This window comes from Leptopilina boulardi, unplaced genomic scaffold (genome assembly GCF_019393585.1).
Source record: "Leptopilina boulardi isolate dan_hultmark-lab unplaced genomic scaffold, ZJU_Lbou_2.1 LbouV2_165, whole genome shotgun sequence".
Taxonomy (NCBI): domain Eukaryota; kingdom Metazoa; phylum Arthropoda; class Insecta; order Hymenoptera; family Figitidae; genus Leptopilina; species Leptopilina boulardi.
The window spans coordinates 7,038-253,461 of NW_026137713.1; the positions used below are offsets into that span (position 1 = coordinate 7,038).

A 246,424-nucleotide genomic window follows, 5' to 3' on the forward strand; every position below is an offset into this window, starting at 1 on the left:
TGCAAGAAAATGCAATAAAATAGTCTGCCTAAGAAAAATTGAATTATTTTGAAAATTTTTTTTTGACGAAAATCGCTTTAATGGTCATAAAAATGGTGTTCCTCTACTCGGATCGGGCTGTCAATTTTTTTCTACACTTTTAGGTGTATTTTGTGCAAGAAAATGCAATAAAATAGTCTGCCTAAGAAAAATTGAATTATTTTGAAAATTTTTTTTTGACGAAAATCGCTTTAATGGTCATAAAAATGGTGTTCCTCTACTCGGATCGGGCTGTCAATTTTTTTCTACACTTTTAGGTGTATTTTGTGCAAGAAAATGCAATAAAATAGTCTGCCTAAGAAAAATTGAATTATTTTGAAAATTTTTTTTTGACGAAAATCGCTTTAATGGTCATAAAAATGGTGTTCCTCTACTCGGATCGGGCTGTCAATTTTTTTCTACACTTTTAGGTGTATTTTGTGCAAGAAAATGCAATAAAATAGTCTGCCTAAGAAAAATTGAATTATTTTGAAAATTTTTTTTTTACGAAAATCGCTTTAATGGTCATAAAAATGGTGTTCCTCTACTCGGATCGGGCTGTCAATTTTTTTCTACACTTTTAGGTGTATTTTGTGCAAGAAAATGCAATAAAATAGTCTGCCTAAGAAAAATTGAATTATTTTGAAAATTTTTTTTTGACGAAAATCGCTTTAATGGTCATAAAAATGGTGTTCCTCTACTCGGATCGGGCTGTCAATTTTTTTCTACACTTTTAGGTGTATTTTGTGCAAGAAAATGCAATAAAATAGTCTGCCTAAGAAAAATTGAATTATTTTGAAAATTTTTTTTTGACGAAAATCGCTTTAATGGTCATAAAAATGGTGTTCCTCTACTCGGATCGGGCTGTCAATTTTTTTCTACACTTTTAGGTGTATTTTGTGCAAGAAAATGCAATAAAATAGTCTGCCTAAGAAAAATTGAATTATTTTGAAAATTTTTTTTTGACGAAAATCGCTGTAATGGTCATAAAAATGGTGTTCCTCTACTCGGATCGGGCTGTCAATTTTTTTCTACACTTTTAGGTGTATTTTGTGCAAGAAAATGCAATAAAATAGTCTGCCTAAGAAAAATTGAATTATTTTGAAAATTTTTTTTTTACGAAAATCGCTTTAATGGTCATAAAAATGGTGTTCCTCTACTCGGATCGGGCTGTCAATTTTTTTCTACACTTTTAGGTGTATTTTGTGCAAGAAAATGCAATAAAATAGTCTGCCTAAGAAAAATTGAATTATTTTGAAAATTTTTTTTTTACGAAAATCGCTTTAATGGTCATAAAAATGGTGTTCCTCTACTCGGATCGGGCTGTCAATTTTTTTCTACACTTTTAGGTGTATTTTGTGCAAGAAAATGCAATAAAATAGTCTGCCTAAGAAAAATTGAATTATTTTGAAAATTTTTTTTTGACGAAAATCGCTGTAATGGTCATAAAAATGGTGTTCCTCTACTCGGATCGGGCTGTCAATTTTTTTCTACACTTTTAGGTGTATTTTGTGCAAGAAAATGCAATAAAATAGTCTGCCTAAAAAAAAATGAATTATTTTGAAAATTTTTTTTTGACGAAAATCGCTTTAATGGTCATAAAAATGGTGTTCCTCTACTCGGATCGGGCTGTCAATTTTTTTCTACACTTTTAGGTGTATTTTGTGCAAGAAAATGCAATAAAATAGTCTGCCTAAGAAAAATTGAATTATTTTGAAAATTTTTTTTTGACGAAAATCGCTTTAATGGTCATAAAAATGGTGTTCCTCTACTCGGATCGGGCTGTCAATTTTTTTCTACACTTTTAGGTGTATTTTGTGCAAGAAAATGCAATAAAATAGTCTGCCTAAGAAAAATTGAATTATTTTGAAAATTTTTTTTTGACGAAAATCGCTTTAATGGTCATAAAAATGGTGTTCCTCTACTCGGATCGGGCTGTCAATTTTTTTCTACACTTTTAGGTGTATTTTGTGCAAGAAAATGCAATAAAATAGTCTGCCTAAGAAAAATTGAATTATTTTGAAAATTTTTTTTTGACGAAAATCGCTTTAATGGTCATAAAAATGGTGTTCCTCTACTCGGATCGGGCTGTCAATTTTTTTCTACACTTTTAGGTGTATTTTGTGCAAGAAAATGCAATAAAATAGTCTGCCTAAGAAAAATTGAATTATTTTGAAAATTTTTTTTTGACGAAAATCGCTTTAATGGTCATAAAAATGGTGTTCCTCTACTCGGATCGGGCTGTCAATTTTTTTCTACACTTTTAGGTGTATTTTGTGCAAGAAAATGCAATAAAATAGTCTGCCTAAGAAAAATTGAATTATTTTGAAAATTTTTTTTTGACGAAAATCGCTTTAATGGTCATAAAAATGGTGTTCCTCTACTCGGATCGGGCTGTCAATTTTTTTCTACACTTTTAGGTGTATTTTGTGCAAGAAAATGCAATAAAATAGTCTGCCTAAGAAAAATTGAATTATTTTGAAAATTTTTTTTTGACGAAAATCGCTTTAATGGTCATAAAAATGGTGTTCCTCTACTCGGATCGGGCTGTCAATTTTTTTCTACACTTTTAGGTGTATTTTGTGCAAGAAAATGCAATAAAATAGTCTGCCTAAGAAAAATTGAATTATTTTGAAAATTTTTTTTTGACGAAAATCGCTTTAATGGTCATAAAAATGGTGTTCCTCTACTCGGATCGGGCTGTCAATTTTTTTCTACACTTTTAGGTGTATTTTGTGCAAGAAAATGCAATAAAATAGTCTGCCTAAGAAAAATTGAATTATTTTGAAAATTTTTTTTTGACGAAAATCGCTTTAATGGTCATAAAAATGGTGTTCCTCTACTCGGATCGGGCTGTCAATTTTTTTCTACACTTTTAGGTGTATTTTGTGCAAGAAAATGCAATAAAATAGTCTGCCTAAGAAAAATTGAATTATTTTGAAAATTTTTTTTTGACGAAAATCGCTTTAATGGTCATAAAAATGGTGTTCCTCTACTCGGATCGGGCTGTCAATTTTTTTCTACACTTTTAGGTGTATTTTGTGCAAGAAAATGCAATAAAATAGTCTGCCTAAGAAAAATTGAATTATTTTGAAAATTTTTTTTTGACGAAAATCGCTTTAATGGTCATAAAAATGGTGTTCCTCTACTCGGATCGGGCTGTCAATTTTTTTCTACACTTTTAGGTGTATTTTGTGCAAGAAAATGCAATAAAATAGTCTGCCTAAGAAAAATTGAATTATTTTGAAAATTTTTTTTTGACGAAAATCGCTTTAATGGTCATAAAAATGGTGTTCCTCTACTCGGATCGGGCTGTCAATTTTTTTCTACACTTTTAGGTGTATTTTGTGCAAGAAAATGCAATAAAATAGTCTGCCTAAGAAAAATTGAATTATTTTGAAAATTTTTTTTTTACGAAAATCGCTTTAATGGTCATAAAAATGGTGTTCCTCTACTCGGATCGGGCTGTCAATTTTTTTCTACACTTTTAGGTGTATTTTGTGCAAGAAAATGCAATAAAATAGTCTGCCTAAGAAAAATTGAATTATTTTGAAAATTTTTTTTTGACGAAAATCGCTGTAATGGTCATAAAAATGGTGTTCCTCTACTCGGATCGGGCTGTCAATTTTTTTCTACACTTTTAGGTGTATTTTGTGCAAGAAAATGCAATAAAATAGTCTGCCTAAAAAAAAATGAATTATTTTGAAAATTTTTTTTTGACGAAAATCGCTTTAATGGTCATAAAAATGGTGTTCCTCTACTCGGATCGGGCTGTCAATTTTTTTCTACACTTTTAGGTGTATTTTGTGCAAGAAAATGCAATAAAATAGTCTGCCTAAGAAAAATTGAATTATTTTGAAAATTTTTTTTTGACGAAAATCGCTGTAATGGTCATAAAAATGGTGTTCCTCTACTCGGATCGGGCTGTCAATTTTTTTCTACACTTTTAGGTGTATTTTGTGCAAGAAAATGCAATAAAATAGTCTGCCTAAGAAAAATTGAATTATTTTGAAAATTTTTTTTTGACGAAAATCGCTTTAATGGTCATAAAAATGGTGTTCCTCTACTCGGATCGGGCTGTCAATTTTTTTCTACACTTTTAGGTGTATTTTGTGCAAGAAAATGCAATAAAATAGTCTGCCTAAGAAAAATTGAATTATTTTGAAAATTTTTTTTTTACGAAAATCGCTTTAATGGTCATAAAAATGGTGTTCCTCTACTCGGATCGGGCTGTCAATTTTTTTCTACACTTTTAGGTGTATTTTGTGCAAGAAAATGCAATAAAATAGTCTGCCTAAGAAAAATTGAATTATTTTGAAAATTTTTTTTTGACGAAAATCGCTGTAATGGTCATAAAAATGGTGTTCCTCTACTCGGATCGGGCTGTCAATTTTTTTCTACACTTTTAGGTGTATTTTGTGCAAGAAAATGCAATAAAATAGTCTGCCTAAGAAAAATTGAATTATTTTGAAAATTTTTTTTTGACGAAAATCGCTTTAATGGTCATAAAAATGGTGTTCCTCTACTCGGATCGGGCTGTCAATTTTTTTCTACACTTTTAGGTGTATTTTGTGCAAGAAAATGCAATAAAATAGTCTGCCTAAGAAAAATTGAATTATTTTGAAAATTTTTTTTTGACGAAAATCGCTTTAATGGTCATAAAAATGGTGTTCCTCTACTCGGATCGGGCTGTCAATTTTTTTCTACACTTTTAGGTGTATTTTGTGCAAGAAAATGCAATAAAATAGTCTGCCTAAGAAAAATTGAATTATTTTGAAAATTTTTTTTTGACGAAAATCGCTGTAATGGTCATAAAAATCGTGTTCCTCTACTCGGATCGGGCTGTCAATTTTTTTCTACACTTTTAGGTGTATTTTGTGCAAGAAAATGCAATAAAATAGTCTGCCTAAGAAAAATTGAATTATTTTGAAAATTTTTTTTTTACGAAAATCGCTTTAATGGTCATAAAAATGGTGTTCCTCTACTCGGATCGGGCTGTCAATTTTTTTCTACACTTTTAGGTGTATTTTGTGCAAGAAAATGCAATAAAATAGTCTGCCTAAGAAAAATTGAATTATTTTGAAAATTTTTTTTTGACGAAAATCGCTGTAATGGTCATAAAAATGGTGTTCCTCTACTCGGATCGGGCTGTCAATTTTTTTCTACACTTTTAGGTGTATTTTGTGCAAGAAAATGCAATAAAATAGTCTGCCTAAAAAAAAATGAATTATTTTGAAAATTTTTTTTTGACGAAAATCGCTTTAATGGTCATAAAAATGGTGTTCCTCTACTCGGATCGGGCTGTCAATTTTTTTCTACACTTTTAGGTGTATTTTGTGCAAGAAAATGCAATAAAATAGTCTGCCTAAGAAAAATTGAATTATTTTGAAAATTTTTTTTTGACGAAAATCGCTTTAATGGTCATAAAAATGGTGTTCCTCTACTCGGATCGGGCTGTCAATTTTTTTCTACACTTTTAGGTGTATTTTGTGCAAGAAAATGCAATAAAATAGTCTGCCTAAGAAAAATTGAATTATTTTGAAAATTTTTTTTTGACGAAAATCGCTTTAATGGTCATAAAAATGGTGTTCCTCTACTCGGATCGGGCTGTCAATTTTTTTCTACACTTTTAGGTGTATTTTGTGCAAGAAAATGCAATAAAATAGTCTGCCTAAGAAAAATTGAATTATTTTGAAAATTTTTTTTTGACGAAAATCGCTTTAATGGTCATAAAAATGGTGTTCCTCTACTCGGATCGGGCTGTCAATTTTTTTCTACACTTTTAGGTGTATTTTGTGCAAGAAAATGCAATAAAATAGTCTGCCTAAGAAAAATTGAATTATTTTGAAAATTTTTTTTTGACGAAAATCGCTTTAATGGTCATAAAAATGGTGTTCCTCTACTCGGATCGGGCTGTCAATTTTTTTCTACACTTTTAGGTGTATTTTGTGCAAGAAAATGCAATAAAATAGTCTGCCTAAGAAAAATTGAATTATTTTGAAAATTTTTTTTTTACGAAAATCGCTTTAATGGTCATAAAAATGGTGTTCCTCTACTCGGATCGGGCTGTCAATTTTTTTCTACACTTTTAGGTGTATTTTGTGCAAGAAAATGCAATAAAATAGTCTGCCTAAGAAAAATTGAATTATTTTGAAAATTTTTTTTTTACGAAAATCGCTTTAATGGTCATAAAAATGGTGTTCCTCTACTCGGATCGGGCTGTCAATTTTTTTCTACACTTTTAGGTGTATTTTGTGCAAGAAAATGCAATAAAATAGTCTGCCTAAGAAAAATTGAATTATTTTGAAAATTTTTTTTTGACGAAAATCGCTGTAATGGTCATAAAAATGGTGTTCCTCTACTCGGATCGGGCTGTCAATTTTTTTCTACACTTTTAGGTGTATTTTGTGCAAGAAAATGCAATAAAATAGTCTGCCTAAGAAAAATTGAATTATTTTGAAAATTTTTTTTTACGAAAATCGCTTTAATGGTCATAAAAATGGTGTTCCTCTACTCGGATCGGGCTGTCAATTTTTTTCTACACTTTTAGGTGTATTTTGTGCAAGAAAATGCAATAAAATAGTCTGCCTAAGAAAAATTGAATTATTTTGAAAATTTTTTTTTGACGAAAATCGCTGTAATGGTCATAAAAATGGTGTTCCTCTACTCGGATCGGGCTGTCAATTTTTTTCTACACTTTTAGGTGTATTTTGTGCAAGAAAATGCAATAAAATAGTCTGCCTAAGAAAAATTGAATTATTTTGAAAATTTTTTTTTGACGAAAATCGCTGTAATGGTCATAAAAATGGTGTTCCTCTACTCGGATCAAGCTGTCAATTTTTTTCTACACTTTTAGGTGTATTTTGTGCAAGAAAATGCAATAAAATAGTATGCCTAAAAAAAATGAATTATTTTGAAAATTTTTTTTTGACGAAAATCGCTTTAATGGTCATAAAAATGGTGTTCCTCTACTCGGATCGGGCTGTCAATTTTTTTCTACACTTTTAGGTGTATTTTGTGCAAGAAAATGCAATAAAATAGTCTGCCTAAGAAAAATTGAATTATTTTGAAAATTTTTTTTGACGAAAATCGCTTTAATGGCCATAAAAATGGTGTTCCTCTACTCGGATCGGGCTGTCAATTTTTTTCTACACTTTCAGCTGTATTTTGTGCAAGAAAATGCAATAAAATAGTCTGCCTAAGAAAAATTGAATTATTTTGAAAATTTTTTTTTGACGAAAATCGCTGTAATGGTCATAAAAATGGTGTTCCTCTACTCGGATCGGGCTGTCAATTTTTTTCTACACTTTTAGGTGTATTTTGTGCAAGAAAATGCAATAAAATAGTCTGCCTAAGAAAAATTGAATTATTTTGAAAATTTTTTTTTGACGAAAATCGCTTTAATGGTCATAAAAATGGTGTTCCTCTACTCGGATCGGGCTGTCAATTTTTTTCTACACTTTTAGGTGTATTTTGTGCAAGAAAATGCAATAAAATAGTCTGCCTAAGAAAAATTGAATTATTTTGAAATTTTATTTTTGACGAAAATCGCTGTAATGGTCATAAAAATCGTGTTCCTCTACTCGGATCGGGCTGTCAATTTTTTTCTACACTTTTAGGTGTATTTTGTGCAAGAAAATGCAATAAAATAGTCTGCCTAAGAAAAATTGAATTATTTTGAAAATTTTTTTTTTACGAAAATCGCTTTAATGGTCATAAAAATGGTGTTCCTCTACTCGGATCGGGCTGTCAATTTTTTTCTACACTTTTAGGTGTATTTTGTGCAAGAAAATGCAATAAAATAGTCTGCCTAAGAAAAATTGAATTATTTTGAAAATTTTTTTTTGACGAAAATCGCTTTAATGGTCATAAAAATGGTGTTCCTCTACTCGGATCGGGCTGTCAATTTTTTTCTACACTTTTAGGTGTATTTTGTGCAAGAAAATGCAATAAAATAGTCTGCCTAAGAAAAATTGAATTATTTTGAAAATTTTTTTTTGACGAAAATCGCTGTAATGGTCATAAAAATGGTGTTCCTCTACTCGGATCGGGCTGTCAATTTTTTTCTACACTTTTAGGTGTATTTTGTGCAAGAAAATGCAATAAAATAGTCTGCCTAAAAAAAATTGAATTATTTTGAAAATTTTTTTTTTACGAAAATCGCTTTAATGGTCATAAAAATGGTGTTCCTCTACTCGGATCGGGCTGTCAATTTTTTTCTACACTTTTAGGTGTATTTTGTGCAAGAAAATGCAATAAAATAGTCTGCCTAAGAAAAATTGAATTATTTTGAAAATTTTTTTTTGACGAAAATCGCTGTAATGGTCATAAAAATGGTGTTCCTCTACTCGGATCGGGCTGTCAATTTTTTTCTACACTTTTAGGTGTATTTTGTGCAAGAAAATGCAATAAAATAGTCTGCCTAAGAAAAATTGAATTATTTTGAAAATTTTTTTTTGACGAAAATCGCTTTAATGGTCATAAAAATGGTGTTCCTCTACTCGGATCGGGCTGTCAATTTTTTTCTACACTTTTAGGTGTATTTTGTGCAAGAAAATGCAATAAAATAGTCTGCCTAAGAAAAATTGAATTATTTTGAAAATTTTTTTTTGACGAAAATCGCTTTAATGGTCATAAAAATGGTGTTCCTCTACTCGGATCGGGCTGTCAATTTTTTTCTACACTTTTAGGTGTATTTTGTGCAAGAAAATGCAATAAAATAGTCTGCCTAAGAAAAATTGAATTATTTTGAAAATTTTTTTTTGACGAAAATCGCTTTAATGGTCATAAAAATGGTGTTCCTCTACTCGGATCGGGCTGTCAATTTTTTTCTACACTTTTAGGTGTATTTTGTGCAAGAAAATGCAATAAAATAGTCTGCCTAAGAAAAATTGAATTATTTTGAAAATTTTTTTTTGACGAAAATCGCTTTAATGGTCATAAAAATGGTGTTCCTCTACTCGGATCGGGCTGTCAATTTTTTTCTACACTTTTAGGTGTATTTTGTGCAAGAAAATGCAATAAAATAGTCTGCCTAAGAAAAATTGAATTATTTTGAAAATTTTTTTTTGACGAAAATCGCTTTAATGGTCATAAAAATGGTGTTCCTCTACTCGGATCGGGCTGTCAATTTTTTTCTACACTTTTAGGTGTATTTTGTGCAAGAAAATGCAATAAAATAGTCTGCCTAAGAAAAATTGAATTATTTTGAAAATTTTTTTTTGACGAAAATCGCTTTAATGGTCATAAAAATGGTGTTCCTCTACTTGGATCGGGCTGTCAATTTTTTTCTACACTTTTAGGTGTATTTTGTGCAAGAAAATGCAATAAAATAGTCTGCCTAAGAAAAATTGAATTATTTTGAAAATTTTTTTTTGACGAAAATCGCTTTAATGGTCATAAAAATGGTGTTCCTCTACTCGGATCGGGCTGTCAATTTTTTTCTACACTTTTAGGTGTATTTTGTGCAAGAAAATGCAATAAAATAGTCTGCCTAAGAAAAATTGAATTATTTTGAAAATTTTTTTTTGACGAAAATCGCTTTAATGGTCATAAAAATGGTGTTCCTCTACTCGGATCGGGCTGTCAATTTTTTTCTACACTTTTAGGTGTATTTTGTGCAAGAAAATGCAATAAAATAGTCTGCCTAAGAAAAATTGAATTATTTTGAAAATTTTTTTTTTACGAAAATCGCTTTAATGGTCATAAAAATGGTGTTCCTCTACTCGGATCGGGCTGTCAATTTTTTTCTACACTTTTAGGTGTATTTTGTGCAAGAAAATGCAATAAAATAGTCTGCCTAAGAAAAATTGAATTATTTTGAAAATTTTTTTTTGACGAAAATCGCTTTAATGGTCATAAAAATGGTGTTCCTCTACTCGGATCGGGCTGTCAATTTTTTTCTACACTTTTAGGTGTATTTTGTGCAAGAAAATGCAATAAAATAGTCTGCCTAAGAAAAATTGAATTATTTTGAAAATTTTTTTTTGACGAAAATCGCTTTAATGGTCATAAAAATGGTGTTCCTCTACTCGGATCGGGCTGTCAATTTTTTTCTACACTTTTAGGTGTATTTTGTGCAAGAAAATGCAATAAAATAGTCTGCCTAAGAAAAATTGAATTATTTTGAAAATTTTTTTTTGACGAAAATCGCTTTAATGGTCATAAAAATGGTGTTCCTCTACTCGGATCGGGCTGTCAATTTTTTTCTACACTTTTAGGTGTATTTTGTGCAAGAAAATGCAATAAAATAGTCTGCCTAAGAAAAATTGAATTATTTTGAAAAATTTTTTTTGACGAAAATCGCTTTAATGGTCATAAAAATGGTGTTCCTCTACTCGGATCGGGCTGTCAATTTTTTTCTACACTGTAAGGTGTATTTTGTGCAAGAAAATGCAATAAAATAGTCTGCCTAAGAAAAATTGAATCATTTTGAAAATTTTTTTTTGACGAAAATCGCTTTAATGGTCATAAAAATGGTGTTCCTCTACTCGGATCGGGCTGTCAATTTTTTTCTACACTTTTAGGTGTATTTTGTGCAAGAAAATGCAATAAAATAGTCTGCCTAAGAAAAATGGAATTATTTTGAAAATTTTTTTTTGACGAAAATCGCTTTAATGGTCATAAAAATGGTGTTCCTCTACTCGGATCGGGCTGTCAATTTTTTTCTACACTTTTAGGTGTATTTTGTGCAAGAAAATGCAATAAAATAGTCTGCCTAAGAAAAATTGAATTATTTTGAAAATTTTTTTTTGACGAAAATCGCTTTAATGGTCATAAAAATGGTGTTCCTCTACTCGGATCGGGCTGTCAATTTTTTTCTACACTTTTAGGTGTATTTTGTGCAAGAAAATGCAATAAAATAGTCTGCCTAAGAAAAATTGAATTATTTTGAAAAATTTTTTTTGACGAAAATCGCTTTAATGGTCATAAAAATGGTGTTCCTCTACTCGGATCGGGCTGTCAATTTTTTTCTACACTGTAAGGTGTATTTTGTGCAAGAAAATGCAATAAAATAGTCTGCCTAAGAAAAATTGAATCATTTTGAAAATTTTTTTTTGACGAAAATCGCTTTAATGGTCATAAAAATGGTGTTCCTCTACTCGGATCGGGCTGTCAATTTTTTTCTACAATGTTAGGTGTATTTTGTGCAAGAAAATGCAATAAAATAGTCTGCCTAAGAAAAATTGAATTATTTTGAAAATTTTTTTTTGACGAAAATCGCTTTAATGGTCATAAAAATGGTGTTCCTCTACTCGGATCGGGCTGTCAATTTTTTTCTACACTTTTAGGTGTATTTTGTGCAAGAAAATGCAATAAAATAGTCTGCCTAAGAAAAATTGAATTATTTTGAAAATTTTTTTTTGACGAAAATCGCTTTAATGGTCATAAAAATGGTGTTCCTCTACTTGGATCGGGCTGTCAATTTTTTTCTACACTTTTAGGTGTATTTTGTGCAAGAAAATGCAATAAAATAGTCTGCCTAAGAAAAATTGAATTATTTTGAAAATTTTTTTTTGACGAAAATCCCTTTAATGGTCATAAAAATGGTGTTCCTCTACTCGGATCGGGCTGTCAATTTTCTTCTACACTTTTAGGTGTATTTTGTGCAAGAAAATGCAATAAAATAGTCTGCCTAAGAAAAATTGAATTATTTTGAAAATTTTTTTTTGACGAAAATCGCTTTAATGGTCATAAAAATGGTGTTCCTCTACTCGGATCGGGCTGTCAATTTTTTTCTACACTTTTAGGTGTATTTTGTGCAAGAAAATGCAATAAAATAGTCTGCCTAAGAAAAATTGAATTATTTTGAAAATTTTTTTTTTACGAAAATCGCTTTAATGGTCATAAAAATGGTGTTCCTCTACTCGGATCGGGCTGTCAATTTTTTTCTACACTTTTAGGTGTAGTTTGTGCAAGAAAATTCAATAAAATAGTCTGCCTAAGAAAAATTGAATTATTTTGAAACTTTTTTTTTGACGAAAATCGCTTTAATGGTCATAAAAATGGTGTTCCTCTACTCGGATCGGGCTGTCAATTTTTTTCTACACTTTTAGGTGTATTTTGTGCAAGAAAATGCAATAAAATAGTCTGCCTAAGAAAAATGGAATTATTTTGAAAATTTTTTTTTGACGAAAATCGCTTTAATGGTCATAAAAATGGTGTTCCTCTACTCGGATCGGGCTGTCAATTTTTTTCTACACTTTTAGGTGTATTTTGTGCAAGAAAATGCAATAAAATAGTCTGCCTAAGAAAAATTGAATTATTTTGAAAATTTTTTTTTTACGAAAATCGCTTTAATGGTCATAAAAATGGTGTTCCTCTACTCGGATCGAGCTGTCAATTTTTTTCTACACTTTTAGGTGTAGTTTGTGCAAGAAAATGCAATAAAATAGTCTGCCTAAGAAAAATTGAATTATTTTGAAAATTTTTTTTTGACGAAAATCGCTTTAATGGTCATAAAAATGGTGTTCCTCTACTCGGATCGGGCTGTCAATTTTTTTCTACACTTTTAGGTGTATTTTGTGCAAGAAAATGCAATAAAATAGTCTGCCTAAGAAAAATTGAATTATTTTGAAAATTTTTTTTTGACGAAAATCGCTTTAATGGTCATAAAAATGGTGTTCCTCTACTTGGATCGGGCTGTCAATTTTTTTCTACACTTTTAGGTGTATTTTGTGCAAGAAAATGCAATAAAATAGTCTGCCTAAGAAAAATTGAATTATTTTGAAAATTTTTTTTTGACGAAAATCCCTTTAATGGTCATAAAAATGGTGTTCCTCTACTCGGATCGGGCTGTCAATTTTCTTCTACACTTTTAGGTGTATTTTGTGCAAGAAAATGCAATAAAATAGTCTGCCTAAGAAAAATTGAATTATTTTGAAAATTTTTTTTTGACGAAAATCCCTTTAATGGTCATAAAAATGGTGTTCCTCTACTCGGATCGGGCTGTCAATTTTTTTCTACACTTTTAGGTGTATTTTGTGCAAGAAAATGCAATAAAATAGTCTGCCTAAGAAAAATTGAATTATTTTGAAAATTTTTTTTTTACGAAAATCGCTTTAATGGTCATAAAAATGGTGTTCCTCTACTCGGATCGGGCTGTCAATTTTTTTCTACACTTTTAGGTGTAGTTTGTGCAAGAAAATTCAATAAAATAGTCTGCCTAAGAAAAATTGAATTATTTTGAAAATTTTTTTTTGACGAAAATCGCTTTAATGGTCATAAAAATGGTGTTCCTCTACTCGGATCGGGCTGTCAATTTTTTTCTACACTTTTAGGTGTATTTTGTGCAAGAAAATGCAATAAAATAGTCTGCCTAAGAAAAATGGAATTATTTTGAAAATTTTTTTTTGACGAAAATCGCTTTAATGGTCATAAAAATGGTGTTCCTCTACTCGGATCGGGCTGTCAATTTTTTTCTACACTTTTAGGTGTATTTTGTGCAAGAAAATGCAATAAAATAGTCTGCCTAAGAAAAATTGAATCATTTTGAAAATTTTTTTTTGACGAAAATCGCTTTAATGGTCATAAAAATGGTGTTCCTCTACTCGGATCGGGCTGTCAATTTTTTTCTACACTTTTAGGTGTATTTTGTGCAAGAAAATGCAATAAAATAGTCTGCCTAAGAAAAATTGAATTATTTTGAAAAATTTTTTTTGACGAAAATCGCTTTAATGGTCATAAAAATGGTGTTCCTCTACTCGGATCGGGCTGTCAATTTTTTTCTACACTGTAAGGTGTATTTTGTGCAAGAAAATGCAATAAAATAGTCTGCCTAAGAAAAATTGAATCATTTTGAAAATTTTTTTTTGACGAAAATCGCTTTAATGGTCATAAAAATGGTGTTCCTCTACTCGGATCGGGCTGTCAATTTTTTTCTACACTTTTAGGTGTATTTTGTGCAAGAAAATGCAATAAAATAGTCTGCCTAAGAAAAATGGAATTATTTTGAAAATTTTTTTTTGACGAAAATCGCTTTAATGGTCATAAAAATGGTGTTCCTCTACTCGGATCGGGCTGTCAATTTTTTTCTACACTTTTAGGTGTATTTTGTGCAAGAAAATGCAATAAAATAGTCTGCCTAAGAAAAATTGAATTATTTTGAAAATTTTTTTTTGACGAAAATCGCTTTAATGGTCATAAAAATGGTGTTCCTCTACTCGGATCGGGCTGTCAATTTTTTTCTACACTTTTAGGTGTATTTTGTGCAAGAAAATGCAATAAAATAGTCTGCCTAAGAAAAATTGAATTATTTTGAAAAATTTTTTTTGACGAAAATCGCTTTAATGGTCATAAAAATGGTGTTCCTCTACTCGGATCGGGCTGTCAATTTTTTTCTACACTGTAAGGTGTATTTTGTGCAAGAAAATGCAATAAAATAGTCTGCCTAAGAAAAATTGAATCATTTTGAAAATTTTTTTTTGACGAAAATCGCTTTAATGGTCATAAAAATGGTGTTCCTCTACTCGGATCGGGCTGTCAATTTTTTTCTACAATGTAAGGTGTATTTTGTGCAAGAAAATGCAATAAAATAGTCTGCCTAAGAAAAATTGAATTATTTTGAAAATTTTTTTTTGACGAAAATCGCTTTAATGGTCATAAAAATGGTGTTCCTCTACTCGGATCGGGCTGTCAATTTTTTTCTACACTTTTAGGTGTATTTTGTGCAAGAAAATGCAATAAAATAGTCTGCCTAAGAAAAATTGAATTATTTTGAAAATTTTTTTTTGACGAAAATCGCTTTAATGGTCATAAAAATGGTGTTCCTCTACTTGGATCGGGCTGTCAATTTTTTTCTACACTTTTAGGTGTATTTTGTGCAAGAAAATGCAATAAAATAGTCTGCCTAAGAAAAATTGAATTATTTTGAAAATTTTTTTTTGACGAAAATCCCTTTAATGGTCATAAAAATGGTGTTCCTCTACTCGGATCGGGCTGTCAATTTTCTTCTACACTTTTAGGTGTATTTTGTGCAAGAAAATGCAATAAAATAGTCTGCCTAAGAAAAATTGAATTATTTTGAAAATTTTTTTTTGACGAAAATCCCTTTAATGGTCATAAAAATGGTGTTCCTCTACTCGGATCGGGCTGTCAATTTTTTTCTACACTTTTAGGTGTATTTTGTGCAAGAAAATGCAATAAAATAGTCTGCCTAAGAAAAATTGAATTATTTTGAAAATTTTTTTTTTACGAAAATCGCTTTAATGGTCATAAAAATGGTGTTCCTCTACTCGGATCGGGCTGTCAATTTTTTTCTACACTTTTAGGTGTATTTTGTGCAAGAAAATGCAATAAAATAGTCTGCCTAAGAAAAATTGAATTATTTTGAAAATTTTTTTTTGACGAAAATCCCTTTAATGGTCATAAAAATGGTGTTCCTCTACTCGGATCGGGCTGTCAATTTTTTTCTACACTTTTAGGTGTATTTTGTGCAAGAAAATGCAATAAAATAGTCTGCCTAAGAAAAATTGAATTATTTTGAAAATTTTTTTTTGACGAAAATCCCTTTAATGGTCATAAAAATGGTGTTCCTCTACTCGGATCGGGCTGTCAATTTTTTTCTACACTTTTAGGTGTATTTTGTGCAAGAAAATGCAATAAAATAGTCTGCCTAAGAAAAATTGAATTATTTTGAAAATTTTTTTTTGACGAAAATCCCTTTAATGGTCATAAAAATGGTGTTCCTCTACTCGGATCGGGCTGTCAATTTTTTTCTACACTATTAGGTGTATTTTGTGCAAGAAAATGCAATAAAATAGTCTGCCTAAGAAAAATTGAATTATTTTGAAAATTTTTTTTTGACGAAAATCGCTGTAATGGTCATAAAAATGGTGTTCCTCTACTCGGATCGGGCTGTCAATTTTTTTCTACACTTTTAGGTGTATTTTGTGCAAGAAAATGCAATAAAATAGTCTGCCTAAGAAAAATTGAATTATTTTGAAAATTTTTTTTTGACGAAAATCCCTTTAATGGTCATAAAAATGGTGTTCCTCTACTCGGATCGGGCTGTCAATTTTTTTCTACACTATTAGGTGTATTTTGTGCAAGAAAATGCAATAAAATAGTCTGCCTAAGAAAAATTGAATTATTTTGAAAATTTTTTTTTGACGAAAATCGCTTTAATGGTCATAAAAATGGTGTTCCTCTACTCGGATCGGGCTGTCAATTTTTTTCTACACTTTTAGGTGTATTTTGTGCAAGAAAATGCAATAAAATAGTCTGCCTAAGAAAAATTGAATTATTTTGAAAATTTTTTTTTGACGAAAATCCCTTTAATGGTCATAAAAATGGTGTTCCTCTACTCGGATCGGGCTGTCAATTTTTTTCTACACTTTTAGGTGTATTTTGTGCAAGAAAATGCAATAAAATAGTCTGCCTAAGAAAAATTGAATTATTTTGAAAATTTTTTTTTGACGAAAATCCCTTTAATGGTCATAAAAATGGTGTTCCTCTACTCGGATCGGGCTGTCAATTTTTTTCTACACTATTAGGTGTATTTTGTGCAAGAAAATGCAATAAAATAGTCTGCCTAAGAAAAATTGAATTATTTTGAAAATTTTTTTTTGACGAAAATCGCTGTAATGGTCATAAAAATGGTGTTCCTCTACTCGGATCGGGCTGTCAATTTTTTTCTACACTTTTAGGTGTATTTTGTGCAAGAAAATGCAATAAAATAGTCTGCCTAAGAAAAATTGAATTATTTTGAAAATTTTTTTTTGACGAAAATCGCTTTAATGGTCATAAAAATGGTGTTCCTCTACTCGGATCGGGCTGTCAATTTTTTTCTACACTTTTAGGTGTATTTTGTGCAAGAAAATGCAATAAAATAGTCTGCCTAAGAAAAATTGAATTATTTTGAAAATTTTTTTTTTACGAAAATCGCTTTAATGGTCATAAAAATGGTGTTCCTCTACTCGGATCGAGCTGTCAATTTTTTTCTACACTTTTAGGTGTATTTTGTGCAAGAAAATGCAATAAAATAGTCTGCCTAAGAAAAATTGAATTATTTTGAAAATTTTTTTTTGACGAAAATCCCTTTAATGGTCATAAAAATGGTGTTCCTCTACTCGGATCGGGCTGTCAATTTTTTTCTACACTTTTAGGTGTATTTTGTGCAAGAAAATGCAATAAAATAGTCTGCCTAAGAAAAATTGAATTATTTTGCAAATTTTTTTTTGACGAAAATCGCTGTAATGGTCATAAAAATGGTGTTCCTCTACTCGGATCGGGCTGTCAATTTTTTTCTACACTTTTAGGTGTATTTTGTGCAAGAAAATGCAATAAAATAGTCTGCCTAAGAAAAATTGAATTATTTTGAAAATTTTTTTTTGACGAAAATCGCTTTAATGGTCATAAAAATGGTGTTCCTCTACTCGGATCGGGCTGTCAATTTTTTTCTACACTTTTAGGTGTATTTTTTGTAAAGAATTGCAATGAAATTGTATAAGAAAGTTGACCCATGGATTGTTGTTTTTTATAGGTCATTGCAACAAAAAATAAATGTCCCTTTTTCTTAGGGCAATCAGTGAATTGTAAATTAATTGAACTATAACTAAAAGCACTAATTAATTAAGTGCACGCGGTTTGAGAGTCGTGAGAATAGTTCAAGATGAAAGTGCGCGGATTCACCGTAATTGCAATTTGCTAATAAAGATTTTAAGTATATAAAATCGATATGTGTCGTTTATATATACATATTTAAATCTCTGCACAAATGCACATTGAAGGTCAGTGACCTAGTCCTTGACAAGAATACGATTTGCGGTCAAGATATATCTGATTTTCCTGATTAGAATTGCGTCGACACGCAACTTTGCTAATAGACGATTGTATATACATATATATATTTATATATATAAGTAAAAGGCATTTGCAATTGCCGCGCGCGCGAGAAATCAGAAAACCATAACTTCCCTTGCTCTTACCAAGGAAGTTGTATTCAGATGTCGAGAAAAAAAACTAAGTAACTATCATCCACGATTTTAGATAATGGGATAGGAGAAAAATTTCATGAAATCTAAGACGCTGTAACTATGAAATTCTCTGAATGTTTCTTCAAATCCTCATTATAATAATAGTTCAACGATAATTTTTGCCTTTAACTGTTTGTTTTGTATTTTACAATTGTTATTTTTCTCATATAGCAGCAGGAAATAATAATAATAATAATAATAATAATAATAATAATAATAATAATAATAATAGTTGACACCTATTTTAACAGAAGACTCGAGTTCGATTCTCTGCAACTTTGGATTTTTTTCTTATTTTAAATAATTATAAATATAATTATTATAAGATATAATCTATAAATGTTGGAAATAATACTAAAAATACTAAAAACAAATTATAATTGTATTCTTATTTTAAGAGTAAAATAAATTGATGTAGGAAATAAAATATTTGAAAAAAAAATATTTATTCTAAATTTGAGAATATAATTTTTTTTAATGCAACTACATAATATATATCTCAAGAATGTAACTATATAGACAATAGATTATTCGTGAGTATCTAATGTAAGAAAATAGTTGTTTATTTATAAAGGCAGTAAAAAAGACACATATTGTCATGTAAGAGACTAATGACTGATTTTAATGCAGATCAATATCTAAAATGGAAAAGATTATCTTGAGCGGGACATAAAGACGAAAAATGTAACCAATAACGAGTTGTTAGTTGTATACATGCAATGTTCATTGGAAGTTATACTATTCATTGAATATACTGATAAAATATACGTTCGTTCTTCCTATATTCGTTTCGATGTAACGAGACAAATGTATTTTACTCTTAATTGATACTTATCTCGTCTGCTCAAAATTATCTATAATATGAGCTCAAGTGTTATCCTTGCAAAAAAAAAAAAAAAAAAACGATATTCTAAGATTAAGAATATAATATCTTGACTACTATTTAAAAATATATCTCATGAAATTTATTCTTACTGTTAGAATATAATATTCGAAAAATAAAAGGATAATGCGTTCTCAAAATACAAATAATATTCTCAAAACAAGAATGTTTTTAAAATAGAATAAACACTCTTAAAATGAGAATAATATTTTTTATTGGCTCAAAAAATTTTTTTATTTAAACGAAATAAAATAGATTTGCAGCAAATAAATGAGTTAGTAGGCTCGGAGACAAATATATAATTTCTCTGAGCCTATTCCATCAAAAAATTAAAAAAAAGAGATTAAAAAAATCAAAAAGAATGTCAAACATAAAATTTTGTTTTTTTTTTTTAATGTTAGGTATTATTTATTTTATCGAGGAACAAAAATTCAAACTTTCACTCTGCACTTCACGAAATCAATCGTTCGATCTAGATCCGAGTTTTATCGACCTAAATATGATTTGTCATATAAGTAGTAGCACACCACCTTGACTGTCACTCAATACATAATGGATATTTTTTTTTTTAAACGAATGTGTGAGAATTATTTCATAATAATTCTACTATTTTTTTTATGCATATACAATAAAACATTCTAAGTCGAATTAATACTATTTTTTTCATATTCCCTGTATGTATTTTTTTAAAATAAAAAAAAGAGAGAGAAAATGTTAATCAGTAACTTTCTTATTAAGATTTTTGTCTTTCCTTATAATATTTATTTTTATATTTTACATATATATAACGTAAATATATTTATTGAGCGTCTTCGGAAACGCATTCTGATGTGAAATGAATGTCAAAGTAAATTTATTCTCGTTTGCCGTTGAAATTTTTTGCAATTTCAGTATTTTGGACGAAAAGAAGAAGAAGAAAAAAAATAGAAGATAATATATCCCACGCTCATAACGGTCACGTTTAGAAATTATGCATTCGCGCGTATATTTACATTTTTAATAGGTATATAGTTACCGATCAATTTGTACTTTTAATTTTTCGAATTGATTATAATTAAAATGTAAAATTTTGCTCAAAATCGAAAGTGTTTTTTTTTTCATAACGATAAATAAAATATGTAAATTGCTAAAAATTTGTTTGTAAAAAAAAAAAACAATAGTTTTTTATAAAAAATTTTCTGAAAAACAATTTATTTATAAATAAATAAATAAATAGAAACAGATAAATAAAAATAATTAAATAAATAAAAGCAAATAAAAAATATCTTAAAACGTATTCATTTAAAAAAAATAGCTTTAAAAAATTTCTTATCTAGAACTACATATTTTTTTTTTTTTGAAAAGAATTTTTTTCCTGGACAATAAAAGAAATGTAACTAAAATAACGACCTTTAGAGAAGATAGACTTTTTTTGGGGAAACCCCAATTTTTTGAAAGAAGATTGAACTTTCATCAAAAATAGATTTAAAAATACTCTTCATAAGAAATTATAATAGAGAAATTTTGAGTATAAAGAAAAGGTCATTTTACATACATTTTAGTGTCACACTGATTACCTAGTAACATTAATATAATTATATCAGAGTATGATGCAAGAATATGCATTTGTTTCCTAATAAACCTGTTAACCCTGACTTCTGTCCTGAACAAAGAATATATATATATAATATTTTAGGATCAATTTCTAAAATCAATTGTCCTCTTAAAATATTATTTTGTTAAAATATTCTCAAATTAAGAATAAATTCTATAGACAATTATCAATTGTCAATTCATTATATTATATTCTCAAGATAAAAATATATTTTATATAAAAGAAAATTATAATTTTAATTATTATTAATTTTTCAAATTATATTTTGTAATCTATTTTATTTTACATTTATATTTTATCTCATTTTTATTTTTCCAATTTGTTTATGATTATCTGACTGTTTATAAAAAATTTGTTTCTGTTTTATTTTTCACTAATAGTGTCTCCTAATGACAGCAAAATTTCTTACTTTAATTAAAGGAAGAAAAAAAAATTATATTGCTAATAATTATTACATTTGTTTCAATTTCAAGTCTAATGATCCATTAGTTACATGCAAAAACATGATTGATCTTTTAATTACTTTTTTAAATAAATAAAATAAATGATCCGTTAAGAAAAAATGCAAAATAAATGATAGTCAATTAAAAAAAAATTTTTTAGGTCACTGATTCGATAATAATAATAACAATTATTAATATTATTACTATTATTATTATTATTATTATTTTATTGTAATATGCGTAAAATAATTGTCAATTAATTTTCAAATGTGAAATGAAAACAATTGAAATATAATTTTCTATTCAATAAAATAAAAAAAAAAATTAACGAAGCATTAAATCGTAAATTTAATTCTTTTTTTTGTGCAAGACGCAAAGATGAGAGATTTATCTCGAAATGATGTCGATTATTGGGACATTTATCCTGCACCATAAATATAAGTTATATGACCAGTTTATATATATATATATATATATATATACTTCATATAATCGGGGATCAAACGTTATTCCCACATCTCTTATCATATAACTCTATACTAGATTCCAATTTACTTTATTTTTACTTTAAGATTGTATCCGTTTTTTCGCACTCAAGAATCAAGAAACTCACCTTTCCAGAATACTGAGTTTATTAACCTTCACGTCTCTGTTTTTTTTCCCTCACGTATCTGCAACAAATATAGAACAATTTTTAGAATACAATATTTAAAAAAAAAAAAATTGGGGACAACAGAAGAAACAGAATTTCGTTAGAATTTTGAAAAGCAGGATTAAAAAAATATTGTAAATAAGTTATTTAAAAAAATATTGACATTTTTAATCTCAAAATTAGATTACATTTCAGGGCCAAAATAAGTACACTACCTTAAAATTTGTTATATAGGTCAAGAAACAACTGGGTTTGAGGTTAAAACTACCAAACATAACCTTAAAATTAGGTTAAAGTTCAGGACCAAGATACGAACATAACCTCAAATTAGTATGATTTTTATTTAATTAAAAAAAAAAAATATTTAATAGTCCTTTTTCTTATTGCCCTTCGAAATTGTAGTGAGACTTTTATTTATTTTTTTTTTTTGTCCCCTCAACCAAACTCAAGTTACTGTTAATCTGTTAGCGCTTCTGAAAGACACGTTACTGCGGTTATCAGACAAATATTATTCTCAACTCGTACCGTTTTACCCACATTTTAAATATAATACGATACTAACGTATTTAGCCTAAATTTCAATGCTGACAGTGGATTTTCAATCTGACCATGGAACGGTCGTCGTTTTGTTAGTAATGTTTTACACGGTCGTGTAAAGTAATAATAATTCACAAGTTTGCCTCGTCCCAGAGGAATGCCAATTTCTCCTTTTTCTATATATATATATATATATATATATATATATATATGTATAAGCAAGACAATAATGATTTTTTTTCGTATTCAAATGAAAAAAAAAAACTGACCAAAATTTTGTTAAAACTTCTCAAAAGAAAAAATTGACGCTCTAATTTCGCTCTTTCTTTTAAGTTCCAAAATTTAAATTTAGAAAAAAATTTCTTTTGAAAACAATTTATATGTTACAATTTTTTACTAATTCAAATTTTGTTCTTTTTATTTATTTTGTTATTTATTATTACCTATTTATTTATTATTTTAAATAAAAAATAAAAAGTTTTATTGCTTGAAATAAAATTTGAAAATTATTGATAATCAAAATTGCCACTGCTCCACATTCATATATATTGATTTTAGTCAAAGTAATAAGAGAACTGACCTACAATTATGATTATTATCATCTAAAAATACATTTTCATTGAAAAATTTACAAAAAAAAAAAAAAAAAAAAATATTTTTTCTTAAAGTTCAATATTTGCTTTCTATTGCATCGTGAATAATTTTCAAAAGAAGTACCTTCAAGTGCGTTAGAGAAAAAAAAAATTTTTACAAGTACTTTACGTAGAACAAGTTTTTTTTTGTCATTATTTTTCAAGCATTAGTTTCGTCACGATTGGTTATTAGTTTGTGATAGAGCAATTACCACTAATTTGCAATTAGGACAATGTTCTAAAAAAAATGTGAAATTCAATAAATTTTACATTTGACTTTTTTTTCCATTTGATCTGATTTAGTGATTCTTGTTACAGCAACAAAATATTATGACAAAACACTATAGCGTATTAAAAAAAAAACAGTCTTTCAATCTTCTATTGATATTTCCATTTTAGGAGATAACTATAATTTGTCCTCCATTATTATCATACTCTGTGACGCTCGAGGAACGACAAATAATAAAAAAATACTGTTTTTTTTTAAAATAAAATAAAAAATTAACAATTAGCATTAGCAATAAGCAAAAAATTTTTTTTTATAATAATTTTACGATACACAGCGAATAAAAATGAAAAATTCATCAAATTTGGAGAAAATTGGAAACTGCGTTTTTAGGATCACTAAATTCGAATACTTAATTAAAATTGCAAAATTCAAAATGGCGGATCCAATATGGCGGAAGATTTTTTTGCTCTAAAATGATCGAAATCGCTTCAAAATTTATAATTCAGGGGTTTTCGTGGTCGTTGAATTTGAATTCATTGTCAAAAATGCAAAATTCAAAATGGCGGATTCAAAATGGTGGATTTTATAAAAATAAGTTTTTTTTTTTTAAAGGAAAATCAAATTTCTTGTAGATTTTTCAAATTGTAAAATATTTATTGATATAAATATTGAAAAATTCAATTAAAATTCCATCAATAGATTGAATTAAGTAATTTTAGATAATTTTGGGTTTCATTAAATATTTAGATCCGGTATATATAAGGAAAATGTGTGAATCGCCTGCGGAACATAGATTTTATAATTATTGCGGCATGTTAACGTATATCCACGTGGATGACGGTGATGTCGCTTTCACTCTAGTTCGTGTGTCTTATAAATGTATAACTCATAAGAGGTGAGAATATACTCTTATTTTATGTATATATCCACCAATCATAAAGTCGTTCTCTCAATAACGGTTTTAGAGTACAAAAAATTTCTATGATTTTATGTTGATTTTCTATTTCTTATTATTATTTCTACTTCCGTAATATATTATAATATTTATAATCGAGAATTAAAAATAGAAAAAAGTCGGAACTGTTTTTTTTTTTCAAATTCCAAACACGGAAAATAAATTTTATAATATGTATATAATCGATTACTTGACTATTATAAAAAAGAGAATAATAATTATCTGATATAAAAAGAATAATTATTTGCATTTTATTATTTGATATTTATTACAAATATATTTGAAACCAATATTATCAATTTATTGAAAATAGTTTTGTTTGATTTAAAATAGAATAATTCGCTTCATTTATAAAAATAGTCAAGTAAATTGATTATATTTAAATGAAATAAATCATTTTTTTTAGTACGTAATTATATAGTTTCATCAACAACAAAAACTATTGTATATTATTATAATTTTATTGATAAGAATTTCACATTGTAATATTATAAATGTGGAACGCACACGCATATTTATATATAGTACGTAGAAGGTAAACTGTTTGCAATTATTACAAATATCTTTCATGAATATTCAACAGCTACAAATTGCTTCTAATTTTACTTTTGCGAGATCGTTTGTCACTTTCAATTTTAAGATATTTGTGGTGATTACATATAAGGTTAATTAAGGATAATTTGAAATATGCATCATTTATTCTAATACGGAATGGGAAAGTTTATTCACTTTTTTTTTTTTTTAATGAAAAATTTGTTAAAATTTACTTTCAATTTTCTAAAGATATTGTTATGTGTAACAAACATAACCTTAAAATTCAACGCTGGGTTTAAAATTAAAACTTCAGGCCCAAAATATGAATATAACCTCGAAATTAAATTAAAGTTTCGGCTCAAGATACGAACATAACCTCAAAATTCAAAATTCTAAGTCAAGAGAACGCTAAATTTGAAGTTAAAACTACTCAAAGACCAAAATACGCACATAACCTTAAAATTCAGTCCTAGGCCAAAAGACCGTTGGGTTTGAGGTTAAGGAAAATCAAACATAACCTCAAAATTCTTATAAACAATATGCTGTATTTAATTGACTGATGATTGATTAAAATGATTATTGAACCCTGATTTCAATTGAAAAAATTAAAAATAATAATAATCCTGTACAAACTGTTTTGATGAGTGGTATGCATATAACTCGATAATCCGGTTTCATATATATGTATATAAGAAAAGGTCGATTGATAGAACCAGTTCCATCACTGTCATTCATAACGCAATAGACTTTACAACTTGAATCGATATCACTTTGGAATTCGAGCTATTAGGAAATTTAATCTCTTTTTTGGCAGAACTAACGTAATCATATTGAAGGTCGAAAAAAAGTGAATGGAACCGTGTTTATGTATTCCCTATATACATATAATCAAACGAATATAAAAAACTGTCAAAAATATAGTCTTTTGAACGTGAATCGAAAGTGATTTGATTTTTTTTTTTTCTATTATATGACTCAATAATATGTAGATTATCATATTTTCATCGTTTGAAAAATTAACATATCAATTAATTTCGTTTAAAACTATCTTTTATTTTTTTCTACTGTTACACCGTCCGACACAATTTTTGACCCACAAAAAAATTTAACATTTTCGGAAACTAGGACCCAAAAAGAAAGACCCGCATCTGGCCGTTTTGCTAGATCAAGTCGTTTGTAGTTTTTAGGGGTGAAAACAACCCCTAAATGAAAAAGGACATGATATCTTTTAAAAATTATTAATATTTTATAAAACTTGGTATCTGGGGGTTTTCGGGGTCACTGATTATTAATCTGATGTCAGATTTTCAAAATTCAAAATGGCGGATCCAATATGGCGATCAAATTTTTAAAAAGTTATTTATTTTTTATTTTATATCCGCCATTTTGAATTTTGACAATTTAACATCAGATTCGTCATCAACGACCCAAAAAACCCATAGATACCAAGGTTATAAAAAAAAATTTAATAACTTTTTAAAATTTTGACCACCATATTGAATCCGCCATTTTGAATTTTGAAAATCTGACATCAGATTAATAATCAGCGACCCCGAAAACCGCCAGATACCAAGTTTTATAAAATATTAATAATTTTTAAAAGATATCTTGTCACTTTTTATTTAGAGGCTGTTTTCACCCCTAAAAACCACAAATGACTTGATCTAGAAAAACGGTCAGACACGGGTATTTTTTTTGGGTCCTAGTTTCCAAAAATGTTGGATTTTTTTGTGGGTCAAAAAAAAAAGTTGAATTTTGTCGGACGGTGTTATAGATATTTAGCAAAAATAGAAAATTTCAAAAATACAAGTATCTGAAACTAAACCAAGAAAAAAAATTTCTTTGACAAATTTTTCTTTGATTCAAAAAAAAAAAAATTATCTTCGTTTCAAAAAAATTTTTTATTTAATTCAAAATAATTGTTTCTTTGACCCTATAAATATCAATGTTAGAATTTCTTTAATTTAATGCACAAATTTCTTTAATTCAAAGAAAATTTTATTTTCAATTAAAGAAAACAAATCAAAGAAATTTATTTATTAATTTATTTTTTATTTTATTTTTATTTTACTTTTTTAATCAATTACTTATTTTTATGCTCTCGATTTTATAAAATGTATAATATGCAATCACTTTAGATGAAAAATAAATCCTCTTTATAGGTACTTTCTGCTTGTAAAATAACCGGGTTACGTCAAATAAATCAATTTTTACACTTTTAATATAAATATATATATGTATATAAAAACTTATATATATATATGAATTATGAATAATGTCCGTCTCAGAATACACAAATATACACATGCAAAGTCATCAATGATCAACTAAACAATAGTTCATTACAAGCCATTGGGGTCATGAGTTTAATGACACACAAGGAATCATTGTTTTGTGTTTAGAAAATATTTCATTTTTTTTTCATATATAAATAATGGTTTTTAAATACACAAATTTTTAGAAACAAGAAGAAATATCGTTAAACAGTTTATATTAAAAAAAAAGATTTTTAATATTCAAATTAATTTTTTACTATTATATTTATTTTTCTTATATATTTTCAAATTGTTTTTATGTTAATAATAATGATAATAATAATAATAATAATAGTAATAATAACAATTTTTTATTTTTAAAAAAGGATTAAAATTTAAGTACTAAAAATTTTGTTTAAAAAGAAAATTTTAAAGTGATAAAATAATTTTCATCATAAGTAAAAGTACCTTAGACTAAAAGAATCTTTCGATTGTAAGTAATAATAATTGATCTATAATTATCATACAGACTGTATAGTAAATTATATTCATATTGATGCAAAAATGACGAGTTTTCTATAAGTTCAGTAGAAGGATAAACAGGTTTGTAACTGCACTTTTTTTCCCCTGTCACATCATCATTTATATATTAAAAGTAAAATGTCTAACATCTTTTACAAGATTTATCTCATTGAATCGTCATCAACTGAAATTAGTGTAGTAAAATTTTTTTTCTAACCAAATTTTTGCAAATCCGTTTTTCATAATTGAAAACATATTTACAATTAAAAAAAAATACAATAATTGTAAAACAAAAAATTTACAATAAGTGTAATAAAAAAAATTGTAGTAACAATAACAATGATGAAGTAATATTTATAAACAATAACATAAATAGAAAAAAAAATGTAATAAGGTTCATCATTATCATCGTTAAACCATATTGATCATTCAAGAAATCATTAGTCAAAAATACAAAGTGTACATATATGAATCTTTGAGAATATTTTTTCAAATCATTGCAAAATCATGAAGACTATTAAAGAACAATGAACATAATTGAAACCCATTAAACTACTATAACAATTATTAAAAGCTATTAAACTACCATGAGACTTATCATAAGATCATAAGATTGTATATTAAAATTAGAAATTCCAACGAATGATTCAATTATACGAATGATTGCAATATCCCTGTATATATATGAGTGGAAATTTTTTTTTTTTTTTATTCTGGCAAAACTGAAATGTCAAACAAAAAAGAAGAAGACAAAACCGAGAAAATCTAACTGTAATGAAATTTTATTGTATTTTTATTAAACAGAAAATGAAATTGAAATCTCATGTGTTCTTTATTGAAAGAGAAAATTAACATCCAAGTGTTAAGAGTTTATAGAATTTCTAAGGAGTCATTAATTCTTAGAATTCTTTTTATTTTAATAGTCATGAAAAATTTTCAATTTAAAATTTTGACAAATTCGCTAATTAAAAAAACCCCTTTTTATTTTGGATCTACCATTTTGAATTTCGAAAAACGGACATTGGATTCGTAATCAGCGACTTCATAAACTCCCGAGTAACAAGTTTCAAGTGAATTCGATCAATTTTCAAAAAGTCTTCCGCCATTTCGGATCCGCCATTTTGAATTTTTGAAAACTGACGTCAAAAGTTCGTAATCAACGTACTTCTTTCTATCAGAATTAATAAAAAAAAAAAATGGGGAAACCGATTTTTTGAAACTGGAGCCCCTTTTTAAGTGGCTAAGGCAAAAAAATATTTATTAAAAATTAAACTGGCAGCAAGATTAATATTGTTTAAACAAACGTTAATTAACAAATTCATTACACCGTTGTTTTTAGACAAATGATTTTTGTTTTTTTTTTAGTCTCAAAAAACTGATATTTAGTTTGTATTTAAATTAACGTTAAAATTTAACAACTTTTAAAAGTTACTATTATTGTTATTAACAATTTTATAAACAATCTAATTGTTAGTGTTCTTTTCTTTTAATAAAACTAATGAAAATTTTTTTTCCCAATTCACTCATGATTGATTCCTTTTTTTTACCAGATTTACTTAATTTTAAAATCTATATTGTTTAAACAAATCTTAATTAACAAATGTACTGTACAGATGTTTTTAGTCAATTAATTTTTGTTTTTTTACATAGTTCTTTAAATGTAAAATATTTTTCAAAACACTTTTAAAATTTAACAATTATTAATAATTGCTTTTGTTATTAAGATTGTTTAAACAATCGTTAATGTAATCTATTGTTAATTTTAGTCGTTTTATTTTTGTTTTTCTTGCGCATATTTCCTTTAATATAAATGTACGTACGTTTCGAATAAAATTTTTTTTAAAAATTCTAATTTTTATTATTTATTATTATTTCCACGCGTGTGTGTGTGTGTGCATGTATGACGAGGATACGCGGTCTTCCTGACTCTTCGTCTAATTACTAGCCATTCCAGAGTGGCCTATCGTAAAGGCGCTCACGTATGAAAGTACATACGACTACTATATAACGCCACAAGAAGTAAAAGAAGTCAGCGATAGCAATATTCGTGTGGCTTCGCGAGGTAAAGAGGGGTCAAATATGGGAGGAGTTCTCTTCGAGTTTCTATATACACTATATACACGTCGAGAGGAGTAGAGACTGCAAAGAGTAAACCGCGCGGTGGTGGCCTGCTCACCTGAGGTGTTCAGGTGGCAGTCGCCCAGCTGAGTCGCTCAGCGAAGGGCTTGTAACAAGCATTTTATATAGTTTAGTTGCTGCTTTTTAAAAACTACACACTTCAATATTAATTTTCACCCATGTTACAACACAGTTCCACGTGACAAACACCATAAAAAGAAAAAAAAAATAATAATAACCATCGTTTCTTTAAAAAAAATTAATTTTTCTGACAAAAAAAAAAAAATTTTTTTCAACAAGGATTACAATTATTTACATAAAAAAAAGAGAAATTTTTTCACAAAATTTTTTTTTGTGTCCTTAAAGGAGAATATTTTTTCAATCAGGACAATTTTTCTCTTTTTGTTATTTTTCCTAGCAAAAGAGGAAGGCATAGAAAAAGAATATATTTTCTATTTTGAAAGAAAATTTTTTCTCTAGAAAAAAAAAAAAAAAAAAAAAAATTTCTCTCACCTAAGAAAAAAGGAAACATAATTTTTTCTTATGAAAAATTACCATTCACCACGTGAGGATATTTATTTCAAGTTGAGAAACAAAAGTGAAGGTTAATTTGCCGGTTAAATAAAATCTGTATTGGGTTTTGGAAAATGTGATTTCCGATCACGTTGCAATGGCATAGGCAAGAGACACGTGCGTTTTCTTGTATATTTACAAACGATGCTTTAAGTGCAATTTGTGATAATTTGCGGGGAGAAAGAGAAAGAGAAATCGATTAAAGAAAAAAAAAATTTATCGTTAAAAAAAAATTTCAAAAAAAAGTGCTTTTTTTGTTCCGGTGGATTAATATTATTGGCTCAATGAACGGCACATGATATATATATATATGTACACTCTGTGGGAAGAGAAGAAACGAGAGCGAAAGGATAAGTGCGTGTGATGATCGGAGACTTTTTGTGACTCGTGTTTCTTCTTTCTTTTTTTTTTTTTTGTTTTTGTTTTGTGGTCCATTTAATAATCATGATGGGTGAAGCGATACGCGTTTCCGGTAGGGCACCGGATGTGGGTGATTTTCTTAGGGAAGCTATGTTATCACAAAGATTTGCTGATGTTACTCTTTGCTGTCCTGGTGGTCCAAGATTTCTTGCTCATCGTCTCGTTCTTTCTGCCGCTAGTCCATATTTACAGGTAAATTAAATTTTTTTGAATCTATTTCCTATTTTTTAATTTCGATTGTTTTTTTCAAATTGTTTTCTAAATTTGAATTCGCTAACTAATTTAAATTAGTGAAAATTTGCACTAATTTTTAATTATTTTTCACGAATAGTAAAAATATATTATCAAACCAAATTTTACTAAAAAAAAATTAGTGAAAATTACTAATTAAAATTTACAGGATTTTTTGATACTAAAATTTAATAATTAACAATACAAATCAAAACGGAATTTTTCGATTAGTATTTTAGTTTTAACAAATCAATATAAATAAAAAAAAAAGTATATTTTTTTGAAAAAGAAAAAAATAACTAACAACAGAAAAGACGATCGACAATTTGCATAATATGTTTGGTCTTTGATTTTTTTTTATTGATAAGAATGAATTATTTTTTGTTTGATTATCTTGTGCACATTGAATTAGATTTGACAAACGCAAATATCTTTTGTGACTGATGAATGCTGATCACAATTTTGCGAATGAGAAATTTCTAACAGTAAAATTCAACAAGTGAATAAAATAGAACTTCTCAGAATAAAATGGCCACCCACAAAAAAATTTATTATATTTATTCAAATGACTTTTCGTATTTTGATTCTATGAATTTTTTCAAGTATCATCTTCTATCGTTTTGCACACACACACACACACATCAAACTGCTTTATATTTAGTTTCACCAATTGATTATTCAATTAAAAAAAAAAAAAACGTTTGAATATGTACAGTTACAAGACGCGAATAAAGTGATTAATTTGCGAAAAAGTACACAAAGAATAATTTCAACTATTTTTATAGTTCATTTTAGAATTTTTATCATTTTTATAATTACATAATTTAATTACGTATTTTTTTTTTTGTTAATATAGAATTTAATCACTATTTTGATAATTAATTTAAAAAAGAAGAATTTTCTCTTATTTATTTTTTGCAAAACATTTTTTTTTTCCGTCAATTTCAGACTGTAAAAGTTGGCAAATAAAGTTGGAAAAATTTAACTAAACGTATAACATTCCCAAATGAAAGGCTAATTACGGATTAATTCTTTAAAAGGAAATGAGCGCCTTAATTAAATGGCAAACTTGTGACATTTTCTGTTGTGAAAGAAATTCCTCTTATTTTCAATGAGATCTTTAAAAAAAAAGAGAGAGAGAGAAAGAAAAAAAACGACAATTTTCCTTTACACAGAAACTAAAGTATAAACATTGTAATAAACATTATTGTCATGAAATTATGCATATTTTTTTTTCAATATCTCTATATATTGCTGAAAATAATTCTAGGGCACGTGGCACATATAATATATTTCAACAAATCTGCATAATCGTTATCTCTTGACATAATAAGCAATTTATCGAAATATCTACGACTCTATTCTTTACACTCCTACTTGTTTTTTTTTTCCTCGCTCTTTCATAAACCAGTAAATTATTATTTCATTTGGAATTCGGTGAATAAGCTGTCAATATTTCACGAGAGTGCTGACAATGTTCATCGTATTGAGAAAATAAAAAATATTGTATTTTTGTCGTTCGAAGATAGAAATATATAGAGGGAAAAAAATTGCCAATAACATTTAAAAATCACATATTTAATTTTTTTTTTTTTTGAACAATCGTTCGTCACGCCCAGAAGTTACTGGTCCCACAACCTGCCTATTAAGACAGTAAACACAATCTTAAAAATAATACACTGAATTTTACGAGTACTCACTTTCACATTCGAAAATAAGAAGTCAAGTGAGCAAAAAGAAAAAAAAAAAGAGAGAGAGAAAAAAACACGTCTCCTATAGTGTAACGGAAAAATGCGTCAAAAAAAGGATTCCTGAATAGTAAATCTACGCCCACCAGGCGCCACGCGTTTTGTTAGTATGTGAGAAATTCTCAACGTATGCTGATTTTTTTTTTACATATTTAATTTATTTTAGCAAAATAGAAAAATTTAAAACTAATTTTAAATTCACTAATTCACTAATTTAAAAAAAAGTAAATAAACTATTCTATTAAGTTGTGCCTAACATCGATTGTAACCTCCAATTATAAAAACTATCGTCGATAGAAACTACCAAGTGCGCGAAAAACTACCAACTGTAAAAGAACTACAAACTTTAAAAAACTACCAACTGTAAAACTAGATATTAAAATTACCAACTATAGAGAACAATTATAGAAACTAGAATCAATTATACAATTGCCATTAAGAAAAACTACAAACTTTTTGAATTACATTCTCTTAAAACTACCAACTATGAAAGCTACAATTTCTTATAACTACCGTTTCTCAAAACTGCTATGAAAACTCGTTTCTTATAACTACCAGCAATGGGAACTACCGTTTATTAAAACTACTAATTTCCGCCAATTTTAATTGCTATTGTTTGAAACTACCGTTCGTTATAATTACTATTAATTTTAACTACCGTCAGTTGTAACTACTGTCACTTATGACTTTAATTATTGAGAACTATAGAAGTACCGTCAGTTGTAAATACTTATTTTTTGAAACTACTGCTAGTTTTTAATACCGTCAGTTATAATTACTACTGTTTGAAACTACCGTTAGTTGTAATTGCAATCACTGATGACTCGAATTGTTTAAAACTACCTTAACTACTATCATTTCAAAAATTGAGAATTTAATGTACCGTCAGTTGTAATTACCATTGTTTTGAAAGTACCGCTAATTGTAAATACCGTCAGTTGTAATTAATACTATTTGGGACTACCGTTAGCTTTAGCTTTTATCAATTATAAAAACTAATACTAGTCGCAAGAAACATTACACATAACTGACAGTAGTTACAACCGACGGTAGTCATAGCTGATGGTATTTACAACTGACGGTAGTAATAAATTATAGTTGTTGGGACTGACGGTAGTTACAACTGACGGTAGTCATAGCTGATGATATTTAAAACTGACGGTAGTATTAAATTATAGTTGATGGGACTGACGGTAGTTACAACTGATGGTTGCTGCAACTGACGGTAGTAAGAACTGATAGTAGTTGAAACTGACGGTAGAAACAACTGATAGTTCTTGCAACTGACGGTAGAAACAACTGACGGTAGTTACAACTGATAGTTGTAATTGGCGGTAGTTACATCCGACGGTAGTAATTAATTATAGTTGTTGTTGGGACTGACGGTAGTTACAACTGATGGTTGTTGCAACTGACGGTAGTTACAACTGATAGTTGTTGCAACTGACAGTAGAAAGAACTGATAGTTGTTGCACCTGACTGTATTTACAACTGACGATAGTTACAACTGATGGTTGCTGCAACTGACGGTATTGAGAACTGATAGTAGTTGAAACTGACGGTAGAAACAACTTATAGTTCTTGCAACTGACGATAGAAACAACTGATAGTTCTTGCAACTGACGATAGAAACAACTGATAGTTCTTGCAACTGACGGTAGAAACAACTGACAGTTGTTGCAACTCACGGTAGTTAAAACTGTCGGTAGTTTCAAAACAGTAGTAATTAAAATTGACGATACTTATAATTCTTAAGTAAATTTGGAGAATTTTGAGTATTGGCGATTATAATTATAACGTTAGATGAAACTACCGTTCTCTATAATTACCATAAATTGTAACTACTGTCAGTAATAAATGGTAATTAAAAATGAAATTATTGAATACTAGTTTCAATCAGTTGTAATTTCAATTAACGGTAATTATAAACGACGGTACTTATTTAATTATTACTGATTATTGTATTTAACGATAGTTATAAATAGTTGACTTTGAATTCAAAAGTATTTTTTAAAAATGCAAATTTAACGATTAATCTATTTATATTAAAAATAATATAAACCAGAATTTGTGACTGAATTTCTTGCGGAATTGAAGATGATAATTTTTTTTTTTTTTTTTTAAATAACAAAATGTCATATATAATGATTTACGATCGTATCAAAAGATATCCCTATTGATAAAATATGCATATATATCTAACGAAGCGTGTTAGATATCTGCATATCGATTATGTCATTTTTCATGTTGAATGATACAATGTTGCAGTAAGTAGATTTATAATAATAAAAGAGAAAATGGCGCCGAGACATAAGAAAGTCTGATTGCCGGGAGGTGAATTTGCTTTAACGAGTTGGCATATATATGTATATATATAAAGTATTATAACATAAATGTCGTAACAAAACGAACTTTACAACAATGTTCATATACATACACTCGGCATACTTCAAGGTGTCATCGTTCATTTTTTTTTTTTTTTTTTTTTTTTTATTATATAAATCGTTTATTTGACGTTAATTAATAATTTAAAATCGTCTGACCTTTTTCTTGTTTCTCACAGTCTTTTCTATATATAATATTGAAGATCAGAAATTCCTCGTGTTTTTGTTTAATTATAAAATCACATTATTTATTAATTATTATAAAATAAGAATATAAAAATTTAAAAAGAAAAAAAAAACTTTGGAATTTTTTTCATCATTTTTCTAATTAAACGTCAGTTATTGAAGTTAGATTATATATTTTTATTCTTATTTACTTAGAAGTTATTTAAAAACACCTGTAGATAGTGATGATAATTTTTTTTTTTATAGAAAACTTCGTCGTGTTAAAATAGAAAATTGAAGAGGAACTATTAATTATTTCAATCTTTTAGAACGATCTAAAATTTATAATATATGAAAAATGTTATTCTCTCATACCTATATTTAAATAGGTGAGAAAAATTAGATTACAAGGTTAATAGAAATTCAATTATATTTAAAAAAAAAAAAAAAAAAAAAATGAAAATTAATCTAAAACAGAATTTTAATTAAAAAGAAAAAAACGTAAAAAATTGATTTATTTGAAAAATCTATAATAGTTATTGTTTATCTTTATTGTTTGTAGAGCATCATCAGTTCTCTAATTCTTAATTACGTTGAAAATAATTTAAATTTTGCTTCAGTAATTAGTAAAAAAAAAATCGAATTATAAAAAGTAACTAATTTTCAGTGGGAAATATTATTATTTGAATAAGTTACTGACTTTTTGCTGTAAAATTAGTTATTTTTAACTATCTAATTCAAATTTAAAGAATGCTTTTAATAAAACGGTATTCAACAATAATAGAATTGTTATTTTTTTTCACTTTTTTAAAATGAAAGTCAATTTGATTCGATTGACACAAAAGGCAGGTATAACATTTGGCGAAGGTATTCATCAGACCGGTAAAAGAAACATTTGAAAACATCCGTCAGGCGAAGGCTAAATTGAAACTTAATTGAAATCGAGAACATGATAATAATTACAATATAAATCACAGCAGACAAACTGTTAATAAAGCTATCTCTACCCGATTTTTCTTTTTCTTCCGTTGGTTTTATTTATTTTTTTTTTTACACAATAATCCTAGGAAATATTGTAATTATAAAGACAAATTTTTTCTTAAATCAATTTTGCGCGCAGGGAAAATGTCAGTATTGCACGAAGCAATTCCAACATTGGCACTATATAACTACAAAAGTCAGGATACCATTTATCAAGACATTATTATATACCAAGTTTATTGAGCACAGCGAGCAATTATTCTTTTAATATATATATATAAATTTGGAAAAAAAAAATTTTCTTATTACCACTCACAATAATTGACCTATGAAAAATTAACATCTCTATTATCGATATTATAATTGATTTATTATAGACTCAATGTGTAAAAAAAAATTAATTAACCAAATTTTATTACCTTGAATTGAAAAATGCCCTTTCGTATACTAAAAGTATATAAAGCTTTCAAGCCTGGGCAGAACTTTTATTTTTTCAAATAAATATTTGGCATATAATTTATCATTAATAACTTTCTGATTGGTTAGTTTTTAAATTTTTTTTGTCAAATTTTTATTCGAACAAATGAAAATTGTGTTAAAATAAACATTCAGATTCTGTAAAATGTAAATTTAAACAAATCAAAATTCTAACAAATTAATTTTAGAGCTTAATGCATATGCGTCGCAAAAATAAAATTAGAAATAAAAATGAAAATTTTTTTGTATTTTAAAGAAAAGTGCGGCTTTAAAAATTAATATTAATAAATAATGTATACTTCGAAATAGCATATATATCATTCTATATTTTATAATAATGAAATGATTAAGATTTTGCAATTAACTCGAAAGCAATAATTTCTTTTAAGTTGACTGCATAAATCTCATCCCTGAATAAATATATATTATATAGAGATGTGTAAATTTTCTTAGAACAGTTCTCATGCTGGGTACATAGCTCTCGATATAAATATACGATACAACTGATATCAGTTCAATGCAGAATTAAAATCATTAAAATGCTTGTAGTTATTTTATATATGGTGGTTGACTCGCCACGGTTCATATATTTATATACATAAAATCCTACATTGCTTATTGTATACGCTTTGTTACGAATCTTAGAAAAGCAAAAAAAAATTATCATACATATTCTCCTAATACAAAATATATATATATATATATATATATATATATACATAATTATGAATTGACGCTATACTTAACATATTATTAAACACATATGTGTAAATATGCATATATATATGTATAGAGATACAATGTTACAAAATGTGTATAACACCTACCTCAAACAATCGCACCTATGTACATACATATGCATATTTTGAATGTTTCTAACTAGTTCACAAAGCCAATGTTAAAAGCCAAAGAAAATTCATGACTTCAATTTTATATTCAAAGCATGTTTTAACTCTCAAATAGTGATATTAGAATGTTATAATTTTACTTTGACGGCACCGCTATAAGTGTTGCGACATAATTATATTCAAAGAAAACGCGAGACAAAAGATGGGGGAAATAAAAATTCTTGCAAACAAAGAATTTTGTTAGCTAAAATTTTCCTTTAGATGAATTTTTTTAAATGTCAAAAATATTTAATGTAGGTTCAAAGGAAGTCGAAAATAAGTTAAATGTTGGCTTAATGTAGGTTCAAATTTGGTCGGAAACAGGTTTAAAGTAGGTCAAAAATAGAAAACATATAGGTTCAAAGTAAATCGAAAATAGGTTCAAAATTGGTCGGAAATAGATTTAAACTAGGCCAGAAATAGTTTTGCATGCAGGTTCAAAATTGGTCGAAAAAAGCTTAAATTTAGGTTAATAGTAGGTAAAAAATAAGTTAATGTAGGTTTCAAAAAGCGTCAAAATAGGTTAAATGTAGGTTCAAAGTATGATAAAAATAGGCTAAAAGTAGGTTGAAAGGAGAATAATATAGGTACAAAGTAGGTTAAATGAATGCTTAATGTAGGTTCAAAATAGGTCAAATGGAGGATCAAAATAGGTCGAAATAGGCTAAATGTAGATCCAATGTAAAAAATTAATTTACTTTAATAGAAAAAAAAATTGTTTAAATTATGTTAAATGACGCAAGTTTATTTTCTTTGCTAAATTAAAGAATAATATTCAATTACTATTGCAAATTGTAATAACAATAATAAAAATAGTAAAAGTAAATTACAAAAACCTAATAAATTTGCAAGTTAGTTCCGTTTTGGTGCAACAGTTCCTGATTGTGCTTATATATTTCTTTATTAGAACAACGTTTTTTTTTTCATGACGTAATGAAAGTCAAGCAAATTCCATGCAAAAAAAAAAAAAAAAGAAAAGAAAAATGTTCTGACGAAACTTTTAGTGAACTATTTCGAAGTTCACGTCTAACTTGCACAGTTAATGAACTCTATTTACGGTTATAGAATTTTATTCCAATAAAAGAAGAAACGAGAAGATGTGAAATGTGCGAGATTTTAAGATTCTGTGTGCTTTTTCGTAATAACGGATACACAAGTAAATGAAATCAAAAATAATTACTTTCAGAGTTTATAAAATATTTGACATTTTATCGTTTTTCTACGCGAGTTAAAAGAAAAAAAAAATTAAAGAAGCGGGTAATTATTCTTGATTAATTAAATCGTTACATCGATTTCATAAAAATTGTGTGTGTTCATATTGTTATTATAAATAAATCACGTCATTTACACACGTAAATTTATGTAACTAATGAAATAATAGTAGTACGATGTTTTAATAAGAGATCCCCTAACCATTGATCTCACACACCATCGATCATTCTGTTGCAATAGAAGCAATCTCAACCAATTAATTGGTAGGTAAACATAACCATCGCGGTCAATTAAAAAAAATCTCAATTTGCATATATGAGTGAATTCAAGTGAATTGATCAAGGTGAAAAACACGATTTTTTTTGTTTTCTTTTTTTTCAAACAAAAGCTGGACTTAAAAATTAATATTTTTTACTTTCTAGATCCATTTTTTTAGTAGAAAATAGGTTAAATGTAGGTCCAATTTAGGTCGAAAATATGTTGAATGTATGCTAAATGTAGGTCGAAAGTAGGTTCATTGTAGGTTCAATTTAGGTCGAAAATAGATTATAATAGGTTCAAAGTAGGTCGAAAATAGGTTAACTGTAGGTCCAATTTAGGTTGCAAATAGATTAATATAGGCTCAAAATAGGTTAAAAATAGGTTAAATGTAGGTCGAAAATAGATTATAATAGGTTCAAAGCAGGTCGAAAATAGGTAAACTGTAGGTCCAATTTAGGTTGAAAGCAGATTAATATAGGTTCAAAGTAGGCTAAAAATAGGTTAAATGTAGGTCGAAAATAGGTAAACTGTAGGTCCAATTTAGGTTGAAAATAGATTAATATAGGCTCAAAGTAGGTTAAAAATAGGCTAAATGTAGGTCGAAAATAGATTATAATAGGTTCAAAGCAGGTCGAAAATAGGTAAACTGTAGGTACAATTTAGGTTGAAAATAGATTAATATAGGTTCAAAGTATGTTAAAAATAGGCTAAATGTAGGTTGCAAATAGATTAATGGAGGTTCAAAGCAGGTCGAAAATAGGTAAACTGTAGGTCCAATTTAGGTTGGAAATAGATTAATATAGTTTTAAAATAGGTCGAAAATAGGTTAATTGTAGGCTGAAAATAGGTTTAAAATAGATTAAATGTAGGTAGAAAATTTTTTTGTTTCATTATTTAATTGAAAAAATTATCTAAATATGATAGCGCGTTTAGAAGCAAACATTTCTTCACCTTGATAACTTCACGTGAAATTCCCCATATTTCAAAAGGTTCAAATTCAATATAGAATCTATTTGAACCTATTGATGATATTTTAATAACTATAAATATGTATTTAAAATTTCCCTTTCTTTTTTTTTTAATTATTATTTAATAACACTTTCATTATATAATTTATACTAAACTCAAAGGATTTTATTTATAGATCATATATTAATTAATTAATCTAGAAAATTGTTTTCTCTTTATAATATAATTAGAATTTTAATTGATTATTATGAATATAATAAATTTAAAAATGACGAAACAAATAATAATTACAGAATTTTTTTTTTTTTTTTTAATTAAAATTATTCTACAAATAACAAAAAAAATATATATTTAAATTTATTATTATGTAATAAATATACATATTTTTAGGAATAATAAATTTCATAATTTGTTTTTTTAACCAATGTTTCTTAATTAAAAATTAAATAGAAAATTTCCAAAGATTATCAGACAGAAAATATTTCGATAAATTCTGAAGTTTGACAAGAAAAATATGTATAAACTTTATAAAATTGCGAGCAAACGCATTTTTTTTTTTTTTTTTTTTTTTTTTTTGATAAATGACGAAAAATAGTTTTCTCAGGAACGAAGGTTTCTTAATTAAGAAACTGAATCATCAATTAATTCAACATCGATTGTAATTAAAGGAAAGAATTCAGAAAAATTCACTTCTCACGAGCAATCGTAAAATTGACTATAGAGAACTTTATATATATATATATATATATATATATGTTGCAAAAGGAATGTCTAATCGTTGTAAGACGCTTTAGGAAAATGCCCAGGCATCGATGTAGTTTCACATAGTTTAATTAATAGAAAAAAACGACACATTTATACGATGTTGATTCTCCCCCTATGTATCGAATAATCTCTCGGTATATATACTTCCTACTGTTGTCGCAACACTTTAGTTTATCGGGAACCGACACACAAACGAAGTTTTAATGTTCTGCTATCACCCGATTGTAAGCGCAAAAACATGCTCCCAATAGAGATATATACATACAGTGTTTATATATGGCGTCAATGAACACACATCCGTTTCTCATAGAAATAAAACATGCTCATGTCTTTTGCTTTTGATTTTAACATTGGCGCCGTGAACAAGATTGTTTATAATACCTTTGTTTATTATAAAGGTTCATAGTAGGTCGAAAATAGATTCAAATTTGGTCGATAAAAGGTTAAATGTAGATTAAAAATATAGACTAATAGCAGGTTCAAAGTAGGTAGAAAATAGTTTAATTTACGCTTAAAGAAGGTCAAAAAAAGCCTGTATAGAGGCTCAAAGTAGGTCGAAAAACAGTCAAGGTTCAAAGAAGGTGGAAAATAGGTCAATTTAGGTTTAAAGAAGGTCGAAAATAGCCTAAATAGAGGCTCAAAATAGGTCGAAAATTGGTCAAATGTAGGTTCAAAGTAGGTGGAAAATAGCCAAATAGGTCAATTTGGGTTCAAAGGTCAAAAATAGCATAAATAGAGGCTCAAAATAGGTCGAAAATCGGTCAAATTTAGGTTCAAAGTAGGTGGAAAATAGGTCAATTTAAGTTCAAAGGTCAAAAATAGCTGAAATAGGGGCTCAAAGTAGGTCGAAAATAGGCTAATAATAGATTCAAAGTAGGTCGAATGAAGGTTAATTGTAGGCTGAAAATAGATCAAAAATAGCTAAATATATTTTAAAAGTAGGTGGAAAATAGGGTGATTGTATTCTAAATTTTACAAAATCCTGAATATTACAGAAACAAAAAAAATCACTTTTAGTGGAGTGTCAGTCCATTACATATAAAACTAATTAAATTGAAAGGGCACGATGAAATTACCATCATGAAAAATAATTAAGAAATAAACCTTATTCCTAATTTAAAATAACGATAAAGTAATAATGAGATTTTTCTCCCACTTTAGGTATATATATAAAATGTCAATATGCGAAATTTTTAACCGTGAGAAAGAGAAAGAGATTATAAAATATATTTTCACCACATAGGGAATTTCGTTAAATAGTTCTTGAATTGTGTCAATGAATTCTTTCCTTTGCGTGACTACCTAGCAGTGTAATTCGAGTGTGAAAGGCCAATAATACAATATATATATAAGTATGCGTTCATCATTCGCGATAATTTTTCCCTTTTCGTTTTACGGTATAGACTACCTTCGTTTCAGTAGAGTTGATGGATAACGCTCAAAGCCGCACCTGAGAATTTCCTAGCAACGACCACGCCAATTTATGCAATTGTACTCTTTTAGAATTTATATTTATATAATTTTTCACCGATTATAATTTCTATTTTTATTCGTTTTCAATTACACACGATATACGACATCATAATATAATGATGATGATCGATATCAGCGTAGATCATCGATTTTATCCAATAAATGGGTCACGACAGGTGTAAAAGTAATAATGCTACCGCATTACTCATTTTCTACTATGAAGGTGTCATCATTATCCTGATGTATGATACATTATTTCTATATGATATATTGTTCTTTGACGTTTAGTCTATAAATAAATCAAAAACAATTCTATACTATAATTCAAAGGCATTTTAATAACTTTTTGACAGATGTAAAAAATTTTTGGCAAGCATGAATATTTCCCATCTTAAATATCTGTCGGAATTTTAATCCAGTCGAATTAAAAATTTTTTTCCTAAAATGACAGTCATTTTGGAATGATATATGATCAAAAAAAGTACTCGGTCAGATTTACCCAGAGTATTCTATACGTGATCGAAAAATAAGTATCTGATATTTTATATATATCAGAATCTAAGGGAAATTATATAAAAGAATAAAATTCTTTTTTGTCGAATTAAAAAACATTTGAAAATATATAACTATAACAATTTTTATAAGAAAATATAACAGATTTTATCGTTATTCATTGAATTTTTATTAGAGAATAAAAAAATTTTAAGGCAAACGTAATATATAAACATAAGGCGGAACAATAAGTTGTACAAATTTTATGGGCACTATTCTTCAAAGTCGATAAATGTCACTGACCTGAAGAAATGGACTATAAATACAATATAGTAGGGAATATTATTATAGCAATCATTAGTCTTCTGTTAAAGGAAGTTTTGAACTCTCAAATTGAAGTCTAGAATTTATATTTATAAATGAAGTCGATTAGAGAAAGAGAGAATTTTGTTCTATAGAAAACGAGCAATATAAGCAAATTTTTAATATAACAAGAATATTTTCGTTTATACTATTTTTTATATTCCCAGTGGAAAATAGAAACGTTAAAAAGTTTCTGTAGAATTGGATACACAATTGCATTATTTATGTGTTATTCACTAGAAAAAAAACAAGGTTCTATTTTTTTTCAATTGGCTCATAAATCGATAATTTTTTTTTTTTTGAAACTAAACACGATTGAATGGATTGTGTCCTATTTTAAGTATTATATCTGTACTGAAATTTATGTCCTTGCCGCGATGTGACGTTAACCCCAATCTTCAATTTTACTTCGGTTTATTTATTGTCCAACTTTGAAATCGCAATTTATTTATATTTATCGCTTGTGTTGAAAAGTTTTATATTTTATCAATAGAGTTAATTATCCATTTTGTGTCAAAATTTATGTCAAAATTGATCAATTAGAAATAGTAAATTACTGATAACTTAAAAATATGAGAGGGGTTTCGTGACCTGCTAAGGTAACGGTGGTAACCATAGTAACGGTTGCTATGGTAACTGTTGCTATGGTACCGGTTTCTATATGGTACGGGTTACTATATGGTACCAGTTACTATATGGTAACAGTTACTATATGGTATCGGTTACAATGGTACCGGTTACTATGGTACCATTTACAATGGTACCAGTTTCTGTATGGTACCGGTTACTATATGGTACCAGTTACTATATGGTATCAGTAACTATATGGTACCGGTTACCATGGTACTGGTTACTATATGGTACCGACCACTATGGTACCGGTTACAATGGTAGCAATTACTATATGGTACCGGTAACTATGATACCGTTTACTATGGTACCGTTTACAATGGTACCAGTTTCTGTATGGTACCGGTTACCATGGTACCGGTTACTATACGGTACCAGTTACTATATGGTATCAGTAACTATATGGTACCGGTTACCATGGTACTGGTTACTATATGGTACCGACCACTATGGTACCGGTTACAATGGTACCAATTACTATATGGTACAGGTAACTATAATACCGGTTACTATATGGTACCGGTTGCTATGGTACCGGCCACTATGGTACCGGTTACAATGGTACCGGATACTATGGTATTGGCCACTATGGTACCGGTTACAATGATACCAGTTTCTATATGGTACCAGTTACTCTATTACTAGATACTATGGTACCGGTTACCATGGTATTGGTTACTATGGTACCGTTTACTATGGTACCGGTTACCATGGTACCGATTACTATGTTACCGGTTACCATGGTACCGATTACTATGTTACCGGTTACTATATGGTACAGGTAACTATGATACCAGTTACTATATGGTACCGGTTGCTATGGTACCGGCCACTATGGTACCGGTTACAATGGTACCGATTTCTATATGGTACCAATTACTATATGGTACCGACTACTATGGTACCGGTTACTATGGTACCGGTTAACATGTTATTGGTTACTATGGTACCGTTTACTATGGTACCGGTTACCATGGTACCGATTACTATGATACCGGTTACTATATGGTACCGGTTGCTATGGTACCTGTTGCAGATTGACACCAAAGCGAAACTAAGGCTTTTTGGGCCTAGGCCACGAAACCCTTAAACACAACAGTGTGACAAATAAAATAATAAAAATCTGTTACTTACAAAAATGTCCAATACTTCCACTCGAACTGCGCTCAAAACGAATTGCAACTGAAATACAAAAAAATATTACCATTAATTTTTTAGAATTTTGTAGTATATTTATATAAAATTACAAATATTAATTTCTTTTTGGCTTTTTTTTCACTTGCAAATTGTTCATATATTTTTGATTAAAATTTTTTAGAATTGAATTTATTTTTTACTGACAAACCGCGAATCATTTAAGCCATACTTAGTATCTATTAGTTAAGTCAGAAAGTGTTTTTTCTTTCTTTCTTTCTTTCTTTTTTTCTTGTCACTATATGTTCTGATCGGTTTACTATAAGATCAACGGGAAGGAGAAAAAAAAAGGCAATGATTAGTTTTCTATTCGTCCTCCAGTGTCTCCCATAAATCCTGACAAGAGATATCGAAGTTGTCGTTGAGGAAAGAAATAAGCTTACAGCACACGCTCGCGGATTCCTTATGTTCTTGATGTATATAAGAACCAGAAGTATAGTTGGAATTGTAAAACCGGTCGCGGGATACTTATACATACACACAAGTACCTTTTACAGTCTAGTTGACCAAGTTCTTAAACCGACATTAATCCTCATGATTTATCCACAATTTTTATCTTTTAAATTTATATATTATTGATTGTATAAGATGAATTGCTTTTTAGAAACATTTTACTATCTCAAATTTTGTGTATATTCCAATTTTAATTAGTTATTTATCTCAATTCTCTCAAGAACAATATTTACGTAATATTTATAGTTTATCAATTCATCATATATTTTTTTCTAGTTTCAAATAATGAAAAAAAAAAAAAAAAAGTTTTGATCAACTAAATACGGGCATGCAAATTACTTGACTTCCGCGAGAGGAGAGTTTGAGAGGGAAGATAAGACGATATATATTATTCCTTCTGACGTTGAAGTTATCAGAGGATCACACGTATATACCGCATATAAGGAGATCATGTATTACGGTAGGTCGGGCCAAAGGAATCAGGAAAATGTCTATATGCTCTTTCACAAGATGTATAATATAATATATATATATATATATGTGGCTGCAATAAATAAATAATCCAGAAAATAATTATATAATATCGTGTGTGTTTCGGGCAAAATTGAATTGAACGAGATGAAATCTTTTCATTTTATTATATACTCTCTCAATTTTAGTTTATTATGTTTAAATCATTGATTCCATTTAATTTCTTTTGAATTTCATTTCTTTCAATAAGAAAATAAAATAAGATTTAAATGCTTTTAATTTAATTTTTCAGTATTATTTTGCAATTGTATATCTAAATTGATAAAATCGGTATGGTGGCAATTTTATTTATTTTGTCTCACCCCAAAGAAATTTAAAAAAAAAATTTTATTTCAAAATATTAAATTCTTTGATATTAACACGCCTATAAGAGAAGATTGTCTCATATAAAGAAACTTAGTATTTTACAATTAATTATAAAATAAGAATAAATTTTTTTTTCCAATATTGCGTTTTATATATGCATTTCAAGATCTATTGGATTAGACATATATCATTAATAGACAGTGATATGATTTTCCTTGAATCTTATAATAAAGCAATTATTGTTCTGCCTTTATTTAACATTGATGAAATCAACTTTTGCAAAATGAGAATTTATGCTCTTTCCAAAAAAAAGAGTTAATATTCTCTTTATTTTATAAAGCATTCTACAATTGTAGATACGATATGGCATTTAAATGAATTTGTTAGCACGAATTCGTTTGAATTAGTGGATTATAAATATCAGTAGACTCTCACAGTTTCAGTGTGATTTAATCGTGATAAAGAGAAGTTGATTTCGTCATATTTTTTTTTTTTTTTATGAAGAAGAATGATGATCCCATCACAATAAAATAAAACTTAATATTTCTTTCTGTACTGCTTCGTTCATCTTTTTCAAAATCTTACAGATCTAACATTTTTTATATTAATTTTGGTATGATGTTCTTTTGGGTATAATTTACCTTTGCGATTAGGCTTAACAGTAGATTTTATTTTATTTTTAACTTTAACCTAATTTTATTTTATTTATAATATATCTGAAAGTAATAAAACCAGTGACTAATCATTATTATTATTATACTCAATTCATTAATTCTCACGAGAATAAAATCTCGTGAGAGAAGTCTTGACGTTTTTTTTTTATAAATCGTACTACTATCAATGAATTCATTGGATATAAAAAAAAAAAATGCAAAAAAAATTGTTCATAATCGTTTGGCTTGTCACACACATACAGTCAATAATATATATTGACACTCGACCTGTCCTGTTATATACGATTGCAATATGCAAATGTCACATAACACAGGCGTTTTATAAATTAGGTATTAAATTGTAAAAGGCATTGAAAAGTTAAACGTCGATGCTTTTAACATCAAGAATCGTAAAACATTTGCTGTCGAATCAAGATATGTAGTTATCGACTGTTCACCTCTGTAATTAGTCATGATATTTTTAAAGAACACGTGGGTGGCTCAATCGTATGGCAGACGATATGATTATCGGAGACCTTTTCAGGTTATAAAAGAATAATATATATATAATGCAAGTTTTGCATGTAACTGTACGTCAATACTCTCTCTTAAAATGATTAAGTGTCACGATACAGATTTTTATTATCACGATTTCATTTCTTTTTTTTTTTAATAATGTATAGCCCAAATGTGTTACTGATAATTAATGCAGGCTATTATTCATTATTTTTTTTCTTTTCGCGAGAATTTATTATACCCTTTCATTATATATTGATATACATTGGTATATAATACCAAATATTATCCTTTCATTATTGTTATACATTAGTAATTATTGATGCGCTATATTATTTGAGGTTTAAATATTCAAAATACGATTATTATCGTAATTATAGTAATTTGCCTTCAATGCTGTTAATGTTGAAATTTTCGTTTCTTTACAGTTTTCTGCTTTCGGAATTTATTTCAATTTCGCTTTTTTAATTTTAATAAATTGAAAAGAAAACTTAATGTTGATTTGTTAATAATTAATTATTAAATAAATATATTTGAATAAAAGTTTTTTGATTTAATAATAAAAGAAAAGATTATATATTCTCAAGTTCGCGATAGCCGTATTCGTTAAAACACCAGTCATGCATTTAGGGTTCGATTCCCCTTGGGTTCAAAAGAATTTTTTTCTTTACTTTTCCATCTAAATGTATTTACATTACATTGAATTTAAATATCAACTAATTGAAAATTCTAGTCACCAACAAATTCTGATTAAATTTATCAGAAAATGAAGTCTCAGTATAATTTCTCATAAACATCGAATAATTACTATTATAAATCTCAATTATATGACAGTAATTGCAAAATATTAATTTTTCGAAAATAACTATTAAATTCCCTGATTTGTTATTCAAGAAAAGAAAAAAAAAATTAAGAGCCGTTGCATAGTTTCCATATGTATTGGATTGCAAACGTCACTCTTGTCCTGGATTTATGTGCTTTGATAAAATCTACTTGCTCTACATCGTATGAATATGTTTTTCCTATGAAACTTCTTCCCAACAAAATTCCTCTCTCAGATATGTACAATGTATATTTCAAAAAATTTTATTTACTTTCTTATACCACATATAATAAAAATAAAAAAGGGAAAAAAATTTCGCTTTTCTTTGTTACACTGTAATTTGTTTTCACATATATATATATTGTTACGTCTCAAATATAAGAAATAACTTCAGAAATTATATTTTATTTTTATTTATTTCCGCTTCGGTGATTCAGGGTAATCCTGTTTCATTTACAGAGCAGAAGGCTCTGAACTAAGGGTACAGGTAAGAAAGAGAATAGAAATTTTTATAATTAAGTTACAATTTTATTTAGACAAATTTTTAGGGTTAAAATAGTTCGTTCTTATGCGAGAGAGAGGGAATCTCAAACCAACCAATCCAGGAAATGAGTTCAGCATTCAACTGAAATAAGGAATGTAAGGGTTACCACAAATATACGACAAGTTTAGAAAGTTAGGAGTAAAAATATAAGACACTTACCTTAAAATTCAGTAGTAGATAAGTTTCAATAAAGAAAAGGACCACTGCTGTGTCCTTTGTTGACACAGGAAAAAGAGCTGGTACCAGCGTGAGTTATGACGTCCGGAAGGTTGACGGGCCCAGGTATAACCGCAGGTCCGGAGTTCTATTAGGCGTGACGAATGTCCGAATAATGAGTCTCTTCCAAATAAATAGATAATTGCCCAATGCAATAAGTAGTGATGATCCTCGTTTTATGTAGAGGGTATTGATGCTTGATTTTAACTTTGATATAAGAGAATTATGCACTTGTACTATAAGACGTCGACTGGCACCAAGAATGAGATTGATACGTATGAAGATAATTTGAGAACTAGTTGATGTTATACGTATGAAGAGGATCCCAGAACTGGTTGATGTTATACGTATAAAGAGGATCCCAGAACTAGTTGATGTTATACGTATGAAGAGGATCCCAGAACTAGTTGATGTTATACGTATGAAGAGGATCCCAGAACTGATCTCTCCATGAAAATGTAGCCCTTTTATACTGAGTTTTCGTAAGAGAATAGATAAAATTTTATTGTCCTACTATATATTTTCACCCTAATTTTGGAAGTCAAAGTTCAGTCCTTCTCTCTCAGTTGAACGTAAAAAGGGGGGTGTGAACCAGCTTCTTCAGGATACGAAAGTATGACTATGATTATTTGCAGCTGTACTCTTCTAATGTGGTGATACCACAGGGGTTCGTCACATAGGATAATTGGAAAGAGCGCATTTATTACATCGTTTGATTTTAGCACAGGGAAAATTAGAAAGGGATCATTTTGTTTTGTGGGGGTGTGAGCTCTTCTGGTATCATAAAAGATTTCTCGCTTCTATTTGTATGTATACAGAAATAGAAATACAGTAGATTGTCGTAGAAGGATACTAAACGCAGGGGTCTTTTATATATAAAAGAAAGATGTTTAGTTACACGAAAAAAAAGGGGCGGAAAGAGAAAAGCACACGTGTGCTTGTCGCAGAGACATATAACTCGGTATTGATTAAAAGGATGAATGTAAAAGTTACGGTGACGTGACACCTCCCCCCTTTAAAATTCGGAAATTAGAAATGAAGTTGAATAATTTACGAATTCAGTTTTTGAGAAGAGTTAAGTTATTTGAGGGAAATGTCACTTACAATTTTGATTATATTATGTAAAGTTTTTAGACATCAATGTTTAAAAGGCCTAAGAGAAAATACGTCATACACATGATATAGTTTCACACCTTATTCACACCAAGTTAAGATACAAGTTTATATATATTGAAAAATACATACGAATATTATTGTTAATGATTTCAAAGATTTTCACACATATCCCATACTATCATTTTTGATTTAATAATCATACGTGATTTAAAACTGATTTAATTATAGAGATTAGAATCTTATGTATAGAAGCATATACAAATTTGAAATACTTTCGTAAAAGCTCACAGAATTAGTAGAAGTAGTATATAAAAAGGAATTTTAATTATATTTATAAAGACACTCATACCATGTATTATACAAGATTTTAAGGATGCATTATTATTATTTGCTCTTTACACATTGGTTAATTTAGAATAAGATATAAGTTTTCAATAAATAGTGCATACAGATAGATTACATTCTGATGATGACAGAGTTCAACTATTTTTTTTTTATACATAATTTATACTTTTGAAATGTTATATTATTCTGTTAAAGATTTTCATCCACATATATTTACGAAAAGGAGGAAGGCAGAAAAAAAAAATTTCTAACATTTTCCTTTCTGAACGCAGGTATAATTTTTGAAACAGATTTATATAAGCTTATACATCCCTCCCTCCTTTAAGAGAAAAACGAGAAGCATTCGAAGTTTTGACATGAATAGAATTTACAACATTGATTTAAAGAATTTTTGCTTTAATATTAATTAATTGGATAATTTTCGTTCTTTTTTTTTATTGTAACAATTTCTTGCTATATGATATTTTTCGCTATATTGCTCACAAGATAAGCTGCATTTGCTTAATTAAAATTTTCTTTTTTTACTCTAAGTGTCGATATATTATAATCATATTGTTTACACACTCATTGTGACATTAGTTGCAATCCTTCCTTTTATCTTTATCAATAGAATTTTTTTTCAATTTTTGATTTCGATATAATCATTCCATGTTCTAAATGACATATTGCTATTTTTTAATTCCTCGACTTCGGTAATCAATATATTGGTTTAAAACTAAATTCGATTGATAAATTCTCCATAACACGAATTGGAAAATTTATTTATTTTTACCATGCCCGTTCATATTACCTAAAGGAATATAAGATTCTATCAGGTAACGTTGTTCTCATTTTCAAGACTACATGTTTCTTTTCTTTTTTTCTTTTTTTAAAATAAATAATTTTTTAAATCGATGACATTTTTCAATTAGGCTTATAGTTTACGAGATATTTACGATTTTATCTGGCATCTTTTATATAAATTTTCGAATATTTTGAATTTGGAAAAAAAAATTCAATCTCGATTTACATGTTTTAGATTCCAAAATTTCGTGTCACATTGTGGTAATCAAATTTCGGTATTTATACGAACTACAAGAAAATGAAGTTTAAGAATTTAAAAAAAATTGATTTTTTTTTTTTTTTTTTTTTTTTTAATTTTTGAATATTTGAATTTAGGAAAAAAAACAAAATATTAATATGAAACTTTCTTATATGAAATATTTAAAAGAAAAAAAAAGTAAATTTTATAATGTAAAAATAGATCCTGGAAGAAAAATAGCAAATATTAATATAATGAATGTCCATAATATATTTTAATCACCTGAAACAGAAATATCTATATATTATTATCAATTATTTAATGTCTCTTTTTTATTATATCTAAAAATTAAAATGTATGCTTAAGAAAATACTCCAGTTGTTTAATATAAAATTCGAGTAATCTGTATTTATTACAGATAATTATATATTTTTTATAATATTTATTTATTTTGTTACTGACAATGCCTTTTTTATTTGTATTTTAATGCTTAAGAATATGCAAAACTGGATTATTTACTTTAATAAAAAAGTTAATTGTATAAATGGAGAATTATAATTATAAGAGCAAACAATAATGTTGCAAAAGCAAATTGTTTTGTTTATGTGTATTTAGTGAATATATTGAAGGATGTGTATTAAGATTTGAATTAATTCACTATTCTTGCTATATTTTATAGAAATGTTTAAATTAATTTTGGTTAGCATGATGAATATGAGACAAGCGAAGTCTGTTAATGTGTACAATTTTTGGTGATTTATTTATTTTAATTTTTATGTTTCCTTTACTCAATATTTCTAACACTTCATGTGGTCCTGTATATTGATTACCTAATTTTTTCGGTTTAGGACCTTGTAATAAAAATACACTATCTCCGATTTTAAAATTTTGAGGGTTAGCTTTACGATCATAGTAAGTTTTTGATTTTTCTTTAGATTCAATTAAATTTTTCTGCGCGAGAGATTGAATATCATGTAATTTTGTAACTAATTTTACTAAATAGTCATCATAAGTCTCGAGTTTTTCTTCTTCCAAAAGTGGTAAACTTGAAGGTAATCTTGGTAATCTACCGAAAACTAACTCATAGGGTGTACATTTAGTACCTTCATGGACGCTTGTATTATAAGAAAACATAGCTAATTCTAATAAATCATCCCATTGAGTATTTTTATTGATGAATTGTTTAAGATATTCTGCTAATACATGATGCGATCTTTCTAATGAACCATTTGATTGAGGGTGAAAAGAAGTAGTTTTAAATTGTCGAATACGAAATCGTTTTGCTAATCGCTTCATAAGATTGCTCAAAAAATTTGTACCTTGATCTGTTAAAACGCCTTTTGGAGAGCCAAAAGTACAAATGAATTTCTTTACAAAAGCATCAGCTATTGTACTGGCTTGTTGATTTGGTAAGGGGACAGCAATAGAATATTTTGTTAAGCAGTCTTGTATAGTTAAAATGCATTCATTTCCCGATTCTGTTGCTGGCAAAGGTCCTACTATATCCATAGAAATTTTTTCGAACGCGGTTCCTGGTGTATCAGTAATAACCATTGGGTTTTTAGTTTTTACTCGAACTAACTTTTTCAACTGACATTGTAAACATGCTTGAATATATTTCTGGATATCTAATTTCATATTTTCCCAAAAATATTTTTGCCGAATTCTATTATAGGTTTTCGTAACTCCCTTGTGACCGCCTATAGCAGAGGAATGTGCTTCTTCAATCAAAATTTGTCTTTGTTCATTTGTTGCATATTGAACATAACCTTTACAAATTATAACTTTAGTACAAGAATCTTGAAAAGTTTCTTTAAGAATTAATTCGATATCTTGCCAATTTACGTGATTAATGACTGTTGTTTTTGCAATACTAACTGATTTTAATTTTAATTTTTCTGTTAAATTTTTGAATGATTCAATTGTTAATTTGATATTATTTGTTATTTGAGTAAGACTTTCACTTGATTCTGTAGTAATTGGTAAAGCAATGTGTAAAAAATTTCCTTTTTTAATTTCTTTAGCTTCATTAATTAACAAATTTTTGAATTGAGGAAGTTCATTTTGTTTATTTAGACTTCGAGAACCATTATCTAAAGGGACACCTGTTGTAGATAAAAAGTACGCATAATTATCTTTCCGCATTCTTAATTGGTCTTTACATTCCACTACATTAGTACATAAGGGTCCATCAATTGATTTTTCTAATTCACCCACGTTTTGTTCGTTTAGAAAAGGGTCGAGGGGGAACTTAGGAGGGGGCTCGGCAGGGGGGCGTTGACATTCATGCTCATTATTGATTTTTCTTTGAGTTTGTTTTGAATTTGAAATTTCATTAGGAAAATATATTTCCTCTAAATCATCGGAATCACTTTCATATTCTTCTTCTATATATTCTTTACTTTTCGATTTCGCACTATCTTCAATAATTTCTTCATGAGGAAAATCTTCAACACTATCATCACTTGAACTTACATATTCTTCCGCACTAAAAGGTTGATAAAATTGATTTTGTTTAATATATTCTGGATCTGAATTTTCTTCTGAATCTTCACTTTCGCACTGATTATCTTCACTAATTTTACGCGTTTTTTGTTTAGAAATTGATCCTTTAGGCCTACCTCTTTTTCTTTTGATGAAATTTTCATCCTCATCAGTCATTAAATCTTCATTATAATTTATCTTTTGCAAATTTTCGCGATTTCTAAGATTTCGAACGGATTTTGGAATAATTTCTTGATTTCGCGGACTTTGAATAGATTTTGCATTTTTCACATTTTTCGAATTTCGCACATTGATTTCACTTCGCCTTAATTTAATTTCATCGATTTTATTACTAGAATTAGATTTGTTTGATTTAGAATTTTTCATTTCTTCACTTGAATTTTTCACTTTTTCACTTGATTTTTGACACGAACGTTGCACTTTTCCTTTTAAATTCTTGGAACTAGTAGCTTCTTCTCTTAATTTTTTCGATTTCCTTCTAGTCATCACTGCAATACATTTATCACTTTCAAGATTTATCGGATACTCTTCATTATTAATTTTTCCACAAAGTTTTTTAACTTTTTTATTTTTCGTACACTCAGATATCAAATTTATTATTTTTTTAACAAGATTTAATTCATTATTCGTAGATATACTTTCAACATTTATTTTGTCAATAAATTCTTCATTACAATAAACACCATCATCTTCGATTTCATCTGAATTTTCGTTTTCTTCATTGTCGTCTTCTTCTTCGTCATATTCTTCTTTTTCTTCTTCTTCGTATTCTGGGATGCAGCGATCAAATTTTTTTACATAAGTTACTGGATTTCGGGATAATGCATCCGCATTAACATTCATTTTTCCTGCCTTGTATAACATCTCAAAATCGTATTCAGCTAATTTTAATTTCCATCTTGTTACGCGAGAACAAGGATCACTTGATTTTTGAAACCATAATAATGGTTTATGATCGGTAACAATTTTAAATCTCCTACCATAGAGAAAATGTCTAAAATGTAAAACACAATATACAATCGCGAGGGCCTCTTTATTATAAGTGTCGTATTTTACTTCATGTTCGTTTAAAGATCTTGACGCATAAGCAATGGGTTTATCTTTACCAATTTCGCCTTGTGATAATATGCCGCCAATAGCATAACCGGATGCATCAGTTGTAAGTATAAAAGGTTTTTCAAAATCTGGTCTTTGTAGGAGTGGTTCTTCGCAAAGTTCATTTTTTAAAATTTCGAAAGCTACTTGTTGTTTATCTGTCCATTGAAAAGTTACGTCCTTTTTTAAAAGTTGCGTCAAAGGACCTGATTTTTTTGAAAAATTATTAATGAATCTTCGATAATAACCGGCAAGACCTAAGAATTGTTTTATATTTTTTACGTTTTTGGGAACTGGAAAATTTTTAACAGCAATTATCTTTTTCGGATCAGGTCGGACTCCATTTTTATCGATTATGTGTCCAAGATAAACTACTTCGGGTCTGAGAAATTCGCATTTATCTGGTTGCAATTTTAAATTCGCGTTACACAGTCGAGACATAAAATTATCAAATTTTTCTTGATGTTCTTCAAGAGTATTTGCAAAAATTACTACATCATCAAGGTATACAAATAAATCTGTACCAATAAGACCGGATAGACAACAATTCATTAATCTTTGAAAACAACTTGGCGCGTTCTTTAAACCGAAAGGCATACGGTCAAATTCATAATGACCATATGGGGTTGAAAAGGCTGTTTTGTGAGAATCTTTTGGGCTCATTTTAATTTGATGAAAACCGGAAGCTAAGTCAAACACAGAGAAGTATTGCGCATTTCCAAGGGTCTCGAGCACTTCGTTTATATTCGGTAGGGGAAAAAAGTCGGTTATTGTTTTTTCATTTAATTTGCGAAAGTCTAATACCATTCGCCATTTTTTATTTCCATGACTGTCATTTTTCTTAGGCACGATCCATACTGGTGTATTATATGGGGATTGAGAAGGTTTGATTATTTTATTTTTTAAAAGTTCACTTGTTTGTCTTAAAAGTTCTTCTTTATGCACTGGGGGAAATCTGTATTGTCGCGTAAATACTGGTTCGTCGTCTTTAGTAGGGATGTTATGTTGGAGAACATTGGTAGCTGTTAAATATTCACCTGGTAAATGAAATCTTTCAGAATATTCCACGATTAATGCTTCTACATGTTTTAATTCATCTGGTTTTAAATGATCTAAACGAAGTGAATCTAATATTTTTTCAATTCTTTCTTTACCCGTAATATTATAAAATCCAAATTGCTTATCGCACAAGGTTTCTGAATATACAAAATTGTCAAATAATTTTTCCGCGGTGTTATTTTCAATATTTATTTTATTATTTTTAATTTGATTTGAATCAGAGGAGTTATTAAAAACTTCGTCATATTCTTGTAACATTACTTTCGGAATTTGTATTTTTACTGAATTTGATAGTGTATTTGCTGCTTTTACGTATGCTTTACCATTATTATTTGTGACTATAGCGTTTCCTATGTAAACTCCAGGTTCAGTATTTAAAAGTGGAACATATCCTTCTTTTAAATTAGAATTTTCAACAAATAAAAATATGTCAGATATTGATCGAGGTGGGAGAGTAATAAAATTTCTTGATGCGAAATAGAACATTTTTCCTTTAACTTCTAAACATTTTTCAGCATAATTAATTTTGACATTATTATCTGTAAAATATTCTGATCCTAAAACTCCATCTTCTTCTATGGGAACTTCATTAGGTATTATGTTAAAAGTTGTGGGATAACCGAAAATATTTAATTTTGTTTGTCCTAATGTGTGTACTGGGTGTTCATTTATACCTGTTAATTGAATTTTCTTTAATTTATTTAAAGTCATTGTAGAATCAAGCATTTTTTCTTTTAAAAGATTTAATCCTGCTCCTGTATCAATCATTAAATGAAGTGGTTTAGAAACTGTATTAACATAAATAGATGGTATCATATTTCCTTTAGTACAATTGATTTGAATGGTTTCTAAATGTTCAGATATTTGCTTTTTAGGCACGCTTTTTCTTTTAGCACCTGTCCCATCGTACCTGATATGGGAAGGTATTATTCGTTTCCCTGGTTCATTAAAGTGGATGATCGATACTGTTGACCTTGATTATAATTATTATATTCTCTTTTTCTGCAATTTTTAATAACATGCCCACGATTTTTGCAATATTTACAAGTAACATTAAAAAATCTGTTTTGTTGATTAGTACGAAAATCATTTTTATTTGGAAATTGTGAGTTTGTTTTATTGTGTAAATTTTGGGGAAAACCCGAGAATCGTAATTGTAAAGGGGAATGCTTTTGTTCACTAAACGAGGGGGACATCCCTCTTCTTAGATAATAGACAGGTGGTCTCTGCTTCATGCGGAATACGGAGCGCTGGTACCTATGCTGTGATGAGTATTGATTTTTTTCTGACCTACGACAAGTGCGTGAAGTATGTCCTTCTACATTACAATTTTGACATACTACTATATCTGCACTAGCAAATGTAATTTTTGCATTATTTGGCCTACAAGAATTTTCTTTTCTAAGCTCTACAACCGCATTTAATTTTCGTTCTGCCTCTAATGCTTTGTTTGTTGTTTCTTTTAAAGTTATGCAATCTGGAATTCGAATTTCTAATTCTGGACGTAGTCCTCGACGAAAACAGGTCATTATATCTACTTCTAAAGTTTCTAACATCGTTTTGGATAATTTACCGTCTTTACTCGATAATCTGTATGAGTCAAAAATCTGATCCGATAATTCTTTTACTCGATTCGCATACGATATGACACTTTCATTTTCCTTCATAAAAATATTTCCTAACTCTCCTTGCAATTGATAGATACTTTTATTTGGTAAATATATCTTCTTTAAATGAGCTTCTAACTCCAAAATTGTTTTAAAAATATTTCCCGATATTGATTTTCTAACTTCTCCTATTAACTTTCCACGAATTAATTTTACTAAATTTTCCTCCACTTGGGATGAATCTGGCAACATTAATTTTGCTTCATGGCAACCTTCTATAAATGAAACTACTGGAATATTTTTTCCATCGAACACAGGCACTAATTCTAACGCGTCGCGAAGAGATACTTGTTGATTATTAGGTAACGACATAACTAAGCTTTTTATTTCACTTTTGTATCACTTTCATTTAGAATTTTGATTTGTGTTTATGAGTGTAAATAAAAAAAAAAATTAATAAAGGAATTTCTAGATTTGTTGGTTCAAGGATATTTTTCTCTCTCATTTATATATTTGAAATTATTTAAGGAAAAATGATTTTTTTTTTTAATTTCTCTGTTTTTTATCACAACAAATGATGCACCAAAAATTATACTGTTAATGCATCGATTTTTATATTATTAGTTTAAATTCTCTTTTTTGTTCACAACGGACAATACACCAAAAATTATATTTTTAGTGCATAGATTTTAAATTTATATTCTCTTTCCTGTTCACAACGGCCGATGCACCAAAAATAATATTTCCTCTGTTACGTCTCAAATATAAGAAATAACTTCAGAAATTATATTTTATTTTTATTTATTTCCGCTTCGGTGATTCAGGGTAATCCTGTTTCATTTACAGAGCAGAAGGCTCTGAACTAAGGGTACAGGTAAGAAAGAGAATAGAAATTTTTATAATTAAGTTACAATTTTATTTAGACAAATTTTTAGGGTTAAAATAGTTCGTTCTTATGCGAGAGAGAGGGAATCTCAAACCAACCAATCCAGGAAATGAGTTCAGCATTCAACTGAAATAAGGAATGTAAGGGTTACCACAAATATACGACAAGTTTAGAAAGTTAGGAGTAAAAATATAAGACACTTACCTTAAAATTCAGTAGTAGATAAGTTTCAATAAAGAAAAGGACCACTGCTGTGTCCTTTGTTGACACAGGAAAAAGAGCTGGTACCAGCGTGAGTTATGACGTCCGGAAGGTTGACGGGCCCAGGTATAACCGCAGGTCCGGAGTTCTATTAGGCGTGACGAATGTCCGAATAATGAGTCTCTTCCAAATAAATAGATAATTGCCCAATGCAATAAGTAGTGATGATCCTCGTTTTATGTAGAGGGTATTGATGCTTGATTTTAACTTTGATATAAGAGAATTATGCACTTGTACTATAAGACGTCGACTGGCACCAAGAATGAGATTGATACGTATGAAGATAATTTGAGAACTAGTTGATGTTATACGTATGAAGAGGATCCCAGAACTGGTTGATGTTATACGTATAAAGAGGATCCCAGAACTAGTTGATGTTATACGTATGAAGAGGATCCCAGAACTAGTTGATGTTATACGTATGAAGAGGATCCCAGAACTGATCTCTCCATGAAAATGTAGCCCTTTTATACTGAGTTTTCGTAAGAGAATAGATAAAATTTTATTGTCCTACTATATATTTTCACCCTAATTTTGGAAGTCAAAGTTCAGTCCTTCTCTCTCAGTTGAACGTAAAAAGGGGGGTGTGAACCAGCTTCTTCAGGATACGAAAGTATGACTATGATTATTTGCAGCTGTACTCTTCTAATGTGGTGATACCACAGGGGTTCGTCACATAGGATAATTGGAAAGAGCGCATTTATTACATCGTTTGATTTTAGCACAGGGAAAATTAGAAAGGGATCATTTTGTTTTGTGGGGGTGTGAGCTCTTCTGGTATCATAAAAGATTTCTCGCTTCTATTTGTATGTATACAGAAATAGAAATACAGTAGATTGTCGTAGAAGGATACTAAACGCAGGGGTCTTTTATATATAAAAGAAAGATGTTTAGTTACACGAAAAAAAAGGGGCGGAAAGAGAAAAGCACACGTGTGCTTGTCGCAGAGACATATAACTCGGTATTGATTAAAAGGATGAATGTAAAAGTTACGGTGACGTGACAATATATATATACGTAATTTGTTATTGTCAGGTATGTTTTCGCTTCTTGAACGTAATTTCTTATTATATAAACAACAAGGGACAAAAAACGTCAATACTATAATTATAGTGTTTTGGGGAAAAAGAACATTAACATTTATATTGTGAATCCAATTTATGAAACATAAAAATTTGAAACTAGAAATTTGTAAATATATGTGTATATATGAAATGTCCTGATAAATATGTGCATGACATGTTACATATATATTTCATTTCTTTTTTTCTTTTTATTTTTGAAAAAGGCAATTATTTTGTTTTTACCAATAAATATATATAAAAATTTTTCATTATATAATAAAAAAGAAAGTTTTACATTGTTAACACCTTAAATTTCTGCCAATACTTTCAAAAAATTCCTCTTTAAACGAGATATTTACGTTATGCAATGAATTGTATAAAATTCGTCCGGTAAAAGTATAAACATTTTAATTATCCTGAGTTAATTTTTTTTTTTATTGGAAATTTTCCAAGCATTTTTAATTTTATGTTTTTTATTTACATATATGTATAAATTGTCTATTATTTCTACTTCTATTATTTTATTTTTATTATTATTATTATATTATTTTTTTACTTTTATTTAGAAAAATCGTTTGTTTGTTTATTTATTTAAAACCAGTTTATCATTTTTATTTATTTCTCTGCTAGTTATTTATCCATTTCTTTTTCTTCATTAATTAATTTTATCGAAAAAGAATTTTTTCCTCAATCTTCTATCTTGAATTTTTGAAGAAAAAAAAAAGTGTTATTTACATAATTATCTGACTGATTATTTGTATAATTACTTGTTAAGTTACTCGCGCAATTAATTCTCGTAATAATTTGTTGTAAAAATTTGCATAATTTATTTTTTTTTTTTAATTATTTACTTGTATCATTTATAATATAGAGACATAAAAATTCTCACCCTAATGACCCATAAGAGGCAATTTCGTAGATATTTTATAAATTTAAATTTACGCACAAAAAAAAGCTGCCGAGCCTTTCGTCTCGACAAAAATTGACATTAAATTGAGGATAATATGAAAATTTACAGTCTGTTTCGAACACCTTTGATTCGGTGACTAGAATTCTATATATCTATATACATTCCAAGATAAGACAATATTTATGCACATTTTGATATTTATTAGGTGAAAAACATTAGCAAAAAAAAAAGAATCACCGTTAACTTGTTTCTCGTTCTCTCTCTCTCTTTCTTTTAGGATGAGTCACTTTTGACGCATATATTGCTACTAATTTCAGGGGACTTATTTAGAAGTAGTCTAACGGTGATTTTAGAAAACACGACAGATAGTGTTTATTACACATCTTCAACGCTACTAAATATTGCGTCGACGAGAAAAAAATCACAGTTCATTAATTACAAATGTCGTAATTAAAACGCGATAGATGGATTAATTATGTAAAATGTCTCGACTAAAGGCATCTTTCACTTTAAACACCAACTTCCGACATTTTTATTAATTGTCTGATAAAAAAAACTATTTAACAAATAAAATTAAAGTAGATGCATGCATTTTCTTCAAAATTTCAAAATGGCCTAATGAAAATTCTCACATTGCCTTAATTTAATCAAAATATTTATTTCTCCTAAATTTTAATTAATCTATTAACCATTTAATCTAATCTTCATTTGATGTGATTCCTATTTGGCCTAATATTCACCTATCCCAATTCATAATTCTCTTAATCTTCATTTAACCAACTTTTAATTTGGCCTAATTTTTATCAGCCCTAGTGACATGCTTCAATATTTCATAACCTACTTCCCATTTGGCCTAATTCTCTATTAAATTAATTCTCAATTAGCAAAATTTTTCTCTAATTCTTATCTACTCTAATTTTTATTTAATCTAATCCTCATTTGGCCTAATATTTTTTTTTCGCTAATTTTCTTTTGGCCTTATCTTTTTGTAACCTAATTTTTATTTAGCCTAATCGTCACTTGACCTAATTCTCATGTGGCCTAAATTCTATTTGACATAATTCATATTTGGCCTAATATTTATCTGTTCCAATTCACAATGATCGTTATATGCAATTCTAATTTGGCCTAATTATTATGTGGCCTAATCTTTAATAACGTGATATTTATTTCGCCTAAACTTACTATATGTCCTAATTCTTGAATGCCTTAATAAACATTAGGTTAAATAAACATTTGGCCATACGAGAATTAGGTCAAATAAGAATTATGTCAAATAAATATTAAGCCATATTAGAATTATGTCAAGTGATAATTAGGCCAAATGAGAATTAGTAAAAATTAGGCTGTATAAGAATTAGGTCACAAATATTAGGCCAAATTAGTATTAGGCCAAATGACGGATTAGATTAAATAAAGATTAGGGCAAATAAGAATTAGGTAAAATATAAATTAGGGTAAGTGAAAATTAGTACAAAAAAATAGGCCACGTAAGAATTAGATCAAATTATGATTAATTAAACCAAATAAGAATTAGGTTAAATAGGTCAGGTGTAAATTAATCGATTTGTAATTGGAGACTATAATTATTAATATGAAATTATTTAATGTTTCAGGAGGTTCTATTGGCGCACAGCAAGGGTATGGAATATTGTGAGCCAATTACAGTGATCCTTGCGGAAGTAGAGGGACCGGAACTAGCAGCAATATTAGGTTTTGTGTACACTGGAAATGCGACTGTACCACGACTAAGACTGAACGCTTTTTTACGAGCCGCTGAAGCTTTGCACATTCGTCTTCCTCCACTACCGATATTTATGAAAAATGACTGTAAACCCGAAGACATAAAAGATGTGAAAATTAGTACAAAATATCTCGAATGTGAACAATATCCATCAAATGAAAAATGGTATCATCATCATCATCATTATCGTTCACGAAAAACAATTTCTGATTACGATCAAAATTTCAGTAAAAAGGAAAAAACAATTTATTTCGATGAATTTACAAAAACAATTTCACATCACGATCCAAAAATTTATCGCCGAACAGATGAACCAATAAAATATCGTAACAATTATTTTTTTGAAAGTCATATACCAACGGAATCAACTCCCTATTGGCAGATGAGTCATGAGAATATTTTAACAGCATCAACAACAACAACAACAACAACAACGGGTGCAGAAAATGATCAGCAAAGAAATGTCCCAGAAGACATGAGATCAGATTCAATAAAAAATCAAATTCTCTACTCACCAGAGTCTAGGTATTGTGAAAGTTTTATTGGCAAGGAGGAAGGAGGAAGAGGAGGAGGACATGAAGAAGTACCTGTTGTTGATGTTTTAAATGTGTCCTACTTGTCGAAAAGACCCAGTGAACCAATTTCAACGACAGATAATGTCGATGCACTGAAAATGCGAATATTCAGTGAATCGTGTAGACAGTCGTCTAATTGCAAATCAAGAGACGATATTCATCGTTTAAATAGCCTTGGTATTAATAACGTCACGATGGATACAAGTTATCATATTGGCGAAAAAAATGAACAAGACAAGTTCTTAGAACATAGAGTGCCACCATTATATTATACGACAATTGGAACTTCGAGTAATAGCGAGAGACTTGATTATTCACAAACTGGTGAAGATTTAACGTGCAGTGAGAGTTGTTGTCAATGGAAACCACCCAAGAGACATGTAGCTAATCAAGTGACAGCATCGCCATGGAGACAATTAACGAGGCCTCATCATTCACCTAAAATTCAGCCTAATATTTTGCCATCACACTTAGAATCACCCGTAAGTATTTTTATTACTCTTTAAAATAACATTTATTTTTTTACTGATAAATAGTAAGTTACTTTATTACTTTTTCTAATTCCTCTAATTCCAATTCCTCTAATTCTAATTCTTCTAAATCTAATTCCTCTAATTCTAATTATTTTAATTCTAATTCTTCAAAATCTAATTCCTCTAATTCCAATTATTTTAATTCTAATTCTTCTAAATCATATTCCTCTAATTACAATTCTCCTAATTCTCTAACAACTCCCTTTATTGTAGTTATTACCAATTAGGATACATAATAATTAGAACAGATTAGAATTAGGATAGATAAAAATTAAGCCAAAAAGAATTAGGTCCATTAAAGTTTAAACCACATTAGAAGTAGAGTAGATAAAAATTAGGCCAAAAAGAATTAGGTTAAATAAATATTAAGCCAAATTAAAATTATGCCAGATTAGAATTAGGACAGATAAAAATTAGGTCAAAAAGAATTAGGTGCATTGTAATTAGGTGCCACATTAGAATTGAAGCAGATAAAAATTAGGCTTAAAAGAATTAAGTTAAATAAATATTAAGCCAAATGAGAAATAGACCAAAAAGACTTATGTTAAATAAAAGTGAAGCCAAATAAGAATTAGGTCATATAAAGATTAGACCCCATATGAATTAGGGTAAATAATTATTATAAAAATAGGATAAATAAAAACAGCTAAACATTTGACTAAATGAAAATTAGGAGAAATTATTTAGCAAAATAAAGAAACAAAAAATTTTAAGAGGAGAATAAAACTAATTTTCCCTTTTTGTACGTGTATGTTACTTATTGTATAAGGTTTCGTTTCATGTCCTTAAGCACTTGGGCGGAATTGAGGCTAACGATGTTTCAGTACTTGTCTCACAAACGATTTAATCGAGACAAGATGATTATTGAAATTTATTCAACGCCTCTCGCAATGGTGTGTGTTGCCATTTACACATTGAGAGAGGAGAAGCAATTCGATCGCATACGGGAATATTTGAACAAAAAAAAAAAAAAAACAAAAACAACAACTTACATGAGAAAAAAAAAGAAATTGAAACAAGAAACTATTTTTATTTAAAATAGAAAATCATTCTAATCTTAAAACACGCGATTAAATAAAATGTAAGTATATACTTTTGTAATACCCATCAGAAGAATATGTTAAATAATTCAATAAATTTCGTCGCAGTATGTGTTTATGTTACCATTAAAACGTGTGAAAAAGAGGATCTTTTAAAAACCTAAAAGGATTCAAGTGTTTTTTTTTTCTTTTTGAATACGAAAATATTCTTGGAACTATCTATCTCTCTCGTCATATAATTTGGAGATGAGCAATCAATTCCAATTACCAATTCGATTCATGTTGCCGGTTGAATATTACGGGTGTAATTTTTACCCATCAATTTTTCATCTAACTGCCACGTTTTTGTGTTTCATTATTTTAATTTTCAATTTTTCTTTTCAATAATTCACGTTTAGCCAAATTTTTATATTTCTTCGAATTATTATTTAACATACGAATTCTATTTAACCAAATTTCTATATTACAAAAAGAATATTAGAAAGAATTCTTTTCTATTCTATTATTTACTTTAAAATTTATTATTTTTTTATTTTACAGAACTTTCATGTGTCCGAATAAATATCTGACAGAAAAATTTGGGCGGATATTCGATAGTTAGCCAATCATAATTTCGTTGATAACTTCTGATTGGTTAATTTTTAAATGAATGCCCAAATTTTACTGACAGATAATTATTCGGACAAATGAAAGTATTATAATATAAAAATACGGCGTTCTTAAGATTTCTGCAAAATGTAAATTCGAATAAATGAAAATTTGAATTAAAATTTTAAAAAATAAATTTTTTTTTTAAATAGTCCTTTTCTGAGAACAGTTACAAGAAAAAAAATCACAGATTTTAGTGGGTTAAGGAGACAACTGCAATGTCCCACTCTTGTTTAGGATGCAAAACACGAGTAACAGTAACTTTCTCGTAAAACTCTCTTCAAGTCACATATATTGTATACTTAAAAACGTAAAGAGGAGGGAAGAAAGAAGTAAGAAGAAGAAAAAAAATATCTTCTTAGTACAAGAAACGGTTTTGGTGTATTATAAGAGAGAAGAAACGAAGCGAGGGGAAAAACGTTCTTTTTTTTTTAAAAAAAAAAAAAGAAGAAGTATATATGAACACAAGTCGTTTGAGAAAATCCTCATTTGAAACACGTACGAGCTGTCAACCGTTCGAGAGGCAAAAGTTGCGGCTTGCGATACTTTATGCTCTCCAATGAGATTTCCGTGTTCGTTCATCGTAGCCGCAACCAAGAAGCGAGATCTCGTGTTCCTTCATATATATATACTTAAAAGTAGACAAACATCATTGTCGCGAGACCAGCCGCCGCGAAGTTTGTCAAGCGACAAAATCTTTGTAAACTGACATTTCTCGTTGAAAAGGAAAAAAAAAATATATTCGTCCCTCTATTTCAAGAGTTATTAAATTGTTTACTTTATAAACTGCAACCGGTCCATTTACTTAGGCGCGCAAAGGTGTCACGAGTGAATTTCTTTATAGCTAATAAATGTATTTTCCTCACTATAAGGAAAAAGAAATTAAACAGCAAAAAAATTTTTAAAATCCCCTACAAAATATACATTGGAAAAAAAATTTTAGATGAAACTTCTTCTAAATTCTTAGTTTTTTTTTTTTAGTTTCTGCTCCTATTTTTGAATCTAAATTCAAACTCCTTCTACTCACAGGAAGCAAAATTTTAATTCTTAGCCTTCTGTCAATTATTTTTCCACTGCTAATGTCTGAGAATAAGATGCGTAAACATTGGGTCATTTGTGAAGACACACGTGCGGTGTAATAAACACTTGAAAATATCTTCACGTATGTGTACAACTTAATGATGTGATCCGCACATTGAATTCTTGAATTAGAATTAGGTATATTTTACAACTTTGCTTTCTCCATATATATATATGACTACACGCATAAAATGAAAATGTCATTTCTTTCATATATATATATTTATACAATTACAGTTATATTCATATCATAATTTTTACATTGCGATACGATTAAAACTTTCATTAGCACTTCACTAAAAAAAAAAACTTGGAAAAATTATCTCTTTTTATCAATTTGAAAGTGTCTTCTTAATTTTTATAGTACTTTAATTTCTAAATTCTTTCAAAAACAAATAACACGAAATTTAAATCTATTGTCGAATTAAAGAAATATGGTAACCATTTACATAGCAACGGTTTCTAAAGAAACAATTTCCATAGCAACGGATGCTGTAGTAGCTATTTCTATAGTTACGGTTGCTATGGTAACCAAGTCCATAGCAACGGTTGCTATAGTAGCTATTTCCATAGTTACGGTTGCTATGGTAACCAAGTCTATAGCTACGGTTGCTATAGTAGCTATTTCCATAGTTACGGTTGCTATGGTAACCAAGTCTATAGCAACGGTTGCTATAGTAGCTATTTCCATAGTTACGGTTGCTATGGTAACCAAGTCCATAGCAACGGTTGCTATAGTAGCTATTTCCATAGTTACAGTTACTAAGGAATTTATTTCCGTAGTAAAGGTTGCTATATTTGCTACAGTAAAAATCCATTAAAAAAAAAAAATTTCGAAAAAATTGTGAGTAACGCCTAAAACGCGAATCTAAAAATAATTAATCTATTTTTTCAACAATGACTACTTTTTTTCTACAATTAAGTGATGCAAAAAAAAAGAAAGAATATTGAAGTTAACAAGAGAGGGAGCCCTTCATTATTTTCCACTATATGCCCTTAAAAAGCGATTTCTTCCGAGTGACCTTGAAATTTATGAGTTGCTGTTTGTTTATTTTTTTTTTTTTTCTAAACGAGTGTAATTGCCGATCGTAGCTAACGATAACCCGTTTCTAATCGGCTCTTGACTCGCTCTCCAACTACTATGACCAATGTCATTCTATTTAATGAATCTATCAATTACTGGTTTACTTGTTATTTGTGCTCTTTTCATTTTCTTTTCATTTTTGGTTTCGGTGTTCTCTATCAAAGGAGAATAATTTTTCTGACTAACTGTCACTTAAAGTCAACATTCGAAATGTCATTCATCAGGGGATATACAAGTTCATCGCTCGCCACAAGACATCGAATCATTTGTTACGTACTCACCGAATCGTAAATCGTTCCCAGACTCTCGCAATATATATATACACACACACACACATTCACTCGGTCATTTATTCCACAAAGCTACTGTTTCACGCACCAGTTTAAATTTATTCAATCGCTTTAATTGAAGGCAATACACTATACAATCCATATTCTGCTTTTGGCAAAATTAAGTTGTTCCTGACCTAATCGTTACTTGTGAGCGGCTATTTGTCGACAATTAATTTTTCTTCGTTGTTGCGGTAAACTTTTTTTTTCCCTTCAATTAAATATACATATATACGTTGAACTACGCGCTATTCGTAAATATAAACCCAAGGAGAGAAGTGAAAGAAAATTACAAGGAAATGAATATCAAGAAAATGTAATGGTAATTGTTGGTAAATACTGTACATATATATGCATAAAATATAAACTGATCAACATCCGTCAAGTTCAATGGCGCAGAAAGCGAGTTATATGTACTCCAGGGTGGAAATTAAAAGTGAAACTAAATCGTCCGTGACGATAAGTACAAGACCTGAACACCGTGGATATATAATATTATGCTTCAACTCTGATGATAATCGCAGTGCATTTCGTCAATTACTGAATCGATATTGGCGAATAGGTCTCATAATTATACCGAGAGATGTGTTTTTTTTTTCATTAATTTACACTCTATTCATCATTCTCGATACTTGAAAGGAGAAAAAGAAAAAAAATAATAATATATGCTTTTAAAGCGGACTAAATTTTTACAAATTTTTAACTATCCAGATAGAACGTAAACCAGCGGCAAGATTACCATGCAAGTTTGACAATAAGTTTGCGGTACAATCTTGTCCCACGATTGTCACAAACTTTAGGCAAAGCTTCCTTCGCAATCTTATTGCGAATTAGAAGAATTATAGGTTTTTAATTTTCAAAAAATTTAATAATTTCACCTAATTCTTATTTGATCTAATCTACATTTGACATAATTATTATCATAATTTTTATTTACCCTTTACTTTAATTTGTTCTTAATGAAATTAATTGCCTAATATTGAGCTGACATAATTTTAATTTTGCCTAATTTTCAGGAAATCAAATTTTTATTTAGCCTAATATTTAACTGACCTAATTCTCATTTTGCCTAACATTTATTTAACCTAATTCTTATTTGACCTAATCTTTAGCAGACCTAATTATCAAAGCCAAATCTAAAACTGTCGTTAAGGGGTAACTGATAGGACCTTAAAAATTCAAAATTCATTACAAAATCAAATTTTTTAAATCGACAGCAACTTTAACATTGAAATGGTATACAAAGAGAAAAAAATTGTTTAAATTCGCATTAAAGTTCGACACAGGTGAATTATATGCCATAAAACAGGTGTAACAGGTTAGAGGGCAGAGGAAAAAAAAAAAAAAAGTTGAATGTTGAAGAGAGGAAGCTTTGGTCGAGGGTGGTGAGTTAACTGTTAGCGTGCGCGCTCGCGACCCTGAGGAGCAGTAGTTCAGGTTCGGATGATTCGCGATAAACCAAGGCTATACAGGAGGCCGTGCCGCGTGCACGTTCATAAAACCCGTACTCTCTTTTTATACCGCAACAAAACGAAGTACCGCATTATTGCTGTTTCTTTAATATTATACCAACCGCTATATATCTACCTATATTACAAAAAGATATCGCCGCCAACGCCGCCGCCGCCGCCGCCGCTGTTCCAAGACTCTGAATATAGCCGCAAGTCAAGAGAAGGGGGGTAGAAGAGAAGGGGGGGGGGACTTGAGGCTATATTCAGAGTCTTGAAACGATCTTAACCTTTAAATTTAGGGTAGGGGAGCGGAAGAGAGGAGGGGGAATGGGGGTTGGCGCGCGAAGCGCGCAGGGGGCATAGCCCCCTAGTATATATATATATATATATAATAATATACTCAAGACAATCTGAACTTGGAAGATTTTGCCCAATATGACAAGCGAATAAACGAGCTCTCTAGCACAGACACACAAAGACGTCAAGATATCTTTTCATTAGAAAGTGAAAAAAATAGCTCCGTTGTTTCGTGCGGCGCTCAATCATTTGATACTATCCCTATAGCATGAGGAGCAATTGTGTAATAAATTCAACGAATGCAAAAGCTCTCATATTCCGCTGATGGATTTGACAGTCGAGAAAGGTTAAATTAATGATATTAGCACTTTTACTTCAAGGATTGGTCTACCCTTTCAATGTATATATATATATATATATATATATATATATATATATATAAACCTACTGATAATTTCTACTCTGCTGGAGATTTCTTAGATTCTCACACTTTTTTCCCAATTTGACGAATCATTAAAGAGAAATTAGACAACTGTTGTCTTTAATCTCTATAACAGAGATCACATTGTCTGTAAAATTTTGCAACCATTTAATTTTACTGCAAATTAAATTACACTAAAAACAAAATTTATTTGATTCAAATAATCGATTACTTGGCTATTAACAAATAAATTGTATTCGAATCAAATAACTTTTATTTGGTCCATAAATAAATTGTATTCGAATCAAATAATTTTTATTTGGTCCAAATAAATTGTAGAATTCAAATCAACAGTTTTCAGTATTTAAAACAAAAATAACTTTTGATTCAAATAATAATTATTTGATAATAAGTAACCGATTATTTGAATCAAATTTTTTTCTTAGTGTATTATAAAATCAAGATTATATGAAATCTTTTTAATAAAATGTGACAAAGTGAAGAATTAGAAAAAAAAATTGTATTTAAAATTACTTCTCCTCGGAAATACTTTCAATTTCTAAAAGGTAATTTTACATATTTATTGGACCTATTTCAAAAGGAAAGTTTTCCGTCATAAAAAAAAGATGGGGAGTTAGAAGATTGCCTAATAGGTCATCGCGACTACATCAGGAACTTTTGCAAATGTTTTACGACGACTATTACAATTTCTAAGAGCTGTGAGAAATATAAGGAGCAATCCAAACGAGATGTTTCTATGGTAAAACGACTAAGCTTTAAATTAAGATGCGACCACTTTCGAGTATATAAAGTCAATTACAGATGCTCAAAAATGTAGCATTCCACCCTTATATAATTTTTCCAATTATTCAAAAAGATTTACTTGGAACATTCACTATTTACTAAAACAACTACAACTTTCGCTCCTTTAAACTAACATTCACAAGAAAAAGAATAAATTAGCTAAAGATGCTAATGAATGTTAGCTGAAAAAATTTCCTACAGGAACTAAAATTTTTTGCTAGAGCTGCTAAAAATTAGAAAAATTAGCTACAAATGCTAACAAATGTTAGCTAAAAATCTAGACTGACTATTTGCTTCAGCAATTAGTAAAAAATAACTATTTATTAAGTAACTAATTTTAAGTTAAAAAATAACTGGAAAAAATAGATTTTTTCCTTAATTCAAATTTAGAGAGTATATTATATAAAATCATAAAAAAATAATCATCAATTTAAAAAATTATATCACGCGAAATATAAAAATTTCTCTAATTATATCTTATTTGCATTATACACAGATACAAATAAATTTGACAAAATTTTTCCATGTCTTTTTTTACGAGCCAACTTTTACGATTCCATTTCGAAATTTTCTCTATTTTACAAATATGATTTAAATCAGTAGAAAAAAAAATTCAAAAATCAAACTTCTATTAACATATTTTCTAAAATATTACAGAAACAAATAAACTTGAGTCGATTCAACCGAAAGTTTAGTTAACTATAATAACAACACATTTATTTGGTTGATTTAATCAAAATGTGGTTGTTTCAAACAAATTTTATTTCTGCATAAATGTTTTTATTAAATTATTTTCGAAATATTTTTTTTCAAATTGAAAAAACTCTAATAAAAGCCAAAAAGAAAGAAAAATAGCTTAAAGAAAAGAAAGAAAGAAAATATAAAATTTCAAAGCAAAAAAAGTATGATATTACCTTGTTTGTTACAGGAACAAAATGGGAAGTTGCAACAGCAGCAGCAGCATCTTTTACCGGAACCACAAACGACAGAATCACGTTCCTGCAGTCCAATTGACTCCCCAAAACCATTTGTCGCAGTCAACAATCATTATACTGAACAAGTGTCAACATCACCTGAAAAAAAATTCACAAGTGAAGAAGAATCACACTTGACAAATCAGGATAGAAGACAAGAATTTTATTTATCTCCCATTTCAGGACCAGTTGCTCAACCTGTCATACTTCCTACAATTATTTCAAGAACTTCACAACCTTTTTATCCAACAAATACAACACCTCCATTATCATCAAATAGATCATTTTTAAACAATGAAACAACAACAACAACTAATACGAGTATTATAAAAACAACTCAAAATTCAAATAATCATGTGATTCGTCCAAATCCAAAGAAGGCTTATTTTGCCAAACAAAATTGCTCACAATTAAATAATTGTCAAAAACCAGAGATATCTCATCCAGTCAGTAGGCTTTGTGATTCAATAATTCAAACAAATGATAAAATAGTAGAAAATAATAAATCATCTAATGATGGAAAAATTGATGCCGAGGGTCAATGCAGTGAAAAATTGACAATTGCAACTGAATCGATTGGTAGTGATAGTAATAATAATAATAATGAAGTAACGAACGATAATATTCATCGTGGAAGAAACAATAATAGCGAAGATCATCGATGCGATCAATGTGGCAAAACTTTCGTGACGAGAGCATCATTAAAGGTGATTATATCTGTCTATCTATGTCTCTCTCTATCTTTCTTTTCTCTTACGTAACTTTTTAAATCTCGATTTCCACTGAAAAATATTCTAAGAATAAAAAAAATGACTATGTAAAAATTTCACACCGCAATCATAAAATTGTGGCGATTTTAATTTTTTTTTTTTTTTTTTTAAAGAAATATAGATAATAATTGTTTCTAAGTTTGAGAAATGATGCGAGTTATAAACGCGTTTGACCACGAGATAAACGTCTGACGGATTTCAGCTATGAAAAAAAAAGATAGACAAGTCTCCTGTGGGTTCTAAACGTTTCACCGTCACCACAATCGGAAACAATGTGACAGTAAAGTAGTAGTAGCAGCGTTTCGCAGAGTTTAGAGAAAGGTGACTTTCCGAGTATTCAGGGAGCTTGTTTATTACCAATGTGGCTATGGTTCCGTTCATTTCTATTCTTTTTTTTGTTATTTTATTTTGTAACTTGTAACCCGCGACCTAAGATTCAACGTTCCACAAAATTAAACATAAATTTTAGTTCACTTTTTTTTGTCTCAAATACTATAAAATAGAATCAAAAGAATGTTGCGAAAATATTTTGTAAAATTAATCACAAATTTTTCAACATGTACAATTTTTCCTTTTAGAAAATTTTGACTACCATTGAACTAAATTTGAACCAACATTAAAAATACTTTAAGCCTACTTTGAACCTACATTAAACCTACTTTAAAACGACATTGAACCTGCTTTGAGCCTATATTAAGCCTATTTTAAACCGACATTGAATCTGATTTAAGTCTACATTAAGCCTACTTTGAACCTACATTAAACCGACTTTGAGCCTATATTAAGCATACTTTGAACCAACATTAAACCTAGTTTCTGTCTACTTTGAACCTACATTAAACCTACTTTGAGCATATATTAAGCATATACTTTGGACCGACATTAAACCTAGTTTCTGTCCACTTTGAACCTACATTAAACCTACTTTGAGCCTATATTAAGCATATACTTTGTACCGACATTAAACCTAGTTTGAGCTTATATTAAGCACACTTTGGACCAACATTGAACCTAGTTTGAGCCTAGTTTCTGGCTACTTTGAACGTACATTAAACCTACTTTGAGCCTATATTAAACATACACTTTGAACCTACATTTAACCTACTTTGAGCCTAATTTGAACCTATATTTAACCTACTTTGAGCCTATATTAAGCATACTTTGAACCGAAATTAAGCCTAGTTTCTGCCTACTTTGAACGTACATTAAACCTACTTTAAGCCCATATTAAACATATACTTTGAACCTATATTTAACCTACTTTGAGCCTATATTAAGCATACTTTGAACCGAAATTAAGCCTAGTTTCTACCTACTTTGAACGTACATTAAACCTACTTTGAGCTTATATTAAGCATATACTTTAAACCTACATTTAACCTACTTTGAGCCTACTTTGAACCTATATTCAACCTGCTTTGAGCCTATATTAATCATACTTTGAACCGTAATTGAACCTACTTTTTGACTACTTTGAACCAACATTGAAAATACTTTGAACCTACATTAAGACTACTTTGAACCGACATTAAACATACTTTGATCTTACAATAAACCTTCTTAGAAATACAGAAAAAAAATTTTTTTAAAATTTTTAAGATAGAACTAGGGCACTATAACCGTTAGAAATTTTTTTTTTTTTTACTACACAAGAATTTAATAATCAGCTCGTTATTGAAAAACAAGCGGATTATAAGAAAATTATTTTCTTCCAATTTGCTAATCAAATAATAACCGGGAACTAATTAATAGCATATCAGATAAACATATTTTTTCAAAATATTTCTGTTCTTACTGGAGCACAAGAAAATATTAATATAACACGAAAAAAAAAAATTTATTACAACATATAATTTACTAATCAAATTGAGTCAACCACTTAATGTGCATGTGCGGTCTACAAATTAACTAACAAATTTTTTTTTATACTTTTTCTTTTGTTTTTGCGCTTTTTTTTCTGAAATACTGAATATACAAGTTATCAACATTTATAACATATTTAATTTTTCAAAGAAAATTAACTTCATATACTTTTTATATATATTATATATTATGAAGAGATTAAAATCTTCGAAATAAATTGAAATTATCTTATATATGGATTTCAAAGTTACAATAAATATAATAAGTAGTTTCCCTTGAATGTTGCGCGCTGATTACCCTTCATGAAGAGCCAGAAATCTTGAAAGAATATCTTTATGCGGCTTTAGAAATGAAAACGATAGCTTAATAACTGGTTGCCTCTTACAATGTTACGGATTATTATTGAAAAATTCGAATGACCGGTTGTTAGCCTAGACTTTGAAATACAAGATAAGTATAGAATATAGAAACATATACACAAAACTATATATATATAAATATATATATATAGATAGATTGTCTGTTTCTTTGTTTTTGAACACATTGAACATGATAAGAAATATATAAATGAGAAAATATCAGCAATCGTATAACAAAACGATTAGATTTAATAATAATTAATAATAGAATCAATAAAATATTGCAATAATCAATATTATTATAGCTATAAAATATATTTTACTTTTTAATAATCAACAAATTATTAAATAAAATCAAATGGAATTTAGTATTATCAAAATTTTTTTAATGCAACTAAACCTCGGACCAGTAGAAAAGAAATTCTGTTTTATAATTGCAAAAATATATTTGGCTATTATAAAAAATTATATTTACTTCTTTTGAAAATAATTTTTCCAAGATATTTTCATTATTTAATGCAAATAAAAATCATTTTGGAATAAAAATTATTTGGTTCAATTAAATATTTATTTAATAATAGTGTCAAGCAACTGATTAATTAAATAAAATAAATTTTTTTTGCAGTGAATGTTTGATGTATTTTAAAACAGAATTTTCGTTCTACTGTGAGATTTCGGATAAGAAAGTTCCGTATAAGTTCTAATAGAAAGTGATGTATATAGAAAAGAATATAAAATTTTGCAATATCTAAAACGAAAAATTTTTTTTCTAACTGAAATATTAAGAAATTGAACAAATAACAAATGAGATGCAAAAAAAAGTGCAGAAAATCTATACAGAAAAAAATAAGGGAAATTCTATCAGAAAAAAAATTCGCAGAAATAAAAATTTGGCTACACAAAATTCAATCTAATGAAATTCTATGAAACAAAAAATTAATTTTAGGATGCGTTGTAATGATCTATCCATATATAGTTGTTATAATAATATAAGAAAAGATAAATTTCAATGATTATAATGATTGAGTTAAAACTAACTCAAAGTATATTTGAAAGAACCTAATAAAACTCATTTCTCTTTTACATTTATCCAAGTATTCAGTAACAATTATAATAATTATCCATAAGGAACTGACGCCTATATGGAAAGAATAAAAAATGAAATAAACATCCGATATAAACGAAGAGGTTCCGCTGCATAAAAATATATGCCGCGCATGAAAAACTAGTTTTTCAAACACTTATCACAACTTCCTTATTATAAGTTATATAATTCTTTCTCTCCCCTGAAATTAAAGCGAGGAACTCTCACCTTTTCCACAGGTCCACAGTAGGACGCACTCAGGTGAAAAGCCGTTTCGTTGTGCCGATTGTGGTAAGCAGTTTTCTCAGTTACGGAATTATAAATATCATCGAAGCGTACACGAAGGTACAAGAGAATTTGCAGCCACATGTCCAGAATGCGGGAAATATTTCAACGATCGTGGATATTTGAGCTCCCACATGAAGATTCATCGTAATCGAAAGGAATATGCGTGCGGTGAATGTGGTAAAAGTTTTAATCAACGTGTCGCATATAATATGCATGTGCGAATTCATACTGGCGTTAAGCCACATCAATGTGAACAATGTGGTAAGGCATTCTCGCGAAAAATGTTATTAAAACAACATTTAAGAACACATTCAGGTGAACGACCATATGAATGTCAAGTTTGTCATAAAGCATTTGCCGATAGATCAAATATGACATTGCACACGAGATTACATTCGGGCCTTAAACCATATCAATGTACATTGTGCACTAAGGCATTTACAAAGAAACATCATCTTAAAACACATCTTAATTATCACACTGGCACCAAACCCTATTCATGTCCAAATTGTGGTTTAAGATTTTCACAAAGTAGCAATATGAGAACACATTATAAAAAGTGTACAATCAATAATCCAAATGGAGTGAAAATAAATCAAAATGAAATAATTGTCACGACAAATGGTATTGTTGATGATTCTAAGATATTAACGTCATCTGTTAAATCGCCTACCGCTTTAACACCACCAAATTCTGATCAGGAATCAAATGTTGTTACTCCAATATCGAGAACGCCAGTGTGAGAAATGCTAATCAATTTTTTTTAGTTTGAAAAATTTCACCAATTACTCTTGATTGAAACTATCATTACTTCCAACTATCATCGATTTTATTTTTTCTAATCTATTCGATAAATTAATATTAATATTAATTAATTTAATAGTAAATATTATATTTATATGTAAATTTAAATTAAAGATTGAAATATTTTTTATGTCAAAAAAACTCACCTCCACAAAGAATCGAACCCTGGTTTTATGTTACAAGTTAGAAGCTCTAACCACTCGGCTACTGCAAACATTTGTAAAAACAATATTCAATTAATGTTAATTTCAATCATTGGTAGTTATAAATCACATAAACTATAAGTAATATTAATTTGAAAAACTTTCAGTTATAAATTTAATTAAAAAAAATGTAAATTAAAAAAATTTGAATTTATCTCGATTGAGAAAAGGTAATAATTATATAAAACATTAATATTATAAATTCATTTTCATCAAGTACACAAAAAAAAATATTAATTTTTCTCGTTAAAAAAAATGTTAAACAATTCTCAAACTTCCATTAATTTTTTAATTACGTGCTTTCACTAAGTGTGTGTATATATATAAAACTATTTTCATATTGGCTAGTTCTGCATTAAGACTGGTTTTGTATAAAATGTATGATAATGGGATACAGTGGTAACGTGATACATACTCAAAACATGCAAAAGTAATTTAAAATAGATAAGAAATGCAATATAAAATCTGTATTTATTTATTAGGAAAGAGCTGCCGTTTACTATTCAGAGGAGCAATTATTTAAGTTCCCTCTGCTGTTTTGTATAATTAGAGTACTTTTATTTTCATATATATGTACGTATAATATGTAAAACAAAATGTGCCTTAATTACGCGTTCTCTATTCTTTTAATTGTAAAGTGGAGAATTTTTTATTTTATATTTAATTTTAAATAGAAATACTATTATTCTCAATAAATGTTTCATAAATCTAATATATATATATATACATATAATATATAATATAATGTATTTTCCATCTTGTTCTTTTGAGATGAGAAATTAGTTAATAATATAATTCATAATATATTAAAAATTGTGCTTTTTCATTAAAATGTGCTTTTTTTATTGTTTTCCTTTCAGGAGTTGTATCAATAAAAAAAACTTAACTTTTTCAAAGAAAGTAAAAATATAGAAAAATAAGTTGGCACTGAAAAATAATCGAATTATTACTGATTTGAACAATCAAATCTGTATTATCAATAATCGGTAAAACAGATTTGACTGTTTCAATCAGTAAAGAATTCTACTAATTTTCAGTTAAATATGACTAAATTTCAGGGGAAAATTTACTAAAGTGATTCAAAAAATCAACTCTTATCATAAATCAATAAAACATAATTAACTGTTTCAATCAATAATAATTCAACTGATTTTCAGTAAAAATGTTAATGAACTAATTCAATTGCTAAATTCTAGCTAATTTCATCAGTGGAATTTCACTGATTCAATTTAAGAGAATAAATTATAATTATTTTATTCTTGTAATTAATAAATTTCTTTATTAATATTATTAAACTATTTTTTAAAAAAAATTGTTTATGGTATGAAAAATCGATTAAAAGCAAATTCAATAGAAAGTTGATGATAAAAAAAGGTGAGTAAAGAGTTGAATAGAATTTGGATCAGAAAGACAAGATAAAGGATAATAGAGCGAGATAAAGAATAAATGATAAGAGTATAATCAGGTCAAGGAACAGGGGAGAAAATAGCGAAGAGATAAGATTCAAGATTATATCTTTTTCTTTTATATATATAAAAAAAACGGTATAGATTTTCTATAGATGCAAATATACATTATAAGCTTTTATATACCTTCCATTATGAGGCTTTTAACTTGATTTATGACATTCTATCCTGTTTTCGATACAGTTAAATGAAGGTTTAACATCAGAGGATGAAATATCTGAAGCACTTTACATTTGATTGAAATATTCATTCGTAAATGAGGTAAAAGTAAAGGTTTTGCAATAGGTAAACATACATATAGGTATATTTATATATTATAAAATAATTTTTCAATTTACTGTATCGTAAATTTTTTGTTTTAAATAAAAAGTTCATAAAGAAACTTTCTTGATTTTGTTCAAATAAATATTTATTTGATTTAAGTATAAATATTTATTTGGTTCATGTAAATATTTATTTGATTCAAGTAAATATTTATTTGATAATAGTCAAGAAATCGATTATTTGAATCAAATAAATTTTTTTTCAGTAAATCGTAGAAGGTACTTTTTGGAAATTAATTTATTTTTAGTTATTCGTCAACCCAAAACTGAGTGTTAATAATTATTTAAAATGTTGCTGATATTTTTCGAACTTGAGACAAGTAGCTTCCGCGAATCTTGAGGAGATAAATATGCAGTAAATCCTCTTTATATATTATTTCCTGTATATAAATATATATATATATATATATATATATATATATATATGAGTAAAAAAAAGAAATCATCTATTTTAATAGCTTATTAATGCTTCGATGATTCCTTGGAGCTGTGCACATGAACTCATGTTCAGCAGCTGCTGGAGGGCGCGGTATATGATAAACTACATCAGCAATGTTCTTAACTGTTGCAGCCGTTACATCGCTATAAGGTTGTCAGGGTGTTCAAGTAAGTACAAAAAGAAATATATACTCTATACAAGGTGGTCAATTCAAAATAAATCAATTTACTTTTTTTTATATATATATATATAAAAATTGTTCAAATTTTACGAGACATAAAATTGAATACACAGTTAACTTGAAAGTATCAAATTGATACTAAAAGTGTCAAATTGATCCAAATTATTATATCAATTTGATACATTCAATATAATTAACTGTGGAATTAAATAAACTTCTGCAAATCTGATAACAGATTTTAACCATATTATAATGGAAGATTAAAAAAAAAACATGAAACTCTGATTTGCATACATCCATACTAATAATTATAACTGAAACTTTTTTATCTGGAAAATTAATGGAAAGTACCGTTGTTAATGTAACATATTATTCGAATTTAACGAATCCTATCCAATTAATTATAAATTATTATACTGATATACATATATTGTAACCCTAATCCCATCCACTAAACATTCCTTCTTCCGTCTAAAACTTAAGAACACTAAAAAACAATTTCTTTCCCATACGTACTTAATATATATCTCGTTAAAAATGAAATATTGCAGAAAATGAGTTCACCTATTTATCGTCATACGCAATTTTCCATCATTTATTTTTATCACGCTTGTTCTGATTAGTCTGAAAATGATGCGAGTAAATAATTTTTAGAAAGGCTAAAAAAAAAAACACAAAAATGATATTTTAACGAGTTTGCACTTGTGCGCATTAGCAAACTCGTGCAATAAGACACCCTATGTGTAAAATCAAATCAGTAATAAATGGTGGTACGTGATATAGTTAGTGACCCGTGACATAGGGAACGCAGAAAGATAGAGAAAAAGAGAGACAGAGAGAGAGAGAGAGAGAGAGAGAGAGAGAGAGAGAGAGAGAGTCTTCTATTTTAAAGTCTCAAGAGGATGAGTTCGCGGACGGTATCAGATTACGGATATGATCCTTGGAGATGAGAACAGCATGTGCTCTTCCGGAAAAACAATTACTGTAAACTGCAAAAGACGTTGTAGATTAGACTCATATCGTTGTATTAAACGAGCTTCGCGTATTTTTCTTTCTAAATATTATGTAGACAGTGCTTTATTAAAGCTGTTGCGAAAAGAACATGATGATGATGGTGAGAAAGAGGAAAATTAAACGAAAGAACATCAGTGAGAAGAAGACAACGTATAGAAAATAAGATAATGAGAAAAAAATTTTTTTTTAAACTCTTAGAGACGCAGGCGAATAGCACCTTCAATAAAGGGTTTTATGGCTGTTATATTAATTGAACCTAAATAGCACCTATATTAGACCTACTTTAAACCTACCTTAAGCCTACATTATACCTACTTTGACTTTTAATTGGACCTACATTAATGGATATTGGACCTACATTAAGCCTATTTCAACTCTGGATTTATCCTAACCTGGACCTTCATTAAATCTACATTAGACCTACTTTAACGCTATATTAGATCTACATTGAACCTATTTCAACCCTATATTGGACCTGTTTTTGACCGACATTGAACCTATCTTGAGCCTTCAGTAAACCTACTTTGATACTATATTGAACCTACTTTGAACCTGCTTTAAACCTGCTTTGAACCTTCATTAAGTCTACATTACTTTGACCCTAGATTCAACCTTTCTATATTAAACCTATATTATAACTACGTTGACTCTATATTGGATCTATATTACATCTACTTTCAACCAACTTCGATCTTACATTAAAGCTACTTTAACCTTATATTGGATCTACATTGGAACTTCATCGAGCCTTTTTTAGATCTACTTTGAACCTATATTGAACCTACACATATAGTACAATAAAATAAAAATTAAAAAATACAATAAAAAACTAAAAAGAATAAAGAATAAAAGAGAAGAAAGAGGAAGATGATGAAGGTATGTTCCGGACCAATCTACCATCTCAGTGACCAGAGAGCGCGCGGCATCAGCGTCTTTGTATAAAAAGAAGAAAAAATGCAAACCATATTCTTAAGAATAATTACACTCGCGTTGATAAAGTTACTGAAGACATAGATAATAACTAGCTGAGATGAACATCACAAAAATTCTTGTGATAAGTCAGTATGTAGAAGAACATTTGCGATTTACGTTTTGTAAATATGACGTTAATCCTTGTTTCAAAAAATTTTAAGAACTTGGGATATATATACACACACACATATATATATATATATATATATATATATACTTTCTGTGCGTGCTTCTCTTTGACTTTATACTTATAAATCATACTGAAGAACTGTGCATTTTACGTGCAAAATGAAATTTTAATTAACACACGAAGACACGATTTACCGTTAAACCTAATTTACAGTATATATGCAATATTTTTATCGGGCAATTGTTAACGATCTTTAAAAGAAAGATTAAAATGTCGATCAAAAACAAAAAAAACTGAAGAAATTACAACATAAAACATTTAATAAATAAAAAATATGTCAAGCATAAAAGACATTGAGAATGTGGTTAATAAAGTATTTAAAAAATTGGAAAGAATTCGACTAAAAGATCTATAACATCACTGTAAAAAAAGTATCAATTTAAAACCAATTTGGTTACTAAATATGACGCTTTGAAGAAACGTATCAAAGAAGCAAAATATTTTAGGTTATGTCTATTTTAGTTCTACCTTGATTAAAAGTTTCTTTTATATAAATTATGTAAAATCAAAATCAGTTTTTATTTTTTATCTAATGAAGACTCAATGGTTTTACAATAAGAAGTCATGAACAAAATAATCATAAACATAACCTATAATTTGTTGCTTATTTCCCTTTTCTTCAGTAATTTATTGTTGTTTTGATATTTAAAATCATTTTTAATTTAATACTTTCATTTTACAAATGATAACAAAAAAATTCGATTTCAAACAATAAATGCGTAATCACAAGCACTTGTGTCGCTTAATAATCTTATCAATATAGTGGTGTGATAGTTTACTACCCTGATATATAATGTTAAAAGCCTCGTAGTTGTATTATTAGAATTACGATTGAACATGAATTAAAACAGTTTAACCAAATCCACAACATATCCGCAGGTGTGATTAAACGAGATTTATAGCATAGTTTATGTCCGGATGCTCATATACAATTAAGGTGATAAGTTCGTGCAACAATTTCAATACGTAATTAACACAAATTTTTATATCGATTAAGTTACTGGAGCGAATTCCAGTTTAACCGGTGTTCTTCTCAATGCAAAAAGTATATGTATACAATATATAAGTGCATTCTCAAACATAAGACGTAACACTATCTCATGACAGAATTTGCACCTTGTTTAAATGCATTAGGTTATGTTACACAGTTTGCCTAACGAGCGCCGCACGGAAGAAACGTTTTTCATTTCAACGCTTCCTTTCCTATCTTTTTTTTTTACTTCGCCGCTTGCTTTTTGTATTTAAAAAATAAAAGTGAAAATAGTTTAAGACAAATGATCCAGAGTCTCAATCAGAAACTTTATGATATCAAAAGGAACAAAACATAATTTTAAAAAACAATTATTTCTTAAATATTGTGGAAATATTTCACGTTCCTATACAGTTAGAGTATATAGTTATATTATTTTCTATATAGGCACTGTATAATTGAAGTACACCGAAACTAGCTAGAAATGTAACGACCAACAAGTTTCTAGATACTTAAACTATATGGAAACTATTAAGTTTCTAGAGATTTAAACTATATGAAAACTATCTAGTCTCTTGATACTTAAACTATATGGAAACTATCTAGTTTCTAGAGAGTTAAACTATATTGAAACTTTCTAGTCTTTTGATACTTAAACTATATGGAAACTATCTAGTTTCTAGAGAGTTAAACTATATTGAACCTATCTAGTCTCTTGATACTTAAACTATATGGAAACTATCTAGTTTCTAGAGAGTTAATCTATATTAAAACTATCTAGTTTCAGGATACATAAACTATTTGGAAGCCATCTAGTGCATCTATAAATTATTTAGAATAGATTTAGAATAGGTTTCCTAGACAGAATCTATCTAATTTCTCAATGAAAAAGAGTTAATGACATTTATATAGTGAAACTATACAGGTAAACAGTAATTTTTCCACACGGGGCGTTTTTAAAAAAAAATAGGTCAAGTGTAAAAAATGTATTTAATTTTCAAAAATTTCTAAGTGATTCGTGAATTTTGTTCGAGAGATAAGCAAATACATATTTTTTTTGTAAAAGAACGTGAGATATTCTAATGAAAGGAGCTAATATACCCGTCTAATGTAAACTTTGCACTTGAATATAATTTCATTGATAGCAAATAAATTATATAATAGAAAAATTTGCCTTTTTCTTAAAAGGAAATTTTTTAAATTTCCAAAAGTTAGAAAGGATAATATTTTAATGGTCAAATATAAGAGGAAAAGTTTGCTAAACGAAAAGAAAAGTATATGCGGTTGAGACATTCATAAATATAGGATATCAATTTTCAATTGAAAAGCTCTAATTAACATATGGCCATTTTATGGTCGATTTATTAATTTCCATGATTGACAGATTCATATTTTAGAATTTGTATAAGAATTCACAAATATGGATGTGCCAATCATAGAAATAGATGTGTCAACCATGTCAATTACAGAGAAATGGATTGTTTTACCATCGAAAATGGTATTTATCAATATAAAAATAAACAATCATTTCTCTTTTCCAAGTGCTATATATAACGGATTAATTTTTTTTTACTTTCTCAATGATCATATTCCTTTAAAGAAATATATTTATATTGTGCATATATCTATAAAGTATAAACGTTCCCACGTATTACTTTTATTATCTACATAAAAGATGCGTCAATGGGAAAATAATCTCTTTTAAAAACTCGACATAAAAATGTAAGGTAGGTCGTGTCTCGGACAAGACTATCGACATTTCCTTGTGAATTCAACATTCTTGACTTGTGCGCTGATACGGTGAATAGTGAAGATTGGTTCTTGTTCGTGTTATGTTGGAAATGTACAACTTTAACACTTTGTACACGCATTTAATACACACACACATACATATGTATATAAGGGGTTGGATACGGAGAAATCTATATTTGTCTTAGTGAAGTGGCTCGTGGCACACTACAACAAGTCATTCGATTTATCATTCTCTGTATCGATGCGGTCGCAACGAGAAATCGGCATGGAATTTCGAAGAATTACTCCATAAAACCGAGGAAAAACTTGCTTTCAGACTCTATATAAAATCTCCAAGTGCATTGTTCTTAACACCAATAATTACTTCTCACTCTATCAATTATTTTTAATCATCAATAAAATTTTTTGAAAATAACTTTCTGCAAATTTTCCTTAATTCGTAAATTGCAGATAAATTAATTAATATAAGTTTTAATTATTATTAATTTTTATGAATAACATTTAAAATTAGTGACAGTTTTAATAAATTAGTAGTTTCAATTTATGGCAGTTTTAATTAATACTACTTGTAATTATTAGTTGTATGCAGTTTTAATTAACAAAAGTTTTAAATAATGGCAAACGGTAATAATTATGGTACACCCACTTGGAAAGATTACCCGGAAAGTGCCCCCTGGAATTCTATCAGAATTCCGCCGGAACTTCCAACGTAATTCCGTCGGAATTCCATCGGAGTTCCAAAGAATTTCCAATGGGATTCCGACGGAATTCCAACGGAATTAGGACTCTAAAAATTAAAAAAAAATTAATCGGAATTCCATCGGAAATTCTTTGGAACTCCGATGGAATTCCGACGGAATTACGTTGGAAGTTCCGGCGGAATTCTGATAGAACCTCCAGGGGGCACTTTCCGGGGAATCTTTCCAAGTAGGCACCCTATCATCACCGAAAAAACCTGAGCTCAAAATGAGTACGTACGTACATTTTGAAGCGCAACAAAAATGTGCCTCGTAGATGGCGCCACGTTCTATGTCGCTCATTTTGAACTACAACAAAAAATAAGTCCCGGTTTTTTCTATGATAGACGCATAAGTAATCATAAATTACTAATCTATTTATTAAAAAAAAAACGAAATTTATCTTGTTTTTTCGTATATTATACACAATAATGCATTTATGTATCGAAAAAAATCGTGTTTCTTTTCAATCATTTAATGACAACTTCCATAATAGAAAGTTTTGGAATGATTTAACACGAAGGTATATGACATGTTGTCATTTAGCGTTGTTTGGTTTAGAATCTTTAGTTGATGTCATTTCAAGTTTGGATAAAAAAAACTCGTGTAACGGTTAACGAAACGTCTCCTTAACAGGCAACAAGTTTCTATGTTCAGTTGAAACATACTTTTTCCACTGATTTGTCGTCAAAGGTCCTAAGGTCCGTTTCTACAAATCGATTCTTCTGCAAAATTTCTCTCAAGGCTTATATATATATATAGTTATTTTTTCTTTTCATAATTCTTGCGTATATTTTCATTCATTATGACTTAATTTACATAGAAATCTCTCCCCGAGAATGACTTTAGACAATAATTCCTCATCTCTTTTTCTTCTACATTGTAAAAAATGTTCATCTGAAACTGGGAAAAGTTTTACTACAATATTGAAATATTTAATTGAAACAAAACTTTTGCTATTCTAGTGAAATCTTTCGCTGTTCCAGGTAAATCTTTTTTCTGTATAGTTCAGCATATCAAGCTTTTTATATAACTAATTCTCAGAAGCTTTACGATGTTATATATATAGTAATGAAAATCGGGAAACATATATGCATATTTTTGCTGTGTTTCTTATTATTTTAATTTGCAAAAGAGAAAACTATTTGTTATTGCAGGAAATCATGTCTAATGATGGAGCGACTGATTCTTTGGTTCCGCATTTAATAATATATTGTATGAGTTCATGTTGATCCCGCATGGTATATATATATAGTCAAGACATTCGTCCTATTTGATTTGGTTAAATTTCTTCTTTCAGAACTAAACATTTTCAGAGTTACACATCGCAATTTAGTAATCACGAACTATGTTTTCAATAGAATTTCTCGGCAAAGTGTGCGCGCCCGGCTTTCACTATATATGGCGCTCGATTTTTCAGTTATATCCATCATACATTCATCCATAACAAGAGATACGAATGCAAAACATAGTAGAAAAAATTGATTTATTACACGTTTTGAAAAGAAAGAAAATATAGACTTTAAAATTTTAAACAATAACATTATGATTTATGGAAATCATGAAATAAACCCCAAGTTAAAAACATCGAAACCTTTTGTCGTAACGTTATTTTATCTTTATGTAAATAAATTTTGGCGCAAAAACGACTATATATATATATATGTAAATACACTCCAATCTTTTTTCGATAGAAAACTTTCATTTACAAGTGTGCGTAAACTCAGCTGGCCGGAAGATGGAATCCTTGAGATTAGCTTCTTATATCGAACGCATCTCATAACTTTGTGCTCATTACGTGGTAACTACACTAAACCCGGTACGCTTTTACTTACCACTTGACATTCTTAAGACATATCTCGGTTGGAGAGAGAAGAAAGAACAGGTTCACGGGAGACGAGGGAGCCGCGCAACTCGCCTCTGTTGTGTGTGTGTGTGTGTGTGTACCATTAATAGGTGCTGCAGGTTATCCGACCCCAGATGCTTATCGCGAGACACGCGCAGTGTCGTGTCAAAAAATTGCACAAGTACACTTTATGATTCGTAGTAATCTGTCGGTCAAATGATCATTTTCAGTGTCTGTTACATGCCAATACATTGCTTGTCACTCACTATACATCTCAATTGATTATTACTTTCTTCAAGGCATTTCTTCTTCTATATATATTCTATATCCAACCGCATAATGCACTTAATTTTTTCTCTCTCTATTAAGTGATTAAGTGACATTTTTTTTCTATCAAATGAATGTATTTCAAAATTCAAATGTTCCATAGTCAAAAAAATTATTAAATTTGGTAAATTGTTTCATTCTAAGTCACCAACAAATCCATCCAAAAGAAAAGTATTATCCAAAGAAGCAGGGATGTAAATCATTGCATATTGTGCGCGGGGCACTATTATTATTGTAAAAAATTTCCGGGATCATCCATTTATGTCTTGAATAAAAAAAAAACTTTCAGTGAAAAATGATATACGCAATTTTTTTTTTGGAAATCGTTCTTCATGTTGGACTTTTAAAATCAGTGTCGCGATCTCATTTTATATGTTGTTCCCTTAAAAGGTCCTTGAGAAAAAAAAAATATCAAACCCATAAAATTTCAACCTCTCTTTTGACATTTTTATTTTACCCATTCATTGTCCTTTGATTCATAACGGTTGACGACATAAACTTTCAATGCGTAAAATGTACCATATTTACCATATTATACTTTTAAATGATATAAATATATTTTTTAGCCAAGATGAAAAATTAAATAAAATTATGCAAACAAGTGAAATTAAATGTGTCAAACAAACTGCCACAATTTATGTATATCATATATGTGAAGAGCGATTTATTTTAAATGTATACAATTTTTTTTTTTTTAAGATCTTTAAGATATAGTTTGCCTTTCACCAATTTGTTGATTGGTAAAAATTTTTTGTTAATACAAAAAATCAAATGGAAAAATACAGTGTTTCGTAACTGCATTATATTAATTGAATCTAGATTGAACATATATTGGAACTACTACAAATTTATATTTAAGCTACATTGAACCTACTTTGAACCCACATTGAACCTGTATTAAACCTACATTGAGCATATTTTGATCCTAGATGAAACCTATTTTGAAACTATTGGACATAGTTTGAACCTATATTGAACCTACTTTGAACTTATATTAGACCTTCTTTGAACCTTCATTGAATCTACAGTAAACCTACTTTGAACCCACATTGAACCTGTACTGTAACTATATTGAACCTATTTTGATCCTAGATAGAATCTATTTTCAAAATTTATTGGATCTAGTTTTAACCTTTATTGAACCTACTTTGAACTTATATTAAACCTAACTTGAGCCTACAATAAATAATTCTACTCTGAATTATAAAAATGTATTTTGTAAGAATGATAAAATATAATAAGGAGTGAATCATTTTTAAAATAACAAACTATTGTTGAGCTTTTCTTATATTTAACGGTACACTATTCAGATGAAAAGAAAAAATATCTTTCAACTTTCTCAGATACACCATGTTTATTTTAAGAAAAGAAATAATAAAGTAACACTTTATTTGTCAGAATTTATATTTGATACAATTCTTCAGACGCCGAATTTTTATTTGACCGAAATTTCAAAAGTCCGAACAAACATAACATGAAAAACATTTTTAAATGTAGTTTTTAAAATTCGAGCAATCAAAAAAAAAATTGTGATTGGTCATATTTTAAAAGCTACGCAGAAATATTTTTAGGTTATGTTTTTTCGGTCATTCGCAATTTCGATCAAATAAAAATTCGCTGTTTTAAAAAAATCTATCACAAATAGCAATTCTTGCAAATAAAAATTCGGGAAAAAAAAATTCCGCTACATAGAAAATCGGTCTCATAAAATTTGCGATATCTACTGAAAATTAAAACTAATCAATTTCAGGAAATATTCATGAGAGTATCTCATTATTAATGAATCTAGTTACTGAATCAAGTATATATATAGAAAAAAAAAGAATCAAAGATAAAGAAATAAATATAAGATGATATACTGCACAAACTAATTATTATTACCGATCAATGGGAAACACATGTATTTCATAATTTTTCACGTATAATAATATGTAAATTCACTGGGGGGATGTTTTAATAAATCATATAACCTGTTTTTTTTATATATATAAAAGAAAACATGATTCAGAAAGTGCAACTTGTTCAATGCTCTCTTCAAGTGAAACGGAACGCAATAAATATGTAAAATGCATACAATCATCGCGTGTACACACAGTAAAGTATATATATATATATATCTTCCTATATTACAAAAAGATATCGCCGCCGCCGCCTCCGCCGCCGCCGCTGTTTCAAGAATTCTTGACCTAGGAGGGGGGAGTCCCCCCTCCTAAATTTTGAGGTTATGTTCGTTTCAAGGCTCTGAATTTTGCCGCAAGTTCGCCTCCCTCCTCTCATTTCCCCTCCTCCGTCAAAAATGACCTAAATTTTGAGGTTATGTTCGTTTCAAGACTCTGAATATAGCCGCAAGTCCCCTCCCCCGCCAGAAATGACCTAATTTTGAGGTTATGTTCGTTTCAAGGCTGTGAATATAGCCGCAAGTCCCCCTCCCTCCTCTCATTTCACCTCCTCCATCAAAAATGACCTAAATTTTGAGGTTATGTTCGTTTCAAGGGTCTGAATATAGCCGAAAGTCCTTCCCCCTTCCCTCATCTCTCTCTGTATTTCCCGCCAAAAATAGGGGGGTTGGCGCGCGAAGCGCGCAGGGGGGCGTAGCCCCTCTAGTATATATATATATATATATATATATATATATATATATATATATAATACTCGAAAAAAGGAGTTCTTCGTTTCGCATCATTTCACACTACTCTTATGTATATATCTACAACTATTTTCCAGGAAAGTTTCGTTGCCCCGCGGTGTCATTTACATAATCAAAGATCCATAATGTATAAATGTATACAAATCATCTTCAGAATTTTTTTTTTTTCAAGTTTTTTTAATTTAAGAAAAATTTTCTTCAAAATACAAAACAAAATCCGTTGCCTAATTAAAAATTTTCCTACATCACTATTACTATAGTAGAGGTTTTAATTATAATTTAATTAGCGCTGCAAATGGACTGTCAAGGTGAGAAAATTTCTGAGGAAGATAAGGTATGTCCAGAGACGAGGTGGTTGGTAATAAATTACAAGAGTGAAATTCACGATGCACCTAGATTTTCTGTATGGCCATGAATATGTGTGTGTGTTAGTGATATCGTTGCAATTAAGAATCACTGGAATTACGTGCGCACTCTAGAGGGAAAATTATAATAAGAAGCTACATCAACTTTCCGAAAGGATAAGATAGTTTTGCTGGCACTTCTTCTTGCGGGTTTATTACACCAGATGTATATTTGATCATATGGGGAGGTTATAATGTTTGACCCCATTTACCAAAGACTGAAATTTGCATCTTACACGAACTATTAATTTGTACGTGCTCAGGATAAAGTATCAAGTTTGAAAAGGAACACCCGTACACGATATTCTTTTTTTCCATAACAAAATTCCTTATAAATATACTTGAATTTTTGATTAGACATTCCAAGTAACGGGGGTTAGTTTTTAATCTACATTACTTTAAAGTATTTTGATAATAAAATAAAAAATTTATCGTAAATTCAAGAAATAAAGAAGAAATTTTTTCTAATCTTATCAATTTTTTATTCCTAACACTCAATTCCAATTTTTAAGGGTCGTGAGAAAAGATAAGAAAAATTAAATAAAATCTTTCAACTGAAACAACCAAACTTCAAAATGGAAGTCAAAATTTTTTTATGAAGTGTGCAAAAAATCAGAAAAAGATTTCAATATTAATAATAAAAAAAAAATTCAAAAAGAGTGGATAAAAATAAAATTAATTTTAACAAACTTTCTTTGCAAGAGAGAAAACTTTTTTTGTTTTATTATTTTTTATATGGAGCTGTACGCGGCATTTATTGCATCTCTTTTGACATATACTGTATATCGCGTTCGAAGGTGTGTTTGTATGTATATAAAAAAATATTGCGTTTCCGTGAAACTTTCAGTAATTTTTCGCGCGCGTAGTTTGAAAAACCGGCCGTAAAACTCGTTATATGGACCTGCCATAAAACGATTAACGTGCATTTACTATGCACACGAAGCCGCGATTTATTTTGCATAATGAGCGCGGTGCTATACTGCCGCATAATCAACGCGCGCATCGACACAGTCATAATTCGATTGAACACTAGTAAAAAAAAAAAAAAAAATTCATACCCACAGTTGCCACCTTCGCGCAATTAGAAAAGCAACATTACCAAGGCGCGAAAATCACAAGTCCCGTTATTGTCTCTTTCTTATTAAATAAAAAATCAAAAAAAGAAAATTGTCATTTCCGTTGATGGATCATCTCTGAGAATCCGATTATGCCTTTTCATGATTGCAATCAGGACCGGATATATGTCAAAGAAACTAATCGTTCTTTATTTATTTACACTTTATATGGCCCGGAAACGGTACAATTTATATATGTATAGATTTACTAGCAGAAAATTAAAAAAAAACTTTCTTTCTCAACTTTTTTTCCCTTAACCGGTTAAACTATTTCATTAGTCTTCTACTAATTATAGAGCATATAAAATATTTGCAATTGAATTTTATATTTTTATATTGTTAATCACATCTTGATTAAATATACATATATATATATTGTACCGTTATTGTAATATTAGCATCATTTATATTATTATTATCATTGTAGCTTATTAATTTAAATAATACGCTATATTATTTTAGCTCATTAATAAAATTTTATATTTCTTTTTTTCAATATGATGATTCCAAGTCTACTATACATATGTGAAAGTGCGGGTTCCTTGATAAAAAGCAATTTATAGATAATTTACAGACTTGCACACGTGTGGCACTCTTGTATATATCTTTAAACAAATTGTCGAACTTGTAATTTTCTTTTGATGAGAATATAGTGGACATAAATCAACAATCTTGAAACTATACTTCAAAAATGGAAAATTATTATATTAGAAACTTGAATTGCGTTAAATAACATTTTCGTATATATATATATATGTTATTTATTTGCGATGCAATCATGATGGATAATCCTTCGCGCGCCGCGCCAGTCAATATTGGATATTTATATATTAAAATAAAAAATAAAAAGAAATATAAGAAAGAGGCAATAACTAAGTAGTCAATCAACAAATGACATTCTATATTTAATTATATTTCCATATATATACTGCAATTATAACCGAAATTATTAAAATATTTTTTAAAATTATTACCAAGTTCCAAAATTGCATCAATAAAAAATTTATTTGATTCAAATAATCGCTCACTTGACTATTATCAAATAAATATTTACTTGAACCAAATAATTGAATTAAATAAACTGTATTTGAACAAATAATTTCTGTATTTGAAACAAATACCATTTAAGTGATTCAAATAATAATTATTTGATACAAATAAATATTTATTTGATAATAGTCAAGTAACGGATTATTTGAATCAAATAAATTTTTTTCAGCGTATCTTTTGTGAAATATTTTGTCAATTGGATATTACATGAAAAACATATATATATATTGGAAAAGCACTAACTTGATAGTCATTAATCAAGAATGACGTTCGACAAAATCGGATATAATTGCTCTAGAGAGACTTCGACTATCGATTAAACTAGGCTAACTTGTTCTCTTTTTTTTTACCTAACTATTTTCTTAACTATCACTTATAGAATTCTTGCAAGTTGACACCCATGTCATCGCTAATAACTTTTAATTTATTCAAGTAATTATTAAAAAGAAATTGCTACACTAAAGAAATCTAATTTGTTATATATTTGTCATATAAAAATCAGTTTATCCCTAGCATTTAATTTCCTACAAATAATTTACTTCAAGAAATATTTACATTTTATTTTTAATACTGAAAAATATATTGTTTGTCATTAAAAAATATTTATCATAAAAATAATCATAAAAATAATAATAATAATAATTTAATAATACTAAATAAGTAAATAAATTACAAATAAATATTCCAATTATAGCTGCCATTGATTTAAATTACCATCGATTTTAATTAAGATAGAATAGATTAATAACTCTCGTAACTATCATTGACTGTAACCACCGTTCATTATAATTACCATTGATTGTAAACTTCAATCATATTTTTTAATTATTAACTATATATTTTGTAATTGCAGAAAACAGTTTAAATAAAAATTATCACCAACACTCGAGGCAGGTTTCGAACGCGGGACCCCACGCAAACATGAAATTACGCCTTACGCCTCGCAGCCAATGTCAAATCTAAATTTTAATTCTCCACTTCCGTATTGTGATAACTATTATAGATTCCTCCTACTATTGAAAGAAGTTAAAATTTTTCTGACAAAGTGTCAAAACAATTTAACATGCAAAATATAAATAAATATCAAAAAAAAAAAAATAATAATATATTCCATCCAATGTGAAAATTTTTATTAATTAAAGGGAAATTAGAAAAAATTCTTTCTAATTTCATATATCAAGATGACCATTTTTGTTAATTCTGTTTTTAGACTAATCATATAAAAAATATCATCACCCTGCAATTGTATAGTTAAGACGAGAGTTAAAAAAAATAATTAAAATCCAGTGCAAAAGTCGTGTACGCGCTATAAGCGCGTCCTATATGCACGATTTCCTTAATTAAAAGTGTGATTAACATCCCAAGTGTCTTCATACTTTTTGGTTACACAGCAATGAAGAAGTGTGAATATATACCCTTTCCCAGGATCTCGAGCGGCAGTAAGTTCAATAAAACAAGCGCCTTAATTGTCGTCAACAATTAACTTTAGAAAATGGTACCGGGTGAAGCTGACCGTCACGAGAGAGTAAGAGAGACAGGAAAAAAAAAGAGACACAAACTCTCTTAAGAAATGTCAGATCCTCCTATTTGTCAACGTCGTTCTATTGTCAACTACATTCATTTCTGACAATGTAACTTTCATGCTTCTATGCGAGAAGAGATACACACATGCTTTGGAATTTACACATACAAACATACATATGTCAACCGTTAAATTGCTCCTGGAAGTTTAAGATCTAGGCTATATTTATACGAAAGAAATTATAAATAATTATTCAGTTATATTATTATTATTATTATTATTATTATTATTTACGCACACGATAGTCTTGGATATAGTGTTTCACTAAAATTGCGAGAATTATTATATAAAAACCTTTTTTTTATTTCACCAATTATTACTACCAACGAATAATTGTTACAGTTTACGATCATTTTTATGAAAAATGCTGTAAATATTTTCTTTTTTTTCACTATGTGAATATAATTATTTGTGCAATGTATTTAGAAAAATGTGAAAGAAAATTTACATATTTCTTGTAATTAGTAGCAAAATTACTATTTCCATTATAAAATAATGTTTAAAAATATAATTCACACATTTTATGATTTGATATATCAAATAAATATATTTTTATTAAAGAAAAAGATGTCAATTTGAAAATTAACATTATCATCAACAATTAAAACTATCATTTGGCGAAAATAAAATACCAACAATTGAAACTATTTTGAAACTATTAAACAAATTTGTGGTTATCATTCATTAAAAACTACAAACAATTTGGAGGTATTGTTTGAATTTGTAATAGATGGATAGATAGTTAATAAGTCTAACTGATAGTGTTAAAGAAAAACAGTAAACTGACTATACGGGGAACTGAAACTAATTTTGACGAGACAAAATCATAAATTAATATTAATCAACTTTCGTACAAATATATATATATTTATATATATACTACAGCGTCCTTTCACTATGCCTTGACATTTCGAGTGCACCTTCATTCGGTCCCGCGAAAGGCAGACTCGTAAAAGGAAGGAACCTCCTATGTTCTTCACACTTACTATTGCCTACGCATATCAATTCGTTTTAACAAAATTTTACTTTTCAATTCAATAAAAAGAAAAAAATAATTCCTACGCAACATGCAACCATAATCATAAAAAAATTCCGTTTTCTAAGATTCTAGCTAAAGTAACTCAAAAAGAAAAAGTGAAATACAAAAAAATTACAGAATTTACCTAGAAATTGTAAATAACAATAAGAATAAAAAAAAGACTGAGAACACCAAAAAGTAAAAAAAAAAAAAAAAAAAAAAAACAAATTGGTATGAGCGAAATTGCGGAAGGTAAGCAGCCAACAAAATTAAAAAGTAATCGAGCAATTTTCTCACGAGTGAAATTTTACGTAAAGTCACTTTTCGTTAAGTAATCCATTCCATAAAAATAATCGTACCTTCAACTTTGTTAAATATATGATTTATTATTTATAAACTTGGCATTTCTAATTTTATTTCCCAATTTGCCAACATACAACCCCCATTTGTAAAAAAAAAAGTTGAATCCTACACATACTCTACATTAGTAACTAACCTTTATGTTTTGGACTATAAAAAAAATATCTTTTTCTACATAAACTTTTGAACAGTTTTACTCTTGTATATAAATATATTCTAATAATGAGCAGTAAATCTTTTTTCATCACTGAAAGTCGATTAACTGTAATTTCGTTGAATCTATGATATTTCTTTAGAGGAAACTGAAGAAGAATAATTCTCCTCATAAACAAAAAAAAAATAATTAATTTCCTGAATTTTTATATAGATATAGATATAGATATAGAGCACTTTTTGATTAGTCCAGCGGATGCTGAGCTGCACTCAAATAAATTTATGAAAACTTTTCGAAAAATTAAATTTGGGAGATACTTGATCGGGAATACCGACAAAGTCTTAACCCGGGAGTCTCGAACAAAAAATGTATGGCGCACTTTTTAATTAGTCCAGCGGATGCTGAGCTGCACTCAAATAAATTTATGAAAACTTTTCGAAAAATTAAATTTGGGAGATAATTGATCAGGAATACCGCCAAAGTCTTAACCCGGGAGTCTCGAACAAAAAATGTATGGCGCACTTTTTGATTGGTGCAGCGGATGCGGAGCTACACTCAGATAATTTTTTTAAAAAATTTCGAAAAATTAAATTTGCGAGATAATTGATCGGGAATACCGCCAAAGTCTTAACCCGGGAGTCTCTAACAAAAAATGTATGGCGCACTTTTTGATTGGTCCAGCGGATGCTGAGCTACACTCAGATAAATTTTTTAAAAAATTTCGAAAAATTAAATTTGCGAGATAATTGATCGGGAATACCGCCAAAGTCTTAACCCGGGAGTCTCGAACAAAAAATGTATGGCGCACTTTTTGATTGGTCAAGCGGATGCTGAGCTACACTCAGATAAATTTTTTAAAAAATTTCGAAAAATTAAATTTGGGAGATAATTGATCGGGAATACCGCCAAAGTCTTAACCCGGGAGTCTCGAACAAAAAATGTATGGCGCACTTTTTGATTGGTCCAGCGGATGCTGAGCTACACTCAGATAAATTTTTTAAAAAATTTCGAAAAATTAAATTTGCGAGATAATTGATCGGGAATACCGCCAAAGTCTTAACCCGGGAGTCTCGAACAAAAAATGTATGGCGCACTTTTTGATTGGTCCAGCGGATGCTGAGCTACACTCAAATAAATTTATGAAAAATTTTCGAAAAATTAAATTTGGGAGATAATTGATCGGGAATACAGCCAAAGTCTTAACCCGGGAGTGTCGAACAAAAAATGTATGGCGCACTTTTTGATTGGTCCAGCGGATGCTGAGCTACACTCAGATAAATTTTTTAAAAAATTTCGAAAAATTAAATTTGCGAGATAATTGATCGGGAATACCGCCAAAGTCTTAACCCGGGAGTCTCGAACAAAAAATGTATGGCGCACTTTTTGATTGGTGCAGCGGATGCGGAGCTACACTCAGATAATTTTTTTAAAAAATTTCGAAAAATTAAATTTGCGAGATAATTGATCGGGAATACCGCCAAAGTCTTAACCCGGGAGTCTCGAACAAAAAATGTATGGCGCACTTTTTGATTGGTCCAGCGGATGCTGAGCTACACTCAGATAAATTTTTTAAAAAATTTCGAAAAATTAAATTTGCGAGATAATTGATCGGGAATACCGCCAAAGTCTTAACCCGGGAGTCTCGAACAAAAAATGTATGGCGCACTTTTTGATTGGTCCAGCGGATGCTGAGCTACACTCAGATAAATTTTTTAAAAAATTTCGAAAAATTAAATTTGCGAGATAATTGATCGGGAATACCGCCAAAGTCTTAACCCGGGAGTCTCGAACAAAAAATGTATGGCGCACTTTTTGATTGGTCCAGCGGATGCTGAGCTACACTCAGATAATTTTTTTAAAAAATTTCGAAAAATTAAATTTGCGAGATAATTGATCGGGAATACCGCCAAAGTCTTAACCCGGGAGTCTCGAACAAAAAATGTATGGCGCACTTTTTGATTGGTCCAGCGGATGCTGAGCTACACTCAGATAAATTTTTTAAAAAATTTCGAAAAATTAAATTTGCGAGATAATTGATCGGAAATACCGCCAAAGTCTTAACCCGGGAGTCTCTAACAAAAAATGTATGGCGCACTTTTTGATTAGTCCAGCGGATGCTGAGCTACACTCAAATAAATTTATGAAAAATTTTCGAAAAATTAAATTTGGGAGATAATTGATCGGGAATACCGCCAAAGTCTTAACCCGGGAGTCTCGAACAAAAAATGTATGGCACACTTTTTGATTGGTCCAGCGGATGCTGAGCTACACTCAGATAAATTTTTTAAAAAATTTCGAAAAATTAAATTTGCGAGATAATTGATCGGGAATACCGCCAAAGTCTTAACCCGGGAGTCTCGAACAAAAAATGTATGGCGCACTTTTTGATTGGTCCAGCGGATGCTGAGCTACACTCAGATAAATTTTTTAAAAAATTTCGAAAAATTAAATTTGCGAGATAATTGATCGGGAATACCGCCAAAGTCTTAACCCGGGAGTCTCGAACAAAAAATGTATGGCGCACTTTTTGATTAGTCCAGCGGATGCTGAGCTACACTCAAATAAATTTATGAAAAATTTTCGAAAAATTAAATTTGCGAGATAATTGATCGGGAATATCGCCAAAGTCTTAACCCGGGAGTCTCGAACAAAAAATGTATGGCGCACTTTTTGATTGGTCCAGCGGATGCTGAGCTACACTCAGATAAATTTTTTAAAAAATTTCGAAAAATTAAATTTGCGAGATAATTGATCGGGAATACCGCCAAAGTCTTAACCCGGGAGTCTCGAACAAAAAATGTATGGCGCACTTTTTGATTGGTCAAGCGGATGCTGAGCTACACTCAGATAAATTTTTTAAAAAATTTCGAAAAATTAAATTTGGGAGATAATTGATCGGGAATACCGCCAAAGTCTTAACCCGGGAGTCTCGAACAAAAAATGTATGGCGCACTTTTTGATTGGTCCAGCGGATGCTGAGCTACACTCAGATAAATTTTTTAAAAAATTTCGAAAAATTAAATTTGCGAGATAATTGATCGGGAATACCGCCAAAGTCTTAACCCGGGAGTCTCGAACAAAAAATGTATGGCGCACTTTTTGATTGGTCCAGCGGATGCTGAGCTACACTCAGATAACTTTTTTAAAAAATTTCGAAAAATTAAATTTGCGAGATAATTGATCGGGAATACCGCCAAAGTCTTAACCCGGGAGTCTCGAACAAAAAATGTATGGCGCACTTTTTGATTGGTCCAGCGGATGCTGAGCTACACTCAGATAAATTTTTTAAAAAATTTCGAAAAATTAAATTTGCGAGATAATTGATCGGGAATACCGCCAAAGTCTTAACCCGGGAGTCTCGAACAAAAAATGTATGGCGCACTTTTTGATTGGTCCAGCGGATGCTGAGCTACACTCAGATAAATTTTTTAAAAAATTTCGAAAAATTAAATTTGCGAGATAATTGATCGGGAATACCGCCAAAGTCTTAACCCGGGAGTCTCGAACAAAAAATGTATGGCGCACTTTTTGATTGGTCCAGCGGATGCTGAGCTACACTCAGATAATTTTTTTAAAAAATTTCGAAAAATTAAATTTGCGAGATAATTGATCGGGAATACCGCCAAAGTCTTAACCCGGGAGTCTCGAACAAAAAATGTATGGCGCACTTTTTGATTGGTCCAGCGGATGCTGAGCTACACTCAGATAAATTTTTTAAAAAATTTCGAAAAATTAAATTTGCGAGATAATTGATCGGAAATACCGCCAAAGTCTTAACCCGGGAGTCTCTAACAAAAAATGTATGGCGCACTTTTTGATTAGTCCAGCGGATGCTGAGCTACACTCAAATAAATTTATGAAAAATTTTCGAAAAATTAAATTTGGGAGATAATTGATCGGGAATACCGCCAAAGTCTTAACCCGGGAGTCTCGAACAAAAAATGTATGGCACACTTTTTGATTGGTCCAGCGGATGCTGAGCTACACTCAGATAAATTTTTTAAAAAATTTCGAAAAATTAAATTTGCGAGATAATTGATCGGGAATACCGCCAAAGTCTTAACCCGGGAGTCTCGAACAAAAAATGTATGGCGCACTTTTTGATTGGTCCAGCGGATGCTGAGCTACACTCAGATAAATTTTTTAAAAAATTTCGAAAAATTAAATTTGCGAGATAATTGATCGGGAATACCGCCAAAGTCTTAACCCGGGAGTCTCGAACAAAAAATGTATGGCGCACTTTTTGATTAGTCCAGCGGATGCTGAGCTACACTCAAATAAATTTATGAAAAATTTTCGAAAAATTAAATTTGCGAGATAATTGATCGGGAATATCGCCAAAGTCTTAACCCGGGAGTCTCGAACAAAAAATGTATGGCGCACTTTTTGATTGGTCCAGCGGATGCTGAGCTACACTCAGATAAATTTTTTAAAAAATTTCGAAAAATTAAATTTGTGAGATAATTGATCGGGAATACCGCTAAAGTCTTAACCCGGGAGTCTCGAACAAAAAATGTATGGCGCACTTTTTGATTGGTCCAGCGGATGCTGAGCTACACTCAGATAAATTTTTTAAAAAATTTCGAAAAATTAAATTTGCGAGATAATTGATCGGGAATACCGCCAAAGTCTTAACTTGGGAGTCTCGAACAAAAAATGTATGGCGCACTTTTTGATTGGTCCAGCCGATGCTGAGCTACACTCAGATAAATTTTTTAAAAAATTTCGAAAAATTAAATTTGCGAGATAATTGATCGGGAATACCGCCAAAGTCTTAACCCGGGAGTCTCGAACAAAAAATGTATGGCGCACTTTTTGATTGGTCCAGCGGATGCTGAGCTACACTCAGATAAATTTTTTAAAAAATTTCGAAAAATTAAATTTGCGAGATAATTGATCGGGAATACCGCCAAAGTCTTAACCCGGAAGTCTCGAACAAAAAATGTATGGCGCACTTTTTGATTGGTCCAGCGGATGCTGAGCTACACTCAGATAAATTTTTTAAAAAATTTCGAAAAATTAAATTTGCGAGATAATTGATCGGGAATACCGCCAAAGTCTTAACCCGGGAGTCTTGAACAAAAAATGTATGGCGCACTTTTTGATTAGTCCAGCGGATGCTGAGCTACACTCAAATAAATTTATGAAAAATTTTCGAAAAATTAAATTTGCGAGATAATTGATCGGGAATATCGCCAAAGTCTTAACCCGGGAGTCTCGAACAAAAAATGTATGGCGCACTTTTTGATTGGTCCAGCGGATTCTGAGCTACACTCAGATAAATTTTTTAAAAAATTTCGAAAAATTAAATTTGCGAGATAATTGATCGGGAATACCGCCAAAGTCTTAACCCGGGAGTCTCGAACAAAAAATGTATGGCGCACTTTTTGATTGGTCCAGCGGATGCTGAGCTACACTCAGATAAATTTTTTAAAAAATTTCGAAAAATTAAATTTGCGAGATAATTGATCGGGAATACCGCCAAAGTCTTAACCCGGGAGTCTCGAACAAAAAATGTATGGCGCACTTTTTGATTGGTCCAGCCGATGCTGAGCTACACTCAGATAAATTTTTTAAAAAATTTCGAAAAATTAAATTTGCGAGATAATTGATCGGGAATACCGCCAAAGTCTTAACCCGGGAGTCTCGAACAAAAAATGTATGGCGCACTTTTTGATTGGTCGAGCGGATGCTGAGCTACACTCAGATAAATTTTTTAAAAAATTTCGAAAAATTAAATTTGCGAGATAATTGATCGGGAATACCGCCAAAGTCTTAACCCGGGAGTCTCGAACAAAAAATGTATGGCGCACTTTTTGATTGGTCCAGCGGATGCTGAGCTATACTCAAAAAGATTTTGGAAAAATTTTTGAAAAATTAAATTTGCGAGATAACTGCTCAGGAATACAACCAAAAAAATAGTCAAAAAGTTCCAAACAAAAAATGTATGGCGCACTTTTTGATTGGTCCAGCGGATGCTGAGCTAAACTAGAAAACAAATTCGGAAAAATTTTCGAAAAATTAAATTTGCGAGATAATCGCTCCGGAATACCACCAATAAAATAGGGAAAAAGTTTCGAACAAAAAATGTATTGCGGACTTTTTGATTGGTCCAGCGGATGCTGTGCTAAACTAGAAAACAAATTCGGAAAAATTTTCGAAAAATTAAATTCGCGAGATAATCGTTCGGGAATACCGCGAAATTCTTTAGCAAAAAGTAGCGAACAAAAAATGTATGGCGCACTTTTTGATTGGTCCAGCGGATGCTGAGCTAAACTAAAAAACAAATTCGGAAAAATTTTCGAAAAATAAAATCTGCGAGATAATCGCTCCGGAATACCGCCAATAAAATAGGGAAAAAGTTTCGAACAAAAAATGTATGGCGCACTTTTTGATTGGACCAACGAATGCTGAGCTAGGTCAAAATAAATTTTCTTAAAAGGGGATGGGTAGGTAGATTTCAAAATTTGATAAAATCATCCTTACGTAATTAATGAGTTTTAATTTCCAACAAAATTTTTTTTAGAATAAAAAAATGTTCTTTAAATCAAACAAATTTTTTTTTAACTTTAAGAGGTAATTTTATTAACCGTATATAAAAAAACATTGTTCTGGTTGTAAATATCTTAATTTATTCAAATTATCGTAAAAATTGTTGTTGAAATTTAATGTAATTTTTATTAGTTCAAAGAAAAGTTTTGCAGATTATTCATAAAATTGAAGGAAAAAAATAATATAATATTGCTGACATAACTGTTGTTTGCAGATGCTGCAAAGAAAAGCAAACAGTTAAGTCAATTTTCATAAATAATGCACGAGTATAGAATGATATCAGCCGTTGACTGCTTAGTTTTGAATTTACATCTTCTTATTCTGTATTGACGCGCGGTTCATTCAGAAGGTGCGGTAAGGGCATTCAACATAACTATTTAACATAAGAAGCAAGTCCTCTCTCCTCTCAATCCCCCCCCCCCCTAAGTACGAAAAAATCCTGTTGTCACGATTCACTTTGGAATGTAACTCAAGGTGTAAATTTAAAATCACACCATCTTCTCTTTTTTTCCGCACTGTTATACAAACGCGCGCTTCTCTCTTTTTTTCTTTTTCTTGTTTTTTTAACTTTAATAATAAAAAAAGCCCTTATCATTTCACGAGAGTGGAAAAGAATTATTTACTTGAACAACGATAAAATTTTACACCTGCTCTTTTTTAACTACTTTTTTTTATTACGTTCTTAATTTTTGGAAGTCAACGAATTACAAACACCGCAAAGATGTAATCCGTTGGAAATTTAAGAAAACGAGTTCAAAACGATGGTATAATTAATTGTAATATATAATTTCTTTTTTTTTAACCAAAGTAATAGCAACTATATTTACGTATTTATCAAGAATTAAATATTCCCTTTTTTTAAATGTTCATTATTAAATTTAATTGCACAGGTAGTTACCACTATTTGTTAAGATAATATCAACCGGGGAAACTTTCAAGTTATTTTTTTTATATATATATTGTCACACAGTACTTGAATTAATGTTATTTTACGAGTATCTAAACATTTATGACCGGATCTCGAAAAAACATTGCATGCGTAAATAGATTAGTAGATTTAGTATCGTGTTCATAGACGTATAACGATATACACTTGGAATCGTAACATCTTTGAGATTCAAAATTCAATTTATTGCAGTACAATATAAATATCGTATATATAGGGAAACTTTTATATTACGTGCAATACCAATTAAATGGATATAAAAGAGTTCGTGTTGCCCACATAAGAAATTATTTAATTATTTATAACATATGTAAACTCTTCTATTCGTTATTTATAATAGTAATATAAGTATAAATATACTTTATGCATATATATCCATCGAGAAAATATATTTTTCCTAAATATTCCTTTCCAATTAAAAATTTTTTCCTAAATATCCTTTTCAGAAAAACTAGTTCATAACAAATACAGATGGTTATAAAATTGTTTTTTCTATCGCCATAATGGATCCGCCATTTTGAATTTTGAATAACTAACCTCAGATTGGTAATCAGCGTCCCTAAAAACAAAATAAACCTTAGCTTTTCTTTTCTTAAATGTCGAGTTTTTCCTGTGTGTAAACCCACGGATTCTTGGTAACTTAATTTTCACTTGGGAAAGAGTTAAGTGCATGCAACTTTTCTCTAAGATTTGAAGAACGAATTATCATCTTTTCTTAAGTTCCCCTACCTACAAGAACTAATTTGCTGATCTATTAGCAAATTAGGGACATTACCAAAACCTTGAAAGATTATTATTTTCAAAATAAACGAAGACAAGAAATAGCAGCAAGGATATGAGAAAAAAAAAGTTATAACATAGATGAAAAGGTTATCTCTCTTAGAGTAACAAATGACTGTGTGGTAAAGTAACTGCAAAGGATGAGAAGGATTCAAGAGATCTTCAAGGGCGCCTTGAAGTCCTTCTCTCGTTGTGCGGGCAAGAAACTCTTTTTTACAGGATGGGACCTCTATCTTGTGAAATCAAGTCTCTCTCTCTCTTTCTCTCTTTTAGCGACATTGAAGTTGGACTTTTGCGCGTGAAATTCTCATGCCCCTTTTGGCCGTTTTCGTCGGACATTCCCTTTGTAACTTTTGTACTTTCACCGCGCGCGAGCAAAAGAGCGACGAATCTCGACCCTATTTGTCACCCAAGTCAACGTTCCTTTTCGCCTTTAATTTATCGACCCATTGATTCTTGGCAATAAAAAGGCGATAAAGTACTAAAGCAGATAGAATCAAACAATGGTCTGTAAAAATTCTTCGTGTCAATGCCAGATTCTCTTATCTCAATTGCCCATCGTTGCGAGTGCAATTGGTTTTTAGGATTTACGCGAAATTCTGAAATCGGGGTGTCCCCGACAACACTTTCTCGAAAAATTTTCAAAAGGTGTGTTATTATTTAAAAATTTTCTATCACATCAAAGGGAAAAAAAATTTTACTACTTTTAAACGAAATAAACTTTTTTTTGTTTTTATTATTAAAAAAAAAAAAAAAATTATTTCAATATATTTTTTGTTTTCAACAAACTATTAGTGAGACGATTATAGGAATTTGTTTCCCAGAAATGAGTGCATTATTTCCTTTCATGTTTTAATGAGACAAACATATATGTAAGCATTGTTGCAAAAAGTATAACGTTTTAACTAACAGAGACAAAAAGTTCGACATGATACTTTTTTACTTTTAACAAAAAATAAAAATATAATTTTTAGAGCTGGTTTTATGAAAATTATTGTCATTTCCATTTAGAAAATATATATGCACTTATTTCCAAGAAAATAATTTCCTGAAGAGCTTTTAAAAACAGAAAGTGTTTTTGTAATTGATTTTTAATTAAAATTGCGAGCTAAAAGAATAAATATTTTTACGATTGAATTTATAATTTTCTGCAAAAAAAAAATATTTCTTTTATGTTTATTTTACTAAAATTAAACTACAGAAAATCGAAGAATTATTGAATTATTAATCACTTTCTAATTGTTCTTATTTTTAAATTAATCAAATATAGTTAAACTGCTAATAATTTTAAACAAAATAAAAAATATATTTTTTTATATTTAGTAGAAATATTATTTGAATCAGTAGCTGATTTTTCTCCTATCAAATTAATTATTTTTAACTAACTCAAATTTCAATAGACAGAATAAAGATTTATTTATTTGTTGAAATTTAAATGGTTCCTTTGTTAAATTAAACCATAAACTGCGTGTAACTGAAACTCACGAACATCTGATTTTTTGCGGCGGTAATTAGTTTTAATCAAAACACATCTTTCTCTCTACTGTTTAATTGCACATGCAAATGTATGAAAATGTCTTTATAATCTCTTTGAAATATCTGCGCACAAATCTACAATTGTTCACTGAACCGTGAAACGAAAAGATATTTAGTGAAGATATTACTCACAAAGGTGTGAGCGATTATTGCCTAAGAAACATTTTCTTCTAATTAAAAAAATCCTTTACAGAAAATACAAATTCAACAAATTAATATTATTAAAATGTGACGATAGCCACAGTCGTTAAGGCGCCTTAAATAGTGAGCGAAATTTAGAGTTAGAGGTTCAATTCCCCCTGGTTCAAGAAATTTTAGCAATGCTTTTTAATTCTTTAAATTTATTTTAAACATAATAAACTCATTATACAATTCTAAGTTATCGTAATTAATTTAAATTACCTAATAATTTTTTGTTTAAAATTTTTTTTTAATTTACTTTAAGATTTATCAACATTAACAATTCCTCAACAGTTTTACAAAACATTCTTTTCTTTATACATATTATACACGAATGAAACAAAAGAGTTGTTTATCAAGAAATTGTAAGATCAATACACTTTAAGAAAAAAATATTGATCTTTCTATTCCGAGTTGTTGACAAGAGATTGATAGACTGTCGTTACAATCGCAGCCATTTATGGAAAAGAAGAAGACTCGCTTCAACAATTTGCAAGAACCTTTAGAGCTAATTAATTCACGTCATTAAACTCGAAGGACAGGGTCGAATTTAGGTTACGCAATGCTTGAGGCAGCATCACGATTCTAAGACAGAGAGAAAGAGAAAATAAGGAAAAAAATCATCTTTTTTCCACAAATTTCTCTGATTGAAAATTATAAATTATTCCACTACAAACACATCAGTCGTTAATCCTCATCAAAATTTATGATTTATTAGATATTAATTAACATCAAAACTTTCCACATAATTTTTCTGCATAGAATCCTCTTATATATATAGCTCCTCTACAAAATGACTTTTTTACAAATTAACATATTGCAAGGGGCGAAAAAAATATGCAATGTTGGAAAATACTGGAAGGTGAATATAAAATTACTTTGTGAAACTTTATTTAATTTGAATGATTAAATCCTTCACTTTGAAGATCGTAAATACTTGTTAAGAAATCGGTATCGGATAATTGGACATGATAATTTTTGCCACAGAAAATAAAAGTCGTTGAAAAAGTAATGGAAGATGTGAAAATCACGAGAGAGAAAAAAAAGCAACAACCTCTCTTCACATAACACCTAATTAAATATTTCAATAACTCTCTCGTTGAATTAAATTTTTCAACCTCACCATAGAAAAGTTTCAAAATATATGTTCATCAATCACTTTTACAAATTCACCTGTTCGTTGCTCTACTTTTAAAAATATATTTTTCAACAATTAGAAAGGTTTAACAATTTCAATAATTTTTTTTTTTTTTTTTTGTATCTATATATAATCATTTTGCACGACAAACTTATTATTTTTAGTTAAAAATCACGTCCGTCTATTATATATACACGTACAAACATTATTTATTACTTTATTTTCTGTTTTAAAAAGGTCCAACAGGTGGTCAAGAATTTTTTTTCTTTAACAAATATATTCTATAATTATTTTAATTAATTATTTTTGTTATTATTGACACAATGGAGAAGTTGAAAAAAAAAATAATTTTATATAATTTTTTTAATTCTTTACTAATAAATAATAATTTTCCAAATAGTTAGGTATAACTCTGTTTAAAATAAAATAAAACATATAAAATTTTGATTAGTTTCCAGAATTTTTATATTTATGATTATTATGAAACTCAAAAGAAAATAAAAAAATTATAGCAATTAAAAAGTAATTTTTCTCTATTATTGTATTACATATGACAGGTCATTTAGTCCATAATCACATGGATACTGTAGGAAATAATATAAGGGATGGAAAATTAAATGACTCTACTTTTACATTCAACAAAGCCATTCGTTATACTTTCAGATTTCTAGCTCGTTATTCATCACTTTTTACCAGCACCATAACGAATCATCCACTTCTATGCACTTTACTGCTTAACAAGCGGCGCATAAAGAGAGAGAGAGAGAGAGAGAGAGAGAGAGAGAGAGAGAGAGAGAGAGAGAGAGAGAGAGAGAGAGAGAGAGAGAGAGACTTGGATCCGCGATAATAAACCTTCAACCATTAGGCACGCGCTTCGCAAAGGCTAGATCACCACCTGAGATCATTTCTGTACCCTCATTCGATCAGATGTACCTTGATCACGCGATATCATGAAATTGATCATTTCGATCTTTCCTACTTAATCTCTATTAAAAAAGAATAATAAAATAATAATAATAAAAAAAAAAATTAAATGGATAAAAATAATTCCCGTATGAATGGTGTATATGTATAATATTTGTCAGTATATAGAGTCTAAAGATATTTCATGTCACTATAAATTCAATAATACATCAACATAGATTTCATTTAAATTGCACTATTAACGTTATATAGTCAGAACTTGTAAAATCGTATATATTATTATGAAGACATTATAAAATATATGGGATCAAGTTCACTTGAGATGGTGAAATATATAGAATTACAAAAGGATTGCCTCAGCTCTTACATATTAAGTCAAAAATATTATTATATTATAATTATTAATATTATATATTTTAATATTATTCTATTATTATTAAAATTATAAAAATTTAAATTATTTTTTAATTATTTAACTCTCAATTTTTAAGGACTTCGTAGGTCAGGGCCGAAACTCTTATAGCGAGAATTTGTGTCCGTCTGTCCGTCCGTCAATAACCATAGTTTGTCTACTATAGCAACCGCTATCATGGAAACGGTTACCATAGCAACGATCACCATAGTAACTGTTTCCACAGCAACTGTTACCATTGAAACCTTCACCATAGTTACCATTACCATTACGGTTACTATAGCAACTGTTATTATAGCAACCGTTACCATAGTAACAATTCTTGTAACAGCGCTTATCATGACTAGAAAAATGTTTCTTTGATATAGGGTCAAAGAAATGTTTTCTTTAATTTGAATAAAATTTCTTTAATTTAAGGAAAATTTTGTTATTCTAAATAAAACTTTGTTTGAAATTGAAAAAATTTTATTTAAATTTAACATTTTTTTAAATACAATAATTTTTTTTTTTAAATTATAGAAAACTTTTCTTTGACCCTATGTCAAAGAAATACTTCTTTGATTCAAAGAAACATTTTTCAGGGTGTAGCAACCGTTACTATGGTAACTGAATTTAAGAATGTTTTTTCTTCGATGCAGCAATCACGTTAAAGTAACACCATAATTTTTCTTAATATAATAATAACGCATTTCAATTTTAGAGTAACGTGACGAGCATCATTAGATACGTTATAATTTAAATAGAACCTAATAATATATTTTAAAATTGAATAACACGACTATTTCGTAAACAAAAAATCGAAACAGGTCAAATCTTACGTCGATTATACATGCGAGATATTTGTTGGCAAGTTATATATCACGACAATCAATTTTTGGAATTTCAGTACTTAAAGTATCGAACTATATAGTATATATGTGTGAACCTTAAGGGGACGATTCAAAAGATACATTCACCGTGAAGCATTCATATAGCTTTGGTATTATCGACGTAACATAGTCACGAGCGACCAACATTCGCTACTGTCTCTATTTTAGTGCACAATCTTTAAGAAGCGACATGAAACATTTACAGCATCGGATAATGCTTATCAGGATCCCGGTTCTACTATCCGATAAATTTTAAGACGTGTATCTTTATTTTTCTCTATATTCTCTAAATCTACAGTATTCACAAAGAATCTTATAATTGTGATGCTCCACGAGAAAAGGGACCTTATGGTAAACAAATTTTAGGTTATGTTAGTGATAAACGAAAAATATTTAGACAGCGATCTGAGAGACCGGTACAGCAGTTTGAAGGTTAACTTTGATTCGGATTATGACAGATCGAAATTTCAAAAAGAATGTAATACATCCCTGAGAATATTGTGAATTGTAAAGCAACATCTTGTAAGAGGTTAACATAAATGTTGTGTATACGAATGAGAGTATCGATTCTTGAGATGATACGTTCTAAACAACCTACACATGTAATTCCAAAGAGCGAATTCCAAAACGACCTACGGCCTACGCTCTAGTACATTGCACACGCGTCTGATTGCACGTCCCATATAAAATAGCTATGTATACGTAAGGAGAGGGACATTAATGGTAGTAGCCAAGACTATAAGCCGCGAGAGGGTACACACAAGTTGAACTCGGAAACGAGCTTCGCTTATAATCGGCCGGCAACTTTGAAGATACGGTCCGACCAGTTTTTATACTTCCGTGACATAATACAGCCAAGATATTTTATTTTAAGCGTATTGAAGAATTCCACTTATTTTGAAAGTAAAAGAAAGTCACCTGTAGCGGTATATCACCAACACCTGTCGGCTAATTAACAAGAGGAAAAAAAAAAACCTGATACACCTTTATATGACTCTACTTGAGAAAGGTTGTTCATGCTCAGATTCTCAACAAAATGATATCATTTTATATACATTGAATGATATCATTTTATATGATCGAAATTCCATTTACCTATTTTACATTACACGCTGAAGGATAGTTGATGGTGTTATTTCAATCATACAGTTAAAATGTATTGCTTCGAGCTCTATAAAGTATAATTTTAATTTTTACCACAATTTTAATGACTATTACTTAAGTCAGAAGGATCAAAAAACAGTTTTACTTGGATTTTTTATATAAAGATGAGTAAAGTTATTTATTCAGAAATATTTGCATGAAATTAAGTAAAATTTGAAGAATATTTAGTAATTATTTTATAGAAAAATAATATTTATAATATGACTATTTTACTAAAAATTATCATTTTCTGGTGGACGTGATAACTCGAGATCAACTAAAATAAAAAACAAAATGATTTCATTTTAACTTCTGTGTGAACAAAAAATTTTGAACAAATTGAATTCTGCATTTTTCCGTAAACTTTAATGCCAAAAGTTAAGAAAAAAAAATTATGACTTTTGACTTTAAAGTTTTTGTAAAAATACAGGATTTAATTTGTACAAAAATCTTTGTTCATACAGAATAGTTAAAATCATTTAATAATGAAATTTTTTTGGTATTTTGATTTGACAACAGAAAAAAGTTATTTTTAGTAAAATAATCATAACTACACGGAGAGAAAAATCTGCCTTTTATAGTATGAAATAGATTGCTGCTATTTTTCTTTAAACTTTTCATACTAATAGAGCAAAGATTTGAGAATTTTTAGGATAGTATTTGTCCGTACTAAAAAAGCATAGTATATATGCTTCTATAGTACGAAACATGTAGTTTAATAGCAACAACGCCATGCGAAGATCGCACATAACATCATCCTACTATGTTTGCATAAGTTCTATGCTTTTTCGGGGATAGACTCTTGCAACTGGCGATTAGGCCACGCCCACTTTTACTGAATTGGAAGTAACTGTGTGAATACTCACACAAATGCCTAATCGCCAGTTGCAAGAGTCTATCCCCGAAAAAGCATAGAACTTATGCAAACATAGTAGGATGATGTTATGTGCGATCTTCGCATGGCGCCGTTGGATTAAAAGTATAATAAGTATGTAATAAGAGGCTATATGACAAACTTTATTAGCATAGACAAGTTTCATGCTAAAAAGACATACGATTGTACTATAATTACTCAAATTTCATGTCTATATAGCATAGAAAATTTCTGTGCATTAAATGTAAACCTTTCTATACTATAAAAGGCAGATTTTTCTCTCCGTGTACTATAATAATTATTATTTTTCTATCAAGTTATTACTAAAAATATTCTTCAAGTGTTACTTAATGTAATAAAAAAAATTTCTAAATAACAATTCAAATCGCGAGGACATGTTTCGTTTTCAAAAAATTCAATATTTTTTTGTACTCTGCGAGTGTAGATGAAAAAAATTTCATCCTATAAAAAAGTGTTGCTATAAATTTTTTGTAAATTACACCAACAGAAGAAGATAATCTTCTATTCGCGAGGGTATATACAGAATTCCTAGTAAAAACCAGATTTTAAATTTCAGGTACTTTGCAGGGGTAATTTTGGTAAAATTACAATAAAATTTACAAATTTGCTCACCAATCAGTGTAAATTCCAAATCGCGGAGCATTACTGTCTTATTTGTACTTCTACATAGATTGAGAACACAATAATTCCTGCATCCATTGGTGCACTAGCTGAAAAATAAAAAAAAAAAAATTATAAATTATTTAAAAATTATTTACAATTTTCAAACATATGCTACTTTTCTTAATTCAAAAAAAAAAAAATTTACTTCAAGCGAGTAAAATTGGATCAAGAAAATATTGAACTAAGTCAGTGAAAATTCAATAACTCACTGGAATCAATGAAATTTTCACTGATATTAGTTTTAAGAAAATAGATTTTTTTCTCCTATAAATACTTTTTAAAGAGTAAATCTTTTTAAAATTATTTTTACTTTAAACTAATGTGATAAGAGAGCATACGAGAGAAACCAAGGAATCGAGTAAAATATTTCCAAGTACAATGAAAGCGAGAAAATAGCCTCAAGATATTTCAGCACCTATAAAACTATATTCTTCTGAGTCGTTAATGCTTGTTAATGCAAGTTAGTTGGAACGTGGACGCTGTGCATTACCTAGGCGAACTATAATCATAATAATCGGCTTTATTACCCAGCATTAACATACGCTCGGGCTCTCAAATAGGAAGATGTACGTGATATATATAAAATCCACATAATAAAACGTATCCTACGACAAGTAAACGACTTGAGAAATAAGGATATTACTCTACGCGTATGACTCGTCATTTTGTGAATATTGCACATTCAATTATGTATTCAACTTGGAGAGTTCAAAATGAACATTTTTCAAAATTACTTTTTTTGAAACTGAAAGTATTCATTTTTCTTTGAATTTAATGAACAAATTAATTTTTCAAAATTAAAAATTTCCAAAGAAAATCCAAACTTAAAAAAAGTTAAATTTACCTTCAGAAATTAAATGACTTTTTCCTAAAGTAATTAATTTAAAAATAATAAAAGTTTAAACACAAAAAAGAAAAAGATTTCAACTACGAGTTAACGAAACGTATAATATCGTATAATGAAAATAAACAATGAAAGTTTTAAATCCGGAACATAGCGAAAGAACGTAATCGAATCGCAGTTTACAATCTATATCGACCTGAACTCTAGTTTTGCATCTTCCATTCACCTGCTCAGGACGCTGACCGTATTGGCAAACAGAACACTTTATTATACGCTACGGTCGTGCGGTTATGCAATCACGATGAAAGAAGCATCGTACACTTGCATCCGCAGTATACATGTATATATATGTACATCATAAATGTGAAGCCGCGCGATTGCTGAGCAAATTATTACAAGAAAGTGAAGTCTACTTTGATATATCCATAATATATAAAAGAAATTAAGTATTTCACTCTCACACATATTAGAAATTATGAGCAATTGAGTTATTTTTATAATATTATCAATAAAAAATGTCAAAATAAAAAAAAATTTATAATATTCCATTTAAAATAGCGAAATTACGGAGAACATTTTTTAATTTTTCTAATATGTACTTAGAAAATTTTGTAATACATACACTATTTAAGTTAATGAAGATTCTAACTTAATTATATAAACCGTAAAAAATTACGATTTATTAAAATTTTAATTGATAATATTCTATATACTGCATCATAAAATATATGAATCACTTCAAGTTTTATATTGAGAAGAAGACTAAAATTTATAATGAAAATTATAAAACATATAATAAATATTTCTTATATTGCGCAGCTCTATAAACCCTGAATCCTTTTTTTTTTAAATATATCTAGATAAGGTAAACTCCCTCCGTATGTATATAGTTTCTTCATCTTTCGAGGACTTACGTCAGTTTAAAGGTCTTGACTTTTCGCGTTTCAGCAATTTTTCAGGATAATAATTTATTAGGATTACTCATATTATTAAATTTATATAATCATGTTTTACACACGTTTGCATAAAATGGGAATTACATGTAAATTGTGTGAACGACACCAAATATTGTGTACACAATCGTTTACAATAATTGCAAATAATTACAACGTTTAAAATTATATTGTGTGTTGTTGAAAGTTTTCATTATTGAAAAATTGAGAAAAATTCTATTGTTCACAACTATCAGTTAATTGAAATACAAACTTGTAAACAATCATATATATAATTTAAAATCACAATACAATTTATTCAGTGTGGCTGCAAAATTTCTTGATACTTTTCTTTTATTTACTAAATTTTCTATGGTAATTAAAATTTTTTTCAACATTATATAGAGCACTACAAGATAATTTCAGATAATTCGGAATATTTCAGATGATCCTAAATACTTCCAGACAATTTAAATACATACTTTTAAATAATTCAAGATATTTCAATTTGGCTCAACCAAAATTCTTTTAAATAGAAATTCTGCCAAATATATTAATTCAAAGAAACAAAAAAAAAATTAGATTAAAAGAAATTCAATTATAAATCATTTCTAAAAATCATTGCAAAATTTAGCTCTTGAATTGATACATAGAAAGCACGTAAAGGTTCAACTATAAACAACCCTATTGTTGACAGTTTTAAGACAGTGGGAAACAAACTTCGAATCATTAAATCACAATATTCCTTTGAATTCTGACAAAAGCGATAAATTTTGTCAGTTAGTTTGAATCGCAACTGAATTTTCATTAAGAAAATAAATTCCTCATTTAGAGGTTGATTCGTATATATACCGTAATAAAAGTTTATATACTATATAGAATTAATATTGCCTTTCTCTTGATGCATAAAGCTGATAAAAAGAATAGAGAGAAAAAATTTAAACCAGGATATTAATTTACGTTCTTGAAATTTTATAATTTAACGTTCCTACAAATTCTTTATTATAAAACGTTTAACGATATAAAATGCTAAATAGTTTCAATCATCGCCCTCTTAACCTTATATACTTCAGACTACATTTACATTTTTTTTTTTAAACACTTCGATAATACTATGTGCAAACATTTTGCATTTCTATACTGAGTTGACTTGAAAAATAATACAATATTATATATTAAGCTGCATCTGACATCAAAATTAATATCATATATAAATTATGATAATAGATTAAATAAATGAATTATATAGTTGAAAATTTGATTAGAGAAGAAATTTTATTGAGAAAAGTGATTTTATCCTCAAGAAGAGATATAAAAAAATTAAAGTTGTGCCGAAAAGCTTCAAGTTTATAAATTGCAATTAATTGGAGGTGAAGTTACTCTCTTGTAAGTGAAAATACTATGTATAAACCATGATAATTTATCGTCATAGTTCGCGACCTGTATTACGAGTTTGCTCGGGCATAACGGCTATATATATATATATATATATATGCGTGCGTGTTTTTAATCGATGGTACATTTAATCTGCTTCTAGTAATTACTGGCGTAAAATTCGATTCAATTGCTATCACCTTTTAAGTGAGGAGTCTTTCAAATTTTCCCTTGAGGCTAGATAGAAATCCATTTTTATTCCAGAGTCATTGCAGCTCTAGTTTTGCCATTAATCTCATATCACGTGCCGGAAGGCTTTAACAACTTTTTTTTCAGTATATATATGCTTTCTGAATTTGAATAAGTGAAATTTTACTACTACTGGATGCAGTCAATGTTTATAAAATTCAAAAATTAAGAGAGGTGAATTTAAACCAATTTTCGTTTTTTTATAAAATTCAGATTCGAGTATGAATGACAATATTTATTAAAACAAAATTTTATTCAACAGAATATCTATTAAGATATAAAATTTTCAATTTCCCTAACGGAGTCTATTCTTTATACATAAATTTTTATTTAACCACACAATTTTTTCTAACGAATTTTTACTAAACATTATTTTTACGTGTCCTAATAAATTAAAAGAAAAAAAAAAATCAAATGTTATGTCCGAAATATAAATATTGTATGATTAGCAAAACTAATATATCACTTTTCTCAGAGAGGTAAAATCGAGAGAGAGAGAATGAATATTATAATAAAGTGGTATTCGTACAATAATATAGTGATTTTGTATTCAGTTTTACTTTATTTGAATGAAGGAACGATTTCTCTTGGTGTGGTCGCACCCTAGGAGGAAGTTCGTTATAAAAGCACCGCTGAGAAGCTAACGACGACGATGACGATGATGATAATAATCGCGTTGGTCTCTCTCGCGTGCTCAGATCTTTGCTTAGATCTGTAGTCAGATCGAGCATATTCTCACGCACTGGATGCTTCAAGATATTTTACAAGATTTCATCGTGCACCACCACACCGGTACCCTATAAGGATTCCGAAGTCAAGACCACCACCACCACCACCCGTTAAAAACCATATGTGCAAAATGAACACGCCTTACGGTTAATGTGCTATTTAACAGACAGTTGAAGTAGAAGATTTTTTTTTTCATTCAATGCATATTGCCAGAGAAAACGCAACAACCAACTTTAACTTGCATATACACGAGTAATGAAATTATAGACGTCATTAAAAAGTAACACGAGTACAAGACACACCACCTAAGTTTCCTTAGTCTTTACTGCAGGCAGTTCTCTTTCAAAAAAAAAAAAGTAATAAAAAATTCCATATACCCTAATTTTATCGACAAGAAAATCGAGAAGATGAATTCAACAATAAAACTATTAATTGTAATGTGTTTTAAAGAAATTATAATTTTTTTAAATTAATTATACATAACATAGTGACACAAAAACTATTATACAGGAAAATTAAAAAAAAAAACAAAACAAAAATCTGTTTTGATCTATTATATTTAACAAAAGAAAAAATTAAAATATCAAGTTTTCTTTTCCAAAATTAAATTTCAATTAATTTAAAATTCAAGTACAATAAAGTTATTTAATTAAAAATAACTATTTGTTATTTTGTAATTGAATAAAGAAAGGAATGAAAGATTTAAAAAAAAATATGTGCAACATCAATTTACATCAGTGGTGTCACTATGTTATTTAAAAAAAAGAATTATAAAAAGAGACTTGCCAATCACGCATTCTATACCTTGTTGAAGTCGATGGCAGTATCGTCTTTTCAGGATCAGTCTTGGCGCATAGATAAGACCTTCTTCTACGAACACGAGGAATTGTTTCTAAGGCCAATTTCTATCTCTGCATCCTTTTTCCTCTCCGTCAATTCTGTCAAGGCACATTTAAAAGTAAATAAAATGCAAAATATATCGGACAGAATATTACAAAAGTAATAAATAGTATATCAAGAGAACAAAAATGATATTTTTAAACAAATTTAAAAAGTAGATAAAATATTTATTACTTTTATTATATAATAATTATATTATATTATTACTATTATCAATAGAATTACTAAATTAAAATACTAATTATTTCACTATTTAGTATTATAGTTTTATTTTAAAATTATTATCATTATTAAACTAAACTTAAAAATGAAAAATTAATTAAATTGACAATATTTTTTAATAAATATTCTATCATAAATTTGAATATATAACAATAAAAAAAAACTTACTATATTCTTTTTCTTTTGTTGGAAATGTAGCGCACAAACAGCATCGACAACTTTGAAAAAATGTTTACTCTGCAAATGGGCACAATTTGATTGTCCGCCAAAGGAATCAGCCGAAGAAATACCGATAAAGGAATCTGTAAATTCAAATTTTCTGTAATTCTAACCTTTAACTGTGTAAAAAATTTCTTTTTATTTAGTTTTCAATTTACAATTTCTAACTTTGTTTTTTAATTAGAAGAAATATCGAAATTTTATGTATAAAAGATTGTAATAAATAACTATAAAAATCTTACCTTTTTCTTTATTAAGACTCTTACACACCGAAAACTTATGAGCATCTATATTTTAGATTGATACGATTTTTGCCGGAGAATTTAAAATTAGATTTTAAATATTTCTGAAAAATGAATGAAATATAAATTAATTTTAAGTCAATAAATTTAATAACATGAAAATGAAATACTCACTCGAAATATGAATAACGGTTACTGTAAAAAAAAAGACAGCTGCGATTTAAACGATCGCAATGCTGAATAATAAAATTAAAAAAAAAAATACCGGAAAAATTTGCAATAGCAAATAAAAAAATTTGTCATTTAAATTTAATTTAAAATTTAAAGTTTTCTCTAAATTCACAAATAGTTAACATTTTGTGTAATTCAAATATTAATTTATACTAAAAGTATAAAATAATAAATTAAAAAATAATTACAATGTCAACTAATTTGAGTAGAGATAGGGGCATATAATTTAATTTGTTGAATCATTAATAAAATTTTCATATATGATAAATATAGTATAATAAATAATATATAATACTTAATACATAATATTTATAAATATAGATTAAAAATATAATAAATTAAATAATCCTGAAAAAATAAATGATTAATACAAGGGGTCATTAATAAACTACGTCACGCTATTTTATTAAAATTTTGAAATTTGAATTCCTCCTCCCCCGGGGGAGGGTGGATAATAATGTATATAATTTAGCGCTATTTTTTCTATAGGTCGTCACAAACTGTTTGACCCCCCCCCTCCCCCCTTGAAGTGTGACGTAGTTTCTGAACGATCCTCAATTAAAACGAAAAATTTTTGCTCACCACGATGATTCAACTGAAAATAATGATAAATTAAAAAAGACATTCACAAAACACTCAGAAAACATACACAAGACATTTAAACATTTACAAGACATTAACATATAAAAGACAACATAGTGACAGAAAAAATAAAAAATAGAAATAAAGCAAATTTTCACTGGTACTCCAGTTACTTGCTTTTTTACTTACATTTTTCACCCGATTTCCCTACCTATTGCTATATTTAAAACGAACACAAATGCCTATTTTTCCCGAATTTTCTACCTATATTTATATTCTAAACGAAACTATACCGCCCAGGTGCAATTACCTACACTAGGGTTAACGTCCCGGGACGCAACCGTCACCTGAGCGATCTTTTCTGAAAAGAAAACAATTAATTAGTTAATTATTAAAAAATTATCAAAAACTTTTAATTTTTACTTCCACATGCATTAACTTTTAAGAATTAAATAAAAAATTTACTTTGCAAAATTAAAAAATTGTTTAACAAGATTAATTAATTAAATTATTTAAAGTTAATAAAATTTTGTGAATTTAATTTAAATTACTTTCTTTAATAGAAAATTACTTTGACTTAATAAACAAAATTACAAAACATTAAAAATATTAAACATACAGTAAATAAATAACATACATATATAAACAATTAATAGAAACATTGACAATAATATTAATTTAGGTAGTATTAAGGTAGTAATCCACAAAACATGTAATATTTTTGGATGTGGGGAGTGTTAGAAATTTTGAGGGGCTAAATTTCCGAAAATATCACACGCTTTTTTTTAGATTACCCCTAAACAATACTACAAAATAATAAATTTTGTCAATGGTGTCACCATGTTGTCAGATTCCTTCCCTGTTTATTTTTAAATTTAAATATTTTATTTGGATCAATTTGATATTTAAAAAAGGCAAGAAAATTAAAAAATTTATAAATTAATATCTAAAAAAAATCATTTTCAATTTAATTTATAAATTAATATCTAAAAAAAATTCATTTTCAATTTATGAATTTATTTTAATTAAATTTATTAAAAAAATAACTATTTTAAACAGGGAAGGGGTTAATTAAAAATCGACTCACCGATCGGCGAAACATCCCTCGTCGGGACAATAACGTCATTGCCACTCTCGAGCGCTTCAGGGCCAGCTCCCGAGGATCCCTCTTTCTTGGACGCACTTCTGCGTGAGGCCGGGAGCTCAAAAAAAAATATTATAAAAAAATATGAAAAAAAGAAAAAAATATTTTATAAAAAAAATATGTTGCAGGGGCCACTTTTCTTCTTCCACATCCTTCCCAGTCTCTTCAGATATTTGGAAATTTGGAATGGAGCTGAAAAAATAAATAAAAAAAACATTTATTAAAAAAATTAAATTATACAATTATTTTCTCTTACTATGAAATGCTGAGTTATTATTTTTTAATCAATTAGTTCCAAATTAATGTTAAATTAATTTATTAATTGAAAAAAAAACTCACCTATATGAGGGGATTTCTGCGTAGTGTTAGAGAAACGATGACAGCATATCCTTTTTATAAAAGGATTTCCTTCTTATGGACCTGAAAAAAATTTAATAATTCATGATGTTATATTTGTAAAATAAAATATTGAAAATGCTCAATATTATCAATTATTTTTGAATACATTAATATTTCTAAATATTGCAATAATTTTTTAACTTTTTTTTTTATTCCATTTATTGATATTCCAGAAAAATATTGTAAAAAAAACTCACCTATAAGGGAAAATTTCTGCGTTGTGTAAAAAATACGATGTCAGCATATCCTCTCTTTCAATGGACAAATCTTTCCGCTACTGGACCAACTGCCTGAAAAAAAATAATTCATTATAGATATTACATGTGTAAAATCAAATATTAAAAATCCTGAATATTAACAAATATTTTATTATTCTAATAATTATTAATATACTTTTAAATATTTTAATATCTATAAATGTTAATATTTTGATATTGTTCTAATCATCATTTACAAATATTGAAATAGATTTTTATTATATATTTTAACTATATTGATATTTTTGCAAAATATTTAAAACTATTCTAAACTATTTTTTACTGGTATACTGAAACTTATTTATAAATTTTCAAGTATATTTTTAATGCTAATTAATATTTCTAAATATTTAAACAAAATATATCTTAAAATATACATAAATTAAAGGAAAAAATTTATCAACTTACATTGAACTGCGACTCAGCAATGCAAGATCTCCTCCAGGAGCAGCTCCGCAACAAACACCCATCCTTCATGATTGGACACCTGTAAATTGAGAAAAAAAAAATTATTTTACAGATAAACTTAAAATAAGATTTTTAAGATAAAATTAATTTATTTCTTAACTTGATTTTATAAAAAATTAAATATTTTCTTAATGTCAGTCTTTTTGTAAATTTTAATTAACAATATTTCTTTTATTAATTAAGAATAAATGTAATATAACTTTTATAAAAAATTGTTCAAATTGCAAATTTTGTAAAAGATAAATAATTAATAAGTAAAATAATAATTTTCTTATCAAAAGCAGAAAAAACTTATACTAATAAATATTTACACAAAAAAAGAGAGAAAAGATACTCACTTACTCGATGATTCAGAAGATGTTGTTTTTCATCTCATCTATAGATAAGAATTTTATCCAATTCTTCTCTTTGTTTGAATTCTGTAACGACAAATAATAAACAAAAATTATTTAAATAAAAATACAGAAATTTTTTTTTTTTAATAAATATTAAATTATTTTAACGAATTTGAAATGAAGTTTCAATTATTAGTATAAATGGAAAATTAAAACAATAAAATAATTTATTATTATATTTATAAATATAAAATTATTATGAATTTTTAAAACTTGCATAATGCATAAAACTTATATTAAAATATAAAATAGAATTTTTAGAGAAAAAAATGTTTATTTAAAAATTATATAAAATCTTTTTTTTATAAACAAATATTTACCTCAGTTGAGAAGAACTGATGCCAAAGGGGCCGAAAGGATTAACATTAGTTCAAAATTCACTTAAACATATTTTTCTCCTTTTTTTAAATGTCATTCCATCTTTTAGCCCTGTAAACAAATTTAAAAAAAGTAAAATAAATATACGATACGAATTTTAATATCATTGAAATTTTGCTTTTCAATTTTGTCTGAAAAATACGACGAAAAAATATTTGAACAGATGTAGAATATGAAATTAGTTCTGTTGTAATTTTTAGGTTAAATTTCAAAGTCATGAAATTAGACAAAATATTAAAAACTTTAATATTTAGCAACAAAAAAAAATAATTAAAATCTTAAATATCAAACTTTACAAAATATTTATTTGTTTTTCACAAAATACTTTGCAACTATCAACCGCGTTTTCTACCAACAATTAGAAATTTTTTCTTTATTACTTTATTTCAATTGTAGTAACCTTCTTTTTTTGTATCAGATTTAAAAAAAACTTAAAAGTATAGTACAAGAATGCACTACTATTTTGTAATGCCAAAAATTTTAGGTTATATTTTTTGTCAAAAAAGTTTTACCTAAATTTAATATTTTTCTTCATAACTGCCATAAACCTTTTATGCATTATCAATTATTCACATAAAACTGCATTTAATTTTCAAAAAATAAGTATAATTATCGTTTTTGATTAAAAAATACTATAAAATAAAATTTTGTTGAATAAAAAATGGTTCTTCTACTGTGAAGGCGCCAATTACAATGAGCAATAATGCTAACCCAAGATAGGAAAAAACTGATCTTTTTTACTGCTACCAATATAACAAAAATTATCTTTTCATAAAAGATTAATTATTTTTTTATTCATTTTCATATTTATTATTAATAAAATAAATATTTTATATTATTACGATTTGAAATATGCATTACCTGAATTTTTTTCTTTAACATGTCGATGCTAAACTTTTTAGGTTAGATTCCCGTGTCAAAAAATTTTTATAGAAATATCCTAATTTTCTTTTTTCCTGCCATGAAACTTTTATTACTTTCCGAATATTTATATAAAGCAATAACTAATTATCAAAAAATATTCATAATAATCGTTTTGATTAAAAAAATACTACAAGATTTAATTTGCACCAACGAAATATGGTTCTTCTCTCTCTGACGACGCCATTTGCAATGAGCTGCAATGCCAACATTGCCAACCCAAGATAACAAAAAACTAAACTAAACTTTCTCACTTCTACCAACATGAAAATAATTCCCTTTTAATAAAAACCTAATTATTTTTTATTTCTTTGCTTCTTTTCGTAATTTTTATATTTATTATTAATAAAACAAAAATTTTATATTATTATAATTTGACTTATACATTACCTATATTTTTTTTTATTTAACATGTCGATGCTAAACTTTTTTGGTTAGATTCCCGTGTCAAAAAATTTTTATAGAAATTTCCTAATTTTCTTTTTTCCTGCCACGAAACTTTTATTATTTTCCGAATGTATATATAAAACAATACCTAATTATCAAAAAATATTCATAATAATCGTTTTGATTAAGAAAATACTACAAGATTTAATTAGCACCAACGAAATATGGTTCTTCTCTCTCTGACGACGCCATTTGCAATGAGCTACAAGGCCAACATTGCCAACCCAAGATAACAAAAAAATCAACTTTTTCCAACAATGATACCAACCCTCGCAACAATCGATACTTGTCAATTTTCCTCAAGCTTATTTTAATAATATCCCATTATATAAATTATTGAATATTTCATTATCAAATAATCAAAAATGATATTAAATATGGAGCAAAGTATAAATAATAATTTTTTTTTGACAGAATTAACATAAATTGACCAAGCTAACCTTGAATTGAACAAAATTTTTCGACATTGATGACTTTACACATCAATAAAATTAATATTTAGCAAAAATATACAAAATAAACAATCGTCAAATGTTTTTATAAACATTTTATAAAATATTTCAGTAAATAATAATAAAAATCTCACCATATTTTGTTGAAAATCCAGGTGCTCAAAAGGGACGCCATCAATTCTAGAAAACATTTTTCCAAGGTCTATTCACTATCAGGCCTGTTCACTATGCACTATTCCTCAATACTCTGATTGGCCAGCTAAGAAAGCATCACTTCCGGTAAATGAACCGCCAGACGGCGGGAATGTTTGAATTTCAAAAATTTCGTTTTTGCACAAACATATCTGTTAAATTAAAAAAAATGAGATAAAACAAATTAAAAATAAATGTATCAATTTTTTTTAATTAAAAATAAAAATCTCTTTTTAATATTCAAATTCAAAAATTTACAAATAAATTAAATAAAAAATTATCAAAAGAAAAAAATAAATTTATATTAACCTGAAATTAAAATTAATACGATAACAATAAATAATTCATAAAATATTGGAAAAAAAATTAATGTAAAACAAATAAAAAAATATTTTCTATAAATTAAAAAAATTACTTCAAAATTTTTAAACAAATAAATTAATATTATTTAAATTAATTTAAATATAATTATTTTTTTCTGTATAATTTAATTATAAACTGATAAAAATTTTGCTATTTTCGACATGTTTTCCATATATATGTAAACAGATATTGCAATAAAAAGCGATAAGTCAAAAAAAAAAATTTCGAAAAAAACACTGTCTATTAAAAATTTTATTTACAGCGTGAACTACTTGCTATAAATTACTTTTTCTATACATCGCAAACACCAAGTTACCATTCTGGTTCACTGTTGTGCCGCCAAATTTTTATAGGGTCATTACCACCTGGTAATAAAAACCGCAAACCGTAAATTAAATCTCCTCGCTATAAATCACAATTTTTTTTACTATGTCGCTATGAATTTAGTAGGACTTTTATAACCAATTTTTAGATTCTTGATAAAATGCATCTTTCATCAGTTTTTTTTTTTTTATTTTTATATATTATAAATGATTTAAGGAATTTTTATTGCAATTTATAAATATATAAACATTCTTCAGTGCGGCATTTTTATTTCATTGGAGATGAAATATTTTTTCAATAATGTAACATGCTATATTTTTATCGTGTTTTTACAGTTAAAAAAATATATTCAATTAATTAATATTCCTTTAAATTAAAAAAAAAATCTGTTTCTTTATCCCAAAAAAAGTGATAATAATAATAATATTCTGTTCTGTACTAATATATTTAAATTATAAAATTTATCAATTTTATTTAAAATTCTTCAATTAATTAATTGAAAATTCTATAAAATAAAAATTCGGAAAAATGAAATTGAAAATTCTGGCGTTAAAAATTCTAATCACTTATCAAAATTCTGTTTGTTAGTGACAATTAAAAAAGGTTAACAAATAAAAAATTGTGATATGAATAATTTTTGGCGACCCACCCTAAGGTGATGCATAATAAAAAAAAGCCTCTTAAAAAAAACGTAGGTCGAATGGATTTTTTAATAATTTGTGTTCTACAACCTACGCGCACAAGAAATTAGGATCAATTTTGCATTCACGATTGACAAACTTTATATTTTAAAATCTAGGACAAAGAATTAATCATCAAGAAATCATTTCTGAATGATATTTATGTTCTTAGGCGCGCATGAATAGAAGACGAGAAACAAAATGCTTTTGTATTTTGCGCAATAATGGATGAACTAATCTCAGGTCAACTGTCTTCAAAACATTAATTGCCAACAATGTTAGACAACTAAATATTCAAATCACATCCTTTCTGCTGTGCAATGACTAATTTCATACGGTGTATAGTATTAAGATTTTTTTTTTTTTCATAAATGTAACATTAATTAAAACCACCATTAATTAGTAATACTCTAGAGACAGTTCTATGTTAGTCAATTAATTAAAAATAATTATTATTAAAAATAATTAATTTTGCTATTAATATAATTTTTATCTAAATATATAATAATAATTGAGGAGCCGGATCGTAGAACCGATTCTTCGCTCGAACTCACGCAGAAGTATTGTCCGCCCCTCCACTATACCATCAAATTTTAAAACTCATAAATAAAATATTTAAAAAATATTAGGTTATGCAGAAGAAAAAAATACATATTTTATCTATTTGAAACTTTTTTCTAAAATGTAATTTATTAGTACTAAAAAATGAAAACTGAAAAATTTTTTTTTCGAAAATAAATTACTTTTTAATAAATATATCGTCCTTTTTCGGTCAAATATTGACGAAATTTTGTGAAATTTTTTAAGCATACACAATATACACAACAGAAGCCTACAAGCTATAAAAAATAAGAAAAATCACATTATTTATTTATTAAAAAATTTTAAAAGACGTCATTTACAAATAGAGGAATTTCACTTTTCAACACAAAAAAGTATGCGATGAATTTTCAAATTATGAAAACTTCTCGCGAGAAACTTTTTCCTTTACTAATCAGGAAGTTTTTCCCACAATTTCAAACTGATTCGAATATAAATAAAGAAAATACGAGGAAAATAGCGAAACCGTACTTTCGTTCGCAACGAGAATGTAAAAAGGCAGACATGTTTGTCGTCGCAACGTCGCGCGCGCGCACACACACACACACACATATATGTAAACAACTTGAGGAAGCCTTAGTTGCTGCTGTGTGTGTGTGTGCGCGCGTGTCATTGCGACGACAAACATGGCTGCCTTTTTACATTCTCGTTGCGAACGAAAGTACGGTTTCGCTATTTTCCTCGTATTTTCTTTATTTATATTCGAATCAGTTTGAAATTGTGGGAAAAACTTCCTGATTAGTAAAGGAAAAAGTTTCTCGCGAGAAGTTTTCATAATTTGAAAATTCATCGCATACTTTTTTGTGTTGAAAAGTGAAATTCCTCTATTTGTAAATGACGTCTTTTAAAATTTTTTAATAAATAAATAATGTGATTTTTCTTATTTTTTATAGCTTGTAGGCTTCTGTTGTGTATATTGTGTATGCTTAAAAAATTTCACAAAATTTCGTCAATATTTGACCGAAAAAGGACGATATATTTATTAAAAAGTAATTTATTTTCGAAAAAAAAATTTTTCAGTTTTCATTTTTTAGTACTAATAAATTACATTTTAGAAAAAAGTTTCAAATAGATAAAATATGTATTTTTTTCTTCTGCATAACCTAATATTTTTTAAATATTTTATTTATGAGTTTTAAAATTTGATGGTATAGTGGAGGGGCGGACAATACTTCTGCGTGAGTTCGAGCGAAGAATCGGTTCTACGATCCGGCTCCTCAATTATTATATTATTAGATAAAAAATTAATTGGCTCAAGTAAATATTTATTTGATAATAATCAAGTAACTATTTGAAACAAATAAATTTTTTTTCTATTCTATTTAATAATAACTATAAAAATTTATTTCAACTCTCCTTTATATGAAAATATATTTAAGGCATCGTGTAATTTATAATTTATTAATTATATACAAAATATATAAACTCGAAAGTGCAAATCATATGCAGATATTAACAATATTGCGAAATTGCAAATCACATTGTATTGTATTGTATTGACTATTCTTAATTACTTTCCTCGATTATTATTCATTTACAAATATATAATACATATATTATATAGATGACTCTCACTATTTATATTTTATAGAAGGACTTTAGAGAGTAAATGATACAATATTTTTTACCTTCAGGCATTTTTGGACGAATTAAAAATTTCTCACGAGACCTTGAGAATTATTTTGTTGCAAAAAAAAATAATGAGGTTTCATTTATTATTATTTTTTTGGTATATATGCAAAATTAATTGATTTTTTAACACTGGTTTAAAAATGCAGTATTTTAATTTATTTTATTATTATTATTGACTATTATTGTTACTATTATTATTGTTAGAATAATTATTTTTATTTTGTTATTTATATAAAAGATTTTTTTTTTACAATTTTAACGAATTTTTAGTTACATAAAATCTATAAGTCTTTCCTGGTTACTATTATATTGTGAGTTATTATACCCATTATTAGAGACACAATTAATTTAAAAAAAAAAAAAAAAAAAAATTTCTTATACCAACGTTTCTTTTTTAGGAAAAATCAATGCAGTTTGTATAATACAATTGAAGAAAACTAGATATATTTCTAACGGTATATAACGAAAAAGTACGATCTTATCGACGGATCGTTTTAAAATCGATATAATATAAAAAAAAAGGTGATTGCAAAAAAAATTCTGATCAATTAGATTGACTTGGTTGTATTTTATAATATATATCTTGTGTTGTAAATCTTTTATTACACCGTATAGTATTTTAAAGCGGAAATTCAAGTTATATATAGGAGAATCGACCTCGATTGCTTATAAGCTTCACCCTCTACGTATATGATTAAATATATTTATATATTAAATTTTGCATCAGTCCTTGAGATCATAAACCTCCAGACAACGATCGTAAACATATATATATATATAGATCAATAGGATCAATGTTAAAAAGAATGACGGACCAATTTGTCTATAAGATCATTAAATTTCATTTTTGAGACACGTGAATACACAGAAAATTAAAAGCCATTAAAATAAGCTGTAAACTCGAAAAATTAATTTTTTAGAATTGTCACTGACAAACAACAGAATTTTGATAAAAATTTTTAAATGCCATAATTTCCGCGAATTGTCCGAATTTTTATTTTATAGAATTTTTAAAACGTCGAATTTTCATTTGACCGAATAAACGTAACGTATATAGAAAAAGATTTTGGCGCGATTTTTAAAATTCATCCAATCATAATATAAAAATTGTATAGAATTGGTCGAATTTTAAAAACTGCGCTAAAATCTTATATGTGTTTTCGGACATTTGCAATTTAGGATATTTAGGATAGTGAGAAGTGATATAACGTAACATATATACACATATGATGAAGATGAGAAAAAAAGAAAAAAAAATGCACTCAGCGACTGTGTCTTATTCATGATTTTTTTTTAATCGCGTGAACTTTCCTCTTGAGGTATCAACTGAGTCTTGCATAATTAATTCGGGACCAGGTTTTTAGCTTGTCCCAGTTTTTATGGTGCTCTCTACAACATAGGTGAAGTAAAACTCGTATGTTGACGGTATCTTCGAATACGTAAGATCGATCCAGAATTGCCTATTCGAGACGTTTAATGGACGTATCGCGAGAGAGGTTCTGTGGCAATCTGCCGACGACTTTACTTCATATACACATAAGTGAGTTACATTCTGGATGATCCAGTTCAAGAATATAACATGTATACGCACTCAAAGCTTTTAAGAAAGAAAAAAAAAAGAAAAAAAAAAAAAAAACTCACTTTCATCAGGACAGTAGTCCTCTCTCAACAGGCGATCAACGCACACCGTGAACTATAAAAAATCAATTAATGTCGTAAGACGCACAATTGAGAAAAAAGAAATCTCGATCTTTTCTCTATATATTATACTTTGTCGCGCCTAGGAGATTGTTGATAAAAAAAAATTGCGATTTCAACTTCCTATTTTAAGATACATACTAAGTTTTCCTGTACATAACATATATGTCCTGGAAGCTATTGAAAAAAAAAAAAATTTAATTGAATCACAAGGATTTCTAATTAAATAAAAGAATTTAATTTTGATAAAAAAAAATTCTCTTTAAATATAAAAAAGGATTAAACTGTGTTTCCTTCCATAATTTGTCTGATTTTTCTTTATTAAGAAAAATTTAAAAACAAATTATCATTTATAAAAATTGTATTAAATGCAAAATCCGTTAAATAAAAAATTCGGTTAAATAAAAATTTCTTTAAATTAAAAACTTGGATTAATTAATTAATATAAATTAGTTTTTAATAAATCATTAATAGAGTTGTTAAATATAAAAAATTAAAAAATTCATCTCCTTAGATCATTTATATACATACAAACATAAAGTACATCTGTGAAATTGACGTGCAATAAGCAGGTAACTAGCATGACTAAAAGATACTAGAATTTCGTGTATTTCCATAAAAACGAAACTTAATTTCATAGTACGTTGCAATTTTTCTTCTCGAGGACACTCACTGTATTCATTTCTGTGGTACAGACAGAATATACCAATGAATATACCAAGTTTGTATATAATAAAATTTGAGCGTTATGTGAAATAGACTAGCGCGAGTTTATATTGCACTCTGTCTGACTTTAAAGAGTTGCCTTCAGGAAATTCCTATTCTTTAGCAAGTCTTACGCTTTCAAAGAAGTTAATCCGATCAAGATAATAACTATACGGGTATAAAGACCCCCAAGAATGGACTATCATTTTCTTTCATGGCGCAACTATACTTTACTCTATTATCGTTGTAATAAGCTCGACGGTGTTAATCGTCTTGTTGATCCGATTGAAAATAATTGTCATAAAATTTTAAACCACAATATTAACGAGAAAAAGAGATGATGCCATTTTCAATAATGATTCCCTATATAAGAAATTTAATTTTTTTCTTTCTCCATTATGGGTCATTCCGTGTGAGATTTTCATTCAAACTTTTTTTTTTGTAATTTTTATGAAAAATAATATTTTTTTATTTGATAAAATTTATGCAAGTTATGAATTTTTAAAATTTAATGTCGTTAAAAGCAGAATATTTTTAAATACTGTTTTTCTCTCTCATACTAATACATAATTAATAATGAAAATAATAAATAAATTTTTCTTATTTATCAAAAACTGAATTAAAAAAAAATTTCAAAAATTTTTTATCCTTTAGTAGAACAGAAAAAAAACGCATTTCAGAACTACTTTGCTTCTGATTGAAAAAAAATAATAACTTCTGTAATTTTTATCAAATAAAGAAATACAAAAATATTTTCTTGTTTTCATCAAGATTTCAAAAAAAAAATCCCAGTCAAAAAATTTCTTTTTTGTTTTAAAATGAAAATATCACATGGAATGCCCCATAAACGACTAATTCTCTAATTTATAAAAAAGCAAGATAATCGAACTATATGAAAGATTATAAATTACTTTAATTACAACAATCAAGAAAAGAAATGGCTAATTAACTTTCACTGGGGAAATAAGTCTAATTTGTTGCGTTGAAATTTTTTTTTTTCTCTTTATTATCTAAAGGCAAAATTATTTATTTCATCTAGACCAAAAAATTTTTTTTCAATTGATTTTTATATTATATGTAGAAAATTTATTGTCTTTATAGAAACTTAATTGGAAATATATATATTTTTTTTTAATGTAATTGTATCGATGAATCGAGAAATTGAAAATTTTAAAAAGAAAATTAAAAATAATTAAATTGATAAAATAATAAAATAAAATAAAATAAATTTCAATTTGGAAATAAAATTCGAAATTTGGTTAAAATTAATATTTGTACTTTTAAGTATTTTTATTGTTAATAAATATTTTTAAATTAATAATTAATTTTATTAATTTATAAGAATATAATAATTAAAAAAAATAAATGATAAGTAAAAAAAGTAATAAAAATAATTAATTAAAATTATTTTAAATATAATGTGATACTAATTTGTTTAATTATAATTTTTTCGAGAAATTCGAAAAGTAGAAGTTAACTTTCTTTTTCTTTTAATTTTATTACAACTTTTGCTTTTTTTTCTATGCGCGCAGACAATCGAGCAAAATTGCAACGTGCTTAAATAAATTACCAACTCTTTTTATGGGAAATTGGCATAAATTCTATAGAATTTTTATAAGTTAAGCCAGTTAAATTCTCATTGTTTTTATTATACGCAAAAATGATCTTTGAAGATGAATTATTTAACCTTCTCGTTTGGCTGAGTACCTTTAACCAGTTCAATTTTTATACTCATTTACATTATAACGACGTGTGTGATTGGCTTGACCAAAGATGGATAAGTCATTTTCTTCAAAGTATAATAGTCTTAGAAAATGCTTGCAATTTTAATAAAAACGCATTTTTTTATAAACATTAAGGGTTTTTTTTTTGTCGTTATAAACATTTTTTTTCATAAACGAAGGTATTAGCACATTAACTAATTTTTTTTTGCCACTTTTCAGATGGAAAAAAAATCGTTTAAGACCATTTTATGTTTATGCGACAAATATTACGCAAAAATTTACATTTTAAAAAAAGTTATATTTTTTATAATATAAGTTTATTTAAAACGTTGTAAAAAGTATTCTTTGTTTTTAAATATCTAAATATTTAAAAAGGAAAAAACATTTTTGAATATAAAAATATTTTAATATAAAAAAAATTTTAAATAAAGTTTTATTATTTTTTTAGAAAAATTTTAATTTATTATTATTAAATTCTTTTATATATAGGTATGTATAATGAAAATTTTCAAATACTTGCGTAACTGAAACTTTCATTTTTTTGTAATTTGTATTTGATTTATATCTGATTAAATGAAACTGATCTAGATATCTATGTATTTTTCTTTTTTTCAATTGAGAAATTAAAAATTATTTTTTTAAACTCCAAATTTAAATATATTTAAAGAAATAAAATTGCTTCCTTAAATCAAATATATTATTTTGTTTATTTAAATTTGTATTAGACCAAATTTTAATTTAAACAAATTTTCCATTTAAGAAAATTTTCATATAACTAGATTTTCCTTTGGATAAAATTTAATTTAATCAAATTTGTATTTCATCTTCCAATTATTACTTAAGTAATCATACAACCAAATGAAGAATTTTAATTAACATTCATTAATATTAAAATTATTATTAATTTTTCTATTTATTATTATTATTATTATTATTATTTTGCCGAAAAATATTTTGTTAAAAAAAATGATAAAAAATGATTACAAAATATTTTTTAAAAAAATTAATTAATGACAGATAATTGAGATAATAATCTGAAAAAATGTATCAGTCTGGGATAAAAAAGTGAGGTTTATAGTGAGCACTCAGACTTATAGTACATTTATATATAAGTGTATTTATTTATATATGAACGAAAGGATTGCATAATCATGTTTACGTGTAACATGCAAAAGACCATGGCCCCTCCAAAATTGAAAGTGATCTTCCCCCTCGTTAAAGAAGAAGAAGAAGATGAAGAAAAAGATGAAGAAAACAAATTGAGATTCGCGGTCAATAGGACAGTTTATGTAAATGATTTTTTTTTATTTTTTTCTTTTACTACGTCAGATCTCGCTTTGCCTCTATATATATATACTAATTTACTTGGGCTCTTTTTCATTATTTATCAAATATCAAATATGCATTCGCCTGTATAAAACGTAACGGATGTCCTGTTTCGTATTTTACTGTCCCGCCCATAAATATGCTGTAGCAAAAAAAAAAAAAAAAGAAAAAAAAATTATACGTCTCGCCGATTTATTGATTAACTGCCAATTATAGTTATTAATCAATATCCGCAATTAATAAATATTCAAATTGTCAAAAATTTCTAAAATTATAAATATGATTTAATTATAATTTAATTTAAAACAATTCAATTTAAAAAATTTTTAATTTAAAAAAATTCAAAGAATAATTAATAAAAATTATTATAATAATAAAATAAATAAATCAAAAAAAAATAATACACAATTTAAATCTATTTTCAGGAGTTTGTATAGTTGAAAAATCAATACAGACAACTTATATGATACTACGTATGATATTACCTAGGACATATTCCGTTTCTTCAATTTCATTGCAAAACTAGTCTCCCATTACATTTTACATGTGTTAAGTAATATAGATAGAATTGTATTTAGAATTAATGGCATCACTTTCAAGATATTAACTGAAAAGTAAACGCGATTTAAATGTTTTGAAAAATCAATAACGTGTGAAGAAAATTATTTTTTTTTTTTAAATTCTTTTAAAAAAATTAAAAAATGTTTTTTCTAAAACAAAACAAATATTATTTATTTAATTAATTATTCTAAAATTTTTGTAATTCCTTATTTTAGCATATTTTGATATTCACCATTGTTTTTTTTTATCGAACACTTTTTTTTCCTTTGTTTTATGACGCGAAAGCAAAATTTGATTTTTTCAATTAATTTTTTTGAAAAAGTATTTCAAAATAAAAATTTCCAAAGAGAATGTAAAGATCAAATTACTCAATTTAAATAATTCATAATTGAAAAAGAAATTTGTTTTTAATTTTTCATAAATTATATAAAGATTAATTAACTGATATACCAGATGATCGAAAATCCTCAAAAAATGATAAAAAAAATCAAAAAGGACCAAGACGGTGTATGTGTAACTTTAATTTTTCAAATAATAATAATAATAAAAATAATAATAATAATAATAATAATAATAGAATATTGACAATTAATTTGCTATTTAATAAACATATTTTTATGAAATTTTTGAATTCTAATATCTCAGTCTTTATGAGACAGGTTAAAGAATGTTTACGATCAGATGAAGGCACTCGATTTCAATTATTAATTGCTAAATTAAGAAATACTAACAGAAACAGTTACTGGAATCAGGAAATGAACAAAACTCAATATCGAGTGTCCAATCTTCCGGTTGGAATTGATCCTAATGAAACTACATTTGGAAAATCTTATCAATTTGGTAAGAAAAAAATTTTGTTTCGATTAAAACAATTGAAAACAAATTATTAATGTATTACTATATATGTAATGTAATTTAATATAATTATTTAAATACTATAATTATAAATATAATATATAATTTATATTATAGATATAATTTAGTTTGAAAAAAATTGTTTGAATTGAACAAAAATAATAAAAGAAAATTATTGACTAAAAAAATGCTTTAACAACTACAATTGTAATTAATTTAATTAATTAGTTTGATTCACAGTTTTTTTTTAACTGTAAATGAATAAAATTATTTTTTAAAAAAATAAATTTTTAAATGAACAATTTATTTGACTTAATTATAAAAAAAAGGAAATAAATTCAACGAAAAGCAAAATAAAGTTATAAAATGTAAATTCCTCCATGATTATTGAACTTTAATTATCATTTTAATTAGATGGCGGTTTTGCGGAAATTATGAAATCAATGATTACTGATATTAATGAGGATCCTAAAAAAGGATTAAAAATGGACAAAATGTATGTTTAAAAAGTCAAGGAGATTATTATCAGTCAGAACAAATAACCCGTTGTTAAGTATTGTTTATGGGAAAAAAAACCCGTTTTTTTTTATTAAATGGAAAAAATTTTAAAAATCGTATACAATAAAAATATTTTTTCTGTAAATATTTTTTAATAAAAAACTATTTAAAAAATTAATATTTAATATTAAAATTTGTAATTAATAATGATAATATAATAATAATAATAATAATGAATAATAAAATATTAATAATTTGGACAATAAAAAGCTAGTTTCGTTAAAAGGAATTATTTTCGTTCTTTTTTTTTAAGAAAACAAAATTTAATTAATTATAGAAATTATCTGCAATTAAAGAGATATTGAGCACGAGAGAATACAGTTACACATTTCTAACACAAAATAATTAAATCAAATAATCATTCGATACATTTATAGTAATACATTAAATTAGATTCATTTAGTTTTAATGAACAAATAAACATTTAATTTCCCTATTAAAGTTAAACGCATACTTAAATTTTATGTAGGTATATATATATATATATATATATATATAATATATTTTCCAATAAAATAAAAATTTTCAATTTCCACTTTTTGGGGCAAAAAAATTGGGTAATTGGTACAATGACCGACACACAATTAAATTAACGATGCAATGTTATTAAATAAAAATATATAATTTAAAAAATAAATTCTGATCTATTAAATTATATATATTTATTAAACAAAATAAAATTTTTTAGAATATTGTAATTATTATAGTAATAATAATAATAATTGATAAAATATTTTTAAATGCGATAAAGATTAATTTTTGAATATGATGAATATGTAAAAATAAATTAATTTTATCCTTAGCGAAAGACATGAGTGTTCATTTGATAAATTACAACGATTTGGAAAAAAAAGTGATGGTAATTGGGAAGGATTACGAGCAAAAAAATTATTGCAATGGATTAATCCGGATCCAGTAACGAAAGTCATTTGCCTTCAAGCAGATTTTTATAAAAGTTTACAGCCTCGAATTGGCAAAGTCAAGTAATTATAAATAAATAATTAATCAACCGATCATTTTTTTTTTTTTTTTTTTTTTTTTTTTTTGAGAATATTGTTCAAAAATTTGAAAATAAATCAATTTTTAATAAATAGAAATCATGATAGAAATCTAAAAACCGAACATTTACCAATTAACTTCACTTTTGGAAAACAAACAAATCCAAATCGTTTAGAGGTTTCCGAAACTTTAAAGCAATCATTATCGATAAATCAAAAATTGAAAAACCTATCAAAATGTTTTCGAAATATAAACAAAATTAGAATTATTTTGAAAAGACGAAACGAAATTTCCTTCACAAAAATTGAAGAAGAATTACAAAAATTTGATAAAGTATTTCTAAAAAACAATTTAATCCAATTTTATTCAAAATTGACAATAAATAAAAACATAAACAAATTTTTTTCAGGACGGTGCAAAAATAGTGAATATTAAAATACTATTTGATGTGTTAAAAAAATTTCGAATATTTCCAGAGAAGGAATTATTTTGTGAATTATTAAAAATTTTAAAATATCTCCATGAAGATAACGTTAATTACCCTGAAGCTATTAATTTATTTAATTGGAATTGTAACTTTCCGGAAATTCCCAAATTAGAAGGTAACAATTTAAAAACAATTATCATTTTAAAATATAAATTATATAATATATATAAATAGAAATAATAATTAAAAAAAATAAAAATAGTCTTCTCAGGATTTAATCTTATTATTATGCCGTTAATTATTATTTTATTCACAGAAGAAGATTTAAATAATTATTTAACAACTTATAATAAAACAATTGGAAATTTTCCTGAAAAAAATTTACGTAAGAATTTTTTAATAAAAAATCTTTCACAATAATTAATAACTTTTTAAATATTTATATTATTTTTAATAAATAATATTAATTTAATTAATAATGAATTTATTTACTTAATAATTAATTAATTAAAATTAATTCATTAAAAAACAATAGTTATTAAATAACTGAATTATTAACTAATTAATATTATTCATTAACAAACTAGTTAATTATAATAAACAAATTTTAATTTCACAATTATTTATCGTGATCTAAAAATGTAAGATTAAATTGTTTTTTTTTTAGAAAGTACAGTAAAATGGAACCAAAATAATAGTTTAAAATATAATCAATTAATCACAACGGCAGAAATAATACCAACTATATTTACAAATTTTGGTCTAACTCACGAGGATTTAGTAAAAGTATAATTATAGCATAATTTCAAATTGGTTATAAAAATAAATGTATCTTTAATTTTTTTCTAGCCACAATCAAAGGAGACAATTCAATCGATAATAAAAAAATTAAAAGATTTTCCAGAAGAAAAGTTTGATTCAATTTTGAAAGAGGGTCTTAAAATAGACAAAACTGGAGGCGTTTGTATATTGACTTTTAAAAGTCTTCTTGAAAAACTTTTAACAAAAATGAATGAAACAACAACTAACAGAGAAATAAAATGAAAAATTTGTTCCTGGATAAAAGAATATGATTTTCGATATTTAGAAATTAAAATCTGATTGTAATTCATATACGATTCATTTCTAAATTATTAATATAATAAATGAAGAGTCTTGAATAAGAACGAATTTCTACATGAAGAGAGCACTTTTATTAACAGTTTAATAATAATATGAAGATAAACGTTTAGTTTCTCCCAACACTTTTTCGAAAATTAAAAAAAAACGTCTGAAGTTAAGGCGAAGATAAATGTATCAGTTATCGTCACTTTCCTTTAGTGTTAATTTTATTAAAATTAAGAGAAAGTTTTTTAAACAAATTGAATTCGGCTTTTTTTTAATTATAGTTCAAATATTATGTTACAATGATTAAACAATTTTTTTTAACTTCTCTAGGTGACGGATCACAAATACATTTATCTTATAGAGTATTTAAAAAAAAATCAACAACAATTAAGCGTCTCATAATTATAAAGCATTTCTCATAAACCACTCGAAATCATCATGAATATAAAATTGACCAATAAATCGATTGACATAAATCGATATTCATAATTCGTAATAAAATAAAATAAAATTCGATGCAATCAGTACTATTCGATTCGTGAGAATGAAAATTAAAAATATAGTCAACAATTATATTAAAACAATATTGAATTAATTTTCATAAAAATTCCCTCAAACTCGAATCACTGGGTGCAAAACTTTGTATACATTAATAATATTCTCTCGAAATATTTTCTTAAAATACATATTCTGTTAAATAGACGTGTAAATAATAAATTGTCAAAAAAAAATTGACAAGGCAGTGAGTGGGATTATTAATTATTATAAAATTCAGTCAAGCCTCTATTAAAAGAAAAAAAAACCAAACTATTCACAACATTCTCTTTTTTTGAAAAAGAGAATTATACAAAACGAAAAGAGTACACTCACAAAATTAAATATAATACTAAAAATCACACATTTCGTTTTTATTTTTTTTAGTAGAAAAAATATTTCATTTATTTTACAAGAGATAACCCTTATTCAAAGCACTTAATTCTGAACTATATCAGCAAAAAAATTATACAGATAATTTAGATTATATATTATATTATATATATATAAAAATTATATTATTATACAATTTTCGTGCTTTGAAAGTAGGTGGTCCCTTAAAACGAAAACTTTAATATTTTTATTTAATTCGAAATCATTTTAATTTAAATAGAAAACAATTTCAATTTGAAACAATTTCAAATTAAATAAAGAATTTCATCTTAAAATGAATAAGAAATTTTTTTTAATTTCTTCTATTCAAGAAGAAGAGAAGAATAAACGATACTTCAAATTTACTTTTATCATTTTTTTTTCTTATTTCTAGATTCATTCATGCACACTTTCGTAAAGTTAAACAATTAACTTTGAAGAAGAATTTAGACAAATATATATAATATATAAAATATTATCGAAAATCACATCAATTTCTTCGATATTTTTTTATTATTATTGTTATTATATTTATTAATTAATAATTAATAATAATGATTATAGTCATGAAAATTGAGTTTAAAACTCGAAACTTTATTAATCGAAGATGAATTTATCGATTTCTCACATTCAGAAATTAAGAAAAATACAGAATTACTTAATAGAAAAAATCGATAAATCCATCTTCGATATTGTATTATTATTATTATTATTATTATTATTATTAGTATTAATCATTATTAGGGATAATAATGATTAATTGTTATTAATGAATGTTAAAATTGAGTTGACAACTTGGAACTTTTATTTATCGAAAATGAATTTTTCAATTTCTCCCATTCAGTTTAAAAAATAAAATAAAATTTAGTAATCTTTTACTACATTAACTGACTTGAAGAATTCAATAAATCCATCTTTGATATTTGAATATTATTATGAGTATTAATTATTATTAATAATAATTAATTAGAATTAATGAACATAATGATCGGTTGAAGATAATATTTCTCATCAAACAACGCGAAGAATATTAAATTTTTATTAATTAAAGTTAAATTGTTAAGAAAAAAAAAACCCGTCACAAAATTGATGATCCTGCCAGGATACGTGTTTGAGTTTTTTTTTCTTTTTTAAGGAAATTATGCAAATTTTATATAACCCTATCAGATTACATACCGAAAGTAAAGTAAAGTAAAATTTTAAGTAAGGAGAATGAGGCTTAAATCTGAAATTAGATTTAGACACAGAATGTTATAATTAATAATTACTTTCATACAATAGTGAAAAAACTTCTAATCAAAAATATTAATTTGCTCTTTATTTTCAATACTTATTCCTTTTAAATTTCGATTTTAAAAAGAGCCAAAAATATTTTTCTTAAATTTATATATATATATATTTTTTTTTTGTTTGTCTAATTCCTTCTTCAATTGTAAGCACGAAAATGCATTAAACGCGATTTTATATAATTTAAAAAAAATCACTCAGCGTCACTTAAGCAAATATTGCATCTAAAATATCTTAATATTTTGTTTTTACTTATACATATATATTTTATATATTAAAACAAACTTTCGAGCAATGGAAAAACTACACTATCAATTTCTTTGGATCATCATTATGAAAATTGTATTAATCTTTTGATATTAATAAACTTTAAATTGATAATTACTTAAGAGCAATTCATTTTTCATTATTATTTTAATCAAGTACAAATTAACATCAGCCATTAATCAAAAATAAAATTTACATCATTACAAGAAAAATTCTTATAATTAAATTAATTTTAATTATCTTTTTTTAAATTTTCAATTATCCAAGTTTGAGAAGGAAAACTACATTACAAAAAAAAAAAAACATTTTAATTAACAAATTTTTTTTATTCACAAGTGAAAAATGAATTGCTACTACTTTTTTTCCATTTAAGAAGTTAATATAATAATAATTTGTTCAATGCGATGAATTGACATTCATTCTGTTATAATTTAATAAATTTCACAAAAGTCAGATCAATATAAAAGAAATCTAGTGCAAATTGATCTGGTTTTTTTCAGTGGCACTAAAATTTCCATTTTTTTTTTTTTTTCAAAAATTCTCGATAGTATATTAAATAAAATTCTCAAACGAGAATTGTATGTTTAATTTTGCTAAGTATTTTTTTCTATTTAGAAAAACGAAATCCTATTTTTTTAAAATTACTCATGTGTTATGTTGTCTTTTTTCTTTTGGTTATAAAGCCAACCATGGATGATAGCGAATTGATTCTTTACTCCTGTCACCATAGTCATAAGTTACTTCGACTCCCTGTGCAATATCATCCTTAGCAATGAGAACTAAATGTGGAATTGACTTCACTTCAACTATTCGAGTTATTAAATTACCATTACGAGAATGATTTACTAATCGTCCCAATTTATCAGATTCTGCTGTTGCGTCGACACTAAAAAAATAGAATTATTTTTTAAGTATTCAACAAATTTTTTTTTTTAATTGTTAAACACCAATTAGCGTAAAAATGAGAAGAATGAGAACATCACCCAGGAAAAGAATAGAGAAATGGCAGAGGTCTCTAAGTCTTGTTTAAAAAAAACACACATAAAAGGCGATAAATTGGAGGAGAAAGGAAAAGATTCCTTATTTAAAAAAAAAACAACATAATGGAGCGATAAATTGGAGGAGAAAGCAAAGGAAAAGGTTTCTTCTGAAAAAAAACAAAATATTGAATGATAAACTTGAGGAGCAATTGGAAAAGGCAAATTGTAATAGCAGATGAACGAAAATTAACAGAGGAAAAATAACGCAGCAAATAAAAAGGCTAAAGAAAGAAAAAGCAGCAGGAGAATACAAAAACCACTACGCAAAATCTTGAATGCATAAGCAAGATAAAACAGAAAAAAAATTATGATTTTCTAAACCCATTGCGGAATTGCTAAAAATTTCAATTTTTAAATAATTAAAATAGATCCATTATTATAAAATTATAAAACTTTTTCTGAATAAAATTAATAATTTTGTAATTTTTTTTAGATTGTGACAAAAAAAATATTTTAAAATTGCGTAGAAAATAGAATAGAATTGCAAAGAAAATAAATATTAAATCTTATTATAAACAAAGAAATGATACAACAGGAGTAAGTAGTGAGAAAGTTTTTTGGAATGAAGTTTTTTTTATAAACTTTCTAAAGTTTTATAAATTTTTCTGCAATTATTTTCCAAATATTGTCAAATTTATATGATTTTTAATTTTCATGATTTAATTTTATAATTTTTAAAATATTATTTACTTTGCATTTAGAAACAAATTTTTAATACTCTTTAAATTAAATATTAATATATTATAAAGAAAAAATCAGTAAATAAAATATAGAAATATAATATTTATATTAATTATATAATTAATATGTTATTTGTATGTTAAGATATTTGCTATTGTAATAATGTAAATATCATTGAAATAATCAAAATTTCGTTTAGTAAATAAATAAAATTTAAAACTGAAAATAAACTCACCAATACTGTTGATTACGATGTTGAAAATAATACATGTAACATCCGGTATTTTGATCTTGAGCATATTGATTTTCACGCTTTTTTGCTGCAACTTGATCGATTAAATCACCAATGTATTCTACGACAAATTCTCCTTTAGTGAATTCTCGAGTCGTAACAATTCCACGACCCTTACCAGCGAATGTCCTAACCTGAAAAATTAAAATAGAAAAAAACTTTATAGAATTTCGATAAATATTATCAAGTTGAAACTATTTAAATCATAATTTGAGTTATTTACAAAAAATACAACAAAATTGTAAAAATCTAAATCACAATATCATGTATATTAATTTTTTTTATGTAACTCCTAAAAAAAAACTGAATTTCAAATAATAATAATCGCAATTTCGGTCATTTGATAAGATATGTCTTATCTTTTAACAATTAATCTCGTATTTCGAAAACATAACGGCTTTTCAAAGTTTGCCGCCATGTCATTAAATTGAAAAAAAAAAAATTATTTTGAATCTCACAAGAAAAAATTGAAGAAACAAAAATATTTACATAAACATATTCAAAATATCTAATACAGAAAAATTTGCATTTTTTTCTACTCACCTCTAAGCCATCTTCACAACCGGAAATTATTTTACTCTCAAGGTCTCGTTGTTTCTCCTCCAGAACAGTTGTTTTACATTTTCGAACACTTCGTCGAACTGTATAATATTCAGTGAGCTTGTGATTTGTATCAGCAGAAACTTTTTTTATTATTGTTGTAGTTGTAGTGGTATTAGTTGTATTTTGTTTTCGACGTTTTCTAGTAACTGGTTTTTGTTTTTTTTCTTCTGAAAATTGCACTGGACTTAAAGCACAACCAGTTGTTGTCTTCTTTTTCTTCTCGGGTATCACTTGTTTCGAACGTGTCGTTGTCTCTTCTTGTTCACTGGATAATTTAATACGATGCGGTGTTGGTGGACCATGAATTTTTTCACCATCCTCAGCCTCTAAAGGCTTTGGTCCATTTTTTGGATAAAGCATAATTATAATAGTAACACAATAATTGAAGGAATAATTATTACATGTGAGGAAAATTAGAAATCACTGGCTCAACTACAACGATGAAACCGCGTTCGTTATGTTCATTGTTGCCAACATTTGATTATAAAATAAAGCGACGCCGCCCTTGGGAAACACTGAAAATATTAAAATTACCAAAAATGTTACTAGACTTTCCAAAATTTAAAGGCTAGTTTTCATGAAAACGATTCATGACAGTTGAAAAAAATATTTAAATTCAAAATTTTAATAAAAGCAAATTTTATTTATTATTTATTTTATATTGAAATAAAATAATTAATATATTAAAAAAATAATATTAAATATAAATAAAAATAAACAATTATATAAATTTAAATAGTTAATTACCTATTTAAAATCAAAATTAAATTAATAATAATAATTAACAACCTTAATAAATTATAGCAATACTCAGTGATTTTTTATGTTTATTTATGTTACCTTATTATATATGCATAAAAAATTAACGACAAATTTTTATTAATTTACTATTGTGTTCATGTGCTTTATGATGATACATATATATATATATATATATATTATGCAATCATTAAAAAAAATAAACAATATTTCTTTAATTAATTTGACTTTGGGAGTATTTTATACATTAAATATCGATAAATATATAACAATTTCTATAAAAAATGTTGTACTGAACTTTTCATAAAATGTATGAAATAATTAAAAGACATTTAAATGAAATGAAATTTAGCGTTCCTAACCTAAAAGTGAAAATCAAAAATGTTTACCTTGTCCACCTTAAAAGTTCTGGAATATTCTTAAAGATCTTTCATGGAGAAACTCGTAATGGATTAACTAGTTTAACAAGGAATCATTATTTATTATTCTTGCACTTATATTCAACTATAATTAACTAAAACATTTCTTGACAAATACAACTACAACCTTTCAATTCAAGAACGACACGCAAAATGGCCGACGCTTGTCGCTATTGCCGCCTTGCCGGTGCAATGATGCCAACTGACGCCTGCGCACTAATTGACCAATAGCATTGCTTGTTACATATCTAACATTACTTGTCCAAATTATTTTTCAAATAATATTTTTAAAACTAAAACAATTAAATAATAAACAACAATATTTAAAATAATTCTAACATAATAAGTTTAATCTGAAACTTAAGTTTGTTAGGATTTTCTTATAAAAATTCTTAATAATTTATAATCTTTCCAATAAATTGGAATTAATACAATAGATGGCGGTGCAGTAAGAAGCGGGAATTTCAAAATCTTCCTTTATTCACGTTTTAATTACTACAAACTTTGTTATAAATTTTTCTCAATATTTTTTATATTAAAAGATCTTATTTATATTTTTTATGATTATATATTTCAATATAAATATTTTTATATTTGGTTTCGATTTATTTTAAAAGCACACGATGTATTTCGTGACAAAAGCAGACGATAAATAAAAATGGCTGACATGTCAAAGTAATAGTGTTGAGTTTAATAAAAATAAACAAAGAATGATACAAATTTAAAGTTTCAAAATTACGTGTATAAATAATAAAAATCATGTTTCATTTGGAGTAATTAAAAAATAGTGTTTGAATAATTGTAAGTAAAAAAACTTATAACCTATAAAATATACAAACATATAGTGTAAGATGATGTCATCATCTGTCAAAAGCTTCTTTACTGTTTTAAAACATTAATTACAGTTACTTTTGAGATAGAGGGAATTGTGACAATCTGTCATATTATTTCATTTATCTTTTATTATTATAAAAATTATCGTAAGTGTTTATTTTTATTATCAAGTCCTTATAAATTGAATACTAATATGTACATTTATAGTTTTATTCAAGGCCTTATTCCCAAGTTTCCAGTACCTCTAACTTATTGTACTTTTCCTTCCACTTAATTTTCTCTCCCTACCCTATATTCTATATACTCTCTATAAACTTTTGTCTCTCATTCTTTACTCCCTCTCTCTCACTCTCCATTTTCTCTTTTTTTTTGTTTCTCAAACTAACTCTCGCTGTGTGTCTCGAAAGTAAAGAACCACAAAACATCGCGCATGTTGCCTCTCCCGACTTCTTTCTTGCTTATTTCCTATGGGAGAATAAAAGTCAATTTATTTTCTCTCTCCCCGCAAGTGTAGTGAATAAAAACGTGTTTGTGTCTACGAATTAGAAAAAAAAACAAAATAATTCCCAGCTAATTAATCTGTATTTAATCTTCCTCGAAGAAGACGACGAAGAAATGTCGGTTTTATAGATTCCTACATACAATTAGGTGAGTCTTAAAAAGAATTTCGTTTATTTATAGAGAATTCAAATTTAGACTCTTGGCATTCTACAAGACAAGTGTATTGTGAGAAAAAGGATATCAGTACTGTGATTCAATTTTTGTAAATTATTCTTATTATATGTCAAAAGTGAACCTGATTTTTTAATCATGTTCGATCGGATCTTACTCGTTCGCGAGTGACCGGGCATTGAACGAAAGACTAGGGGTCAACATTAACATTTTTTTTACGTTCTAAGAAAAATTTCCCTTTGACCTAGAATTAGACACATTTTTATTATGGTGCGAGAGAAAGAAATATATATATTTATCGAAAAAAAAAATGGAGAATTTTGTTTATTTTGACATTTTATGTTTTATTATGTTTACAGAAAAATAATAAATCTTTCAGAATTTTTGTTAAAAAAATACATCTAATTGTGAGATTTAAAAAATGTGTGTTTTTGCGAAATGATAAAAACGATTTATAAATAATTATGAAAACAAAGTAGATCATTATTAATTCGAGAGCATGAGACTATTTTCTAGTCAATTTTATTTTAAGCCGTGAGAATGTTATTTCTCAGTGATTTTTCTTTTTTGCTTTTAATATTATAATCTTAATTTCTTTTTTTTTATAGGGGAGTATGGTTTTTGAGAACCACTTTTACTATTCATTGAATGACGCAGACTTCCATTAACTTGAGTCTGAAGAACTTCCTTGGAATAATTTAAATTAACGAGCTAAGAAATAATGGATTTTAACAGTTTTAACACATTTTGTTTTATTTGAATCAAAATTATCAACAAATTTTATTTCTTTACATTATTAGTCTGATTTTATTCTTTTATTATTATACATTTGAGAATTTTTGCAAAAATTAATTCGTCATCGAAATAAAATGCTGAATTTACGAAATTAACTTTTATTGTTTAATCAACAGAAAATTTTCTGCGTTCTAAATATTTAAACTGGGAATTAACCTTTGGAAATCCCAGAATTCTTAAAGGCATCGAAACCTGATTTCTCTCTTTCTTTCTCTTTTAGAAAGAAATATAATTTTTAAGTAGTACAAAATAAGATTCCATTTGTTAATTACATAATTTTTTCTGTGTGAATTTCACTTGAATTGTTTACACGCTTTTTTCTCTTTCATATCGTTACTTAATATTATGAAATTTGCAACATTAAACAAATATAGAAAGGTTTTTGTTATTTTACTTCAGCCTATTAGCCCCGGAAATAAAAAATAAAAAGTTAATTAAAACTAAATTTTTTATTTTCTAATTATTAATTTAATTGATTGAAACATCATTTTTTAAATCTCACAAAATTCTAATATAAATGAATAATTTAACAAATCGTTCATTATTTCTTGATTATAAAATAATAACAAGAAAAAAATTGTATTTTTTAGGGAAACAATATGTCGAGGAAAGAAGGTAACAAAATGTTAGTTCATCAATTGTCATCAGTTTTACCAGACGATCGTCCAATTACTGCCATTAGTATTGTTGAAGACATAGATAAATGTCCGCCTAATTATACAGTTGTAAGTATAACAATAATTAATTTTAAATGCGATTTCATTTAATTTTTTTTTATTTATCAGAATAAATAACAGGAAATTGTTTACTTTAAAAAAAAAGGTTTCAAGGACACATGATTTAGATGCCGACGCTGATTTGTGGCGTGAAAGTGGATTGTTCATTAAGAAAAAAAGTAGATATATATGTTTCTCAAAGACTGAAGGACTGCCACATTGTGTGGTTGAAGAAATTGCAATAATCGATGAAAGGGAACCACCTCCAAAGGGCTATAGCATGATTTCACATACAGTTGATACCAGTAATTATTTTTTCTTATTTATTTATTTTTAATATTTAATTTTATTATTTTTATTTCTATTTGAAAAAATAGTTTGAAAGTTGAGAGAAATTTGATAAATATATTTAAGCTTGAAAATATTGAATTTTTTTGATGAAATAATTTATTTTACAGTGCAACGTGCATGGAGGAAAAGGCAACTTTGTTATAAAATTAAAAATAAAGATTTATGCTCAAAAGCTATAACGGACATAATTATTTGTAGTAGAGTTGGAAAAAGTTCAAGAAGAGCACCATTTGAATTCACCTATGCTGGGTTGAGTATTAATTTATTTCTTATTGATAAAAATATTCTATTTTTATTATATTTTATTCACGTTTATGGCCATGTTAAAAATAATCTAAATTTATTTTTCCTTTAAAAAAATATTTATTTGCTTTTATTTCTTTGGAAAACTTTATCTCTCTCCCTGATAACAATGATATATTTCTATTGTAAATCAATAAATCATACCTAAAGATTTCGTAATTACTGTTAGATTAAAAATACTGGAGAAGAGAATTTAGATTATATTTTATCATTTTCTCTATCAGTCACTATTTACTGATTTCATTTTCTAAATCTAATTATTATCAAAATGAATAATTATTTTTTTTTTTTTATAGTGAATTTAAATAAAATTAAAAAATCATTAAATCAATGGAATTTTATTTTTAAATTAAATATTTTAATTTAAATTCAAAAGTTGGAAATTTTTCTTCTAGAAAATATTAACGAAATATAGTCGAATTATGCACAGATAAATTTACTAAATTAATTATTAATTACAGTCTGGTGAATGGTGTGAGTCTTTGTTTCAAAACTGTCGATTTGAATACCATTGATCCAAATTCCAGACCTTATGCAAATATCGAGTGAGTTTCAAATATTAATTTTTTTTTTTTTTATTGATTATAAAACAATTAATGATTTCAGGCTAAAAATGTTAATTAATTGACTTTTCGTTGTTTTAGATCGTTGACTAATCCATCGCCAAATCCATCAAATGGAACTCCACACAGAGTGGCACCGGAGAGACCACCAAAACCAAAGTTTGCACCAAAAGCACCAACTAGCATTTATCCTCAAATTAGTCCAGCATGTCCGTCAAGTCCTGGAAATCCCTCCGACGACTCTATGGATCGTGATTATGAGATTCTTAGTCCAAATGCAAAGATAAAACCAACAAGACCAGCGCCACAACCACCAAAATCACCTCTTGTTGGTTCCACTTCAAATTATGGTACATTACCGGGATCATCTGATCTTGATGGAGTTCCTTTTGCTCTCAATCCTCTTCTCTCCACCAATAAAAATCAACTAAAAGTGAGTGTTTTATAAAAAAAACATTTTTCTTATTTCTATGTTATAGAATTCTAGTTTATTTTTTTATTTTTTAAAAGGTATAAACCATCTTAATGTATTTCAATAAATAACATAATAATTATATTCTATATAGAAAATAATAAAAGAAGATGTGAAATAAAATAAAAATATCGTGAATTAACGGAAATTATTTTTCTTAACAGAAAAAACTTCCTGTGATTAAAATTCGAACTCGAGAAGAAATGGATAAAGCGGTAAGAAATAGATTTCTATTTTTAAAAAAATCTTTTTCTAGTCGTTATTTAAATAGAATTTTGAAAAAAGAAATTACTAAAATATTTATCAAGGGTAATTTTTTACAGTATCACTACGATTTTCGAGCAGAGAGAGAAACTTGAAGGAATCGAGAACGTGCCAAAACGAATTGCGTAAGCCTATCGTTTCTAAGCTGTATTCATACTTTATGTATATTAAATAATATAGCTCTAGCAATGCATAATGGAGTGCCTGATTAATTAATTAATTAATTAATTATTATTATTATTGGAATGTTTCACATTCATTAATCCTCAAAAGAGCTGAAATTTTCTTTTTCAACTTTTGTGCGATGGAATGTGAACAAATTACGAATTGCACGATACATGCGTTATATATATATATAATATTCGAATCTATGTATCTTCTTCCGTGCCCTATTTAGATTTTTATACCAGTGATTACGAGCATTGTATTTTTATAGACTTGCGTTGTATTTTTATAGTTCGTAGGGAATTAATAGTATGTATCATATACGTTCTATAGTTGTTTACAAATCATGAAAGATATTTAGCGAAAAAAAAAGAAAAAGATCACAATTATCATCATGTTCACGCCATACGCAAAACGTTCCTTAAAAAAATTTCTCTTATTTATTTTCAATTCATCCACATTGTCAAAGGATTGAATTTTTTTTTAATAATTCTTCGGTGCACTCTTAATTTTTAAGTTGAAGAACTCGTCGGCGAACTAAAAATAATATTTAAAGTATTTAAAAAATTTTATTTTTTGAACTTAAAAAAAAAAACTGAAAAGTAATAATAAGCGATTTGTTTAAGAAATTATATCTAAATTATTACCGACAAGAAATGGATTTATTTCCTAAAGTAAATTCTTTGTTTGGTAAAAAAAATTGTCCAAACTTGTTCTTTTTATTATTTTGATAAATTAAAAATTTATAACGAACAAAAAAAAATCATATTTTATTAAATGATAAATTATTAAAAATATTATAAATTAATCTTATTATGAATAAGAGATTTTTCTTTTAATCGAAATTAACAGGGCTCAAATGTATTAGTTATTGTGATAAAAAAACGTCCGTAGTATTATAATTTTTAGACTAAAGGAATCATAAAAAAAATATGTTTATTAGAATTAATATTAGGTAATCGATTGTAATTTATAACGAACAAAATTATCATTCATTGTAACATTTATAGATATAAAAAATTATAAATGATTGAAAATATCATTTGTCAAATTTCATTAATTGAAATTAAGAAAAAATTGAACGAGTCAACGACTTAAACTTTTACGATTTGAAATTATAATTTGGATTATTATAATTTAAATCGATCAAAAATACTGTTAATTATTACTGACATTAATATGTAATTACCAAAAATTTGAGATTACTCATTACTTTCATACATCGAAATTATCTTTCCTTTGATTTAGTTTTAATTATTAAAATTTAATTCTTAGTTTCTTCATATTTGTGAAAATCTTTATCGATTTCTCATATTATACAATTTTATTTGCCTGATCATTGTCTTTTTTTTGAAAAATTTATTCTAAATTTCGAACTCCAATGAATGAATTGACTTTAATCACTCTAATCCTAATTCATTTTATAATTATGGATTTTAATTAATGTGTATAATTTTATATTCACTATTAGTTATTGAATTAACTATATAATTCCTTTAATTAGTTTTTAAGTTCATGTTTCTGATTTCATTAAATTCCTTTATTTCCTATTCATTCGTAAAGAAAATAATTTTAATTTATTTTCAAAATTATTTTAATTTCTTAATTTATAATTTTGTTCCTTTTTTCACAACTCCAATGAATGGATTTTTTGTCTCATAGGAATTATTCTTTTTCTTAATATTCTTCTAAATTAGTTAAATTGACTTTCGTCTCTTTAATTCTAATTTATTGCATAAATGTTGAAAAAAAAATTTATTTTTTTCTTCAATGCAATCAGGTTTTGATCGATTTAATTTATGATTAAATTGTATAATTTTAATTAAATCTGAACAAAAAAAATAAATAAGCGAAACTTATAAAATAAGTGTCAATAAGAGAAACTATAACTGACTATATGTAATTTTCATGAATGTAAATTAACATTAATTTTACAATTTATTTATTTCAATTAACATTAATCGATATTAGAATATAAAATCTGTTCGACGTCGAGTTCTTCCCTTTTGTAATTTTATCGAACTGTTAAATAGAAGAAAAAAAAATGTTATCAAGTGTGTAGGTGCTGCCAATATATATATAAAAAAATAGATACGCGAATTGTATTTAATCAAATGTATTCAGATCGATCTGAATTCATGCACTAATTATAAATATAAACGATAAATTTACTATAGTAAATAAGGAAGCACTGTCAAAGCATTATTTTAATTTATTAATTTCTCTTTTTTTTATTCGAATATAATCAAGCGTTGTGGGATTGTTTCGAATTTAAAAAACAAAAATTTTAATTTTCGATAGAAAATATAAATTTTATAAAGCGAGGCCTTTCAATTAGTATTACTTATTATACTGGAATTTAAGTGTTAAACAATTAAGATGTTAAAGAATTTCTTACTATTGATACTTATTTATTGAAAATTAACATTTTTCTATTATTATTTTTTTTTTTTTTGCACAATTTTAGAAACATTTTTTATTCTTATTTACATCACAAATGTGTATACTTATGCGCCATGAAAAAAAAGAAAGAAAAAGACTCAAGGAATGTAGAGTAAGAATGTTTTTTTTTATTTGTGAAAGAATTTTCTGATGGAAAAAGTGAAAATGTTCCTTCTGTCAGTCTTCGGGAAAAATCACATATACGTTAGAATAAAAACTATCGGGAACAATGTATTTACAACACATTCTTATTCTCGAAATATATTTATAAAATCTCAATTTTCATGTCTTTTGAATTACAAAGTTTTCTTTTAATTACAAATTTTTTAATTTCCATTGATACAAATTTTTAATTAATTAAAAACTTTTAAAAATTTTTTCTCTATTTTCAAATGCTTTAAGTTTTGTACATTTAATTCAAAAAAATTGTATTTTTATATAAAAATTAATTTTCTTTTGCTATAAATTAATGTTTTGAATTATATTCCTTTGAGAAATAGAATTGATTAAATTATTAAGAATTTAAATGAAATATTAATGAACAATTAGTTAAAATGTGACAAGATTTTTTTTATTGATCTTTCTCATCAATGTAAATAATATTTTCTGAAGTATTAATAACATCGAGTCTCTTACTTTATGTCACAGCAGGGACAAAGCTAAGGAAGATAACAATTTTCAAATTTACAATTATTAATTATAAAAGTAAAAAGGATTTACAATATATATATATATTTTTTTTGAATCTGTACAAGAATTTTTATTAAAATAATAAGAAAATTGTAGACTTTTTTTCACCACAAAGATAATTATATCTTTTTTCTATTTTAAAAATATTATGCAATTTACATACACGTATATAGAGAATAAATAAATAATAATATATTTATAGAAAAAAGAATCAAGACTTTTAAAAACAATGATTTTTATTTGTTTCTAAAAATCCTTGTACTCTTTTAGAAATTGAGTTCATCTAAATTGAGTTTTAAACACTTATTGTAATTAGTGTTAAGAATCTTTCGATGGTGATTTTCCTTGATTTGGAGATTCATCTGGTGGAATATTTTTGGCGCAATGTCAAACAAACGGTCCAGTCCAATGCCTAACGTGTGTGTGACTTGGTCCATGTTTTTCAAGAACAGCATTTGATTTTATCATATTTTTGTATTTAATATCTTTTGGCTTAAGCATACTTTTATGATTGCTAAGAAGCCGTGATGGTGTTAAAATTGATTTTGTACTGAGTCCCGTTGCTTCTAAGAAATGATCATAGCCATTATTTGAATTATCAATTGGAATCACGATATTATTGTTATCCTTATTTCTTATTATTGTATTCTCAGTTTGTCCGGCAATTACGCCAACACTCGTTAAAGTCTCCGAACCATCGCCTTCGGGTCGATCAGGATCATCCGATAGATCACAATCATCCAAATTGAATTCTTCAAAATTCTGTCTAATGTCAAAGTCCTCATCGAATTGTGAGACAAGAACATGCCTGAAAAAAAAGAAAAACACTATTTTTTTAACATTTTATTTTCTAAAAATTTAGTTTTTATTTTTTCTAATTCGTGAATCGGATATAAGTAAGCAAAAAATTATTTTATTATTACAATTATTACCTAACTATTAATATTTAATATTAAATATATTAATTAATTTTAAAATTCTTTAATAAGAATAATTTTCAAACAAAATTTAATTTAATTTGATAATTAAATAATTTATCATCAAAAAATTTGTTAAAAAATAATGAAAATTATCTTAATATATATTTAATCAAATTGATTCTATTCTCATCAGGATGGCTGTATATTGGAAATATTTAATTTTTACCTTTCTCGAGGTTTAATTCGATCACTGAGTCTCTCATCATTATCGCCACCAATTTTAAATTCCTCAAAATGTCTTACAATATTTGTAACCCTGGGAATTTTTCTCTGCTCATCTTTATTATTCGGTCCATGTTTAGATTTAAATGATGATCGAACATTATTAAAACGATTTTTCCAAAGACTTGATTCACTACTTGTTGATTTATTTGATTCTTCATCAAATTTAAGACTCTTTACCGATGTTGTTTTTATTGGCGATGTAAATGGAAATAAATTTTTCCCCTGTTCCGTATCAGTATCGACATTTTTCTTTCTTGTTTCATCAATTAAAAATGATGGACTGGGAATTTTTTTCAACACAAGTGTATTATTCATAAATTGTGGCTTTGGTGGTAATGCAGGAGGTGTCTTTGGCAATGGTGAGATCATTTCCGGTAACGATTCAATATCCTCATAATCAAGATTTTTTGCTAATGTTAAACCCTTGGATGACATTTGAAGACAAGTCTTTTCCTCAATTCTTTCCATTTTTAATGTTGGACTCAAATTTGGTGAACCTTTCACTTTTTGTGGTAGAACGAAGGAAAGTGGTTTCTTTTGATTTTCTTCGTGTTCTATTTTCGGTTCAATAATAACAATTGGACGGGGTTTTTCATTTTCATCAATATTTGCCTCGGGTTCAATTGTATTGACAATTATTTCCGATGATGATTCCTCATGTCTCATGCCAAATTCATCTTCGGATGTTGTCGCTTCAAATGCACCTGATTCGGTGTCATTGTCTGATGGTTCAATTTCATTTGATATATCACCGTCAATTGGCGCTTCTTCGGAATTTCGCCTTTCCATTTCTGAGCCAACTGATTCAATGTCCGAGAGTCTTGCCGGTTGAAAACGAACAATTTTACCACGATGTTTAAATCGTCTTGGAATTGAAAGAACTTTCTCATCCTCTTCCATGTCCCTAAGGAGAATTTGATTAACGCACTCGAGAACCGAATTATGATTGCCATTTGGACGATATGTCGTGTGTCTAAAGACATCGTCACTTATTCTGTCCTCATCAGGATCGCTGTACCAATTTCCACTTGTGTCCTCTTGATTCTGTTCTTCTGGCTCGATTTTTGATATTCTGTAAAAGAATTTTTCAAAGTCGATTAAAAATTAATTTAATTTAACAGAAAAATTCACTTATTTAAAAATTTAATAATATTAAATAATTTTAAAAATTATTTTTCTATTTTGAAAATATTGAAAGAATGAAAACAAAATTTAAAAGAAATTTAAGTGAAGTTTTCTATTTAAATTAAAACAAAAATTATACTTGAAATATATAAATATTTATATTTAAGATTAAAAAAAAATGTTGAATTCGAAATTTTTTATCTTGGAAAAATTTGAATTTTCTAAAAATTCTTTGATACGAGTATTTTAAATACATTTCTCGTTATTATAAAAGATTATAAATAGAAAACATTTTTTTTTATTTTCTCTGAGAATTGAAATCTCCTAAAAATTCTTCAAAATTAAATTAATATAATTATCAAATCTAAAATTGTTTTAATTAGAGCAAACGTAAACTAAAAAGAACTTTTTTAAGCTTTATTTAAAAATTAAAAAAATTAATTATGCCTTTTAAAATACCTACATATTAACATTATTATTACTACAATCTTCATTTGTTCTCGTTGCTCCTTGTAAATTTCTAACATTATTTTCTGTACACGAGTTAACATAAATAGGCTCATGTCTCTCTTCTTCGTCAGAAACAAAATTCAAATCCATTCCATCGTCAGTGCTTTCGGTTCTAATAATTTTTGGTAACTCGTGAATACGTGACGAGCTAATCATTTTTAAAGGTTTTGCTCTTAGTACACCAAATCTTCTTTTTGAAAAACGATTAACCTCATCATTCATCATTGTCTCATCATCATCGTCATCATTTAAAATTGTCATAATTTCATTTTCACTATCTGTTGTCACTGTTGTCGGTGTACATCGACTCGATTTATTTAATGTTGAACCTGGTGAAACATCAGTACTTTCACCTTCACAAAAACCTTCGGTACTTAATAATGAAGGACTACCCTCAGTGGTTGTTGTTATAATTGATGCATCTGTATTTTCACTGCTCGTCAAACTTGTTTTTGAAATATCACTTCCGGCAAAACTATGAGTTTTTGTTATTCCACGTGAATGATCATTGTGAATTTCTTGTGAATTAGATCCATTTAATTTCGTGATTATTTCACATTTTAAATTCTCAATATCTTTACTCAAACTACTGTCACGCTTACTATTATATTCGTCGACCTGGGAAACAATATATATCCGTTATTACAGCAATTTGAAAATTTTTTAATTTTATAGTTTATTTAACATTTTATTTACCGAAAATATTTTCTCTTATAATTAACTTTATAGGAATATATTTACTTTTATTTTTTTATAGAAAAAATATACATATAGAATATAAAAAAATATATTCATTATAATTAATTAATTTATTTCAAAGATTTCTTTTAATGATAAATAAATAATTTAATAAAATTTAAAAAAAAAATAGAATTAAGTTGAGTGAAAAATTCTTAAATTTGAATGATGGAAAATGGATTTTTTTGTAATAAGAGATTTCGGTCTTTAATTATATATATTTGAAAGATTTCATCTCTTTATAATTGAAAGACTCGTCAAGCTATATTTATAAAATAAAAAAACTTTCTTTCACGATCAATATAATTGTATTTTGAATTTAAAGACTCATAATTCATCTTCAAATTTATTTCTTTTATTGAGTTTCACCAACTTTCCAAATTAGGACCCTAAAAATTTGTTTTTTTTTTTTAAACTTGACTTCTAACTGTATTTGAAATAGAAATCGTAGTTTTTAATTAAAATAATTATATATTTATAGAGAAATAAATAAATTAAAAAATTTTGTTATACCTGAAAATTAGACGAATTTTTCTCAGGTGGAATTGATTCTTCGACACTTATTGATTGGCCTAAACTGCTATCACGTTTTCCTTTGATATAATTTTTTGTATAACGTCGAAGTTTTGCAATTTCCAATTGTTGATTTCTAATGACATTATCTTTCTCGCAAAGCAATTGTCTAATTGATTTTTGTTCTTGTTTTAAACGTGATTCAAGAACAAGTAAAGCACGAAGAATTCTTGATAATTGTTGATCACGAAGATTTCTCTCCGATGCTTGATTACTATTTCGATTGTCCAATTCTCTAACCAAATCTCTACATTTCTTGGTCGCTGCTTTTAAAGCTTCTTGAGTGCGGACTAGATCTTGCTTTAAAACCCGCACTTCAGTTTCCATCTGCAATTAAAATAAAAAATACTAATTGTTATTTACTGTTGGGAACAACTTGTAAACAATTTCCAATATGTAAAAATAAGATTATTTTTAATTTTCACAGAATTTATTATTAATTTCATAGATTAATTTTGTTTATATTTATTATATATTTTTATTTTAATCATTATTATAATTTCAAATAATATAAATTTATCAATTAATGTAACTATTCTCATTGTTTTGTTTATGTAAACAATGTTTATTGCAGAAGACTACCTCCGGTGAAATTAGTTTCAGTATTTAAAATTGGTGGCGCTTTACCGGAAACATCATGACGCCATTTTCTGATTTTGGCAGTGAAGAGTGAAGACTGCACTATTTGTTTTGTTCAATTTGTTTCTATTAATTTTAATGATTTTACTCGAAAACTGGACGATAGTTATTCTTCGTTAATTCAGGTAATTAATTGAAGTATTAAAAAAGTAATTTCTAATTTACTGAAAGAGTTATTAAAATTCATTCGCCCTGTTTGACAACATAACCTAAATATAATAATCCACACATCGGTTGTAATATTGTAAAATTCCCAATAAGATTATTTCAAAAGAAAGTTTTATTAATTAAATATTGGCTATACAATAATTATTTTCTAATAGATAAAAAATAATTTTTTATATTATTATTAATGTTATAAATTAAAGCTCACTTCCGGTATATTAGTTTCGAAATTTGAAATTGGTGGCGCTTTATACCGGAAATACCAGCTTTTTTCCTCATTCTTTTTTGTCAGTAGAGTGGTTTTTATTTCGTTTGATTTTTACTAATTTAATAGTGATTTTACAGGAAAAATTGACTAAAGCTGTTCATAATGTAATTTGGGTATGTACTTTATTGATTATTTATAAAGAATTTATTTTAATGTTACTTAAAGAGTTTTAAAATTCATATTTTCCGGAATTTTTATGCGAACATAACTATCAAAATACCGTTACGTAAAATTTCGAAACAGATATATATTTTGTAAAAAAAAATCAATTAATTAATATTCGTCAATAATTTTTTATTATAAAGCAATAAGTAAATTGTAATAATCTATTTACGAATTTATTTTTTTTAAATTAATGTTTTCCGTTACATCCATTACAGTAGTTTCGACATTTACCGTTGGCGGCGCTTCCTTTCATTACTGTCATGGCGTCTTTTCGGTTCATTGTTGGTTTTTTCGTTCTTTTTTTTTCAATAATTACTATTAATCTAATCAAAAAAGTTCATTGAAGTTGTATATTTGCGTAATTTTGATGATATTTTACCGGTTAAATGTAACAAATTATCTGTCTTGTTAAAAAAAATATAAGTTTTAATTGTTTCACTCTCGCGTATACAGTGGCAACATAACCTATACAATCACGTAAATATTTAAACATGATAAAATTTTGCAAATAATTCGAAATTTCTTATTCAAATTGATCAATTTTTTATAAAAAAAATTAAATTTTTCTACTTTATTAGGAATAATATTTAATTTGTATATATAGTTGTTTCTATAATTATTAGGTTATCAGCATACTTGGAGTATAATCTCATTTTGCTTATGATTTTTACTGCATTTTTTATTTTAAATAAGTATTGTTGATTTTATCGAAAAAACTGCGATAAAAACACTTGGTTCTTTTATTATTTTATTTTTTTACTGTCAAACTTTTTAAAAAAATTTGGTTTTTGAAAACTCTTAATTATTTTGCCTCGTATTATTAACTAATATAACATAATAATTAAAATAATAAATAATTCATAATAATGTTTAATTAATTTCATTAGTTAATAAATTAAATTACTCAAAAATTTGATTTTTGAAGTACATTTAAAACTTTAGTATATAAATAATAAAATTATTTAAAAATGTTTACTAATATTTTAATAATATTTCTAAATCTACAAAAAATTGTTGATTATTAAAAAGATAATTATTATTTATACAAAAATTTTAATTCGGAAATTTATATTAAATTTTATATTGTAATTTATAATTTAAATATTTTTAAAAGTAAAAAAAAAAGTGTTTTGACAGTTAGAAAAATTAAAGTTATTTCTTTTTTGAAGATTTTAATTCGGATATATAATATTTCAGGTTGAACGTTGGGAATTTAAATACCGGTTTCTCGTCCATCAAATCAAATGACCTAACGTAATAACGAGGGCACTTTTGCTATTAGAAAATAAGAAATACAATAGGTTCAGAGGGCAAAAAGTCTATGACACAGTAGCAGCTGGCCAGGTGTATGGGGTATGATTATCGGAAAGAATCTGAGCCATCGCTATGAAAGCATAAACCATGAAGGAAGAAAGTCATCCATATAATAAAACGAAACGAGCTCTTCGAGATTATAAAAAAGGCACCCGTTGACAGAATAATGATAATGATGACAAAGGAGATTTTATACGTGTGTGTGTATGTGTGTCTCATCCCAGGAGCTCTATAATAAAGACCTACTTTTATAATAAGGTATGACATTTATTATATCAAAATAGAATTTATTACATATTTCGTTTAAATTTTTTTAAAACAGCACTTATAATATGTACAAAAAAAAATTTCCCGTTTTTCTTTGAAAAACTTCGAATGACGATTTTCAGTTCCCATTTTTCTTTACTTTTTGAAAATGCAATTACCATTTTTTCTTTTAATTTTGAATATTTAAAAAATAGTAAAAAATTTTATTTTTAATAGAAATAGAATTTTTTCTCTATTTTCCTTTAAAGTATTTTTTTTTTGTTATTTTTCATTCAAATAAAAATAAAATTTATTTCTATTTTTCTTTAAAAGAAAAAGAAAATTTAAATTACTATCTTTTCACAAAATGATAATTTTAATTATTTTTTTTGTTAAATAGTAATAGAAAATTAAATTTCTTTAATTAAAATGTGATTTACAGTTTCTCAATGAAATTAAATTGAAAATAAAATTTTTGAAGTGAAATTTTAAAGAAATTATGTTTTATATTGATGTTTTTTTTTAAACAGAATAAGTTTATTCTTCTAATTATGAGAGATTTGAATTTATGACACGAAAATTGAACATAGCAAAGAACTCCTATTTTTTTTCTATCATCGTAAAATTACTCTCTAAACAATTCATGACATTTTAATTTATTCCAAAGGCCTATTTAAATTTTATAGTTTAATTTCTCGGCTTTAATAAAAAAATATATATATATATTCAATAAATTTTTAAATAAAGTGATTCTCATTAAAACAATTTGAATTATTAAATTAAAAATTGGTTTTTTTTTATTTTTCTCAAAATGGGAATATTAATTAATATTAATAAACTTTCACAAATTTTGTTTTCAAAGAAATTTTTTCATGAGTTTCTGAACTGTTGTATTTTATTTTTATTTTTAAAGAAATAAATAAATTTTTTATAATTATAAAATAAATAAATTTTTAAATATAATTTACAATACGCGTTTGTTTTTGGTTTTCGAAGGATTGAAGGTTCAGTTTTGTTTGCTTTTTGTTTTTCGCGATGAAAGGGGATAAAATCTGCGATGTGGGAATTAAAAATAAAAATTTTTTTTTTTTGGAAAGAAAAAAGAAAAAAATATTTAAACCTGCTGTGCAGCCAATATAATTCTCAGCAGGTGCACTGGGTAGACACTTTTCTAAATGTTAAAAGACGAATGCCCTGCAGTTAAGCACACGTAGGTGTCTTGAACTACTGGGTAGGCACCTGACATACAGACAGGGGAATCAGAGAGAGTAAATTTACGGCAAAACTCCATTCGCAGGAAGCCGCAAATTTTCGCAGCAAGCTGCAATTATTCGATGCCTATGGAAGCTCTGTGGGACGTGCGCTCATCTCACTATATATATTTCCAATGGGGGGGGGGGGGGAGATTGCAAATATTTCCATAATTAAAAAAACTTCCCAAAAAATTAAATTTTTAAATTATTAAAAAAATGTATTTTTGTTTTTTTTTACTTGAACCAAATAATTATTATTTAAGTCAATTAAATGGTACTTGTTTCAAATAGAGAAATTATTTTTTCAAATACAGTTTATTTAATTCAAATAAATATTATTTGGTTGAAGTAAATATTTATTTGATAATTAATTATTTTAATTAAATAATTTTTTTTCCAATGCCTTTAATATTGAAAATTAAATAAATAAATGAAAAAAAAATAAGAAGAAAAATAGACAATGATTAAAAATATTAATCTATATTGTACTAAAAACGAAAAAAAAAATAAATTAAACTGTGTCGAGTGTAGGGAACAATAAACGTATTATAAATTTTATTTGCGGGCAATAAAGTAATTATTATTTTTATATATAGATAAAAATAGTATTAATAAAATTCATCGATGTAGAATGTGCAGCAATTGCAGTAAATTGTAAGGTCAGCCGGTTGCTGTTGGGACTCGCGTCCTTGGGACAATAAAATTGCATTAAGTGAAAATCACATTCCTATGGGAAGCGCCAGTTAATAAAAGTGAGATTCGCATGGAGGGGGGGGGGGGGGGGGCAAAACGAATATAACATTGGAAATTGGAGATTCAGCGATATGTGAGAATAGTGCACGATCACTTTATACAGATAACATAAAGTAGCTCTCCTGTTAATGTAGATATATACTTTTCTTGATAAAACGCGAATAAATCGCATCAATCCATATTTTTTTCCCTGATTATTCATTATTAATTATCCGTTAATTTATTTATTATACCATTCGAAGAAATTGTAATTTTTTTTTTTTTTTTTTTGCTTTCGAATTATTTTTCTTTCATTTCACGTGCGTTGAATTTTGCAATCCGCAAATTTTCCATCCTCTAACTTTATGGTTTCACTTTCACTCAAGTTTCTTGTTTTTCAAGATTGCGTATATTTTTGCTCTCGTTGACAAAAAAAAAATGTATTTTATTTTTATTATTTATTTTGATTTGGATTCAAGTAAATTTTATTTATTTGCCCCCTTTTTATAAATATAAAATATTTTTAAAAATACTTTACTGCAAAAAAATTTTAATGACAAAAGTGGAAAATAAAAATGAAGCAAATCGTAATTGCAATTTTTAGAAAAGACGTAACAAAAATTAAATTGAAGAATAAGGGGTGGGGGGGAGAATTATTCTTTTACTAAAGCGATTCGAATGAAGAGAATTTAATTTTTTTTTTTTTAATATCCAGATATGCAACTAATTTTATAAGTAAAAGGCTGAAATTCAATCCTTCGAAAGCTGACGTAAAGCAGTTCCACCCACGTATTTACTGGTTCAGATAAAGTGGCACAACTGCACGAAAAGTGTGTTGCGACTTTCTCCATTCTTGACCAATGATTTTTTAGGTCTGACCACACACACACGCACATAGATATAGAAGTTTTATTTTCAAAATCAGAAAAAAAAATGAATCCCTTAATCATTTTAATTGTAAATTTTATTTTAAATTATTCACAACCTATGTCTTTGAAAAAAAAAAAAATTATTCACGAATAAATTTTGCAATTGCGTAATACAAATATTTATCGTAATTGAATATTTTGTCAAATAAATAATTTTAATAATTATTTTAATTTAGAAAAATTTTAAAGAAGATATAAGTTGATTTTTTTAAAAAATATTTGTTAATCATTCAAATTAATGATAATTTTCGACTAATTGTATTAATTCTTCAATATTTGTTAGGTTCTTATAGATTTTTTTCCTTTTAATGTTGTGAAGAAGTTTTTTTTTTTTTTTTATTTTCCAAAATTATTTAAATACACGACTTTATTTTGAGCTCGATTTATATCGATCATCATAATTGTATTATTATGTTGATTACAATATTGAAGTTGGATCATTTGGTTGTCGACCTTGTCACTTTGACGTTTAATAGGAGTCACTGTTCTCCAGTGACGTCACTCAGACGAGCACGTGGCGTTATGTATTGCATTCTGTCGTTCGGTGTGTATATATATATATATATACACTTTCTCCCAACGGGGCAAACGGTATAATTATTGCGCAAACGCTCAATGCATTTAATTCTCATGCAATGCAGTGAGGACGTTGCCAGATCTTTTTTTTTTTTTTAATATCTATTGTTCGCGAAAGTTTAACATTTACACTATTTTCTTGCACACCTTTTATATATATTTACTCTTCGAGTGTCGCGTCAGAAACATATTTTTTTCTTTCGACAATCAAAGCATTTTGATTTTTTTAAAACCCAATTTTTTTCCCCCAATACTTTTGGTTAAATTAATTATAATATAATATACATTTTTTTCTAAATAATATGAATAATAATTTTAATGAAATAATATATTAATTTAATATTTTGAATTCTATGAAAAATTTTTTCCTCTTCCACTTTGAATAATTGACTTTTGGAAATAACAATTTAAAATAAATGAGATAGCTCAACAATTATTTGAAGATTATATTGGCAATAGTATATATGGAATATTATTTTTGTTTCTGTTTTAACCAGAAAACTAAGCAGAGGTTTTGCGCAATTATCTCCTATGTATATAATTCGCAACTCCGGTTTAGCTTGTTATTTTCCCCTTTTTTTTTCCTCATTATGAAAAAAAAATAAAATATTTTTTTGAAAAAAATGAGAATATTATTTTGCAATAATCTTAATTGTTAGAAGAAAAATTGTCAATATTATAGAGAAAATAATTAAATTTCCTTTTTTTTTATTTATAATTTTATTTTAAAATCATGTTATTGCAAATATAAGACGACAATTTCTTTTGCAAAAATTTCGAACGAATGTAATTTCCTTTTTTATATTTTATATTTTTAAAAATAATGACTAAAAAATAATAAAATAAATTGTTAGTCTTTTATCGGAAAGGCTCAGAGGAATTATATTAGTTCTTTTTTTTTTAATTTACTTCTTTACAAGAACAATCGTCATAATATTTTTTATGATTTTTCCCTGAAAATTTCATTTCCTTTTTTATCATTGACTTATTTTATACTTTTTAAATTTTTTATGAAAATAATTTCTATATTTTTTATTGAATTTTTGCAAATGTTTTTATTTATTTTTTAGTATTAATTATTACTGCTATAATTATTATTAGTATTATTATTATTATTCTCATTTGTCTGAAAGTAAAGAATTGTGGGAGAGAAAATTTTAATGGCATTACGACCTAGACCTCGATTCAATAAAATATATTGTTTTTTTTTTTGCATTTTAAAATGCGTGATTATTTTTAATTCAATCAATAATGTGTGTATATATATGTTGCATCATATGTGATGAAGGCTCGCGTGTGATATTGTCAATGTTGGGTCACTTTTATATACATGAAGTAATAAATTATTATTCTAATAAATGAATGGTTCATTAAGCGATAATCACCTTCGTGTACAGTGAGGAGAACAGTTTTCCTCAACAATAAAAATAGTACATCAGTTTAATCATCCCTATAGCAATTCTTTCTTTTTTTTATTGTCTATACCTCACAACAAACAATTAAAAAATAATTTACTATTAATAAAAATTTCTTTTTTCAATTCTTATTTTTTGATTTATTTAAAATATTTTTCTGAATTATCAGTTTATATTGTATTTTTAGTCAAATGCCGATTATTTATTAAACATATTTATTTTTTTTTTGTTTTTTAATTTAATTTTAAACAATTTAGATTTGAAAAAATGGAAATATTTTGATAATATAAAATGAGTTTTTTTTTTATGTAGAATTCATGAAGTAATTTATTTTTCGATATTTGTTGTTTTTTACTATTATTTGGCGATAAATTTTTTTCTGCAATATAAAAGGAAAATACTTCCGCACCATAAGAAACCGAAAGGAAAACGTGCCAAATGTTCCCGTTACTTTAAACTGATTGTGAGAACATTCCATTCAACTATATTATTCTAGTATATATATATATATATATATATATATATATATAAAATGTTTGACGTTTGGCAACATGTCTTGCGCGCATATAATATACGAAAGTCACTCTCGAGTAATAAAAAAAAAAAATAAACATATAAACAAAATATATAGTCCTAAGATAAAACAAGCACGTATAAACATATATATAAAAGAGAGAAAAAAAATTGCAAAACACACAAGACATATTTTTTGAATTTTTTTTTTTCTTACAAATATAATATAGAATCAAAATTAATTTGATTGTAAAAATTTATAAATAAAAGATTTTTTAACAATTTTATATTGCAGAAAAAAATTATTTAAAAATTATTAATTTGTGATTTTCATTTTTTTAAATATTTAAATTTGACAAAGTAGTTAATTTTCGAAAAAATAATGAACTCTTTTTAAGTGAAAAAAAAAGAAATTAAATTATTATACAGAAAATTGTATTATATGAATCATTTTTATTGGATCAGATGTTTGAAAAATGAATCTTTTTTCAATATTATAAATTGTTGACATTCTTGTTACGTGAGGTGACATATAAAATTAGAAGGAATTGCATGTCGAATTTCCATAAAACCTGAATCACAAGTTATACTTGAAGGGTTCTCTCGTTTCACAATTTATATACTATATATTAACTTAGTTTTCTTTTTTTTTTTTTAAATAAAGTTACTTACACTTATTAGTGCTTGTCACTTTAGATTTAGATAAAAACTTTTAATATTCCACGCATACATTATCAGATAATCGGTTTTTCATTATTTCTTTTTAATAATAGACGCATTCTCGTTTAAAAGAAAGTCAAAAGATTCGGAAATTGGATAAGTTATCATTATAATCATTTTCTCTTATACTTTTTTTTTCTATTTCCGTTTTTGAAAAATTAAAAAAGTGACTCAGTATAGATAATTTCTTCACTTAAATTTTCTTTTACAATTTATTATCTCTCTAAATCGGAATAAGAAAAATTTTTAACTAATACTTTGAATTAGTGACTGACTTTTTGCTATCAAATTAGTTATTTTTAACTAATCTTGTAATTAATTATTGAATGTATAATTTATTATATTTATATTATTATAATATATATTGCATAAATTATTATATGTAAATCTGAATTCATAGTGCAGCAGAAAATAATTAATTTTTAATGCCTTTGTTTTCAATGTATTCATCAGTTTTTCTTCATTAATTGTTTCTTTAATTTTACTAACTCAATAATTGCTTATTCCTTCCTTTTACGTTCTTTCTTCTTTTTCTTCCAATTCTTTTTTTTCTGGCCATTCTCGTTATTTCTCATTTATTTTTCATTTTATTTCTGTTTCTTATTTGTTCCCTCAATTCAATTCTGCTTTCGTTTTCTTTGTGTGTTTTCTTCTACTCCCTTTTACTGTACCTATAGGTATACTTTTTGCCTATTCTCTTTCTTTTCTTCTTGCAACCTTTTGTTTTTATATTTTTCCTTTTCTTTAATACAATAATTTTATTCTATTTTTTTTTAAATATACTCAATTTCCCTGAAACATTTACTAAAATATTCCCTCCTCTTTATCAAAATATAATTTTCTTTTACTTGACTTTCTCTTTTTTTCTTTCTCGTTTTCAAAAAAAAAAGAAAAAAAAAAGTAAAGAAAAAACCGGACAATAAGATATTTAACAAAGAACAATACCATTTCATGAATATCGGAAATAATCTTTGCATTTCCTTGTGTCGCTGCTTTTCCAAATTATTCGTATCAGATCCTCCCAATTGCAAATCCGGTTTTTGCGGTACAGTAAACACCAAAAAAGGGCACTCGCACTAAACTTGAAACTCGATAAAAAAAAAAAAAATTTTTCCAATAAATTCACACTCTTTTTGATTACATCACTTGTGTATTTCAATTTTGATAAAAATTATCAAAAAAAAAAAAAGAAAAAACCACATAACAAGACCTCAAAATTTGTTAGGGGGATGGATTTTTTAAAGGAATCAATTTAACGGATTTGTTATATTCTTTTGAACTCGATTGGAAAATAAAAAAAGGAGCACAGGATGCTTGGAGCACGATCGTTACGGTGTTCAAAAGCAGACTGGTCAGTCTGGACGGTTAGCCGGTACCATGAGAATCATTGGAAGGGGACAGAGAGTGGCTTGAAAGAGAGAGAGAAAGAGAGAGACTTGGCTCTCAGGCGGAGGTAAAGTCGAGCCAAAGAGAAGGGAAAAGAAAGAAAGGCTAAACTAAAGGCTAAAGCAGCTTTATATGTATGTGTGTGAAGAGAGGTTTTGTGAAAGGGAGGAACGAGGAGAAACCATGTTTGTTAGTATGTAGTGAAAGAAAGAAGAAGATGAGAGATGTTTTTTAATGGGAATTTGTGTTGGTGGATGGGAAACAGGTAGAATCCATGAATTTGTGTTACGTTCGTGTGGTGATGTGTAATGTAACGTAATGTGGGCAAAGTACGTCCACTCAGGTAGTCTGACCGTGAATCCGATATATCGTTCTTTATCTTCCTCCCACGTTGATTCTTCGGCGGAGGTTGCAAAGAAACATCAAATAATGAAAAAGAAGAAGAATCAGTTGACAACCGTGTCAATTTCGGAAGCACAGTTTGCCTATAGATTTAATTAGTTTCACTTGCTCGAAATTCACATCCCTATATATATATTGGATTCACTTTCGTTATCTTTTTTTATTATTTGCAATAAGGATTTCCTTTCTTACTTATTGACTCCAATTTCTTTCTGTTTGTTTTCCTTTTTCGAATTGGATTTGGTCTTCTAGATCTCTGTCTGGTATCTTTCGTTTGTTGTATAGGGAAAAAAATTAATAATTTAACAAATGATTTCCAATTATTTTCATGAATAATTTACTGAGAATGCTTTGAATAAATGATTCCATGTTACTTACATAATTACAGGAGTCAATATAACCTGCTATAAAAAGATTATGCTTAAATCTGTATATGTTCAAAAAATCATATTGAATTTGTGATTTCTAATATCGTTTTTAATGCGTTTCTTCACATTACTCCAAATCTTAGTTTTAAAAATAACATTTTACCTTGTCAGAGATAGTTGTAAATCTATCATTAAATATCTAATTTAGAGATTAATTTTTTTTCCTTTACTGAATGAAAAAGATTCTCAATAAAAAATTTGAGATTTTTACTTTTCTAAGAAATGATTCTTAATTTGTATTGTAACTAATACAAAAAGGAAGCATTTGGTTATAGTCAGGTTTTGACCAAAACAAGATAGTCATCATTAAAATTAAAAGAAGATGAAAGCTAAAATTTTTTTTTTTTTGAACTATTTAGTCAGAATTTTTAGAACACTCTAAATAGAATTGAATCAAACGATGGTGAATTGGAATTATATATTTAAATTTTCTTCATTTTTCACACTAATTTTTATTCTTTTGCAAATTTTTCTTTTTTGAAAGAAAAGAAAAAAAATACTTTCGATTTCATTCTTTTTCTTATTTTGGTAAATAATGTTGGTTTCCGTTTTTATTTTCTTCATTTTTCAGTCTCAGTATATCCCATTGCCGATGCATAATTATGTTTAAAAGACGATTGAATTTTTTTTTTTTTTTTTTTTCGATGCTATCGTGTTGTGGTCTCTCAGAAGCTTTTGTGCCTTGAAAATATCCTTTGTTGGACTATAAAAGTAAAGTGAAAAGGTGGTAAAAAAGTATGGACAGAATATTAAAGGGAAGTGCATCCTAAGTAAGCAGAGTTGAAAATAATATATATGAAATTCCTTCACCTCGTCGTAAAATAAATATGCAAACAAGTGCACCGGTATTTGTCAAAGTCACGAGGAGAAGATAAAGCATCTGACTCAATTTTAAGAAATACAATATGTGTTGTATGTATATTTTTCTTATTCTCATCTCTTGACATTTGGAAAATAATTTTCTCTGCAAAATTTTCCAATGTAATTGAGTTTCTTTTTCATATGAAAATTTTAAAGATTAAATAGACTCAGAATCTTTTTTTTTTTAGGGAAATTTTATTCATTTTTGTTGCGGTAAATTTAATAATTATCAAAAAATTAGTACAAGGACATTCTAAATTATTTCTATTTTATTTAGACAGAATTTCATAAAAATAGATCACAAGGACTTTGGGTGAAATGTAATGGAAATGATCCAAAAAAAGAATATTTTTTTCACACTTTTAGGTTTTCCTTGAATTTAAAAATATCTTTTGAATATTCTTTTTATGTCGATATATTTTCTTTCACTTTTGTGCGCAAATTTTCTGTTATATATACCACTTAAGTTTATCAATATTTTGACTTAACTATATCTTATAAAATAAATTAATTAATTTTTCTTTTTGCAGATTCTATCCTCGATGGATTGTGGTGCCACATATTTCAAAGATAAGGGCAAAAGTAAAAAAGGTTATCTTAAAGGACACCGAATTCTTCATTATTCAGACTTTTTATAACTCGGTCTATTTTTACGGTTATTTTTCACATTTTATGAATGGAAATTTGATTTGAAAGTAGGGATCTCCGAGGGCTATTTAATTTGAAAGAATCTCATTGAAGCTGAAAATTCGTTATTAAGGTAAATATTTTATTTTATTGGAAAAATTTTATTACAAAAAATTAAGTTGCAGCATTATCTTTTTGGTGAATTATTTTTTTTTTAATTCTTTTTTAGTGGTTTCTTTTTCTATATGTGCCCTTTTATTATTATCATTATTTATTTGTACATAGACTTTCTATACGGAACTGTCTATATCAATGGAATGCTATCTCCATGACTTGATCTTGTTCTTGATCTTATTTGAAAACCACTCATGTGGTCGAGAATGGCGATTGTCCTAGAGAACGAGATTCTTTTATATACATATATATATATATATATCGTTGACGCCGTTGTGCAATCTCCTGAACGACTTTAATTACGCGATTCACGCTCTTTCTTAGTTTTTTCACACTTTTCCTTTATTCCACACATGGTGTGTATATAGATACTGGTTAGGGAAAATCGGTAAATAAAAGAAAAATCGGGGGATTTTTTTTTTTAATTAGTGGCAAATGTCCAAAAATATTTTCGCGCGATTATTAAAATTCGACAAATCAATCAATTTTGAACAAATGAAAATTCGGCGTTTTAAGAATGTTATTAAATAAAAATTCAGTGAATTTTGCTAAATTAAAATTCGGTAACCTGAAAATTTTGTTAAGTAAAATTATTTATTGTTGAAAAAATTAATTTAATAAAATATGTAAATTAAATACAATAAGATGAATCTTACCGACTGGATGTATTCAAGCCAAAGCTTTGAATCAATTTTCTTTCTGCAGGACATACTCGATATCAAAAATATCTCTTACTATTAATTAATTATTCGTCACTAATCATTATCAGTTTGCATGGTAATTTTTTTTCGCTTTCGGGTTGAAGTGGAGCATTTTGTATAAACCATTAATGTGAATAATGATCGATGGAACCTCCTCTTATATACATATTGTTAGAGAACTTTTTTTTTTATTTAGATTCTGCTTTTTCTTTGTGGTTTTCTGCTCTTGTATTGTTGTGATAGTGTATAATGTTGTTTCTATATACACATTTCTCTCCTTTCGATGCCCTCCTACTTCTTCTTCATCTTCTTCTTCCTATTCTTCTTCTTCTCTTTCCTGCCTTTTTACCCTTTCGCTATATCTTTTTCTCCTTTTGTTGGGTTCCTTTATTTTAACCTTGACTTTTGCCAGTCCATTCTTCTGGAGCCGTTCCCTTTTCCTTCGTCCAGACTCGTCCGATTTCAATTCGACTCCGCCTGCCTTTAATTTATTCTCTGCACAATATATATATATTCATGTATCTAAATTAATATCTGTCCAGTATACGTTAAATTACCGCAACTCCAATTACTAATCTTCAGATTAGATAAATTTCGCGATTCACTCGGATATATTATTCTATTTCTATATGTATATTTCTTTTCGACTCTTTCCCTTTTATCAATTTATTTTCCTTTGCTTTTTTAGAATCTCTACATACTTTTTAAATATTATTTTCTTTCGAGAGTTAAATCAGTATTTTTATTTTAATTTTTGATTGTAAATGATTTAATAATTTTTTCTTGCTGAAAAAAATTACAAATTTCTTTTATCGACATTTATCGACAATATTTTCTCTTTAAAAAATTACAGATTCCTTTTACCGACATTTATCGACAATGATAATAAATTTTATTATTTGAGAAAGTACAGATTCCTTTTACCGATATTTATCGACATTGACAATAATTTCTCTTTCTCAGAAATAAATAAATAACAATGGGGTTTGATACGGGAGTTTAAGTTGATACTAAAAATAAAATACTCTGTTTATAAAAAAATACATAATTCATTGAAAATTTAATTAATAAAGTATGAAAAAGGGAAAAAGTCGAGGAGAATAATATTAATGTTGTTGAATATATTTATAGAAATATTCCGAGAAAATAGGGATCATAAGTGAAGTATAATAATAAATTGAAGGCACGTGGAATTATCATTTTAAAAAGACCGGGAAAACAGGGAATCTTCTTCTGTTTTTTTTTTTTTTTTTTTTGTCATGTATTCTGTTATCCAATTATAATTTCTCAGTAGATGAGCACGCTTTCTGTACTGCATAGGGATGACCGGAAGAATTAAACGCGTGTGTGCAATTGCACGCGTGATACACGCGTTCTCTTTATTCCTTCGCTGATTTAATTGGGTGGAAATAATTAGAGATTCCAGCGAAAGTGCGCGCGAGGAAGACGTTCCTTTTTTTTTTTTTTTAATTCTTTCCATCGAACCTCACACGTTTAAATAGACAACAAATTCTCACTTTACACAAACAAAACACATTTTTCAAATTTTTTATCCGTTATACAATTTATTCTTTCGTTCCAATTTTTTTTTTTCTTTTTTCAATGAAATTTTATGTTGTTTTTTTTTTTATTCACAAGTCACTTAAGGGATCTATTATCATATTTTATTGTTATATACAGGGGTTTACTGGCTTTCTTTTTTATTTATCGATAAAATGATAAGAAAAGTAATAACAAAATTAAAAATAATGCGACGTATTAATTAATTTTTCTTTAATTAATAAATGGCATAATTTTTTTATATGGATGAGAGTTAAAAAAAAAATGAGAATTACATACTGTTTTTATAATCTAAACAATATTATTGTTATATTATTTCCTTATTTTCTGGAACGTCATAGAGGTGGAAAGTTGTTTATATTATATAAATATTTATATTAGCAATATCGTTAAATTATATTCTTTGTTTTTCTACACACTTTTTAATTTTAATTTACATTCTTTATTTATCCAAATTTTCGTACTACAATTATTTTTTTTTCTAATTTCCAAATAAAATTTGTATTGGGATTTTTATGCCGAATATGTTTATTTGATTACATGTTAAATAAAAATTTGGTAAAATGAAAATATAGTTTAAAAAAAAATTAAAATTTATTTTAAAAAAAAATTAAATTCTTTTTAATTTACAGTTTATCTATAAATTTATATCATAAATAATTTTCCATCTCCGTGTATGTATATAAAGATAAAACAAAAACATTAACATAATGTATATCAAAAATTTTGTGATATCCCGTTTTGTTCTAAATTCTCGAGTTTTTCAAATATTTATTAAACAAGGTGCAAAGGTGGAAAATGCACCACGCGACTGAAAATTTTATTACTGTAATTTTTTTTTTTCAAAGATAACGCGCAACGTATAAAGGAATGCGGAGAATTATATTCGTTCAAAATGAAACTTTTGTTTGATAAAGTGTCGCGAGTACATTTTTTTTTATCTCAATTACAATATATGATTTCGAAGTGATAAATAATGTGTGAGTAAAGAAGATATAGTCGTCGAAGACGTCATATATATATTTAAATTGTGAAAAATACAGCTTTACACCCGCATCTGCATATTATCAAGAAAATATATTGAAATGCGGGCTTTATAAGTTGCAACTTGATATTTAACTTTTAAAATAAATATATATAATATATATAGTTGAATACATGTAATTTTATTTCCTGTGCGGTTTTCGTAGTGCTATAACGGTAGCTTTTATATACGAACGTGTAATTTTGTGAAACCACAAATGGACAAGAAATTAGGATTCTTCACTCTGTATATTCTCATTTTTTTTTTTTTTTTTTTTTTTTTTCTTTCATTTATTTAGGTAATTTGCATTCTTTCTCAATTATTGAGAACACAAAGTACACTGACTTTCTTTAGAAATTGAACGTTTCAATGAGGATAAATTTTACAATAACATTTAGAACACGGAAAATATTTATTGTTTAGAAGAATTATTTACTTAAATTACCATTTTTTTTAAGTGCCACTAAAAAAAAAACTGTAGTAAACTAAAATTGTTTTGAACTCTCATCTATATAAAAAGTAATTTTTTTTTTATCAATGATTTTTAATTTACTAAAATATTTGGGGGTATTAATTTTTTACAATTTTTTTTTTTCGATAACACAACACAAATATAGATTTTTTTTTCTCACTTTTGGCACTCCTGATTAAGAACGAAATCGGCGAGGTTGTCGCGGGGAAATCCGGCGGCAAACTGAAGTTTCGACAGAAGAAAACTTTGTGGTTTGTGTGTAGATTTCATATCTAACCAACCCATGCGAACGAGTTAGGTATATATATATATATAACTTCCGGTTTCGTGCGAAACGTCGCATCCTACTGATTATGTCACTTTTTATCATTATCAATAACACCTTTTAATTTACTCCACCATTTTGTAATCTATTGAATACAATTAGATTCTTTATGCTTTCACAGATGCAGACATAATTTTTTTTTTTTTTTTTTATAATGAAAAATCAATTATTTCTAGTTGAAATTTACTATAATTTTTTTTCAATTTAAAAATTATATTTTTTATGAAAAAATTTATATTAATTTTTTAATCGTTAATGAATTTTTATATTAATAAATTGTTATTTTAATTAATAAATATCAAAATAAAAAAAAATTGCCAAATTTCCAGGTGGCAATAAACAAAACAAAAAAAAAAATTGAAATTTAAACATAATTAAAGAAAATGAATCGCAACAACATAATTAATGAGGGTTAAAATAAAAGAGAATGAAATAAAATGAAAGCAACAGTTTAAATGAGATCATAAATGTGTTTAACTTTAGAAAGGTGTATATATATATATATATATATATATATATAAGAAAGAAAAATTGGCTCGAGAATAGAATCGCGAGGAGAATATTCTTCTAGTTTTATGGATTTTCAGTCGTTAGACCTTTAAGAGCGTGTTTCAATTTGCGCAACCGTTGGCCACCAGGGCATGTCAGCAGATGCGATACCAAGTACTTTGCGTAAATAGCGAGGGAGTATCTGCATATGTACAGCTCTCGACATTATTGTTATAGAAAATAATAATTTTTTTTTTTTTTTTTTTTATTCAATTTTAGCAGAATTCTCATTTGTTGAATTTTTAAATGATAGTATTTCTAATTCACCGAATCTTTTTTTTATTTTTTCCTAATTTTATATTCGTTTGCACAAATTATTATATTATATTATCAAAAAGATCGAATTTTTATTTGACTGAAATTAAAAATGACAGAACAAAATTAACCATACAAAAATATTTTGGCTTGAATTTAAAATAATTGCGTCAAAATCTTGTTGTATGAACATTTGCAATTTCGGTCAAATAAAAAATTGGTTTATTAAAATATTTTATTAAATTTAAAATTTACGAATTTGTTTAAGTTAAATATGTGTCCTGACGCGGTGAAAGGGACCTTACGGTTCCAAAGCAAATTTTACAGGAGAGGCGCTCGAAGTGTAGCACGAAAATAGACATTTGAGTAGTGGGGACGTACAACTGCAAATCAGCACCACTGCTCACCACTACAACGCTACACTCATATGTCTGTGAGCATGCTACCTTCGTGCATCTTCGGCTCTACCATATCTTGTACCTCCCTACTCTTTCTAAGCTCTGATGTAAACATTGCCCTGGGCCCGGCAAATGGATTCAGTTTATATTAAAGTTAATTGATTAATTTTTATTGACAAAATAATACGTAAATAACTTGAAATATCTTGTTCGGATTTGTCGGATTAATTAGATGAGGGCGAGCTGATTAAGAAGCATCTCCATTTTTAAAAGTAATTTTGTGGTTATAAAAGTTGGATTTTTGACAGAAGTGGGGACAGACATTGAATCTATGTGGCGCCAATTCTAGCTAGTGGCCGCTGCTGAACTAACTTACCCCAAATTACTCCACTTTAAATCTTTAATAAAATAATATTCCTCTATTATTCCTCCAAATGCCAACTCGAAATACTTTATCCTTTAAAGATGAGAAGAAATTTACGAAACCCCTTTTTGACAATGTTTAAACATTTTTTTAATAATTATTTATTAATTCTCTGAAAATCGTTGTTATCAAATAAAATTAATTTTTATTATTTATTTTATCAACAGAGAAATTTTCAATTTTTACTTTTCTTACAACAGTAAAAATAACATTACTTTTGCTGTATAAATAAGTTATATGTCTTGAATTTAAAATATAAATTATTGTTATTATTATACATTATTAAAATAATGAAAATCTAATAAATTGTTTATTGCAATTTTACTGGCTTTAATATGAGATAAATCCATTTTCCGGGCCCAGCGCAATGTATACATCAGAGCTTAGAACTAGTGGGGAGAGACAAGAAATGGTAGAGCCGAAGATGCACGAAGGAAACACGCTCACCGATATACGAGGGTAGCGTCGTAGTGGTGAGCAGTGGTAGTGGTTTTGCAGTAGCCACGAGGCGCCCGAGAATACGCGGAAAAGTACTTATGTTTAAAGCTATATAACACAATAAGTATTTGAAGGAGACAAATTTTAATTGTTGGAAATGAAAAAGCCACTCAAAAACTATCGATTGGTATAAAAAAATAAAAATCGATTTATTTAATCATAAGGTCCCTTTCACCGCGTCAGGACACATATATACAAATTCGGCTAAATAAAATTATTTTTGTTTATAAAAATTTGTTAAGTCCGTCATATAATATTTTTATTTTATAACAAGAAAAATATTTATTTATATAAATATATATTGTGGAAGAAAGAAAATATAATCGCGCAACGTGTGAAAACTCGAGGTTATATAAAAAAAAAAATAATTATAAAATCGAGATCACTTTTGCCACATATGTATTGCAATTAGAAATTGGGATTTATAATATTGTATAATTAATAATTATATAGTTGTTATTTAACTGTCTCAGAAAAATATAATACTAAAATGTACTTGACTGTACATTCACTAGTTGCAGGCAACCGTGAAACAAAAGGGGAACTTTATGCGGGTTTTCTGGCTCCATTATTGCGGGACAACTGTACATAGAGTAATATTTATATATATATATATAGAGAGAGAGAACCTCGACTTTTCACTGTTGTATATAATGAGCTCTAATATTATCGCTATTTTTTTTTTTTTTCTTTATTTTTCGTAAAAAAAAATTTGCCACTAGATGCATTTTTTTCTGTTTCTAAATTCCTCGCACTTTCACTAATTTAGAAAGCCTTTTTCTCCAATTTTATCAAATTATTGATCTTTATAGTTAAACAAAAATTCGTTGTTAAAATAAAAAATTTAGAATATTTGAGTTAATAAAAGAAACTATAAATAATTGAAAGAAATATATTGTATATATATAAGTGATTAAATTGAGAAACAAAATCCATATAGAAATTGTGTAAGAAAGTATTATCCATTTAGGGTAATAGATAATCGTCATTTTTCTCACGTAAGAAGAGACATAATTGAATTTTCAACATGTTCCGTCATCCAGTCACGACAAAGCATTCCTCTGGACTATTCAACGTTAGCCAGTAGCAGAAAACCTTTGTCTCTAGAAGACAAAAGCATTGTAATACGAGTTCCGTTTGCTTCTTTTTTTTTTTTTTTTTAATACAAAATATACCAGGTGCCGATAGTTTCGCTTCTTTTCGCTTAAAAATAGAAATTCTTATCAAAGTCCCCGCATCTCAAAAAAATTAAATATTTCTTCTGTGATTAAATTTTTTTTGTACCTTTAAGATCGTGTAGTTACATGAAAACCCACCTGAAAACAAAAAATTTTAATTGTTAATATATTTTTTATTATATTAATTAATTATTATATTAATATTTACCATTAACATTGCAAGCACGTTCTTTGGACTGTTATTTAGACCGTTAGTAGAGGAAAAATAGTTTAAGAAGAGGAGCATTTTAAAATGTCCGGTTTTGCATGCAACGAAGCGAAGAAATAATTTCTATGTACGGGAATTGTGACAAATTTAAATTGTGTCATAGACATTTTATTTTTTGTTTCGTGAAATAGAAATATGAAAAAAAAAATATTTAAAAAATCTTTAATTGCATATGTAGATAAGAATTTATTTATTAGTTGATATTACAATATTCTATACAGGAAGAGTGTGCCACAATTATATATAAATATATTAAAGAAATACTTGAACGGAAATTTATTTATATCATCAAAAAAGATTTAGAAAATGCGAACGATAAAATATTTGCACGCAGGAACTGTGTGTAAATATATCCTGTGACCCAGTTTTCAATTAACATTTGTCTATATATCTAATATGGAGCGAAAGTTTTGTTGGCCAAAGAGAATATTTTTATTTGAAATTGAAAAAATATTTCTTTAAAAAATAAAGCTCATCCGTTTGGTTATTTTTCGAAATTTCCAAATTTTGTCACTAATTTTTTTTTAAAATGAAATTAATGCTGATGAATTGTTTCAAAATTTGACCTAATTTTTATTTCATCTGTAACCTAATATCAATTTGAAATTATTTCGATTTTTCTGTAATCTAATTCTTATTTAGCCTATTCTTACCTAATTTTCATTTGTTCCAATATCTATAAATCTTTATCTATATCTATTTTTATTTATCGCATGTGTCTCGTAAAATGTAATGCAAAACTACTCCCTTATTGCAAAACATTTTTAACTGAAGTGATAATATATTTATTACCTCATGGAAAGTAATTGAATTATATAATATGATTTGAAAGAGAAAAGGAGAGAGAAAGGGTGGTGAAAAAAGGAGAAAGAAAGAGAGACTTTATAATAAATAAGAGAATATATATTAAAGGTTTTATATAACTGTGGCATTGTGACTAGCAAGCAGGAAGAGCATCGTAACTTTAAAGAGCAATGTAGGCACAATAATCTGTGTTGTTGGATAGCAAGTATATACTGGTATGAACAAGTTTCAGAAAGTTCCAAGTCAAACTGAAAGACGAGTTGGGTTTAGAAGAAGAATGGATGGGGGAAGAGAGAGAGAGAGAGAGAGAGAGAGAGAGAGAGAGAGAGAGAGAGAGAGAGAGAGAGAGAGAGAGAGAGAGAGAGAGAGAGAGAGAGAGAGAGAGAGAGAGAGAGAGAGAGAGAGAGAGAGAGAGAGAGAGAGAGAGAGAGAGAGAGAGAGAGAGAGAGAGAGAGAGAGAGAGAGAGAGAGAGAGAGAGAGAGAGAGAGAGAGAGAGAGAGAGAGAGAGAGAGAGAGAGAGAGAGAGAGAGAGAGAGAGAGAGAGAGAGAGAGAGAGAGAGAGAGAGAGAGAGAGAGAGAGAGAGAGAGAGAGAGAGAGAGAGAGAGAGAGAGAGAGAGAGAGAGAGAGAGAGAGAGAGAGAGAGAGAGAGAGAGAGAGAGAGAGAGAGAGAGAGAGAGAGAGAGAGAGAGAGAGAGAGAGAGAGAGAGAGAGAGAGAGAGAGAGAGAGAGAGAGAGAGAGAGAGAGAGAGAGAGAGAGAGAGAGAGAGAGAGAGAGAGAGAGAGAGAGAGAGAGAGAGAGAGAGAGAGAGAGAGAGAGAGAGAGAGAGAGAGAGAGAGAGAGAGAGAGAGAGAGAGAGAGAGAGAGAGAGAGAGAGAGAGAGAGAGAGAGAGAGAGAGAGAGAGAGAGAGAGAGAGAGAGAGAGAGAGAGAGAGAGAGAGAGAGAGAGAGAGAGAGAGAGAGAGAGAGAGAGAGAGAGAGAGAGAGAGAGAGAGAGAGAGATATAGAAAAGGTAAAAAGAGAAGAATAAAATCAAAAAAATGAAAGAAAAAAAAGATTGGCGCGGGTAGGTTGGTCTCAAGACCTTAAAGGGGCCCCAAGGCACTTGCTCAATAGGGGCACGAGCGTTAAGCTTCATCCTCATGAGACAAGGGGCACTTACATGGATTATCTACTGTTTATTACTCAGCGCTTCACATTAGTATTCCTTTCTATCACACATCCTTTATCTTACATTTTTCATACTTTGTTCTTGGCTGCTATAAATCTCTCTTTATATTTTTTCTTCCCTTCTTTTTTTTTCTTATTCTTTCTCTTATTCTTTTTCGCCAACGTCCGAGAAATCCATATTAATTATTATTATTATTGCTTCCTCCTCCATAGAGGAATTGCTATTGATATGTGTTTGTCATTTTTTAACTAGTTTTTATTTTTTTCTAATATATTTTCTTATTTTTAGGTATTCATACTTTTGATTTGGTACAAGAAATGTCGAGTAGATTCTGTAAGGAAGGAACCTTTTTTGGAATACTTCATACTTTTGGTTTGATACGAGGAATGTCGAGTAGATTCTGTAAGGAAGGAATCTTTTTTGGAAATTTGAGGAATGCAGCGGTATCAAAAAATTATTTAACAGGTATTTATTATTATTTATAAAAATTAACACACAATCAGAATTTTCATTAAAGGAAAAAAATGATGCCATGTTATTGCAATAGAAAATAGAAGAATTAATAAGATTTAAAAAAAGAATGTTAATTTAGTATAGAATTCTCGGAATTTTCGAAAAGAAATCTATAAATAAAACAGTGACATATATATCTAGTTTCAAAAAATCTTGTTATAAAACTACTTTACTGAGGAATGTGAAAAAAAAAGTTTTCTTATCAGAGACGAAAGAAAATGAATATATATATGACAAAGATTAATTTTTCCGCATCTCAAGAGTCTTTATACAAAGAACATCCGCGCGCGCGCGCCCGCGATAAGATTGCTATGTTATTAATATTAAATTATAATAATTCGAAACGAAACAATTTTGCACCTCGTTTTCTCTTACGCTCGATTGATTTTATGTGTTTGTAACTATACTATATACAAAATGTAAAATCGCGTTCGTTTTATCAGAACATGTCATTACACACAGTTACACAAGCGCGCAATGTATATACCTGCGGATTGTGTATTCGTAAATCGTAATAGTTACAAGGGAAAAAGATACACACAGACACATAAGAAGTGATAATCTCAGTAAGCTAGTTTAAATTGAAACAAAGTCGTTCCATCTCATTGGAACTAGTACATGAATGTTATCTATTTATTGCAGCCTCAATTTTCTGCCAATGAATAATGATTCCTCTCTTAATATTTATTTTAAATTCATATACTGAAAATATACCTCAAGTGTATTGTATTTATTATTATTTTGATTATTAGTATCGTTATCATTCTTATTGTTTTGCCTTTTTGTATTTATGCCACTTAAGTTTGCGTTGACCGCGGACGTTAAGGCGTTTCATAATTGTGAGTTAGATGTAGTCCAACTTGTTGCGTTCGAATCCCCTTGGAATTGACAATTTTTTCTTTGCTACTAAATCCTAATAATAGAGAAGGAGGTAGAATATACAAAAATATTTCCTATTTACCAGAGTGGGGGAGGTTCAAAAAAAAAAAAAAATTTCAATTAAGATAAATACCTTTATTAAATTATAAAATAGTCATTGTAAATAAAATTTGATATAAAAATTTGAAAGCACGGTACCAGGAAATTCGCGTGGGTGGTCAGAACACCGTGAAGACTGCATCCCCCGTGTATTTGGAAGAGGGGGGTGGGAGGAAAAAGGGGAGTTTGGACCCCGCCAGAGAGATATATTCCGCGCGCATGAATGGAATTTTATATATATATATAGATATATATTTGGTCGATGCGATAGCGCACAAGAAACGACGATGACGACTACGACGACATGGTTCTCTTCATTTATAAAGTGCATATATGTGTAGATTGCGCGCCTTGCGCCACAAACGCTTGTCGTCGGTGCGAAAAGTCGCGCAGACGTAATACCACGTGTGTATCCGGCGAACAGAATGCGTTTAAACATTCATATATAAGCTCCCATCAAAAACATGCGCTGACATTTTATATGTATATCTATATTTTATTTCAAATCTTAAGACTCATCTTTATCGCCGCATGTGAAATAACGTATAATGCGCGCGCGAGAGAAAGAGAATCCGATATGGTTATATAGGTTCAAATGGAAACGAAATCTCCCTCGGAATCGAGGAAAATTGGTCGAATTTTAAAAATCGTACTTAAATATTTTTCTTAAATATATATTTGTTTGGACATTAGGAATTTCCTGTTAAACGAAAATTTGGCATTTTTAAGAATTCTATCAAAATTTCAATTCGTGTAAATGAAAAAAAAAAATTAATTCGTGATGAATGGGAAATTTTTAAAATAGCCGAATTTTTATTTTCAAATTTCAAATGGACCGAACAAACATAATCTACAAGAAAAATTTTCGACGAAATTTTTTTGAATTTTGTTCTCATATTTCATTTGCCCCAATTTTCTTACATTGAAATTAATTTAATTTTGCAAATTAAATTATGAATTTGCAATTTTATAACATAAACTTTAATTGATAATTCTGATTTGACTTTCTATATATAATTTCTCGAAACAATTAAAATAGAATCATAATTGAAATTTCTCCTCTATTTGCAAATATATACTGCAGTGTAAAATGTATACTTATAATTAAAAATTTATTTATTTCGGTGATATTTTTTCATTGCTATAAGCATAGAAGGCAAAATTAATTTTTTTTCGTGTAATGTTTATTTTTTTTTATTTTTTTTGCACTGGGTTTATTATTCTCCACTTTGGTTGCAAATATGATCGCTTCGTGAGTTTGAATACGAAGATTCTCAGGTGGATAACACAGTCTAACGGTATCGAATGATTAGCACACTAACCAACATCGTTCACGATGGAGATGAAAATACCCTCGAGTGTTTTGGACGTTCACCGAGTTCATCTTTAACTGACTAACTTCAAAAAGGGTTTCATCTTCAATTTTTTTTTTTTATTAAAAAAAATATATATTTTTTTTATAATTAAAAAAAATATATTTTTTTTATAATTAAAAAAATATTTATTGACTCTAAAAAAAAAAGAAAATCTTTACAAAAATAATATTAAAAAAAAGATATACATTTTTTTCACAGATTCAATGAATTTAAAAATAGATTTTTAATAAATCGGTGAAAATAAATTTCCAGACATTTTGATTCATTGGAGAATGAAGTTTTGAATAATTATGATATTCAATATATAGGTGTCGCGCGCGCGTCATAAAAATGTGAAATAAAAAATAAAATGAATTATGGGAGAAATGTCAAATAAAATATTATATATAGAAGGGAAAATATCACATAAACGATAAAAATCATATAAAAAAATATATTTAAAAAATCAAGTGAAATGTAAAAATTATTATTTGTAAAAATTAACGAGTGGTAAAGCAAATAGAGGATGAAAATTTAAATAAAATAAGTTGTTTTAATTTTTTGGTTTCTTTTTTATTTTTTTCTTATTCGTTTTATTTTTTAATTTAAAAAAAAACAACATTTTATTTTATATTTAAAAATCGAGAAATGAAATTTGTGGCAAATGAATAAATTTAAAGTAGAACGAAAATCATTGACTTTCGTTTAAATCAATCAGAGGAATTCGATATTATTAGAAATTGGAGATATATTTTTTTTCCTTTGGGAGTGAGATTATTTTTTTTTACCCTCATTTTTTGTCAGTCAAAAATTTCTGACTCACCCTGTTGAAAGTTTTGACCATAAAAAATAGACACACACGGATCTTGTTAATGGTTTTGTATATATATATATATTACTGACCAAGAATTCTGAAACCGATTTCTGATCTGATATTATAAAGGCATTATTTCCATTCAAGTGATTTTAAAGATTCGACAATAGATCCGTTATTGTATATAAATATATAGGACGTTTATTGCTTCTGACGGTGCTACTTTTACACACACCGCACACAATTTTCAAAGTAGGTCAGGGGATTTTTTTCAACAGTAGCAAAATTTCTATCAGATTTCGGTGCAGATTAATTGTCTATTGTTTTCGTAGGCTGATCTCAATTTCAAAGAGGTATTTCTCTCTCTCTCTTTCTCTTTCTCTTTCTGCAAGAAGGTTTTTTTTCTCTATGTTGTAATCGAATGTGTATTACATTTCAGAGCTGGTATTTTTTTTAGAAAGTCTCGCCACGTCAATATTTTACGATTATTGAATTAACAAACGGCAATTCCATGAGTATTATGTTCTGCAATAGATAAAAAAAAATGACACACAAGGTCAAGGATATGAAAATATCGAAATTTGAATTTTTTAAGACGTTGGTAAATATTTATATTTTTTTTATAGACTGACGTTTATATATATTAGGGGAAAATGTGGTTTTTATAGGACAAGGTCCCATAAAAATTTTTGTTTCATTTGAATTGTAGTTTTTTCTTATTCTATTTTTGACATTTTATTTTATTATTTTTTATTTAATTATTTAACAATGAACGGACTTACAAATATTTAAAAAAAATTATTTATTCTAAAAATTTTCACCCGCTAATTGTTTATTCGTAATTTTTATTTATTTTTCAATTATAAAAATGTTGTAATTTTTAGTTTAATTAAAATATTTAATATTACTCTCTAAATATGAATTAGTTAAAAATAACAATTAATTTCAAAGTCATTGAGATGAAAGAAATTCTCCTTTGTCTCTGTTAATTTATAAATGAAATATCAAACTGATTTTTCAAATGAGCAGACTCAGTAACATGAGGCATTCGACACCTGTTTTGCAAGATGCATACAAATTAGTATCAATTATCATCAGTAAATTACGTTTTGTTTATTTATTCAGTTCAGGGACTTTTACCAAATGCATTTTTATCAAAAAAAATTTTTTTTTTTGTTTAATGAAAAAAGACATTTACAGAAATAATAATTAATCAATCAAAAAACAAAAAAAAATTCTAGTTATTTTTTCTTATTCTTTAGTTCGAAAAATACTTTTTTTTTAATAATACGAAGAATTAAATGATTCCATTGATGTGAAAAAACATGACCCGTTATTTATATATAAACGCACGTAATATTTCGAAATCATTTCTTAAAGAACTGTTTAGTCTTCATTTATTACAATTTTTATTCAAAGGTCATCAAATTTACGTCTCTTGAAAGAAATTATTGATATAAAATAAGAGCTTTGCTATTCTTTTCACATGAGACATGACAAATTAAAAAAAAAAATGACCTCGTTATGTCACTCATTATGAATGTCATTATGAAATATTAATAGAAATATTTATAATCTTGCAAACATTACAGTTATTATTAATGTAATAATTTACAACAGGTGTCCCTTTTCAATGTCAAATTATTTTTGTTTTTTGTCCTTTATAAGTTTTGTTAATTTATAATTACCAAATCCATTAACTAAATAATTTTAATAAGTAATTAATTAACTAATTAATTACTAATTAATTAATCATTGAATTTATTAATTTATAAATAAATAAATTCAACGATTAGTTGAATACATTCTTTGGTCAAAGTTACATTTTATAAAAAAAAAAGAAGAGTTTACATAAAAAATTATTGTAACTTTAAACAGGAAATAGTATTTAGATTTTGATAATTAATTTTGAAAAATTAAGTTTTCTTCTGTAAAAATGATGTTCTAAAAGAATATTAGAGATGTTTTAATTAAAAATTCCTTGGCACGAACCACAATATGTTTCAGGTGTTAATTTTTTCCAATTAACACCTATAGAAAAGAATGTTTTATTTAAACAAATTTTTTTTATTTCATTTCTAAAAATAAAAAAATATATATATATTTTCAATTGAATTGTAAATAAATTTTAAACTAAATAATTTTTAAAAATTCGTTCACCAATTTAAATTTGTAAAAATTTCTAATTGATTTTTAGTCATTTTCACTAAAATTTTAGTTACAAAAAAATATTACTATTTTACTAAATAGTTAAAATTTTTACTTCAATTAGTAAACAAATTCTTACTAATTCAAATTTAGAGAGTAATAAATAAATTTAATAATAATTTAAATAATTATGTTTTGAAATCAAAAAAAAAAATTTATTTTTTTGCAAAATAAGTTTTATTTTATTATTATGTATCTCGAGACAGAATTCTGAAAATTATTTTAAATTTCCTCTCGCTGCAGACTATAAAAAGAGAAAAGTAATGAAGGCTTAATGAAAATTTTCGAGATTTTCACACTATAAACAAGATGTGTAAAACATGTTGAGATGTTTTTTTAAAAATAAAAACCGTTTAGCTCATAAAAAGACGATAATAAAGTTGTGCGTATAAAGAATTCTTCTGTCGGAATGACCTTTTTTTTTGAAAAAAAAGAAAAAAAAAATGTAGCCAGGAATTTTGTGCAATTATACTCACGATTATCATGATTATCGTATACGGTTAGTTTACGGTGTCGATTCTCGGTCATTGTACCAACCAAGTTTTGTTTTGCCATCTCATGTGAAAGACGGTCAGACAAAGAGATTCTGAAAAGGCCCTCAGTACGCGTGCCCGCAGCACGCGATTTGCGCAAACGTCTTGATCGACGTTATACCAGGCTAGTAGAAAAGGTAAAGAGTGCCAACACCGCAATGTTTTATCACTTCACTATATATACAACATACATTTATAAATTTGTACATATATATATATATATATATATATATATATATATATATATATATATATATATATATATATATATATATATATATATATATATATATATATATATATATATATATAAATGTGTGTTATGCGTTTAGATTTGAGAGTCGTTTGGTAACATTAACGCGCCACTCAATAGTAACCGAGGTTCAAATATTCTTGTGTTGAGAAATTTGATGCACCTTGAGACGCGCAAAAATCCCAACCGTTGTGAAAATCGATTATACATACGAGTTTTATCATAAAACATTTACTTATCACATTTGAATGTAAAAGAAAAATTTATTCATTTATTTAAAAAAAAAAATTCAGAATTTAGTAAAAAAAAAATTCTTGAATTTGCGTTATTTAACAAAATTATAGGGTCGAATTTCTATTAAGCCAATATTTACAAACTAGAATTAATATTGAACAAACATTTAATATAGGAGAATTTTTATTTAACCGAATTCCAAATTCGTACTTAATAGAAATTTTATTTAACGAATTAATCGTTTTTATTTATTTTTGAGTTTTGTGCATAGTTAAGGTTAAATTTTTCTAATGAAATAAAAAAATCATTTTATATAATTTGTTGCAACTTTTATTAATACATTTCAAGTCATTGAAAATAACAAACCAATAGATGGTGTTTGAAAGTTGATTTTTTTTTAGTTTTGTTGGTCTTGTTGATTTTGATTTTGATCTGTTTAATAGAAATAAAACAAAAAATATTATCAATTGTAAATTTTCAGTTAATTAAAAGTAATATTAATTTAATATTGAATTAATTATTCAATTATTATTATTAATTTTTTTTTCTTAAAAGTGGAAAATTTTCAAAAAAATTAAATCAATTTTTTTTTTTATATTAAACTTACTGTTGGCAAGTGCTTCTTGAGCCATGGAAATAATAGTTAAAACTGTCACACAGGCAACAATGAGTACTTTCATTTTGAACTGTATTTAGATTTTAGATTTGTAACTGTCTTAAAATTCTTTTGTTACTTTGACCCTGTACGTTTTTTTTTCTTGTAAATATAGTCCAAAAAATGAGGAAAAAAAAGTTTATTTTCTGTTAAAATAACATTTAATTGTTTAGTCAATTATGCACTTCTAAAAAGAAATATATAAATTATTCTTTTTCTCTTTTTCTTTCAAATTCTTTTTGTGAAATAAGAAATGCAAATTATTTAACTATTATTACTTTTTGGGTGATAATTATTCAAATAATTAACTTATTTACAATGCTGTACAATTATTTTTTTAAAACATCAAATAAATTTAGTTTTCAAACGAAAAACAAGATTATAAATTGTTGGAGTAAATTGTTCGAAAAAAATAAAGTGCAATAATTTTTTATGCTTGATAAAAATATTTTTTAGAAAATGATTATTAAAATGGAAAAAATTATATCTCATATTTTCGAAAAAAGGTATGCAATTTCTATATAAATTTCGATTTTATAAGAAAAAAAATTTCTTTTTCAAAGAAAAAGATGAAAAATACTATTTTAATATTGTTTCTTGTAACAGTAAATCAAACCAAGTAAAAAGGGTATTTTTTTGTTATTGAAATTTTACTTTTTTTTTTTTTTTTTTTTTTTTTTTTTGAAAAGAAGATAAAATATAAAAAAAATGAAATAAAAGAAAATAAAGAAAATAAAAATAAACTAAGTCAAAAGAAACGCTTGACAGACATTTTTCTTATCAATTAATTTTTTTATCATAAACATTTTTTTTTTCCAAAGCAAGTTATTACGAGACCTTGAATTCGTTCCAAATAATTTCGTTCTGAATCATATTGTTCTGTATTATATATAATATAAATTTAATATAATTTAAAAATATGTAGAAAAAAAGGGGAAAAAAATATTGAGAAAAAAACGGCACCCTGACATCGGATATCCGCTTATAATAATGTTGCACGTTCATGACACATTCAATTTAGCAGTGTTGACTGTAATCGGCGCGAATCAAGACACGTCTACTGTTTTCAATCTGAAATCGATCCCGGATGCGTTGTATCGTGCAAAGAACACTAATAATTCATCCGGACACCTTCAGATATAGAAAGAAAATGTTTCTGGTTACTTATCTCACAGAAATAAAAAAATAATAATAATAATAATAATAATAATAGTTGATAGTTTACAAAAAAAATAGTTTATCCACAGAACAAAAAATAGTACAAAAATAAATATTTTACTGAAATATATTTCAGAAATAAATAAAAGTTTATTAAAAAAAAGATTTGGAAATTAAGCCAAAAAATTTTTTTGGGAAAATATTGCATTGTATTAAGTCAATACTACTCCAAAATATTAGATATTTCAAAATTATTTTACTTTTTTAAAAAAAAATATATATATACATATGTGTTTATTTATTTTATTACAAAATTAATATAATTTTTACTTGTCAAATTTGACATTTAAAAAAAGAATTGATAATGATAAATGAATTCGTAATTTGAATTTGAAATAGAAATTAAAATTGTAAAACAATTATGTCCAAGGTTAAAAACTCTCAAGCCTTTAAATATTTCTCACTTTTTCAATAATGCGGGTCAATAGTAATTAAATTGTCATTAATAAAAGTCGATCGGAAAAATTGTTTAGTCATAGAAAATTAAAAAACCAAATCTCATGTTTCATCATAAAATTAATAACATTCTTAATGGAAATTAATTCTTTTTATACTAATTATTTAATTAATTATATATTATCAAAATTATTAATCATTTTATATTTATATATTATTATATTAAACATATAATAAAAATAATAATAATAGTATATAATTATATTATTTAGGTTTTTAACTTTTTAATTTAATTTTATCATTTTTGTTAAAATTTTTTTTTTTATTTTCTCTTTATAAGCACTTTAACAACGTGCTTTGTTTTTGCCGTTGAAACAAAAGATTTTCTTCACATTATAATTTCCAAGTGTAATTAGTCATTCATAAACTTTCATCCTGAATTTAATTTTGCTTTAATCTAATTTGTCCACAAGCTTTGAAAATCGGTAACAAATTTAACGGTTTCTGCTTATTGTGCAATTTTTCTTTTTTTTTCCCCGTGGGATATATATATTCGCCTCTCTCACATTGCAAAACTCGTTCCCGCAGTAGCTTTTTCTGACCGTGAATTCACTTAAAAAAAATAAAATAAATAAAATAAAACCATGAAGAATGACACTTCCAGTACAGTAAAAAAAAAAAAAATAAATAAAAAACGAAGAAAGAAAGACAAAAAAACGACAAAAGAAGTCTCTGGAGCAACACACAGTTGAACCGTGGGAATTTTAAGTATTTTTTTTTTACTCAAAAATTTGCCAATATTCTTTTTAACGTAAATCCTTAATTTTTCACTTTTTTCTTTATTAAGAAAATAAGACAAAATTAAATATATATATATTTAAAAAAATTTAATTTTTTCTAATACTATTGTTATTTATTAAAATATATTTTTAAAAAAATTTAATTTAAAATTATATTTAATTCGAATGTACCATTCAAATATTTTACTATTTGTTAATAGTAATTTAATGATGATTCAATCAATTATTATAATTGCTCGTTGTGAAAGTGAAATGTAAAGGGTAAAAAAAAAAAAAAAAAAAATTAAGCGATGACCCTGTTCATTATTATAAAGATGTCACGATAGTAAATGGCGAGAGTATTTTTATAATAAACGAGAATTGAATGACGGTCGCGCATCTCGTATAGAAGGCAAAAAAACATCAATTAAGTTAAATACGACATTATTAGTTACATTGAATTGTTCTTAACTTGACACATCATATCTCATATGAGTCTATTATGATGTTCCTTATAAGAAAAAAACAATCATTTTAATTTAACATTCCTGACAATATAATCAAACGTAAGTTGTCAATTAAAATTTAAAATATTGTATCTTATTGCATCCAGATACTTTAAACTATTTAATATATAATTAATAATAATAAATAATAATAATAATAAATAATAATAATAAATAATAAATAATAAAATTTACAATTTCGGTCAATTAAAAATTCGGCCTTTTTGAGAATTAGATAAAAAAAACAATTCAGACAAATAAAGATTCGGTATAATGAAATTCTGTTAAATGCTAAATCAATGAAATTAAAATTTGTCTGTAAAAATTTTTTTTAATTTAAAAAGAAAAGAGCGTTAATATAAAGTGGACGGAAATGTGAGAAAATTCTTTTTTTGCGTTGTAATTAATTGAGATCAAATAATTAATATTCCAATAAATTTTTCTGATTATTGATTGTGCAATAAATGCTTTCTCAAGGAGAAATAAAACCTTGAAAGATAGTTGGGAAGTGCCTTCAATCACGATCAGGAAATCGATTAACAACTTTAACAGAATGCGTGAGGAATTTTTTTTTTTTTTTTTTTTGGTTTTATAACCATTCTTGGTTACTTGGCCAGTGACCTAGTGGTTCTGACTATGTTTTTCCAGTGAATGACCAGCAGTAATTTACTATTATTTCCTGCTAATTGTTCACGTCATATGTCAGGTTCAGGTACAAGATCTGCTTTTTTGTATATTATAAATACGGAAACGATTCTCTTCAACATTTTTTTTTCCCTCTAGGGAATCCTGTTTTTTATGAAAATTTTATTTATTGTTAACTTTCACTAGATATATATTTTTTTTTTTGGTTAAACGAAACGCGGAAATTAAATGGTGACAGCGATGGGATTTTTCACGAAAAATTACATTTTTTCGTTTATATTAAAAAAAAAAAAAATTGTTTAAATAATGGCAAATAAATTTTTTGAATGAATTCAAAATTTTGGAAAATGACAAATTCTTTTTGAATGTTTAACGATACTGAAAAGATTTTTTTTTTCTTTTCATTCTATTTTCTTCTTTTTTTTTATGTCTCGTGCCGTGAAAGAAGATCATAAAAGAGTCTTGATGGTTAACGTGCTCTTTCCGTGTCTCGCAGGTTCTCTCTCGCAGCCGACTGTCAACCGGTTTCCATCGCGTTTCATTAATTCCGCGAACTGAACTTGGCCCAGGTTCCTGGACCGGCGATTTTTGGCAGAAACGAATTGGCACGAAGAATCCAAAGAGCCATAACAAGTTTACACGCTGTATTACAAGAGCGTGTTATTGACCTGAAGAAGATGGGAACAAAATCAGGCTCAACGAAAAAGCATATCGTAAGTTTGTAGATTTTTCTCATTTAACAATTTTTCAAATTATTTTGCCCTTTTATAACAATTTTTTTATGGATGATAATTTTCTTTTTAATATGAAAATTGGAGTCATTTTTTAATTAAAATTGATGATAGGAATTATTATCAGTATTCTTTATTGATTATAATTTGTCAGGATTGGAAACATTTCTTTTTTTTGTAGTTGCAAGTTTTGGCTAAATAAAAATTCGGTTACAAATTCTGTTAAATACGAATTTGGTTTAATAGCATTTTTTAAAAAAATTAAAAAAAAAATAAAAATCCTTTATGAAAATTCAACTAAAATTTGATTTCTATTAAACAAATTTATATAAAAAAGAAATTTTTTACATAATTTTCTTTTATTTTTGGAAATTTTTTTGCAATCCCTTATTCTTTTCATATGGGAAGTTTTATTATGTCTGGGAAAAATCTTTTTTTTTTTAACGTGTCATAACAATCTTTCGACCGGTTTTACGTGCGTTCCATTAACCCTTGACTCTCGAATGCCCGTTACAAGTTACGGAATTGCATAGGATCAGTTGGCGTTTATCATAATAAACATTATTATCATTGTGATGTATATACCTCTGACGTCATCAAGGAATTACTTCCACTCAATTTCACTTCGAAACATTTTCAACAAAGTAATTGAAAAAAAAAAATTATTTATTTTTTCACAATTTTATATATATGAAAACAAGTATAACAATAATTTATTTATCTTATATATTTAATTTTTCATATGCTATAGTCATTGTTAAAAATATAGAGAAATTATTTATTATTTTATATTTAAAAAAAAATTAACTATATTTAGTGAAAATAGAAATTTTACTTGGAATTAAAATTAATTTTAGTTTATTTAAAATTGAAATAATAAAATTTATTTTTTGTCATAAAAATTGATCTTTAAAATTAATTACATAATTCCCGGAACGAAAAAATCGACTTTCGTGTCGTAAGTTCCATGTGAATTTTTTTTTTTTAATTTTATTATTGCATTTATTTATTGAGAAGTGATTATTCAGCACTTCCTATTCAGAGAAATTGATTTGTGAGATTTTGCAACATAAGAGAGGAGGGCACTAAGTGAAATTAATACAATTAAAAAATTATATTGCAAATATAATAAAGAATTGAAATCATGATTTTGCAGCAAGAGAAACCTATAAATAAAGATTATCCTCTAAGCTCGTGAACGAAGAAGAGAAAAGAACACGCGATTGCGGGCATTCAAATCTCGCAACCATCATTATTGACCACAGACATCCAGTCTCCGAAAGGATATATCCTTTTTCCAAGAGATCTCCGATTGCAATTCCCAGACGATTTATTTATAAATCACGAAATAACAATTTAATCGTGTATACCCGTGTGGAAAAAGCCACGATCTTGCCCTCAAGAGTTCGGGGCCCCCGGCGGGGGCCCATGAGGGCTGATCCATATGGCGAATCCATGAGGGGCACCGTAGGGGCCCCGCATGGATCGCCCTCATGATCGATTAGCAAAATTTTCTAAGTCCAAAAATCAAATATTTTTTTATCACCAAAAAATTAATGTTTATAATGATTCACAACAATGAAAAACGCGTTTTTAATTAAAATATATTTTCACTTTTTTTGAAAATAACACTCACACTTATGGCGAATCCATGAGGGGCACCGTAGGGGCCCCGCATGGATCGCCCTCATGATCGATTAGCAAAATTTTCTAAGTCCAAAAATCAAATATTTTTTTATCACCAAAAAATTAATGTTTATAATGATTCAGAACCACGAAAAACGCGTTTTTAATAAAAATATATTTACACTTTTTTGAAAATAACACTCACACTTATGGCAAAATAGATGAGGGCCACCGTAGGGGCCCGCATGGATCGCCCTCATGATCGATTAGCAAAATTTTCTAAGTCCAAAAGTCAAATATTTTTTCATCAACAAAAAATGAATGTTTCCAATGATTCAAAACAACGAAAAACGCGTTTTTAATAAAAATATATTTACACTTTTTTGAAAATTCACCTGAGATGATTGATGATAATAATCATAAAGCATATAATTAATTATATTTTATAAATTGCATTTGATTGGAAAATATAATTTAATATCTTAACTTTAACTAAATGATGTTAAGCACTTTTCTTTGTTAGGTATTTTTGAAGTTTAAATAGCATCAAGAAGTTAGCATTCGTTTTGAAGTAGCGTACGTAGCGTAGTTGGTAAAGCGTTAGACTCATAGTCCGTAGGTCGTAGGTTCGATTCCCCCCATGCGTTAGATTTATTTATTTCTCAGGTTTGCGTTTAATCATTAATTCTATGTATGAATTAATTGAAAAATGAAAATATCCGTTAATAGTATGCATAAATTAAATATTTTTTAATTTTTTAATTAATTAATTTATTATTACTTTTAATTATATCCGACAGTTAATTAATTAGAACGTTAATTAATAAATTGAATTTGAGTAAGAATTTAATTTAAAATTGAATAATTATTAAATAAATATGTTATTTATTCATAACTTAAGCTTATTTATTATTAATTAACTTTTATTATTAATATTATTGATTAAAAAACATTATGGCAAACTTGAGGGCAAGATGAGGGCAAACGTGAGGGCCCATAAGGGCGCCCGTAGGGGCACCCTCATGGATCGCCCATGCGGGCGCCCTCATCGATGAGCATGTCGTTTCCATGAGGGGCCCCTATGGATCATCCATATGCGGCCCTCATGGCATGAGGGCGATCCATAAGGGCCCCCGCTGGGGGCCCACATCACTTTTCCACACGGGTATTTAAATAATTTTTTTTAAAAGAAATAATTCTTTTTCCGGAAATAGTTTAAAAAAAAATCATTTTCTTTGGTTTTTAAATTTATTTTTAATTTGTTTTTTGTATAAATTTTTTTTTTTTTACTATTTTGATTCAATTATATTTTCTTTTTTTTTAATATTCATAAATAATAGAATAGAGAATAATATCAAAAAACTGAATTTTTAATCCTTTATCAAAATGAACAAAAAAATTTTTTTAACTACCTTTATTGCATCGTTATCCTCATTGTTTTGATGATCGAAAAAACGAAGGAAACATTTTCGATATTTATTCGTTTGGAATTGAATCCTTATCATTTATTATATTAATTTTTCACATGACACGTAACACTGAATCAAATGATTTTTTTTTGGTCACTCGCGAAAGGCACAAGTTGTGGAAATATTTTCTTTTTTTTTCTCTCTATCAATGCAAAAATTATTAACGATTAAATAATGGACCGATGGAGTAGAAAAACTAGGAACACACTCGTTGCTACTCCGAAAGTCACTGTGAACTTGGATTTCAGATGAGAGTAACTCAACCCTTCACTCCCCACTTTTCTTGTCCCATATGAGAAAAAAAAACGTTTTATATAGGGGCAAATACGGTGATTAATGATGTTTTTCCCCTCCTATTTAGAGAAAAAGAAAATATTATGAAAATAATAATTGATAACAAAGTTTTTTATTAATCGTAATTAAAATTATAATATTTATTTTGAATTGTAATTTAAAATCTATTCAAAATTTTCTATTTCTTCCTATGAAGAAATTTTTGTATCAAAAAATTTTTATTTAGCCGAATTCGTATTATAAATATTTTATTTAATCACATTCATATATTTAACAGAAGCTCTATTTAACAGAATTTTACATATCAAAGAAATTTTATTTAGCCAAATTGGTGTTTAAGAGAAATTCTATTTCACCAAATTCGTATTTAACAAAATTTATATTTAACTAAATTTTCATATCCTGGCGAATTTTTTTTTAATCCAATTCTTATTTTACTGAATTTTCATATCAAAAATTTTTTATACATCCAAATTCGTATTTACGTGGAATTTTATTTATTAACAAATATATCTATTTAACCGAATTTTTATTATATTTGGGTTAAATAATTCGGTTTAATAAAAATTCTGGAATATTAAAATTCGGCTAAATAGAATTTTCAAATTCAGTTAAATAGAAATTGTACCTGATTATTTTTAAATTTTTGTGATGAAAAAAAATTCTACAGCGAATAATAGCAGAATATTGTGATGTGTAATTTAGTTTCTTTTTTTTTGAGACTAAATGTTCAATTAAAATTTTTTTCTATTGTATATTTATATATATAAAATCAAGAGGGTAAAAAAGTTTCTCTAGTAATCTCGAACGTATTTCAAATGCTCAAGGTTCGTGTAGTGTTTTTTTTTTTTTTTACTTCAAAGGTTGGTAGGTGCTTATGAGTACATGAGTCACGTTCGCGACTTAAGGGCGCCTAGGATAAGGATTCGAGAATATAAACGTTAATTTCACTACCTTCATTATTGCCAGCGAGAAGCGAAAGGCTAGATAAGTTGTTTTTGCTCTCTATAAAACGCCAGCAATGCTCCATTTCACTGGCCTTAATAAAGAGTAATATTATGATCTTCATAAATACTCTATCTCAAAATTGGTCTTATTACATCTCCATATACTTTGCCCCCCCCCTCTTCCCTTCAATATCCAATTTATAAGAATAATAAAAAAAAATATTTCTTGCTTGATTAAATTATTATTTACTTGTCTTAATTTATTTTTTTTTATTTATATTTGGAATTAATTTTCTAATTATGTAAATTAATTAAAAATGAATCAGATTTATTTATTATATAAATATTATTAAATCAATAATTAATTAATTTTCAAAAAATAATTATAGATAATTTTTTTATAATAAATAAAAAAAAAAGGGAATATTGATTTCGCGCGCAATTCGTCGAAAGACATTGACTGTTCGCAAAAGCGGATCCAAGATGTCGGGGGAATATTGTGCGGGGCCACACTCTTTCACTTGGGGCCCGACTCTCCCACATTCGGTCCCAACCTGACCGCATTCCGCAAAGAATCTGACTCTCTGCGGCAATTCTTGCAACCTTTTCCGATTTCAATATATATATATATATATATATATATATATATATCTTGCGATTTATTATTATTTTTTTTGTTTCGTTATCATCCATAAGTCCCCTTTAATTGGGCCTCTCCCCCTCTCCAATGTTCATTAAATCCCTATACTTGATTCTGTAATTTTCCCGCCAGGATAAAAATCTCTGATTATCCCAAGGGGCAATATAACACTTGCAAATCTTTTTTTTTATCATCTCATTCGTCCGATAAACTATCTTAATTAGTCGCCCATATATACCATCTGACATCATTCACAAATTATTTTATATTCCTTTGCAAAAAAAAATTAGATTATAAATATTTTACGTTCGAATATAATAATTATTATTTTGGGAAACTTATTTTAATTAAAAATAATTTATTAACTTTTGTAAAATTAAAAATAATTTTTTATTCAATTTCTTCATTTTATGTATTAATTTTTATTTACAGTTATTTACAGTATTCAAAAGTTTGTCTATTTTTATTTTAATAGCACAAACGTCCTTGTGTAATATTTCGCGTCCATTTAATTCTCGTTATAATATTTAAAATATAGTCATAATTAGCATTGTGTTATCTTGCAATAATTTTGTGAATATCATCTTTTTTTTTTTTTTTGTAATTTTCTGATGAATTCGAGCAGAAATTGAAAACTGATAAAAAAAAGACGTGCAACAAAGCATATAAATATGATGTCGAACAATTGTTATTATCTATTATTATAAGTTTTTTCAAAGAACATTTAATTATGGCTTCTCAAAGTGTGAGGTTCGTAATATTAAAATCTATTATTAAATTGAAATAATAATTTTAACTATTTAATAATATATTAAAAAATTAATTTTTCAATTAAAAATTCTTTTTTTAAATTTGTTGGTACAATTATTAAAATTAAAAGAGTAAAATAATTATTAAATTAAGAAATAAACAACCTAAATAAAATTAAAATCCAATTAGAATTGTCAAATTTCTTCATTCCATTGTTAAAGATTTTTTTTTTTAGTAAATATTAGATTTTTTCTTTGAGATATAAAATATGCTGATTGAGAGTAAAATAAACAGAAGAGTCATCCTTCTTCTTTTTATATTGTCCTTTGAATGACGATTTTTTTTTTTTTTTTTAGTGAGAAAAATAGAGATTTTTTTTTATTATTATATATATTTTTTTGTTATTTACTTGAATCGGGTAATATATTCAAAAGAATGTGTTCAACACTTGAAAAATCTGTGTGGACGGTACACTCTGTGTAGCATTCTCTGACTTCCTGACCCAGTGGCCTCGAGAGTCCCCAAGTCATATGGGCTAAGTCAAACAATCCTCTCGAGACAAGAAAGGATTCAATTCATGAGGACCTTGTTCCAAATTCTTCACCTCTCTTGAAATACTCCATTTCAGTCTAATAAATTTCAATTAAAATTCCTCATTTCTATAGATACAATGCTTCTTTTATATTTGCAAAAAAAAAAAAAAAAAATGAAGAGAAATAGAGAAAAAAATCTTGAAGAAAATTTATAATATTAAATTCCTTCTTGGTATAAAAATTTCAAATGTTTAAAAATATTTTAATTTTTTAAAATAGGTAACAAAATTTCTATTTAACCGAATTTTCATTCGTCAGAATTTCTATTCAACCAAATTTCTATTAGGCAAAATTTCTATTACCAATGAATTTTCAAATCAAAGAATGTTTATTCAGCCAAATTCGTATTTAACAGAAATTCTATTTAACCGAATTTCCATTTAACAAAATTTATATTTAACTATCACATTGGTTATTGTTTCTGTCAGTATAGAATACTTTTTTTTTTTCTGATCGGAGACAAAAATCTAAATACAGAAGCATTGACCTCATGTGACCCTCTCCTCTAAGGTACCAGATTTCAATCTATTCAATCTGCAATTCTTCCGACTTGAGTCGAATGAAGATCCAACTGATAAAGTGAGAGAGAGAAGAGAAAAAAAATATTTCACGACCAATTTTTTTCACATGACATAACGATAAATTTATTAAAATATATAAAATAATTCCTTGAGCTTCTTTTTCTTTTTTTCACAAAAAAAATTTTTTTTTAAAATGAAACATTTCGTTTAAAAAAAATAAATTCCATAAAAGAACTCTCAAACGAACGTAACTGTAGCAGTTTTAATATTGTGATGTCACATATTGAGGATTTACCAAAATTTGATTTAAAAAAAAAAATATGTTTAATCATAAATGCAAACTTACAATGTTAGAATATTGAATATATGAATTTGTAATTTTAGCCTAATTTTTACCTTTGTTTAAAAAAATTTATTTACAAATGTCCATTTAACATTGCAATTTGTATATATAAATATGTTTTACAAAAATTTTTATAATCAGCTAATACAAAGTTTAGCTCACGAACATTGTATTATTTAATTATTAATTAATAATTCTTTTTAATTTATTATAGTTTATAATTAACTAAAAAATAAAGAATTTTCTCCTTCACTTTTTGATTTAATTTAAATTTAATTGCATCTAATATCTTAATGTAATTTTAATAATTTAAAATATCATTTAAATGTGTTTTCATTTTGTAAAATTTTATTTTTGAAATTTCCTTTTTTCAGTGCCTCGAAAAAAACTTTACCATTGCTATTGATAAATATAGCTTTAGTATTTTCTGCTCCTGGACCAATAAAATGGACGAACAAACAAAGAACTGCCAATCCAATGGGAGAATACAAAAATGTAAGAATTTTTTTTAATATTATATATAACAATAAAAATATATGTTTAAATTTTCGTTTGTTGAATACATTTTTATTTGTTACAAATTTCTAGAAAAGAAAAAAAATGATACATATTGAAATAAGAAAGATAAATAAATTAATTATAATTAATAAAAATTAATTAAAAATTTAAATATTTAGGGTGCGGTTTCAACAGTGGATGGAGAATGCGCGAAAATAGGTGTTCAAATGTTAAAAAAAGGAGGATCAGCAGTTGATGCTGCGATTGCAACACTTATTTGCGAATGCGTCGTTTCTTCTCATGCGTAAGTATAAATTGCTTCTATTTAATAATTTAATTTATAGCTAGTAATAATTAAAATTGCAACTAATAAATTTTATAATTCTTTTAAAGCATGGGAATGGGAGGAGGTTTTTCAATGACAATTTGGGACGCAAAAAAAAAAGAAGTTCATTCTTTAGATGCTAGAGAAACAGCACCACGACAAGCTTCTACCGATATGTTCCGAGGAAGAGCAGAATTAGCTGAACACGGTAACTGTTTTTATTTTTTTTTCTAATTCTCTTAAAAGAATTTATTGGATGAATATTTTTTTTCGTATAATTTTTATAATTAACAATTTTATTTTTTTTATAAAAAAAATAGGTGGTTTAGCCGTTGCTGTACCAGGTGAAGTGGCAGGATATTGGGAGGCTCATCAAAAATTTGGAAAATTAAAATGGAATGAACTTTTTGAACCGTCAATTGAATTATGTGAAAAAGGATTTCGAGTTAATCATTTCTTACATTATGGAATCAATGCAACACAAAATTTAATAAGAGCTGAATCATCTATGGCTGAAATATTTATAAATCCCGAAACTAATCAACCTTTCCAGGTAAAATATATCTACACCAAAAATTCTTTAATTAAACATACAATTAAGTTCGATTCGTGTCTTTGATTGCATTTTCAATTTTTTTTTCTTTTAATGAGAATTAAATTAAATAAAAAGAATAATTTTTTAATAAAAAGGAAAAATAATAGTAATAATAATTAAATAATAATAATAATAATAATAATAATAATAACGAAAATAATTCATTTCTGACATATTCAAAAATTCACCATTTTTTTTTATTATGTAATTTCTTTCTATTTTATTTTTCTCAATCGTAAAAGTAATGTAACTGCAAATTGTATATGCACTTAAAACTAAATGTTCATTCAAATGAACAGAAATTTTATTTAATCATCGCAAATTAAAATTAAACTAATGATTCTAGTTAAACATCATTAATTTTTATGACAGAAATACAATTGTAATTATCTTTTTTTATTTATTTTTCTTTTCTTAATAATTTTTAGTGTTAATAAAAATTAAATTTCCTATTTACTGAGGCAATTGGCAGAAAATTAATTTTATGATGTAAAAAAAAAAAAAATAATTCACAAAAAATAAATTATTAAAAAATTTTTTAAATTGATAAATAAATAAAAGTTAAATATTCTTTTTATAAAAGTAATAGATAAGTTGTTTTTTTTATGAAAATAATTTTTTGAAAGATATTTTTAAAACTTTCACATATTATTTGTTTGAAATAATTCTATAAATAATAAATATATATTTGTTTCATTCTTCTTTTGTGTATAAGAGAAAGTCAATTTTTGATGGTGCATTCAAATTAAAAGAGATGATTTTTATTATCTATAGTATGGAGACACAATGAAAAGGCCAGTGTATGGAAGGACCCTTAGAAAATTATCAGCTCCAGACGGCAGCGGTGTCAGAGATTTTTATAATGGCACAATGGCTAAAAATATGGTTAGAGAAATTAAAAAACATAATGGAATTGTCGACGAACAAGATTTCAGAGACTATAGGTTCGTTTTTATCATTTTTTTGTTATTTTTAAATAATAATTTTTACTTTAATGACAAAAGAATCTATTTAATTTAAAGAAGAAGCATTTATTAATATTTTCTAAAAAAAAATTCTTATATTAACTCGAATTAGATTTAATATTGAATCAAATTTTTTAACTTAACGTTATAACAAATTTAAGAATTTTATGGAGACCTCCAGTAAAAACAAAACTCAAGAATGGATTAACTGTCTATTCGTCTCCACTTCCTGGATCGGGATCAATTTTAGCATTTATTTTAAATGTACTCGATGGATTTGTCTTTGAAAAAGGCGAAACTATTGGCTATCAAAGAATTTTAGAAACATTCAAATGGGCCTACTCTTTCCGAACTAAAATGGGTGATCCTGCTTTTGTTCCTGATGCAAGTAAGTTTTTCTTTTAATATGGAAAATTAAATATTTTCTCTTTCTATCACTATTATTGTAATAATTTAGTTTTCTATAATTTATAAATTGAAATAAATATAATTAAAATGGAAAAAATAATAAACTGATTTGAACGAATTTTCAGATCAACTTTCACTGAATCTGACAGACAAGGATCATGCAAGTGTTATTCGTCGTTTAATCAAAGACACATGGACCAGTAATGATCCTGATTATTATAGTACAGATACAATTAATCGTGATGATCATGGAACTTATCATGGTTGTGTTTATGCTCCTGATGGTTCTGCCGTTTCTGTTACGTCAACTATTAACGGATTGTAAGTATATATTTTATAAAAAAAAAAAACAAATCACCTATTTTATTAATCCGAAGACGATGTATGTTAAACTAATTAATTAAATGCTCAAAATATTATTAAATTGTTTATATTATAAAGTACATTTTTTTTTAAATAATATAAAATAATTTTGTTGAATTTCAGATTTGGAGCATTCTTCCGTTCGGAATCAACTGGAATTATTTTTAACAATGAAATGGACGATTTTTCAGCTCCAAATATTGTTAATATCTTTGGTGTTCGTCCTTCTGAGGCTAATTTTATACAACCGGGAAAAAGACCACTTAGTTCAACGGCACCAACAATTATGGTATTATACAGTTGAACCTCTTTAATTGAACATTGTTTTTGTCCGTTTCTTTTAAATTCAACATTCTCCAGTTTATCAGTATTATTATATTTTTTATATTTGATTTATTTAGAGAGATACTTGCACAAAAAAAAATATCTTTTTGAATTTCGTATAATTATTTAGGAAATATTTATTACTTGCAATACTTTCAATAAATTAATTTTATTTAAGTTTTTAATGATAAAGTTCGATAATTATGTAACTTGATTATTTCTATTTTTATTAATTAAATGACATTTATTTAAAAAAAAGGATTTTGTTTTTTATAGCTCGACCAGAAGAATCAAGTTCGATTATTGGTTGGAGGCGTTGGTGGTATAAAAATTACCACAGGGGTGGCACTTACATCAATATTACATTTGTGGGCAGGATATTCTATTAAAGAGGCTATAGACGCTAACAGAATGCATCATCAGGTATTAAAAAAAATTATTTCGATAATCAATAAAAAAAAAAAAAAAAACCTAGACAATAAAAATAAACGAAAAATTCTTATTAAATATTAATTAATATGTGGAAAATATAATTAAATTTTTCATTAATTATTAATTAAATTTTCAGTATTTGCCAATGCAAGTCCAAATTGAAAATAATTTTCCATTGCCAATAAAGGAATATTTATACAACGTTGGACATAATATCACCGATTTTGCAGGATATCCGAATTTAATTTTCGCCATTTCACAGCAAAATGGCGTTATTTCGGCGTATTCAGATTTCCGTCAAGATTGTCGTAATGCCGGTTTTTAATAATTGGAAAAATAAGGAAAACAACGAGGTACAAAATTAGAAAAATAAACAATTTATGCATGCTGCATGTTTACAATAAAAAAAAAATAATAATTTAAACAAATTCTTAATTAAATTCCAAAATTTTCCCATTGAATTAATTGAACATTTTTCGAAATGCATAAAATTAAAAACAAAATAGGGAAAAAGAAAAGCAAAATAATTTAAATAAATATAGGGAATAAATTCTAATTTATTCTTGTGTGCAATTCGTGCAAACAAAACATTATTCCTTCTTTTTCTTCTCTACATACTCTGAATTTGTGTTGTGCTCTAATAATTAAAAAAAAATTAATTCAAATAAATATAACAAATTTGATTTAAATCTTTAGAAATAATTTCTGCTTACTCTATTAAAAATGTTGTTCCGAAAATAAAAATTTAATTTTTTTTTTTTGAACTAAATTCTTAGATGAAAATTTCAAAGAAATGCAATAATTATTTAAAAGTATTGATTTTATACAAAAATGATGAAAATAGAATGAGAATAATTTTTTTTTTTCGAAAATTGTGAGGAAAATGGTTTCCGTTTTTTTTTTCAAAGTCATGGTTAGAGTCGCTGTTAAATCGTAAAAAAAATGGAGTTTAACGAACTGTGTCTCCAGATAACAACACTGACATCCGTTAGACTTTAGAGAGCACAAAACGCAAATGCAAGAGAGGAAGAGGAGAAGAAGAAGAAGAGCGAAGAATAAAGAGGAAAAAGAAGAAATCATTATGCTTTCGTAGCACGAATTGCACACGAATGTACTTATAATGCATTTATGCGATCACGTAAATGTACGAGTGTACCGGATGTTCCGCGCCTGATTTACCTGGCCTACACCTGGCGCAGCAAAACCCCCCCTTTTGATAAACAAGGATTATCGATTCACTATATATACTAAGTTGCCTTTGAGAGCTTTAAATTTAGCCTTTAACTAACGTCAAAGGCACGTTTCAATGCGTACACTAATTTTTTTCCCCCTTTCTTTTTTTTTATTTGAAAAAAAAGAGATTTAAATATTCTAGAAAAAATTCCATTTCACTTTATTATCCCACATAATCTAGGATATAAAAATAAAAGTTACAGGTGACATATTTACTCGTAGAGTTCGTGTTTTATTTTATTATTCTATTTTTTTTTTTTTATTAAAATGAATAATTTTATTAATTTATTTTAAGTGTTTGATTTATTATCATATTTAGAAAATTTAAGAACAAATACGAGTAAATATTCCTGAAAAAAAATTAAATAGTAATAGCATAACAAAAATTAATTTAAAAAAATGGAATAATTTTAAAATATAAAAAATTTTCGTGATATTTCTCTCGAAATTAATTAAATTATTATTTATTCTGATTAATGATAAAAAAAAGTTGAAATTAAATTTTTTTTACATTTATTAAAAAGTAAAATAAATTTTCAAGAACACGAATCGTTATACATATGGAAAAAAAACACTTGGATGTTGAGCAATTTCAGTTGGTTTATGATTTATGTTCATAAATAACATTAAAGCAAACTTGCCACCATTGGTATGCTGATGATAAGGTTTTTGTGTGATAATGAACAAGTCACAGGATGAAGACTCATTAGTATGCGGATAAAAAATAATTTTTCAAATAAAACAAAAAAATCACATCCTTCCCTTCTATAATTATAATTTTTCAAAACCATTTTTTCTTTTTTCTTTGCAAACAAAAAGATAAATCCATATTTTGCAATTTTTATTTATTTCAAAATTTCTCTATTTTTCCACTGAAACAATTTTTATTTATCCATTGATATAAATTTTCATTTGATAATTAGAATGCGAAATATTATTTAAAAATATAATTTAAAAAAAAAATTAAAAATGGGGATTTTTTTCAAATTGTGAAAGTAAAAATTAAAAAAATATTTTTATATATCGTAATTTACCTTCTAAGATTCACCTGCCATACAATTGCGATACAATCTTCCCGCAGGAGAGAATCTTTCACGGATATGTAATTAAGATCAGGGTTGTAATTTTAGCGCCAATTTATCAGAACTTGGCGTAAATTGGTTCAGTTAATAACAAATCATTACTATATAGACATGGCGCGGGGGAAAATTAATCTAATTTTAGTTTGAGAAAAGAGCAAAAGTCCATTTACACAAATTTCGTGACTAATTATTTCCAATTTCCAATAATTATTTCATTGATCTATTGCTTGAAATTATATACTTTTGAATATTAAGAAATTAACGTTGAAATTTGTTAAAAAAAAATTTTTTTCCAAAAATTGTCGATTTTATTTATTTCTTTCGTTAATTTATTTCTTATAAAAAAAATTTGTATTTCAGTTTTTTGTTTTCTTTTTTTTTTATTAAATCATAAAAGTTAATTAACCTGTACCTTGACTGCATTGTTGAGATGAATATTTTCCTCGCCGGAATCAACATAAAAGACTGATTTTTTATCTTTTTGAAGCCACATTTTTTTTTATATATAGAGGCGATAAATAACACTTTAATTAACACTGCACACTATTTTTTATTATTTTCACTTTGTCCACATTTTTTAAAAATATATTATTTAAACGTATTACAGTTAAATTTAAAATATTAGAAACGTACAAAAAAAAAGTTAATTGACAGTAAAAATATTCAATAAAAAAATGTTTTTCTGAATTAATTTTGTAATATTTTTCACTGTGAAAAAATTAAAAATTGGAAGTTTTTAAAATTTTGAATTTTTGGAGAACATTTTTTTTGTTTTGTGAAAGAGAGAAAAAGAGTGTCAGCTTTGGAATGTTCATTGTATGAAGGTCCTGTGAAAACTGAAAAGGAAAAAGTCGCCTTTAGATGCTTCCTCACGCAACGAACACCCCACTTCTATTGTTATACTCCCTTCTTTTTTTTCTCTCTTCTTGGCTTCTTCAATTCTAGTTATTTTCAAAAAATAGTGATTTAGTACCCCTATACCTTTCATATATACTTGACCTGAAAAGATTTCCAAATCTAATTATTATTATTATTCTTATACAAATTATAAATCACCCACATTTTTATTACCGCCTCAATTACTCAATTTTTATATTCCTGCAATAAAGTAATTTAAAAAAAAAAAGAATAGTAGAAAGTTTTCCTTCTAAATATTCACAATTTTCTTCACGATATTTTTTTTAAATTATTATTTTATATACAAATTATAACAAATTTTTAATTATATTTTATTCAAAAATCTTTTATTTGAAAAAAAACTTTGTTTATTGTACGAAATAAATTAATTAACGATCATGACAATTTTTGGAAAAAAGAATTTACATTAATAAATATAAATTGAAAAAAAATATAACTAACTTTATTTAAAGTAAAAAATAATTTTTATTGAGTCTTAAAATAGTCAAATTTAATTATGAGGGAAAGAATATTATAAACAGTTTTTAAGAATCACGACTATTCATTTTAGCAAATATATAACAAACTAATTATAACAAATATAGAATATTTATATTTTAAAAAAATGATGTACAAATATTTGTACTTTTGATCAATTTTTACAAACATAAATGCTATTTTTTTATATATATATATATTACAAGTTTTTTTTTTCTTTTTAATTCGTCTTTATAGTTGAGATTTCCATTTTAATAAAAGATTGGCTGCTTTCTGTAAGTTTTCATCTTTCTGCAAAAAAAAAAGAATATTTTCCTTTTTTAAAAATATTCCTTTAAAGAAATTAATGAAGTTTAAAAAAATAAATGAAAATTGCAAAATATGGAAAATACATGTAAAAAAATAAATTATATTCATTTACCTTAATGAAACAATATCGAACGCAATCTTCTCCTAAATGTTTGTGCTCATCGCTGTAAAATGCAGATGGTGGAATACCTTGAACACCGACATTTTTAATCATCCATTTAGTAAAACGATAATCTCTATTTGCATCTTGTTCCTCATTGAGTCGAACTTTATTTTCTAATGCCGACCAATTGGCAATCATAAAATAACCACCCTCCGGTATTGTCGGTGACATTCCAACTTCAGTGAGAAATTTCGCCATATATTCACGTTTTGGTAATAATTCCTTTGCAAGACTCACAAAATAACAATCATCGCGACCAAATCGTGCAATTTCTTCCTCAAATCCAATTGCCACTGCTTCCTATAGTATTATTTGTCAAAATTAATATTTTCCTAAATATTTATGAAATAATAATTAGGAAAAAAAATTTTTTTCCCCAAAATGAAATATAAATAAAAGAAAAATCAAATTTATAATTACTTGAATAGGAGTTGTGCAAGTATAAACAGAATTTTGATGAACAATTTGTAAATTACGAAGTAAATTCGCTGGACCATAAGCCCATCCAATTTTCCATCCAGTTACACTGAAAGTTTTTCCTGCTGAGCCAATTGTTATTGTTCGTTCATACATTCCTGGTAAAGTTGCTAAAAACAAAATTTTATCATAATTTAAATAATTCACCTTTTCACTTATTATTGAGAAAAAAAGATAATTCTTCAAATGAAAATAGTATACCTATTATTATAAAAAAAATATATTACCAATTCGAATATGCTGATATGGTTCATAAACAATCCATTCATAAACTTCATCCGAAACAACGAGAGTATTCCATTTTTTTGCTAAATTAGCAATAAATTGCAATTCATCAAGTGTAAAAACCTTTCCAACTGGATTATGAGGTGTATTAATTATAATTCCTTTTGTTTTCTCATTAAAAAGGCTTTCCATTTCTTTTCTATCGAACACCCAATCAGATGAACTAATTGTTCCACTTGTTTTATTCTGTGAATTTTACAATGAAAAAATTCTTTAAAAAAAAAAAATTATTATTTATTTAATATAAATAAAAATTATGTAAATAAATTCTGAATAATTTTTAGTTGGAAAATTAGTATCTTAAAACTCACAGGTTGAAGGGCTATGAAACGTGGTATTCCACCTGATGTTCTAACCATAGGAACATAACAATCAAAAAAGGGTTCAATAATTATCCATTCGTCACCAGGATTTGTATGTCCCACAATTGTTGCGTATAATGCTTCATAGGCACCCGACGTGATGAGAATTTCATTATTTGGATTCAAATCACGATTTAAAATTTTTGAATACAATTTCGCAACCGCATTAACCAAACGTGGATGACCCTGAAATAATAGGGACTATTATTATTTTTAATTATTTACCCAAATAATTGATATCTTTAAATTTAAATTCAAATACAAATAGAAATAGTCTACTAATATTGATTAAATCAATTGAAAATATCGTCAATTATTAAATTGAATAATTAATAGTTATAATATTTAATTATTTTATCAAATAATTGAAAATTAATTTAATTATTCAATCAAATAATTGAAAAATTTAATTATATAATAAATTAATATTAAGAAATGCTCACAAATCCTCTAGTGTACTGATTTAATAAGGGATTTTCTCCTGTTGTTACGGCTGCTAATGCTTTTGTGACATTTTCAGGAGCATGAAAATCAGGAAAACCTTGACCAAGATTCAATGGTTTATATTGCAAAGCTAATTGAATATATTCCACCCTAAAAAAATAATTTATTTCTTTTATTTTTTATTTTATTACAAAAAAAACAAACAAAATTCATAATAACAATTTTTTTTCTTTTACAAAAAAAAAAATTATAATTACAAAATAAATAAATTCTGAAATTTTAATTTTCTTTTCTAGTATAGAAAAAAATATTAGTTCATATTGAATTTTGTTGATAATTAATAATTAGTTAATTAAATACTATAATTAATAATATCATACCAAACAGATTTATCGTTTCCCTTGTAACGTTCAGGTAAATCAAATTTAGATGCCATTGTTGAATAATTAACAATTATTTTCGTTGATAAATTAAATAGTGTATTGACACTTGTTGATGATCTTAGGAAAGAAAATATCGAAAGCATCTACAATAAAACATAATAAATATTTAGGGTTGAAAGGTTAGAAAATACTTTTCAAAATGTAAATTAAGCAATATTCACTTTAAATACAATACTGATATCACAATTTCAAGAAAATAAACACTGATAAGAATGAGGAAAAATATAAAACCGCGATAAACTATAAAAATATATTTTTTAACAAAACCTTATTTCTATAATTATTTTCTATATATTTTTAAAAAACAGTGGTTTTACACTGTGAATTAACTCTACAAAAATGATACATATTTAATTTTTCTAAATTTACATAATTTATAAGAAAAGAAAAACTTAGTTACTTCCTTCAAAAAATGTATAAATGAATACTTACATAATTCAAGATGAATTTCTAATAATATTAATTTATATTCGAAAGCGGGAAAATTATAGAAGTTATTTTTAATTGAACTAAATGTATATTAAGTTGAAATTAACCAAATGAAATTAATTAGATATTTAAAAATCACAGTAGCTTTGTCGAATTTTCTAAAATAATACCTGTTGATCTAATATCTGTGTATTAGACGTGTCACCAACATCTTTTTGAAAATAAATAGAAAGAAATCAGCTGATATTTTTGACGTAAACCTAGGAAATTTCTCTATATCGATTTAAAGAAAAAGAAGGGAATTTTTTTATGTTGGTAGAAGTGAGAAAGTTTAATTTTTGTTATCTTGGGTTGGCAATGTTGTCATTGCAGCTCATTGCAAATGGCGTCGTCAGAGAAAGAAACCATATTTTGTTGGAGAAAATTTAATCTTTTAATATTAGGTAAATCATAACGTTAATTGTATATATTTTACAGTAATAAAGTTCAGATTTGTTTAAATTATCGATAAATAATATAAGTTTCGTGGCAGGCAAAAAGAAAATAAATATATTTCGATATAAAAACCTAACCTAAAAATTTTAGCATTGAAATGTTAAACAAAAAAAAATAGGTAATGTATAGGTAAAATCGTAATAATATAACATTTTTATTTTATTAATATGTAATAAATATAAAAATTATGAATAAATAACAACAATATAACCCAGAAATTTTGGCATTAAACTTGTGCCTTGTTGCATATATTGTGACTTCACATTGCAGCCATGGTATTTTCGGGCGACTTGAATTTTTTCAACAATACGATTATTATAAACATAAATATTAAATAAAAAAAACCATTTATTAATAAAAGTGAAAACAATAAACAAGGTTTATGGCAGGTTATTAAAATTCAAAAAAGTAGTTAAAAAAATTTCTTATTACGTTGGTAGAAATGTAAAATTGGTTGGTATTTTTTTTCGCTGAAGTTGGTATCAGTGTTCACTACAGTAGACATTGTGAAAAGAGCGGTTGAAAGTAACAAGAAAATTTCGTGAATAACAAAAAACATCTTTCAACTTTAATACAAATTAAACATATATTTTAATAATTATGTTCAGCGTGATATAAATTTTTTAGATTTCAACTAATATTTCTTGGTAAATATAAGAATTTTTAATATTTTGTTAAATTTGATGACGCTTTGATGTTTAACCTAAAAATTACCACATAACCAATTTCATATTTCTATCCTACATCTGTTCCGATATTTGTCCACCGTATTTTAGAAATAAAATTTAAAATCAAAATTTAATTATTAAAATTCGTGTTATATGTTTATTTAATTTTCATTTATTTATTTACAGTGCTAAAAGATGATTGTCTCAGGAAAAAAGGCCTAAAAATTCTAATTCTTTCGGCGTCTATTCTTCTCAACTCAGGTAAATATATTTGTTTATAAAAACTAAGATTTTACCGAATTTAAAAATTTTAAACATTCTTTTCTTTAAAAATTCTATTTTTTATTTTAATAACAATTTATTTGCTTTATACAATTTTTTAACATTCTTATCAATTATATATTTGTAAATATAATAATAATAGTACATCTTTAAAAGTGGTAAATTTACAAATAGTTGTAAAACTGATACTTTTAAAGTATTAAGTTTACACTAAATTATGTAAATTTACAATTCGAAATTGTGTGAATCAGGCAAAATATTTTTTTACACTGTATATAGGCAATAATTAAAACTTTTTTTCAAATTTGATAAAATTATTTAATATCTATTTTTTAAAAATGATAAAATTATTTAATATCTATTTTTTAAAATAAAGTTTTCTGAATTTTTAATTAGACAATTTTTGTTTATTATTTGTCTTTACAGAATTCAGACTTCGAGAAGAATTGTATGAAATTCTTATATCCATAGATGAGATGACAAATGATAACTTCTACTGAATCTTCGAATAAGTGAGTATCTTTTGATACAGAAAATTATTGTTTTACTTATTAAAATACATTACTTATTACATTAAAGTTATATTCTTAATATTAATAACACAAATCTTGTAAATTAATTTAAATTTACAAAAAAATTGACATTAAGAAAATGTTTAAGTTTTAAAAAATCAATTTAAGAAATAATGAAATTAATTATATTTTGAAAATCTTATTTTATCTTTTTATGTAACAATTTATTTTCTCAATTTACAGGTGTCCAATCATGAAGGATGGGTGTTTGTTGCGGAGCTGCTCCTGGAGGAGATCTTGCATTGCTGAGTCGCAGTTCAATGTAAGTTGATAAATTTTTTCCCTTAATTTTTGTATATTTTAAGATATACTTTGTTTAAATATTTAGATATAATAATAATTAGTATTAAAAATATACTTAACAATTTATAAACAAGTTACAGTATACCAGTCAAAAATAGTTTGTAATATTTTAAAATATTTTGCAAAAATATCAATAGTTAATATATATAATAAAAATTTATTTCAATATTTGTAAATGATGATTAGAACAATATCAAAATATTAACATTTATAGATATTAAAATATTTAAAAGTATATTAATAATTATTATAATAATAAAATATTTGTTAATATTCAGGATTTTTAATATTTGATTTTACACATGTAATATCTATAATGAATTATTTTTTTTCAGGCAGTTGGTCCAGTAGCGGAAAGATTTGTCCATTGAAAGAGAGGATATGCTGACATCGTATTTTTTACACAACGCAGAAATTTTCCCTTATAGGTGAGTTTTTTTTACAATATTTTTCTGGAATATCAATAAATGGAATAAAAAAAAAAAAAAGTTAAAAAATTATTGCAATATTTAGAAATATTAATGTATTCAAAAATAATTGATAATATTGAGCATTTTTAATATTTTATTTTACAAATATAACATCATGAATTATTAAATTTTTTTCAGGTCCATAAGAAGGAAATCATTTTATAAAAAAGATATGCTGTCATCGTTTCTCTAACACTACGCAGAAATCCCCTCATATAGGTGAGTTTTTTTTTCAATTAATAAATTAATTTAACATTAATTTTGAACTAATTGATTAAAAAATAATAACTCAGCATTTCATAGTAAGAGAAAATAATTGTATAATTTAATTTTTTTAATAAATGTTTTTTTTATTTATTTTTTCAGCTCCATTCCAAATTTCCAAATATCTGAAGAGACTGGGAAGGATGTGGAAGAAGAAAAGTGGCCCCTGCAACATATTTTTTTTATAAAATATTTTTTTCTTTTTTTTCATATTTTTTTATAATATTTTTTTTTGAGCTCCCGGCCTCACGCAGAAGTGCGAGCAAGAAAGAGGGATCCTCGGGAGCTGGCCCTGAAGCGCTCGAGAGTGGCAATGACGTTATTGTCCCGACGAGGGATGTTTCGCCGATCGGTGAGTCATTTTTTATTTAAATTTTTTCCCTGTTTTTTGAGACGCGCAATTTCTTGAATAAATTTTCTTAATATATATGTAAATTAAATTACAACAAAATTAATTTATAATTTATAAATCATTATAAATTGAAAATTAATTTTTTTGGATATCATTTTAAATTTATGAATTTTTGCAATATTTTCGCAATTTTTTTCCTTTAATAAATTATAATATAGATCCAGCCGAAAAATATTGAAAGATTTTTTATAAACAGGGAAGAAATTCTGGCAACATAGTGACGCCATTGACAAAATATATTATTTTTGAAGTTTTAGCGATCATCCGTAAAGCATTTGATAGACTTTTAAAAATTTACCCTCCTCCCAATTTTGAACACTTTACACCCTAAAATATCATATGTTTCATGGATGACTCGTTATTACTACGTAAATTAATATTATTGTCAATGTTTATTTCAATTATTTATATACATATGTATGTCATTTATATTGTGCACTTTGTTTAATATTTATTTTTGTTTAATTTATCTGATTAAAGTTATTTTCTTTTTCTTTTAAAAATAAATAATTGGAATTAAATTTGTAACATTTTATTAATTTCAAAATTGACAAGTTAATGCATGTGGTATTTAAAAGTAAAAAGTTTTTGATAATTTGTTCAAGTTAAAAGTTAATGCATGTAAAATTTAAAAGTAAATTTTTTTTGATAATTGTAATGAAACGACTAATTAAAAGTTTTCATTTCAGAAAATACCGCTCAGGTGACGGTTGCGTCCCGGGACGTTAACCCTAGTGTAGGTCATTTTGCACCGGGGCGGTAAATTATTTTCGTTTTAGATAAAAAAAAACGGGATAGGTAAATAGAAATTTTTTCGTTTTAAATACAGCTGTAGGTAGGGAAATCGGAAAAAGAAAATTTTTTTTCGTTTTAAATATAGCTATAGGTAGGAAAATCAGGAATAGGAAAAATAATAATTTTTTTTTTCGATTTAAATATAGCTATAGGTAGGGAAGAAGAAAAAAACAAGTAACTGGAAAACCAGTGAAAATATAATTTGTTTAAATTTTTTCTCTTTTTTTGTCACTATGTTGTTTTAAATTTTTTTAATTTTGTGAATTATATATGTATATGTATAATGAGTATATATATATGCATATATAATTATGCATGTTTTGTACTTGTTTAATTGATAGTTTCTTTCAGTTCAGTTATTGTGGTGAGCAATAATATTTTTATTTATATTTGACTCGAAAAGAATGATTTGATAATAATTTTATTTATTTTCAGTGTTATTAATTATTTGTTTTTTTCAGAAATATATTTATTATATATTTAATTTTTTTTCCTTGTTTACGACTTTTAGTCGATAGTATTCTAAAATCTATTTTATAATTTTTAAACAAAATTCATTCAGGCTCCTGTTGTAAAATTCAAAATTTTGCCCCTTTTTTAAATTTTTATACTTTAGTATAAATAAATTTTTATATTTTCCAAATTAAAAAGAAATTAATTGAGACTTAATTTAATATGCAAATTGCATTTTTTAAAAATTATTGCACAAAAAATTTTAATATAATAATCGCGATATTTTTTTTAATTGTTTATTTTCTAAAGTGATTTTCAAGTGTCCAAAGTGTTTTTTTAAAAATATAATTATTAAAATTTACGTGAAAGCTAAGTGTAAAATATTTAATTAAGTTTTATTAGAAATTTTTTATTTATTTCAAAATTTTAATTTTCCTATATTTTCATTAATAGCACTTACCTTCAATGGTCGGTTTTCGAAACAACGTTGGTTTTAAAATACGAGACGTCTTAATCAGTGCTTGACTTTACAAACCTATTGTTGCAGTACAGTTGTATTCTTATACATGTATGTATTTTAGTAATTTTAATAATTTTTTTAGTCTAGACAAATTTTTGGGAGAATCAAAAAAATCATTTACCTTTGAAAAACGAAAAAAATAATAAGAATTCTTTAAACAAAATTACAAAACTTAAATAAACTAAATAGTAAATAAAAAAGTAAATAATAATTAATTAAAATAACTACAAAAAAGAAATTAAACTATAAATTTAAATTAGTTATTTAAATAAATAAGATATTAACTACCATAAAAATACATTTTATTGTAAATTTTTTGGTGAAAAATATTTACAGTCAAAATAGTAATAGAAGAAAAAACGAATTAAACATAATTTGATAAATTTTCAAAAGAGAATTGAAACTCAATTTAATCCATAGAATTTCTAACAAATTCTTCAGTAATTGAATTCAAATAAGAAGTAAATTTCTTAATGATTTTATTAAATAATCCAAGAAGTTGCGAACTTTGTAAATCTAATTCCTTCTCCAATTCCTCGATACTTTTATGTTGTAGTCCAAGTCCAAGTAGAATAGCTGCTTGTACGGCAGAAATATGTAAACTATTATTTCTTTGTCCTGGTGTTAAATTAATATTTCCAAGTTGTCGTAAAAAATACATTTTTGCCAATGAAGGAATTTGATCTCTTATTAAATGATAATCACTCATATTATTACTGTAAATGTCCAATTGTTCTAAATCATGTAAATCCAAATAGATCTCTAATGCGTCTTTAGTCAATGTTTTTGCTGGTATTTCAATGGTAGAATTTTCCAAAAGACTCAATGCAAATGATGCTTTATAATTACGAAAAGAACTTGCCAAAAGATTTGTAAAACGTTGTCGAAATTTCATCCAATATGATTGTAGCCAACTTTCGTCTTGTTGATTATTCTCGCAATTTAATCTGTGAATCATAATACAAGTGTTTTCACCAGTTATATCATTAGCCGTTTGTCTCAAATAAACAGGGACAAATTTTGCTTTTTTCCAAAATTTCAATAGTTGCTCGGTTACACCAAATGAAACGCCAATATAGTCTAAATGTTCAGCAGGTCGTTCGGATAATTTCATAAAAAGAGGCGGAAGTGATGCTCGAGGTTCAATAATTTCCGTTAGCAAATTCGATTCATTTTCATCTTCTCTTTTTCTTTTTGTCGTTTCCGATTTCGTTGGTGTTTTCTCGTCATCTGAATCCTCCATATCTTAAAAATAATTTCATAAAATTAAATAAAACTTTTTAATTTACATTTCATTTAATAAATAATTAATACTTACCAATATCTTCATTTTTTTGTGAATAATATTCCTTTAAAAGTTCCAAAGCCTTGGCTCCATATCCCATTCCTTGATATTCAGGATGTGTGGCAATTCTTACAATTCTCACTCCGCTTAAACTGGGAAAATTTTGATCATTAAATTGTTGTGATATTGTCCATGGTATTAAATCACCAGCTGCCTTTTGACCACGTCCCATTTTAATTTCAATTGAATTTTTACTCAATTTTCCCTCCATACAAACTTGTATGAATACTAAAACTTCTGGTAATTTATTTTCCATCAATGGTCCAACTAGACAAAATAAATGATGTGCTGGTGCATCGGACATCATTTGTAAATCATTTGGTGTATTTTTATAATGTGATGCAACATAAAGAGAGACTAATTTTTGTAGAAATTTTTCTGATGCTCGATGAAATGAAAATAATGTATCGCGATTAATGTAAAGTAATTGACAATTGTCTGGTGGTGGACATCCTAATAATGGTGGTAAAAAATTTCCAGCATCAAGACAAAGTAATTTTGAGAGCCATGCTTCAACATCATCACCAGGTTTATAACGAATTGATTCATCTAGTGTCAATTCCTCTAAAGTACGTTCACTAATTACTTTGTCTGCTTTACTCTTTTCTTGTGAATTAGAATCTTTTGATTGTTGAATTCTCAATTGTTGAAGTAATTTCAAGGACAATGATCTTCCTGTACCCTCATAGCCATTGATTGTTGATGCGAGAAAAATTAAATATGGTCCAAACATTGCTTTCACCAATGGTAAAGGAATTGCTGCTGCTTCATCGATAACTAATAATTCAGCTTGTTGAAGTTTATGAGCATCTGATGGATGAATAAATTGTATTGTTTGTCTATGATTGCGAAAGACATTTACTCGGATTGTTGCTTTATTAAATTCTGGATTTGTTGATTGCATGAGAGTATAATCCAAATGTTCTTTATATTCCAATGCTTCGAGACCTTTAAAGACAAAATCAAAAAGTGTATTCAAATTTTCAGGACTTGGACTCGAAACGTAGATATTTGAATAGCCAAATGCAATTGCACCAGCAATTGCAAGACCCATTGTTGCCGATTTTCCACGACCTCTTGCCGCCGTTAACGAAACTGTTGATCGTAATGTTTTTTCTGATATTGCTTCAATGAATTTAAGTAACGCCTTTCCTTGATCCAATGTTTTGCAACATTCCAATAATGTTGAAACTGGTTGTGTATCGCGGAGATTTTCTTTTAAAGTCTGTAATTCGGATGTATTATCACTCAATGACATTTTCACAGCCGGTTGAATTTTAAGATTATGCATTGATATTGGAAGCACGTGAAATTGATCATCAATAACTAAACAACGAGCACATGAAGCTAGAGAAAGGAGAAATCTTTCATTAAATCGACAGGCAATTTCCTGATGAGCCTCAGTGCGAAATCGTTTATGAACATCCATATTCATTTCATATAATTGTTTTAGTGAATTAATACTCTGTAGAAGAATTGTAATTATACCACCACCTTCAACAGTTTCCATTGTTCTTGCCAATAAATTTGGTGTTAATGCTTCAAAATCTTGAAGAACACACATACCAAAGGTATTTCCCAATATTTTATGTGTCTCCTTATAATAACAATAGCGTATTTTAGTTGATACTATAAACAATTCAAAAGGATCATCCTCATTAACATCAAGCTTTCCTGATTTAACTTTTTTCTGTAGTGATTTCATTTTTTTCTTACGATGTGATGTAAAACCAAGTTCTTTTTTATAACACCATAATAATGTTGGTCGTGCTTTTACAACTGTTTTTGATAACATGTGATGAAGATAAACAACTTGATCTTTTGCTTTTTCCCCGACAACGAGGAACATTGTTCGATGACCAGTTTCCACTCCATTTTCAATGAGAGTACGAATACGATTATCAATTTTCTTTCGCGGCATTTTTTTTAAATTTACTTTTATAGACAAAAACTGATTATTTTTATTATTTATTTTATTTAACGGAACGACAACAATCACATTACAAATAACACGTGGTGTTCTTTGGATTTCCTAACCTCAATTTGTGTTTTTATTCAGCGCGCATGCGTTGACAGAATTGCCAACTTAATGATGGGCGCGAATTTTGAATCAAATTTTGAAAAAACTTAATTTTTATAGTAGGCTATGATTAACAAGAAAATTTAACTAATAAAAAATGATATAATTTAAATTTAAATTACATTTATCCGTATTAGTTAAATGGAGATATTCTATTAAGTAATGAAAGGGATCTTCTTTATCAATTTTTATTGCGCATGCGTCATGCGATGCGATGATAAAAGCTGAAAACGTGATAAACGTCATTAATACTACTCCGAATTTTAATCTTGTTTATTAAATAGTTTTATTTTATAATTTCCGACTAAAGGTGAACAAAAAGATTTTAATTTTTCATCAACAGTTTAAAAAAAATAGGTATGTTGGCAAATTTTATGTGAATATTATTCTTTGTTGCGACTACTGCGTCAAGAAAAAAAAATCATTACTCGCCGAAATAAATTTGTTTTTTTATAAAATTATATCATTTTTTACGTGTCACGATTAGATTTGTTTATTTAACGGTATGGTCATTCACAATAGTCGAGTTTTATTTAATAAAAAAAAAATATATATATATATATATTATGCTCAAAAATTAATTATAAATAACAGCTGATTGAGGTTAAAACATGTTAGTCCACGTTTTATTGTACGTTTGCGTCAAGCGTAATCAATATTTCGAAGACCTTGATCTCCCTTTTATGTCCTCAAATAACGGTATAATGAAACTGATATTTTAACTACATAATAAAATTGAGAAATCATTCACAAATGGGTCGTTGATTCCAACAAAATTTCCACTTCAATTCTCTTTGAAATTTTTTTGTTGTTATTATTTTGTTTTTTCGCTTTTCTAAGTCGTTTTTAATATAAAATAAAATATTTTATTCAATAAATAATCAGTAATTAAAGAGAACGTTTAATATGAAAAAATAATGAGATAATATTTACATGTAAATGAAATGTAAACAAATAAAAATACCTGCGTGAATACATAAACAACAAATAAACTTATAAATATTAAACACAGAACAATTGATATACATATAATAAACCAGACATATTTTGTATAAATATAAATAAAATATTTACTCTAAATAAACGAGATAAAAATAAATTACAAATAAATGATTAATATAATAATAATATAAAAAATTTAAAAATGAATTTAATAAAATAAATAAAAGCGAAAAATGGCACTAAAGTTTGAAAAACGAAATTTATCCTTATTTTTTTATTAGAATACTTTTTGAATTATTTTAATTGATAGGAAAATATTTTTTAGATGAGAAATTTATTAATTAATATTAAATATAAATATGTCATTCTTGGTGATTTAAACTTAAAAGATAGAATATTTAGTTTATGATAATGATGTGGAGTTGCTTTAATTTTTAGTTTTATCCGATGGCCAGTTGTAATTGTCTTTTAGAAGAATTTTAACGGATCATCTTTTAGAGAATGATGAGATTTAGAAATTTCACGATAGGTATGAAAGTATTTATTTGTGATTTTATTTTCAAGACCAAGAAAGGACATGACTTTAGTATCATATAAAGTAGAGTTGTACATTTATTTTTATTATTAAAAGAATTACCAATATTTAATTTAATTAATTAAGTAAAATTAATTGTGGATTTTCCACAAAAAGCTTAAATTATATTTAAAACAAAAATAATGTAAAAAACATTTTAAAAATGCAAGAAAAATAATTTGTTTAAAAATAATAGATAAACTTATTATTTTTTCGTTTTTATCGGGGATTCTCAATGATTTGTTTGATTAAAAATGAAATGGAAAAGAAAAAATTTTCTTTGTTATAAATTCTTTTTTTATTAACAATTTAAAATTATTTACAGGTGCTTTGAATATGGTTCAAAAAAGATTTCGTCCTTTAGTTTTGTGTGGTCCATCAGGAAGTGGAAAAAGTACATTGATAAAAAGACTTTTTGATGAGTTTCCTGAAACATTTGGATTTTCAATAAGTCACACAACGAGAAAACCACGATATAATGAAAAAGACGGAAAGGAATATTATTTTATTACCAAGGAAGAAATGCAAAGGCAAATTGATCAAGGAGATTTTTTGGAAACTGCAAAATATGGTGGAAACATTTATGGAACCAGGTAATTATTATTGTTAATGTAATATTTTCAAATGCTAATAAAAATTTTTAGGAATAGCTTTTAAAAAAATTTAACATTTTTTATTATTTTTAAAAGTATTTAAAATATTAATTATTATTTAATAAATAATTTTAAACTGTTTCCAAATATTTCAATTGTCAATTATTTGTAAAATGTTATATTATTAAATTTACAAATGTATTTAAAAAATTTTTGATAATCAAAATTTTTAGATGAATTTTGCATTTTTCTATAAAATTTTTTTATTTACAAAATTTATTTAAATTTCAGCAAACAAGCTGTTGAGAATGTACAACTTGATGGGAAAATTTGCGTATTGGATATTGATACACAAGGCGTAAAGCAAATAAAAGAATCGTCGTTAAATCCGCTGTTTGTTTTCATAAAGCCACCATCGATTGCAGAATTAGAGCGTCGATTAAGAGATCGAAATACGGAGACCGAAGAGTCACTTCTCTTAAGATTAACAGCAGCCAAAGTCGAAATGGAATATGGTGAGAAATATTACTGTTTTTAATTTTATTTTTATTAATTTAAGCGTGTGTGAGAAAATTCCAACTGCTTTAAAAAATTGCACAATTTATTTTTTCACGCTTGTTTTTAATTTTTAATGCCTGATTTTATTTTTGGTCATGTTTTCATATTAATATATGATATTTTATGCTATTTTTATTAAACGTATTTTTTAATATTTATTAGTAAACAAATTTTAATGAATCGAAATTTATAATGTTGAACTGAACTGAATTTTCATAATTTGGTATTTTTATTCAATGAATTTTTTTTTTCATTACATTTTAATTTAGATGAATTTTTTAATTAACCAAATTTTTGTTTTATTGGATTTTTTTTTCATATGATTTAATTATTTATTTGACTAATTTCACGTTTCTATTTTGTGATTTCTATCAGAATTTCCTTTAAATAAAATTCTACTAAATAAAAATAAGTTTTCATAGAAATTTTGAAAAATAAAAATTCTTTTAAATAAAAATTATTTAAAAGAAATTCAGTGAAATAAAATTATAATTTGGTTAAATAAAATTTCTGTCTTGCTTTTTTTTATTTGCGTTTTCTATTTTAATATATGTGTGTATTTGATCGTGTTTTTTTTTTAAATTTTATGCACTTTTCTCTTGCATATTTGACTGCTACTTTTTTATTGGCACTGTGAATATTTTTTACATCACTACAATAAATGTAGTAATAAAAATTGTGTTATTATCTGTGGAATCCTTATTTATGGAATATCAAGCATGTTTAATATCTCTGGATTGACCTGAATCCTACCTTTTCTCTTCCCTTTAATTTGCGTTTTTAATTGATTCTGCAATTCTTCAGCTAAGTAACTTTAATTAATTTTCTTTTTATTCTGCATGTACATGTGAATAATTTTTTTTTGTTTCTTTTAATTCTTTTTTTTCTTTTTTTCCATTAATAGGTGAACATCCAGGGAATTTTCACTTAATTATCATAAACGATAAAGTGGAAAATGCCTATGATACATTGCGAGACTATATTCTATCGGAAATAAAACAGCAAAATGATTCAGGTATTTTTATATTTAAATTCCTTTTTTTTTATTAATTGAAAGTCTTAATTTTGTTTTAATTTTGATTTATATCGCTAAAAAATATTTTTATTTTTTTTTCAGAGAATTAATCAAGTACCTGTCTAAAAGAATCTTCATAAGCAACATTAGTTAATTAGGCGGCAAATTTCTCGTTGTAGAAAAATAACAGATCGAGAATTAAATTAATATTCACTTAGTGAGTAAAGCCGCAGAAATTTAAATATGAGATTTGATGCGATCTGTAAATTTGCATTTAATTTTAATTGCCAAAAGTTTTTGTTTCTTTTTTCATTGAGTTAATATGAACGTAAATAGAAAAAATTGTACATATTTTTTTTAAATAGTGCTTCATAAAGTTTATAAAGCTCGCCAGTATTATATTTTTGTACATTTTAAATGTTTTATGCGAAACCGGTATTATCAATCAACGAGTAGTTTTTATCGCGTAATGTTCACAAACTTTTAGAGAGAAAAAGAGAGTTATATATTTTATGATAAGGCAATTTTATGAGTGAGAGATAAAGAATAAGTGAACGACTTGAAAACATTAATTTATTTTGTTTCATATTCACAAAATGCAAAAAAAAAAACAACATTTTGTTGCTGGAGATTTTTGAAATGAAACAAAATTAATTTGTTATAAACAAATTTATGAAATTGTTTGTATGAATATCTTTTGAGATACGTGTTTTCAATCATTGTTTTTTTTTTTTTAATTAAAACTTTAATATTTTTACATTTTCACTTCCGTCTTATAACAAGACACAATTTATATTATATATTATTGAAAGAAATAAGAGAAAAGAAATTTTGTTTTTGTATGTTTTTTACCTACTTTTTGTAAATGAGCGAGTGTAATGTAATTTCTTATTATTAAGATGATGGGATCTGAGTATTGTAAAAGTTACTTCCGTTTTTTGGTAACGTTCTTCTACTTGAATATTTAATTCAAATATACAATCAAGTCAAAAAAAAAAAAAAAAAAAAATTCTATATTATATTTTTGAAATGTAAGCGAAGTCGGATCGAATGCAGTTTGGATCTCAGAGATTAATTAGACATTTTTCTGTAGAAATAAATTTCTTCTTAAAATGTTACGATTATAAATTAATGTAAAATGTAGATTTAGATAACTGAGACCATCCACCAATTGAAAAGGTTGTGTTCCAATAGTGTAGGTTACTTATAAAATACAATTGAGGCATTCTTTTCGACAATCTTGAAAATTTTTTATTTTCTTTTTTGATTGCTTCTATGGGGAAAGGGAGGAAAAGTGTTTCTTTAGATTGTAGAAAAGTATTGCCTATTTGTCATTCATGCATTCGTTACGTTAATATCATGCGACTTTTCATCATCATTGGAATTAATTTTTTTTTTCGAAATCTCGTTAAAAATAAAAATGTTATCCTCGTTCTCAAAATCGAATTTACCAGTGGATGTAATTATGTATATTTTAATTTTGTAAACGTTTAATTTTTCATCTAACTTTTCGCGCTGAAAACTTTTCAAAAAAGAAAAAAAAATTTGTTTATTAAAAAAAAAAAAAACATAAAATTGCAAAAGAAATTTATTCAATGTTTATCATTCAAGTAAAATTGATTATTATTGTTTAAATAATATTTAAATTTGTAGGTTGATTTAATTTTTTTAAATTAAACATTATAACTTTTATTTCTTAATAATTAATTAATTACAATTGAAAAAATTTTTCGATTTTACAAGATTAATTTCTTAAAAAAATTTTCAGCGCGATTTAAAAAAAAAAATTTTTAATTAGGTTTTTCATACCATCTAATTATAAAACAATTTGCGTAATATTGTTGTCATATGAAATGACCAAAATTATATGCGAAAAAAATAGAATTTTATTCAATTAATATTTTAATTTCTGATATTAAAATTGTATTTTTTTATTATTTTCATAACATTAATAATTTTTTAATTTAAAAAAATTGGATTTTCTTTTTAAAGTTAAATGAATTTTTTATTTTATTTTTTGAAACATATTTTTTGGTCATCTGTTGATAATAACAATTTTAAAATGTCAATTGTAAAAAAATTATATTGTAATTTACTGTTGTGGCGAAAGTTAATAAAATTCAATTATATAGAAATATTTTTGTATTTCTTACATTTTTTTCCTCTGTAATTCCTAATTATATCTTTAATAGAATTAAAATTAGTATTTATTGAGATAATAGTTAATTTCAAGTAATTAATAAAATTATTTTTTTTCAGATGTTAAAAAGTAAAATTGATGAACAGCGTAATTCTGGATTTTAATCTTGAACAGCAGTTTGGTGAGTCAATTTTTTCAATTATTTAGTTTAGCAATAGTTTTTTTTTATTTAATTTAAAATGATGAAAATCTCAATTTATTATTGACGTCGATATATACATGAGAAAATTAATGACAATCCAGATATTATTATTAAATTATTTTATTTGTTTAATTTATAATACAATTTACAAATATAAAACGTATTTTGTATTTTTGTTTGGATCAATGGTAAATGAAATTAAGTTGCTTTTTGAAACCTTAAATAATATTTTTAATTAATGAATACTTCTATATGAATAATTAATATTAAAGTATTAATTTTTATTAATTAAGATATTAATAAAAATTAATAAAAATAATATTAATATTATGTGTTAATTATTTTATAATCTATTAAACATTTTATTCAACTTTATAGTTAATATTAATATAAATAATTTTATTAAAAATAAAAGAAAATTTGATAAATCGTTTTGTATCGGAAAAAAGTGACCTGTAGCTTATCAGCTTTATTGTGAAAGTATTGTATATTGGAAAAATCCCACTCTCTCTCTCTCTCTTTTTCTCTTCGTTTTTTTTTTTTTTATTTTTTGTCTCTTTGCAGAGAAATTATTGTCGAGAGTAATTGCGCCTCAATCTCTCTCCGTGATGGTGTCGAATTTTGTGTCGAGGTTCTTCACTCACTTCGATTGATGCAATTCCAGGTTCTTTAATAACAACACTATCTATTTGAGCATCGTCATTAATGAAATTACTTTTCTTTGCTTCAAACACATTTTCCCTTGGCGCTGAAAACAGATATTGAATTATTTGTGGTCGAGGCTCAAAAATATTTTCGTCTAGAGATTTAGGAAAATCTCTAAAATTCCTTGATGATTCAAAATTTTCTATCCTTTGATTTTTATTTGGTAAATTTTCATATTCTCGATTATAAAAATCAATATTTGAAATTTTACTATTGTCAAAGTTGTTATTTTGATTTTTACGATTATTAAAATCGAAATTTTCAGTTCTAAAATTATTATTATTATTATTATTTGTTGGATATTGATTTGGAATTGAATTTTCTTGATTAAAATTTACATTGAGAGGTAATTTATTTTGTGATGGTGCAAAATTTGAATCGACATTTTTCATTCTATATGATGGATATGCAGTTCTTTGAAAACGTGATGTGAGCAAAAATTTGTCACGATTATTTTTCAATGTTTCTTGATTCATTTTATTATTTTCCATATTGTTTTTAGTTTGTTTTAATTGATTATCATTATTTCTTTTGATATTATTTTGTAATAACATTTGTTGTTGTTGAATCCAATTTGTATTGAAACCATTTCGTACTCCTAGTAAATTTAATGGCATTCGCGTCATTTTATCACCAATTATAATCACTTCATTGCCATCAATTGAAATCATGATATTTGGTGTATTTGAAATTTGTGAAAATTTTTCCGATGCATTTTCATCTCTTTCTCCTTCCACGATGCTTCGTCTTTTATGGAAATTCTGCTTTTCTGGATAATAATAGGCTTCGTAGAAAACTGGTCCTTTATGAAGATCGTATCTGTAAATAGAGATTTTTAAAAATGAAAATAATTATAAAATAAATTTAAGACATTTTTGTTTCATTTATAAATTAAAAAAATCGTTAAAACTTGTTATTATTTTTTATTATTTTCACTAAACTTTGTGGATTTAAAAGTAATATTACATAATTTTTGTTAAAGTAGTATTAAAAAAAAGCAAATAATAAATTTTTTCAAAAATAAAATTGAGAATTCAGTATACGAACCCAGCTTCATTGAATCCTTGAGTAGATATCCATTTAACTGAAAAAGGATATAAATTTTATATATTTTATAATTTCTCTGTCGTCGTAATCTTTTTTATGGATATGAAATATTAAGATGAAAAATAATATCATAAAAGTTTGAAAAAGAGCATCATATATGAAAAAATTTTAGTACCTTTAAATGTACATGAAGTGTTTATATATATAGTTATAAAATGTATTTTATGCAGTAAAAGAAAAATTATGATGTGAAATATATTTATTGCAAAAAAAAATAAAAATTAATATTTATCACTAAACTTACCGTTAAAAATAATTGATAATATCAATATAAAAAGTATTTTGTTATTTCCTTCCATTGTCTTCATCACGTTAAGAATGAAAGTAAACGACTGATTTTCATCTTATAAGACTTGTAGCCCGTGGGTATTTTCAGAGATTCCCAAAATAAATCCAATTTCCGTTGTCACTCGTATATATACAGAATTTCACATAGATTTATTATTTCAAATGAAAATCCTTTTTGAAAAATCTTATTCAAAAATTTTTACAATTGTTTTATCAATAATAAATTAAATCACGCCTTATAAAAAAATAAGAAATAATTAGGCTAATTTAAATAATTGAATAGGTAATTTATTATATTATTATTATTATATTAAAAATAATAATTAATAGCAATAATATAATAATAATAATAATAATAATAATAACAATAATAATAAATATTTTTTAACTAAAAATTAATAACAGTAGAATTAAGAATTAATTTTTTATCCAAGATATAACATTTGGTTGAAATTATTCCATAAGCTATTATCTATATCATTGGGCACAATTTTCAGAACAGAATCAAAACGGGCCAATTGCCAAAGAATTGGTTTTGCAAACTTGCAGAAATTGTCGTCCATATAATGAAATTTCTAATTTATTTAACACACACAAATCGATTATGAAATTACCTTCATATACTTGAAAATTAAATCAAAACTGTGACCATAAATTATATGAAAAGTTGAATCTGTTGCCAACAAATTTTTTTTTTTTTTTTTTTTAATACACAATCAAATGTTTTTCCCATGGCAGTTATGATATTTTGTCATGAGGGGAACAATAAAATTTCTAATATTATAATTTTTAAATAAGGATTTTTTTTTTGTGGCTTTATTATTGGGTCACTAAAATATTTTTTCTACTATAATTTCTTTTTAATTTTAAATAAAAAACATAATTTAAGTATAATAATAATAATAATAATAATAATAATAATATTTTAATTATTTTTATTATAATTTGAGAATAATTAGATGTTCATTGTTTTGATCTTAAAAGATAATTTTGTGCTTAACACCCTTATATTTATAAATTACCCTTAAAATCCCCTTTTCGCCTCACTGATGAGCTGATTTGATCACTGATTCGTGATATTTATCACGAATTTATGTCTCATAATTAACTTGTTTTATTGTCATTCTGAAATGTAGAATTACTAAACAAATATATCCTCTCTTATATAAGTAAATATTTCTCAAGTAAAGAGAAAATATATCTACACAAAATATAAAAAAAAAAAAATGAATATTTTTCAAAATAATTCATTAAAATTTCATTATAATTATTGATCGTCTATAAAAAGTTTGATCACTCAAAAGAGTAAATAACTATAATTTTTATTTATTACTCTTAGTTCTTTTATTATCGTTGGGTTTTTCAACTAAACCCCTCCATCCCCATTTTTCCTCCACAATTAGTCGTTAAAACTAAAAGTCAAGGGAAACACTACTCGACAGTTTTTTCCAGGCTTTGAAATTTTCTTTAATAGAATTTCTTCTCTAACTCATCTTCATTTACCTCTTGTGTATGTCTCTTTTCTTTCTTTTCTTTTTTTTTTTTTTTTTTTTTTTTTTGTTGCAAATATCAATTTCCGGTATTAATATATATTATTCGTTTTCAATGTCCTTGGAATTGAACGAGTAAATAATTGAACTCTACAAATTATATCGAAAGAGAGAGAGAGATTTAATCAAGTTTATAGAGAAGTTTTCCAAGTTTGTGAAAATCAGTGCCGAGAGAACTATATACGAAATCAAAATAATCCTGAGGGAATGACTCGACAACAAAGGTAATTCTTCTTTGAAATATAAAAAAAAAAAAAAAAAAAAAAAAACTTTAATTAAATGCTATTTTTTTGGATTATTTTTGTTCGAACAAAATAATTTCTTTTGAAAATTTTTTTCGAATTATTATCACTCCTACACGGAGAAAAGATTTTGATTCGTTTTCTGGAAAATAAACATATTGAAAAATGTTTTCTGTTTTTTGTTCTTTGAGAAAAATTTTCTCCGTGAAGAATGATGATTTTTTGTATTAAATTAAAATTATTCTTTTCATATTATTTAAATAAAATGAAGTTTAATTTTTCTTTCTTTTTTTTCTAGATTTTCTGGATGGTATTATAGTAAAAGCATGTACGGTGTGATTTGCACCATTGCGTGCTTGGCATCCGCGACGAGGGCCCAGCTCAAGTATAATCAATCAAGAAGATACTCTTGGGACAATGTTGGGAATTACTTAACCCGAGCGGGCGATTTCTCAGATATCGACTTTGTGAATCTGTTCCAAATACTCGATTTAGTTTCAAACTCAGAGGAGTTTCAACCACTCACAATATCAATTGGTACATTCGATACCAATTCTTATCTAATGGGACAAATCTCTAAGTTCTTTGAACGTAAATTAATCACTTGTTATCAAATTGATTTAAGAAACAATTTATCTTCGTTTATAATTGGCAATTTTCATCGTACAACTTGGATTATTCTTGCTGAAAATCCACAAGTGTTATTGAATTTCAATTCGAAATTACTTTGGAACTCGAGAAATAAATTTCTCATCCTTTTTCTTCAGAATAATAATAATAATAAAGATACAATAGAGAATTATGAAAAATTATTTTCCATTCATTGGAAAAATGATGGAATTTCGAAAATTTTGATTGGAGATGCTAAGGATCATTTATTCTATTTTTATCGTTATCTTCCGTTTGAAATAAATTCTCATGGGGATTTTGGAAAAATTCAAAGAATTTTCATTGATAAGGATAATATTGAGATTTTTCTAAATCATAAGAAAAATAAAAGATTGGAAAATAATAAAAAGAAAAATTGTTCATTAAAAGAATTGAATAAAATTTTTGAAGATTTTAAAAATTTAAATAATTATCAAATTAATGTGACTATTTTCAAATCACAAATGTTGAATATAGAAAAAATTGGAAATAAAACAAATTTTTCGGGACTTGATATTAATGTCATGTTTCTTTTGAAAAAATTATTAAATGCTGATTTTCAAATTAGTGTTCTTTCACCTAATTATAAATTTGATCCATTTGAAAATGGATTAAAAAGAATTGAATCGAATGAAGCTGATCTTATTATGACAACATATTTTGTGAAAACTTATGATAATTTTCAATTTTTTGATTTTACATTTAGTGTACATATTGATAAAGTTTGTTTTTTTGGCAAAGCCGCTGGCAAAGTACCAAAATCTTTTATGCCATTTCTACCAATTTCTCTTGATTTTTGGCCTATTTTTATTATTTATAATATTTTAATTAGTGCCCTTTGGATTAAATTCAAATCATTTAGTGATAGAATTCATCATAAAAATAATCAAATTTCATTAATTGAAAATATTTATTCTTCTTTGGAAAATTCTAAATTTGAGAAAAATTTACAAAATTATCCACCAAAAATTGATTCACGTTTAGAATATTGTGGTGAAATTACAATTTTAACTTGTACACATCTTCATGGTGCTGAAACAACAGCGCAACGATTTTTTCTCTCTGGTACATTAATTTTTACAATTATTATATTTGGTTTATATGAAAGTACATTATTGTCATCAATGAGAAAACCATTTGAATATACAGAATTAAATACATTAAATGATGTTCTTAAAACAAATTATCCAATATTGACGAAATATCAAAATCTCAAAGATAGTACTTATGGTGAATTGAAAAATAGAGTTGTTGTTTTGGAAAATGTTAAAACATCATTGAGAAATATTGTTGTGAATAATAAAAGTACTCTTGGAATTATGAGACTATCGACGGCTGATTTAGAGGATCGTACAAAATTTTATGACGCCGATGGAGAATATTTGTTACATGTGATTGACGAGTGTCCTGGGGTTTATAGTTTGTCATATATTGTCAAACGTTATTCACCTTATTTAGAGAGAATCGATAAATTATTGTCACATATGAGTGAGGGGGGATTATTTTTTAAATGGTATAATGATATGCATTATCCAATTTATAAGGAGGAACAACAAAAATTAGCTTCTAAACCATTAATAACTGTTTTGACATTGGAACATTATTCTTTAAGTTTTTTTATTCTTTTTGGAGCATTTTTCTGTTGTACTTTTGTTCTTATTGCTGAAATATTATATGCGAGAAGTGCAAGGAGAATAAATGTAATAGAAAAAGAAAATTGTGAATTAAGAGAGGAAAATTGAAATTGAAAGAAAAAAAATGGTTTATTTTTTGAATTTAAAAATTATTTTCTTTGTTAAATCTAAAACATTTTTTTAACTTTAATTCCATAATAAATGTAATTAAAATTTGTTTGAAAATTTATTTAAAAATTATTAATTTAATATAAAATATAATAGAAAATATTTATTAACGAATTTTTATTATTGAAAAATTGAAGGAACATTTTATGTATTTGGTTGAATATTAAAAAAAAATTTTTTTTTTTTATTTTATTTTCACAGAATTTCTTTTTTTTTTACATGTTGTTGGATGTATTTTTAAGAAGTAAAATTTTTGTGAATGATTTAACTGCATTTACATGAATTAGTGACTTTGTTACAGTATTTTCCATCACTATTTCCTGGTAAACCGTGGTTAATTTTTTGACAACTTTTTTTGCAGTCATCTTCAATGCATCCTAAAAAATACAAATAATTATTTCATAATTAAATTAGAATTATTCTTCAAATTCTAATTTTTTTTTCTCTATGAATCAAAATATAAAAATTGAAATAAAATGATCGATACAAGAAAATTAATATATTACGATGTATTTTAATTTCGAGTTTCCTATGAATAATATAGAGAGAATAAAAAAAAGTATAAAGATCTCTTCAACTCTACTCAAGAGACTTTTATAAATTTTTCTTTGATCTCTTGAGGAAAATAACTAGGTGGAAATATTTGTAGATTAAGAAAACTTTTTCATTTTTTTTTCTTTCTTTTTGAAGGGTTTTTTTTTTTATTTTCTAGCACAATTTATTATTAAAATATTGTAAACAACGTTCTGTAATAAAAATGTAAAATAAAATTTGAAAAGAATACGAAATAGTTTCTATTTATTTAAAGTAAATCGTAAAATATTTATATATTTTTTTTTGTTGAAAAAATTTATTAATTTGAATAATAAATTTTTTCATATTTGATAAATATTTTACAGTTAGATTTAAAAATTAAGATTAAACAAAAAAAAATAAAATAAAATAAAAAATTGAAACTTACCTGGAGCAGTTTGAGCAAATGAAGCGCTTACAATAATTGCAAGAAGCACAAAAAGAAAATAGAAAATTCTCATTGTCGAAAGATATATGATAATTTACTTGCGTGTCTTAAAAACTATTTCTATTTGTTATGTATTGTGAGATATCGGGGAAAATCGCGTCGTTTATATACATACGACCACATTTTATGTCAGTGGCGCTATTGGTTATTTGCACATATTATTCATTATTGTCAGTATCAGATTTTGCGGTCAAACTATTTTTCCCCTCCATCTGCATATTATATAGAATTACATAAAAATAGAAGAAAATTTTATCTTCTTTGCATTTATTTATTCATTTTTATTTTTATATAATTTCAAAAATGGAAGGGGAATAAAAATTCAGTTTGACCACGATCTGGCACCCCTGACCGTTGGTATCGCTTTTTTATGGTTACAAGGGTCAATTACGATATCAAATATAATGAGAAATTATCAATTATACTATTGTAATATGGATTAATTAATTCTGATTATTTTATCCTCTTCAATTATATAATTATAACAATATCAATAATATTTATTATTATTATTATTATTATTATTAAATTATTATTATTTATATTATTACTATTACTATTATTATTTATCCAATATAATATTTGGAGTAAGATAGAAAACATATTCTTCTGAAATAGTTAGGGATTATTTTTTTTGAAAAATTTTTATCAGTCGGATAATATTTTTGAAAATTTGTTTTTACTAATTTTTATGAAAAATAAATTGAAAAATACTTATATATGAAAACATTTTTTAAAGTTGAAAGCCTGGTTTTTGCTTCAAAACATTGTCATCAATGAATTTTTTTTCGTTTCAAAGCTAATCTTGTAGATTGTTGACCATAAACTTCAGGGCCGAGTCTCTCTTCTTTTTTTTTTTTTTTTTTTGCCAACTCGACAGATTCACATTCATGCAAACATTATGTAAATTTGTGACCTAGTTATACCCTTTAAAGATTGACTCTTTTTATAATTTTTTTTTTCGAAAATATTGTCGTGATAATGTATATATTGTATTCAATAGAAAATTTATCACCTTTTTTCGCAATTTTTTTTTTTGTTTCATATTATATCTCGTATTTTATTCCATTGTTTTCACTTATCTCTCTTCAATTTATGATTTCAATATAATAGTATTTATTAAAAATATTGAAGCAAAATAATAATTTATGAAAATTTTTATATAAATTTCTGTATTATTATTTAGATGAGAATTAATTTTTTTTAAATAATTATTTTCTATTTTCAATTAAATATTGAATATTTTCAAAAAAAAAGAAAATTGATTTTTTTTCAACATTTTCTTTGTTACCATAAATTTATATGGACTTTATGGGTTAAAATATTCTACACTTTTACAAAATACGCTTCTCATTTCCTGTCTTATGAATAATCCAATTCAATGTTGAATGAGCTCCATTTTTCACCTTAATAAAAGTAAGATTGCTCTTTGACAATTTGATCCTTGAGATCGTCAAATAATTTTAGATTGCGTAGAAATTGCAAAAAAAAAAAGATTTTTTACAATATTATTATTGTCAATAATTCTTAATAATTAAAATTAATTCTTTTAATAATTCTATTCAAACAGAAAATTATAAGAATTGCATTTATATATTTTTTTTTAATTTTTTATTATAAATTCATTATTAAATGAAATTTGATTTTTTAAAAATTGTAATTAATAAACTTTTTTTTAAAAAAATATTTTATTATCTTTTATACTTTTGAAATAAACTGAATGGATTTTATTTCAGCTTTTATTTTATAATTTTACTTCCTGTTATTATATTTCAGTTAATCAATCATAACGTGAATTAAAATTTACCGAATAAAAGCCGAGAAGAGTTCCGCTCAGCAAATTTAATATAAATGATAGTATATATATAAAGTATGTTTTTTATTAAGTTAAATATTGAATATATAATATTAATTGATGAAACCTTTTACACGTAAATGCGTGGATAAAAACTTTTAAATTTTGAGTTGAATTTAACATTTAAAATTAATAATATTTAAAAATAAATATTGTTCCATGAATTTTTTTAAAATAAAATTTTATTTACTTTTCACATAAAATTAAAAAATAAACTTTTACTACGATAAAAATGTGAGCTATTTAAAAAAAAATGAAACTAATAAAAATAGATATAACAATTTTTTATGAATTCATTTTCTAAAAAATTACTTTTTTTTATCATACAAATATTTTTCAATTTTATATTTAAAAAATTCTAAAACTTTTTTAAAACTGTTATGACAAAAATTTTTGATTTTAATATTTTTTTTATAATTTGTTTTCTATATTTTTGATTTTAAAAATTATTGAATTTTTTTTTATTATATTTCAATTCAATTTTATCATTTCATAAATCAAACAAACAATCAAGTATCAATAAAGAATTAATCCCGGAAGAAATTTCTATCTTTGTAACAAAGACTATAATGTCTCCCTTGAGAAATAAGAGAGTGCGATTTCTATTTTACTTTTCTTTCGATTTGAGGAAAAAAAAAAAAAATTTTATTCAAAAATTTTTTTTTTCGCGTGTTCTTTTTTTTTCTTATCTTGGAAAAAAAAATTAGACAAGAAAATGGATATTTTATTGAAATCATAAATCGAAAACGAATTCCACTTTAAATATTTAAGTTGGAAATATTTTTTTTTTTTTCCGCCCCGTAATATAAATGGGAGGAAAGATAAAGGAAATCGATGATAATCGCGAAAGAGTAAAAAGGCTTTAGGAAGTAAATAAATGACCGAAGCTGATGTAAAAAGACTTCGAACATCTGCTACATTTACAGAAAATCGGCAATTTCAGCATTCCAATCACGTAGTTAATTTCTTGGGTTCTCTCTCATCCCCTAAAGACAATTAAGTAATGTCCACCCAACATTAGTCTAGTCGCTCCATTTACGTTCTTCTTCTTTTTTTTTTATATTTAATGCTCTCCTGTTAAAGACATTTAATAATGTGAATATATTTTCCCCTAAATCTCCTCCCATTTGGATTAAATTTCACATATAATATTTCTATAGGCGAGATAAAAAATTTTTCACGTAAATTATATAATATATAATTAATGCGAATATTTTGAATTTGTGCATAAATTTTTTTCATTCAATAATATTTTTCTAAAAAAAAAATTAATTATTTCATTAAACAATAATTGTATAATTAAATAATGAAATTTATTTAACTAAAAATAATTTTTATTCTATTATTTTCTTTTTGTTTATTATGTTTGATATAAGAAGATTTAGTTTTTAATTTTAATTAAGCTTTTAATTAAAAACGAGCGTATAGACGTACTAAAAATGACGTCTATACACGCCAAGTTAGACTCAAGGGGTTAATGTATATTTAATTTGAAGTTAAGTTAAAATTAATTATTGACTTTATTTTTTTTTTTTTGGAAGTTGTGAATATTTAAAATTGTAAAAAAAAACTAATTTTTGATAAAAATAATGGAAAATAATAGATAAAAAATTATGAAATAGAAATAATATTTCTCCCTTATATAATATTTTATAATAATTAATTCCTCTTAATATTTGACGTGAAAAAAATTTATATCGAATTATTTCTTCAGACGAAGTATTTCTTATCCGTTTTTAAATAGAATAAGAGATAGTAATTTTTTTTTTTAATTGCCTCGAGAAGTAGTTTAATATTATATATATTTATTTGTGATGCTAGAAAATATTGCGCACTTGTACTTATTAAAAAGATCAAGTCAAGTGTTACGTAACTTTTCTTCTTCGTTTCAGTTTCATCCCCCTATATAATATATATAATATTTCTCTTGAAATGTTTTACAATTTTTTTTTCTAATTCTTGTTTTAAAAATGATTTTTTTCCTATACATTAGCAATTTTTTTTATTTAATTAAAACGTTACTTTGTGTAAATTATTATTGTTATTTATAGAGAAGTTATATAAAGTTTCATATAACCTGAATAAAAATTTTCACAATTTTGTAAGAGAATTTTTTTTTCAAACATTGAATTTTATTTTTGAATATTTTATTCAGAAAAATAATTGGTCAATTTTTTTTTTACAATATGATTGATATTTATTTATTTTTTTGAAATTTGATAGCGCACAAAGAAATATAAATTATTTTATATATTTCTCAATAAAAAGTTTAATTAATTTTTTATCCTTGTTAAAAGAATGCTCTAGTATATTATTGTTTTTTTTCAGTTATTTTTTATTTTACTTAATAAATAGATTTTCTATTTATTTTAGGCTATTACAACAATTTTTTTAATACAAAAAAATTACATTTTTAATAAAATTTAATAAATATTAAACATTTTAAAGGAAGAAGGAGGCACGTGTAAAAAACGGAATCCTTGAAAAAATATCGATTTGTCGAACAATAGTAAAAAATTATCATTTAACAATTTTAAATATCTATAAAAAATTAATAAAATTTAGTTTGATAAAACGGGACGCATGAAAAAGCTCTAAAAAAAATTTTTTTAGAATTATGATTTGATAAAATTTTTTTTTTTTTGAAATTTGACAGCTCACAAAGAAATATAAATTATTTCATATATTCTCAATAAAAAGTTTAGGTAGTTAATTTTTTATTCTCATTAAAGAAAAAAAAAATGCTGTAGAATATTATTGATTTTTTTCAATAACTTTTTTTTTGTATTTTTTATTTTACTTAGTAAAAAGATTTTATATTTATTTTAGGCTTAAAGTAATATGTTCTATAGTTTGTTTTTCTAATTAAAATAACAATTTTGAAATATATATATATATAACAAATTTACCCCAATGATGAGGGTATAATATTGGAACAATATTATTTCAAAAGCTAAAGATGAATACGAATGGATATGAGGATAATTATTGTTTTTTTTTGTTAATTGTCAAATATTTATAGCATCTGTTACAGAATCTGTAAAGCTATAAATGAGAGATTTCCGTTCATTGTGATAAGATATCTGTGTCGGCACACCAATAAAATCCATAATTATCGGAGGAAACATAAACTCACGTACATACCATCGTTTTCATTGATTTTATATTATCTCTGCTTTTTGTCGCTGATAACAAAATTTTTAAGATATTACATATAGAGGTACATATAACAAGGGAAAAAGGGATACTTTTTAAAAATTCTTTTATTCAAATTTTTTTTTTTTTATTGGAAAAATTCTTCATTGATTTAAAAAAAAATGTTGGATAATTTTTTTAAAAAAATGTTTCTTTGATGATTTTTTTTTTTTATACAAAGAAATTATTCACTCAAAGAAAATTTTTTCTTTTCTATAGTATTTAGAAATTTTTTAAATTTAAAACCATTTTTTTTATATTATACAGTTCTTTTTAACATCCTCCCAATTGTTAATTAATTTTTTGGTTTTCAAGAATAGTTCTTTAAATTTAACTTTTTAATTAACAGTTTTAATTATTTATTTTTATTGATATTTTTTTTTTTTTTTTTTGAATCACAAAGTAATATTCTTATGAAATAATTACAAAATCTGAGTTTCTGAAAGAGACAAAGAACTATGCCAGGAAAAGTCTAAATGATAAAGTATTTTCATCATTGCGCGCAAGATTTCTTGTTAACTTTGTCATTACAATTCAACAGTGCAGAAATAGTAGGAAACTTGAAATTGAATTTAAAAAGTTTAAAATTGTATATTTTGAATAAAAAAAAAAAAAAGGAAAATAGTTAAAGATCTTTTAAGTATACTAATAATTTAGAAAAAAAATTATTGTTTTATAAAAATTACAAAATAATTACAATATATATCTAATCTAATAATTGCTTATTTTAAATCTGAATAATAATAATAATGTAGAGTTATGCGAAATCGATTCTTCATCAAATAAGGATATTTTCGGGTTCAATTGACAGAGGTTGTATGTGATATCATTGAAATTCACAAAGTGTCGTACAATTAAGCCCTCTCTATTCATTACGCGATACAATTAATTTCCAACACAGAGATACATAATTAAAGTTCATTATAATTTACAAATTTCCCCTCTGAGATTAAGATTTTATTTTCCATGGGCAAAAAACTTTTTCTTATTGTTATAAACTTATAAATTAATACAATTATAAATAATAATATCTAATTATTATTAGGTATTATTATTATTATTATTATTATTATTATTATTATTATTATTAGTAGTAGTAGTAGTAGTAGTAGTAGTAGTATTAATATTACATTATATTATAATTATACAATATATTGTTACCCTCGTATAGAAAACAGTCAGAACCTGTTATATAAATAGTAAAATAAATTTTTCTATTGTAATATATGCCAGATATGTACTTAAATACTCATTTTTGCACGTATTTCTTTGAGATGAAAATTCCGTGAGAAAACTAGCGAGAGCTATAAATCATCGATAAATGAAGGCTCATGAACGTGAATATCTTACGTTTTATAAAACTAGAGCAGGAAATATTTATTAATATCGATTCTCCACTATATGTTATCCTTCAATTTTTATAGATGATCTGCAACTTTTATATACCTATATATATATATATATTACATGTTTAATTTTTTTTTCATTTTATTTTTTTTCAAAATAATTTATTTTCTTTGATAAAAAAAAGTTTTCGTCTTGATTTAGTCAATTTATAAAATAGAAAAAAAAATTTAATCTATTTATATATCCACTGACAAGTTATTTTTATATCAATAATATACATGTCGTTTTAAGTTAAGAAAATTTTCTTTGCAAAAACTTTAACTTTATTGTTTTATACAAACTTTTATATAATGGGTATATTTGTGTACTTGAGTATAAACACATAAGCGGGGGTTTTTGAAGTGTTGTTTAGAAAAGTTTATTATACATAAATTATAAACTTTTTGACCACATTATATAGGTATTATACAATTTTTTTTTCTGTATGTAAACTTCTAACGAGATTATATGTAAAAAGAATTCTTTTTATAATATATATAAAAGATGAATTACTTTTGAGCGATGAATAACTTTTTTTTTTTTTTTTGCTTTATACGGAAAAAAATCTTTCTCTACATACCCAGAGAAATGATTTATTTGAATCAAATAAAATATATTTGAGTTAAATTAACGTATATATATATATTTGTCTCAGAGACTACTAACTTATTTATTTGGGGTAAATAAAAATTTTATTTGTCAGAAATAAATTTTTTTTTGGCTCAAATAAATTTTTTTATTTCAATGAAATAAAATATATTTTAAATAAATGAGTTAGTAGGCTCGAAGACAAATATACCATTTCTCTGAGTGTAGGAAACTAATAAAATTTTTCTAGATCAAAAAAAAACCGGAATTAATTTTTAATTAAAAAATTGTCAAATTTAATAAAAAAATATTTCCAAGTTGAAAAACATAAAAAAATCTATTAATTTAACAAAACGAACATAATTTTAATCCAAAAAGAAAATGATGATTATCATTTTTGATGTTTTGGATTAGAATTATTTAGCTGAAATTTGCTATGTACATACTAAATTCTTAGTTAATATCCAGTTATAGTTATAGAAGTTAACTGGAATATATTCTAACTTCTCTCTCGAAATATTTATTATTTAAATTTTAAATCAATTATTTATAATTTTGACTGTTATCAACAAATATGAAATTTGTAAATAATAAAAATAAGCTTATTTTTAGAGTATACTAAATACTTAAAGTATCATGTGTAGGTGTATATAATAATTTTATTCATTCTTCTATTTCTATGGCAAAAAAAAGTGTGGGAAAAATTTAAATTTAAATAAGATAGAAAAAAATAAATCCCCTGTGGCTGTATTTCTCTCAATTCAAAGTCTATTTTTTATTTACTTATTTATTTTCATTCATATTACTTTGATTTATATAAAACGTATATTTTTGTACCCTAACATTCAAAGGATACTGTATTACCCTTCATCTTTATTGAATTCGTTTCTCGTTTTGCTTTGTTTTTTTATATTAGAGAAAAAAAAAAATTTTTTTTTACAATAATCGTAAATCAAAAAAAAATTATATAACCCATAAAAGATTTATTTTGAAGAAAATTGAATTTCTCTTTGTGGTTTATATAAAAAGCAAATTCAACTTTAAATTAAAAAAAAATAATAAATCGAGTTCTCATTTGATTGTTTTTCAATATATTAATATATATATATATATTAATACATATAGTAATTTATAATAATTTTATAATTATTATATGTTTTATAATTATAATTTATAATATTGTGTATATATAATGTTTTTTTATATAGAAAAAAATTCTAATTTTATTTATTTTCAAACGTAATCTATATTCAAAAAGAAATTTTTTATATTTCTTTTTTAAAAAATTAAAAATATTAATTTCAAATGATATTAATAAAAATTCATATTGAAAAAATATTAGCATTTGTCAACGCTACTTTTCAATTTAATTGAAACAATCGTTCTCTAATTAATTAAACTCTGTGACGTGAAAATTAAATTTCAACTGTGATATTATTCATTGAATTAAAAACAGTCTTTTGAATTTCAAATCCTTTTTCCGATTTTACAGTTAATTACATAGTCTTTTCGAAAATTCAAATAGATATTTGATTAACCATAAAATTTTTTTTTTATTTTCCTAAATTAAATTTTTAAATTTATTTTAGTTTTTCTTTAAATAATAATTTTAAATTAAATTTTAAATATACATATTTTTTAATAATTTTTAATTCCCTTTTTTTTCTTATAATTGTCAAATAAGACTTTTTGGAAAATCAAATTTTAATTAGAAATTTTTTTTAAAATAAATTTTTATTTTTATCTCTAAATGAAAATTCATTTTTGTATGAGAAATGCATATATATATATATATATATATATATATATATATATATATATATATATATATATATATATATATCTTGTGTTGGTTGATGTATCAGGATTGATATCCTGGACCATATCGCGCAGGCTTCTTCGAAGCAAGAGAGGTATCCTGTCAAAAAGAGAGGGAAGGGACAAAAGAGACAAGTAACATTTTCACCAGTAGAACCGCGACTTTGAAACCGATCGAACTATATAGCATTTTTCATCTCAATACAATTATATTATAGATAAGATAATTTAACTTGTTGCCCACTTTTGAATCAAAATAACTATTTACGAATTTATTTTCCATCTCAAAAATTACAATTTTATTTTCCTTAGTGAAAATAAGGAATTTTGTTTTAAAAAAAAAAAAAAATTGTTAGCTCAGGTAAAATAATTGTCATAAAAAAGAAAACAAAAATTAATAACTAAATTATAAATTTAATTTTGAATTTATCACTCGGCATATTTTAATATTTATTTTTAATTATTATAAAAATTCTTAGTAATTAATTGTTATAAAAAACATAATTTTCTTAATATTTTATATTTACTGTATAATATTTTGTTTATTTATATATTTTATTTTATTAGTTTTGTGATTTTGTCTAAAGAAACAAGAAATTTGACTCTTAATTCTTTTTTTTAAAACAATTTTATGTTTATATTATAAAAATTAAGAGCTCATCTGTATCATTTATTATTTTGTTTGTCTTTTAAATATGAATGATTAAAAATAAATATTAAAGAAATATTAAATAAATTATTTAATAAATAAAAATAAAATTAAAAAAAATTAAAACAAAATTTAAAACACAATATATATATATATATATATAAAAAAAAGATAAAAACACACAACAGTAACACAAAATATTTTTAAAAATCTCAGAATTTGAAACTCGAAAAATCGAAGTGCTTTTTTTTTAAAAAAAAAGAAAATATTTGTGAAAAATTCATAGAAAAATTGAAAATTCTTTCAAGAATATTAAAAATTGAAAAAAAGAATAATTTTTTACACATCAAGTGTTCCAATTTGGAAAATCAATTACATTCTCTATAAAGTTTCTTCAATATATAATTGCTTTCATGTCAAAAAAAAGTAAGTGGAAAATGTTCAACTTTGTAAAAAGAAAAAAGAAAACTCATTGCTTTTTCTGACAATAAGATTTAAATTCTTCCCGCATCTACTTTTGATTTAACTTGCTAGTTTGACCTTGAAGATCAGATATAAAAAGTTTGATAAAAGTAATTAATTTTATCCCTTCTCGCATTCATTGAGAAAAAAAAAAAAAGTTTTATATACATTCACGAATGTCAGTTTCTTATATGGGAATAGAAATAACATTGAAAATAATACACGCTGTTATAAATTTGTTTTGCATAGGATGTCTTCCATTTTTATTGTGTATATAGGTATATTATATACTATTCTTCGTACATGACAGTTTTAATAAAAGAAAATATGACTCTTTTACTTCTTCTTATTCTTCTTTTTTTTTTTTTTTGCTTTCTCTCGATGAAACAGATGGTCATTCTCAAAGACATATTTGCAAACGATCGATAAAATATTTCTAAGGTTTTCACATGAGAGATATATGTTACTCTTTTATTACCTTTCTACAACTTATTCCTTCAACTGGAAATTGTTCGCAAAAGAAAAGATTCTAAATCGATTTGAAAAATAAAATATATAGGATTTTTTTTTCCTCTCGATATATTTTCTTAAAAGATTGAGGGATAGGATTTTTTTTTTTTTTCAAGGAGAAAAATTCCTTTTACGTGCGCGTCCACTTTTTCTTTTAAAAAAAAAGTTTCTTTTAAAAAGCGATTATCTTCTTGAAGTATAAAAAATATTGGTAAATACCAACAAATAATAGAGAAAAAAAAAAATTTTTTGTTCCAAAAAAAAAATTTTAGAATTTTTATAATATAGAAGATAAAATAATATTATATGCGCAAATTATTATATAAAAAAAACAAGGATTTTCTAATGAATAGCGATAAGTTATTGAAAATATTATATTTCGAAATATGACGTAATAGTTAAGTATTGTAAATTTTGAAAGGAATTGGACGCTTAATTAATCAAGAGAACAATCAATGGCCAATTTGGTTTCAGAATTGTAATCTGTACTAGAGGGCATTTGTGCTGAAGAGCCTTGTAATGTGAGCAATGTATTCAACATCAATACTATATATATACGTATATATCTCTGCCTCTGGCTATTTTGGCAAGAGGAGAACAAAGGACAATTTCCTTTGAATTAAAAACTTCCCCTTTAATATCAAATTGTATTCTGTTTTCTCCATAACGGAAATTCAATTAATCAAAAAGAGTTATTTTTTAAAAAAACTATATTTGGATTAGAATCAATGAAATTGATTGAAATTAATTATATATATATAACTGCTTGGAATTTTCCATTCATATTTTTGAAATATTCGCATTTATATACTCTTGGAATATTCCATTAATATTCCTAAATTATTTTATTAAAAATAAATATTTTTGGAATATTAAAAATGTTCCTGGAATATATTGTAATATTAAAATGTTTGGTATATTCCTGAGAAGTAATATTAGAAAAATATTAGTATTGAAAAAGTTATATAAATTATTATTACAAAAATATTTTTTTTAAATTATTTATTACTCATTATAAATAATGGATACTTAATATTTTATATGAAACTCTTTTATATTTTAATTTCTTTACTTTAACTAAAAGAGTAGAATTCGCTTTCATTTTGTTTTTTTTCTTAGTTTTTTAAGTACCTCTTGAGAAAAGTAGCTTTTATTTTAAGATGAATGTGATCTCAACCATTAAAACGTAAAATCTTCTCAAGTAATATTCATTTTTTGTGTTTAAAAAATATTATATATTAATGTTAGTTAAAAAGAATAAATAAAACAACAATAATAATAATAAAATGTCAATATAGTTATTATTTTTTATATTTTTTGTTCAATTGTTCTCGTTTCATTTTTTATATTTGTTAGTTTTTTTTTTTAATATATTTCTTTTTATCCTCAAATATGGAATGATTTTTATTATATATATTAAAAAAAAGTAGAAATAAATACCTCTTTTAATACAGTAATACCTGAGCAGAAAGTGAACTCAATTCGTTGGAAAGGTTCTTCTTTTTATTGCAGCATTCATGTCACGATTTATTAAAGGTCTTTCATATTTTTCACAACCACAAATTTTAGATGATAATATATTCGTATAAAAAATATAGAAAAAAAAAATTATAAATATTTATTTAAATATTTTATATTTATTATTTTTAATTGTTTATTATAAAAATAAATTATTATTTATAATTACTGAATTTTATTATTATTGTTGTTTGTTAATATTAGGTTTTTCTTATTTTATTGTTGTTATATAAAAATTCGCTAAATTAAAAATGAGAATGCAAAAAGCATTGCACTAAAAAAGTATATTAAAATTCAAGTAAAAGAAAAGAAATGGATTCAGATAGCTTCGCTTTCATCCACCTATAAAATTCAGGAAATGCAATGCAAACAATAAAGCTCGCCTTTTATAAAAAAAAAAAAAAAAAAAAAAGGCGTGTAAGTTTCAGGAAATGGAAAGCAAGTTCGGTTTGAAATATATTACTTCCTGTAATCATAAATTCGCGAATAATAAATATTATTCCAATCTATTATTATGATTTCAAATCTCAAGGAATCATTAATTTTCTTCTCTATATAAAATTTCAATTAATTTATATATTGATCCTTTTTGCAAATATATTATTATTTGAAAAACTCTTTTGTTTGATAAATAATTTATGAATAATTTACAATTAAATAAATTTTTAATTTAATTTTATTATTATTGATATACATACACGAAAAAAATTTCGTTATTCTAGAGAAACATATCGGTGTTCCAGTTCAAAGTTTTTTTTTCCGTTTATATAATATTATATTGATAGTGATAAAGGATGAGAGTAACAAAATAATTTTAGAAAATAATTATTTTCGACACGACAAGTATTAATATCGAAAGATCGTTATCGTTTACTTCCGTTTCTCTTATGGGTGTATAGTAATTTATCTTTCGAAGACAGAGAAACTTTTCCTAATTTAATAAACGTCTTAAGATTAACTTATATCGCATGGTAGATGTCATTTTCTACATTATCGGTTTTCAATATATACACACTGTAATTGTGTGATAATAATTACATTATCATTTAATATGTCGATTATTTAACATTGGTGCCACAAAATATTATCTTCAAAATATATATTGTAAAGTTACAAAATTTTCATTTGCAATTTACTTGCATTGCAGTATTAATGAAATATTTTTTTTTTTTTTTTATTTTACTTTATTGATTTAAACCAAATATTTTCTTTAGAAAAATAATAAATAAATCAATTTTATTTTATTATTCGATTTTAATTAAAATTTAAGAATTATATAAAAAGGACTTTTCTTTCTATTTAGTTTTTGCGTGTAATAATAATAATTTTTAGATTTTTAAGGAAAAGGAAAAAAAGAAAAAAACTTGATTAAATCAGAATAAATATTTTATTCCCTCGAACTTAAATATAGTGCGCTAAAGAGAAGGAAATTAACTTTTACTTGGAAAAAAAGAGTTGTGTGAGAAATTTTCTAGTTTTCCGCGAGTATATAAATAAAAAAAACTGTATAATATACAAAAGGCGATAAATTTTTTTTTTTTTTTCTTTTTTACACGAGCACTCTATATTTTTTTCTCCCTTTCGTTTTCTCATATATTAACAGGATTTTCACAACACACACACCCTTTTGGTCTAATGATTTAGGACTTGACGATATTTTTTTTATACTCAGTTTTTTTTTCTTTATTATTTCAAACAACTTGTTTTCAAAATTAGAACATGGCTCCCTTTTATTAATTAAGGGACATTTTTTTTTTTTTGTGAAATATATTTTATGATTCGTCATTTTTATTTATTAATTTAATTCTACTATTATTATTACTACTATTATTATTACTACTATTATTACTACTACTATTATTATTACTCATATTATTATTATTATTGTTAGTATTATTATTATTATTATTATTATTATTATTATTATTATTATTATTATATTTACAAAAAAAGAATTATTTATTCACTGTTGCAAGTAAATAACAAAAACTTTTTTTTTTAATTCAATTTTCTATAACGCGTAAATTATTAAAAAAAAAATTTTCCAGAACCATTTTTTGTGCTACAAGAAAAAAAGTTCAATGTTGTGGTTCACGTGGTTTTCCAATTTAAAAGGATTTGTTTTAATTTTAAATGCATTTGCGCTCTTTTTCAAATGAAACAATTTAATGAAGAAGAAAAGAAGTTTATTTTTTAGAAAAATAATTTTGTGGTTTTTATTTTATTTTTCAAGAATCGTAGAATTAAATGTACTATATATATATATATATATACCTATACATATTTTTATTTAGTAAAATGAATGAAATCAATTCAAACCTTTTGTGAAAAAAATTATATTTTCTCCTGGTGAAAATAAAAGAAAAAAAAGATTATAGTCTTTTCTTTAATTCAATACATGTGGAAAAGAAATTTCACCAAGATAATATTGTTCTTGATATTTTGGAGTCCTCGAGAAAATCACGTGACGTCGTTGTACTAAATTGGCCAAAAGATATTTGTAGATATTGCGTCTCTTGGAAAATTTGAAATTTATTCTGAAAATTAGAAAAATTTTTTTTTTTATTTCACACGTATAAAAAGTTCACTTTTTTAAATAATAATAATAATAATAATAATAATAATATTTTTTTGTTAAAACCGTTATTTATATTAAACATAATAATTTTATAAATAATTAATGTAAAAAGTAGTAAGTAATTTAATGAAATAGATTTGTTAATTAAATGTTAAAATTATTTACTAGTGTTTCGAACACGTTTTCGAATTGAATTTTCATTAATATATCCATTTTAAATGTTGATTTACAAAATGAGAAAAAGAAAAAAAAAACACGGAGCGACTCGTGTACGTTTTATCATTAATGTCACTCGTAATTAGAAATAATTGAGAAATTAACTTAGTGGAACGAGATTTTGCGACTGAATAATAGAAAAGGGTTGTTAAATAAATATATACGTATATATATATATATTTTTTTTTTTTTGAAAATATTTCTTTTTTATTGCTGGACATATTTTTTTTTTGTTTTTTTATTCTAAATTTGCAATTGCAAAATAGAGTTGACGTTAATGTGCTCTTTAAATTCATAAACAGCAAAAACAAGAAATAATACCGCAATCACTAAAAGTTAATTAGTTTCCTTGCTTATTGCGATTTCAAAACTCGCGAGAAAATTGCATATAAATATCAGCGACTATAAAATCTATTTAATCTTTAAAAGCGTGTATATAATTACATTAAGTGTTTTGTGGAAATTAAAAAGATTTTTAAAAATTTTTTAACAAGAATTTTCGTTTTTGGTAATACAGTTTATAATAAAATAATAATAATAAAATATTAATAATAATAATATAATAATAAAAATAATAAAACAATAATAATATAAAAATAATAAAACAATAATAATATAAAATTAAAAAAATAATATAATAATAAAACTTTTAAAATTAGTGTAAAAAAATTTTTAAGACAAAAATTATTACTTGGGGATGTTATAGTGTTTTTCGATTTTTTTTTTTTTAATTATACAAATATGATTAATTTTAATATTGTCGATATAAAATTTTTTATTTAAGTTTATTTTATTATTATTTATATAGTAAAAGTATAATATTGAGCAAAATTGAGAGAAATTTTTTCTAAATATATATTTTTTTCTTTTGCTTTGAGAAACAAAAAGTAGAAATAATTGTAATTTTATCAAGAATCAACAACAATTTGACAAAGTACATTACAACCACTATAAATGCATAAAATATTGTAGAGTGTATATACTAGATTTCCATTTTGGTGAGCGCGGTTGTCGCAGTCCAGCTAAATTTTATAACGCCATAAGAGAACAATATAAACTCGTTGAAAAGTTCTCTATATCGTTATTTTCTGAGACAAGTATTGAACATTTTCGCGACCTTAAGGGGGAAAAAAATATATATAACTTTATTTTCAACTTAATTTTAAAAAATGCGTTCTTTTTAGTATTATATGTCTTTTCCTAGTTTATTTTTATATGACGCTCTTATTTTATATTATTATATAAATACACAATGTATGGAACGAATTTATTTTTCTTTGTTTCTTATTCTGACAATTTGTATTCTCACACGTTGGACAGTATATTTTTCTCTTCTCTCTCTGATCCTCTTATATTTCTCTCTATATATTTATATTCAACGGTTTTTCTCTATTTTATATTTATTTATATTTCCGCGTATATTCTGACATTTTTTTTTCCACATTTATATTTTGCTCTCTGAATCCTTTTAAGCTCGCAAAAATCCTTTGGATTTTAGCAAGGCATTAGGAAAATTAGCCTTATCCAAATATATTCTCTCTCTCTTTCCTTTTATTCGGATTTAGTTACATATGTACGAGAGTTATCCTCAACTTTGTTGACATTTTATCAACAAAGTACCTTAAGTACTTCCAATAGAGTTACTTCTCTATCCTTTTTGTAGGTTATTTTCCTGAAATCTCGTTTTGTTTAGAGAGAAAAGTTTATTTTGAAACTCGAGACATATTTTATTTTGGTTTAACTGATTTTTTTTTTTTTTAATTTTATATTAAACAATTATCTCAATTTTTCTTTTTAACGGTAAATAAAATTTTTTTATTTGAAATAAATAAATTTTTATTTGAAATAAAAATAAATTTTTATTTAGCATCTATGAAAGAAATATTTTTTTTCTCCAGGACGTAAAAATGTTATATATATGATGTTGTAAAACTAACAAGACACCAATTTTTTTTTACTTTTTTTAAATTTATATGTGAATAAAGTAAATTTTATTGACATTGTGAATATTATTTTAAATATTGACTACAAGATAATTAATTGAATATCTCTTGTTATAATATTAACAAAAGATTGTTTTAAATAAAAATATTTTGTTAAATCAAGAACATATTGTGAAATTTTTTTTTTTTTTTGTATTAAAAAAAAAAATGTTTCCTAATTAAAGGAGAGTTTTTTTCTCATTGTTGCATATAAAAAAATAGTGTTTCTTTTTGAATGAATTTTACAGATATAATAGAATTTTGTTCGCGTTTGTTTCAATTCTATTATCAAATGCGTGTAAGCTTTGTTTCTTCCTTTACATTCCAGTTGAATGAAAATAATTAATGGAATTTTTTACATTCAGTCAGTCAGCACACACTCGAAAAGTAATTACTTTTTTTTTTTAATTTTAGAATTTTT

General features: G+C 26.4%; 11 protein-coding genes and 5 long non-coding RNA genes across 37 annotated transcripts; 8 read left to right on the forward strand and 8 right to left on the reverse strand.

Moving 5' to 3' along the window:
• Positions 1 to 21,526: 21,526 nt before the first annotated feature.
• LOC127277065 (uncharacterized) lies at positions 21,527 to 123,128 on the reverse strand. Of its 5 annotated transcripts, none has more exons than XR_007842312.1 (15): positions 122,939 to 123,128; positions 120,927 to 121,035; positions 120,550 to 120,630; positions 120,152 to 120,230; positions 119,684 to 119,776; positions 119,427 to 119,507; positions 119,031 to 119,279; positions 117,131 to 117,234; positions 116,838 to 116,971; positions 116,352 to 116,485; positions 111,369 to 111,466; positions 76,778 to 76,838; positions 71,404 to 71,562; positions 44,513 to 44,560; positions 21,527 to 21,584 (listed from the first exon to the last, which is right to left on the reverse strand). It is a non-coding gene; the product is annotated as an uncharacterized LOC127277065 (long non-coding RNA). The 5 variants fall into 5 exon arrangements; XR_007842313.1 differs by lacking the exon at positions 122,939 to 123,128 and adding an exon at positions 122,296 to 122,530; XR_007842314.1 differs by lacking the exon at positions 122,939 to 123,128 and adding an exon at positions 121,846 to 122,079 and having other exon boundaries at positions 120,554 to 120,630.
• Positions 29,379 to 77,471, forward strand: LOC127277064 (uncharacterized). Its single transcript, XM_051297882.1, has 4 exons — positions 29,379 to 30,532; positions 62,100 to 63,284; positions 71,418 to 72,170; positions 75,779 to 77,471. Exons 1-4 carry the CDS (start codon positions 30,365 to 30,367, stop codon positions 76,568 to 76,570), a joined length of 2,898 nt encoding a protein of 965 aa, XP_051153839.1. The 5' UTR covers positions 29,379 to 30,364; the 3' UTR covers positions 76,571 to 77,471.
• A 9,776-nt stretch (positions 123,129 to 132,904) lies between the features above and the next one.
• On the forward strand, positions 132,905 to 139,554 carry LOC127277316 (uncharacterized). The gene is made up of 9 exons (XM_051298344.1): positions 132,905 to 133,116; positions 133,269 to 133,449; positions 133,879 to 133,960; positions 134,826 to 135,005; positions 135,117 to 135,354; positions 135,431 to 135,623; positions 135,765 to 135,833; positions 136,116 to 136,234; positions 136,298 to 139,554. The coding sequence occupies exons 1-9, from the start codon at positions 133,063 to 133,065 to the stop codon at positions 136,490 to 136,492; spliced, it is 1,311 nt and encodes a 436-aa protein (XP_051154301.1). The 5' UTR covers positions 132,905 to 133,062; the 3' UTR covers positions 136,493 to 139,554.
• On the reverse strand, positions 138,526 to 142,972 carry LOC127277317 (histone-lysine N-methyltransferase PR-Set7-like). The gene is made up of 4 exons (XM_051298345.1): positions 142,780 to 142,972; positions 141,572 to 142,146; positions 140,972 to 141,162; positions 138,526 to 139,901 (listed from the first exon to the last, which is right to left on the reverse strand). The coding sequence occupies exons 2-4, from the start codon at positions 141,989 to 141,991 to the stop codon at positions 139,691 to 139,693; spliced, it is 822 nt and encodes a 273-aa protein (XP_051154302.1). The 5' UTR covers positions 141,992 to 142,146; positions 142,780 to 142,972; the 3' UTR covers positions 138,526 to 139,690.
• Positions 142,973 to 143,461: 489 nt separating this feature from the next.
• LOC127277320 (uncharacterized) lies at positions 143,462 to 150,665 on the forward strand. 3 transcript variants are annotated; one of them, XM_051298358.1, is made up of 8 exons: positions 143,462 to 143,610; positions 145,701 to 145,835; positions 145,933 to 146,131; positions 146,285 to 146,426; positions 146,942 to 147,025; positions 147,125 to 147,476; positions 147,680 to 147,730; positions 147,839 to 150,665. In XM_051298358.1, the coding sequence occupies exons 2-8, from the start codon at positions 145,710 to 145,712 to the stop codon at positions 147,872 to 147,874; spliced, it is 990 nt and encodes a 329-aa protein (XP_051154315.1). In that variant the 5' UTR covers positions 143,462 to 143,610; positions 145,701 to 145,709; the 3' UTR covers positions 147,875 to 150,665. The 3 variants fall into 3 exon arrangements, with proteins under 3 accessions (XP_051154315.1, XP_051154318.1, XP_051154317.1); XM_051298361.1 differs by lacking the exon at positions 143,462 to 143,610 and adding an exon at positions 143,658 to 143,789; XM_051298360.1 differs by lacking the exon at positions 143,462 to 143,610 and adding an exon at positions 144,012 to 144,291.
• A 121-nt stretch (positions 150,666 to 150,786) lies between these two features.
• Positions 150,787 to 203,707, reverse strand: LOC127277318 (probable serine/threonine-protein kinase DDB_G0278845). Of its 10 annotated transcripts, none has more exons than XM_051298355.1 (6): positions 203,306 to 203,381; positions 175,531 to 175,562; positions 155,168 to 155,554; positions 153,870 to 154,534; positions 152,223 to 153,353; positions 150,787 to 151,884 (listed from the first exon to the last, which is right to left on the reverse strand). In XM_051298355.1, the coding sequence occupies exons 3-6, from the start codon at positions 155,552 to 155,554 to the stop codon at positions 151,464 to 151,466; spliced, it is 2,604 nt and encodes an 867-aa protein (XP_051154312.1). In that variant the 5' UTR covers positions 175,531 to 175,562; positions 203,306 to 203,381; the 3' UTR covers positions 150,787 to 151,463. The 10 variants fall into 10 exon arrangements, with proteins under 10 accessions (XP_051154312.1, XP_051154303.1, XP_051154307.1 ...); XM_051298346.1 differs by lacking the exon at positions 203,306 to 203,381 and adding an exon at positions 184,012 to 184,078; XM_051298350.1 differs by lacking the exons at positions 175,531 to 175,562; positions 203,306 to 203,381 and adding exons at positions 168,697 to 169,236; positions 171,958 to 172,052.
• Positions 155,567 to 189,461, forward strand: LOC127277321 (uncharacterized). Its single transcript, XR_007842352.1, has 6 exons — positions 155,567 to 155,991; positions 156,377 to 156,412; positions 157,662 to 158,036; positions 167,770 to 167,999; positions 177,956 to 178,132; positions 189,251 to 189,461. It is a non-coding gene; the product is annotated as an uncharacterized LOC127277321 (long non-coding RNA).
• Positions 184,863 to 185,362, reverse strand: LOC127277322 (uncharacterized). Its single transcript, XR_007842353.1, has 2 exons — positions 185,163 to 185,362; positions 184,863 to 184,987 (listed from the first exon to the last, which is right to left on the reverse strand). It is a non-coding gene; the product is annotated as an uncharacterized LOC127277322 (long non-coding RNA).
• LOC127277319 (scoloptoxin SSD14-like) lies at positions 195,101 to 201,006 on the forward strand. The gene is made up of 11 exons (XM_051298357.1): positions 195,101 to 195,211; positions 197,043 to 197,163; positions 197,346 to 197,470; positions 197,560 to 197,699; positions 197,812 to 198,044; positions 198,861 to 199,030; positions 199,213 to 199,439; positions 199,585 to 199,780; positions 199,946 to 200,111; positions 200,423 to 200,569; positions 200,715 to 201,006. The coding sequence occupies exons 1-11, from the start codon at positions 195,192 to 195,194 to the stop codon at positions 200,901 to 200,903; spliced, it is 1,734 nt and encodes a 577-aa protein (XP_051154314.1). The 5' UTR covers positions 195,101 to 195,191; the 3' UTR covers positions 200,904 to 201,006.
• A 673-nt stretch (positions 203,708 to 204,380) lies between the features above and the next one.
• LOC127277146 (kynurenine aminotransferase) lies at positions 204,381 to 207,524 on the reverse strand. 3 transcript variants are annotated; one of them, XM_051298005.1, is made up of 8 exons: positions 207,371 to 207,524; positions 206,709 to 206,854; positions 206,328 to 206,478; positions 205,834 to 206,070; positions 205,465 to 205,708; positions 205,181 to 205,347; positions 204,710 to 205,060; positions 204,381 to 204,579 (listed from the first exon to the last, which is right to left on the reverse strand). In XM_051298005.1, the coding sequence occupies exons 2-8, from the start codon at positions 206,852 to 206,854 to the stop codon at positions 204,520 to 204,522; spliced, it is 1,356 nt and encodes a 451-aa protein (XP_051153962.1). In that variant the 5' UTR covers positions 207,371 to 207,524; the 3' UTR covers positions 204,381 to 204,519. The 3 variants fall into 3 exon arrangements, with proteins under 3 accessions (XP_051153962.1, XP_051153961.1, XP_051153963.1); XM_051298004.1 differs by having other exon boundaries at positions 207,204 to 207,419; XM_051298006.1 differs by lacking the exon at positions 207,371 to 207,524 and adding an exon at positions 206,933 to 206,953.
• A 69-nt stretch (positions 207,525 to 207,593) lies between these two features.
• LOC127277147 (uncharacterized) lies at positions 207,594 to 212,462 on the forward strand. 4 transcript variants are annotated; one of them, XR_007842329.1, is made up of 8 exons: positions 207,594 to 207,643; positions 208,550 to 208,624; positions 209,072 to 209,157; positions 209,401 to 209,479; positions 209,856 to 209,948; positions 210,129 to 210,209; positions 210,357 to 210,606; positions 212,368 to 212,462. It is a non-coding gene; the product is annotated as an uncharacterized LOC127277147 (long non-coding RNA). The 4 variants fall into 4 exon arrangements; XR_007842327.1 differs by lacking the exon at positions 212,368 to 212,462 and having other exon boundaries at positions 210,357 to 211,766; XR_007842328.1 differs by lacking the exon at positions 212,368 to 212,462 and having other exon boundaries at positions 207,597 to 207,813; positions 210,357 to 211,766.
• A 257-nt stretch (positions 212,463 to 212,719) lies between these two features.
• LOC127277149 (RNA cytidine acetyltransferase) lies at positions 212,720 to 215,838 on the reverse strand. The gene is made up of 2 exons (XM_051298010.1): positions 213,753 to 215,838; positions 212,720 to 213,679 (listed from the first exon to the last, which is right to left on the reverse strand). Exons 1-2 carry the CDS (start codon positions 215,698 to 215,700, stop codon positions 212,844 to 212,846), a joined length of 2,784 nt encoding a protein of 927 aa, XP_051153967.1. The 5' UTR covers positions 215,701 to 215,838; the 3' UTR covers positions 212,720 to 212,843.
• A 213-nt stretch (positions 215,839 to 216,051) lies between these two features.
• On the forward strand, positions 216,052 to 221,676 carry LOC127277166 (guanylate kinase). 2 transcript variants are annotated; one of them, XM_051298035.1, is made up of 6 exons: positions 216,054 to 216,216; positions 217,240 to 217,330; positions 217,701 to 217,968; positions 218,260 to 218,483; positions 219,431 to 219,541; positions 219,644 to 221,676. In XM_051298035.1, the coding sequence occupies exons 2-6, from the start codon at positions 217,303 to 217,305 to the stop codon at positions 219,649 to 219,651; spliced, it is 639 nt and encodes a 212-aa protein (XP_051153992.1). In that variant the 5' UTR covers positions 216,054 to 216,216; positions 217,240 to 217,302; the 3' UTR covers positions 219,652 to 221,676. The 2 variants fall into 2 exon arrangements, with proteins under 2 accessions (XP_051153993.1, XP_051153992.1); XM_051298036.1 differs by lacking the exon at positions 217,240 to 217,330 and having other exon boundaries at positions 216,052 to 216,216.
• Positions 221,677 to 222,314: 638 nt separating this feature from the next.
• LOC127277163 (probable serine/threonine-protein kinase clkA) lies at positions 222,315 to 224,074 on the reverse strand. The gene is made up of 3 exons (XM_051298032.1): positions 223,940 to 224,074; positions 223,636 to 223,672; positions 222,315 to 223,407 (listed from the first exon to the last, which is right to left on the reverse strand). The coding sequence occupies exons 1-3, from the start codon at positions 224,001 to 224,003 to the stop codon at positions 222,453 to 222,455; spliced, it is 1,056 nt and encodes a 351-aa protein (XP_051153989.1). The 5' UTR covers positions 224,004 to 224,074; the 3' UTR covers positions 222,315 to 222,452.
• Positions 224,075 to 225,303: 1,229 nt separating this feature from the next.
• On the forward strand, positions 225,304 to 228,485 carry LOC127277154 (uncharacterized). Its single transcript, XM_051298016.1, has 2 exons — positions 225,304 to 225,757; positions 226,074 to 228,485. The coding sequence occupies exons 1-2, from the start codon at positions 225,741 to 225,743 to the stop codon at positions 228,163 to 228,165; spliced, it is 2,109 nt and encodes a 702-aa protein (XP_051153973.1). The 5' UTR covers positions 225,304 to 225,740; the 3' UTR covers positions 228,166 to 228,485.
• LOC127277168 (uncharacterized) lies at positions 228,326 to 229,359 on the reverse strand. The gene is made up of 2 exons (XR_007842332.1): positions 229,187 to 229,359; positions 228,326 to 228,602 (listed from the first exon to the last, which is right to left on the reverse strand). It is a non-coding gene; the product is annotated as an uncharacterized LOC127277168 (long non-coding RNA).
• Between the last annotated feature and the right edge of the window lie 17,065 nt (positions 229,360 to 246,424).

What these genes read in the sequence shown, in the direction of transcription:
- LOC127277064 (XM_051297882.1), top strand. Translation starts at nt 30,365, where the DNA reads ATGATGGGTGAAGCGATACGCGTTTCCGGTAGGGCACCGGATGTGGGT. An exon ending in CCGCTAGTCCATATTTACAG is followed by an intron (nt 30,533 to 62,099) that starts GTAAATTAAATT and finishes TTAATGTTTCAG; the next exon opens with GAGGTTCTATTGGCGCACAG. An exon ending in TGACGAGAGCATCATTAAAG is followed by an intron (nt 72,171 to 75,778) that starts GTGATTATATCT and finishes CCTTTTCCACAG; the next exon opens with GTCCACAGTAGGACGCACTC.
- LOC127277316 (XM_051298344.1), top strand. Translation starts at nt 133,063, where the DNA reads ATGATCGAAAATCCTCAAAAAATGATAAAAAAAATCAAAAAGGACCAA. An exon ending in TCAAAAAGGACCAAGACGGT is followed by an intron (nt 133,117 to 133,268) that starts GTATGTGTAACT and finishes TTTATGAGACAG; the next exon opens with GTTAAAGAATGTTTACGATC. An exon ending in CCTCGAATTGGCAAAGTCAA is followed by an intron (nt 135,006 to 135,116) that starts GTAATTATAAAT and finishes TTTAATAAATAG; the next exon opens with AAATCATGATAGAAATCTAA.
- LOC127277317 (XM_051298345.1), bottom strand. Translation starts at nt 141,991, where the DNA reads ATGCTTTATCCAAAAAATGGACCAAAGCCTTTAGAGGCTGAGGATGGT. An exon ending in GTTGTGAAGATGGCTTAGAG is followed by an intron (nt 141,163 to 141,571) that starts GTGAGTAGAAAA and finishes TTAATTTTTCAG; the next exon opens with GTTAGGACATTCGCTGGTAA. An exon ending in CATCGTAATCAACAGTATTG is followed by an intron (nt 139,902 to 140,971) that starts GTGAGTTTATTT and finishes CTATTTTTTTAG; the next exon opens with TGTCGACGCAACAGCAGAAT.
- LOC127277320 (XM_051298358.1), top strand. Translation starts at nt 145,710, where the DNA reads ATGTCGAGGAAAGAAGGTAACAAAATGTTAGTTCATCAATTGTCATCA. An exon ending in AGACCTTATGCAAATATCGA is followed by an intron (nt 147,026 to 147,124) that starts GTGAGTTTCAAA and finishes TCGTTGTTTTAG; the next exon opens with ATCGTTGACTAATCCATCGC. An exon ending in CCAATAAAAATCAACTAAAA is followed by an intron (nt 147,477 to 147,679) that starts GTGAGTGTTTTA and finishes TTTTCTTAACAG; the next exon opens with AAAAAACTTCCTGTGATTAA.
- LOC127277318 (XM_051298347.1), bottom strand. Translation starts at nt 192,616, where the DNA reads ATGATAAGGATTCAATTCCAAACGAATAAATATCGAAAATGTTTCCTT. An exon ending in AGGATAACGATGCAATAAAG is followed by an intron (nt 155,555 to 192,523) that starts GTAGTTAAAAAA and finishes TTTTAATTGCAG; the next exon opens with ATGGAAACTGAAGTGCGGGT. An exon ending in CGAATTAAACCTCGAGAAAG is followed by an intron (nt 151,885 to 152,222) that starts GTAAAAATTAAA and finishes CTTTTTTTTCAG; the next exon opens with GCATGTTCTTGTCTCACAAT.
- LOC127277319 (XM_051298357.1), top strand. Translation starts at nt 195,192, where the DNA reads ATGGCTTCTCAAAGTGTGAG. An exon ending in TGCTTTTGTTCCTGATGCAA is followed by an intron (nt 199,440 to 199,584) that starts GTAAGTTTTTCT and finishes ACGAATTTTCAG; the next exon opens with ATCAACTTTCACTGAATCTG. An exon ending in CTAACAGAATGCATCATCAG is followed by an intron (nt 200,570 to 200,714) that starts GTATTAAAAAAA and finishes TTAAATTTTCAG; the next exon opens with TATTTGCCAATGCAAGTCCA.
- LOC127277146 (XM_051298005.1), bottom strand. Translation starts at nt 206,854, where the DNA reads ATGCTTTCGATATTTTCTTTCCTAAGATCATCAACAAGTGTCAATACA. An exon ending in GTTTCATAGCCCTTCAACCT is followed by an intron (nt 205,709 to 205,833) that starts GTGAGTTTTAAG and finishes TAAAATTCACAG; the next exon opens with AATAAAACAAGTGGAACAAT. An exon ending in CTTGCACAACTCCTATTCAA is followed by an intron (nt 205,061 to 205,180) that starts GTAATTATAAAT and finishes ATAATACTATAG; the next exon opens with GAAGCAGTGGCAATTGGATT.
- LOC127277149 (XM_051298010.1), bottom strand. Translation starts at nt 215,700, where the DNA reads ATGCCGCGAAAGAAAATTGATAATCGTATTCGTACTCTCATTGAAAAT. An exon ending in ACAAAAAAATGAAGATATTG is followed by an intron (nt 213,680 to 213,752) that starts GTAAGTATTAAT and finishes ATTATTTTTAAG; the next exon opens with ATATGGAGGATTCAGATGAC.
- LOC127277166 (XM_051298035.1), top strand. Translation starts at nt 217,303, where the DNA reads ATGATGAGATTTAGAAATTTCACGATAG. An exon ending in GGAAACATTTATGGAACCAG is followed by an intron (nt 217,969 to 218,259) that starts GTAATTATTATT and finishes TTTAAATTTCAG; the next exon opens with CAAACAAGCTGTTGAGAATG. An exon ending in CAAAGTCGAAATGGAATATG is followed by an intron (nt 218,484 to 219,430) that starts GTGAGAAATATT and finishes TTCCATTAATAG; the next exon opens with GTGAACATCCAGGGAATTTT.
- LOC127277163 (XM_051298032.1), bottom strand. Translation starts at nt 224,003, where the DNA reads ATGAAGACAATGGAAGGAAATAACAAAATACTTTTTATATTGATATTA. An exon ending in ATTATCAATTATTTTTAACG is followed by an intron (nt 223,673 to 223,939) that starts GTAAGTTTAGTG and finishes ATCCTTTTTCAG; the next exon opens with TTAAATGGATATCTACTCAA. An exon ending in CAAGGATTCAATGAAGCTGG is followed by an intron (nt 223,408 to 223,635) that starts GTTCGTATACTG and finishes CTCTATTTACAG; the next exon opens with ATACGATCTTCATAAAGGAC.